At 31.6% G+C, this 225,457-nt stretch overlaps 20 protein-coding genes, 1 non-coding gene and 1 pseudogene across 24 annotated transcripts; 11 read left to right on the top strand and 11 right to left on the bottom strand.

Moving 5' to 3' along the window:
- The first annotated feature begins 21,278 nt into the window (after nt 1-21,278).
- On the top strand, nt 21,279-26,437 carry LOC100796995 (hexokinase-1). The gene is made up of 9 exons (XM_003516687.4): nt 21,279-21,742; nt 22,601-22,751; nt 22,829-23,011; nt 23,364-23,438; nt 23,636-23,791; nt 23,898-23,996; nt 24,071-24,201; nt 25,416-25,497; nt 25,748-26,437. Exons 1-9 carry the CDS (start codon nt 21,471-21,473, stop codon nt 26,087-26,089), a joined length of 1,491 nt encoding a protein of 496 aa, XP_003516735.1. The 5' UTR covers nt 21,279-21,470; the 3' UTR covers nt 26,090-26,437.
- Nucleotides 26,438-27,542: 1,105 nt separating this feature from the next.
- On the top strand, nt 27,543-32,163 carry LOC100783774 (hexokinase-1). The gene is made up of 9 exons (XM_003516735.5): nt 27,543-28,177; nt 28,497-28,647; nt 28,728-28,910; nt 29,244-29,318; nt 29,510-29,665; nt 29,786-29,884; nt 29,959-30,089; nt 31,133-31,214; nt 31,467-32,163. The coding sequence occupies exons 1-9, from the start codon at nt 27,912-27,914 to the stop codon at nt 31,812-31,814; spliced, it is 1,491 nt and encodes a 496-aa protein (XP_003516783.1). The 5' UTR covers nt 27,543-27,911; the 3' UTR covers nt 31,815-32,163.
- A 1,121-nt stretch (nt 32,164-33,284) lies between these two features.
- LOC100785907 (receptor-like protein kinase 5) lies at nt 33,285-37,070 on the bottom strand. Its single transcript, XM_003516738.5, has 2 exons — nt 34,087-37,070; nt 33,285-33,985 (listed from the first exon to the last, which is right to left on the bottom strand). The coding sequence occupies exons 1-2, from the start codon at nt 36,713-36,715 to the stop codon at nt 33,573-33,575; spliced, it is 3,042 nt and encodes a 1,013-aa protein (XP_003516786.2). The 5' UTR covers nt 36,716-37,070; the 3' UTR covers nt 33,285-33,572.
- Nucleotides 37,071-38,174: 1,104 nt separating this feature from the next.
- LOC100798963 (receptor-like protein kinase HSL1) lies at nt 38,175-42,036 on the bottom strand. Its single transcript, XM_003517591.5, has 2 exons — nt 39,252-42,036; nt 38,175-38,939 (listed from the first exon to the last, which is right to left on the bottom strand). The coding sequence occupies exons 1-2, from the start codon at nt 41,872-41,874 to the stop codon at nt 38,530-38,532; spliced, it is 3,033 nt and encodes a 1,010-aa protein (XP_003517639.1). The 5' UTR covers nt 41,875-42,036; the 3' UTR covers nt 38,175-38,529.
- An 8,575-nt stretch (nt 42,037-50,611) lies between these two features.
- LOC100786954 (mitochondrial import inner membrane translocase subunit TIM17-2) lies at nt 50,612-52,836 on the bottom strand. Its single transcript, XM_003516740.5, has one exon. It carries the CDS (start codon nt 52,625-52,627, stop codon nt 52,025-52,027), a length of 603 nt encoding a protein of 200 aa, XP_003516788.1. The 5' UTR covers nt 52,628-52,836; the 3' UTR covers nt 50,612-52,024.
- Nucleotides 52,837-54,583: 1,747 nt separating this feature from the next.
- Nucleotides 54,584-63,130, top strand: LOC100799480 (DNA (cytosine-5)-methyltransferase CMT3). Its single transcript, XM_006572873.4, has 21 exons — nt 54,584-54,978; nt 56,033-56,067; nt 56,197-56,299; nt 56,716-56,823; nt 56,928-57,047; nt 57,157-57,256; nt 57,340-57,554; nt 57,645-57,710; nt 58,256-58,528; nt 58,664-58,722; nt 59,260-59,326; nt 59,468-59,797; nt 59,874-59,942; nt 60,118-60,204; nt 60,302-60,389; nt 60,779-60,894; nt 60,989-61,093; nt 61,859-61,902; nt 62,081-62,150; nt 62,626-62,729; nt 62,821-63,130. Exons 1-21 carry the CDS (start codon nt 54,688-54,690, stop codon nt 62,996-62,998), a joined length of 2,628 nt encoding a protein of 875 aa, XP_006572936.1. The 5' UTR covers nt 54,584-54,687; the 3' UTR covers nt 62,999-63,130.
- Nucleotides 63,131-65,469: 2,339 nt separating this feature from the next.
- Nucleotides 65,470-71,256, top strand: LOC100800015 (uncharacterized). The gene is made up of 14 exons (XM_003517593.5): nt 65,470-65,781; nt 66,972-67,027; nt 67,114-67,288; nt 67,422-67,523; nt 67,663-67,734; nt 68,036-68,152; nt 68,276-68,353; nt 68,686-68,748; nt 68,823-68,919; nt 69,098-69,176; nt 69,249-69,460; nt 69,925-70,070; nt 70,330-70,452; nt 70,817-71,256. Exons 1-14 carry the CDS (start codon nt 65,695-65,697, stop codon nt 70,973-70,975), a joined length of 1,566 nt encoding a protein of 521 aa, XP_003517641.1. The 5' UTR covers nt 65,470-65,694; the 3' UTR covers nt 70,976-71,256.
- A 202-nt stretch (nt 71,257-71,458) lies between these two features.
- Nucleotides 71,459-75,019, bottom strand: LOC100790330 (cytochrome B5-like protein). Its single transcript, XM_003516745.5, has 6 exons — nt 74,885-75,019; nt 74,642-74,758; nt 74,487-74,527; nt 73,414-73,491; nt 73,007-73,098; nt 71,459-71,716 (listed from the first exon to the last, which is right to left on the bottom strand). Exons 2-6 carry the CDS (start codon nt 74,721-74,723, stop codon nt 71,650-71,652), a joined length of 360 nt encoding a protein of 119 aa, XP_003516793.1. The 5' UTR covers nt 74,724-74,758; nt 74,885-75,019; the 3' UTR covers nt 71,459-71,649.
- A 3,013-nt stretch (nt 75,020-78,032) lies between these two features.
- On the top strand, nt 78,033-82,379 carry LOC100800545 (senescence/dehydration-associated protein At4g35985, chloroplastic). The gene is made up of 5 exons (XM_003517594.5): nt 78,033-79,095; nt 80,346-80,473; nt 80,673-80,839; nt 81,216-81,300; nt 82,026-82,379. The coding sequence occupies exons 1-5, from the start codon at nt 78,514-78,516 to the stop codon at nt 82,195-82,197; spliced, it is 1,134 nt and encodes a 377-aa protein (XP_003517642.1). The 5' UTR covers nt 78,033-78,513; the 3' UTR covers nt 82,198-82,379.
- Nucleotides 82,380-93,318: 10,939 nt separating this feature from the next.
- On the top strand, nt 93,319-103,769 carry LOC100801088 (putative ABC transporter B family member 8). Its single transcript, XM_003517595.4, has 9 exons — nt 93,319-93,754; nt 94,048-94,102; nt 94,550-94,728; nt 95,246-95,703; nt 97,899-98,439; nt 99,338-99,517; nt 99,748-101,031; nt 101,802-102,217; nt 103,138-103,769. Exons 1-9 carry the CDS (start codon nt 93,500-93,502, stop codon nt 103,493-103,495), a joined length of 3,726 nt encoding a protein of 1,241 aa, XP_003517643.1. The 5' UTR covers nt 93,319-93,499; the 3' UTR covers nt 103,496-103,769.
- Nucleotides 103,770-104,851: 1,082 nt separating this feature from the next.
- LOC102670292 (uncharacterized) lies at nt 104,852-106,280 on the bottom strand. Its single transcript, XR_005892605.1, has 3 exons — nt 106,110-106,280; nt 105,927-105,999; nt 104,852-105,089 (listed from the first exon to the last, which is right to left on the bottom strand). It is a non-coding gene; the product is annotated as an uncharacterized protein (transcript).
- Nucleotides 106,281-109,307: 3,027 nt separating this feature from the next.
- LOC100794532 (probable iron/ascorbate oxidoreductase DDB_G0283291-like) lies at nt 109,308-114,411 on the top strand. 3 transcript variants are annotated; one of them, NM_001370914.1, is made up of 11 exons: nt 109,308-109,470; nt 109,576-109,771; nt 110,076-110,177; nt 110,315-110,366; nt 110,927-111,048; nt 111,275-111,375; nt 111,549-111,607; nt 112,108-112,164; nt 112,777-112,822; nt 113,351-113,430; nt 113,883-114,358. In NM_001370914.1, exons 1-11 carry the CDS (start codon nt 109,378-109,380, stop codon nt 113,971-113,973), a joined length of 999 nt encoding a protein of 332 aa, NP_001357843.1. In that variant the 5' UTR covers nt 109,308-109,377; the 3' UTR covers nt 113,974-114,358. The 3 variants fall into 3 exon arrangements, with proteins under 3 accessions (NP_001357843.1, NP_001276244.2, XP_006572939.1); NM_001289315.2 differs by having other exon boundaries at nt 110,079-110,177; XM_006572876.4 differs by lacking the exon at nt 109,308-109,470 and having other exon boundaries at nt 110,079-110,177; nt 110,315-110,376; nt 113,883-114,411.
- Nucleotides 114,412-118,564: 4,153 nt separating this feature from the next.
- LOC100796117 (NADP-dependent malic enzyme) lies at nt 118,565-123,418 on the bottom strand. The gene is made up of 19 exons (XM_003516756.5): nt 123,030-123,418; nt 122,509-122,629; nt 122,311-122,385; nt 121,833-121,984; nt 121,638-121,743; nt 121,442-121,507; nt 121,193-121,288; nt 121,025-121,096; nt 120,859-120,942; nt 120,683-120,781; nt 120,404-120,451; nt 120,243-120,296; nt 120,021-120,119; nt 119,851-119,940; nt 119,685-119,762; nt 119,496-119,570; nt 119,308-119,398; nt 118,962-119,090; nt 118,565-118,880 (listed from the first exon to the last, which is right to left on the bottom strand). Exons 1-19 carry the CDS (start codon nt 123,179-123,181, stop codon nt 118,792-118,794), a joined length of 1,776 nt encoding a protein of 591 aa, XP_003516804.1. The 5' UTR covers nt 123,182-123,418; the 3' UTR covers nt 118,565-118,791.
- A 5,621-nt stretch (nt 123,419-129,039) lies between these two features.
- On the bottom strand, nt 129,040-131,374 carry LOC732608 (GAMYB-binding protein). The gene has a single exon (NM_001250783.3). It carries the CDS (start codon nt 131,263-131,265, stop codon nt 129,427-129,429), a length of 1,839 nt encoding a protein of 612 aa, NP_001237712.2. The 5' UTR covers nt 131,266-131,374; the 3' UTR covers nt 129,040-129,426.
- A 1,788-nt stretch (nt 131,375-133,162) lies between these two features.
- On the bottom strand, nt 133,163-145,596 carry RDR3 (RNA-dependent RNA polymerase). The gene is made up of 18 exons (XM_006572877.4): nt 145,077-145,596; nt 144,319-144,451; nt 143,926-144,000; nt 143,511-143,700; nt 143,219-143,420; nt 143,010-143,097; nt 142,778-142,918; nt 141,687-141,764; nt 141,495-141,566; nt 140,838-140,941; nt 139,541-139,689; nt 139,196-139,418; nt 137,370-137,595; nt 135,780-135,925; nt 135,262-135,427; nt 134,455-134,590; nt 133,581-133,747; nt 133,163-133,490 (listed from the first exon to the last, which is right to left on the bottom strand). Exons 1-18 carry the CDS (start codon nt 145,502-145,504, stop codon nt 133,248-133,250), a joined length of 2,967 nt encoding a protein of 988 aa, XP_006572940.1. The 5' UTR covers nt 145,505-145,596; the 3' UTR covers nt 133,163-133,247.
- Nucleotides 145,597-153,348: 7,752 nt separating this feature from the next.
- Nucleotides 153,349-155,823, top strand: LOC100500532 (bS6_MRPS6 domain-containing protein). The gene is made up of 3 exons (NM_001248767.3): nt 153,349-153,451; nt 154,129-154,362; nt 155,280-155,823. The coding sequence occupies exons 2-3, from the start codon at nt 154,180-154,182 to the stop codon at nt 155,529-155,531; spliced, it is 435 nt and encodes a 144-aa protein (NP_001235696.2). The 5' UTR covers nt 153,349-153,451; nt 154,129-154,179; the 3' UTR covers nt 155,532-155,823.
- A 743-nt stretch (nt 155,824-156,566) lies between these two features.
- LOC100802162 (golgin candidate 1) lies at nt 156,567-165,057 on the bottom strand. The gene is made up of 21 exons (XM_003517597.5): nt 164,832-165,057; nt 164,280-164,360; nt 163,833-163,882; nt 163,141-163,752; nt 162,986-163,048; nt 162,827-162,904; nt 162,515-162,718; nt 161,755-161,811; nt 161,595-161,669; nt 161,444-161,515; nt 160,262-160,324; nt 160,054-160,152; nt 159,447-159,524; nt 159,271-159,339; nt 158,238-158,285; nt 158,068-158,163; nt 157,911-157,987; nt 157,545-157,590; nt 157,362-157,460; nt 157,223-157,267; nt 156,567-157,089 (listed from the first exon to the last, which is right to left on the bottom strand). The coding sequence occupies exons 1-21, from the start codon at nt 164,857-164,859 to the stop codon at nt 157,018-157,020; spliced, it is 2,112 nt and encodes a 703-aa protein (XP_003517645.1). The 5' UTR covers nt 164,860-165,057; the 3' UTR covers nt 156,567-157,017.
- An 8,909-nt stretch (nt 165,058-173,966) lies between these two features.
- LOC100802495 (uncharacterized) lies at nt 173,967-175,085 on the bottom strand. The gene has a single exon (XM_003516766.5). The coding sequence runs from the start codon at nt 174,807-174,809 to the stop codon at nt 174,207-174,209; it is 603 nt and encodes a 200-aa protein (XP_003516814.1). The 5' UTR covers nt 174,810-175,085; the 3' UTR covers nt 173,967-174,206.
- Nucleotides 175,086-188,702: 13,617 nt separating this feature from the next.
- Nucleotides 188,703-191,441, top strand: LOC100802693 (zinc finger MYM-type protein 1-like; annotated as a pseudogene).
- Nucleotides 191,442-192,834: 1,393 nt separating this feature from the next.
- On the top strand, nt 192,835-194,340 carry LOC100805334 (lachrymatory-factor synthase). Its single transcript, XM_003516772.5, has one exon. It carries the CDS (start codon nt 193,111-193,113, stop codon nt 193,630-193,632), a length of 522 nt encoding a protein of 173 aa, XP_003516820.1. The 5' UTR covers nt 192,835-193,110; the 3' UTR covers nt 193,633-194,340.
- Nucleotides 194,341-199,725: 5,385 nt separating this feature from the next.
- LOC100805873 (dolichyl-diphosphooligosaccharide--protein glycosyltransferase subunit STT3A) lies at nt 199,726-208,374 on the top strand. Its single transcript, XM_003516773.5, has 23 exons — nt 199,726-199,955; nt 200,699-200,761; nt 200,958-201,013; nt 201,127-201,198; nt 201,356-201,461; nt 201,547-201,597; nt 201,908-202,003; nt 202,233-202,292; nt 202,383-202,496; nt 202,649-202,735; nt 204,226-204,329; nt 204,422-204,517; nt 204,769-204,889; nt 204,983-205,063; nt 205,145-205,276; nt 205,378-205,605; nt 205,936-206,079; nt 206,890-207,076; nt 207,149-207,246; nt 207,393-207,472; nt 207,568-207,655; nt 207,972-208,061; nt 208,161-208,374. The coding sequence occupies exons 1-23, from the start codon at nt 199,830-199,832 to the stop codon at nt 208,215-208,217; spliced, it is 2,337 nt and encodes a 778-aa protein (XP_003516821.1). The 5' UTR covers nt 199,726-199,829; the 3' UTR covers nt 208,218-208,374.
- Nucleotides 208,375-211,375: 3,001 nt separating this feature from the next.
- LOC100803214 (protein unc-13 homolog) lies at nt 211,376-217,381 on the bottom strand. Of its 2 annotated transcripts, none has more exons than XM_003517598.5 (5): nt 216,653-217,381; nt 214,093-214,953; nt 213,222-213,677; nt 212,835-213,024; nt 211,376-212,744 (listed from the first exon to the last, which is right to left on the bottom strand). In XM_003517598.5, the coding sequence occupies exons 1-5, from the start codon at nt 217,067-217,069 to the stop codon at nt 211,816-211,818; spliced, it is 2,853 nt and encodes a 950-aa protein (XP_003517646.1). In that variant the 5' UTR covers nt 217,070-217,381; the 3' UTR covers nt 211,376-211,815. The 2 variants fall into 2 exon arrangements, with proteins under 2 accessions (XP_003517646.1, XP_014620619.1); XM_014765133.2 differs by having other exon boundaries at nt 214,093-214,972; nt 216,653-216,786.
- Between the last annotated feature and the right edge of the window lie 8,076 nt (nt 217,382-225,457).

Genomic DNA, 225,457 nt, shown 5'->3' on the forward strand with positions numbered 1-225,457 from the left:
AGACCATGGAACGCGCGTAGAAAATTAGACCAGTGAGTGCTGTCGGGAATGCCACCTCCCACAGGGATTTCGCTTCTCCTATCACATCCCACATTATTGTCCTAGTCGAACCTCGTCTTGTTAATAACCCACCTAATTCTGTCTGCTTTTCCGTATCATGCATCTGCTCTGATTTTGATTCGCACATGTTCTTGTTATATCAGTACGTCTTCGTTGATTAGGAAATCAAGTTAATCTAGGAGGTAAACACCCAGAAATTTTTATCACGCAAAGTAACCTTACACCATAGCTTAAATCCAAAACCAAGGTGGGAACTCAAAGTAGGGTGTGATGGATTTACTATATGTGTGTTTATGAGAATGATACACAAACACACACTAGCTAGTGTGTTGTGATGAATGAAATTAAGAGGAGGGGGTGGGGACTCTGTTTTTGTTTGATGGGTGGAAAGCGAACAAGGGAGGAAATAGGTGGAGGGAAGGAGCGGAGTGATAAATTAAGAAACTAGGTAATTATTACTGCGTGGGAGTGAAGAAGATGTGAGAAGGATGGGCGAGTATAAATAGAATAGAGGAGGATTTGAATTCGATCGTGTTTTTCCTGTTTAAAATATGTGTGTCACTACTATTCTAAAATTCTAATAAATCACTTTCTGCTTCCCTTGCCTCCTCAACTATGAAATCAAATGAAAAGGTTGACATATAAAGTCTTTTTTTTTTTTTTCATATGCTTATGCAATATGCATTACTCTTCCTCCTTGTTTCTTCTCTCATTTTTTAAAACTTCAACCCATGCGTGCACGGTAAAAATGGAAAATATTCAATACATACACACACACATATATATTCCTTTTCATTGTTTGACAAAAAATAAGTAGTCCCTCATTTTATTTCATAATTTTAAGAAAATATCTTTAATTTATAAAATTTTATTTTATTAGTCCCTTTTAAAATATACTATATGTTAAACCAAGTTTATTCTTCTCAGTTTATTGTCAGTTTAGTAACAGTGTCGTGCTACAAGAGATGTTACAACATCTGTTGCATCAACCGAAACTAATATCATTAATGTAAAAAAAATTAACAGAAAAATTAATTTAGTCTAATAAACAAATTTTAATGTCTCAAAGTGGAACTTTTCAATCTTAATTAAGGATCAAATTAAAACCAAAAAGAATGAGACTAGAAGTGTATCCATTGTTTTTTTTATTATTATATTTATTATTTTCTTTTAATTTTATTTTCTACCTCTCTTTGTGTGTAGCATGGCATAGTGTACGTTTATGATGATCCAAACTCAACTGCTGTTTTAAAGGGTAATTGTTTTCTCACATCCGAAAGGTGATGATCCAAACTCAACTGCTGTTTTAAAGGGTAATTGTTTTCTCACATCCGAAAGGTGTGAAATGCCTAAAATGAAAACAAAAAGTAAATAAACGAAATGTTATAATCATTGTGATAAGGAAAAAAAAAGTGAAAGATAAAAAAGAAATGTAAGTGTAGTACTGAAATCTGAAAATGAAAATGTTAAATAGTAGTATATAATAGTAAAAATGTGTGACAATGTCAGTGTAGTACTGAAAGGAACAATTCCCAATAACGGAAATGTTCTGTGCCTGTGATATTTGCTCAGCTGCAGCTGCACTGCTAGCATCGCTGTTCTTTTCAGCCATGTCAAGCCTTATTATGTTATGACTCCGCTCATGAGGCACACTGTATAACCATTTTTGTCTTTTTTGGCAAAATGACCGCACAACCCTTCAATTTCTCATTATTTCCTCTTTCTTTTTTCATGAAATTTACTTACTTTTTAACCCATACTTAGATCCATAGTAGTAATTAATTATAGATAAGTGGTTGATAGGAGTGGTATTGAGTTTAGTTTCTTTATGTAAGTTTTCAAATTCGAATATTATGAATGGAAACTAATTGGAAGAATTTTTTTTTTATTAAAAATGGTTAATTAAATTTTTTAATAAATATTAATAATTATTAAATTGAATGAATATTTCATACTAATAACATAATTATCAAACGAAAATATCAATTAACAGAAAAAGGAAATATATGAAAGTTCTTTATTTTGGTTTTCTTCAAGAAAAAATAATTCAAGAATATATTTTATTTGTGGTTCTAATCCTCTAGTTCAACAGGAATATTTTTTTTGACTAATATAAAATTTGGTCAAATAACTTGTTTGGTTGAACATAGAAATAATATATTATTATATTCTTATAAATAATAATTAAGATCAGAAATAAAGTATAATATCAAACAATTTAATTTATGCAATCTATAATTTTTATACGTTACTTTTCCTTTCATCTAAATCTCTCCAATTTTGAAGAAGAGACCAAAATAAGAGGAAAAAATATTCAACCCTTGCAATTTTTTTTCTCCCCTTCTCTTCAAATTTCTTAACTAATGCAATTTTCTTTTTAAAAAAATATCTTTTCTCTTCTCCTTCATTTTCTTTCAATTAAATACATAACTATCAGTTTCAATTCTTTGGTGCTGAAATAATGGAGTTACTTCTTGCATTCATTATTTCCCTCCTGGGTAAATGCGATTTCAAAATAACAAAGACATATAAGGATTTGCTTTTAGGTTTTAATAAGGTGCAGACGCGCGTGCAGTTACTTCCATGAAAAAAAATCTATAAAAGTATTGAGTATTAAAGTACCTCGGTGATAGCTATTGATACCAAAGTCAAGTACGAGCTTTTGACTTCAACGCACTAATTATATTCATAATGAACCCATCAAAAAGCAAAGAATGTTTTGATTCCACTAATTAGGATGTAAATAAATCCATTAACCCAGAATTTCTTACGTATTGCACTAAGGTTATAGTTAATTAAACGCAAAAATAAAGGAAAACCTGCCACAAATTAGAATATAATCTTGCGGGTCAAACACTAATTAATGTTGTCTAGTGTTTTCTTTTAAAATGGCATGTGATCTTGCGCGTTTATTAACTTAGTTGTAGAAGTAAAACACATAAAAGACAATATTTTATTTCGAGGGGACAGCACGGCACATAAACACAATATACGTATTCCTAAAATTTTGTCAGCATTTTTATGCTTTTATTGCTTCCTTTATCATACATCAAAATCAAATTAGGTTCCACTTTGGCCAAAAATTTGGAGTTGATCATAGAATGAAAGTAATGCAAGCAAGGTTGGAATATACATGCCTAAACTTTTTCTCTCGAATTTATTAGTTGTTTCAAATATTATTTAGTGATGACCCAATAGGTGAACATGGATTAGGCACTAATTAGTGGGCTCATATCTTTGTTGATTTGATTTTATGAAGAATCTTTCTGCTTTATACTACAAATAATAAACAAATAACGAGATAGCGAGGCACGTGAGGGTCACAACTGGAATGTGAGACAGTATATTCTATTTCTCGCAGTAGCTGCAGTAGTTGTTGGGTTCCGGCCCAGACTTTGTCTGCTTAATTGGGCTTAGATATCTGACTCTGAGGTAAATGTGGTAATTTCTTTTATTTATTTTTTTTAGTCAAAGAAAACATTAAAGATAAATTAGACAAAATGAAAAAGACAATGAGTGAATTTTGCAATTACTCTCACAAAAATTAAAATCAAAGATAGTTATCATGAGTTCTAAATTAATTTTTATGCTATAAATTTGAATCTCTATTATTAAAAATATAATAATTTTTATATTCATTTTTCTTTTATGCAGTTACATATTTTGATTATTTTGTGATATGACTATTATATTATGTCAAAGTAAACAAGACTTTTAATTAATTATTCAATCAAACGATATTTTGTATTCTTAATTATTACCTCCATTTGGAATTGATTAACCTTTAAGGTTTTTCACTTATATTAAAAAACAATTATTCAAAGACTAAAGTATTTGCTAGGGATAATTTTATTAAAATATTCTTACTCTCTTTCTTAATTTATAGAAGTACATTATTAAGAATCCTAAAATGACAATACTTATTAGGGGGAAAATTAATATAAAAGTTTGAATATTTCATTAAAAATTGTAAATGTCAATCAATATAATTTTTAATTCTAAAACATTAATCAATTTAAAATGCAATGAGTACTTTTGGTATAAAAAATTAATCAATTTTAAGTATAAGACTATAATTGGATATTTGTTAATTATCATTAAAATAAAAATTATTAATATGAATTATACTTTTAAGTAAGTTAATAGACTAAGTTAAATTTTAAAAAAGGTCACATATGAGGTCTGAAACAAATTAAGGCTATGACAAGTAAGAGACTAAATTTACATCTTAAAACTTTTAAATAGGCTAGGACTATTTAAAGAAAATCTTGCTCAATCTAACTAATTTTCATTCTTATCTTTGACATTGCTTAAACATTTGAGATGAAATTGAGACACGAACTAATTGCATGGTGTCTAGACTACCTGTGATTAAAATTAAAATAATAGGCTTAGTACATAAAAATTGGTTTAAAAAATGGTTTCAAATTGATTTGATTTTAAAAATCAATTTAAAACTAATTCAGTTCAAAATCGGTTCATAATTTATCTGGTTAGAAAATAAATGACTTTGTCTTTGTTTATCTGTATATATATCGAAGAGAAGAACTAAAGAGTTATAACACTCATGCATGCATCCTTGCATCCTGCTTAACCAATTGTGCAAGGACACCTACGTAACAAATCACTTTGTCTAATTTAAAACAATTAAAATTAAAAGAAATGATCCATTAAATTACTTAAAAAATATATTAAAAAAATAGAACCATGTATAGCTAAGAATTAAGAATTTGATCTTTTTCCTGACCACAAACAGTCTGGTTTCGTATCTTGATCCCTTGTTTCCTTTTTCAATTGAAAACAAGGATAAAACAAGAAAAACATAACCTTACATGGGGACACACCTCGTATCCAAAACAGAAACCACCTTGCTCTGGTTTCAATACAAAATTCACTATCTTAGCTCTAGCTAAGAGAACCTAGGTGCATGTCTTGATCAATAGACACTACCACACCTTCCTGATCAAAAAATTTCTTTAAATTGGCATTGTTGTCTGTCTCTTAATTACAAGATTTGCTTTTTTATTAAACACATGACAAGATTGGGTTACTTCATACTGGATTTATTGTCACTTTTCATGCATCATACTCAATCAAAATCTTTGTCCCCAACAAAATACGTACTGAAATGTTTAATTAGCACCCGTTCATTACATAATTAACCCGACCTTTATGCCAATTTCTTTCACAAAATTCAAGTATAAATATATTGTGTTTATTGGATATTAATTACATATTTTAATTGATGCGTTCCAACTTATAAAAAACAATAGAGTATATATTGATTTGTTGGGTTCAAAATTCTTAATCACAGTTAAGGTTTAAATTTTGTAGATGAAGAAAAATAAAAATGAGATGAGAGGCCTATTAAAAATAGCCAATTAGTAAATCTTAGTCATTGGTATAGTCGATAAATATTTTTATATTTATGGCAATATAAAAATATATGATCAAGATATAAAAGCATCAAAATGTAAAGGTGAAAGTAAGAATAATTTAAGTTTTTAATATAGAGAAAAATGTATTTTTAATTCTTGAAGTTTAAGTCAAATTTGATTTTGATCCCTATAAATTCAAATTGTTTACTTTAGTCCTTTAGCTTCTAAAAATATGTGAATTTGGTCTTTTTTTTCAATTTTGTGATGGTATTACTAAATGAGTTTAAATGTAAGAGTGAACTAAATTCATATATTATATTTTTAAAAGTTAGAGAATTAAATTTACCAATTTGAAAATATAGGGACCAAAATTAAGTTTGAATAAAAATTCAGTGACCATTTCCCCTTTTAAATATACCATGGCACGATTTTAGTTTCTGCAGATAAGCAAGACTCACTAACACAAAGTGAATTGGTTTTCCTGCTTGTTAAATAAGTGTTTGTTCAATAGAGTATCAAATTTTTACATGATATGTGAAGGACTTTGTTGTCGTTCCATTTATTGAATATTGATATTTGTATCACGACTAGTGTTTTTTGGTTGATTGTCCTTTGAATTTTTTAATTCGTAAGAATTAAGGTTAGGGACTAAAAATTTATAACAATTCATACATATTATTTAGCCAAATTAAATTATATTCCTTGTAATTAAATCTATGGATATATTAGAAAAAAATTAACTTACAAGTTAATTGAAAACTAAAAAGTTAACTAGATAGTTAAATTTTTTTTGATAAATTAAAGATGTTAAGTAATTTATTAGACCATATGCAAATTTGATAAGGTAAACTCAATTTCCTAATGAACTCAAGTCTTGTTTTTACAAAACTTTGTTTCCAGGCAAAATTTTAATATATAAACATATTTTCCAAGACAACCAAACACGTCACCTAATTGAATTTACACTCCAAACTAATGCGTGTTTGGTTGAATAAAATGAAATAACAATAAATTGAGATGGAAATTTTGAATTAAAGTCAAAGTATAAAATCTATCTCATTTTATTTTTCATTTCACTTCTGTTTAGTTCTCTTTCATTTCTCTCAATGGGAGGATAAGTTTGGAGCACCCTAAGTGAAAACCAAAGGTATATAGCTCTAGTACATGCAAAGCCAACGACGACGGGGATGATTGGGTTGCTAGAATTGGGGTGGACCCCAGCAGCTAGACAGGAAAGAGAAAACGTCAGCAAAAGCAACACCAACCTAAATTTGGGGAACTTCCATCTCATATGTCCAAACGCGCTTTGAAATTTTTAATTTTTTTTAACGTCCCAAACACTCCATTGCCTTTTGGTTTCGCTAATTAAAATCACCCAAACAAACCAACCATATCCATCTAGTTTCACGTCACACCCATGAACAAACAAAGCCTCCCCAAACCACAACCACATATCTTGTTTCCCATTTCCCGTTTCACCTCACCCCTAGTAACAGTGCTAATGAATCATTCAAGTTCACCGAATGTGGCGTTATTGTCACCAGGTCATAACAATAAAATTATTATACATTGAAGTAGATAGGTACCTAGCTAGCCATATCAATATCATGCATGATGACATGAACATTGAGGATACTATTCAGTAATTGGATCATGATGTTGGCTAGATTTTGGAAGTTCTTTTTTTTTTTTTTTTTAATCAGGATATCTCTGAATCAATAACTAATTTCATAAAATATTGAAACTTCATTTAAAGAACTAAACTCTTTTAATAGATGTTTCCTATTATATATTGAGCTATATAAGTATGCACCAATATCATGCATGATTACATGAACATAGATGAACATAGAGGATAATAATGTGATAGGATATTGGCTCGCTGGAGTTTAAAAGTTTTTAATAGATGATACGAAGTTGTTTGTTTTTGGAAGCTAGTCGCTTGAACGCATTAGAATATGTATTTATTTTTTAATATAATCTATTTTATATTCAAGAGACAATCAACATTTAAATTTGAATCATTTGAAATTGTATCAATTCAGTGAACATATATTTTCATATGCACAAATAGATCCAGAAATAAGATTAATTATGTATTAAGCATGTCATATGATATACGTGTTGGAAGGTTAAAACGGTGGTGTGGTGTCCATATTGTCCAAGTTGGCTTTACAGTACACATGGGTGCGTGCGCAATTAACGGACCGGACCCTGGCACAGGACGCTCCCGTTTTCACAAACAGATGGTTGGAAGGAAACATGAAACATCCTCTCATCAATTGGCCACATTAGTACTATTTAGTATTTTACTTAACTTGTTTCTCTTTCTATCTGTCCTTGTCGTGTTGAGTTGGTGTGGTTTACTGTTATTGTCGCTTACACGCCTCACCGAATGTCCATGTTCCTTCTGCTATGCTATATTGCTATGTTATGTGTGCATTTGTTTTGTATCATATCATACGTGTGTGCCTCACTGAGAGAGGGAGAGGACACACGGAATGATCATAAGGGTAATGCATGGTTGGTATAGTCTAGAGACTAGAGATTAGAGAGTGTGTGAAGAAGATAGAAAGTAGTATGATTATTACTTCTACTTTTTTTGTCGTAGGAAGGGAATGCGACACATCAACGATGATATATATGGACACCCTTTGATTACATATACCCTTTTTTTTTTTTTTTTACAATATATCATTTATTACATTTAAGCTTTTATTTGATGTATGTATATACCTTTTAGTATTAGGGTTTCAAATAAAATGAAGTGTACATCCATCATTATTTGTTAAAATATGTAGACTACTCATTTAATAAGTATATTTCAATTATCAACACACATTAAATTTATGAAAAAAAATATAAATTTGATTTCTGCATAATAATATTTTTTAAAAATTAAATATAATTAAACTTTGAATAAAATAATTACAATTGTTGTTAATAAAAACAATATGTAGAATATTCCACACCACCCTTCATCTGACAGCACCCAGAGACTCACACTTGGGAGGCACCACTTCTTCTTTTTGTTTTCTACCATAAGGGGAAGCTCACCCCTGTGCACATAATGCAGTGTTGTTGTGTTGTGCCTCATTACTTCATTGTCCCACTGCCCCAAAATCTCTTCTCCACACTTCGGACCCAGCGCCTACAAAACGCCACGTTAACTATTTAACCACTTGTGCCTCCCAAAATTCCCCAATTCAAACATTTCTGCCTCTTGGGTTATCCTCTTAAAATCCTTCCTTTCTTTCTTTCTTTGCATGCTTAGCTAAGTTTGGTTAGATATTTATGCCAACAATTTAGTTGCCTATAGTATATGTGGAATCATGGGGGGAAAATGCATGCCACTTAAACAAAGTTACCAATTCAGAGTTAGATATGTCTTCAATCATCATGCCACTTAAACAAAGTTACCGATTCAGAGTTAGATATGTCTTCAATCATGGGGGAAAATGCATGCCACTTAAACAAAGTTGCCAATTCAGAGTTAGATATGTCTTGAGCTGCAAAATACAGTTCCTATCTGATTAAGCTAAGGACGGTACCAAAATAAAAGAATACAAGAAGTGATAAAGTTATTTTTTTTATTTTTTATTAACAAATGTTAATTATTAAAATATTAATTTTTATTAACAGATAAATTAAACTTGCGATTTTTCCTTTCTTTCATTCATCCTTAACCATCTAATTCAGCTTATATATATCTCTCTAAACTACTCTATCCTAATATTCAGAGCCAATTACATTAAGATAATTGTATAGGTAATGTGAATATGTAGATGTGGCAATATAATTTAAGTAGGAGCACAGCAGGGGCTAAATAGGTAGAACCTCAAGGGTTTGGGTTTGGGGAACAGGCTCATTGTTATTGGGTGGCGGGTGGGGTGGGTCCCTGCTTCAGAAGTCATATACAGTGGGGCATCTTTTTCTTGGGTAATGAGCAAGCTATGGTGCGGCGATCCATAGCCACTTGATCATGGAGGCACATGAATAACAACTTCTGCCTTTGAACTTGTAGTAGTATTTGTTTATTATTTATGTTGATGCTGATGCTGATGCATGCATGCTGTTGGAAAGCATACATATATAGACTACCCAAGAAAATGTGTGCAACTTACATATTACACTTCACTTGTCAATTAATTTTAAAGATAAAAAAAAATCTAACATTGTAACATCTAATTAAGTGTATTGCTTATTTTAACAGGCCTAGCGTGTTCAAGCAAACATCTATGAAGGCATCCCTGTGTCAATTCTTAGGATTAATATTAAACAACTTGTCTTAATGCCAATTGAATTTGAGATAGAATTCAACACCTGGCTTTTCTGACTTGTCATTTCTGCATAATATATAATCAAATTGTTCTTATAGTATCTTACTTGCTAATGTTTATTATTGTATATTATGTATTATATATTCTGGCCTCTAGTAATACATACACGCACATTAAAGGTAAATAATGACAACTGTTCGTTTACACAGAAATGGGAGGGAAGGATACCTTATATGAACTAAGGCTATTCATGAAGAAAAACCGATCATTTCAATTCAAATCAAATAAGACCCAATAGAACCTCATCATATGTGCAACATATATATGAAAAGAAGCCTTATATGAGCTAAGGTTATTTTTGAAGAAAAACACATCATTTCAATTCAAATCAAATATAACCCAATAGAAACTCACTATCTTTTCCTTAGTACATGGTATACATTTCCATTACAAATGTAAAAGCAACAAGGAAATGATGAAACAGGTGACTTAATTAATAGGAATCAAAATACAGAAAGGAAATTTTGTAATTAATATCCCCATATCATGGTAAGATTATGAATTTTGCAGCAACGTATTTTAAACGTTTTGGTTAAATAAACATTTTCCCTGTCGGAAGATGGGCAAATATTTCAGATTCTATTCCATCATTGATTTAAATGTGAGATCAACTCGCTTTAAAATGGTCAGAAATGTTGCATTTTATAGTTTATCTTCTTGCAACACTTGCTTTTGTTATGCTCCTGTTAGCAAATACGTTTTGTATTTATATATATATATATATATATATATATATATATATATATATATATATATATATATATATATATATATATATATATACACACACACACATGGGGGCAAGTTATAAATAAAATAGTAGTGCCACTACAAAGTACTGTATTTTCTTTTCTCAACGGTTGTGTATGGGGTCCAAGAAGCATTATTTTTGGAAGTAGATAACATTGATAATTCTTCACATACCTTTGAATTGACTTAACTTTTTTTTAGTTGGGTTGGCCATAAAGAGACTATAAATTTGACATGTTGTTACTTAACATGGCCTTGGAAACTTTTCTTGCCTATTTGCCATTTCTGGTGGGGCTGTGGAATTCAATGGTTTAGATTTCACATATTTTCAAACGAAACAGAACTTCAATACCTATGATGGTACACTTGGCATCACCCCCAGACATAGTAAATAGCTAAAAGTAGAACTTCGATCACCACCAGATCTCCTTTTTTTCTCTTCTATCAGATCACTTTTAGGACTCAGCTCACATTGCCGAAAAGCTGTGCACAAAGAAAAAGGTTACCTAAAGGTATATGAACATAACACAATGTACACCAACAACCTAATTGCCTAGGGAGAATAAGGGGGAAAAATTAAGTTAAAATATGAGAATCATAAAAGTGGAGAATAAGATTGATTAAGTGGTTGGAGAAAGGTGAAAGGAGGAGTGAGAGATTGCAGGATTAAATTCTCCTACTAATATTTATAATAAAATTAAAAAACTAACATTTGTTAATAAGAAAAAAAAAGGTTCCCTTGAACAGCTACACAAAGATCTGTAGTTTACAATCATCATCTTTTTCTGAGGAACATAAAAAGTAGAGGGGGGGAGTTGAATAAGTCAAAAGTGACAAGTCTTAAGGAATATTGGCACATAGACAGTTGGGAAAGAGTGATTGAAAATCATATATATATATATATATATATATATATATATATATATATATATATATATATATATATATATATATACAATCTAGTCTGTTTCTCAGCTTACAACCAATGGGCAAATATGTTTCAAGTTCATCTCATAAATCATGAGTCAAAATTTCAAATGAAATTTAGAAAAAAGAAAGCTATCTAGAAAAGAGAAAGGGACACGTGATTTATGAGAGGATGTCTCAGGAGGGTCATTACAAAGCCAGCTACTTGCCTAACAAACACAGCTCATCCCCAGACCCCAGTACGTTAGAGGATCTCATAATTCTCAAGGACGTGTACATGTCAAAGATATACCTAAAGAAAAAAGGTACAGTACTACTGCTTCCTTATAGCTCAGCTTGCAATAAATATAAATGAATTATGCATGTACTTTTCTTTTAATAGGTAAGAATCGAATACATGCTAAAGAATTTATAATATTTATTCATCTTATTCAATCAATTGAATTAAATCTGCTTATATTATGAATATACTTTTAATTTAACATTATTTGGATCTTTTTCTTTCTTTTAAGGCTGATATTCCTTTTCTTTCTTACGGTTCCCTTCCTTACTTGGAAGCTATACATGCTAGTATGGATGTGCTGTATATATTGTATCTTGCCAAAACTATCAAAGAAAAGAAGAAAACAAAAACACTTCCAAGTTAGAGAGACCCACACGCATGTCATATCCCACGTGGGGCGCATTGCTGCACATGGCCATGAGACATTCTTGTCTAAATCACAAGGTTGATGAACTTTCTCTAGTTTTCTCAGCTTATTAAGTCAGTCAGAGAAGCTCATCACCCCCCTCACTCTGAGTGAGCCGTTTCACTCATCAAGCTTCAAGCTGCTTGGCTTGTCACCCTATATATGTACACTGACGTGCTTTTCTGTGGTACCACAAACCAACTAGACTTGTCATCTCTCAACATCACCTTTTTTTTTTTTTTTTTCTCTTCAGCCAATAAGAATTTCCCAGTTTGACCACTCAATTTCCCGTAACAGTCAACTATGACTTGATTAATGAGAGGTAATAAAAATAGTTTTTTTTTTTATAGGGGAAACAAAGGTATATTTTCTTGCCAAAGTCAAGAACTAATTCCTTTAAGGATTTAACCTCTTCAAACAAATATTTATTCATATACGTTGATCCGAGGATCAAACTTCTGACTAAATTATTTATGGAGGTATCAAGATTCTTTTAATGGTTTGACCACTTCAAACAAATATTTGTTCATATACGTGAACCACTGAGGATTGAACTTTTGACTGCATATTTAAAGAAAAGACAGAAAAGACATTAGCTCAGCTTCTTACCCGACTATATAGTGTATATACCCTACCCCCAAAGAAAAGACAGAAAATGTAACAGTGCATTCCCTGTGGCAATTGCTGATTGCTACCATGTGGGGTAGCTTCTGCTTAAATGGGATTTTAGTGTAGTGTTAGATCCAAATATCCTGCTTCTTTTGCAGAGGTAAACATAAAGCGCGGATTCCATAAACGTAGTAGATAGAGATTGCTCTCTACCCCACGTACTAATTAGTGGTCCTGAAGGCTGAAAATGAATGCTTTTCTGGGATAAAGTAGTCCATGATATGAAGCATGAAATAAATTCCTAACCCTTCAAAGCTCACAAGACCCCTCTTTCTAGATTAAATTTCTAGACGTCTAACATTCTTTGTATTGGTCGAATAATAAAAGGCATGAAGTCAGCATCAACCATTATAACAATGGAGCATTACAAAAGATGATCATGTGTTGACAAACTAGATATACTCATGTAGAAATCAAGCAACATTTTCACTAGGCAGGCAGAAATTCAACCAAAATACAACGTGGAATGATTATATTTGGATATGGTTGGATTTTGGGGCTCATTTTTTTTTCATTTGTTCAAGACACATGGCCTGCAATATATAAAGGTTTATTATTAACTCATATGGAATGAAATCATTACAGGATCATTCTGGTTGAATTCCATGAGACCAACAAAAAGGTCAGAATCAGCTCCACCAAAATAAGGAATAAGGAGCACATACATTAGTCAACAAGGGCCTTCATTTTGTGAGTGATTCTCGCGTGTTTGTGATCTTGCTTGTGATTCAAAACCTCCTTAGGGACAAAGAAAAAGTTATCTTGTTGAGCAGAATTCCTTTGATGCCGGAACTGATGAGTGTGTAATGTTTATTTTAACACCCTATTCCATTGCACAACATTAACAAGCTAAGAAAATTAAAACTATTTGCTACAACCACAAGAGTTTTTAAGTGAAAATAATATGTATATTTAACATGTGGGATTATCTAGACATAGAAAGATGTCAAATTAGTAACATCATAGCAAGCTGTCAAAGAATAATTTAGGTAAAAGCTTTTGCTTGCTTAAGAATCTAATTTCACGAAAACTACTTGGAGATATCTTTTATCTAATTATTAGAGTTGAAAGTAACTATAGCTTGATAGAGAAGTGTCTGTTGCAGCACAGTGAGTTGAGGGGCTAGATGATTTTGGTCCTGCTCTTGCACACACACACACTAATTGCTTCAAGATGGATAGTGTGTGGCTTATGCCTCATTTACCTGTTGCTCTCACCAAGTTGTTTTTATTATCTCCAGTCCCCAACTATCATTAAGGAAAAGTGTGGCCCGCACACTGCAACGAACAATGCTACTACCATCTTGTTTAACATAAGCATCATCGTCATCGTCATCATCTTCTCTCTTAATTTTCTTTCCATAGAATCCAAGTTACTCATTGATTAGTATTTGGTTTCTGTCTAATCAGTTTCATTGTAGGAAGAAAAGGTGATATCAACGGTGGGGTGAGAGAGAATGATTGCCGTATCCTCAAAATGATATTTAAATAAAAATATCTTCAACATGGCTTGGCTTACTAATAGTTTTTTTCTTATTAGCAGTGAATTTTAGGTGAAGAACCCTAGAACAGGCCCTTTATTAATTAATACTACTAACTTTTTTTTTTCCTCCCATTAAATTACGCATCAAGCAGAATTAATTTCACATTCTCCTAGACTATAAATGGTGATGATACCGCTGAATAGAAAGGGAAAGAAAAATAATATCAGCTATGAGAATCATAGGATCGCATACACCATAAATAATAGACGGGATTGAGGCCAAAGTGTTAATTAATAATGTATAAAAAAAATACATGGGCTGAATCTTGATATCTAACTTTCACTAAAGAAAGTGAATAAAAGAATGTAATTACTGTACGTGTAATTATTGATATCTAAGTGTTAACTAATTGGTGTTAACTAGTTGGTGACGCATCATTCTCCTTTTCTCCTTTTCTTTTTATTTTACAAGGTGATTGTTGGGTGGAAATGGACCATAGTGATGCGTAGATTATTTTGGTTTTGGTAGTTAAATATGAATTAATCTCTTTGATAGCATCCGGCCACTTTTTTTTTATTAATGTATCATAATTTTTATGGGAGAGAATCATGCTCAAATTAAATAAGATTATTATTAATTATAAAGTTTTCTCTTTAAATATTTAACGCCTGTGTATCTAGTAGTACTCAAATTATTTGAATATGCTTCACAATCAACTAAAGTGCATTTGTCTATTATTATTATTATTATTATATTTTGGTAAAACCAGCCAAATGGAACTTCAAGCTTAGTAGTTAGGCCCAACAAATTTTCATTCATTGTATCTTTTTTTTTCTTCTAAAAATCCACTGCAAATTTCTCATTTTTTGGGTCCAATGCTTAAGTATTCCAACCATGCGGGTTTATGAAGCATATATTCTATGGATTCATGTGGGCTTCAAGCGTTTTACTAAGTAAACCCCATGCACCATAAATAGACCACATGTTTCTAAAAAGAAATAAAGAAAAATTCTCTAATATCAGCACCTATTTTAAGCTTCTACAAGACTACGTTTGAAAATCTTTCTTTTTGCTGTCATTCTTACATTTTCCTAACACGAAATTCACAACATATATGCTTAGAGTTGGTGACGTTTACCCAAAGTTTTTATCTTCGGCATGTTAATTTCCTAAGGCCTTGTAGATAATCTATTTTGTTGATAGGTATTTATTTCAAGAAAAGAAAAAGACGGTACCTTTTACTTCAATAACAGAACATTAGAGCACCCCATTTTATTTTGGTGTACCCTATAATTAAAAACCCAGACCTTAAATGGACTTAAATACCCTTATTCCCTATACTTTACCCCTTCCTATCTCTTAGCTAACCCTAACACCCCATTCCATTCTTTTCCTATACTCTAACATTTTTTAAGGTAATTGTCGCACCCTTGTATCCTCACTGCTCATAGTTAATATCACACAAAAGGATAAAGGAGACTGGGTTGACTGTTGTTGCCTAAAATCCTTTGAGTATTTTATGAGTTTAGTAACCACTTTGCCCCGCACACAATATTAGAATATATACGACGAACATAATATTTATAGTATATCTTAATTTAAAAATTAATAATTTAACAATATATTAATTTGATCATCAAAACATATGAAGCCTAAACACGTACTCTTAAGAGTGCATTATGGCATTTTTTTAGATAAAACTGGCACGATAACGTATTTATAAGTTATAATGTTTGTTCTTATTTCAATCATATATATTAATTTAATCAAAACATAAGAAGTCTAGTTTATTTTCTCTTATTTCTGTTTTTTATTTCAACATATAATCATTATAATGTTGTAAGCGATTTTACATTCATGTGATCAATATGAAGCAAAGAAAAAACAAACACAATCAAACATTGCTTTTGCATTTTTTTATCTATTGATGTTTTAATATATATATATATATATATATATATATATATATATATATATATATATATATATATATATATATATATATATATATAACACATATTTTTGCACGGGAACCTTAATAGTAGTAGTTAATATGACACAAAAGAATAATTCTATGAAAAAAATCATATTTATAGTATATCTTAATTTAAAATTAATAATTTTATAATACATTAACTCAATCAAAATATATGAAGCATAAACAAGTACTCTTAAGAGTGGATGATAGCCTTTGTTAGATAAAATTGGCACGATAACATATTCATAAATTAAAAAAATAATCAAAAAATATAAAATAATAAACAAAATAATAATAGTAACAATGAACTAAATAAAGCAAAATATGAAATATGATAAACAAAATAATAATAAAATTAATCAGCTTTAGAGTAGAATTATATTAATTTGTGAAATGATTTTATGGATTTTTTTTTTAAAAAGCAGAGTATGAAATTTTAAAATTTTAAAAAGAGCTAAGGTTATATAGTGTAATCAGTTATTTATTGGTTCCACTATTAACCTAGTGATTTAGGACTTGACCGATTTAACATTGCTTCTTGCACCTTCAAAATTACTTTCTGTACCTTTTTTATTTTTTGAAAATTTTACATTTTGGATTAGTGACATTTTTTACATTTCAAAAACACTAGTCCAAAATGCAATTTTACATTCCATTGTTGCGACAAGTAATTTTCATATGATTCGGTTGCACTTCAAATCACAACCTGACTGGACCCAATCAATTGATAATAAAAGCCCAACTGTAACTTACAAGCCCAACCATATCGTAAAGATAAAGCATGTGGTGGCCCTTGTACAATAATAGCATATGAACCCACATTTTATGATTCCTAGAACCTGTACAATAGAAGGATAAAAATATATATAATTATGTATCACGTGTTATAGTCAGATTTTGTATAAGTAATTTTGAATATGTTTTATTGTATCTATTTCACCTAAAATTACAATTACAATATCATACTAAATGCAAATATAAGAAAATGAAATCTTTATTCGTTAAACAGGACTGATTGGCTGCCATTATGCATTCTGCATTCAATTGATATTGGTCAAGTTAGGACAACAGTTGAAAATTCGGAATTTAAATACATAAAAGATGTTTTAGTATGACTTCCCATTTCAAAGAAATTAACTTTGACAAATAATTTGGTAGGAGAAAACAATTTAGTAAATCGAAAAAGAAAGATACTCATTCCTTGCTAAAATAATTTTCATTTTAGGTTGTTTTACACAAAAATAATAATATAATAAATTATAGATAATAATGGTTTTATAAAATTAATATGAAATTATCATTAATTTATTTATAAAGTTTATTATTCACTATTAATATTATAAGAGATATAGATGAAAAAATAATTAATATTATATTAAAAAATTAAAATAATAATTATTTTAAGATAATTTTTTTCTTAATAAGAATAAAAAGTAAAAATTATAGAAAATTTTATGGCAAACTAGAAACAGGATACAGTCCAGTATTTCAATTTTCATGATGGAGTGGTGCCTACATCCACTTGGCCACTAGTTTCACTGTCAAGTGTCAACTGTATTATCTGACTATTTTTTTACTTATTATATTATGCATGTTTTTTTCTATAAAATTTTAAAATGGAGCAACCGACGATGAAATTCAATTAAATTACATTAGTTTGATTTTGTAATTTAAACAATGCTTTGTTATTTTGATTGATTAGAATCCCGTTCACCAAGGATCGAATACACTTGTTCATTAAAATATATAAATTACTCACAAAACGAGACCCACTTGTTTTAGTTTATTTTTTAAAATTTTCGCATGAGCTTCACGAAAATAATTTTTTGACTTTAAGCATTGTTCTATTTGTAATTAAGAAAATAATATAATTAAAAAAAGGGGGGGGAAAGTAGTACATGTTTGAACACAATTTTTCTTCTCTACTTTTTCAAACAAGTTTCTTTTTGAAAGGATTTTTCAAACAAGTAAAGCATCACAATTGTGTTTCTTTCTTCTTCTTTTCAAGTCATTCACTCAACACATACAAATTCAGATGAAATTCTTTTACAATGACCTTGTCTTTAAAATAAGTAAATACAGTTGTTTATTTCGTATTTAATTATATGCATTCCTAATTCGTATGATATTTGTTGCTCCCTCCATTTTTATAAATAAGATTCAATTGTCTAATTTATAAGATTAAAAAAATTGGAATTCTAAGTGCCCATTTTGTAATGAACTGGAAGAATCAACAAAACATATTATGTTCAGCTGTAAAAAAATCAAGTCGCATTTGGAATTATTTCATGCAGGTTAGACATTGATTTTGTGTCACCAAACACTGCATGTGTTCATTTTGAACAACATGTAATACCAAGTGGGAAACCAAATTTGTCTGATAGATGGAAGACCCTATGGTGTGCTATCACATGGAATTTATGGAATAATAGAAACAGCTGCATTTTTCAGGACAAACAATTTCACTATGAGGATGTTATTCGAAGCATTCTCTTTAATTGTTGGTCTTGGTTATCAGCTTTTGATGCATCGTTTTCTGTTTCATATATTCAGTGGATGACAAACAATTCAGCATCCTTAATGGGATAGATGAGAACTTTAATGCAGCTGGTCACTTATGATGGTGGAAAGCAGAAATCAATGATCATGCAAAAATTCAAGGACAAGGTCGAGCACGAGAAACTTTCATTTGGGTGGCATAATTATTGTGTAACAGGGATATTTAATTTGCTGGGTAGGAACCTGCGGTTATCAATTAAAATATGTTTCACTATCAAGTAATACATAACCGTGTGAAAGGGTATGTTACAGTACTTGTTATTAATTCATTCATGATGTACTAAGACTTTGTAACTAAGGGTATGGCTTATACTCTTACATCAATTAAAATGTTTTTTCCTACTAAAAAAATATTAATTTAATTAATAACAATAAATTTTCCTTAAATTTTCTATTTTTTTAAAATTATTTTTGTCATTAATATACCATTTTTTAATTATTAGTTAATATATTTTATTTCTTTATTTTAAAAAAATATTTCTAATATAAAAATAATTAATACAATAAAAATTATAAAAAAAATATGCATTATTTTAAACTTTGAATCTTATAGGAACCGAAGAAATATAAGATAATTTTATAAGAAATTTTATTCGAATGCGGTATAAAATTCCACTTTCAAAACTCCATAATTAATTTAATTTAGGTTTATGAAATTTAAAATTTAACATATCATTATTTACTTAAAAATTTAAAGTAAACAATGACTGAAGTTGGGCGCACACTGAAATAGAAGGGTCAACATCCACTTTTTCCTTTTCATCCAAGTTGGAGCCTAGAAATGAGCAAAATCCTTTCTAAACGAAAATCCATTAATTGGTGGTCAAATATTTGCAAAATCTAAGCATATTCGTGGTCAACCGTCTGTGAAGACAGGTGGTAGTAATAGAACAAGTTGTGTTTCATAACATGAATAATTATGTTACCTAACTGTGTTCATCTTTTCAAATGAATCATAACATTTATCTTCTTTTATGTGGATATTCAAACTTTACTATAGTATGAGAGATTAATAATTTCTTTTGCTGAACCCAACTCCAATTGATGATCATAAGATTGTTGTATCTTACATGTTCCTCAGAACACAAATAAACTTGGATCATCGAAGTACCATAAAAAAAGAGTCCTTGCAACTACGATACACTATTGCCGTCACAATTATGTCATGGTACGTGTCTTCATTACTTCCATTTTCTTTTGGAAAGAGTGCTACAATACGTTATCAAAATCAAAATTATATACAACCGACAAAAAGAATGTTGTGGAATCCAAAGTAAAAAAATAGAATAAAAAGAAAAACACAACACACACACACACTCACGATATGAAACAAGGTTGTTAAAAGAGTTGATAAGGCAATTCCAAATTGAGGATGGCCCATTTTGCATGTGATAATTTAAGCCAGGACAATACCAAATACAGAAGCTCCATGCACCACATGTTTTGGCCTACATACGGCAACTAACACCGAACAGATACTGTACTCATTATATCAATAAAAATTAAATTTAATTAACTACTATTCAGTGAGAAAGTATATCAAGTGGAAAAAAAATAATGTATTTATCGTTAATTTGAAATTGAGCTTAGTTTATCAATAATTTTAATTTAAATTGAAAGTTAATGTATTTATCATCCATTTCAATGCACGTTCTTTGAAGCAAGTTCTTGTAAATTATATATCTTTATCCACATCTTATATGGTCATATGCATATCCAAACATATTGTAAGAACAAGAAATTAATAGGCATTGATGGTGTAAGTTATATTGTAATCTAATAAAAATTAATTTTGAAATCATTTTTAAGATAATTATTATAAAAATTTATACTTAATAATTTGTAATTAAATAACAACATAAACATTAATCTATATATACCATTTATTCTAGAAAAATTAAATTGTTTACCCCCCAATTATTTGATAGTAGTTGATACTTTTTGACATCAATTCACCTTAGCCTTTTTAATCTGGAAACTTCAATCAAATTTAAGAATAATTCAACAGTAATGATAAAGACGTGTAGTTTATCTTCTACTGTCCATATTTTATTGAATAATAACATGTACAAAATTGTCACTAAAGATATATATAAGAAAAAAACGTTATACTGATACATTCATTTGTTAAAAAGTCTTACATGGGCTATGTTTATGGATTGTTATAATAATTACTTTTAAAATCACATTAATAATAAATTATAATTAAATAATAATATAAAAATATTTTACAGTATTAGTATATAATTATTAAACTTAAAAATAATTTACCTCTTATGTTAAATAAATAAAGAATTTAATGCATATTTATTAAACATAAAGTTTTTTCAAATAAATATTACTATTGGAGATAATTATTAGAACTTCGAGGTTACGGTGTTTTTCATTTTTCCACGCAATTATTCTTTATTATTTATTTATTTATCTATAGAGTAATAATTTTATTGTGTAGGCACTCCTTATTTTCTGGGTCCATTCATTGTAATAAGCCGCATGTTCTGACATCGACCATGGCGTACGAGTAAGAAAAAGATAGAATCTCGGTAGTTTCGAAAAAGCAAAAAAAATAAAAAAAGGTTGTCTCTTGTCTCCTCGATAGATAAAGATTATATTAGATTCGATTTCACCCGCGTATCAATGGGGAAGGTGGCGGTCGGAGCTGCGGTCGTTTGCGCGGCGGCGGCGTGTGCTGCGGTGGCGCTGGTGGTGCGCCACCGCATGAGGAGCTCCGGAAAGTGGGGTCGCGTGGTGGCTATTGTGAAAGAGTTTGAGGAGCAGTGTAGGACCCCAATTGGGAAGCTGAGACAGGTTGCTGACGCCATGGACGTTGAGATGCACGCGGGTCTTGCTTCTGAAGGTGGCAGCAAGCTCAAGATGTTGATCACTTATGTTGATAATCTCCCTTCTGGGTTCGTAAATCCATCACCTTTTTCTTAGAATCTGCCTTTTCTGCTTTAGTTTCACTCTTCCATAACCGGTTTTCATGTTTTTTATGTTATACATGATGATGTCTTGGTGAGTTTCTGTTTGGTTTTTCATTTTAAGGCCTTGTGAAGTAAGAAAGCAAGACCTTGTTTGGATAAGCACTTGTGGGAGATTAAGAAGGCGATAAAATGAATTAAATTTCTTTCACGGGTTAAAGTTATCTTATTGGGAAAGCTAAATTAGAGAGCTTTTTGTGGCCCTGTTCGGATAAATTTCTCCATAAACACTTATGGGAGAAGTTTATTTCATTTTTTCTTCGTATTTTCTTCTCTTGTAAGTGCTTATAGAGAACTTTATATAAACAGGAACTATAAATTAGCTTGTATATAAGATAATTTTAACTTATGGAAGAGGCTCAATTCACTTTATCTTTTTTTTTTCTTCTCCTATAAATGCTTATTCGGAAGTTTATCCAAACATAGCATAAATGAATGATGATTTAGCTGTTGGTCGTTATTTCTTACAGGGTGGCTATGTGTGACTCTTAAAATTTCTGTGCTTTCCAACAATTCTTTGTTGATCAGTTGTGGTGATAAAAGGATACAGTTGTTAATGTCCCACTAGATGATAACAGTTTAGTCGTACATAAGGCTTTGGATTTTTTTGTGGTGTGTTCTGGGTAATCTAAAAGCAAGATGGTGAAGGATGGAGTTTGATTGACTGAGTTTTTCTATGTTTTTTAATTGATGAAAAACAAGTGGATAAATATTGTCATGAGTTTGTAATTCTTGAATGCTTTTTCCTTTTTTGGCTCATTCTTTACTTTGTTCCGTTGTTTATAGGGATGAGAAAGGACTCTTTTATGCATTAGACCTTGGTGGCACAAACTTCCGAACCCTTCGCGTGCATTTAGGTGGGAAGGAGAAAGGTGTTGTCAAAATAGAGTCTGATGAAGTTTCCATTCCTCCTCATTTGATGACTGGTTCTTCACAAGTAAGTCTGTTTTGAGAAAATCTATCAGAGTAATGAGCCTAACTTGTCTATTAAATATATTAATTATGGGATTGCAGGAATTATTTGATTTTATAGCATCTAAACTAGCAAAATTCGTTAGTTCTGAGCCTGAAGAGTTACACCCTCCCCCTGGCAGACAAAGGGAATTGGGTTTTACCTTCTCATTTCCAGTGAGGCAAACATCAATTGCATCTGGGAATATAATAAAGTGGACTAAAGGTTTCAATATTGAGGATGCGGTAATTCTTGTTACCTTGATTTGTTATATTCAATTATATCTGCATTTCCTTGCCATTTTGTCCTTCTGTCATCTCATTTGTTTTGATCATGATTATCATGCATAATCCAGGTACATGCATGAGTATTCTGTCTCTTTCAGCACATACACTACTGTTTTTGCATTATACTTTTTGAGTCCATATATTACTATGCTAACCTTTTATAGTTCACAAGACACAAATGTATATCATATGAACTCTTTTCAAATAGAGAATCCCCCTTCTACTAGTTTTCTCTTTGTTTTTTCTCTCTTAAATTGAGCAGGGTATTCTGACAGTTTCTCTTATTGGGTTCTGTTTGAGTTGTTTGTAGGTTGGAGAAGATGTGGTGGGTGAACTGACCAAGTCCTTAGAAAAAATTGGTCTGGATATGCATGTTGCAGCTCTAGTCAGTTCCACTTTCCTTTCTTTATAAATTGTTTTCTTTTCCCCCTAAAGTCTGGCTTTGAGAATAATTTTCAGTTTGTATATGGCAGAAAATTTCAATTAATGAGTTTTGTAGTTTCAATTTTTTTTTCTTTTAACTTTCTTGGTTAGTTAAGGCCTTAAACTGGAGACAAAACCTAACTTGGTGATGTGATGTAGGTTAATGACACAGTTGGAACAGTGGCTAGAGCAAGATTCAGCAATCAGGATGTCATTGCTGGAGTGATTCTTGGTACTGGGACAAATGCAGCTTATGTAGAGTGTGCACATGCAATTCCAAAATGGCATGGTCTTCTACCAAAATCAGGAGAGATGGTAAACAGATTATATGACACTTATTTTCTTGTGTGATAGAACTGTGTTTATAATGATTCCATGAGGCAGCTAATGGGATGGTAATGATTATTTATTGATTCTATAGGTTATTAACATGGAGTGGGGTAATTTCCGTTCCTCGCATCTTCCTCTAACAGAATATGATCATGCTCTAGATGCAGAGAGCTTAAACCCTGGAGAACAGGTAATGATTATCTATCTATCATTGGTTTAAATGACTAATGTGCACTTATAATACTCTTCAATTCTTGTTTGCAGATTTTTGAGAAGATAATTTCTGGTATGTATTTGGGTGAAATTGTAAGGAGAGTTTTGTTGAAGTTGGCTGAAGAAGTTGACTTCTTTGGAGATACTGTTCCTCCAAAATTGAGAATTCCTTTCGTACTTAGGTATGACAATTTATGCAACCAAACATTTACTCATTGTCTCTGATTGTACTTGTTAATTTGCCATCTGGCCTTATTTTAGAAATTTCTTGTACTTTTTTACCTTGACAGCATGGCATCAATGATTCAGAAACTTTTGTCTGCATATTTATTGGTTGATTTATTAATTTGAGCAAGCTAAAATGTATGTTCTGTTCAGTCTTCTTCACACGTGCCATCTTATTATCATCTATTAATTTAAAAGACTGCGGAGTTCACTTTTGTACACTTCTATCTCAGATTTCGCCATTGACATTTGCTCATCATTCTTTTGTTTCATTTTGAAATTATTATTAGCCCAAGATTGCTGCAGTACCAAATTGGGTTAATATTGCCTATTTTGAGAACATGTTTAGTAGCTGGTAGGAAAAAGTGCATACTAGAGAAAGATTGAAAATGGAGATGGATGGATTTTATGGTTTTTAAATCTGAGTAAAAAATGAACAAAATGACAGGATTGAACAAAGTTTTTATCCCTCTAATTTATTTTTGGTGAAGGCTAAAGGAATACCATGCTATATACCGATCATATATTCTTGATGACTGTAATCTTTGAATAAATACTGGTGAATCATGAGAATGTATTTCCATGTTTGAATTGTTCTTTTACATTTTTGTTCAAAACTCCAATGAATTTTTTGGTGAAGAGTGAAATGCAAATGGTAGCCTCTCCTATTCTTTTCTTCATTTTTTTTTCTTACCAGGCATAACAGTTCTACTTCTGATAGCTCATTTTCTTTGCCTCCTAATTAGTCTTTTTGGAATTTGGATGGTTAAGCAATGCCAAAAAATTGATGGATTTAGCTCCTGTAAAATAAGGAGGTGCACTTTAGAGGGTAAAGTGCAATAATAACCATTAATTAAGAAATCAAGGGTGAAAATTTGAAATCAAATACATATATGATAATCTAAAACTAATTACAATTTCAACCCTTGATTTAGGGTACTAAGAGCCCTGAGCACACTGTACAAAATTTTAATATCAAGTTTCTAATATGCTTATCAAACTTGTAAGGGAGGGGGGTCATATTTATACTGTATCACCTGTTTTCCCCTAATTTGAGTTGTATGCATCTTCATGTGTATGCCACTATTTTCATTCATTTTTTACTATTTTTTTTATTTGTATGTATTGGAGGTTTCTGAGTTTTTCATGTCTTTTTTTATGTGATGTATAGGACACCTGACATGTCTGCAATACATCAAGATACATCTTCAGATCTGAAGGTGGTTGGAAACAAATTGAAGGATATATTAGAGGTATGGATGCTTTCTGACCATGTTGAATATAAATATGCTTGTTTGTTCGCACATTTAGATCATGTTAATTGTTTTTCTTGAATTAGATATAGAAATCAGGAAATTTTGGTAAATTTATTGTTTGTGGTCTTTCATTATTAACAAATTCATCCACATCTTGTTAAGGACACTTAACAAATATAGGTTGGTTGCTATTTCTACTCCCCTAAAGAAAGTGATTCGGTTTTCTCACTGTTCTCCTTTCTGTCAGATCAATAACACATCCCTGAAAATGAGGAAGATTGTTGTGGAACTCTGTGATATTGTTGCTAATCGGGGAGCCCGCCTTTCTGCTGCTGGTATTTTTGGCATCCTCAAGAAAATAGGAAGAGACACAGTAAAGGACGGGAAGAAATCAGTAGTAGCACTGGATGGAGGATTGTTTGAACACTATACTAAATTCAGAAGTTCCTTGGAGAGTACACTAAAGGAGTTGTTGGGAGATGAGGCAGCTGAGACAATTGGCATTGAGCAGTCTAATGATGGCTCTGGAATTGGAGCAGCCCTCCTGGCAGCTTCTCACTCCCAGTATTTGGAAGTGCAGGAGTCCTGAAGATGTGGTTTAATGTCAAGGTAAATCAGTGTAACACTAGTTTCATTTTTTTGTATACCTACTAGATCAACAGATTGAAGCAGAAAAGTCTTCGTTACTAGTCCTAGAGAGCTTTTAACCAGGAAGGTGGACCAAGTCCACAGTGGAGTTATTTGTAGGGCTGTGTTCTTCTTGCTGCAAATGCAACATTGCTGCTTCTCGGCTAATTACTGGTGCATTGTTTTGGTTACAGTGTTTGTCTCTCCCACATCAAAGAATAATAGGAGAGATGTAAACTTTTGAGTTGTCTCGTTTTCCCAATGTAACATGTTTTCAATGAGAATAAGTCAGGATTAATTTATTGACAAAGGTGAATGATTTCAATTCAAGGCTTTTGCGAGTTATCAATGAAGAGTTGAGTTTATTTATTATTTTATTTTTTTGGTTATAATATCTGAACTGGGAAAAGCTAGCTGATTATCTGAATAGTGGTGACCACTTCCAAAATTCCTTGTCTGTTTTTGTTTTAACAAAAATAACTCAAAGGACGATCATAGTTAGCATATTTTTTTAATGTGTATGAACCCTAATGTGGTAACTGTCTTTTGCATCCATTTGGTGGAGGGAAATGAAAGACAACATTACAAGCATATTTTACAACAATAATGTTGATGATAATACTTACCCAACTTATTAGGCTAAGACTAATAGCATGTTGGGTTTCCGGTCCAACTTGTTGTGCAAGACTAAATTCAATGGTCCACCACAAACTGAACGCAAAAAAAAGGGTGGGAATGCTTTTGCAAATTTCATTTTGCAACCATGCGTTTGCAACAGATATCCAAACATGTACTAAGCATTTGCAGGAGAGAAACAACAGAGATTTGTGGCAAGCATGTCTGTTGTCTTACAGAACTGCTTGGCAGACCATGTGACTCATTATTCAACTGATGCATCCACAAGTTTATACTTCATTCCTTGCCAAATATCCTATGATTTTTTGCAATATGGTACTGAGACAGTAAAGAGACAAAAGTGAATTTAATTTGTACTGGTCATGTAACAATGTATTGCCATGTTAATAAATTCTACTACATTTACTATCCTATTTTCATTTGTCAACGGCCGTTTCAGTTTCAACTTGAGGATTATTCTTATTCTGGCACATTTACTTCCATGTTTAGTGTCTTATCCTCAATGCCCTTGCTTTTTGAAAGACAACTGAAAAATGAAATTCTTAATCATAACTACGTTGGCCACCAACTATCTTAACCAATGGACATTGGAGGAAGTAAGCTGCTCTTCACAACCACCTCTGTTCCCAAAATTAGTTTCTATACTGTAAAAATACATTCCGAAAACTATGACAAAAAAACGAAGCTTTAAATTCAAGTGGGCACTTTTTGTTTGAAACACAATTATAGGATACAATGAATGAATCTCAAGAACAATGAATAACCCTTCTATAGCTTCAATAAACTTTGCCTGTTCCTTCTATTAAAATTTGTCACATTTCACTGTGCTTGTTTCTGAGTCAGGTAGAACATGGCACTGAATCCATCAATGCACCCTGAAAACTAAGGTAGTAGAATATAAAAAGCTAACTTCTCTTCAGCATTACCAAGGACAACGTTTTTTTACTATATTCACCGATGCATGCCCTTGGCAATCTGAAGCTTAAACAAACAAAACTTTTTATGGCCCACTCAAAATTTAAAAATTTCATCTTTCTTTCTTTGGTAATCAAAGGAGGGAAGTTGGTATACTCTTCTCTTCTTCACATTTCCAGCACAGTTGACCGCTGCCAAAAAGAGGTTGTCTTGACTCCGATTTAATATTAACAATGGGGAAGGTGGCGGTGGTTTGCACGGCTGCGGCGTGTGCTGCGGTGGCGGTGGCGCTGGTGGTGCGCCACCGCATGAGGAGCTCCGGAAAGTGGGGTCGCGCGGTGGCTATTGTGAAAGAGTTTGAGGAGCAGTGTGGGACCCCAATTGGGAAGCTGAGACAGGTTGCTGATGCCATGAACGTTGAGATGCATGAAGGTCTTGCTTCTGAAGGTGGCAGCAAGCTCAAGATGTTGATCACTTATGTTGATAATCTCCCTTCTGGGTTTGTTCAATCAATCACCCTTTTCTTAGAATTTGCTTTTTCTGTTTTAATTTCACCCTGCATAACTGGTTTTCATGTTTTTGTTATACTACATGATTGCTTAGTGAATTTCTGTTTGGTTTTTCATATTATCTCTGTGAAGTAAGGCCTTGTTTGAATAAACTTCTCTTTAAGCACTTCTAGGAAAAGAATGACTAAGTTTTTCCATGTTTTTTTAATTGGAAAAAGAAGTAGATAAACATTTTTGTCGTACGAATTTTAGTTCTTGAAGGTTTCTTCCTTTTCTGGCTCATTCTTTACTTTGTTCCTTTGTTTATAGGGATGAGAAAGGAGTATTTTATGCGTTAGACCTTGGTGGCACAAACTTTCGAACCCTTCGCGTGCATTTAGGTGGGAAGGAGAAAGGTGTTGTCAATCTAGAGTCTGAAAAAGTTTCCATTCCTCCTCATTTGATGACTGGTTCTTCACATGTAAGTCAGTTTTGAGAAAATCTATCAGAGTTATGAGCCTGCCTGATCGCTCTCTTAAATATATTATTATGAGATTGCAGGAATTATTTGATTTTGTGGCAGCTAAACTTGCAAAGTTCGTTAGTTCTGAGCCTGAAGAATTTCACCTTCCCCCTGGCAGACAAAGGGAACTGGGTTTTACCTTCTCCTTTCCAGTGAGGCAAACATCAATTGCATCTGGGAATCTAATAAAGTGGACTAAGAGTTTCAATATTGAGGATATGGTAATTCTTATTACCTTGATTTTGCTATATTCAAGTCTATTTTCCTTGCCATTCTTTCTTATTGTCATCTCATTTGTTTTGATCGTGATTATGGTGCATAATCCAGATACATGCATGAGTATTCTGTCCCTGTCAGCATATACAAGTAACACTACTGCTTTTGCATTATATTTTTCTGACTCAGGAATTTACTATGCTAACCTTTTGTAGTTCACAAATGTATCATATGAACTCTTTTCAAATGTAGAATCCCCCGTCTACCAATTTTCTCTTTCTCAGGTAAACTTTTATTGACAGTTACTCTTTTACTGATTCTGTTTGGGTGGTTTGTAGGTTGGAGAAGATGTGGTGGGTGAACTAACCAAGTCCTTCGATAAAATTGGTCTGGATATGCGTGTTGCAGCTCTAGTCAGTGCTACTTCTCTTCCTGTTTGTCTTGTTTTCTTTTTCCCCTTTAGTCTGGCTTTGAGAATAATTTTCAGTTTCTATATGGCGGAAAATTTAGATCAATGAGTTTTGTAGTTTCAATTTTTTTTCTTTTAAATTTCCTGGTTACTTAATGTCTTGAACCAGAGACAAAACTTGGTGATGTGATTTAGGTTAATGACACAGTCGGAACAGTAGCTAGAGCAAGATTCAGCAATCAGGATGTTGTTGCTGGAGTGATTGTTGGTACTGGAACAAATGCAGCTTATGTAGAGAGTGCACATGCAATTCCAAAATGGCATGGTCTTCGACCAAAATCAAGAGAGACGGTAAGCAGGTTATATGACACTTTTTTTATTGTGTGATAGAACTGTGTTTACCATGATTCCATGAAGAAGGTAATGATTAGCTGTGTGCCAAAGCTTGCTGATTATTTATTGATTCTATAGGTTATAAACATGGAGTGGGGTGATTTCCATTCCTCCCATCTTCCTCTAACAGAATATGATCAAGCCTTAGATGCAGAGAGCTTAAACCCTGGAGAACAGGTAATGGCTATCTATCAATTATTGGCTTAAATGACTAATGTGCATTTATAATACTCTTCAACTCTTGTTTGCAGATTTTTGAGAAGATAATTTCTGGTATGTATTTGGGTGACATTGTAAGGAGAGTTTTGTTGAAGATGGCTGAAGAAGCTGACTTCTTTGGAGATACTGTTCCTCCAAAATTGAGAATTCCTTTCATACTTAGGTATGATAATTTATCCAACCAAACATTCCCTAATTTTCTTGAATTATACTTATTAATTTGCTATTTGGCCTTATTTTATAAATTTATTGTATTTCTACCTTGACAGCAAGGCAATAATGATTCAGAAATTTTGTCTCCATATTAATTGGTTGAATTATTAATTTGAGCAAGCTAAAGTGCATGCTCTGTTCAGACTTCTTCTCATGTGCCATCTTAGTATCATCTATTTAATTTAAAAGACTGCTGAATCCACCTTTTTCCACTTCTATCTCATTTCTTACCATTGACATGAGCTCATAGTTTCTTTTCTTTCATTTTGAAACCTGTAATCAGCACAAGAATGCTGCAGTACCAAATTGGGATATTATTGCCTCTTTTGGGACATACTTGTTAGCTAGCTAGTAGGAAAAGTGGAAACTAGAGAAAGAGTGACAATGGAGATTTGTGGATTTTATGGTTTATAAATGCAGAGTAAAATGTGCAAAATGACAGGATTGAGCGGTTTCCATTCCTCTCATTTATTAGGTGAAGGATAAAGGAATACCATGCTATATACTGATCATATATTCTTCATGGCTATAATCTTTGAATAAATATGTGTGAATAATAATAATAATGTATTTCTATGTATGAATTATTTACTTTACATTGTTATTCAAAAGTCCAATGAATTTTTTTATGAAGAGTGGAATGCAAATAGTGGCCTCTCCTTTTCTTTTCTTCATTTTTTATCTTCCAAGCAAGCATAAAAACCATTTTCATTGCCTCCTAATTAGTCTTATTTTGGATGGTTGAGTGATGCCAAAAATTGATAGTGTACATAGGATGAGATTTGGGAATTATAACAACTCGGAAAATTTCTTATATGCTAATCAAACTGTGGGGGGTATATTTACACCATATCACCTGTGTTCCCCCCATTTGAGTTGTACACATCTTCATTTGCGTGGCACTATTCTCATTCTTATTTTTTGACCATTTATTTTATTTGTATTGGAGCTTTCTGAGTTTTTTTGTGTCGTTTTTTTTATGGGATGTAACAGGACATATCACATAGTTGTAATGCATCATGATACATCTTCGGATCTGAAGGTGGTTGGAAACAAATTGAAGGATATATTAGAGGTATGCAAGCTTTTCTGACCATATTGAATAAAAATATGCACGCTTATTCACACATTTATATCACGTTAATTGTTTTTCATTAATTGAATATAAACAGTAGGAAATTTTGGTGAATAAGTTGTTTGTGGTCTTTCATTATATAAACAAATTCATCCACATTTTGTTAAGGACACCTAACAAATATAGCTGGTTTGTATTTCTACTCCCCTAAAGGAAGTGATTAGGTTTCTTACTGTTTTCCTTTCTTTTCAGATCAATAGCACATCCCTGAAAATGCGGAAGATTGTTGTGCAACTCTGTGATATTGTTGCTACTCGAGGAGCCCGCCTTTCGGCTGCTGGTATTTTTGGCATCCTCAAGAAAATAGGAAGAGACACAATAAAGGCCGGGGAGAAACAGAAATCAGTTGTAGCACTGGATGGAGGATTGTTTGAAGGATACAAAAAATTCAGAAGTTCCTTGGAGAGCACACTAAAGGAGTTGTTAGGAGACGAGGCAGCTGAGATGATTGGCATTGAGCAGTCTAATGATGGCTCGGGAATTGGAGCAGCCCTTCTGGCAGCTTCTCACTCCCAGTATTTGGGAGTGCCAGAGTCCTGAAGATGTGGTTTAATGGCAAGTAAAATCAGTGTAACTCTAGTTTCATTTTTTTATACCTAAATAGATCAACAGATTGAAGCAATAAAGCCTTAGTTACTAGTCCTAAAGAGCTTTCAACATAAAGGTGGACCAAGTTCACTGTGTGGGTGGAGGGAGGTATTTGTAGGGCTTTGTGTTCTTGCTGCAAATGCAACCTTGCTGCTTCTTGGCAAATTACTGGAGCATTATTTTGGTTACAGTGTTTGTCTCTCCCTCGTTAAGGAATAATAGGAGAGATGTAAACTTTTGAGTTGTCACGTAATGTAACATGTTTTCAACAAGAATAAACCAGGATTAATTTATTGACAAACAAAAGTGAATGATTTCAATTCAAAGCTTTACTTGTTATATTTTGGTTATGTGCAGCGGTAAAGTTGTGCCTTGGTGACTTGTTGGTTATGGGTTCGAATCCGGAAACAGTCTCTTTGCATATGCAAGGGTAAGGCTGCGTACAATATCCCTACCCCATACCTTCGCATAGCGAAGAGCCTCTGGGTAATGGGGTACGAAGTTTTTTTATATCTGAACTCAGCAAAGCTGATTATTTGAAGAGTGGTCACCACTTCCCGAACACCCTTGTATTTCTTTTTATTTTTACAAAAACAACTCAAAAAATGGACGATAATAGTCAGCATATTTTACCCAGTAGATTGAATGGGTACCAACCCGAATGAGTCTTCTGCCTCTATTTGGTGTACGAAAATCAAAGACAATATTAAAAGCATATTTTCCAGCAAAAATGATGGTGATGATGATGATTACCTAAATTTTTAGGCTAAGACTAATAGCATATGCTAATGAGAAACAACATAGATTTGTGGATCCTTCCCAAGAGGGGGAACTGTGGTAAGCATGTCTTTTTTGTCTAATAGAATGGCATGGCAAACCATGTGACTCATTATCCAACTGATGCAACCACAAGTTTATACTTTATTCCCTGCCAAGTTTTGTCTGTAAGCGTTATTGCATATAACTTGAATATCCTATGATTTTTTCTAAAATGGTGCTGGAATAGTAAGAACAACAGTGAATTCACTTTTTATGTATTGTCGGTGTAAAAATGAATTTACAGTCATCTAATAATGTATTGCCTTGTTAATAAGTTTGAGAACTAAATTTTACTACATTTATGTTTTATTTTCATTTGTCAATGGCCGTTTCTGTTTTAACTTAAGTATTATTCTTATTCTGGTACATTTACTTCCATGTACCTCAATGACCTTGCTTTATGAAAGGTCTACTGAAAAATGGACTGCTTAACCTTAAGTCCATAACTACGTTGGTCATGATATGGGGAAAACTAATTAATCGAGTAGCAAGAAGTGTGTTTTTGTTTCTTCTTACTTAGACCCAATTGTCTTCACCGATGGATATTAGCAGAGTTTGTTCCTAATTTTACTTATTAACTTAGTTTATATTTGGGTGCCTATGGAAAGAAAACACAAAAACCATTTTATACTATCATAAAAACAAAACCAAGATAAAGAGGCAATTCTCCTCAATACAACTGAGCCTAGATGCCATTTGCACTTAGCAAAGCACTTCTAAACTGTGAGTCGATTTATGTTCTACTCTATCTAATTATACAGTAGCTAAACTGTGAGTTTTATTGTCTACTATTCTGACTTCAAGACTAGCCCTTTTGTTAAAAGTTTTTCACCTTTCTGTATTATTACCAGATAGGATACTCAAACTGTGATGCAAACTACCTAGCTATCATCAATCATCATCAGTATAATATTCCACCTGGTTTTCCCATTTTGAATTCTTAAGAAGTGGAATAGAATCATAGAAACCAGCATTCTTCTCTCCATTGGTAAGTAGATTGCTGCAGGTGAGCAATATTTTAAGAACTTCCTTCATGGAAGGTCTACTGGCTGGCAGGGTAGCAGTGCACATAACCCCAAGTCTGAAGATGTTGCAGATTTCTTCCATGTAACAAGCTTCCTTAATTTCTTCATCCAAAATGTCTTCTACATCAGTCCCTATCTGAATGTGGCGCCACGCCCATTCCGCGAGACATGAATATTCATCTCCACGATTGGCTTCTTTTCCAGTTGTCAGTTCCAATAGGACAACTCCAAAGCTATAGACATCTATCTTCTCATTGACTCTAGTCGTTTGAGCATATTCTGCAATTCATGCATGAAATAAACATTTAGACTAAACTTGTGACAAAGAAAAATGAAATAGAAAATTTAATTGAAGCAATACATTTGTTACTTGTTTTCACCTGGAGCAATATAGCCGAATGTGCCTGCCACCGCTGACATGGTAGCAAGTTCTTCTGGCTTCATCAACATCTTGGCCAGACCAAAATCAGCAACTTTTGCATTGAATTGAGAATCCAACAGAATGTTACTTGTTTTCACATCGCGATGAACAACCGGCGGTAAGCAGTCATGATGCATGTAGCACAAACCTTGTGCTGCTCCAATGGCTATATGCAATCTCTTTGGCCAATCAAGGACTGAACCTGACACAGCTGCTGGCTTACTTTTCTTTTGTAGCCACCTATCAAGGCTATGGTTTTCCAGATACTCATAGACAAGGAGCAGAGAATCCTCTTTGGAGATGCAGCATAGCAACTTTACAATGTTGTTATGACGAATATTGCTCAGTATTTCAACCTCTGCAAGAAATGAACTTACAAGCTTCTCCTCTAACATTCTGCTACTCCATATCTTTTTCACTGCAACATAATTTAAATCATCAACAGCGACACGATATACTGCACCATACCCACCACTGCCAATAATATTGTGTTCTGACATTGAAGACACAATATTTTTTTTTGTGAAACTCAGCCTCTGAAAGGAAGTGAGCTTCCATGACCTTTTCAATTCTTGCTTTCTTTTTCTGTAAACTCTGATCATCAAGAATGATGACAACAAAGCCAGTAAGGAGGCTGCTACCACCAGGCTTATGATTATAGCATGAGATGCAGATCTTCTTTCAATTCTTGCCCTTTGAGGCCTAGAATTACACAAGGTAAGGTTTAGTACTTTACTATCAGCACAGAGACCGGAATTGTTTAAAAAGCTTGTGGCATAAGCAAGGTTTTCTAGTTCACTTGGAATCCTCCCTGTCAAAAGATTGGACGACAGATTGAGATTTGTGAGTCTCTTAAGGGCTAGTTGAAGTGGAATTTGACCAGAGATTTTGTTTTCTGACAAATCCAAAATATTAAGGCCAGGTAACTGAGCAATTGCGTCTGGGATTACTCCAGAGAGTTGATTGTGGCACAAATCTAGAGTTATTAGGGACTTCCATGATATTATATCTGATGGAAGTGGCCCTGTGAGCTGGTTATGATCAAGCAGAAGAGTTGTTAGACGGGGAAGAGATGTTAGCTCCAGTGGAATACTACCATTGAAGAGGTTGTTACTGGCATTGAAGATCACAACATTCTTCAAGGAAGACACTCCGAGCGGAATTCTACCAGAAAACTGATTGTAACTTATGGACAGGACTGAAAGATTACAATGAAATCTTTCAGGAAGTTGACCAGTGAACTTGTTTTCATTTATCATAATTTTTGTCAAGTTCATAGATGTCCATAGACCACTGGGAATGTTGCCAGAAAGATTATTGTTTTCAACCCTCAGAATTTGCAGGCTACTGCAACTTCCTAAAGATTCTGGCAACTCCCCACTCAGGTTATTGTCATAAGCAGTTAAACCAACTAAACTTCCATGGTAGCACAAGTTCTCTGGCAACCTTCCTGTGAAACTATTAGATGCAACCTGAAATGTTTCAAGCTTTGAGAACAGACCGAAGTCTAAAGGAAGAGTACCTGATAAATTGTTGATAAAAACAACAAAATCGGTCAGAGCCCGCAGACGAGCAATGCTTTCTGGTACCTTCCCAGATAACTGATTGCTATACAAATTCAAGTATTTTAAGTTATTGAGCCTTCCCAAATCATCTGGTATTTTCCCACTAAGTTTATTCTCTGAAAGATCAAGGTCTGTCAAGTGGAATGCTTCAACCACTCCAGGTATCTCCCCAGAAAGGCTGTTCCGGTAAAGATACAGTATGCTCAGATTTTTCAGCATGAACAAATCATTGGGAATTTGTCCACTTAAATCATTTTTTGACAAATCCAATTCCTCCAATGCCACCATGTGTCCAATGGCTTCAGGGATTTCCCCTACCAAGCTGGATTCATACATATGAAAGACCTTCAATTTGTTCAACTGGGTCAAGCTTGATGGCAACTTTGTGGGAGGGAGCATGTGGTTTGAGAACACATACAAGGACTCAAGGTTGGACAAGTTGCCAATTTCGGCAGGGAAAGTACCATTGAGAAGACACTGATAAAGTTGAAGACTTCTTAGCTCCTTTAACCTCCCAATGCTGGCTGGAATGTCACCAGAGAAGTTGTTGCCACCAAGGCTAAGAAAACTCAGGCTAGCCAAGTGGTCAATATCATCAGGAATCTTACCGACAAAGTAGTTTTGTGAGAGGTCAAGGTACTCAAGCTTGGAGCAGTTGTAGAGATATTTTGGGAATTCACCAGGAATGAAATTCCACTGAAAATCAACATGTGTGAGGTTTGTGAGGTCACATAGGAAAGGTGGCAGTGTTTGAGTGATGTTGGTGTTGATCATAGTCAGTGAAGTGACTGAGCCATTGGTGCAGCTGATCTCTGGCCAAGTGCAATGTGAAGAGTTTGATGGGGTCCAGTGATTGAGGAACGGTGGATTTTGCAGGTGTTGCTTTATCCTCAATAGGACTGCATGTTCTTGATCATACAGCAAAGAGTACTGAGACTGAGAGTTTGCATAGGTGAGAAAGAGGAAGAAGGAGAGAAGAGAGAGGATTGGCATTTTGTCACATGATGAGGTAGTTTTTTTCATCTTGGTGGTGTATGAGTTGTTTCTAGTTCACTCATGGTGTTATGCAATAATGAAGAGATAATGTCTGAGAAATCTATTGCTTCTCTTATTGGCAACAAACACACTGAATATGACTGAAAAGTTGAACCATCATTGACTTAATCTTGCTTTCAAACTTGGCATGCCAACTTACCTATCCTGTCTAATGCCAATTTTTATATGGACCTGCTGAGACCACGGATTGTCCTCTAGTATTAGGATATATTGCAGGAAAAGTATCAATATGTGCCAAATAAATTAGTAAAGGTAATATTTAAGAGTAATGATAAGGTCGCATATTAGAATTATGGGTTTTTTTTATCAAATGATGTGGCATGATAAATAAATTTAGTCTTTTAAATATGCGATAAGAATTTTTTTTTTTAAATTACAGGTATCCTTCACAAAAGATAATTATATTTAAGTCATATAAGATTATTATTGTTAAGTTAGAATTTCAGATAAATTGATCTATATTTTTTTTTGTGATAAGAGATTTGATTCCGTAGTTTATGTAAATAAAAAAATTTCGTTGATGGTGTATTGAGGGTTAATCTTTGGTTTTGAGTTGAGAAATATTCTGAATTTACTAAAAAATATTAGTATAATTATGGGGCAACTAAAACATATTAAAGTATTTATTATGTGATAAAAAATTATATCCCTAGCCTTCACGTTATGGTTTCCAACCTGGAGATGTTTTCTTTACTCTGAATCTACGAGTTTGAAGGCTTTTTATTTGGAAAATCGCTACGCTTCTTGATTCTACCCTTTTTTTTTTCTATAATTAAAGGAATCTAGAGTAATCAAGGGGCAATTAATTCAATCGTTTAGAATAGTTTCCATTCAGAATCACCAACAAAACTTTGACCTCGATTCACGTGTGAATGTGAACGCTGACCAAGAAACAGCAAAGTTTTGCGACCACATATGCCCACGATGAATTGTCGCACTATATTGATAGTATTTTAGAACTTTATGACATCAACTTGCTATTTTTTTTATATTTTTTACCTTTTCATTAGTACTACAAATACGTGAGCACAGTATGCAAAACCTTCAAAAGGAAGCATCCAGCTTTTGACTATTTCCATTATGCTTTAATTTAGCATGTTATTTTTAAAATTTTATTGTCGATTGATTTAATATTATAAATTCAATATTTTTATTTTAATTACCATGGTTTTAAAATAGAATTTAGTTAGAATGCACAAATAGATATGACATCGATCCACAGATTTCATGTATAGTAATTTTATTTAGGAAGATTTTTAATTTATTGAGAGTGTAAAAATCTTTAAAATTTGGAAAATGCATGAAAATTAAATTCTTTAAAATATTCTATAAATGAAATTTGGGAGAATTATATATTTGAGTATCAAGTACTAATATTGAAATGATCTGATTTTGTTGACAAACTCTCAACAAAAAACTTCAAATATGACGCAAAATTTCCATTGGGAGATTGTGATCCCAAAAAGAAAGTATTAAGGACTATGCAGCTAAGAGTAGTTACAATTTACAAAGTACTTGAGAAATTCTGTTATGGATTTTGATTAATTGGAATCCTGATACCTAATCACCAAGCCTGAGGATTAATCTCACATACCAAAAAGAAGTACTTATATCTTGTGTCACTTTTCATGCATTCTATAGTACTGATATTCTAAATCTATAATCCTGTGGCTATATGTTTCACTGACTTCAATTCCAGAATTGGCAATAATCTCCATGGAAGCTAAGTTGGTTAGTCACACTAATCAGCAATATCCAACCTCAACACAATACCAATCTAGCTAGCTATCATTATCAATATCCAACTTATGCTCTCTTTTTGAATTTTTGAGAAGGGGAACATCATCATAGTGGCCAATAATGCTCTCTCCTTTGGAAAATGAATCTTCACAAGAAAGCAATATTTGTAGAACCTCTTTCATGGAAGGTCTACTAGAAGGAAGTGTTGCAGAGCACATGATCCCTAGTTTGAAAACCTTACACATTCCATCCAAGTAACTGGTTTCCATGACATCCTTGTCTAGCAGCTCTTCTATGTTGCTTCCTAACTGCTGGTGGCGCCACGCCCACTCTGCAAGAGATGAGTGCTCATCACCATAATTAGCTTCCTTACCAGTTGTCAGTTCTAATAGGATAACTCCAAAGCTGAACACATCAATCTTTTCGCTGACTCGAGTTGTTTTAGCATATTCTGCAATTCAAGGAAGTCAAAAGCCATTCATATTAGACTTACGAGGTATACCAAGGAAAAATGAGACATATAATTCAACTAAGAAATATATTCGTGGACAAAACTTAGATACAATACTAATTAAAGGTATGATTGTTGTTGGTTTCCAATCAAAATTAGCATTTTATCATCTCGGTAACTAAAATTAGCAATGATTACCGATAAAAACATTAATTTTGATTAGAGAATGGATTAAATAGTTCTTAAAAGTACTGTGTAAGTTTTGTCCTATATATATTTTGAAGGAAACAAAAATTTTGGAAAGTCATTCACCTGGAGCTATATAGCCAAATGAGCCGATCACAGATGACATGGTGGCAAGTTCCCCTGGCTTCATTAACATCCTAGCCAGACCAAAATCAGCAACTTTTGCATTGAATTGAGAATCCAAAAGAATGTTACTTGTTTTCACATCTCGATGAACAATAGGTGGTGAGCAATCATGATGCATGTAGCTCAAACCTTGTGCAGCTCCAATGGCTATATGCAATCTCTTTGGCCAATCAAGGACAACATGATGGACTGAACCTGACACAGCTGATGACTTATTCTTCCGGTGCAGCCACCTGTCAAGGCTACGGTTTTCCACATACTCATAGACAAGGAGCATAGAGTCCTCATTAGAGATACAGCACATCAATTTCACAATGTTTCTGTGGCGAATGTTGCTCAATATCTTAACTTCAGTGTGAAATGAGCTCTCAAGATTTTTATCTAACTTCTTGTTTTCCCAAATCTTCTTCACAGCAATATAGCCTAAACCATCAACTGCAACACGGTATACTGCACCATATCCGCCACTGCCAATAATATTATTTTCTGTCAGTGATGACACTATGTTTGATTCAGTGAAACTCAGCCTTTGGAAGGAAATGAGCTTCCATGATCTATCCAATACTTGCTTTCTTTTTCTGTAAAATCTGATGATCAAGAGTGATGTCAACAAAGCCAGCAAGCAGGCCACTGCCACAAGGCTTATAATCAAAGCAGGAGACCAAGATGAGTCCTTGCTTTGGCTTTGAGGGCTAGAATTGCACAATCTGAGGCTCAGTGCCGGGGTATCAGCACAGAGGCCAGAATTGTCCAAAAAGCTGGTGTCATAAGCAGGATTGTCAAATTCACTTGGAACCCTCCCTGTCAAATAATTGGAGGATAGATTGAGATTGGTGAGTCTGGGAAGTATAGAAGGAACATCACCAGACAATTGATTTTCTGACAGGTCAAGTATCGTAAGGACAGGTAACAGACCAATTGAATCTGGGATATGTCCAGAGAGTTGGTTTTGGCTCAAATTTAGAGTTACAAGGGACTGCCATGATATTATATCTGACGGAAGTGACCCTGTGAGCTGGTTCTGATCAAGCAATAAAATATTTAGCTTGGGAAGAGCTGTTAACTCTTTTGGAATACTCCCATTAAGGTAGTTCTCACTGGCTTTAAACACTACCACATTAGTCCATGAAGATACCCCAGTTGGAATTCTACCAGAAAATTGATTGTAATCTATCTCCAAGCGCGAAATACTTGAGGACAATCTCTCAGGAAGCTCACCGGTGAACTTATTATGACTCACCATGAAATTTGACAAGTTTAAAGTCCAAAGACCACTAGGAATGCTACCAGAAAACTCATTGCTATAGATTTTCAGTTCCATGAGGCTACTACAATTCCCAAGTGATTGTGGCAATTCCCCACTCAGATAATTTTCATACACAGATATATTAAGCAAGTGACCGTTATAGCATAAGTTCTCTGGTAGCTTTCCACTAAAACTATTATTTGCAACCAAAAATGTTTCAAGCTTTGAGTAGCGACCAAAATCAGGAGGAAGAATACCTGATAAATTGTTGAAAAACACTTTAAAATCTACCAGAGATGGAAGAAGTCCTATGCTTGCTGGTATCTCCCCTTCCAAGTTATTAATAGACAAAGCCAAACCAGTTAACTTTTGGAGCTTTCCAAAACCATCTGGTATTTTTCCTGAGATGAAATTCCGAGTGAGATCAATGATGGTCAAATTCAATGCTTCAACCACATCAGGTATTTCCCCTGAAAGATTGTTTCTAGAAAGAAACATTATGCTCAGATTCTCCAGCATGAACAAACCGCCAGGAATCGGTCCACTCAAATTGTTTTGCGATAGATCCAATCTCTCCAAAGCCACCATGTTTACAATGGTTTCAGGGATCTCCCCAACCAAGTTGGACTGAAACATAAAAAAAAACTTCAACTTGTTCAGCCGGGTCCAGTCATCGTGCAACCTCGAAGGAGGGAGCATGTTGTTAGAGGACAAGTCCAAGGTGTCAAGATTGGACAAGTTGCCAATCTCAGCAGGGAATGTTCCATTCAAAAGACTGTTTTGAAATTGAAGATTTCTGAGTTCCTTTAGCCTTCCAATGCTTGCAGGAATGTCACCAGAGAAATTGGTGTAACCAAGGCTGAGATACTGTAAATTAGAGAGTCTGTCAATGTCATGAGGGATGCTACCAACAAAGTTGTTCTGGGACAGGTCTAGGTACTCCAACTTGGAGCAATTGTAGAGAGTTGTTGGGAACTCCCCGGGAATGTAATTGTTGTAGAAATCAACAACTGTGAGGTTTTTGAGGTCACATATGAAAGAGGGTATGGTTTGAGTGATGCTGCTGTTGGACAAAGTCAATCCAGTGACTGAGCCATCGGAGGTGCATTTTATCTCTGGCCATGAGCAGTGAGAGGAGCTTGATGGAGTCCAGTGACTAAGGAATTCAGGGTTTTCAAGGTATTCCTTTATCTTCAGTAAAGTTGCACGTTCTTGATCATGCAACTGAGACTGAGAGTTTGCATGGTTAAAGAGGACGAATAAGATCACAAGAGAGTGAAATAGAAATTTAAGACATGATGAGGTGAATAGTTCCATCTGGGTGATTCAGTTTTTTTCCCTGGTTTGAAGTGTGTATGTGCTTGTGTGTAAGTTGAAAAGAAAAGAAGCTTATTTGTTAGAGAGGATGAAGATGATTTCATGTATTGCGGTTTGAAACTTTGAAGTTCAAAGTTTGGTTTTCCCGGCCTGAAAAGTTGAGAACTGTTGACTTCCTCGGAAAGGTTAATATTCTGTTCAATTTTGGCGGGTCAGTCAAAGCTAATATATTGATAGATGATAAAATATGTTTATGATTTGTAATAAATAATTGAATATTATACTTATTTTTAATTAAAATTTAATAAATAAAAAATTTATTTTTGGTCTTCGTATTATTTGTCCATTTAAGATAAATAAGTAAAATTTATAATTTTTTATGATAAATTTTTTATTTGTTATTATTTTTTCAAAAGGTCTAATAAAAAATAAATAAATAATTATTAAGAGATAAATATAAAATTTGTTAACTCGTTATAGATTAAAAAAAGTATGAATAACAAATAAATAAAAAAATTTATTTTATAAAAAGAAAAAAATATTAAAAAAATTCAAATATTTATTAAGAATCCTTGCATATATCTTAGCTTTGGTAGAAAAATAAAAGCGGAACAGAACTGCAAAAAGTATAAATACTACAAAGAAAAGAACTCAAAACTTCTATATTGGAACACTTCGGTCAATTGACGCAACAATAGAGGTTAAAGGATAGCAGTTGCTGACCACCTTGTATTGTAAGATGTTTCATCGTCAATTTTTACATGATGTCTATTTTTTTATATAGAAATAAAATAGCTGGGGCTATATTAAAATTTATGTGCATTTATTAAAATATAGACAGATAAGTTTTGGCATAATAATAATATAGTAATTATATAAAAATTCCATTCTAGAATTCCGCATTATCGATCACATTCATTCACACACACCTGCTAGCTGTAATCTGTTGCTTCTGCGTGATATTATATACTCTTGGTCTTGGGATAACTTCTCCCTGTAGGATTCTTCTGTAATGGGCTTCTCCACCTTTATGCCATCTTTTCTATTAAAAGAAAGAAAGGTCTTACTCCAAATAAATTTCACTTCTTTTTTTCTATTGAATTTGGCTCTCGATCTTCTGTTATTCACTAATATGATAAATATATAATTATGTTAAAAAAAAGATATATCACTTATTAAAGAAATATCCATCACAAATTCTCATGTCTGCATAATGAAAGAATATATTAGAGAAGATGTTGGCAAAGGAATTTCTCTGTTTGAAGAAAGATTCATCGTAGTTGGTTGCATAATGTTTTAACTGTACTTGGTAAAAATTATAATTTTATTTTTTTAAATATAATAATCATGATATATTATCAAAAATATCAAAAAGTATTTGATTGCAGAACCATTAGAATTGAAGTAAATGTACGAAGATTTAAATTCAATCTTTCTTATCATCTTATAACTGGTATTTAAGTTTCTGTTCGATCATTTTTTATAACATTTTTCGGTATAACTAAGAAAAATACAAAGAAGAGTGAAATAAAAAAGCAATAAAACAGAAAGAGATAAAATAAATAAATTATAAAAGTATATCATTAGAATAAAATAATTCATTTCATAACTCCACTTAAACAATTATCTTTATTCGGCACCCACGGTTAAATTACCAAAGCTTTGACTTTTCCACCTATTTTCTAAACAATGAATAAGAATTAATATTGGATATAATAAATGGGTTGCTTGGAAAATACTACTTTAGTCAAACACAAGAATTTTGAACTTAATTTTTTTTCCCATTCGCGTAGCATAGGCATGCGTGGATATAAATTTCTCTTATTGTTTATGAAAAAAAATTATTCTTGTACCAAAAGAGCAGGGGAAATTATTCCGTAATCTAGAATGAAGGTGAAGCAGCCACCAAAGCATTAATTGCCTCTCTTTATTTTTCGTAGTTCGTAAGAGACCTCCACCATTAACGTAAATGGAAGACTTTGAAGAACTGGAAAATGAAAATTAAGGATTCTACAAATATGCCTTCGTTACAACCCCACAAACACTTGGACGAAATTACACTGTCTTTGTTTTCTAGTTTGTATACTTTTCTTTTCCTACTACTTTTGTTTTCTACTTTAGTTTAGGACAAAAATTCAATACTAGATCATGAGAAACCGGATAAAGAAGAAGAAGAAAAAAGTTCAATCCATGGACCCAACTATCAAGTCTCAATCTGGATGCTACCTCGAGCTCTCAGAGAGTGATTGTTACCTTCTTGGTGAGGGAACCATAGAAAGGAGGGAAAATGACACAATCCACTTAATCTTTCAAGGTATTTCTTTAAATAGAATACTAAATATTAAAATAAATGTGTGTGCCAATCAATTTAATCATTAAAATTATCGAATGTCAATTATTTTGATTTTTACTTTCATAATTTTAGATGCAAAATAATCATATTTTTTTCTATAAGACCTAATTAAGGTGGAGTGTTACGTTGACTTGACTAATGCACAAATCAAAGGCTAGTGCATCTCTTGTTTTCACCAATTCGAATGATCACTGAGGCTTCAATTGGGTTGTTAGTGTTTGCCTTATATTTCCACAATACCCCACAACCCAGTCTCACACTCTCATACTTTTGACAAAATCCACTCTCCTATTGATTGAGCAACATCAAAACCACACACACTAAATCCATTCTCCACTTAATTAGCCCGACAGATAGAACGTGATTTCTACCTTCCAGCACTGAAAATCTTACAGTGACTATCAGATGAAATACATTTTCCTTCTACTACCATTTATTCAATACTTAATTTCCAATTGCAAGTGTGGTATGAATAAGAGTTTAATAGTCCTGCGTTATTGATGTATAATTTTTTTTACTATTAATCAATCAAAAATCATCATCAGTTTGATTTTGTAAGTATTTGTTAAAAAATTAATAAATTTATGATACATTACTAATCATGTAAAAAATTATTATACTATCAGTTATACCTTAAATATTATATTTGCTATTCTTTAATCAAAATTAAAGTTTAATCTCAATAATCTATATAAATTTTCTCCTATTATTTATTCTGTATAATACTATAATATATCCAAGTTTTCTCCTATTATTTATTCCACTTTGGATTGTTAGCCCCGACAACCAGAGGGTGGATTTTACCTTCCTGCACTGAAATTTTACAGTGGCCGTCTAATGAAATGCATTTTCACTCCTCTCACATTCAATGCTTTCTAATTGCAACTCTGATATGAATAAGAGTCGTCGTTATAGAAGTTTCTGTACTAGCAATAAATCCAAAATTTATTGTTTGGAAGGTAATTATTATTATAAAAATCAATAAATTTAACATCTATAATTATAATTAAATAACCGTCTAAACATCATCACTTATTATTTATTATAGATTAAATATGTTTTCATATAAACAATATATCTATTTTTTTAATTTACTATCTAAAAAATATTTTTATTTTTATTTTACTACCTAACATTTTTCAAACGGTTGATTTTGATATTTCTTGTTATTCTCAATCTGTTGATTTTAAGAGAGTGTCGCATCTTTATTTAACAAACTTAAATTGATGTAAGTATGAAAAGTAAAAGTTTAAAAATGTAAGATAATAAAATAAAAAAATATTTTTTATAGTAAATTAAAAAAGAATATATTAAAAATATATTTAAATTTTTATTATATAAATAGGAATACAAAAGACTAGTGGCTTGCAACCTTAATAAATCCCGCTCACCCTAGGGACTAGGTATCTGTAATTAATGATTAGCAAGTTATTTTCCAAGTTAATTGTCAACTGTTCTTCCATTGAGGTTCAAAGGAGTTTGACCTCATCCAATGTGAACAACTTATGGTGTGTTTGGATTTTCAGTGAACTTTCATTTGTTTACATTCCAAGTCCACTGAAGGGACGACAAACTTGTGGTAGGAAGAATTGAGTTGAACGTTTCTATGAGAGTTTTTAACTAAAATCCAAACACAATCTTAATTTCTGACACGAATGAAGTGGTATTTATGAAATATATCTTCTGACCACTGGTGACGACGAGAAGGGCATAAAGATACATTTTGAAGTTAATTTACTGAATATCATGCATCATTATTTATGCTTCTATAGCACTGTCCCATTAAAGAATTAACCTTAAAAAGAGGAACCTTTGGACCACGATTTGTGTTCAATTGTCCAACATCACAATTGCAAATCTCCGCGTTGAAGGCGGCTATTCATGTTACGGGAGGAGCCTAAGATGGAATGAATAAATAAATATGCAACTTCAGGACTCAAGATTTTCGACCATTTTATGTCCGTGCCACCTTTTCTAAAATTATGTTCCTATATACTTTTCATTTTAATAACATGGATATCCTTCATTTTATTTTTTTATTTTCGTTTTTTATTTATGTTGTTATTTAAAATATATTTTTAATTAGGCGAATTATTTTTTCTCTTATTTTTTGTACTAGTTTGTTTTTGTCTTATACGATTTATTTTTTTAATTGTAAAATTTGACTTAGTTAAGTAATTTTAAAATTTTAATTTAAATGTTGTTTGTGGGGTGATTTTTGCGTTTTTTTTAAATATTTATGATATTTTGTGGTTCAAAAATTAGTTAACTTCAATAGTTTTCCTGTAAATGAAATTAATGGTATAAATTTTACATTTTGACTCGATTTAGACCATTTAAAAAGATATTATTAGGCAAAATAGTTAAATACTATCAATAAAAAATGCAAGTAAAACTTTATCTTTTAAAATATTAACAAATAATAAAATCAATGCACCCTGAAAACTAAGGTAGTAGAATATACAAAGCTAACTTCTCTTCAGCATTACCAAGGATAACGTTTTTTTACTATATTCACCAATGCATGCTCTTGGCAATCCGAAGCTTAAACAAACAAAACATTTTGATGGCCCACACAAATTTTAAAAATTTTCATCTTTCTTTCTTTGGTTGTGTTGTGTTTTGATTTTAAACACACTACTTGTATTTATACACAACAAAAGATAAGCATGCTAACTCATGCTTTGACGTAGCACGCTTATACATATTCTATCAAACACACTTTGCATATGCATAACAAAACACATGTTTAATAATGTTATGAGAAAAGGAACATTTAATCATTGTTTATCTTGGCACACTTCCAAGCCCGTAAAATATATGACACACATGCATACTCTATGTGGGAGTAATTAGCTTCTTGGATTCCTAATGGTGGAACATTCACATTTTATTTTTCCTCACTATGAAATAGTATCATTCAATAATGTCATGTTGAAGTGTAATGTCTTTGATGCACCATGCTTGCAGTGTTAGAATCGAGTGATTCATCACGGGGAAACAGTAACATTTAGTTATAGCATGTTGAACAATCACATTCAATAATATTATAATGCTTGATTGGGGCTTGTAGAGTTGTTTTGTGGTAGACAAAGTATACATATGATAATATCATCATGTAAATGTTTTGGACAGGGTACTGCCCCGCACCCTACAAGGGGCGGCCTCCCTTTTACCCCTGCCCGTTGAGCAAGAAACATGACCCCCATGTACTCTGCGTAGAGTGTTAATTCAAACATATTTTAGTTGGTGTAATCATAACCTTTGTGTTTTTTTTTTTGTTTACTAGATGAAAGGTTTTGTGAAGACGATGAGCACATACATAGGATGTTTTCTATATTCGCAGGAAATCCTAACCTCGTGTGTGTTGAGTTGTGTGCCCAAATCAAACCACAGTTCCAATGTAGTCTTTGTGATGTTGTGGAAAAATTGTTTCACAAAACAATGAAACTTGAATTATGTTATGTGGAGATTACAATCTAACTTTATTCAAATGTTCATTTTCATGTTATTTTGATTTCAAGGTTAAGTGTTTGTAATTTCAATGTTTATTTACTATAATAATAATGTATGTATTTTGCTTGTAGGAAATATATTAATGTATGTATTTCTCATTTTATTTTTTATTAATAAACATAAATAAACCAATTGCAGGACACATCATGAATCAATCAATCCATCAACAGTTCACAAATAAACATGTTTTACATTCTTTCACCACATTCATGCATTAGGAATCCTGCAGAGCTTAGCGATCAAGATAGCCCCCAAAAAATAATGACCCAAAACTCATAAATAAATATGAGGTTATTGTTCACCCGTCAGAAATCCTACAGAACTTCATCTTTTGTGTCAGGAGAATGAGCAACTGAGATAGCAAGTGGAAAAAAATGCTTGACAACATATTTCATTTAAATTATGTTATCTCTTCCATTCAAAGTTTGACTCATTTATTTGTATAAATATGGATAATGTATGGGTGTTAACTTCAATATCGCATCATCTTCAAACCATTTATTTTTATCACAAAGTCTTTTTCATAATGGAAGTTTCTTATTTTTGTTGTTAATTTCTTACTTTGTGTGTCGCATGGAGTTTATTTTTTATTGAATTGAATTGTATATTTTACAGATGGTTGTGTTTTGTTTCTTTCCTCTTCACTCAAAATGTTATTTGAATATTACACTACACAATGTTGTCAATGTAATGTTTTTGTATTTTAGGTTACCAATAATTTTGGTATGCACAAATTTGTATTGTATGTTCATGTATTGTTAATATGTGACACAAGTGTTTTTGAAGGAGAATTGACCTCGTGTTAAAACGTATATATTTTGTGCATGTCACATGTCATCAAGTGTGACAAATAATGCTCCGAACAATATGTTTGAGCAATAGTTTTCTCATTTATGTTTGTTTTAGGAATTTCATATGTAATCTTCTTTTTATTGTAGAACAATAAAATTGTTCATTGGTAAATCTAAAATGAGTTTACTAAATGCAAAATTTAATTTTCACAATTTCTAGAATGCAAAAAGATATTTTTTCAAATTTTCAGCCACAATTTTAGAGCTTTTTTTTACCGATTCAAGTCGTAAAAGTTGTATCGTTGCATTCATCAACATGAAAACAATACAAATGATGCATTGTTTATACAAAATAACCTCATATTCATAAGGAAAAAAAATAAAATAAAGAGCATGGGGAAACTATTAAAATGCAAAACATGTTTTTTTTGTGTTTTAAGAACACCTTTTTCAAGTCTTTTTAAACCGAATGAAGATTTGAAACTTACACCGTTAAATTCATTTACATGAAGACTATGAAACTTAAATAATTTTTGAAAATAAAACATCAAAAATATTTAAAAATAACAAAATAAATAAGACCAAATTTTACAATTAAAAACCTAAAATGAATGTTTTAAAAATGTATAAAGACCAAAAAAAAAATGGTACAAAAAAAAATAAGAAAAAATGATTTGTCTAATTAAAAATACTTTTAATAATTTTTTAAATAAATAAATAACCATTCAAAATTCGATTTTGGAAAAACCGATTTCTCAACGTCAATAATTTTTTTTTGCTCAAACAAGAAGTGAATTCGGTTGAAGGGGAACCGAATTCACACTGGAAAAAAAAAGGGAATATCCATGTTATTAATTTGAAATTAGAGATATATAGGAACATAATTTTAGGAAAGATAGCACAAAGATAAAAAAAAGTCGAAGATTTTGATAACATGCAGATGCATCTATAGCATGATGCCCTCGCACTTTAAAAGTTAAGGTTCTAGGTTATGCGCTTCCAAAAGAATGACATTACACAATAAATTTTTGTAGTAGTAACATCTCAAAAATTTCATGTGCAATGTTTATACTGTAGTGATCAACCCTACATGCATAGTATCAATAACTCTAGCAAATAAAAAGAAAATAGAACAGTGGATTATGTTAATATCCTGTCCTTGCCCAATGGATCACAAATTAGGACTACTTCGATTTTTTATTTTTTTTTGTGTGTGAGAGAGAGAGAGAAAGAGCACACTTCGATAGTTTGATTTGATTAAGGAAATCTCAAGCTATTCGGATTGGAAAGCAGGAAGAACAGCGACACTTGTTACTTCCAATTTTTCATTTTAACGAACATTTCTCATCAGCTTTTAGCAAAATCAGATTTCGAATTTGGATTCAGGTACGAAATTAAAAATGAAAGACTATTTTTTTTAGTCCGTTTCACTTATCAAGGGCTAATTTAGATTAGTAATTATTTCGCCAAACACTAAATTCATATATGATTTACATTTTTAAAGAAAAATAATTGAAAGACCAAAAGGTTCTACAATTGTAATGCTGAAATACTGTTCTGTGACTTTTATCAAAACCAAATTGAATTGCGCAATTTTTTCAGTGACCAAAGGACCAAATTGAGTGTTGATCTAGAAAGCAATTAAACCAACCGAGGAACATAACACTATCCAGCCAGTCTATAATAATATTGAAATGCAAGAATAAAGAATACAGAATTCTGTTGAGACCAAAAATGTAGAAACATGCAGTATGGACACAATGCATAACATAAAACTTTAATTGCTTACTGAATCCTTCATGTTGTCAATTGAAATACATGAATCAGGCTAAAATAAAGTTTCCATTTCCAAAACCATGAGTGAGAAAGACTAAACCTAAACAAAACCTATATAGTACAAGTACAAGGATACTCAGTTCCTACACTTTTTTGCTTTAAAATCTAAATAAAAAAAAACATCTAATCAGCTGCCAGTTAATTCCAAAATCATAATTTACACCTATTTTCCCAATAAATTAATGATCCAATGATCAGGGAAGTGAAATCAAACCCAATGCCGTCATCATGTAAACAGAGAAGACATAAACAGATATGCATAAACTGAATATACATAGCACGTCTACATCATAGAATTTAACGTGATTCACCTCCCCCAGCCTAAACATCAACCTAGTCAGGTCCCTAATGAACTTTGAAAGAAAAAAGAAAGTGCTCACTGCTACCAATATACTAATACCGAACCATCCAACCAAATTATCTTTCGTCTATACTTTTTAGGCTTCACACTTGAGGAGGTGTGAACTGTATGGCCAAATTCTATCAACAGACCAATCAAATATTAACCCATAAATGGCTCACCATGTCCAATCAGGCTCATGGCTGATCTATTGGCAGAGCTGACTCAATGTCAAGGCCAATGAACTGTTGTGCACTGATAGCAGGAAGACACTAGAGCTGTGAAGAATTGGCAGGCCAACTAGTCTTGGCGGCCCAACGTAACAGTCTCTTGATCCTTCTCATGGATCTAGCTAAAGTGTCATTGGCCAGAACAGTTAAAGAATGGCACACTTGTTAAATAGGTGTGACTAGTCTTAGTCACTTCACCTCAAGTCATGGCATTGTAGAGCTCACATGACTCTTGAGTTCACACTGAACTTTTAAGATTCTCTGGTGAGTTTATCCTTGAGCATGAACAAATACCAATATATGCAGAACAAATAACAATACCACGGTGCTGTAAAAACAAATCCAAGTATCCAACAATAATAACTCTTTCAAATCATAACAAAAACTATTAAAAAAAAACAGAAACATATGATGCACACAATAATAAAAGAAACTACATAGAATTTTACATACTTAAATGTTAAAGATTCACATTTCATCTCATTCTGAGTATTGTGTAACCTGTGTTAAGATAGATAGAGGATAATGTCTTACTCCAAAAAAACAAAAGTCATAAAACAGCACCCTCAAACTGTGTAGTACTCCTATTTCCAGCGAAAGGAGACGACATTTAAACATTCAAAATAAGCCACAATCCATCCTTACACTAATAACTCCATCTGATAAGATATCAAAATTTTAATTCAAAAGAAAACAATACATAAATTATAAATGTGATGAAAGCCTACCACTACACTTACATTACACATTATTGTAAAAAACAAAAAAGAAAAGGAAAACAGGTAAACAAAATCATTGTATTGTATGATAGACAATCATCAAGTGAGATTCAACGACAAATTCAATATTAACTTCTCAACTCCGCCACAAAAAATAACTACCCCTAAAACCAAAAACCCGAATTACTTGAGAAAATTATTTAGATAGCCTCAGACCACCACATGTTTTATGATATCAATCAATCTCTAAATGACAACTAGTCAAGTTTTTCCAATTTACTATAACAATCAATTTCATGACATGTGGAGATCAATTAGGACTACGTTGGTCTGGTCTGAACTGAACCATGGGATAACTTCTCCACTTACTTATACTCAAAATTGGGCACAGGGGGCGCATCAAAACTCTCCAGAATCTTCGTCTCGCTTCCGGAGCCGGCGGTGGTGGCAGTCTCCTCTTTGTTCCCTCCACCGAACCACCCTCCGAGCCACGACTGCTCGGTCGACGACTGCGGCGGCAGCTCGTCCATGATCATAGGCATGGGCTGCTGCGCGCTGAGGAACTTGTTGAGCATGATCCCGGCGCCCTCGATGAGAGCGAGGAGGACGCCGCCGAAGGCCGCGGAGCGGGCGGAGGCGCCGAGGCCCTGGCGCATGGAGAGGAAGCCGCCGGTGGCGGCGCCGGCGACGATGGAGTTCCAGGGGTCCTCCTTCTGGCGCGCGTAGACCATGGTGCAGTCGAAGGCGGAGAAGAGGCCGCCCCAGACGGCGAAGCTGCCGCCGACGCGGGGGGCGTTGAGGCGCACGGCCTGGGTGGCGCCGACGAAGCGATCGCCCTTGGGGGAATTGTAGAGACCCTTGAGAAAATGGAAGGCGGAGCCACCCACCGCTCCCATGCCGAAGGCGCCGCCTATGTCGTCGAGGATGCGATCGGGGCAGGGTTCGCGCGATGTCTCGGGTGTTCCCATGGTGTGTTAGGGTTTCTTTCAATCTAGGGTTTGGTGAGGGAGAGAATGAAAGAGATGTGTGTTTTGTTTTTGGGGATTTTTCTCTCAATCTAGGGTTGGGTTTGGGTCTTTGAACGCGGCTTTGTGGAGAAAGGAGCTACAAGTATACGCACACCCACACATGCAATTTGTTTATTACTTGTTCCTTACTCTATTCAATTTCTCTCCTCTTGTGACTTTCTTTAAGGCGTTACTAATAAGTCTTAAAAACATTGATTAAAAAATTAAAATATCAAAAAATTATAAATAAAATAATTTTTTATCTTTTAATAAAAATATTTTAAATTTAATTTTTTTAACTAATATTCTTTGGACACTAGTTAGTATTTGTTTTTATTTTTATAATACGCAAGATATATTATAAATAAAATATTGTGTAGATAATTAAAACTAAATATTTAAAATGCATGTCTCAATTTTCTAAAAATTAGGGATCGAGATATGTTTATTGTAATAAGATTTTATTTAAATTATGAATAAAATAAATACTAACAACACACTCTTTTAACACACTCTATATTATTAATTAAAATTAATTATATATCACAAACTTTTAGTCTCAAGTGTGATTCTATGAGTGTCTAATGTGATTTTGTAGTTTTTTTTACTAAATTTATATAATAGTACAAATGTGTGTTACAAATAGTGTGTTCCTACTTTGAATGATATAAAGTTTATATTTTTTTTCAAATAGTAAGAAACTGAATATAAATTGTTATCGCAAACAATAAAAAAATGTAAGCTTAATAATCTGAATTTTAAATTAGGTCTTAAAGATAAATTTTCATGTGTCATTCAATTTTAAAACTATGTCTTAAAGAAGAATTTTCACGTGTCATACAAAAATGAGCTTTTTTTTTAACAAATTGACCCATTAAAACAATTTTGGTACTACCAGACTTATTATCCCTAGTGGTCTCTGATCTTAAGCGTGTGACTCACATTGCCTCACATCGTCTATAATTTTAAGGTCTTATTTTGTGTCATACAAAAATTCTCTAAGGTCTTATTTTATGTAAATCTTTCCTCACACTTATTCTTTAAAGATCCCATCATTATAAGTTGGAATATTATTAACATGATTTATTTCTCAATAATTATTCAATTTCCATATAGATCTTTGTTTACATGATTATGTGACTTTCATGCAAGGAATTAGGTTTGATTGTTGAATCACATTGCCTCAGTAAAATATTAATAATAAATATATTTGTACAAAAATTAATAGTAAATTATGGTGAAAGTATAAAACATTTGTTAGTGTTTCTTTTTCCATTGATGGGCTTAAAATAAGTGTTTAGATTGCATTTTGCTTGACCTTGCAAATACTTACCTAAATACCTTAATTTTTTTTTAAAAAACTCAATTTTTCCTTCACAAAAAACATTTTTAAAATTATATTTAACTTATGCATTATTAGTAACACAAACAAGGTTAGAAACAATTTGAGGACCACACATGTGTTTGGAACTTCATTATGTCACAAGAGACTTGTGTTAAATAAATATCCTTGTTCACAACAAAACTACTCAAAGTAGTTTCCAATTTTCACATTTGTTACAAGCATTCTTCTTGTTAAATGCATAACCAAACGCCTCATATACACTTTTTACACATCCAAAAACTAAATAATTTTTTTTATTATTTAATGGATTAAATTATCACATTAAGGAACCACCCTAATTTATATTTCCCCGAAAAAAGAAATCCCAATGCATTGCGTTTAGCCCAACTTGGGAAACAGTAAACACAAAAAGAAGCCCAATTGTAAAGAAAAATATCCCAAACCCAAAAGTTCCCATTTTACCCCTCAGACCGAAGAGACGACTTCAGAAAGGCAATGCATTGTTGTTTCCATCTCATTCATTTTCGCCTTCCCGCCCACTCCCTCCCTCTTCAAAAAATTTCAGCGCCTACTATAAATACTCTCGCGCTTCCCCATTTTCAAAACACTCACTCTTTCTTTCTCTCTCTAATTTATTTTCGCACTCGCCGCACCACTCTCCTCCTCCGCCTCCGCCATGCCTAGCAAGCGCAAGACCAGATCCTCCGCCTCTCCCGCTGCCGCGCCGCCGAGCAAGCGCGCCTCCAGATCCTCCGCCTCTCGCGTCGCCGATTCCGCACCGGTCAAATCTGAAGCCGAGGAAGTTGTGGCAGCTTCCTCTGTCGTCAAAGAAGAGGCGCAAGCAAGCTTCACGGACGTTACTGACGGCAACGTTAGCGATGGCGAGGGGACTAACGCCAGATTCGTCGGAGAGCCTGTTCCCGACGAGGAAGCCCGGCGCCGCTGGCCGAAACGGTACCAGGAAAAGGTGGTTTTTTCTTTTCTGCCACAGTAAAAACATTTGAATTTTTGGAAATGAAGCGATGTGCTTATTATTATTAGCACAACGCTTGGTTATGTTTTGATACTAAGTACACTAAATTTCGATTAAAATGACGATTGTGAATTTGGTTTTTCGATCTCGAAGACACACGAAAATAGTTTGGAATGTTTCATATAACTCTTGCAAGATGCAAAATCAATATTACTATTGACTGAATGACTGCCTCATGAAAATGATTTTGTTTTAATTGTGTTTTGGGCCAACTTGGTCCTGTTTTTGAATATAATCAGCTTTAATTTAGTCTGCTGATTTCCTGGTTTATTTAGGATTAAAAATGGATTAAGGTTTAGAAAATTAGCTTGGTCAAAATTGAGCACGTAGTTAGACACAATCAAAATTTGGCACCTAGCTTATGTCATTGTGGTTGGCATCAGCCCCATTTAGATTAGCTTTTTAGCTTGTGAGAATTTTTAAGATTTCAATTGAAAGTAATCTTTTTTTTTTTTTTTTAAATTTTATTGAAATTCCCTTATGAATTTATAGTTATGAATAAAAAATTTATATTCATGAGTTTATGGAAAAATTAAGGTGTATTCGTTGTTTTCAATATCAAAAGTTTGATTTATTTTATGTTTTTAATTTTTCAACTGAAATTATTGTTTTTTAATTTTTTAATTAATATTTCCTTATGATTTTATAGTTACAAATAAAAATTATAATTACACATTTATTTATAATTAAATTAAGATTAATACATTGGTTAACTTAATTGGTTGAGTAAAATGTGTACTTTATTATTAGTATTTGATTTCTACTTATAAAACAAATTTCAAAATTTTAATTTATTATATAATACTCTTAAAATAACACAGAAAATGTGCTTAAGTAAATTGAGCGTAATTTTACGTTAATAGCTGGTTTTGTGATTTTTTACTTTTTAGTTGCAACTCTGTATCGACAAACTTCAGTGTTTTAAAGTTGATTTTCAGTTACAACCCCAAAATTTTTAATTTTAGTTATTATTTTTTGTTGCTTTTAGGAAAAGAAGCAATCCGCTGGGCCAAAATCAAACAGGTATGTTGTATGTTAGGACCTGAAAACCTTTTAACATTGTTAATTGTCATTTCACATCCCTTTCGTTGGAGCTCCTCACAGTTGGTCACAATTTAGTGATGATTTTTTTGACTCTGTTCGTATGCACAGAAACGATGAAGACGAGGAGATTCAACAAGCTCGACGTCACTACACTCAGGCAGAAGTAGATGGGTGCATGCTTTACAAACTTTACGATGATGCCCATGTTAAAGTGAGTCAGAATTTAATTCCATCTATCATAAACAGTTGTAACATTTATGCTTCAAACTTGACTGGTTCAGGTTGAATTGATTTGCCATTGCCTCATTGTTTATATATGTTGGAAAACAATTGCGCTGAAAACTAGAAATCACTGTGGTCTTGGAAGCTATAAGTGATCAGTTATAGATTGATATGCAATTATTTAAATTGTATGTCTGGTGGTAAGGTGTGTTCTCCAAGTTGTATGATCATACTCGAAACATTGAAACAAAATATTAGACTTGTAAAAAATTTCTATATTTTAATAATTGAATGGGTATATATGTACTTGTTGAGCCATCACATATTAACCTTTTGTATCATTGATTATTGATTATATTCTTTGAGTAATTTTGAGGTTGTTGTGTGTACATTTTTGATATTTAGGCAGAAGAAGGAGAAGACAATTACATTTGTAAAATTGTTGAGATATTTGAGGCCATTGATGGGGCACTGTATTTTACGGCACAATGGTATTATAGGGCTAAAGACACTGTAAGTTATATTTTGTTCTTTGTTTTTAAATCTTATGAGATGTTTGTTTTCAATTATTATTTGATCGTAATTCATTTATTTTGAATTCCTCTTCTACTTTACAGGTCATTAAAAAACTTGCATATCTCATTGAACCAAAGCGAGTTTTCTTTTCTGAAGTCCAGGATGACAACCCTTTGGATTGTCTAGTTGAAAAGCTGAACATCGCCAGAATAACATTAAATGTAAATGCGCTGGTTGCAATTATATTTTATGTCATTTTCTTTATTTTTCGAGTGCAATTATTAATAATATTAATTTTGAGATTTTTGTAAAAATTTTATTTATTTTCAGGTAGATTTAGAAGCAAAGAAGGAAACCATTCCACCTTGTGATTATTACTGTGATACACAATATCTTTTGCCATACTCCACATTTGTTAACTTACCATCAGGTTTCCTTTTATCTATGTACTTTTTGTATCCTGTTGTCATTTTTTAAATTGCTTCTCAGTTTTGGTATATAATTTTCACTCAGAAAATGGGGAATCTGGTAGTGAAACTTCTTCTACAATATCTTCTGAAACTAATGGAATCGGAAAATATGAGGTGAACTCTCAACCTAAGGAAGCTTTTCTTCCCGAAGAAAGTAAAGATCCGGAGATGAAGTTACTAGATTTATATTGTGGTTGTGGTGCAATGTCAACTGGTTTGTGCCTTGGTGGAAATTTATCTGGTGTGAACCTTGTTACTGTGAGTTCTTTGCTTGTTCTGATTAAAAGCAATTCTTTGAATAAATCTTGTTTTGTCTGTGTTTATTTTGATGCCGTTCTTTTTCAATAGAGATGGGCAGTGGACTTGAATCAACATGCTTGTGAATGTCTTAAATTAAACCATCCTGAAACTGAGGTAATTCCATGTTTCTTTGCTTTTATGTAAATTTGTTCACTTCGGTTTAGCTTGCATCCTTGAAATACTTAATATTTTTCAAGGTAGATTTCTATTAGTATGGGTGACAAGAACTTGTGTCCCTGGTTAATTGCCTTGCATGTTAAAAAGTATGATTTTGACTGAAAAATTTAGGTGCAAGGGTTAGCACTATTGTAGTAAGGTAACTCTATCTTTATGGAAGTAAGTCGATACTCCTAATTGACTTGACAAGAGCAAATGGGTGTGAAACCTGTACTGACTAAGTGCTCTGCTTGGATGAATTCAATCCCAGCACCAGAGGAGTAACCTTTGTGTTGAGAGTACTGGGTCTTAATGAATCTTATTTTGGCAAAACGTTCTAAATGCTTCTTAATTTAATGTTGCTTGCATTAATAACTCTGAACATTAAGTAGGATGCTAAACTCCACATGAGTAGGTTTGCATTTCTTTTCAAATTTTATATTTTAATGGGTTCTGCCTTGTTTTGGAGTACTGATACCGGTATTGTTTACTCTTCTAATCAGGTTAGAAATGAATCGGCAGAAAATTTTCTTTCATTATTGAAGGAGTGGCAGGAATTATGTAGTTACTTCTCTCTAGTTGAAAAAAAGGTGTCACATGAGAAATATGTGAATCTTTTTAGTGAAGATGACGATGACACTAGCAGTAATGAAGAGGTTAATAGTGAAGATGACAATGAACTGAATGAAGATGATGAAATATTTGAAGTTTCTGAAATCCTTGCTGTCTGCTACGGTGACCCAAATAAGAAAAAAGAACAAGGGTTATACTTCAAGGTAGTCATTGTTGAGCGACAAGCTTTTTTTCCCCTCTGGTTGTAATTGTAACTCCTTAGTTTACTACGTTATCTATTTTTGCCTTTTTGCCTTAGCTAAGATTATTTTCATTGCTTTTACTTGTTTGTCTTTAAGGTTCATTGGAAGGGTTATGAATCTGCCCTGGATTCTTGGGAACCAATTGAAGGTCTAAGGTAAGCCAAAATATTTCAGACTTGTTGCTAATCCTTGGAAGTAGGCATTATAGTTCTATTTCAGAACTAGGTGTTGTGTTATTTTAAAGACAGTACATAGGTATGTTATTTTTTTTTTTTTTTTTTGACACCAGGTATGTTTTGTTGATGTATAATAATATCCATATGAAGTAATGAGTTCACTTAAAAAATATAAGGAGTTGCAGCCATGGATAAAGTATATGCGGTTGTCCAATAAACGCTTATTGTTTAAATTTGCTCTATTAATTTTTTCATCAGGGGTTGTAATTTGCTGCTTTTCCCTTTAAAGAAACTTCCTTGCTCAAAGGATCAAACTTCTAAGGATTTTTGAAATGGGATGCAGATTTTGTTTTCATTTATATTTCAATGGATGAATTCTTTTTATTCTATAATAATTGGATATTTTAAAGTTCAATTTTGATTCTCATGTTTTTTTGTTTTGGATAATTCATAGTAGTTTTATTATATTCAGACATGAGGCAAATTTTGCTGATTTAAATATTAACACTGCAACAGTAATTGCAAGGAAAAGATTAAAGAATTTGTCAGTCGAGGCTTCAAGTCACAGATATTGCCTTTGCCTGTAAGTTCCAACTTCCATCTGTTTTTTGGTACACTTTCTTTAAGAATTGTATTTAAATGGAGGTACGCATTTTGATATAATAAAATATGGGTAATTGTGTTAAGTATGCAACTTATGATGTTTGTTGCTGTTGTTGCTTAGGGAGATGTTGATGTAATTTGTGGTGGACCTCCTTGCCAAGGTATTAGTGGTTTCAACCGGTTTCGGAACAAAGAGAGTCCTTTGGATGATGAGAAGAACAAACAACTAGTTGTTTTTATGGATATTGTTCAATACCTTAAGCCCAAATTTACATTGATGGAAAATGTGGTTGATCTTGTAAAATTTGCGGAAGGCTTTCTTGGGAGATATGCCTTGGGTCGCCTTCTTCAAATGAATTATCAAGCGCGTTTAGGAATTATGGCTGCAGGTGCTTATGGGCTTCCTCAGTTTCGTTTGCGCGTCTTTTTATGGGGGGCTGCACCTTCTCAGGTGATTAATATTTATCTTTATTTTTGGGGTATAGGGATATAGTATGTGTTTAATTGTATTTCTTTATGCGATGCAGAAGTTGCCACAATTTCCGCTTCCAACTCATGATGTTATTGTAAGGGGTGTTATTCCCTTGGAGTTTGAGGTATGTGTAAATTGATAAAATTCGCTATATCCATATTTTGAATTTGAATAATTTTGGTGCATAGTGGGAGTAAGCATATGATTTTACCTTTGTATAAGTGGTGTATTATTTAAGAGGTTATAATAGAGTGTATCCTGCTTATTCACTAAAAAAACTTGTTCTATGTTGCTTGGAGATAAACACTGTAGCATACAATGAAGGACAAAAGGTTCAACTGCAGAAGAAGCTTTTATTGGAGGATGCTATTTCTGACCTTCCTCGGGTACTCTTACGTTATTGTTGCATCTCCCAAACCCTGTCTATTTTTGTTGTGTTAACTTGTTTATTAATGAGCTTTACTTTGTCAATGTGTTTTATAGGTTCAGAACAATGAGCGTCGTGATGAGATAAAATATGACAAAGCTGCTCAAACGGAGTTCCAACGATTCATTAGATTAAGCAAACATGGTAATACATCATTAAATGTTTATGCTTGTGATTTATAGTAATTCATGCATAACAGTATCGACACTTCTGTCAAAGTCTGCTTGGACACATTTGTTAGTAATGACTTTGATTGCTCGTTCATGGTCTTGCTTCTTACATCAAACTCTACTCATTTAGGTCTTTCATTTTTTGGACTAGTAACTGAAATTAAATTAACAAATATTACTATTTTGGAAATTTACATGTTTTTAAAAGAATGAGATACTAATTATGAAGTGGAGAGCATATAAAAGTTAACGGACTTACCGATTTAGACACGCCTGATAATATAATATATATCTTGTCTCGACTTTTGATGTGGATTTATGTGGCAAACTTTCCGATTGATTATTCATTTAATGAATGCGCAGAAATGTTGGAGCTTCAATCTAGAACAAAATCGTCGAAGTCTTTGCTATATGATCATCGTCCACTAGAATTGAATGCGGATGATTACCAACGTGTGTGTCGGATCCCTAAAAAGAAGGTTTTTGTTTACCACAATTTAACATTTATTTGCCATTATATAGTACTACTATTTGTAAGTTTAATTTTCTAATAATGAATTTTTATTGTTATAGGGTGGATGCTTCAGAGATTTACCAGGTGTTCGTGTGGGAGCTGATAACAAGGTTGAATGGGATCCTGATGTCGAACGTGTATATTTGGATTCAGGAAAACCATTGGTAACCGATAAATTTATGGCAGTAAAACTTTTTTATTACTATTTACTGTTGTATTGATGTTTAATTGTTCAGCATGCTTACTTGCCTCAATAAATAATGTTCCTGTTGGTGAGTTTATTATGTTTGGTTTTGTTTTGGGCAAAACTGCACTCTTAAGTTAATAGCAGGAGGTATAGAAAGACATTATTGAATAACATCTTTTGATGAGAGATATGAACAAGAAGCTTTAGGTGTTTTCCTATGAAACCAGTAAACAAACATCTAATCCATGGATATTTGAATCTGAGTACTTAATGATTGCATGTCTTTTGATGACTGCATGTATAGATGTCATGATGGGTTGTCATTTCTCATGTATTTGTACTTAAATATGAATGCAAACGTGCAAAACATTACGATTATGCAGCAAATACTAAAATTGTTCTGTTCTCCCATCTTTTTTCTCTGTTCTTTATGTTTATGGTGTTTGTGTTTTATGGTTTCATACTTATTGCTGTCTTAATTTAAACGGTAACACATTTTATTTACTTGAGCATCCTGTTTTTATAATTTTATTTTGTTTTAAGTATCTTTTTTCGTGAAATGCACTAATTCAAAAAATGCATATTATTTAACATTTAACTTATGACTTTAATTATCATGTTTTATCAATGTAATGACTTTACTATAAAAAAAATATTTTTCAGTATGTTTTTTAAAATAATTATTATAAAAATTAAATTATTTTATACTTGTCTTTATAATATGATTTCATTGACGTCACAGGTTCCAGATTATGCCATGACTTTTGTGAATGGAACTTCATCAAAGTAAGTTTTCTTAAATATTTTGGATTTTAAGTCCAGTTTGTGTTGACTCAGATTTTATTTATGCGAGAAATTTGATTTATTTTAAATTTTTGGTGCAATTCTTTTTCTTTTCTTATAATTGTTTGTTGAAAAATTTATTTAAATTAACTCCTAATTCTTAGTATTGTAATTCTTTTAGACCTTTTGCTCGGTTATGGTGGGATGAAACTGTTCCAACTGTTGTGACAAGAGCAGAACCTCACAACCAGGTATTATATTTATTTTTTAAAAATTAAAGTAAAATTCAACTGTGGGATGTGACATCTTTATCAACAGTCAATTATATAAATTTAATGTAAAAAATTATAATTTCTTAACAATTTCTTCTAGGACCCATTTGAACAAAACAACTTAATTGGAAAAAGAACTTACATTGGTGGTTAAAGTTACTTTGATTGGATATGTATGTTAAAATGTGTTTATACATGTTCATGTGTTTGGATACACTTTTTAACATGCATATCCAAACCAATCAATTATTTTTGTTGTTGAAGGATGGAAAAATCAATCAATTTATGATTTGTTAAAGTTAAAGTGATTTAAGAATTACTTTTTAAATGATGATTTTTAGGCTTGCTCAAATTCAAAAGTGAATCTTAGAACATACGAAAGTTTAATTTGTTTTATCATGTATTTGCACTTTTGAATGGTCATTTTACGTAGCCTGCTAAATATTGTTTTTAGGCAATTTTACACCCTGAACAAGACAGAGTGTTGACGATTCGTGAAAATGCAAGACTCCAAGGTTTTCCAGATTTCTACAAGTTGTGTGGGCCGGTCAAAGAAAGGTAACTTTTGTTTATGTCTTTGGCTCTTTGCACTTTAGCTGCTTGTGTTTTTGGGATGTCTCCTTGATTTGAATTTGATATTTGTTTTCAGGTACATTCAAGTTGGGAATGCAGTGGCAGTTCCAGTAGCTAGAGCTTTAGGATACACACTAGGCCTTGCATTTGAAGGGTCTACTTCTACAAGTGATGATCCATTGTATAAATTACCTGATAAATTTCCCATGATTAGGGATCGGGTTTCTTCTGTATCTTCCGAAGATGATGTGTAATTCAACAACTTTTAATAAGTTGCGATTTTGCATCTGTGCAACTATAATTTATGTATGATCGGAAACATTGTTGTATTATCCAGTCTATTGTTTGAGAAATTGTTCAATTTATATATTGAAGCAGCATTTTTAGAAGGCGCTTAATTTACTGATGATATATATAATTGTAGCTAGAGTTTTACTGGTCTTAATGATGGTTCGTACAATATTTTATGCATCTGCATGCCTTGTAGACATGATAAGTAAAATTATTTGTAGTGACCTTACAATTTATACAATTAGGTTTACTTCTATGAAGGAAGATGGTCCATATTTTTGTTGCTGCTAAGATGTATTTAAGATTTTAAGTGGTCAGAATGCACCTTGGCTTTCCTCCAAAAATAAAGTTTAGTTAACATGTACATGTGTATTGTTTAGAAATTATTATTTTTCTCTGGAATTTAAAAGCTAATTTAATTCTTTTTCATTTTTTAAAAATATTTCTTTTTATGTCTTTTCTCTCCTAATTAGGCTTAAACAAAATTTATCTCTTTTATCGTCTTCTCTCCTAACTTAGTCTTGGTTTTTAAAAATAAAATTTATCTTTTGATTTTCCTATTTTGAAAGAGACATTCGTTTGATATGCATACATTTAAGGGACAAAATAATATTACTAAATTACTTTTTCTTACATTTAATTTTAAAAAATTTAAGGAACAACACAAAAAAAGTGTGACAGTACCGAATAAAAGCTTAAAATCTTTTGTTCCAAATATAAAAGACAAAAATCCTCACTATTTTCCTCTCTCTACTCGTTTATTTAACTTTGAAAACCGGTCTTATCACAATTTTTTTTTCTGAAGATTTTGATACGGTTACAAACATAACAAATGTAGAGCTTTTATTATATAAAAAACTTTTGTTTTACCGTTGTTAAATCATAAATGGATACAATATAAAAATATTATAATATAATATTTATGATATATATATATATATATATTATGTATTATTCAACAACAATAATAAAAAGGATATAGTAGTGAATTTGATATTCTCTTGTGTGATTCATTATAAAAAAAACAATGCACAAAATAATAGATAACAAACAAATCCTTCATCATTTAATTTTTAAAAATTTATAATTTTGGTCCCATCTTTAAATATTTTACTTTTATTTCATTTTTTTCTTACCATGAAATCATTTTTTGACCGTGCTTTAGGCATATTATTTTTTTTAATGCATAAAGATTTTTATTCCTTCAAGTACAATTTATGGATTTAGAGTTTAATTATAATTTGATTTATATTTATAATCTTCATACAGTGCGTTAAGTACTGTTGTCGAATTATATTATAAGACCTGCATTATATTTCCACGTCATGAAAAACAATGTTTAACATGGTCAATCTCTTACCATCAATCCTTATTCATTCTCCCGGAGCACGCCAAGCAACAAATCTGCCAAGCTTCATAGGCTCGTTGGAGTTCATAAATGATGGAAAAAAAATCTAAATTTCATATCGATTAAAAATAAAATTTAAAATATATAAATAAGAGATAAACTTTGCCCCTTAAACTAACTTTTGACCATAAATTAAATTGAAACTTTAAGAATAACTTATAAGATTTACCTTATTAACTAGTTCCATCAAATATAAACAAAATCTAATAGGTTGATCATTATAAGTATTTAGATAGATTTTATAAAAATTACTTGATATTTTAATTATTTTTCATAGAATAACATGATATTTTATGTAGTAAAAAAATTAAACTTAGGAAAATGAGATTTCCACTTTTCTCAATGAAAAGTTTTTGCAGAAAATTAATTTAAAAAGTTCTCGATAAACAAAGAATGCTATTTTTTAAAGATAAATATCAAACCTGGAAAACTAAGTGGCGCTTGGTTTGATTATGTTTTCATTTTTTTAAGAAAACAGAAGTAAAAATACATTTTGTTTAAAATTTAGAAAATATTTTTTTAAAAAAGTTCAAAATTGAAAATAATAAATCAATACTTTTAGTCTTTTGTAAGAAAGTGAAAATATAATAACACTTTAAAATATTTTCTTTTTGATACATATTTTGAAAATTTAAAAATAAAAATTATTTTCAAAAAATGAAAATAAAAGACGAAAAAAAATATAAAAACACAAATTAAGCGTTACCTAGAATTCTCTAACTTAAGATTTTCAGAAAATTAAAAATTTCTACCCTATCAACCCCCTTTTAGTTTGTACGTACTTTGGCCAATAAAAGAAAAGAATTTGAAAAAGCTAGCTATAATTCAAAAGCTACAGATAAAGAAAAGATTCAGAAGCATCTTATATATAATGGATGAAAAAATCTGCATGCATGAAGCCGTTGTTTTGGTGTGTCCCTCGTACTTATTAATAACCACCAATCCAACGGTTACTCCCCCTCTTGTCTATTTTAAGCTTGTGTTTTAATGCAATCTCATGATCAAAGACAGATATAGTATAAAGAAGAGAGAGAGAGAGGGAAAAAAACGAAAGAGTGGTGATGGTGTTGTATTAAAAAAGAAAGAGTGGTGGCGTTGTGTGTGTTTAATTTTGTGGTGTGATGCAAATTATACGTAGAGATAGAAACATGCTTATAGATAAATCCATGTGTTTGTGTTGCAAGAATCGGAGAGTTTAAAAATTAAGGAACAAAGAAAAACTTGAGACAACAGAGAAAAAGGGTCACAACAATGGCTTCCTTAGACTCTCTCGATTTCTCCCTCTTCCGTCTCAGCACTGACTTCTGCTCTCCTTTTGCCATTTTCGTTCAGGCGCAGGTTTCCTTTTGCCTCCTATCATATGATCAGTTGTGTGTGTTTATTTATTTATTTTTGCCTTGGAAATAGTAGAGAAATTCATTCTAGGAAGACTATGTATGGAACAACTGATACAGGATTATTTAAAACTCAGGTGGATAACTAATCATAGGGTGTGTTTGTATCGACGTTCATTTTCGTTCATAATAGCAAGAATTCTACATGAACTATAATAGTAGATGATACTTTGGACTTTGAGATCCAATGTGGACTTGTTGCTCTTCATTATCTATTTGCCAATTGGTGTAAAAATGGTTGAATATGGTTACAATAGGAAAATTATTATGTTTTGACAATTACATGTTATTTTGTCAAAACATGAGTGTGTTGTAATTAAAGAAACATTATAGAGATTGACATGAATTTCGATTGGGAGAAGTGTCCACATTTAGTATTCGACAATGCTCCAAACAAAATTGCCTCTCAATGAGGTTACCTTTGGGAAACCAAAAGAAATTATAGATTGACAGGGAAGAACACGTGGGAAACCAACAGAAAATTATATTGACTGTTCAACTTCTTGTTTGAAAAATGAGGGGTTGACGTACATTTTAATGTTCTAGCTTATGGAAATATGTTTAATAAAATGGCTTGGTTGTTCTTGCTGAGGTATGAAGTTAGAGAATAAAGACAGCTTCCATGAGATTATGTCATTTTATTGTTTTTGGTTATCAAACATATTGGTAAGGTGGTTTAACTTTATAAGCATCAAGCTAGCAACCAAACAAAATGGCAATGCAGTACTTCTTAGTTTGCATTGTTGTCCCAGTCGACACTGATTACAGGTGTATAATACAAGCATCTGAGTTTCTCAAACATTACAAAATAAGAGTACGCAGTTTAGTATTCAGTTATAGCATGAAATGTGGAAAGGACCATCAAAAACCGAATTTTCAATAGAAATTTATAGATCGAAGTCTTTTTTATGGTTATCTCAAAGTTATCTTTTATCTTCCTTTTCTCCTTTTCATTGGACCATCTTCCATTGATGCCTTGCCTTGCCTTTTGTTTGTATCATCGCAATATAATTATTGACATACTTTTCCTTCAAAAATACTGTTTTATAGTTTGTATTCCTCCTTTTGTTTAAGAGAAAATCTATCATGCTACTACTGCGTCATACAAACCTGATTTGAGGTTTCGATATGCAGGGATGTATAATAAACCTAATCCTTGCTTTTGGGTGGGCTTGTGCTGCATTTGTCAGGTACTCATAGATGTCAAACAGAGTTAGGAAACTCATTTATCATTTTGTTGACAAGAAATTTAGAGCACTTTGTTTTTGCCTTACAGGAACCGAGAAATAAATAGAATAAAGAAGAGTATGCGGAATGGCAATAACTTTGCATTCCTTTGTCATGATATTAGTGAACTTGAGCACTCCAATCAGGCTGATCTTCCAAGTGTAACAGTAATTATGCCCCTAAAAGGATTTGGAGAACACAATCTCCATAACTGGAAGACTCAGGTATATGACACATACCACTGCAACTTCTTGACATAATGAAGTACTTTTTTCTTAATGATCATTTCCAGGTTTGAGCTTCTCCTTTTGAAAGGAAATATTTGGTTATCATGATCCTGTTGTTTTACAAATGCAGTTAACATCGCTTTATGGTGGCCCTCAAGAATATCTTTTAGTAGTTGAAAGTACAGAGGATCCTGCATACCATGCTGTAGCAAAACTAATAACAGAATTAGAGGTACATGTGAAATTCATATTAAGATTTGATTCTATTGTTTTGGTGCCTTTGCAATACTCTATTGCAGAACAGTTTTCGGTCTTTTCTGACAAATTGATATTTTCTGCATCTTACTTAGATGTCTGTTTAATGCATGCAGGATTCTGTTAAAGCTAGGATTATAATAGCTGGTTTATCAACAACTTGTAGTCAAAAAATTCACAATCAATTGGTATGATTTTATTCTTATACTTTGCCCTAGTATTTTCAAATGCAAAGTAGGGCCATACTATATTTGAAACATATTTTCATTATGACACTTGCTGATTCATCTTAGCTGTTTAATTGACTAGTTGCTGAAAAGCATATAAACTATATAACCCTTGCTAGGCAAATACATCTATGAAGGACCAACATTTACTTATTGATATAGGATGTCTGGGCAATTTCATTCCTGTTGATTTGTTAGGTTGTCCTTGCTTGATGCATTTTACCAACTACACTAGTATTACGTAGTATTGGCACCTGGGCAGGTTGGAGTGGAGGCAATGCATAAAGATAGCAAGTATGTATTATTTTTAGATGATGATGTTAGGCTACATCCTGGATCAATTGGAGCACTCGTTCGTGAAATGGAAAAGAATCCTAAGGTATAGCTTAAAAGAATTTGTTCCTTGTGGTTGTTTTCTTTAGGTGTTTAATTGAAATATTTATAGTTCCACTTGCCTAAAACCATTTGGTTACACTCTTTCAACTGTTATGATGCTTAACAGATATTTATTCAAACCGGATACCCTCTTGATTTGCCATCTGGAAGTCTAGGGAGTTACTGCATCTATGAATACCATATGGTACACAAAAACCTTTGGATTTATACGTCTAATATCTGCAGCAAATGTCTGGGTTCCCATAACGTTGTGTTTTCTTCTATTTTCCACCTGTCTCATACTTGTTAGTCACTGGATCACCATAAATGAAGCTTAGCTAATTGAATTTTGACTTTGGTCTTGATATTTGTTAGATATCTCATCTCTTTGCTTGGAGTTAGCTGCATGATTGCAAATTTCTAATGTGTTATAGTGTTAGCGATGGATCTGATGACTTCTATTAAGGGTTTTTGATAATATATCAATATTCTGATTGTACTTAATTCACTTATTCCTATTTTTATTTTGTTCTACAGCCTTGTTCAATGGGCTTTGCCACTGGTGGACAAACATTCTTTTTGTGGGGAGGGTGCATGATGGCAAGTAGCTTCTACCTTTATTTTTCATTAGTGCATAGAAATAGTTATAGTCTAACTGTTTAGTTTTTCTCCAGATGCATTCTGAAGACTTCAGGCAAGATAATTGTGGTGTAGTCTCGGGACTTCGAGATGGTGGATATTCTGATGATATGACTCTTGCAGCCATAGCTGGTATATCTGATACTCATCAATCTTTTAAATTCACACTTTGAAAATCAATGATGCAACAGCTTTGCCAGCATTCAACTAGCATAGACTTAGTCTTTTTGCAATATATATTCAATGTTTTTTCTTGGTCGTTCATTCCTCTTTATTATGTTTTCTATTGCCATGATACTGTCACATTCAGGGGCTCACAAAAAGCTCATTAGTTCTCCTGCGGTTGCCGTCTTTCCTCATCCCCTTGCAAGTGATCTTAATTTTGGAAGGTTTGTGATTATTGCTCACCCGAAATTAAAGTTTCACCATATATTTTCCATTAATTATTCAAACACGTGCAGGTACTGGAATTATTTGAGGAAACAAACATTTGTTTTGGAGTCATATGTAACCAAAGTTAATCAAGTAATGAACCGTGCATTATTTGCTGTTCACTGTTATTTTTCATGGGGATTTGTTGCACCATACTGCATGGCAGTGATTCATGTTGCCGCAGCACTAAGATTTCGCGCTAGGGAGTACTCACTTGAAGAAATGGATTACTCTTCTGGAGGTGAGAACACTACTTTCCCTTTGTAGGTAGGTTGTTAGTGTTGATTCATGCATAAAAAAATTGGCAGGATGCTAACACAGAATGAGGGATACTGTTCAATATTTGAAGTGTTAGGAAACTCTTGTGATGGGTCTCTTATGCTTTGTTGCAGAATAGCATGCACTTGCATAGAATTTATAACCACAATTATATAGGTGCTTCATTTAAGTTTATTACTAATGCTGTCATTTTCTTTCCTACTCTCCCCTGTGGGGTACTAAATTAAGAGAAAGAAAGAAATCAGGTATGGGCTATGTTAGTTTACTATCTGGTGTTGCATTTCCCCTACTAAAATTTATGTATGCATTCATGTCATGATTCATGAAGAATAGTCAAGGTTTGTGAAAAGGAAAATAAAAATGGAAGAAACTCATTTTTTGGATGAGCTATCTTACTAAGCTTTAATAAGATTTGCCTTTTCTCAGGTTTAACAATGGTGTGGATCCTAGCCACATGCACTCTTATTTCACTTTTCTCAATGTGGAACTTGACAAGGATAGAAGTTCTACTTTGCAACATATTGTCCCCAGAGGCACCTCGACTTTCTCTGGCTTCTTATAATTGGTTTAAAGTAAGTATTTCTCCAAGTACTTAAACCAAAAAAGTGTTTCACCAACCCTCCTTTATACGTGGATGGTTGAGTGATGCTATCCTAGATGTCTTAAACACATTTCAACATGGCATTGCAATGAAATAAAGTGATGCAAGAATTTGTGGGAAACGAATTATAATTTGTGAATCTTTGAGTTAATATGATGTCACAGGAAGCGAAATACTAGTTGATAAGGTAAGATTTGATTTATTTTTAAGTTTTATTTTCTTTTGAACAGGTATTCGTTGCAATGCTGGTGGGCAACTTTTTATACCCTATATCTGCAATTCGTTCTCATTTTACTCAGTCTATCAATTGGTCTGGCATTATATACCATTTGAAAGATGGAAAAATCAACAAGGTAAGTCAAGGTTTTATGTCAACCTTAGCTTGACTTTACAAGTTGACTCTAGAAGTCGAAATTACTACTCCAATCTTTCATTCCAACTGCTACCGTATATGCTGTCGAAATGTACATATAGTAACAAGAAAAGTATTAGCAACATATTGAAAATTATAAAATTATGAGTAAAACTTATTAAATCAGAGGTGAGATCTATAATTTTTCACGATTTCTAATAAATTTCAACTAATAATGAAGAATGTTAAAAAAGTGTATTATCAGCATTTCGTTAGTAGCAATTGAAAATGAAAGGTTGAAACCATGCATTCCTTTTTCTTAACCATTTTGTTTTTTTTTTTTTGGTTCATTGCATATTATTCAGATACATAGAATACCAAGAAGGCAGGATGTGGCTCCAGTTTTCACTGACTTGGGAGGAAAACATTTGTATGGAAAGAAAGGGATGCCTACCAAGGGCTCATTCCTTAGTTCTTTGTCCAAACGTTTGTTCCAATGGCGTCAACCTAAGAAATCTGAGTAACCAGGAAATAGCTTCATTCAGCATACATAGTTTCTGTCCATTTTGTCTTATGTCTCTGCCCCCAAATTTTGAGGCACAATGGTTCCTTTGGAAGCAAGGCTGTTGGTAGATTAATTGGTCTTATTGATTGTTTAGTGATTCATTATTGATTGTTCCATATACATGTACTTTTTAATTACCCATTCAATCCCATATGATTTATGGCTCCTTGGAGCTGATTTTGTAATTGTAACAATTCACTTTTGTAATTTATGTACAACAACCAAGAATTGCTAAACGCATATACAGTTTGGCGATTCACATTCAATTTTTTAATTCCATTTCTCCATCACACACAATATAATATTGTAGCTTTTCCCTAAACAACACCCCCTTTTAAAATTAGGGCAGATTATATTAATAAATTAAGGATAAAGCAAATCAACCAAAAGGGAATTGCTAGAGACAAAAAGCTAGGATAATAATGGTGGTTGGAAGATGAAATGAAGACTGGAACCTCATTTGTTTTACTATTTCTGCACACATCCACAAGAGAGCACAAATGATTTCATGCACAAATATATATCAAAACCATGCACAAGAAGTGAAAATTGGGGAGATAACCAGCAGCAGAATGTTGAAATTCTCAAATCATACATCTCTTGAACAATACATTCCTGGAGTAACTGACTAAGCTATTGCTCCAAATCTCCAATGTAGAAGTCTTCAATCATGTCAAAGACTCGAGTTGCATGCTGTGGTCTGCAAAGCAAATGTAAAAAGTGACAGATGAGGTAGAGGAGAAGAAGATAAAGAAGAAAAATTTATGGATTTTACCACTTAAAACAAGTACAGAAAACCAAATACAAATAGAGAAATGATCAATCAGGGGATAGAGCTTTGTTAAAAAAAGGAGTTTCTCAATCCTCACTATTTCCAAGTTGGCTAGTTCTAAAACTGACATATGACTAAATTATGTACCATATTGCATCTATGTCATAGGAAAAACAAACTAAATTTTGATAGGGAATACAACTGATAGCAGCAAACTGACCACAACATGTCAGAAGCCTTTTATGAGCTAGGTTGATAGAGCATGTGAAAGATAAAATCATGTGAAATACTTGTTTTGGATAAGGAGGACCTGTTACTGTTGAATTTGATACATAATCTGAAGGAGGAACTGTAACACTCAAATGATGCTTAGTTCATGGTTGTAGTCATATCCATATAGCATGGCATTATTAATTTATTATCCAGTGAAAACCAATATCTAATGTATGGCCAGATACCTTCATCAGAGTCTATGAAGGTAATGTGATGAACTAGGAAGGAAAAGCTATATTGTATTCAATATTGAATACACATTAAAACAAATCAGCTACAATCAGCTACAATCACTGGTCCAGCAATCTTAGATCAGGATTTGTGTATTAGTTGTTGACAGTACAGGGCATAGTTGCAAAATACAGGTCACTTGTAATCTAGGCTTTGGTTTCTATCAGGACTACATTAGTCCGATAATGGAACCATTGGCCTGTGGTCTTATAATGCAATACTTGTAAATCTAGTACCTCTGGTACTCAATTAATATATTATCTATTTTTGCTGAGCAAAAAAAAAAACATTAAAACAAATCAGCTTTAACCTAACTAGCAGCTTAAGCTTTAAAATAGTTGGGTCATGACATACATAATATAGACCTAACGTTTATACAAAAGCATTTGTGGCAATGGCGGAAACCTTGTGCTTCTCCTGTTTCTTTCTAGTTCCCCCCAAACCTTAGAGGGAGTAATATCAGCGGTTCGTGAGAAAAATACTCATGGAACTTCTACTCAAACCTTTGTTGGCCAAGTCTAAGTAGGTAATCTATGAGAACAGTGGGAACATGATTAATCCAGGTACATATCAAGAAGGAAGTCAGAAATATTTTATTGGCAAATTTGAGAAATTTTTTTATTAAGAAAAAAATATATAATACAGGTAAATTCAGACAAACATCTTCAGTAGAGATAAGCAATCAGCAATGGGCAAATAGGAATGAATGCATACCCAAAAAACCCTTCAGTTGAATCATCTCCTGCATGTACAAGAATGGAATCACCACCTGGATGTTCTTCCACATATGAGGTAACATCATATACCTACAGTGGATGAAACCGCAAGAAATGTAAACTGTGTATCACTTACAGTGGTAAAAATGTCAAATCATACCATGAGCAACTGATGTAGTCAAGCCACTAGCATCAGGCTAATGATGAACTGATAGCTTGCATACTTTGCATGAGGTTATAGGTTCAAATTTAATTGCCACTATTGTACCAAAAACAAATAATGTAGCATAGATAGGATTGAATGGTGATCAGAAGATTTGATATAGAAATATTATTTGGTTTTAAACCAAAGGAGTAGCACATTTGTAAGGTGCTTAATATGCAACACAAATAAAAAGCTCATACCTTGTTCTTGATGATTATCCAACAGTCTGTTCTCTTGTTATGCAACGAAACTTCTGTTTTACTGTAGGATTTTGATGCCTACAAGCAAAATATAGTAGATAATGAATGATAACAGTTAGATAAAATTTATCACTAAAGAACACACAATTTTATGTTTGAATCAACCCTCCCAATTTTGTCCACTGGCTATTATTAGCTCCCACTATAGATAGATTTACTTCCAGTCCAATCAAATTAGTTCACCATGACCAACATTTGACCTGTAGTTCAAGGTAAGTTTATTTCCATCTTACTAACCTAGCTCCTATAATATGATAAAATCATAAAAATGGTACTCGTCTTTTTAAATGCTAAATTAGTCCTATCTTTCATTAGTCAAAGTGCAAGCTGGATAGATGGTGATTCCACTCAATAAGCAAGGTTCTGAAGAATAGCCTCCCCAAAGTTAATTCCCCTTTTGTGGGCCTCCCTGAATTTCAAAATTTCAACCCTGAAGCAAAAAATGGTAAAACTCTGATCTTTACTCAGAATCAGACAATGATAAAAGGCCTCCTATTTCCTATATGTCACGCCTTTGCTTTTAGATTGTGCTCAACTCAAATAAGAAATAAGTCTTCCACAAAAAAGATAAAGCCACATCATTTAGGAGGAACTCAAGCAACATTCTCATTGACAAACTCTTTTCAACACTCTTATTATTGGGTGAAATCCCGTGTAGGACCCACCTTCTATAAGTTGAAAAGAGAATTTTAACTTTTAACAAATATTTTGCAAGCATTCTTGATCATTAACACAAGTTTTCATTCTTTTGGGGTATGAGCATTGAGCAAAACACTCAAATGACACCAAATCCTAAGAAACCCACCTCACCAATTGCTTAAACAACTGAAACAAGACATTACATATATTCTCAGTTTCACCAAGATCCACATTGTATTCAAACAAAGTCAGAAATAGATTTCACTGGTAATGATTCTATTTTATAACCTATAGTAAAAGCAGCAGAATTCACAGCTAAAAAAAAAGGGAAGAACAAATGCTAGAAAAAGCACTAAGCTACAATAACTGGATACCTTATCAACGTTTAAACTGGCTTGAGCTTTTGCCTTATGCCCTGAGAATGATGCAAAGAACTAACGTAAATACACACAGTATATTATGCATACCCAAATTTAAAAAAAAAAAACAAAAAAACAAAAAACATAGATCACATCAAAATGAACATAACCAGATTTGCGGTGTCGTGGGTTGAATAGAAGAACAGCGAGGAAGAGACCCAAAAGCAATGTAAGCCCAACTAGCAATACCATTATGCAAATTCGGAAACTTTGGCGCTTAATCCAATCTGAAACGGCGAATACAAGAAAAGGGTATGCGTTAATGCAAACATATTGAGCACTGTTCCTGCTCATAAAAAGTTACAAGCACTTTTGGAGAGAGAGAACAGAATCATGATACAATCTAAACTTACCAATGAGAGGTGGGAAGCATCCAACACGAACAACGTAGGCAAATGCTTATTTATGTCGCCACTCACCAAAGATGAATGAGCTGCGCGTGAAGACAATAAAGGAACACTTTCGCACACAGAAAGAGAGAGAGAGAGAGAGAGAGAAATAGCAATGTTGGGCCAGAAACACAGGCCAGAAGAGGATTTGGGCTAATTCGGCCTGAATGCGATGGCTGGATTGGGCTGGGATTGTTTTCTTTCTGGGCTTATTCTTCTTACACCCAACAAATTTCTTTTATACCTAATATATTTTTCTCTGTCCATTTCTTTTCTCTTTTCTTCATATAGCCTACAGATTAATAATCTGTAAGACACTTTTCATTTGGAATTTTTGGCACATTCGTTGGTCTCCTCCTTCTCCTCCGCGAAGCTGATGTTGGTATTATTCATGGTGTGTGTTTGCTGCCCGTGGCTCCTCCCTAGTTTTTTCTCCAACAGTTCCTTGTCGTCCTCCATGGGTTTCCTCTCCTCTGTCGCCATGAGTCGCGTTGCATCGTCACTGATAAGTTTTTTTTGCCTTCATTTACTCTATACGGATTGTCAAACCATATGATTTATAAGGATTGTTAATCCGTATGGTTCATACGGATTTCTAATCCATATATTCAATAGAGAAAAAAAAACATAGAGAAAGCAGAACTCACGATAGTGATTTTGGAATGACGGCAGATACCAACTACGACCACACACTACTTGATGAAGACGAACTGCGAATTGAAGAAAAGAAGATGAGAGAATTTGAGAGGAGAATGAAAACAGCCTGAATGGTGAAGGGACGGATTCTCAATCCATAGTTCAAATCTAAGTTAAATAAATCAGGGGTAAAATTGGTTTTTCATTCAAAATATTAGGTCTAGAATAAGTATTAACGGTGCAGGAAGAAAATCCCTTCTTTCTGTGGCCCAAAGTTTGCTCCTCAGCGGCCCATTTTAACAATATTTCTTATAATCCTTTGTTTCACGGATTATTTTTCATATTTTCAAAGTCATGAGATTGAAAAAATTTATTCTCACGTTTATTATGAAATACTAAATTAATTATTTTTGCATATACAACCCATTTATTTTAGTAAAATTTATTATTCTCATGTAATATTTTCAGAAAAAATATTCTCAAAATTAAATAAATAATCCATAAAACAAACATTACCTAAACACTTCTAGATATATACAATAATACAGTATTCCTTTCCCTTCCTTTAACTTACCCAAAAGAAGAAGAAAAACATTACTCCTTTCCTTTTCTTTTTAATTCTTATATGGAAAAAACTATTCATCTTTTTATTTTAAAAATTATATTTTTTAATTAAGTCATTATCTTGAAAAAAAGATAATATTAATCACTAATTTTCTAATTAAAAAAACTAGAAAAGAAATAATTATGAGAAGATTATATGAAATAAATTAATGGTATTTTAATAAATTTAAAAATAATTGTGACACATTAATTAAATTTCTTAAATTATGCATGAAAAACGTTAATTAACAGATAAAAACAGAGGAAATATCTTTTTAGTTACATGGTAGACGTCAAATAAGTATATTAAGGTTTTATTTTGATTTAAGGTATCCTTTAGCAAAAAAACTAGAGACTAATCTTCTGAGATATTAGAATTTAGTTAAAGAACTTATTTCTTCTAACGGAACAATATTCCATATACAAGATCTTGGGGATCGAATTCCTGCTCCCATGTTTAAGGTGCATGACTATGTCAACCATATCATAACATCCCAAGTTTTCTTAGTTATACAATTACATTGTAAAACAGTGAATTCTGATTTTTCAAATTTTAAATGTTTTTGAATTAGTTTAGTTAAAATTTTCTATTGCATTATTCTCAGTTTTTCCATAAAAAAATAATCTTTAAACTAAAAACAACTAAATAAAAATCCACTGTACTCATTTATTTTTTTGTTCTTCTCCAATTCACTTAGGTTTTGGAATTTTAAAATAATATATTCAATGCAAAAGTCTAACTCGTTAGATTAAAAAAGAAAGTACATAATTATCTTTTACATCTTCCGGATTTGGGTAACAAACAATTTCTTGGAGACCAAAAGCCTTATCTAATAAATACCAAAATGAATTGATGCCTAGTTTTAGAATAAAAGAAACATCCACCCTATCTAATACAATTTCAACCTTAGTTTTTTTTTTTAAATAGAATTTTTCATAAAGAATAATGGTTAATATATTTTCCTACATTTAAAGTAAAGTATTCTTCAGAAATGCACCCAAAAGAAAGGTATTCTTCAGGAAAACAAAATCATATGCATTATGCAACAATGAAGGAAGGTAGAAAGAATAAAAAAGACCAAGCGTAACAGGAACTAGGACGAAACATGCCGAGGGAGGTGTCACTTCTGATCTTATAAAAAGCATGCATTTCATGCACACCTTTAATAAGGAAAAAGGCCATGACATAATTCCAGGCTCAAAACTAAGCTTTTTCTAATCATATTTTGGGTCACTTTGTTTAATTTTTTAAAAATAATAATTTAAAATAAGTATTTTTTAAAGAAGCAAATAAGATTTGCTTATTAAAATAAATAATTTTTTTAAAGTAAAAATATCTTAGACAAACACATTAATAAAATAGAAAATTATTTATTTTATTAAAATAAATACTTATTTTAACAAATAAATTTAAGCAAATTATCCTTTTATATGCTATGTATTTAATAATTTTGTTAATGATTAATCTATAAAAAAAAATCTAGTTGACAAAGTCTCTTTTCTCAATTACAATTTTATTTGATCAAAAGGCTATAATCCAAGATTTTACTTTTTTAAAAATTTAAATCTAATTCCACTCATTCCAAGATAGTGTTAAAGAGACCTAACTTCCTACTAAAACAACAGAAGAATAAAAGAATATCAGAAGATAGATAAGGGAAAGAATAATGCATGTTATAGTAAGGTATTTTGTGTCACAGCAAGTTGTGATGCTATTGCAGATTGTCCAACAAGCTATCCCCTTTTTTTGTCTTCTTACATATTCCATTTCCACCCGAAGTCACATTCCCTATCATAACACCATATTCCACATTACTCACCAATAACAATGAACAGAATAAAGCTATGAACACAAGGGTCTCACTAACATGTATCTTCAAGATAATGAATAAATAATGACGTTTCCCATTATTTCATACACTGTCAAAAAAGATTTTATACTTCAATAAATTAAAACTCATCTTAATATAATTTTTACAGTAGATATTATAATACTATCATGACATGAGATTGTTCTAATTTAATTAATAATATTTAAATCTTAAACATTAAATTTTATTGTTCATAATAATATTTTTGTGTCAATGCAAACTTGTCTTATATGAAAAATACACGTGATAAACATAAAAAATAGTTATAAAATTCATCAATATTATCATGTTACAACGTGAATCCATTCTAATCAAATTCTAATATTTATCTTAAATTACTTTTCATTTTTTAGTTCAATAGCAAAGTGTAGTTGTAGACATTTATAAACCATAAAACCAAATCCATATCCTGAATAATTTATCTCCATTAACATCCCAAGCAGTCCCAAGAAAGAACAGGGCAAAAACAGAACAGAAACAGAGATGGGTTGCAATAGCTCCAAGGCTGAACCACCGTTGGAAAACTCCAATCATCATCATCATCATCATCATCATGCAGAGTTCCAAAAACCCAAAACTCTCAAACAAGAAGTAGTGCTGCAGATTCCAGGATGCAAAGTTCATCTGATGGACGAAGGCGAAGCCATAGAACTGGCACAAGGTCACTTCACAATCATGAAGATCATGGACAAGAACGTGCCACTAGCAACCACCATAAAAGTTGGAAACAGTGTTCAGTGGCCTCTAACGAAAGATGAGCCAGTGGTGAAGGTGGATGCTCTTCACTACCTGTTCTCTCTGCCTGTAAAAGATGGTGGTGAGCCTCTAAGCTATGGTGTCACCTTTCCAGAACAGTGCTATGGGAACATGGGGATGTTAGATTCTTTTCTGAAGGATCAATCTTGCTTTTCTGGTTTGGAAAGGAATAAGAAGAGTGATCTTAATTGGGAGAAGTTTGCTCCAAGGGTTGAAGATTACAATCATTTTCTGGCTAGGGCAATTGCAGGAGGGACTGGCCAGATTGTTAAGGGTATCTTCATGTGCAGCAATGCTTACACCAACCAGGTTTAGTTTCTCTGTTAAATAACAACACTTTACTGTTGTTTTTTTTGGATAAATATGTTTTGACACTAAAAAATTATTATACACCTAGTGATGAGAAGGAGAGAAAAGTAAGAAAAATATAGATATGATAAGTGATATGATGTGATAAAAAGAATGAGTGAAAAGTGAAAGATGTTGATGAGATGTTTAAAATTATGAAGTGTCTAAATATTATGGATTTTGAATGAGATAAATTTTGTAAAGTTAATTTTGAAATTAAGTGATTTATTTGAATATGTTTACCGTAAAAACTAAATTTGATGTAAAACTTACTGTAATTTTTTTTAACTAAATGCTACGTTTTTTTTTTATCACTTTTAGTCAAATTGAGATTCAAAGGCAAAAGTCAACTTTACCTAATAATAACCGAACATATGTTTTCTTACTAAAATCACGTTTAACAGGCCGCAAAATCAATTATGATGCATGAAACCAAAAACACTCACAAGGACCAATTTTGATATCTCAATTTAAAATTTAGAATTAATTCATCTTGGGATGAAACATGTGAACATTTCATCTTAGTTGATGTTTTAATGCTACTTAAAATAATATAACGTGAATCCAAGTTTTAATGTTTACTTCTTGTTAGAGCGATCCTTGGTGTTGTATTATGATAGTCTCTCCCCAAACCCCACTAGATGGGAACTAATGCACTAGGTTGCCCTTTTGACAATTTACTTCCAAGTTCCTATTATATGACATCTTGTAATTTCTTGATGCTAGGAAAATTGCGTGAGATTGAAACATGGATAATGTTGAGTCAAGGTCAAATTCCAAAGTATGATACATTGGAAATATGAGATTCTCATGTAGATTTATATGGGCTTGGGCGCTCGCTTCTTGATAGCTAGGTCTGGGATTATGGAAAAGAAAAATAGTATAAGATTTTCACTCAACAATCATAGGTTACACTTTACCAACCTGTATAATTCAATTGATTGAATAAAATATATGAATTATTATAAATCTCATAAAAATCTTTGATTCCTATCCCATGAATAAAAAAATAAATAAACTAGGAAACATTGATTAACACATAAGAATCAATTCAACCCCACAAAATCAAGGTGATGGCATGAAAAAGTAAAAGGAACTACTTGCTACTTTACTTTCATCATGAAAAATTAATTAACTATTTTACTATGAAACTAATTCAAACACACTATAAATCATTATGCTTTTCATCATAAACTTGTTCTGAAAATCAGGTCCAAAAAGGAGGGGAAACGATCCTAAATACTGCTGCAGAAAAGAACAATGGTAGCGTGGTCACAGAAAGTATGAACCACAGGAGTGATGCCACAAAGAATAATGCAACGAACGAAAACCTCAAACGGTATTTAACAATTCACTCTGTACATAACCACACATACCATAATACATACTGAACATGTGATGTGATGGAGTATACTCTACAGATCATGAATTAATGTTAAGGATAATAGTGTTATCCATGAATTTTTCATCTCCATAATTTTAAGAGGATATATACAACTATAAACTGATTGAGATTATTTTTCATGTTTGAAATCTAGAGTGAGAAAGCTGACAAATATGACAGAAAAGTTAACCAAATCTTTGCTTGATGGTGTTGGAATAATGAGTGGATCAATGATGGCTCCTGTGCTGAAATCCCAACCAGGACAGGCATTCCTAAAGATGCTCCCTGGAGAGGTGCTGTTGGCTTCCCTTGATGCAGTCAGTAAGTAACAACCCAAGTCTAAAATACTACTTATAAGGCTAGCATGGTCTTCATTATGAAATTATCATACATTAAAAAACACAAGTTTAATTTGTAACTGTTAGTTTTAAAAAAATTATATTATTAATTAATCAGAAATCATGGTAAGTATGACTCATAAGATAATTATTCAACATACCATATATATATATATATATTAATTTATGATTGGATGACAATATAAAATAAAACTAAAACTGTGAATGCATATATTATTTAATCTTAAAGAACCAATATACCAATCTTATTCTTATACTGGTTACTTGCATAAGCACTGCCACCTAATCTCTTTCTTTTAAACAAGCAGCATCAACTTGATCTCTATTTAATGCTGCAGATAGAGTTTTTGAAGCAGCTGAAGCTGCTGAAAAACAAACCTTTTCAGCCACCTCCCAAGCTGCAACCAGAATGGTTTCTAACAGGTAAACAATATTATTATTATACTGCTTTGAACAATAATAAACCAGAATTCAAAAAAAAAAAAAATAGTAAACCAGAAATTTATAGTGGTCATTGACAATTTATGACTTAAACTGAACTCTACTTAGCCTGGACAAGAGTTTTTACGTTTATGATTAGCTCAACTACACTTTTAGTTTCTTAATTTTAATTGTAGCATCATTATCAGGTAGTTTAAGTTCTCTTGTAAAATTAACTTAGCCATGCCATTTTTTGGTTGATGCAACATATTAACACTCCGCCACATCAATTTAAGGTTTTAAATTGTAGTCATAGTTAAAGTTTTGTCATGATAGTTGGTATTGCAAAAAAATACAAATAAATCTGGTTGCAATTGCAGTCACAGAAATCTTGAAAGCCATAACATTATAATCATAATTGCAATTATGGACCGTTTTTAAAACCTTGCATCAATCTATATCAGCGAAGTCAATAAGAATGACTACAAAAATCATAAAATTTTGTACTACATGAACAAGATATATCAATAAAAAAGTGCTAGCAAGACACTTTTTAACACTTTTTTTCACATACTCTCTCTGATTATGTGAAATTTATGTAAACGAGTCATTCTCAAATTATGAGACATGAATTTCTACCAATAGAAAAGTGTGGGTTAGAAGTTATGTTGTTAGTAGTCCTCTTGTCAATATATAAATGTAATATTACATGGATCCTTTGGCAACAGGTTTGGGGAAGAAGCAGGGGAGGCTACTGAGCATGTGTTTGCAACTGCAGGACATTCTGTTAACACTGCTTGGAATGTCTCTAAGATACGGAAGGCCATCAATCCAGCCTCTTCAGCAAATGCTGCAGGAGCACTGAGAAATTCTGCCAAGAATAGAAATGTTATATATTAAATTCCAATCATGTTGCTTTATGTTTGACAATGGTGAAGGCATAAAATTTTGCCTATATATATTGCTAAACCTTTTTGGCTGTTATATGTAAGTATTAATGTAGGTATTGTTCATACCTTAGAAGAAACAAACTATATAAAGTGTACACATGAAAAAGCTAAGATAGCATTATTATGCTTTCACCCTCTTCTCTCTCTTTCTTGTGTCCCGAGAGTCACTTTCACATTATTTTGTTAGCTTAAATATGTTTTAAATTTCTCAAATTTAAAGTTTTATTTTTTATTCCTTCAAGTTTGTGAAATACTTTTTTTAGACCTTTTGTGATAAAAAAAAATGCGAAAGATTATATGTTCAAAACTTGATGACTGTTATCAATTTAATATGATTTTGTGTTGATGTTATGGGTTTATAGCCTGAAAGGACTTCTTTTCCTCCAATAGGCCCAATGATTATCACTATAAGGAAATAATGCGGACCAAGTTTCATAATGATGATTACAAATATAGATAAAGTGAGGCAAATTTTTCGGTGAACTCCTAAATAGGCGGTTCACCCATGCACGGTTATTTTATGAAATTGAAAATTTTATTTTTATCCTCTTTTATAACCATCAAATCTTACTTTAAATCATAGTTGTGAAATCTGATTCTATCATTGATCCAATTGAGATAATGAATTAGTGGGTTAGTGGTTTAACCGGTGAATCAGTAGTTGGTTTGATTTGATTCGGTATATATCAAAAATTCAAAATTATATATGTATTTATTATATATAAATATATAACTAACATTATTTGTGTAAGAAAAGTCTATCCATACTCAAAAATCCAAAATAACAATTGATAATAATGAGATATCAAAATGACGTAGGGATGATCCATTTTTTATTGTAAAATCAATCAGACCAGACTGGTCCAACCGGAATCCGATGACCTAACTAGTCGGGTTTGACCGGATCGATTGCATGATTGATTTAATACTGGAACTGACCCAATTGACTGGTCCAACCAAAGGGGAAAGAAGGAATGAGAGGGGGAAGAAGGATTTGTGAATTTCTTTTCCACAGTAAAAGGATCTGTTAATTGAAGATTCGTTTTTCGTTGTTAGAGATCATTGAATCAAAGATCATTTCAGTTTTAAGTTTGTCGATCTTGATCTAATTTGTGATTCTTAACTTGGTTGCATTCATTAGTAGGACATTTGAAAGTTTGGTTGATGCTTGTGACGTTGGATTGCATATGTGGTAGTATGTTTTTGAGTAACAAGGAATAAATGGTTGTGTTGATTTTGTGTGTTGGAACATATTGATTTGTTTATAGAAGAGTGAATTGAATTGGATTTTAATGTAGCAAATTCATGTGTTGTGAATCTATTGTTAAATTATAGAGTGTAAATTGAAAACAAGAGTTAATTAGAGAAGAATTTTTACAAGTTGGAGTTTCACAGTATGGGGTGCATTGTGCATATGAACAGATATATCAGATTTTGTGAAGAAAATAATTAATCAAACATTAATAAATTAAGTTCAATGTAACATTGTTGGATAAACAATTAAATGTCAATTTGAAACACCTCCCATCGATGATGGAAAAATCATTATATTCGCTGGTTTGAACGAATACAATATTATTCGCTGTCCAAAGTATGCTTAATTGGAGCCGACGAGTACCTTCTTTTACTATTAAACCATGTAACTTGTTGAACTTGTACTAAATAGGAGAATAATTGACTTTTTCTACATTATCATTAAATATTATTTAACTATTTATCTTATTTTAATATTATTTTCATGTTCAATTCCCTACAAAATTTCAATTCCATCGTTGGATCCCTTACCAGAAGGTCCACCGCAGAACACTACGATAAAGTGGTTCTAGTTGCCTATCTATCACTTTTTATCATCCAATTACGTGGGGTCTTAACTTGCCTATCTTTATACTTTTGCTTCGCCTTTGGTGGACTTTTTATAATCACCAGAAAAAATAAAATTATCTATGATTTGTACGAAAAAAATAACAAAAAGTCATTGAGTGGAAAAACAAATTAACAGCAATTAAACTGACATGAGATAGTGTACTGTATAAATTTATTACATCAATCTATTGTTGATTAGAAGTGTCATGCTAATTCTCCGATGATGATGGAGGTGAATATCATAAGAAGAGAGGTGATGGTAACACATTTTTTATAATAGCATTTTTATATTACACACTTTTTTTTATTCTATTTGTTATTAGTTAAGTTTTATTGAGAATTATAAAATCCAAGAGAGATCTATTCCATAAAAATGAGACTTACAAAATATTTAATTTTTAATGAAATTCAATCAATAATAAAAGATATATTCAAAATAATATGTTGTTAACACACATATATAAAGCTCATTGTTAATAGTTATATCACTAATCATCTACTTTATCCTTATTTTTTAGGTAAGAATAATAATATAAAAATATTTCATTATTTTAAATAATTTTTTAATATTTCTTATTTCTTTTATCTGGTTCTTTTTATTACATGATAAATTTTATCATATTTATATATTTTTTTCTTTTTATGTCTAAGTGTTAAATAATATAATGAATCAATTTGATACGTCACTAAATGGGACACACAGTGACAGCCACTGCCTGTGATTTTGAAAAAAGAAAAAAAAATCAGAGCCACTTTAGGTATTCTTAACCCCGTTATTATAGAAATTATGACTAATTATAAGTACGAAATTAAGTTTGTTATACCAACTGAAGATATGAATATAATTGGGACTGGAGCTTTTTGAGACCAAAGGCCTTGACATCCTTTGTGAAATAGGGTCTTCATAGTACAAGATAGGATAATGGGTGCTTACTTTAACACATGAAGGTGAGACTAATTATAACACAAAATCACACACAAGAACTGGTCTCCAATGATTGGTGGGGGATTGGGTATACCAACCAAAGCCATGATAAGCCATGATATAATTTTGAATTCTTGCATTTTTAGTGTTATAAGATTATTATATTTTACTGTAAAAAAATATTGCATTTTTTTATTAAATATTATTTAATTTTTATTATCATATATTAATATCAATACTGGTTCGATTACATTTCAACCACAATTGGACTATTGAATCATTTTTTTAGATCATTTGCACTATTAGAATCTTAAACTAGTACTATTAATTTGACCTGTTCAATGATGGATTAAATTTTAAAAACATTACTTTCAATACACTTGTTATGCAGGCCGAAATTTTGTAAGGGGAAAACAACTCATCTGATTGTTATTATATATCCTTAAATGGAAAGTTCATTGTAAATTAAAGAAATCTAGCCAACCATAGAAAGTAGTATGGACAAATTGAATTAGCCCTGACGATCGTGTGACCCCTCTTGCTTCCATTCTGTTTACCTGCTCCACTGAGCACTCCCTTCAATTACAAAATTAGTCCACATTGATGCTCTATAATCTTTGTTTGCCTCGTGACAAAATATACTACACTATTAAAAATGAAGTAGAACTCTAAATCTTCTCTCTAACGCATTGAACATGTCTCCATATAATGGGGATGCATGTTTTGTCCGTGTGTGTAAAACCATATATATACGGCTAGGGGTGAACAAAAAATCATCTAATTAAACATTGCTTTTGAATTGTTATTATCATGACACCTTAAATAGTTGGGAACATAAAATGTAATCAAAACCAGAGCATAGGAATTGTAGTGGGTATGATCTACAAACTAATCAAAATTCCACTCTGACATTTTAAACTATAAATAAGTCCACATCATATGCACCATATATAATGGGTTGTGGTGGTACGGTGGCACTACTCTTATGTTGCCTGATTTTAAAATAAAACAGTAAGTACCATTTTTTCAAGGAAACTTATTAATTGACAAATACTAGTAACAAAAAACGTTTTCTTTTGTTGGAGAGAGAGTGTTAAGAATCACAAAATCCATCATCCATATACTATTGTATAGTCAAATTAAAGGCACCCAAAAGAAGGCATGCAGAATATGATTTTAACCATATTTTAGTAATTTGATCACGTGGCGTTTAAAATATCGAGTCATTATCATTGGGCTCGTAGCTATAATGAGTATTTAATTACCAATAGACCTACTCAGAATCTTAGTACTTGGAATATGGAAAAGTCTCCCTATCCTATTTGGAGTCACAACATATTGGATTATCTTTCTCTTGCATGACACTTGCTTGGAAACCAAGATTAAATTTGGCCACATTTGTTCATTATTTAAATCTCTCTCCCTCTCTGAACAAAGTGTGGTAAAATGAGAAGACACTTCTTATCTAAAAGATTATTAATTAATTACATATATTTGCATAAGTTACAATCATTTTATCCAGTCTCAGCTACTCAATATTGATCCTTGAGTGTTAGAATCGAAGATCGTATGAAAAATAATTTTCTATCAAGCAAGATTTTAATAACATCAAAGGAATCCAACCCGCGTTCATAAGAAGAATGAGAGTTAACTACTTAACTCCAAATGCTTAATCACTTCTTCCAACTCACACATTATCCCATTATTTAAATCTCTAACAGGCGTGCATTCAGCCTAGTTAGGCATGTAACCATTCTCAACAAACAACACGTTTCACGTGGACTTTTAAACCTAAAAAATAACACTAAACCAAAATAAATTTACCTGTGTCATGTGGTGGACCAATCTATATAGCTACGTGACCAAGTAAAAGTTCACTTTTACTTGAAAATTCTAGACTTTGTAGGGATTTTTTTCTCTCCAAATAGTACTCTACAAATTAAGCAAAAAGTTTGCATAACCTTTGATAAGCTATTGCGCACCTAACCTAGCCTAACAAAACAAAGTCTTTACATATCTGGCTACATTTAAGGCGAAAATACCGGATCATTGATAGTTGATAGAGTTTGGTTGGGTGGAAAGAGGAGGAAAGAATAAAGAAGAAGATATATTTAAATTCAAGTAGAATAATAGAGGTTTGAGATTTAAAATTAATTTTTTAATTTTTTTTTTCTTTCCACACTATTTTTTATCTATCAAACTCATCCTATAGGAGGAGGAGGAGAACTAATGAGTTAAGAGTATGTTTCGCCTGCGGAAAGAAATACAGAAAAGCGAAATAGGATAAAAGAAAATAGTTGAAAATAAAATAAGGTTAGAATTGTTTTATTTGAAAGAAATGGAAGTGATAACTCTATAAAAAGATTTAGAACAGGCACATTATAAATATAGATTTATAGTATTTATATTAAAATTTCATTTTCCTTACATGAAATTTTTGCAAACAAAATTAAATCTAACTATTTACTGTTATTATTTAATAGTTTTTTGGTACAAATGTTCAGCATCTTAACAATTTTTAATTTGTCAGGTCATCTCGTCATCGCAGACTATCACTGCATTGTTTATTTGTAGAGTAATATGTTTCTGAAATTCGGTTACCCTTCGCTTTGCTGTAATCAGTATAGTTTTTTTATTTTTTTATTTTTAAAACCAGAAGTATATAAGACTTCATTTTATGTCCAAACCAAAAATCAAATTCCAGAAATCTTAATTAAGGAATCCAAGTGACAAACAATTTGTGCTAACAATTTTTAACTGTAAGTAGCTATAGATGATAACAATAATGATAGGAATCATGCATTCACAAATTTTTTGTCAATTAAACATGATAACAATCATTTCATATACTTAAAAATAATAATTTTTGAAGTTTTCAATAATATCTTCATACTTACATTTGATAAAAAAAAAGTAAATTTTTATATTTTAAAGATAATATAAATGCATTTACTTTTTTATTTAATATATATTTATAAAGTAGATATGGAGACATTAATAAAAATATTATAATATAACATATAATCTTCTGGTATAAATGTTTATAAATAAAAAATAAAGTAAAAATAAAATGATATTTTTACAATTATTATTTATACTTAAAAAATAAAAATATTTTTTCAACTTTCCCCGTTTACTTTATTTTCATTCCCTGTTCAATCCTGCTTAATGCGGAGCTGATGTAACAAGTCATTAATCCTCAAGCCAAATTAATAAACGCTTAAATATCACCTCTGCTTCCACTTTCTTCTTCTTCCTCCATCTTAATTTATAAAGCTTTAGTTAGTTTTTAATTTGTAATAATTTGTGAGACGCTGATCGATCAAGTAAACATGCTGAAACCATGCTTCACCCAAAAAGTACATGCAATGGAAAGGAAATGCCACTTAGAAAATTCAGCCCATATATATAGAATGAAAAGAAAAGATCTAGATTTAAAATATAATTGTGATTAGTCATAATGACGAGGATGAATCAAAAAGGGTGTATGGCTAACCTTATCACATAAAGGTTGCTTCGTGAGGGATTATCCTTAAATAATTTAGTTTCCTCATCATACCTACTGAACGTATCTCCAAAGACACAAAATATTCATTTTTTTTTCTCAAGGGGAGATTCATAGTAAATTTTTCATAGGAGAAAAAGAGGAGTTAAAATTAGAAGGAAAAAAAAAAACGCATTGTGAGATATCAATTATGTTTCCTCAATGCACACAAATCATGTCTTTCAAGTAAACTACTTAAATTGATTCCAAGGGAGAAAGTAGTAATTCTCTATTGGTACGTTCTCTATTGCAGTTTGGAAGTCCCTAAGTCTCAAATACTAGGTAAAGTCTCTCACAAAAAGAAGAAATGATGTTGACTCATTTGAGATTATATGATGTTTTAGAGGAGAAAAATATATTCCAAAATATATGCCGTTTAATAAATCAATATTGTATTAAATATTTTTTAAGATTATTTTTAATTAATATTTAATAGGAATAATATATAAAAAGAATAAATGAACTATTAATTAAAAAAATAAATAATATATTTGTGGAGCCGTGGACTTATGTCAAAAGTGAGGATGAATTTTTCTTACCTCTACGTGCATAGGCCTGCAAAATTTGGTTGGAAGAGTAGAAATTGTTGCATGGCATTTAATGCATCCTTGCCTATAAATAGTAAGCAATTTTGCCCATTTGATGTATCCCATCTCAGTAGTATCTCAGTGTGAGAGAGTTCTTTAAGTGAGGGTTCTATTAGAAGAGAAAATGTGTAATTGTTCTTTCTTTTTTTATGTGTAATTGCACTTAATGAAATTATTTATCTGATGTTATTCGTGGTTTTTCCTTTATCTATTAAAGATTTTTCACATTAAAATATTATGTCAATTCTTATTTTTTTATCTTTTATTTAAGTTGCGAAATATTATTTTATTATTCTAGTATCTAATAATATTAAAAAATTACCTAATATTTTTTTAAAATTTAACAAATTAATTATATTTCTTAATACTTATTCCACAACCCTAAACATCATATAATCTAAAAGAAAAAGAGTATTAACAACAGTTTGAAGTGCATGCATTGAGCTCAGAACCTAATTAAGTTGCACGTGCATGTACCGGAATTTAGGAAATAAATATGAACAGGATAGCCTTGAAATTAATGTCAATTAGTATTTTTTCCTCAAGTAAAACTAATTTCTGGGCATATCCAAATGATGACGCAGGCATTCTTCAAATTTAAGTATGTAGCGGTATTTATTTCGAGAATTTCCATGTTAGTATATCAAATTATATTTATTCATTTTTATATTTTTCTATATAGGCAAAAGAAATTTATTTTAATGAAAGAGACCAAAAGATAACAGAAGGTGTGCCAAGAAGACCAAAATAAAAATGAGTACAAGCAGACATATTATTATTACACATACAGCACCTGAAGGGAGTAATAAAACAGCAAATTAGATCACCCCCACTAAAATATAATCCCAAAACAAGCAACCCCTCCTAAAATAATACTATGTTTTTTTTTTACATATATAACACGTGGTAGTTGATTCCATTAGAGAAGGATTGTTGAGTACTTCTACAAGGTGGTGCAGTAACAGAATTTGAAAAATGTCATTACAGTATTAAGGGAGTGAGAGGAGAGTACGAAAGAATTATCTTCATATGTTTTACTTTAATGTACCTTGATTTCATATATTGTAATATAATCTTATTTTTCTATGTTTAGTGTTTTTAATATGATGGAAATTAATTAATTTATCTTATATTGCATTTGGAAAAGCAGATCTAAGGATAAATAATTAAGAAATTTAAATATAAGGAAAACTGTACTACAACTTATTTCTTATAAAAGAACTGAAAAAAGTATATAATACTGGTTATCATAGAAAAATTAATACTACAATGAATATCTTTACAGTACTCTACGGTTGAGTTTCTGATGACGCAAGGATTATCATAATATAAATTAATAAATTATACTTTCTTTATCTCAAAATAATAATCATCTTAAGTTATATATATATATATAATAATAATAATAAATAGATAAAAGAAAGCAATAATATATAAAATTAACGTTACTTTATAATTAATTCATTTCTAAATTTTATAATATATATATATATATATATATATATATATATATATATATATATGATGAATTTTTGTTACATTGAGACAATTTTTGTTATACGAAAATTATAATGAGAGGAAAAAGAGTACAAATTAGAAAAAAAGAAAAGATTGAGATGAGATTGTTGTCAAAAAGAAAACTGATATTAATATATATGCTCAGAAAAAAAAAGGAATAAAGTGGTTTAGTTCTTTGATCAACACCAAGAGAATGATTTAGTACTACGCATTGAATTAAAGAAGAAAAGAAGACTTCAGGAGAGTTATATTCATAAAGCAACGGAAGAGACATGAGTTATAAAAGTATGGGAAAGAGTCAAAATAATAAATATTTTATGAAAGAATTTCGATATAGAATTTATCAAAGGAAAAACATATCTAGGCTCTAGCTGAAAATGGGGAATATTGAAGTGTTAAAAGCGAGCATATATATTATAAACATATATATTCAAGATATCTAATGTTGAACATGTGCCATCTTTAGATGAGAGATATATATGCTAAAATACGTATCTCATGGTGATTACATCACATCTCCAAAAATAATATATTACTTTCAAATCATTGTTAGAATTCTAATTATAGACAGACAAGTCCAGATAATGCAGGGCTAAGGTTTTCTAGCATAATTTAAAATGGTTGCTAAGGATAAAAGCAAAAGTAGATATTATTATACTTCAAAACTTAAATAAGGATCTACCAACACATTTTCTATTTTCTTTTGATGTGTATTAGAGTGAGAAAAAAGAGGTCCAAAACATACAGCTACAAATATGTTGCAATTATTATGGAATTTGGTCTGTTGAAGGCAAGTTAGGTATGGCATCTCACTTATGGAGGAAAAGTGGAATATGCTGTGTGAAGATATCTTCCGAGAAACACAAATGCAATTGCGAGATTCTATTCTTAAATATCATAAATTAACAATGTTGGTGGCCATATTTTATTTCATCTTTCCTGGGGGCTACTTTTTTAGTTTTCGTAATCTAGTGTGAGATGTATACCCTCTGACAAAGTTGTCTTATATGAGCACCTTTCTTCATTGTAGCACATGTAGTTATTTGTTGATTCTATTTTTTTCTCTCTTTAATTTGTTAAAAATAAAACGAGACATAAATAATGACACAACACAAAAATTCCCATGAGAGTTTTGTTTGCATTTCATTGAATTCTCATGAGTTTTGTACTGTTTGTCTTCGATCGATATGGCTTTTATTTAATAAAAATTGAATTATTGGTACAAATATTATGAATCTATACTGGTAGTAGATATACAGAAACTACATATTATATATATATATATATATATATATAATCGTTAAATAATAATTATATTAACGAAAATTAATTACTTTAAGATTCTTTTTCTCAATACTGTTTTTTTCCTCGGGTCAATTTTAAAAAAGCATATTTAGAGGAATTTTTATTTTTCAATACATTAGCTCTTGTTCCCAAATAAATTAAATATGTTTAATATGCAAAATTCTAAGAAATATATAGAGATTTACATTATTGTATTTCAATAAAGTAACAAGGATATTTTGCAAGAAGATATAAGTTTATAGTTTTCATTGTACTCTATCATGTAATGTACAACTTGTGTGTTAAGGATAAATTATATTTTGAAGAATGCAAATGCTGAAAGTGTATTAATGAAAACCACTGTCAAGAATATGTATAGGTAAAGGAGCACGAGTCATGGCGAGCTTGCTAATAGGACAGGACAAATTACAATATGTTCTGGGGAATCGGTCGAGCTAGGCTCAAATTGATGACTTCAGTTTTTATAGAATATTAAATCTCATGATCAAATCCAATATCATATGTGAATGGTATAATTTATTGAATAAAATGTGTTAATTATTATAAATTATTTGATATTATTTTTAATTTTCATGAATAATTTTTTTTTTCATTTTAACATGTTTAAGGAAATTGAGTCTCTTAGACCAAATTTTACTCCAACCAACACTTGCAATTAATAATTTACTCTAATTTAATACATAAAAGAAAATTGTTAAATTAGTTAATTTGATAGTTATTTCAGTATTATGCAAGCTAAGCCTTGATCGAACTATACTCAAAATAATTAAAAAGACTAAATCTAATTCAAATTCAAAATTTAAAAGTTCCAATCCTATATTTTATTAGATGAGTTCAATTTATTTTAACAATTAATTTTAAAGCGCACTATTAATTTATAAATTTAAATTCACATTCCATTTCCAACTAAAAAATATTTTTAATAGGTTATTATATACCAATTATTTTTACTAGAGTATGAAAAATAAAACTATTTTTACTGAACATGACCATATTATATATATTCACATTAAATATAGAGATCATTAAAGACAAAGTCATAATGGCAAATTGGACCTGTGTCATATCATCTTTCCCCAAAACTCGACAAAATTTGGACTATCTAATTAAGACCTCATTGGATTTTAAAGATTAATTAAAGAATTGAAAAAACAAACATACAAACAAATGAAACGAGAAGCACAAAATCATCTTTAACAACCCCACAAATCACAATCACACACAAAAAGCCTATGATCATGATATATATATATATATATATATATATATATATATATATATATATATATATATATATATATATATATATATATATATATTCATTGTGTGTGCTTCCAAAGGAATTAATATGCCTCCCTCATCACTCTTTTCGAGTCTTGACAGAGATGCATAGTGTTCACCCTTCACTCTTCACACTTATATAAGCACACTTTTGAAATCAAATCTCTCCCTCTTCTTTGTTTGCTTATATTTGATAACCTAAGAAGGTCCTGAAGGTATCTATAGCAAAATGGGTTCTCCAAAAATGGATGAGGCTGAGACACGTAAGTTAGAGATGGAAAGAAAAGAGAGAGCTTCCATAGCAACTATTTTGAGATATGCTGATTGGATTGATGTTGTGCTCATGTTAATGGGTGCTGTGGGAGCAATAGGAGATGGCATGTCCACAAATGTTTTGTTGCTCTTTGCTAGCCGTATCATGAACAGCTTAGGTTACAGTAATAACCTACAAAGTACCAAGACTTACATGGCTGAGGTTGAAAAGGTAAGTTAACGTTGACTCATTAAATTCTTATATTGGTCCACTTTTTAGGCTCTAATAACATCTAATGATTTTTATATAAGTAATTCATCTTATCTTACTTCAATTTCAAGTAATTCATTCAATTTTTTTATATAAGTAACTTTCTCTGATTTTAAACGATTCAAAATCATATATAACATATAAAAATAATTTTTTTTATAAGCAACCTATTAATCAACTCTCATGTAAATACATGCTCTAACAAACTACCAATAATAATTTATCTCGTTTTTCATTTTATTTATTATTTACAGTGCAGCTTATATTTTGTCTACTTGGGATTAGCAGCAATGGTGGTGGCCTTCATGGGTAATCCAAATTCAAACCCTCTTTTGCTTTACTTTTTGAGGAAAAAGGTGTGAAACGTTTTAATAACAAACAAACCAACATTTGGCTATGGCATCTATCTAACTGTAGTAGGCATTACTCAGCCGTGCACCTAGCTAGGTTGGAGGCACCCTCAATTTTTACATGTTTATAAATTTGGCAGAAAAGTTTGGTAATTATTGTATTATGAATGAAACCCTAAAAAGTAGAGTTTCATACACAGAAATTTGGAATTACATTAACCCACAAAATATATTAGTCATCTACATCATATCAATCAAATAACTTGTCAGTTTTGGCTTAAAATTTTCTCAAAGATTTGATCTTGAAAAAGAAGCCAAACCATATATAGATAAATAGGAACTTCTAAAAAATCAACACGTACTTCGGATACTAGCTTATTGATCAATAATTGATGCTTAATTGCAGAAGGGTATTGCTGGAGCAAGACAAGTGAGAGGCAGGTACTGAAAATTCGTTACAAGTACTTGGAAGCTGTCCTAAGACAAGAAGTAGGGTTTTTCGATTCACAAGAAGCAACCACTTCTGAAATCATTAATAGCATATCAACGGACACTTCTCTCATCCAAGAAGTTCTAAGTGAAAAGGTTAGTTTCTTTACTTCACTTTTCTTTTAAACTTCTCTTTCATTTTTATTTTATGCACTCCATGTCACATTAATCCTCGAAAGACCCTGTTAATTTATGTATATATTAATTTTCGTGTATTGTAAATATTTATTTTTTTCTTCTATAAATATTTATGCAAAAATTTATCCAACCAAAGTCTTATATATTAGTCATTAATTATCTTCTCATATTCTTTATTCCTTCTATCCTATTATAATTGTCTTGTAAAAAAATTATCCTAAAATAATTATCATTTTAATTTTTTAATACAAAATTAATCATTTTTTATTTATATTTTTATAATATTAATGATGAACAATAAAATATGTAAATAAATTAATGATAATATAAGATTAATTTTGTAAAATTAATATTCAATCGCTTTTATTTATTTATTATCTTTTCTTGATCGATTAATTTTTTACTTTCAATGTAACACGACTATATTATTTTGGGGGAGGGAGTAATTTCTACTTTGGTTTTGGCTTCTCTTCAGGTGCCCCTATTTTTAATGCACTCATCATCATTCATCTCTGGGGTTGCGTTTGCCACGTACTTCTCTTGGAGGTTGGCATTAGTAGCATTTCCAACGCTGCTTTTGCTCATAATCCCTGGAATGATATATGGGAAATACCTTATCTATTTGTCAAAGTCCACAGTGAAAGAATATGGCAAAGCAAACAGCATAGTAGAACAGGCACTTAGCTCCATCAAAACCGTTTATTCATTCACTGCGGAGAAGAGAATAATAGGGAGATATTCAGACATATTGTGTAGAACTTCAAGGCTTGGAATCAAGCAAGGCATAGCAAAGGGCATTGCAGTGGGAAGCACAGGTCTATCTTTTGCAATATGGGCTTTTCTTGCTTGGTATGGAAGCCGTTTGGTTATGTACAAAGGTGAAAGCGGTGGAAGGATCTATGCATCAGGCATTTCCTTCATAATGTGTGGACTGTAAGCAACTTTTTCCTTTCTCTCATTCAACTTTAATTTCCAATCCTAATTAACTTTAGAAAAATGTTTCTTAGATGACGCTTGAGTTATATACACCTTTAAGAGAAAAAAAAAAACAAGTAATTGATTTGATTGATATAATGTGATAAGAAAAGAAAGATAGAGAAAAAAATAATTATTAATTAAATGTTTAAGGCTTTTCGTTATCGAAATATATACACTTCTAACTTTATTAATCCATTAAATTAAAGTGTCTCACTTCATAAAAACTAAGGTGAATGTCTATCATATATTTTATTGATGAAATTAAAGTGAATTATTGTGTTTTATAAAACTAACAAATTATAAATTAAAGTATAATATTAAAATGATACATACTTATAAATTTATAATTTCAGATACTAAATAATTCAAGTTTTTTTTTGTTAAGAAATAAAATTTATTACTTAAATAAAAGAGCTTAAGTGCTTAACCTTAGCATAAGACATGCCAAAGATCAGCATACAGAAGATTTAATACAAGAATCCACCAAGATCAGCATAAGAGATTTGACACATGAATATCCACAACCAGTAACAAAATTCAAGGTTTATTCATCTCCAATCATATCTTTGAATCAGGTATGAAATTTAATTTAGTACAATTTGTGGTTGATGCAATGTATAACATAGTAGCAGATCAATGGATCTTGATAACCAATTAAAAAAATTTGGGACACCAGAAAGCTATAAGTAATCTAAAGTTAAGACTACATTCTAAATCATACATCTAGTAGACAACTTGTCATAGCCGGCCATTGCCATCGTTCTCTTTAGGGGAAGGGAATTAAAAATAATTAGTTTAATTCCATATAACTAACTTTTATGATAATCGCTTCAGAAAAGTCTTGGTGTCTTTATCTTTCACTAATGCGCCAAATATTTTAATTAATTTGAGGACATAGTATCAGTAAAGAAGGCAGTGGGCTTCTTCCCATGAATGGAATTCAAATGCTCTTTCTTTCAAAAAAAAAGAAGAAAAAGTGACCTCTTAAAGCTTTAGATGAAAAGCAAGACTAGTACCTAGAAAAGGAAATTAAGTCCTCCAGTTTTAGATGCTGTATTAACTATTGAAGTAGTTTATCTTCCCACGTTGTGAACTCTCTTCTCTACTCACCAAACTGTTTACATAACTCGATTTCAAAGATATTACTAAAAGTTAGTTGATGTTGCATTAATTGTGCGATGAACTTCATCTGTTACTATATTTATTTTGGCTTGAACCTGATTATCATGTTGGACACCACAGTAAAAAAATGTTGTAAACTTGTAGAAGGAAAAAAAATATTTAATTAATCTCGATATTTCTTCAATTAATCTCTGTCCTAGCTATTTCAAATAGCTTTCAATGACAAGGTTGTTATAGAAGCGTGACATATATGGATAGCTAAATATTTGATATTATTAAAGCTGTAACAACTTTGTAACAAACAATGAAAATAAATCAGACAGGATAATAGTAGGAAGTATTTAATGAATAATTAAAGAATTTGTGATATTAATTAGTTGGTAAGAAGGAAGACTTCTGCAAGATTAAGAGAAAAAACTTCCGTATATGGCCATAAGCTTTTAAACTCTAAATAAATGAATTCAAGGAGCATATATGCAACTTTTAGTTTATTTTTATTAGCGATTCTAATTTTTAGTAAAGTTCTATTAAATCATGTTTCTTATAGCTAGTTTGGACCGCTTTTGGTTTATTATAATAACATTCTTACATTTTCGTCAAGATCATCAATTTGAATTTTATTACACATTATGTTTTTTACTATTTATATTCCATATTAAAGTCCTTCAACAGATCGATCTCTTGTAAAGAGAAATAAACAAAATTTGGTAGTAAGGGTGCTTGAGTTTCTTGCAATCAAGAGTAGTCTTTTTTACAATATTGGTTTGACCAATATTATCAAAAAATCAGTCAAAATTATATGATTAGAGTACTGGAAATAGCTTACTGATATTTTCATTTTTCACTGTTGAATTTAGGAAAAATTAGAAGCGGGTAAATTTCAATTTATTGGTTTTACCTTAACAATTTTCAATTATATGCACCAAGAAAATCTTAATTTCGTAGTTCTTCATAAATATATTTTTCAATGTGGTCTTTTTTTTTTCTTCCTTTGCTAATTATTGGAATGCATGTAAATATATATGTAGATCTCTTGGAGTGGTACTTCCTGATTTGAAGTACTTCACTGAAGCATCTGTTGCTGCTTCACGAATATTTGACATGATTGACAGAACACCATTAATTGATGGTGAAGACACAAAAGGGCTTGTGTTAGAGAGCATTAGTGGCAGGCTAGACTTTGAGCATGTCAAATTCACATACCCTTCTCGTCCAGATATGGTTGTGCTCAATGATTTCAATCTCCAAGTGGAAGCAGGGAAAACGGTTGCTTTAGTTGGTGCAAGTGGAAGTGGTAAGTCCACAGCAATAGCATTAGTGCAAAGATTTTATGATGCTGATGAAGGTGTTGTGAGGGTTGATGGTGTAGACATAAAAAGTCTACAGTTGAAATGGATAAGAGGGAAAATGGGACTTGTGAGTCAAGAACATGCAATGTTTGGGACATCCATAAAGGAGAATATTATGTTTGGGAAATCAGATGCTACCATGGATGAAATAGTTGCTGCTGCCTCAGCAGCCAATGCTCACAACTTCATAAGGCAGCTTCCTGAAGGTTATGAAACCAAGGTAAATTAGTTTATTTTATAATTTTGTTTGGATAAACTTCTCAATGAAGAAAATAGACAAATAAAATACGTTAAGCTTCTCTATAGGTTTATAAGTTGATTTTAACTCACGGAAGAAACTCATTTTATTTTATCTTCTTACTTTCTTCTCTTATAAATGCTGACGAAGAAATTTATCCAAACTTAATCATAGTCTCAATTCTCTACCAAGGAATGTATGGTTATCATATTTATTTTTGTTTGTAAACTTTAAAATGATAGTCTTTGCAGCCGATTAGCTTAATTCCACACACTCAAATATCAAATAATTTTAATCCAGATAAATTTTTCAATAAATGCTTCTAAGAAAAGAAAATAAAAAGAAAAGTGAATTAAAGTTTTTTCCTATGTTAAAATTAACTTATACATCCCCTTCTTTTGGAAAAGTTAAATGAGAATGTTTCTATAAGAGTTGAATAACATAAAATGATTTTAACTTGTAGAGGAAGTTTAATTCATTGTATTTTTTTATTTTCTTCTTCTTTAAGTATTTATAAAAAAAGTTTACCCAAACATGATTATCTCATTATTTGCTCTTAAGTGTATTTGGATGAGATTAAATGTTGTAATTAGAAGCTTTTATGAAGGATAAAAGCTCCAACCTTAAGCTATAACTTTAGCACCACCTTAGATGCTTAAGCTACATAAGATTTTAAATATCGGTCACGTTGTGGTTTCGTCACGTTTGCTGATATTGTGGCAAATTGCAAACAAATGTTGTTGATACAGTCCCAATTGTAGTTGCAGACAGTTAAAAAATCTTGATTTTGCGGTCCAAATCACGATCGCGGACCGATATTTAAAACCTTACACATAAAAGATATAATATGCAGCTACTAATCTGATCTTTTGTAAACTAGATTGGAGAAAGGGGGGCACTTCTTTCAGGAGGACAAAAGCAACGAATAGCCATTGCAAGAGCCATCATAAAGAATCCTGTAATTCTCCTACTTGATGAAGCAACTAGTGCTCTTGACTCTGAATCAGAATTACTGGTTCAGAATGCCCTCGATCAGGCCTCCATGGGGAGAACTACATTGGTAAGTGCATTCATCCATTTGATAGACACTAATAAATTAACAAAATTATGCTATTCTATACATTAAAATAAACTACTTAGTTCACTCATCAATTTTATTCAGAGACATAACACATGCTTCCAATGTTGATATAGTATTAGACCATTAGTATAATTATCACAATGAATGAGTGAATCTTGAACCAAGTTTATTTGCACCTCCCTTCTATAACACCTACTGAACTTGATCAGGTTGTTGCACACAAGCTATCAACTATCCGAAATGCAGACCTCATAGCAGTTGTTAATAGTGGACACATCATTGAAACAGGCACACACCATGAACTCATCAACAGACCAAATGGCCACTATGCAAAACTGGCAAAGTTACAGACACAATTGAGCATGGATGACCAAGATCAAAATCAAGAACTTGGTGCTCTTTCTGCAGCAAGAAGCAGTGCAGGTAGACCAAGCACAGCCAGGTCAAGCCCTGCCATATTTCCAAAGTCACCATTGCCTGATGATCAAGCCACTCCATCTCAAGTTTCTCACCCTCCACCTTCTTTCACTAGGCTTCTTTCTCTGAATGCTCCTGAATGGAAACAAGGTCTAATTGGAACCCTCTCAGCCATAGCCTTTGGCTCGGTTCAACCCTTATATGCTTTAACCATTGGGGGTATGATTTCTGCTTTTTTTGCTGAAAGCCATCAAGAAATGAGGCACAGAATCAGGACTTATTCTTTTATTTTCTGTTCACTTTCCCTTGCTTCAATCATCCTCAATCTGTTGCAACACTACAATTTTGCTTATATGGGAGCCAAGTTAACCAAAAGGATAAGACTGTGCATGCTGGAGAATATCTTAACCTTTGAAACTGCTTGGTTTGATGAGGAACAAAACTCCAGTGGAGCATTATGCTCAAGGTTAAGCAACGAGGCTTCCATGGTTAAGTCCCTTGTAGCAGACAGGCTCTCTTTATTAGTTCAAACCACTTCTGCTGTCATCATTGCAATGATCATAGGCCTTGCTGTGGCTTGGAAGCTAGCTCTTGTTATGATAGCAGTGCAACCACTCACAATCCTTTGCTTTTATACAAGAAAAGTGTTGCTCTCTACACTCTCAACAAAATTTGTTAAGGCACAGAATCAAAGTACACAAATTGCAGTGGAGGCAGTTTATAATCACAGAATTGTGACATCATTTGGGAGCATTACAAAAGTGCTACGGCTATTTGATGAGGCGCAAGAGGCGCCGAGGAAGGAGGCGAGGAAGAAGTCATGGCTAGCTGGCATAGGAATGGGTTCTGCTCAGTGTCTTACGTTCATGTCATGGGCTTTGGATTTCTGGTATGGTGGTACTTTGGTGGAAAACAGAGAAATATCAGCTGGGGATGTGTTCAAAACATTTTTTGTGTTGGTGAGCACTGGCAAGGTCATAGCTGATGCTGGAAGCATGACTTCTGACCTTGCCAAAAGTTCAACAGCAGTAGCATCTGTGTTTGAAATTCTGGACCGGAAATCGCTAATTCCCAAGGTATGTATGTAGCTCTACATGTTGTGCATGTAGCATAAAATTTAGTAAGCTTCAAATTCTCTACCATTTTGTTTTCTTATGTCTCAGGATCGGTCCAACAATAAATGAGACCTAAATAAATTTTAAAAGAATTTTTTTACTTTAAATAAGTTGGACTTTTTTGCTAATAGATGTGATTTTTTTTATTAATGTATGAGGTCTTTTTATTTTAAAAATATTCTAATAAAAAAATTTTTGGTGTACCTAAAATGTAAATTTTAGTTATTTTAGTCTTGAGTTGATCTTGTCATGTCCCCCATTAAACCTATGTATTAAGTCCACATAGAACGTTATGAACATTTATGAATGCAAAAGTTTTGTGAGTAGTACTATTTGATGCATAAGCAAAGGAGAAATCCGTTATAGTTTTAGTTAAATTTAATTAGATCGTATTGATAGTGTTAATGCTTAGATTTTTTACTTCTACATAGATTGACATTTAACTATGGATTGTTATATATGATAAGAATGCCAATTTTTATAATAATTACTTTAATTGTCATGTTTAGATGATTTCTAATTGATTGATAGCATATGAATTTTTACACTGATAATGTATCGAAACTAAACTCATTTCTAATAAAGATTTACTCACAAAAATAATGCTATATTTTTATATTTTGAGTAATCTTATCCGCACATTTGAAGTCATAAATACAACTCTGCTTGCATATCATTGATATATATATGATACAACTTTAACCAATGAATCAACATGTTTCTTTGGTTAGGCTGGAGATAACACTAACGGCATCAAGTTGGAAAAGATGAGTGGAAAAATAGAGTTGAAGAATGTTGATTTTGCTTATCCAAGCAGGGCAGGGACCCCAATTTTGCGCAAGTTTTGCTTGGAGGTGAAGCCAGGAAAAAGTGTTGGGCTGGTTGGAAGAAGTGGCTGTGGAAAATCAACAGTGATTGCCTTAATTCAAAGATTCTATGATGTTGAGAGAGGTTCAGTTAAAGTGGACAATGTAGACATAAGGGAATTAGACATTCACTGGTACAGGCAGCACATGGCACTTGTTAGCCAAGAACCTGTGATATATTCTGGCAGCATACGTGACAACATTTTGTTTGGGAAGCAAGATGCTACAGAGAACGAAGTAATTGAGGCTGCAAGAGCTGCCAATGCTCATGAGTTCATATCGTAAGTTTTCTGTTTACATATTTACTAGGTTTTAGATATTGGTCGTGGTCACGTTGCGATTTCGTCGCATTTGTTGATATTGTGGACAAATGCAGTCGATACGGTTCCAATTGCGGTCACAAACCGATATTTAAAACCTGATATATACTATATGCTCACTTGTTTTTAACCATCAACTCACATTAATTTGTGGAAAAAAAATGAATAAGCTTATATTCAACTTGGTAACTAGGCATTTTCTCATGCATGACATCTCTATTAAGATGATTTACTGGATTTTGAAATCAAGAACCAATATCTATTCATGACTCCATGCTAGATGTGTTAAAACAGAATTGTTGTTGTATTGTGAAATAGGGTTGTAGGTTAAAATTTCCCCTTGAACACTTTTAACCAATAAAGTTCAGCATGGTTTGTAGACAATTGGATCCTCTAAGCATGTTGTCAGAGTTCAATTTTTACATGTATATAAAAGACTTTGTTGGGAGAGATAATACTCACTTCGATCTCTACATCTAAAAGAATTAGTTTTATTGTCGGTTGGGGGATATCCTTACTCCTCAGTGTAAACCAAAAAAACACAGAAATTTTGGTTGTTAGAATACAAGTTCAATCTCTAATAAGAGGGTGTTTGAAGAACCTTATACGGGTTTATAAAGATGACTCTGAATATTGTTATAAGCTCTTTCTGAGTCATTTTTAACTAGTTTTTGGGACAAGTTCATGAATCAACTCTCATATAATAAGAATTTATTTATTAAGTGTTTAATTAAGCTATTTACTCAAATGCTCCACATGTGTAATATGATTTAAACAAGGCTGCCTGACATTATAATTAATGTGGAATTACAAATTGAGTGTGTAGAGTTGGAAGACTTCTAAGAGTTTAAAGAAGTGCATTTTGATTTCTGGTTATGTAGATCACTGAAAGATGGATATGAAACTGAATGTGGAGAAAGGGGAGTGCAGCTATCAGGAGGACAAAAGCAGAGAATTGCAATTGCAAGGGCCATAATTCGCAACCCAAAGATACTACTTCTTGATGAGGCAACAAGTGCCCTGGATGTGCAATCAGAACAAGTTGTGCAAGAAGCACTTGATAGGACTATGGTAGGAAGAACCACCATTGTTGTGGCACATAGGCTTAACACCATCAAAGAGCTTGATTCAATTGCTTATGTGTCTGAGGGCAAGGTTCTGGAGCAAGGAACCTATGCTCAACTTAGGCACAAGAGAGGTGCCTTCTTCAACCTTGCCAGCCATCAAATCCAAACTTAGGTAATGTAAATTATTATTATCATGTACAAATTTGTGAGTTTGGTTGATGATTGCTTAAGCCCATCTAAAATGAAATGGGTTTGAGGCCAACTTTTTTGGTCCAACTATATTCAGCTATATATACATAAAAACTCACAGCATTAAAGATTGTATATCCGGGCTAGTATAAGTGTTATATAAGGGTCCGGACCCAAATCCAATATGAAATGTGCTATGCATGTAATCCCAATGCCAAATATAATAAAATTGAAAATGTATGTTTTTTTTGTTTTTATAACATTTTTTGTCCTCACATAAGTAAAATGTATTTTTTTTAGTCTGAAACAAGATTTGAATATCCAAATTTACATGTATAATTTTTTTTACATCGGTTATATGTATAACTGATATAAAAAAATGTTATCTTTACATCAATCATATGCATAATTAATATAGGAAATATTACATTTATATTAGTTATAAACATCACCAATGTAAAAAATCATAATTGTAAGTTTGGATATAAAAGTAAAAATGAGAAATAATTTTTTCATAAACATGTTACTTGTCAAAGTAGCTTATAAGCATTAACGGGGTTTAGCTTAGTTGGTTGATCAGGGTGCATAAGTTATTGTAAACCCGACACATGATCTTCGATTCCTACTGATAAAAAAAATAGCTTATAAATTAATCAAAGGAATTTATAAGTTTCCCATGTATATATATATATATATATATATATATATATATATATATATATATATATATGACATATCATATAAGAGAAAATATTTTATATGAGAATAAGAAGATTAATCAAGACTGTATAACCATACATAGAGGGTTAAGATTTGATATAAAAAAATCACATGACTTTTTAATGGTCACATAATATTAAATCTTGATTGTTTATATTTAATTATACAATTCAGATTCAATTTTTTCCCTCTCATATATATAAGATATATTTCTCTAATATGACATATTTTCTTTTTCTCTATATCTCTCTGTATATATTTCCCAACAATTTAACTCATAAAGCTTCACGTTTTATGATTAGCTAAAAGTCTTATTAATTAAAATCATGAAATTTTTATAGGTCATGCCAATCACCTGTTTAGGCTTACAAAATTTGTTCCAAGAAATTATCTGAGTCGCCCCAAACAAAATTCATAACCCAAAAAACAAAGTCTTTCAGCATCATATATATATATATATATATATATATATATTGATATAAACTAGATTTGAATTCATTGAATTTATCTACTTTTACATATACTGGGATTTAACGTTACGTATGCAACGAATTGAAAGGAGCAAACATGCAACCCTATATGATATGAACACACAAGCAATAACGGATGCGGGATTTTGTTTAGAGTTACAGAAAACAAAGACAACAACTGTTAATTAAAAATCACAAACAAAAGTTTCAGATATATCTAAATATAAATTTAAATGGGTGGTTAAACTAATTAAGAAGACCACATCAAATGTTGGTGATCATTTGCACTTCAATTGCATGCAGCACCAACCATCCTCATGCACATGCTATAAACCTTCATTTGGGAGCTTGGGACTCTGTAAATGATTCAGCTTGGGACTCCAGCAACTGTAACAAATTATATAAAGAGAAAAATTTAATTAGGTGATCTCAAAGATATTTTGTTTTTATGCATTATATAGTATTAATTAAAGGTCTTCAGCTCTGGAAGAAAAAATAATTATGTAATAGAATTTTTTTTTTCTGTAGCTTATTCTTTTTATAATGAGAACCAACTAATTTTAACTTTCAAGAAAAAACACTAAAACAGTGAACACCATAAGGTATGCTTATGGTCCAAATACAACGGTTTGTTCTAGATAATTATCGTCAATTAATTAACTATACACCTCATTTAATAGGAAGGCGAACTTTTAAGTTTTAATAGTAAAATTAACCTAACATACATTTAATGGAGAAAAATATCTTTCTTAAAAACAACACCTATTTCATTAAAAAAAAAACTAAAAAAAAATTCCTAAATTTGTTCTTATAAGTTCAGTGTTGTTTATTGTTGTCATACGTTTTAGGCTTTTAGCTATAGTGAACCTTTTGTTATTGTTGACCAAGTATTCACATGATTGTGAGACTAAATCTTAGGGTTTTTTTAAAACAACCATTATTAGGCACATGTATATAGATTGAAAGATAATTTAAGTTTAAAGATTTAAATTGGACGAAAAGTTATCTGTGACACGTTTTATTTATTTATCTTTTTAAATGACAAAAGAATAAGAATTTAAAAGTTATATATAGAAAAGAATTTAAAAGTAAACTTCTAATTCTACAATTCAATTGACACATTTAATGGTAGAAATATAGAGATATCTCTTTCTTAAAAGCATTAAAACATTATCCTTTGAAAAATGCTCCATTGGTTAAGGTTATTTAATGTGCGTTAATTACCTGAAAGTAAGGCTCAACTTTCGCCCTAAGATTTACACTCTCCATCTTCACCTGTTCAAAAGCAGCCATGATCCTGCAAAATTCATGACATATATTCAGCATGCATATTGCAATTTCATGATTTGGCTAAGAAGGAAACAAAAGTTTATATAATTATGTATTTATGTAAAGTGTAACAATCACCTTTCCAAGTTGCCTTCTTCGAAAAGTTGTATCATCTTATTGACTCCGTTCAAAATCTTGAGAGCACCAATGCTGAAAACATAAGAAAATATTTATGACGGTTAATTTGAAGTGGAGAAAACATATTTTGGAGTTCATCGATCAATTGGGGATGGAGAAGAAAAGTAGGTACCTTAACACACTTCCCTTGAGTCGTTGAAGTAACCTATTCATGTCTTCCCTTGGCTGACCATCAATTTCTTCTCGACTGTGTAAATGCAGAATCCATCAATTATTTTGAGTGTATATATATATACAAATGTATATGCATATATATGTGCGAGTGTGTTATAGAAATTTCAATAGAAACGCCAAGATAACCATTTTGCATTAATTAATGTACGGTTCATGCACTTTTTTACTCACAGAATTTGCTCAATCTCAGAAAACTGTCTAGTCATATCCGTGAAGAACAAACAAAAAACATCCCTAACAAAGTTCATATTGTCTCTGTCTTGTAGCAGCTCCAGCTCTTGAAACTGGGTTGGAATCAGAAATCCCTGAAACATTTGCCACATATATAAATTTGCATCAATTAATTGAGCAGTAAAATTGATAACTACTAGTATATATCTTGTGTGTTATTTGTGACTTGATAGAAAGAACTTAAAGAAAACAATCAACCTCAAATGAGAACCAGTGCTACACACCCAAATAGTATAAACAAATATCATATATTAAAAAAAAAATCATCGGTGCACCATAAATGAATCAAAAGTATCACATGTCATATTATGTTTGAGAAAATAAAAATACCTCATCGAAGAAAGATTGTTTCATCGTTATAATTTTGCTGTGCATCTCATCGGAACTCTCCATTATTGTCTCAATTGCAGAAAACACAGTTTCAAGGATTTCAATATCACAGATGGTTGAGCCACATAGTAAAATTTATAGCTAGAGAAACGAATTTAGCTAGGGGCATGTCATGTAAGGGTGTGCATTAATTGTTACCTAGAAAAAAAATGTCAAATCTAAGCAAGATAAATAGTATATGTGCTTTAGTAGTAATTGATCGGGTGCATATCTATAATTATTACGATTCTCTTGATGGAAATATAAAGAATTAATTGAGGTAAAATAAAAATTTAAAGGTTTGAGCATTTATGAATCTGCCTACAAAGTTGAATATGCTAAATCAGAAAATATGTTTGCCATTAAGAGACTATATCGTGGCACGCTACTATGACGTGAAAAATAACTGCTAGCATATGTACAAATTAAATTTCACTTCATCTAAATTAAATGAATGGAGATTTTCCCAATTTTATTTTAGTACAACCGCCCTGTAAGCAGGGTTACAAACAATGTGAAATTCAAGTAAATCAAATCTAAAATTCATAAAATGTAACTTAAAATTTTGTATCTCGTGGTGAGTTAAGTATATCTATAGTTACAGTAGCTAATGCAATACAGATATATTAGAATCTAATATGTTTATAATATTAATTAGAGATTAAATAATTATCTAATAATCAAATGAGTTTTTAAATATTTTAATTAATGCTCATTTTTTTATCAACATTAAGTATAATTAATAAGATATTTGTAAAAAAATTAAATACTTATATTTTAGTTTACATTTTTATTTAATAAAACATTTTCTTAATTTTTAAAATTTGTATATTTTTATATTTCCTCCTGTCTATAAAAATCCATGTAATAAATAAGTTTTTTTATACATACATATAGGCAAAAGAGATATATTATTAAGAGGAGTACAAGAGGCAAAAAGCGCAGCCTATGCCAACTATTATTTAGGCAAAGCAATCAACATACAAGACCCCGTATAATGCATAAGTTACTTATTATTAGTAATTTATTCTCAATCCTAAATGAATGATAATGCATAAGCTAATTAGTATAATGGGAGGGAAGAAAAACAAATAATAAAAAAATCCAATTTACTTTATGTCAATAGTTGTCCCTAAATTATTGAATATTTTATAAATCAAATCAGATATATCTTTTCTCAAACTCATGCATGATGTATTTTGCATTGTCACATTTAATATGATTAAGAAAAAAAAATATTCATGAACCCTACCCGCATGAAAGATTTTTGGCCTATTTTCCTTTACAACATTCTCTACAAAATTATTTCTAAAGCCTTAGCCAACCGTTTGAAAAGTATCCTTCCTAAGTGTATTTCCCAAGAGCAATAAGTTTTCGTGGAAGATCACTCTATCCTTGACATGTGCTTTTGGCCTCATAAAGTATCCACCACATGAGATATAAGCAGAAAAGAAAAAAAAAGGGGAAGTGACTCTAAAAATTGATATTAGTAAAGCTTTTGATAGAGTGGACTGGTCTTATCTGTTTTAAAATTTATATTTTTAGTAATTATGCATTGATAATAAGTCTTCTTAACTTAATACTAACATTTTAGCTATCATAATATTATAATCACATTGAAATCATAATACTATAATTCGTACATGAAAATAACAATGGAAAACAGAAACAAATTTTATGATGCTTACGCTTTTCGTAGAATAAATCCAAATTTTCACGCGTGAACTTGCAAGTTATTGACAAAAGCGGTGGTTTACAGTTTACACAAACTATTGATTCAACCTCAATGATTGGCTAAGTATTAGGCGGAAGCAAATCATATTCGACTAAACGATTTACCATAATCTCAATCTAGCAAATGCAAAAATATCAAATCTAAAAGAACTTGTCACCAAACTTTACCTACCTCAATTTTCTTTTTAAATCCAATTATGGATAAAATACCAATGGCCCAATTTAAGAAGGAAAAACAAACAAATTTATATTTTTTTTCATGAATTGAATATTAGACGAGACATTAATTTGAACTGTAATATATGATTAGTGTGGGGACTAAAAAAAATTTACACACAATAAAAATTAAATACGAATTTTTTTATTAAATAAATGATTTTTATTCATGTAAACATAGGATTTTACACTTCACTAACATTAAGGCAAGTCTATATTAATTTGCAACCAAGAGATTTTCATTCCTAAATAAGTGAAATAAAAAATATAAAAAGAAAACTTAAAAGAAAAAAATATATATAACTGGCTGCTACGGATAGGATGAATGGTGGCAACGATTGTGGACCCACGATGTTGCGTTGAATATGGCTTACATAAGCAAAAAACCAACCACCTTTTTCTTTTTTATTGTTTGTCATTGGAAAGTGCAAATTAAAGTGGTTCACGAACCTTAGCAGAGGCTCTCCTTGGGTGCTCTTCAAACATGGGAAAACAGAGCACACCCCAATTCTCTGCCCTCAACTGCATCGATCTCTCCAACCCCGACATCAACCAATCCGTCAACTTACTCAAAGAGGTTTTTGCTTCCTCTTTTACATGATTTGTCACAATTCACTTTGTTTTTAGACCATGATCTTTTTTTATGTCATCTTAATGTTGTTGTTTTTTTGCTTTGTTTTAGGCATGTTTGGATTCCGGTTTTTTCTACGTTGTCAATCATGGAATAAGCCAGGAATTCATGGACGAGGTTTTTGCGCAGAGCAAGAAGTTCTTCTCTCTTCCTCACAACGAGAAGATGAAGACTCTCAGGAATGAACAACACAGGGGATACACCCCTGTTCTTGATGAGTTGCTTGATCCTGAAAACCAAGTACATGGTATGCACCATACGTACTACATACCCTTATCCGTTTGTTGCATGTTTACATAGATTCCACCATGTTTTCTTATTCTTCTTTGTTTTGTGATTCTGAACCATTAAAAAACTTAAATACAGTTCCAAATGTGCTTTTGGTGTTATTAGCTTATCAGAATTGAAGTTTCACTTTGTAATATTTAATGTAAACCTTCATTAAACCTTTATTAGATATAAGACTCTAATTCTAATTAGAAAGTAACACCAAAAATACCAAAGAATTAACATATTCTGAGGCTTGCTAACCTTTTCTCTGATGGGTTAAGTAGGAGATTACAAAGAGGGGTATTATATTGGAGTTGAAAAAGGTGAAGATGATCCACAATCGAAGAAACCTTTTTATGGACCGAATAACTGGCCCGCACCAGGTAAACGAGTCAAATTTTTGGTCTTTGAGACTTTAGGACAAAAATGTCTACTTTGTACCAGATGAGTCTTCCAGGTTTTTAGATTTTCTTTTCTTTTCTTCTCTTAAACTTTTTCCTGAACTTTTTTTACCATGTAGATGTTCTGCCCGGGTGGAGGGAGACCATGGAAAAGTTCCATCAAGAGACATTGTATGTATCGGTGAGACTTTAGGACAAAAATATCTAACTTTGATCATTTGTGCTGCATGTGGTACTAGCTAATTGTTAGTTTGTCTCTTACCTACTGTACTTTTATATAAACCATAGTTTTTAATATGGACAAGGTTTTAAATTGCAATTGGGATCGTGGCTTTGTGACTTTCCTTGATATGACGGGAAAATTGGAGACAAATGTAGCTGATGCAGCCATAATTGCAGTCGCAAACACACTAACAACCTGGATGTTGCAACCGCGAATCGTTTTTTAAAATCTTAATATAGAGCATATGTATGGTTTTCATTTCAACAAAAAAAATTCCATAGTGTTTCATCTACTTACCTTGTTCTTCCTAGCCATGGTGCGAGGGGATTGAGGTCTTGTTTTGCTTCTTTTCTTATCAATGTTACTGCTCCCTTCCTATGTAGAAAATATTAGATCCTGTTTCACTGCCTTGGTTGTTCATTTGGACTTAAATTCTGTATTGTGAAGGAAAGGGGATTCACATTTTTTGTTTTTCATTTGTTTCTGTCTGTTTTGTTGGGGAATCCAGAGAAGTGGGGAAAGCAGTTGCAAAGATGATAGCCCTTGCACTTGATCTGGATGCTAATTATTTTGATCGGCCAGAAATTCTTGGAGAGCCAATTGCAATTCTGCGTTTGCTGCACTATGAAGGTATTGGATTGTAGCCTTTATACCTGGTATAGATACAGAATCTTCTCAATAACCTTGATATTGTGTACTGAATTCAGCATGGCACATGTCGGGTTCTCTTTAAAGGAAGTCTTGTAGTAATAATAATGCAAAAAGTGACAAATCACATACACAGCTGGTAACTGTATCTGGTACAGTTACAAAGAAAAATAGCTTATACAATTGTATTCATTTTTGTTTCATGAAGGTCAAGTTTCAGATCCCTCGAAAGGATTATATGGAGCTGGAGCTCATACCGACTTTGGTTTAATTACACTGTTAGCAACAGATGATGTCCCAGGTCTTCAAGTAAGAAAGCTACCTATATATATATATATAATATATATATATATATATATATATATATATATATATATATATATATATATATATATATATATATATTTTTTTTTTTTTTTTTTTTTCAATATTACAAATACTTTTGTGCAACTAATTAAGAACATTAATGTCTTCTATTGCAGATATGCAAAGATAGGGATGCTAAACCTCAGAAATGGGAGGATGTAGCACCATTGAAGGGGTTAGTCCCTATGTCACTGTAGCTTTTATTTCTATTTGCATGCAATGCAGTAGTGAGAAACTGAGAATTCTTTCTTCTTCATCCCTAGTTCCCTACCTTTTAATTCATGGGCTAATTTCTAAAAAAATTCAGACATGCCCTTCTTCCTTCAAATTCAAGATTTTTTTTTCTGGATTTGTTTATCCTAATTTCATAGAGTCTTTCCAATTGTCATTCATACAAATCTATACAATGGGATCATGTAAGAAGGTCATATTTTTCATTTGATAGCATCATCTGGAATGCCACAAAACAATTCATTCATTGTAAAATTAACTTATCTACCACATCTAATGTATTTCTAAAATTTTAATTCTTTTTGAGCTGCATTATATCAAGTATTTGGAATAGCATCACATGAAGGTAAGGAAGTATCTATGCTACTAGATCTTAACTTCGTTACCTTTGTCATGCCCTTCTCCTGAATTATTACATTATTTGACTGATTGTTTATGTTGCAGAGCATTCATAGTGAATCTTGGTGACATGCTGGAGCGCTGGAGCAACTGTGTTTTTAAGTAAGAAATCTTTCCCACTTATCAATATTTCTGGTTTTAAATGAAGGCGGGCACACTTCTGACCTTGGAGGAATTTAAATTGATTTGTATGATGGGCAAGCTACCACTACTACTCATTAGGGAAATATGAAAAGTAATAAATTAGCTAGATTATTAGTGGTATGATATAATGTAGTTGACATATAAATCTGTAACATTACATTTCCTCATCATTGTCAAAAACCACACATATTGCCATGATATTTTCCTTGATGCTAGATTTAGCTTTTAATTAGTAAATGGAAATTGCATGTGCATATGGTTGATCACTTGTATTTTTATAAGAACTAAAAGATTTAATAAAAATTGTAAGCTTCAATAGAAGCAGAGAACTGCATGTTTACATATGTGATTATTATTTTTATGTGCTCTCGTGAAACTTCAAATGTTATGTGGTATTTCTACCATTTGTTTCCAGAAAGAAAATGCTAAGACTTACAGTATATGTGATGAATAAAAGCTAAGTTAAGTAAAATATGTGATTTAGCCTTTGGGGTATCTTTACTGTGCATTCTTTTTTCATTAAATTTTATTTGTCATATAATCAACAATTTACTTTGCATTTATCTTCAGGTCCACACTGCACAGAGTTCTAGGAAACGGTCAAGGAAGATATTCTGTAAGCCCCAGCTCTTTTTTCTGGTTCAACTTTTTTCTCATTACCTTCTGATTTTTAATTTTATAGCAAAAACGGTATTACATTGTTAAACAGTACATAAGATATTTTGCCTCCCTAAAATACCCTGTTGTTTGTTCGTGTTTAGACTTTTTAAGTTGAAGTTGTATGCACATAATACATATATCTGGTCAAATATAAATAATATTTCAAGCTTAAGCTTATAGTCTTGTAGTTCTCTATTATAATCTGCTAACACTGGAATTCACAATGCTAAGGACAATTATTGGTTACAGCCACCAGGATTGACTTATGTCACGGTTGGTGATTTTGTCAGCACAGTTGATCTTCCCTTTTGTTTATTCATTGATAGCGATCAATGGGAATCTTCACTATGTTATTATTTTCCAAAATTAAATCTCTACAATATTTGGTCCATCCTTGATTATGCATCTTTGTATGTCAGTTTTAACTTGCAAAGCTTAGCAAAATCATGCAACTTGCTCATCCCTGTGCTGTTTCCTTTTACAGATTGCATACTTCTTGGAGCCTAGTCTTGATTGTCTAGTGGAGTGCTTGCCTACCTGCAAATCAGATAGTAATCCACCCAAGTGAGTTAAGCATGTCATCTAAATTTGACAGCATATTGTGTGTTACAAAGTTAATATCACATTCAAATTTCATCCTTCCATTCTGTGTTATAAAGTTAATAAGGATCCATAAAGATAAATTCTTCTACAAGCACTTATAGGAGAAGAAAATAAGAAAACAAAATGAATTGTGCTTCTTCCGTGAGCTAAAATCAACTTATGCACATCGGCTTTTAGAAACGTTAGATGAGATAACTTAAGTTGATTTTTTATGGAGAAATTTATTCAAACAAGGCTTAAAACATACAATTTATAATGTGAAGGAATGTGAATTAAATTGCCGTAGTTGTTCATCATACAGACAAATTAATAGGAGGCAGCTACAGTATTAAAATTCTGTAAATAGAAACTTAAAAATGAAATTGGGCTTTTTGTAGTGGTTCTTAACATCCTTGCATTTTCTCTTGTTCCAGATATCCTCCCATCTTATGCCATGACTACATGACTCAGCGCTACAAGGACACTCATGCTGATTTGAATATTTATAAGAAACAGCAAGCTTGAGTAGTCAACCTTTGGAACTGAACAGCCTGGAGATTTTTCACAAGGACACTCACCTAAGCTGATTTGGATATTTACAATAAGCAACAAGCTTAAGAAGTTAGTCTTTTGGAGCTGAGAAGCTGGGGAATTTTGGACTGCATTATGTGTTAGGGTTAACAGCATCATACTACTACATTAGCAATGTTATGTAGAATTTGTTTGAATGTCAAATTAGTTTTTGTTTTGGGGAAGGGGGATTTAGCTGTATGGTTTGGTACTTTAATGTTAAACCTAAAAGAAAAAAACATGTATGAAATTAACAGATGTATGTTTTTATTCAACCCTAAAGTTGGGAAATGGGAATGATAGGAAGATGAAAAATGAACATTAGTATTTTGCTTTCATCTCTTGTTTCTAGCCAATATGACTTACGAGAATAAAAGTTTTATGTTTTATGTACCTTTATAAGGACGTTTGTATTTCTCCAAACGTTTCATAGTATTCTTTTTAGAGCTCTGATTAACATCTTACTGGGTTTGTCCATCAAATGTCCACCCAAACATATGGTTGATTATGTTTTATAAATAATTAAAAGAAAATAAATATAATTGTATACAAGTATAGATATAGATGCGGCTAATGTTAATCTATTTATAATATATAAATTCTGAGCTGGACAAATCATATGCTGTGACAACATTTTATTATTTTTGCCACATCAATATATGCACTTATGTGTCAATTTCTCTACATTTCTAGCTTCTTCTACTACATCTTTCCTCTAGGCTCTACTTAACCCTCCTTTCATTTGCAATTTTGACCTAAATTAACCTGCCCAATTGGTTATCCATCTGCTGTCAAATTCTCATCCAACACTAGAACATTCTTTTTCACAAATGATAGGTGGTACTCCATGCTAGTCTTCCTCTATTTTCTTATTTTGAATTATTTTTTCTCTATCTCTTTATATTACATCACTTCTTATTTATTTATTTTTCTTTTATTTTCTTCTTGCATCATTCATATATTTTTTTCTTTTTAAAGGTTAAGATATGTATTTTTATTATTTGAAAATTAATTTTCAATTAATTAAGGTAGCTAAATAGAACTTAATTATTTTATTATTTTATATAAAGCATATAATATATATGTGTGTATAATATATACGTGTGCGTGTGTGCTTGTGTGTGTGCGCGTGCGCGTAATATATATATATATATATATATATATATATATATATATATATATATATATATATATATATTATATGCTTTACTTTACTCTTCTATTTTTTCATATAGAATCAAAGTAAACCAAAAGAACAAAAGAATAGAAAGAATGATTTAACTTCTGTTATAAAAAAGAAGGAATAATTTTTAAAAAATATGAAAGATTTTGTTCCAATTAATATTAATATAATACAAAAATAGTACATTGATTTCAAAGTATATTGTGTTTTGAATTGCAATGCAATATTTTGGTTTTTTAAGTATTTTATACAATAATTTCAATTCAAGTTTCACTCTAGCATTCACATAAATGTTAAAAAAAATGAGGTATAAAATATACACGTACGGTCATAGTTAAACATAGAAGAAAACATAAAAAATAATGGAGAAAAAAGTTACTCAATTAAAACGAGTTCATCCATTTAAGTAAGGATGTATTTATTTTTAATTAATTTCATAGGCTAAGTTTTTCTTATACTTTATTAAATAACACATAATAGATATATTTTACAAACAAATTCACTTTAGATAAGAAGTAATAATGGTTCAATGAGATATTATTCTCACATTTTGTAAAATTGATATTAATGTAGCAAATTATATGTAGTAAATTGGTAAAAATTATTTTGACTATTGAATACTATCTGATCATCATATGAACGAAGTAAATACTAATTTTAGATGAGTCTCTAAAATGTAGATATCAAAATAAATAATATTTTTCACTTGAGAATATAATTTTGTCCTACATTTTAAACTTAATTAATGCTAACTTATGTGTTTCAAACTTATAATAAAAGAAGGTGGAGAACCAAATATACCTCAACTTGAGAACCTAAAACAACACGCTTGTCAGCACAAGCACATTACAAATGACATTCCAACCGCACATTAATTTTAAGCTAATTAAGATGTTTGTCTAAATTAATTTTAATTATAAATTTTATATTCAAACGTATTACAGGGAAAAGAAATTAATTTTAGAAGTTAATGCATGTTTAGTTTTGTAACATCTCAATTTTTCGTAAATAAATTTAAAAAGCTTTTTAGTAAAATAAATAAATAAATAAATAAATATAGAGTAAATAATAGGCTGAGTACCCTAGGTATAAATAGTTATGTTAAGTCAGCTGCCTCCTTTTGGCCTCATTTTTGTTTTTCCCCTTCTCCTCTCAAAACCCTTTCTTTTTCCCGCAGCCACCAAACCAGTCTCAGAAAAACGACGATTTCGAACCCGTTCACCGTTGGATCGTCGTGAAATTTGAGTATCATGTTCGCAACACAATTCCGAGCATTCTCACTGTTGGGAATTTCGATATCATGTATGAACTGAGAGAAACACCCTTCGCATTGTAGCTTTTTTCTTTCCCGCAGAAACCCAGAGCTGTCTTGGTAAAACTACGATCTCGGTTTCGTTAACCGTTGGATTATTGTGAAATTTGGATGTGTTGTTCGAAATTCAATTCCGCACGCTTCCACCGTTGGGATTTACGAGATAATATTCGTGGAGGGAGAAAAAGGAATCGCATGAAGACAGTATAAGTGGAGGTTTCAATCTCTTCTCCGTCTCTCTGACGTTTGGGAATTCTATCGGAACAGTCGGAGGAATAACTGAAAGAATTTCAGGGAACCGCTAGAGATGTTGCTATCCCTGGCTGAAGACACGTGAGTCCGCTCAGAGGTAAGGGATGAGTTATTCACAATTGGGGATTAGTGAGAACATGTGTAGGGATCCTTAGAGGATTAAATTGGGGTTTTATTTTGAGATGTTTATTAAATTGCAATTTTTCCTTTATGATTATAAATAAAATATTGATGTCCTAATGAAAATTGCTTGATAAATTGTGCTCTTGATATTTGTATATTTCGACCTATGATTTTGATATAATTGTGTAATATTAGTTAAGGGGTTTTAGTCCTAATGTTGTGATAGTGTTTTATATAAATGGTTATATTGAGGATATGAAATGATGATTCAAATTGTGAGTATGTGATGAATTGTAGAAGAATATGTTGCTTTGAGATTATAATATTGTTATTGAGATTGAGTATAAGTGTAAAGTTGAACATGTGTTAATTTGTGAGATACGTGTAAACATGTGATGGTGAATTATCACACTATGAGAAGTGAAATTGTGAATGAGTTCTAGTTGTGGATAAGTGTGTAGTTAACACTTGATGTGAAATTACTTGTGTTGTAAGCTATGAATTGTACAATAACCCGACCAGTGTTATCTTGAGAAAAGCGTTGATGCGCAGTGTTAAAGAGAAAATGTAGGTTTCCTATTTAGGAGCCAGTGTTAAATCATAGTGCGATTGTGTTGAACGTGTTTAAAACACGAGTGTAAGGTCGTGGGTATTGTATAATTCATGAGCAGTGTCTGCATGCAAAAAAATTATTTTAGGGGTTGGACCTGAATCAGGAGGGAGAGGCCCTGACGGACTCTTCGGAGTGTAGGCCTTGGGGGTCACCGGGTTTGAGTGCTCCTTTAAGCCTATGCTGATCTCATATGGTTGAAGCATTCTCGCAAAACATCGTGACCCTGACTGGTCTCCCTATGATCTTACTTAGTGAGAGTGACCGGACAAACCCATTGTGTGGTGTGTCTTGTTATGTACTCCTAAGCGCCCCAGGGTGGTTTTTCACTGACATGGTACCACATTGCATATAGGATTGAGTCTTAGCATAACTATTGCATATGCTTGCTAATTGATGTGTTATTATATCTTGATCGAAGTGTGGGATTCTTGTGTAATGTGATTGATAATTGAAAAGTGAATTTTGAATGATGAAGTGGTGAAGTTGCGTGAGCTATGTTTAAGCAAGTGGTATCTCATTTATATAATATGTATATTTAATTGTCTTGTTTCTCTATTAGCTAGGAATGTGATAACTCACTCCCTGTGTGTTGTTGTGTTTGGATCCTGTGATGATCTTGAACTTGTGTTCGGGGGAGCAGATGAATAGGTGGATGACTATGAAGAACCTCATGCTAGAGGACACGGGAACACCACGCTCTGATAGGATGTGACATTAGGATATAGGTTCTATATTAATTGTATGAGACTTATATGATTTTCTTTGAGTCGAGATGACTTTATTATTTATTTGGACAAGTTTGAATATGATGTAGAAGAAAGTGAATGTGAGCCTTTTATCCATTTGAAAAGCTTGTATTTAAAAATGTTTTAAAAATACTTTTAATTAATATTTGAATTTTTATTCCTTTATTAATATATATGTGAGGGGTAGAGGGTGTCACAAGTTTCATGTCTAACTTTTCGTACCCACGTATAATAAGTGCATGCTTCACCCAAACACGCTAATGAAGCCTGTCTCACTTCCTATGACAAGGTTTATTGAGCCAGTCATCGGCATGACATGAGATGAAACTAAGATTTCATAATACAAAGCATTATATGTTTTATTACAGCCAAAGCTAACAGTGATTTGCCCCATAACAAAAAGCATACTTCACCTGCAGTTTTGGTGATTTCATAATAAATAGCATAAAACCACTCACTTATGCATAAGTTACATAAAACAACTCACACATGCCACCAAGACATGTGTTTATTACAGCCAAAGTCAAGTGACTTGCCCCATAATTCACCTATAGTTTCTGTAGACAGGAGAATACATGCAGCTCTCAGCATACTTGACAAGATTCTGAGGACGAGGGAGACGAGTAGCCAAGCCTAAAAAAAGTTAAAACAATAGTCAGTTTCTAAACATGCCATGATGAGAGACAGATAGGTGTCGTGACAATGAGTACAAACCTAGCTCATATGCCTTGCCAGCTACACTTGCTGCTATGTTAGCTGAAATTTCTCTGATGTTAGAGAATGGTGGATAAATCAAGCCCTTTTCGTAGTTCTCGTTGGACACTAGTTTAGCCAAGGCTTCCGCTGTAAATTACACAAGAATAATGCTGAAAATTCCTTTGTGAAAAGCATGATTCAGATCACAAGTAAAAATACTTGCGTAAACAAATCAAAGAAAATGTGCAGTGGAACCACTATATCCAACAATGGAAGAAGTTTAGAAGTGAAACAAAGAGGATACAAAGAAGTGAAAGAACAAAACATCATGTTTGTTGAATGTATTAATTTGTTATCCACTTACAAGCTGCTAGAAGCATATCATCATGCACTCTGATTGCTCCTGAGATTACCAACCCCAGACCAAAGCCCGGGAAAATGTAAGCATTGTTGGCCTGAATGGACAAGGCATTGGAGCAAGACTTAGATATAATGTTGTTGTGTATAACTAAATAGGAGAGGTGTTCATGAAGGTGGAGAAGATTGCAAAACCTGGCCAGAATAGTACACTTTGCCCTTGTATTCTACAGGATCAAATGGACTTCCACTAGCAAAAATTGCACGACCCTATGTTTTGAAGACGAGAGAAGATAAGTTGTGGGAATAATAATGCATCATTTGCATCAAATCAATGAAATCTCAACCAGTTCGAGAGACAGATGTTGTTGTCTCTTATTTTACCTCACTCCATTGATAAGCCTCTTCAGCTGTACACTCAGACTGTGAAGTTGGATTGGAGAGAGCCAGGACAAGAGGTTTCTGCAAGCCAAGCATGATGGTTCCTATCAAGATTTTCTATCTAAAGAATCACACAGATACTCATGTGCAAGAAGAGATAAGAGTTTACTTCATTTATAGAAGTCACAGCCTCAATTACTTCCTTTGTAAATGTTTTTCCCACTCCTGATGACCCAATCAAAACTGTAGGCTTGATTACCTGAAGATGTAACCTAATTAAGGATAGAGACACAAGAAAACACAACCTACAGCAAGTCATAAACAAGCATAGTTTGACACCTTAACAGCTTCTAAGAGACTGCCTACAGGCTCATGCTCATGAGCCCAAGGCTGCTTGAAGTGTTGAAGTGAAGCCTTTCTTGAACCAACAATCAAACCCTGCAAGAGAAAAAAAATAAATACTAAAGAGAAGCTTAAACTATTAAAATAAAAAATAACACAAATTAAACTAAAATGTAATATGTACTAATTTTCGTGAAACCCATCATGATTTTCCACTACCTTTGAGTCTACAAGCCATATCTTCTTGCGAGTCTCCTCTATAGGTGTCTTTGTCTGCGCGAGAAATAAATATAAGAAAATTAACAATTTCAATTTATAAACTGACTCAAGAAATCAGCATGATCACTTTATAAAGTATAAACAATAAATAACTTATTCACCTGCTTTGACATCTCAAGAGCTATTAGTTCTGCTATTCCAGTTCCTGCCTAAAAAACATGAAGAAAATAAATCAGACAATCTTGCCAATTACAGACAACAAGTGATGTGTGAGACTGTGCATTCATAAGGCACAAAACAAGAAGTATAAAAATAAGAAAGTGGGTGTTTAAAAGTATACAAAACTATGCACTACTTATTCTATTCCACTGGTTGTTTGCCTTTGCCTCAGCAGCATGAAAATATGCATAGATATTAAGCAAGAAAAAAGGGAAAAATACCTCTCCAGCACCAAGAAACAAGAATGTGTGGTCAGCCAGAGTACCTCCAATGAGCTTCAAGGCTGCCACAACCCCAGCAAGAACAACAGATGCAGTCCCCTGAGACAATAAGGCATTAACAATTAGAACACAACAATCTTCAAGATGTATGTGTCAGCCTTTATGCAACTTAGTACCTGAATATCATCGTTGAAAACAAGATGAGTTGTGCCATATTTTGCAAGCAACTCAAAAGCATTGTGGTTTGCAAAATCTTCAAACTGCAGAAAATCAATTTAAACAGTCAGATACAAAGATTGGATGAGCTCAGAAATCTTAAGAATCAATCAAAAAATTTGCGACCTGAACAAGAACTTTTTCTCCGTAGTTTTGCTTGACAGCAGTCATGAACTCGTGCAAAAGTTCAGAATATTCCTAAGAAGAAAGCAGAAACCAAATTGCATCAAGATTAATCCAACTTAAAAGGATGCAGATAAAATCCATATGTGTTATTATGTTAGTCATACCAACCTGCCCAGTTGCCCTCTTTTGTCTAAGCCCAATGTAAAACTCATCATTTAGTAATTTCTCATTGTTTGTCCCCACATCAATCGTAATAGGCAAACACTAGCCACAGAAAAAGAAAGAAAACATCACTACACGACTCACAAGAGCGAACTCAATTATAATATTACTCAATAATCTCAATGTTCCAAAAAGAGAAAGGAGACATATAATGATATAATAATAAGAATATAAGAAAATATCTAAAGTGCTTACTGCTGATGGTCTAACTCCTCCTAGTGCTGTGTACAAGGCCAATTTACCAACAGGAATTCCCATCCCCTAAAGCACATTCAACATCATTATGTGAAGAGTAAATCATCCACTTTCAACAGATATCTTGATAACTTGCATGATAGTTTTTCATATCAATGAATTTGATTCTTATGGGGAAAATATTCAAGTGAAATACCTGACATCCAAGATCCCCAAGTCCCAAAATTCGTTCACCATCTGTTACAACAATAACTTGAATACTTTTCTCAGGCCAGTTTTTCAATACTTCAAGAATCTTCCCCCTAAAAAAGGCCAACAGCTTAATGACCCTGCATTAAAATGTAGTCCAAAATTGCATACATACAAACCACATGAATAAAGAAATTTATACTTCTCTTTCAAACTTATGAAAAGACCCTGAGGACGCTTGAAGATGCTCCCATATTTCTGGCAAGCCTCACCAACAACAGGAGTATACACAATTGGGAGTAGTTCCTCAACATTATCAATTAGAAGTTTGTAAAACAGCCTTTCATTTGTCTCCTGCGTACCAGCACAACATGTTTCACTTTTCAATTTTCAGAACTAGAGGAACAATATTTTCCATGTTCCCTTGATAAAATTCAATGGCATCGGAGTCTTTAGGTTCTATTTTTTAGTTCAAGGAACCATAATAAAAGGAGAAAAGAAGAGATAATGGGTGAAAGAAAGAGAATTAGTATAAAATATTTGCAATTAATTATATGCCACTTCCATCCATCACAGACTAAAGAAGACAACCTTAGTAACATCATGAAAAAGACAAACTTAATCAAAAATAATCTCATGCTGTGTAATAAAACTATATATGATGAGTTGAAAAAGCTTGCCTGAAGTTCCATCATAGCCTGATACTTTTGCAAGGGAACCTGATACTGTCGGATATTGTTTATCAACTGCTTCCCCTGTAAACAGTAGTAGAAAGAAGTGATCAAAACTAAAGGGAAGGGCCAAAAAGGAAAAAGTAAAAAAAAAAATGAAAGAAAATAGCCAAATAAAAGATAATAGGTAAAAATCATAGATCAAACCTGAAGTTGCTGGGAGGTAATTGTTGGAGGTAGTAGTCCACGCAAATAGTGTGCATCCCTCTCTTTCTCAGTGAAAGCAAGCCCTTTGTTGTATTGCGGATCTCTAAGCAAACAATACCCACTGCAGCACAAACTCTTATAGAAACTCAGACACAGTTTCAGCTAACTAAAAAATGATCAAATATTAACTAATCATTACCATTCCTATATGATATATTATCCTGAGTAAATGTCTCCATAAAAACTTCAAAAGAAGAAATTCAAACGACTTAATTCTTCTTTCGTAAGCTAAAATCAACTTATACATTTAACTTTTGTAGAAGCTCGCTCATGTAACTTCCTATGTTATACATGGAAGTTTTGAGTAGAGACGGTCAGAAATTTTATTAAAGTCAACAAGTTCAACTTCTGCTAATTAACCACTTCTTTAAACAATCTCATAGTCTAGTCTAATCTCGTGTATAACTGATTGAAGTTGTGAGAAGCTCAGAAAAACTGATAAAGAATGCAAATTATGAAACCTGGCAACTGAGAAATTCCATGGGGTGACAAGTTGGTCTTCAGTAGCATGATCTTCACCGTAGACATCTTCGACGCCGCCGCTGACGGTGGATCTTGGACTCAGATCAAGCACTGATTCACCATCTCTCAGGGCCTTAAGTGTGCTCTCCATTCAACTCACCACTGTAACACTGTAACGTAACTAAGTGATACGATTGGAGAGTTGTGAAGTGCTAAAAAACAAAAATGCCAATGATCCACAACACCACCACCACCACTCTTATTTATTGACGTGATGACTTGCAATACAATAAAATAAAGAGACTCAAGGGAAGAAAAATAATCTAATGGTTTCGTCGTTTTCTATTTGAAAAGTGAAACCATGTGATGAAATGAGTGTGCACTGTGCACCACTTCTACTAAAGTAATAATACTTTCAATGCTTATGAGTTGCTAGATAGATATACAAGTGTATAATAAGAGGACGTTATTAACGTTAAAGGAGTGGTTAATTCCAAAAAACAAAGATAATATGATATAAATCGAAAACATGTAGCAGAGGAAGTGTGCTTTAGACTGGCCACGTTCTGTGTTGGGGAAAATGGTCGTGAGTATAACAGCATATGAAAAATACGAATTGTTTTTGTGGAAAAAAACACGTTCTATGTTAGTATTTTACACGAATTGTTTCATATGATAAACAGTTAAATATCATGGACTTTTTTTAAAAAAACAAAGTAAACTGAATTTTATCATTAAACCAAGAAGCCACAACCAGACCACAAATAAACACCATGAAGTTAACCAGGCTTGTCACCTAATTGTTAGAAGAGAAATTATGTACGCACTAACAAACGACAAAGAGAGTTAGAAATGGAGACTTTGTAGTGTAATTATTTTTGTCATCACACCTGACTAATACTACTTCTGTAAGAAATGAGTGATAATGATTACTTTATTATTTGTTTCTTATCATAAGAATTGGATGTAATGCTAATTATGAAGTATTCGTAACATTTTGGCAAAAGTTAATTCGCATTAAAATATATTCCTAGTGTCCAAGTGATGATAACTTTGATACAAAAATTCAAGAATTAAAAGCTATAACTAACAATTTGTCAACAAAATGTGTTAAAGTGTCTCTGAATTACAATTGAAAAATTGAAATTAATTTTGTAAACTTAACTCTAGTTAAAAGAGTTAAAAGTAGGTCTAGTGTACTTGATTTACATTTGATTTTTTTATTTTCAATGGAAAAGTAATAAGAAGATAATTTCGAGGTAAACTCTAGTTTGATTGAAGTCACGCCCAATTCAACTGAACAAATAATTTGTTAAGTAAGCAAGTATAAATTTTCATGCAAGATAAATCTCAATTTAAATATTCAAACGTCAAACTAAACACATTTTAAGTGATTTGATATAATTCATCTTAATGGATTGATAAATGTGAATGTCAAAATTAAGCATGAAAAAAGTATTAAAATGCAAATATGAAGGTGAAATTCTAAATTAAATAGAAATGAGCAAGTTGTAATATAGAAAACAAAAATTCACAAAATTGAATAATTTATAGTTTTGAGTTAGAGGGAGTTGTAATAAAAAGAAAACCTCAATTGTCACATTAAAATCAAGAATAGGTAAAAAGTTTGTTGTAAGAGTGTAGAAAAACTCAATGCTTTAATCTATATAAACAAATGAATTTAAGTTTCTCCTTTTAAGTCTTCTTGCTATTAGTGTTACACTTAATTTATTGGTTATCCTATTATTTGAAGAAGTTTTGGCAAATAAAATTAGGATATTTATTTGAGTAAAAAAAATAGGACTCATTTGGTGATTATGTATAAGATAACATGCGTATAAGATAAAAATAGGGTATAATAAGAATATAAGTTAATCTTATTTGATATTTAGTACGCACTAAATAACGGATATGCTCAAATTTAAAAAATATTATTTCATTAAATTACCTATAATTTTCTAAAAATAAAATTTTAATTTTTTATTACAAATTTAATTTTTTTAATAAACTATGAAATTTTTTTAGAAAATAATTTTAACTAAACTATACAAAAAATATATTTTATTTATGTAGTTACTTTTTTATAATTATAAACAAATTATATAATGTTTTTAAAATAGTCAAATGTTTAACTTTGAAAAATATTTGAATAATAATCATTTAATTTAAATTTATGGGTCAAAATTATTATTATGATTATTATATATATAAGATAGTATGATAATTAAAAAATATAATATATATTCTATAAATTAATATATTATTGACTAATATATATATATATATATATAAATTAATTTATTATCATATATAGACTGAGAGAAATTTTTACCCTACCTACCAATTATAACTTAACTTTCCTTGAAAATAAGACATGCACTAGAATAAAATAGGATAGGACAAGCCATAACATAACACTATCATATCTCATTGATGTAATAAATAACGAATTATAATACAATAGGATAACTATCCTGACCACCAAATACTCGTAAGATATTTATTGAATAAAGTATTATTTTGATATAAAAAAATTTAATTTGATTGATTAAATAAAATGCATGAATTATTATAAACTTTTTAATATTATCTTTCATTTTTACGAAATAAAAAACAATTGTTGTAATTGATAAAATTGTAATGTATTTATAATAATTTATGATTAGAGGTATTAAATTGCCTTAGTTAGACAAGAAAACGGATGCCAAGGCGGCATTTTAGTCAGAACACGCGCTTTCCAAGTGTTATTAAATGGTGATGTCTTTTTCAACCAAAGCATAGAAACAAAACAAAAATGAAATGTACACTAAAAAAATACAAAAAAAGATGCAATCATGTCTGCTGAATAAATGTGAATATTTTTCTTGTAAGAAAGAATATCCACCAAAGAAAACTAAAAATATCAGGACTTTTATTACAACTAATATCATTTACTTTTATTAATCCAAACGTAATTTTCATTTAGTGCCTTACTTTTTTAATTTAAAGAGACTGACTCTGAAACTAAATTATTTTAGGCTAACTGAAAAATATTAGATGAATATATCAATTAAAAAAGTGGCATATGTTTATATCGTAATAAAGAGAAAAATATATAGACTACATGACTTGATGATTTTTTCTTAACGTAAATATAACTAGTTGAGAATAAGAAATTAATTTCTCAATATGCGACAATCTACCTATATAATTGACAGCTTGACATCTATTTTTTTTTTGATACACATGAGAATAAAAAAGGACTTAATTGTTAATATATATATATATATATATATATATATATATATATATATGAATAAGCTCGTAGATCAAATTAATGTGATTTTCTGTCAATATTATAATTTGCCCTTTTTTGGTACAAAGGATTTTTTTTCATGATCATCATCTGGCTCATGAGTCACCTTATCTTATCATCACCGTCACAATAGATAGAAAGATAGACAATAATTATGCAGGTTGTCCCATGCATTGACTTTAAAGTAATGTCACGCCCTTTCTTTTATTTGATTTTTCTTTCGACAACACCAATAATTCGATGCAAAACTCATTGGATCAATTCACTTTTAATAAAAGCAATACTTAATTAGAATATTTATAAAATATAAAAAGTAAGACAAAAAAAAATAGTAATAAAGTCCCTAACTAAACTAGCGACGAAGGACTAAAATTAGACTAGTGATTAGTGAAGAGTTTGAAAATGAATTTTACTTAACGCTAAAATGAACCCGTTTATTCAAACTAAAAAAAATTTTAAAAAAAAACTTTTTTAAGAAAGTACTTGTTTAAGAGATAGATAGATTTTTTTTAAAAGTGAAAATTTATTTTTTTAACTAAAATAGTTTAAACAAATAATTTTTTAACAAATAAATTTAAACAATCGATAATATGTTTAAAAAAGTTGCGGGAACTGTGAAGAAAAGAAAGTCAAATAGCATGTTAATCTTACTCGTGAGAACCGTGACCTTTTACCATTATTAATTTTGCTCCACGTAACATTATGAATTTATGCTTTGAGTATTCGAGAGGCATAACCCAGGTCTATCTCAACCCTGATCACTGAAGGTTATAATGTTAATCAAGAAATACAACGATTAATAGAATGGAGAAACTAGTATTTATTCATGCCATTACGTTACATACCTTCCTCAAACGAAAAAACAACACTAATGAAAAAAATCACACACAACACATAGCTTGCAACTTATCATAAGAATGTTATTTACAGTGCAATGCTATTTTAACAATACATTCTCATAAAACATTTTTTTTTTCTTATTTCTTTTCGACACATCACCCATCTTATTTTACACTAGTCTTTTATTTTTATTCATTTCTTTGTTATGTGAAATGTGTTGTGAGAATGTTGTTAAAATATCACTACTCTTAACCCCCAAAGAGAATTCTTACTACTGGCAGGTACATCAATACCAAAAGAAACTCCACCCGAGCAACAAAATCATCATTCACAAACCTACAATTCTTTAGATTCAACTATTTCAATGCCCTCCAGTTTTCTATCTCAAACACTTTAATCCCTGTACAAGCCACAGGTTCAAATGCCTCTTATAACATCTCTTTAAAGCCTCAACAATACATTCTCCAGAAACACCCTCACAACCGATTAAGTCAAGAAGCTGTAAACTGGCGCAAATGGAAACACTACATTGCTCATACCATTCATCATATATTCTCATAACTATCTATAGTTTTCAAAGACCCTCACTTCTCACATATAGTTATCAAACAACATCAATTGGGAAAGATGGAATTTAACAAAGTAAAATGAACTACACTACTTTCCATTTCTTGACTATCCACAACATTAAAAGTGTAAGGTTAGACCTCTACTCCTTTATATGCAAGAAAAACAATTATAGTATAGTTTAAAAGAAATATTTTCATCAGTTTAAAAGTGTATCTTAATGACTGGTATGAACTCGCATAACTCAGAACTATTGCTGCTTGATAAGTATCCAAGATAATTATCATCAACTCATTTAGTTAGTTTGAATCTATGCAGAAATTAGAAAAAAAAGCACCAAATAGTTGAGTTTTATTTCATGTAGGCTGCCACATCAGGCTGATATATTCAGTTCAATAAAAATGCACACGAGAAAAGAATGAAACAACCACCAAACAGTAATATGAATAACCTCCAGTCTTCAGAATGAAAATGAAAAACAGTGTATTAATCTCACCATAGGGTGAAATGAGATATCCAAGTATCAATACCATAAAAGAAATTAATAGGAAATACTCAAGGAACCCACTGTTTCCTTGCCGAAGCCTAAAGCCGAATTTCTTAATGACTAATTAACAACCTCCCCTTGACTCCTCAATCTCTCTAAAACAGAAACGTCTCTCCCCCACCATCATGGGTTCCCCAAACCTTGCCCACTCATCATAACAGAATCCTCTCTTGCTTCCTTGCCCAAGCCTAATGCCAAATTTCCTAACCACTAATTGAACGTACTTTTAATAACACAATCCTCTCTAATCTCTACCCCTGGATTCTTTGCCACGTGTCGCACCTTTTCCCCTCCTAGAATACACTTTTAACCCCCTTAGTTTCATAGTTCACCTGCTGAACCGGTAATAGTTCTTTGTCCAAGAAATTATTGGACTCAAGGGTCTCATCAAACTGCTACAGCAGATCAAACCGCTGGTGTATTGTTTAACCATATTTTGGTTATCTATAATATAAACAGAAATAACAAGTGGAAATAATGACTGCCAGAGAAAACAAATGCAGTTGTCTACAACAGCAATTTCAGCTCTAAACCAAGTACCGAATATCACTAAACCATGAAAGAAATATTGTGTTCTAACTATCAATGTAATGAGTGCCGCATGCAAATCCCAAAATGCATTAATGTGCTATGACAGCCTTAACAGATGCTGGATCACAACAAGATGTACATATTTTCAAAGCATGGTTATCATGAGTTGCTAAATAGTAAATACTGTCTCTAATCAATTAATCAAAGCATGGAAACCACACATTGAAAGTTTCAAATCTTTGTATATCAACATGTGAGATGGAAAGAAAAAGCTTCCACAAGTCCAAAGCTTCCAAAACCAGAGCAAATACGCCCCCAATAGACAAGGATCTACTTTAAACAATACATTTCATTCAATATATAATTTACTGGAAAGAGATTGTTGTAACATCCATAAGCAGTTTTAACAGAATTGAAATAGTGTACAAAAACAGTTTATTTCACCACCTAAGCAGGGCGGCAGGGCAGGGGGTTGGAGAAAAACCAAAATGCTAACACAAGCACATTGTTCTAACCACCCATTTTCAGACATAGCAACCTAAGCCATTACGGTGGATATTCAACAGTCAACACTACGCACTAGAAATAGGTCAGGCAACATTAAATATTGTGCTACCTAATGCCCTCTTTCAAATCCAATGCGAGTCCTACCTGAACCTCCCTCGTTACCATCCCGCATAGATGATCCAGCACTTGCCCTCATAGTCCCTCCACCACCCACTTTCTCCATGGCCTTCTTACCCTTCTTCACCTCAGTCAAGAACTGATCCAAACCAAACGGATCAGCCTCTTCATTCTCAAACTCGACCGGCCTATCCCTCGGACCAGCCCTCTCAGAAGCCCCAGCAAACCCTTTATCGGGCTTAAACCTATCAGTCTTCATAATCTTCTCCAACTGCTCATCAGCACCTCCATAAGTCTCATCATCAAGATTCTTCTTTGGCCTATACAAAGTGGACAGCGTTGGCTGGGCAGTAAACAGCCCATGCTCATACACATTGTACTGATCATCGGTGGCAAACCCAGACGCAATTCCCTTATCCTGGTTAAACAGTCTCTCATCATACATAACCTCAGTCCCTGGTTTAGTAGAGGCCATACCAAGAGCAACCTTTTCACTAATATCACGATCCCTATCCCGCGTAATCTTACTCCTCTTCCCCATAGCAGCATCCTTGGCCTCCAACCTCCTCTCCCTCTCCCTCTCCTTCCTCCTCTCCTCACGAATTTTCTCGCGCTGCATCCTCTCCTCCTTCTCCTCCCTACTCTCCTTCACAAAACTCCTCTCCCTATCCCTCTCCCTCGGATTCTCCTTCTCATGCTCATAATCAACTCTCATATCGTCCTCATCCACCGCCACAGCTGGTGGCGCGGCTGGTACAACCCCAATTCTCTCCCCTCCAATTCTTTCAGACCGTGCCTTCTGCGCCAATGCCCTCAATTCCTGCTCCTTCCTCTCCTTCTCCTTCAACATCATCTCCTTCTGCACCTTGGACCTCATTGCAACAGCCTCCCTCGCCTTCTGCTCCGCCACATACAGTGCCTCCGATAATTTCGCGAAATTGTCATTAATCTGAACCTCCTGAAGGCCTCTCCCATCAGCAGCAAGCCTCTTATCAAGAGGAATAGTATAACCCTTAGGATTCTTCCAATTCGAGATGCAAGGAGGAATCTTCCAATCCTGCTGGTCCTTCACCGTCACCGGCCTCGGCGGGGAGTGCATCACCGGCACCGGCGGAGACCCCGAAGCCTTTGGAACACGCTTGTGCTTGAACTTCGGAGGCTCAAGCGGATCCACCGGCATCTCAACCATCCTAATAACCCTCTCCTTAGCACCCGAATTGAACGCATCGGATTGCTGCGAGGGTTTGTACTTTATATACTTCGCATCGGAGTTCTGCTTCGGAACATTCTTCGGTTGCGCAGCGCTTAACCTAACGTTCACGATTTTCTCCAAAGCGGCCTTGGTCTCCTGCATCGTTTCCTCGATCTGTTTCTGTGCTTCGTCGTCGGAAACGACGTCGTCGTCATCTTCGTCGTTCTTGAGAAACTTAGGGATAAGATCCTTCTGCTGCGTGTAGACAATTTTTCTTGCGTTCTCGTTTTGCCTCACGATGGCATCGTAGGCAACGTTGCCGTTAGCGTCGACGGTGACAGGGAGGATTTTGGATCCAGGTTTGGCGCCGGACTTTTCTCTTCCCATGTCGAGAGGATACTGTGCAACGTGGATCTCAGGGAAGGCGCCGCCGTCTCCGAAGTCCTCGATTTTCCGAGGAACGAAGCCGGCGCGCTTCAGGTAGGGGGGAACGGGCTTCTGCTTGGCGGCGGCGGCGGCGGCGGATTTCTCCTCCTCTTCTGAGGAGAAACGCTGCTTGAACCATGGATCGTTGGTGTGGTCGTAGTAGGCGGTGGAGGAGGATTTTGCAGGAGGAAGAAGCTCTTTCAGAGTGGCCATGATTCTGTGGCAATTCCGAAATCCAAACCCTAATTTGATTTTCAGTGGAAAAGAGAAAACTCTAGATGGTGATTTTGGGAAAATGGGGGCACTTTTATTTAAGAATTTGATTTATACAATACGCAGTGTGGTTGGGTAGTGTTGGCCCTTTTATAAGTGTTTGTTGCAATTACAAATTGTAATAGATATAATTTTTAAATAATTATTTTAAACCTTGATAAAATTATTATATAAGACAACTAATGGAGTAATAATGTAAATATTTTTATAAAATTAGGACATAAATATTTATTTATTTTATAATTAATAGAGTAGCATAAGTTTTCAAAAAAATCATTAACATCACTCACATAATATTTATTTACATCAAATAAGAATATTGAATTATATGAAATTAAATTTCATGATAAATATTTTTTAATATGGAATTATTATAATTAAAAATTATAATAAATAAATATTTTTAATATACAATTTACACTTTAGATTTACAGTTAATCATTTTTATTATAATGTAAGATTTTTTAATTAATAATAAATTTCTTTACTAAATTATTAAAATATTACATTTAGAGATATAAAAAATGATAGATTAAAGATAATAGGATTATATTTTAAAATAATAGTGATAGACATTATTATTATTTTGCTAGTTCCAAGAGTTATATGTAAAATGTCCATCTGATGAGAAGAAGAAAAATATATTAAAAATATCTATTTGTGAAAGTAAGGAGAGTGTAAGTCTCACCTTCTATATTATATACTCCCTCCTTATTGTATAAATGAACTCCCTTTCTTACAATATCTAGTTGGTCCTTTGTAAGGAGTATTAATTTATAATTTTTACGCGTTTATATATAGGGATATTATAAATCTTAAAAAATTTATTATGTATAATCATTTATAATGGGTGATAATATAATATTTTTTTATGAAGTTAGTGTATAATCTATTTATATCTTTTATAGTTTAGCATATTTAAAAGAAAATTAACACCACAGCAAAAAAATTATTATATTAATATTTTAGTTTTATATTGCATAAGATGAATATTTAACTTGTTATATAATTGAAATTGATAACAAATAAAATGTTAATATATAATTTAAATTACAATATATACTCATAAATTAATATTTAGTTATAATTTGCTCCCTTTTTGTACAATGAAACTTCTTTTTATGAATAATTCTAACTTTATCCAATGGCTAAAAAAGGGGAACAATTTTCAGTACGAAATTTTATGCTCAAAAGGCTATGGGCAACTTTCCTATTAATTTGTTTATCAATACATTTCTATTGATTCAATAATAACTTAAATAATATTGAAATGCAGTAAAAAAAAAAAAAAACAACTCATTCGTACATTTTTGTCTAAATTTCGTACCATCCAACAAATAAGTGAAATAACCCTGTGTATTGACAATAATTTCCTCTAATAATGCCATGTGCTTTCTTTTTGTCAAAAAAAAAAATCATAAAAATCATAGATAGGTCGACAAGATGAATCCACCCCCGCCTTATTTTTCCCTCTTACCACACAGTATTCTCTTATCAATGGGCAATCATAGATAGGTCAACATGAATCCCATTACATACAAGCGAAAGGAAAGAAATGATTTGAGCACACTTCTAAGATTTCATCAGAGGTTATTATACAATTTGTAGGTATGATTATATTCTTCATTAGTCACTGGTAAATGTAGAATTAAAATATATATATAAAAAAAAAAGTTATTTGACACCTCTTTCGGCTCTTTGGAGGTGTATACACCAGGTTCCCATGAGATAAGAATATGAGAAAAGAAAGAAATAAGAGATATGACAAGTGATGAAATGAAAGGAAAAAAAAAAAAGAAAAGAGTAACGAGATATAAAAGATGATGCAAGAAAAGGATAGGTGAAAATAAAGAGTAGGTATAATATTATAAAACAGTTAATAGCATTCCTTAAACAAAACAAAAAACAGTTAATAACATGTTTCATAAACGAAAAATCTCACGCACTACAGATGGATCACAATTCAGAGCCTTCTCATTTTGTTTTATGATATAAAGCCTAGTCAAAGCTGAACCTGCAATCTTCCATGCAAAGCCACATCTTTTGACTTCTTTCTTTAGCATGGCGTATTCATAACTAACGTTATACACAGCCAGAGCCTCGTTAAAAATATCACCAATACTCTTCAGACAACCCTCCATCTCAAGAGTTGGACCATAGAATTCCTACAAAAGATAATGGAAATTCTAGGGAATTAATTAATGCATGAAATGAAAGTAAAGCCTGGGAAAAAAGAAATTGAAAATGTATTGTACCTCCTTATATTTTCTATTGACTTCAGCTGCCTCTTCGTGGGATTTAGATTTGTCCTTCAAGTTCAAGGCATCAGTCATATCCTTCCTATATTCTTCGTATTTTGTTTTCCACTTTTCCAAACAGCTGGGAGGTACTTCAACATCAAAACAAGGGAGTTTCCAAATTTCTGATAGCAAGGACAAGAAAAAGGTAAAAATACATTAAGCTAATGAGTGTAAGGGATAAATCTGGCATGGCATTATAAACAGGGGCAGTACACAGGTAAATGATGAGGGGGCTAGCCCCCTCAATTTTTTTCACACAAGAAATTTATGTAGTTATTTTTTTTAAAGTTAAATTATTCAATTGGTCCCTGAACTATTCCTAAACTAAATAATTGGGTCGGTCTTCAATCATCTAAATTTTCCCCGAGTCCCTAGGGTTTTTAAAACTGCCATAAGTTATCATTTTTTGGCAATTTCAAACCTCTATAAACTAACACAGGACCCTACCTTTTTAATTTAGGCACCCAAATAAATTTTTAGTTTAGGAACTTACTTGAAAATTTCCAAATAGTTTAGGAACCAATTGAGAAATTTAACTTTTTTCAATTTCTTCACCCGAAATATAAAAATCGTTCCTCTCTAGCTCCACCATTGGTTATTAAGTATTGCACAAGTAATTAAATGAATAAGAGAAAATAAGGCATGCTCAGACAGTAAAGTTGTGTTTTGTAAAGTGTTTTTAACACAGTCATCCAATCAAAACGTCACCATGTATGCTCAGACAGTCATACTAACATGATTTCCAATTGGTTAACAGTGTAACAAATTTTACACTAATAATGCATACCCATTAAACTCAATAAATAATGACTTAATTTTTTGACCTCACCTCCTACCATGTCGTTTTCTAGCCAGATTTCAACTTCATCATAAATTAAACCTAAGATAGAGGTTGAAGTGAATGATTTATCCTTTTCCATATAGTGCGGGAACAATTCTGCAATTAAATCATTTGGAACTTGGACCTGTTAAAGAATTACCACAAGGTTCAAATTAGAAAACTGAAACTGTTTTTTGAAATCAAATATTTGAAAAGTTACAAATCTAAAACTGAATTCATCCTCCCCAACAATCACCCAAAACTAGCAAAATGCTTTTATTTTTTAATCCCAAAATTAACATTTTAAAGGTAGAAAACAAATGAGCACTAATGATGGATTTAAGAAAGTAAACCCATTCCATCTCTCAGCAATCATTAAAGGGAAACAGATTTGACTGTCATCAAATGTTTAATAATTCTTTAGAAATTACCAACCAGTAGAGATACCAACTTGCAACCAACATTTGTAATTTTGTACACCATAATGAATGCTATGGTACTCAATTATGGACTCCTAAGATTTACTTAATGTATTGTAGACAAGGTCATCAATCATCATGGTTATTGTAGTTAAATGTTTAACTTACATATAGAAGTAGACACAAGACCCTTGTGATCTCATGTATATCAACAACCCAAGCATAAAAGTAGTTAAATGTTTAGCTTACATATAGATTTCATTAATATAAATAGCGTAGGCAATACAGGAACATTAGCCCAACTTCCAACTAATAATCATAAAAGAATGTTAGTTTTCTGAGTCCCAACTAAAAAGGTAGGGGGGTTTGTAGCAACCAAGGAATAATACAAACTAACCTTTCTTCCACTTTTAGGAGCATCTAATGCCTCATAGTATATATCAATCAATTTGAGCATATTTTCTTTCACACGTTCCTTCTCATTCTCATTAGTGCAGTTATTTAGTGTCAAAAGACGATCCATGAGTGCCATCCAGCTATTTTCTGACATGCCCATTGCGTAACTGGAAAGAAAACAAGTTCTCATGTATAGATCATTGAATTAAAACTGGAGATTATCTTTATTATACATAACAGTTATTTTTCCTCTTAGTAGCAAAGATTATACAAAGTAAAAACATTGTAATGAAATGGAATTTCAGATGCCAGATGTCTATGAGACAGATTACTACTATACCGGCACAAGAAAAGCTATAGAGAAGGTGACGTGTTACATCACTTAATTGATCAAAAGACTCAACATCCACATACTAGAATGCATTTAAAGGTTTTCAGGCTAAATATGACATACAGGCCTAATTATGTCCGCATAAACCTTTTTACTCACAAAAGCAAGATATTAATACTATAGCACACCTTGGTTGAAACCGAGTTTTGAGGAATAGTCTAAAAAGTTCTTCCTCGAGTTCCTCGGGAGAAAATTCACTTGGCTTTTTAACACTAGAATCCAATGGAACCGAATTTTCGATCCAAGGGTCACCCTTTCTGAAATATTGTAATAGCTGAAACATTTCAAAACTTAAATGGTCAATACAGAAATTTCAAAGTACTATCAATTTTTAACCTGATGAAAAATTTGAACTTCAGATTTCTAAAGAGGATCATACAGACAAAACATGTATTATGTATAAGGCTACTATCAACTTTTTAACGTGATAAAGTGTGAGCTTCAGTTTTTTGAAGATAATCAGAACTGGAAAATGATACTGGATACATTAAAATCTCAGTTACTCAAAACCACGATACTGCCTCATTTCCTCTGTTGTATGACTTCCGGGGTTCCTAGGTCATCTTAATAATTATCTTATGATACCTAATTGTATTGGATAATTTGATTGGCTAGAATACTCTACTGATATGATTCATCCAACCCATCCTCTGATGGTCATGATTTTCAGCTTGTAAAAAAATACAATGATACAAGCTTGAATTGTGTTGGGTTTCTGTTATCTAATAAGTGTTTAACATATTAATACTCCACAGGCCAACTACCAGTCAATCAAGATACAGACCAATTCATCAACCAATATGAGAGGCAATGATGTGATGACATGCAACTGGTTTGATTTTAGTAACACTTAATATGTGGTACAAAATATTGCAGTAGAAAATACTCCTCAAAAAGGAAATTTCTTGAGTACCTTCTCATCTCATCCAGTTTTTAAAATAATACAACAAAATTAAGGTAAAAATACATAATTCAAAATTAAGAATTGTATTAAGAAGTAACTACTCTGTGGTTCCATCTTTAACTAAACTAAAATCTTCCCATGGCATGTTTTTGAGAGTCTTTCAGTATCAGAAGGCAATTGGTGTCTTTGCCTCACTTCAAACTTCGCATGGTCACTTGTTCTGAAATATTTCATTAGATAAAACTACACACACACACACATATATATATTACCTAAATTGAAATCTATTCTTGAGATGGTGAAATTTCCAGATTTAAAAAACAAAAAACAGAATTTATCTCCATATCCTATTATGCATTTAGAAATAATAGTTGGGAAAGCAAGACTCTTCACTAAGAAGAAAACATAATTTGTACATAAATGGAAATGCGGAAAATATAAACAATAATATCAAAATTGTTGCTTACAATGGCACAATGAACAAGAGTGATAATAAAAGTATTGTTATCAAGACTGTAAAATGTTATCAGAAGAAACTTACATGAGTAACAGCAGAAAATAATTTGTTAAGCAATATTAACTAAATTAAAAATTGAAGTAACAAACAAAAATCCCTGGATGTTCAAATTTTATCAAAAGCATTGCAAGAAATTTCGTTTGAATTTACTAAGGGGGAAAAGGAAAATATAAAAGGTGACAATTACCATTTAGTAAAAACAGAACCACTGAAGGGAGTAAAATTCCTTCCATACAATCAGATATAGTAAGAAAATGACGAAGGCTTCTAAACTGAAATTGAAATTGAAATTGGAACCTGAGGATGGTTAGAAACCCAGTATGTGTCACCATCAAAATCACCTCCAGCAATCTCATCTGCCACAGAGCGAGTTCCAACACGTGGGAAAAAAATTCCATACTTGCTATGTCCAACATATGACTCTAACTCCTTCACATATGTGGCATCCATTTTGTGAATGTCTCCGAAATGTAAACCAGGATTTCTATAAACCAGAACATCCCCAACAATTTGGCTATTCTCACTACAAAAGAGGAATGAAACAGTCAGCACATACAAGATTATCTTAAACTTCAAACATTACTCCTAAATAAAAATCCACTAGTGCACACAGTTGAATATGATCATCAATATTGCACACTAGTAAAATGAGTGATTTCATTCAGCTACCCCCTTTCATAAGCTAAAGTTAGACTTCTATGTTTGGTATTAACATTACAATGGCGCAACAAAAGCTAGATATGACAGATACACAAGTTCAACTTTCTACTAGCAAAAAATATATGATGTATAACATATATGCATATATAGGTTACTTTTGACCAGCTTTTTATGACATAAATTACTTTAAAGTTCAAAATAAGAACTTTAAAAATTAAAAAAAAAAAATTGTTTGGCAAATTTAGCTCAAGAGCTCCTCTAAAACTGAAAGCTTTATTTCACTATCTCACATCAATTAGTTCAAGATGTGATGGAGAGGGAGGCACTACATTATGCATCTTTAAAAAAAAAAAAAAAGACAAAAACCAATCCAGTTAGTTTTTTTTCTAAAAACTATTTTCCCCTCCTTTCCTTTTATAAAAATTAAGTTCTTTCATTTTTAAGAGCTTTCCTCTAAATGTGTTCGGCTAAGCTTCTCCTATTAAGAAGAGCAAATAAAGAGTTGGTTCAAACACTACCATAGTAAGAACTAGACCGATTTTCATACAACAACATTGGTCATATTAAGAGACATACTAAAATCAAATTGTAACTGCCAAGACTGACAGAAATTTATACTTCTGTGTTCTGTTGAATGAATCTATTAATCATGATACAAGTAAGATGGTTAAATAGGAAAAGCCATCAGGAATTATCTGTAACCATTAAGTACCTACCAAGCTCAAAGGAAAGTTTTATCATAAAGTACCAATTGATAAATGACCAATTATACTCTGTAATAGTGAATGTTGGGTTTTGAAATGATTCTAGAATAAAAAAAAAAATAGGAGTAGCAGAAATGACAATGTTGTACTCACACAAAGACAGCCAGGATATAGAATAATTGAATACAAGGAGATATTGATATGACAATTATTGAACAGAAAATTGGCTAATGTAGTTTGGAAATTTGCAAAGAAGGCTATTGAAGACACCAATGAAGAAAGTAAATTGCATGATTTTTAGCCATGTGAAAAAGGGTAGAGAGACCAAGGAGATTGATGGAAATTAATGAAAGAGATTTCATGGTGAATATCCATGAGAATTTAGTTTTTAATCTAGCCAAATGACATCATATGATCCATATAGCCCAACCTCACCTAGTGAGAATGTGAGATAAGGCTATTGTTGTTGTTGTTGAATCTATTAGACAAGATGTGTAAAAGTAGATAAATGAGCCAGCAAACATCAAAAACTTATCACCATAAAATTTAATTAAGAAATCAATAAATCATTTCATTCAGAGGATCAAACAACAAACAATGCACCCCATTTATGAATGGAGATGAAAGAAAATATATAGTTTCTATAACTCAAGTAGAAAATACATATCAGGAAGAAGATAAAAACACATTTCACATTTAAGATTGATTTTGGTTTGATAAAACATTAATATATTAGGAGAATAAGAGACTTATGCTTACTGAATAATACAAACTTGATTCTTTTTTAAGTGTCCAGTGGGATCTACAGTCCCCATTAAATAGAAACAATCAGGCATATAAAGCTTCCCTCCTCTAAGTTTCTTTTTTTCCTCCCTCGCAAATCTAGAGAGATGATGCTTCAAAAATGGCTCATCCAAAGGAATGCCACATAAAATCATTTCTGCTGCATTGTATTCATCCTTCTCGCCACAGTTGATGGATGCTGTGAGTTAATCAAACAAAGGCAAAAACAAGTAGATTTCGGGAAGCAGAACAAATAGACCTGTGTCCAAATAAAGAACAGGTTTTGATGAAAAATTACCAAAAGAAGCATTGATCAACTACCTCTGAGTGCAGAACGCTTGTTGGAGTAGACATGGTTTGCATCTTCCATGTTACTCCGAAGTAAATCCATGAAGAATTCATTTGGAACTCCTCCAAAGCTCAGAAGTGCAATCAGATGTTTAGATAAATATCCTCTCTTTGGCTTGTTGCTGAAACATGCAGGCTTCAGATCAGCTAGCAGCTTTCAAACAATGCAAAAAAATATTTTCCTACTCACGAATACAAAAGGTTAGATCCAGCTTCGAAACGAAGCTTCAAGCATTAGTTTAGTTGGTTAGGCATAATAGAATCAGAATATCATTATTAGATATATGCATTAGAAGAAGAATAAATTTTACTCCAGATGATAAAAACATTAATATAAGTGCCTTCCAAGCCATTTTATTCATAAAAGATTCCTGCTTTGACAGGGTCCACCTACACGGCTACACCATGTCAATTGTGCACCAGACCAATCAAGCACTTGGACCTTGTATGGTGAAACCCAAATATGAAGATGTCAAAACAACTGTATGTACAGATTGGTCTATGATAGAATATACTGTATTAGTAGTTAGAATGTACTGTTCTAGCAGTTAGTTTAGTCAGGCTCAGCTGTGCTGAGCTAGCATAGCTGAGCTAGCAAGTCTGTTGTAATAGTCAGCTAGGTTTTTTGATAAGTTAGTTAAACTTCTAACTAAGCATAATATAAATAGATAAACTCTGTATCTGTAATCACTTTTGATTCATGATAAAATTCCTATTACTGTTTTTCTCTCTATCTCTAAATTCCACAGTCTAGTGAAAAGCTATGTAATGTATCTTGAATTGATAAAGCATATCATTCTTGACACACACACGCTGATATCACAATAAGCCAGAGTAACATATTATTAGCAACAACAACAACAACAACAACAACAACAACGCCTTATCCCACTAGGTGGGGTCGGCTACATGGATCAACTTCCGCCATAATGTTCTATCAAGTACCATACTTCTATCCAAATCATTAAGTTCGAGATCTTTTTTGATAACCTCTCTTATAGTCTTTTTGGGTCTTCCTCTGCCTCGAATTGTTTGTCTTCTCCCCATCTGGTCTACTCTCCTCACTACAGAGTCTACCGGTCTTCTCTCTACATGCCCAAACCACCTAAGTCTATTTTCCACCATCTTCTCTACAATAGGCGCTACTCCAACCCTCTCTCTAATAGCTTCGTTTCTAATTTTATCCTGTCGAGTCTTACCACACATCCACCGCAACATATTATTAGCAACAAGAGAAAAAAAAATATTCAGACTTGTAAAAATGAAATACCTTGTGGTTACTACCTCCAATGAATTTATGCTTTGCATATGCACACTTGGGTCTTTCTCAACTTTAATCATTGAAGGTCGAACCTGTATTGTCCTAGGAGGAAGCTGTAAGTTTCAAAAATAAAGTATCAAAATCACAAGCACTATAATCAAATAAGAAAATAAATAACACAAACACAACTTTAAAGCAAGCTGAAAATAAGTATTAACAAAACAGTGAATATTCATAATTATTAACTCTTGAAATGGATAAATGTTGTGGGTGTATGTAGCTTGTGATACACAACTCTAAAACATGCACTATGGTGTTGAATCATACTCTTTAACAAAATCTCCCACAAAATGCCCTCCATGTCCACCAAAATTATATTGTTAAAAAATTTTCATAAATATATTCCCTAATTATCCATTTTGTCATACAAAACTCCAACTTCCAGTTAATCATTGAGGGCAAAATATTGAAATACCAGAAAGTACAAAATTCAGATTCAGATGATATACATATAATTATTTTTATTTTTAACATATCAACCAGGAAAGCTTCAAAAGCACTCAATACAATCATAGAAATAAATTAGGTGCTCCATAATGTACATTATGAAAACATACCGAAGACAATATTAATTGTTTTGCCCAAAAGAGCCTGTCAAACATATACCTTTCTGTTAACCAAAAGAGTACCCTTAATTGCATGACCCATGTGAAAGAGACGGCACTGAATCAGCAAAGGCTGGACAATCAGAGGAAAAAGGAAAGTTATATTGAAATAATATCTATCTATATTACAAAGCAGTAGCACACATGTACATATAAAATATGTGAAATGGAAAAAGAATAACAAACAATCTACCGGTTCATGTGTGCTCAGCTGCTCTGCTTCTCCCATTGCATTACTCATATCCTCAAGTTCAACAAGATTGTTAATTTCCTAAATTTAAAGGAAAGGAAGTCACGAAGCATAGAATAATCAAAGAAAGAAGGGACTAGATCATAAAACTTGTTGAAATATATCAGAGCACACAAGAGTTGAATTTTAAGTTTTCTGAGAGAAACGTAACAGCAACAAAGGCATAAGCAGAATAATAGAAAGTCCAGGCAATCCAGAAAAAGAAGATATGTCTAAAGAAAGACAGCATGTATAAAAATAAATAGTTCCTTCAAAAACATATTAATTGGAAATAATTATCCAAAAGGTTATTTAATAGAAACATTTCCTTACACTATTTCTCCTCATCAATTTATTCCATTTTTGCTGTTATAGAATAGTTGATTATGTGAATCACATGCAAATACAAAGGAACATGAAAGAGCATTCAACCACAACTTTTCTCTTCCATACCTCAACAAGTGAAGGTCGCCCCCCCCCCCCCTACCCCACTTATGTACATTGTTTTTAGCCATATCATCATTCAATTTGAGATTCCCTACACATACTCCTCACATCAAGGACTAGACATGTTGAGCATGAAGTTTGCAGGAATAGACATTTGCGGGTAGTCCAATCAAAGCCTAATAATGAGTCTAACTCAACCCCAAAAACTAGCTCATGAAATGAAGGTTGTCCCCTACTTATATACATTATTTTGGCTATATCACTAATTAACTTGCGATCTCCAACAATTTAACGACAACTTTCCATCAATAATCTATGTTTCGCAACCAAATCATTAGGAAAAAGAAGGCAAGAAAAATTGAAAGCATATAAATTGTAAAAGGTAAAAGTGAAGCCATATCCCTCAAAAACATTAGTATTCAAGCATGAATCAAGAAAACTAGATAAATAATCAACCGGCAATGATGATGATAAAAATAACAATGGTGGATTCATAATACATTTATTAAGTAAATTCTTAACATGAGTTATGACCGCTGATAGATAAATGAACAAAGTTAATTGAAAAGAAAAGTCTAGTGGAATAACAAATTGGAAAGGAAAGATACCTGAATACAGTTGTTCTCCAAGTTGCTTCCTTTGTAAACATTGTTGGGGCAGAGCAACGCCAAATCTCTAGAGATGAAGCCAGTTCCATCCGTGAGAATACGTGGTTTCTCATTATCAACCATAATATTGCCATTTGCATCCTAAACTCGCAATAAAAAAAATAATAATAAAAATTCTGCAAGCATGGCCATAAAATATAAAAACCATAAGGCAACTTAAAATTGACAATACCTTGCAATATTCATCTGGTATTTTTTGGACACTCACAGTTGTCAAGTCAATGTTGAGTTTCAAGGTCTTTGACAGAATGAGAGAGAACCTGAATGCCTATGAGGTTAGTACATTGCATGAAATCTATTTTGAGTGGGACTGCAGGAGGATGCAGAAAAAATAGATGAAACTCTAAATGATAGTATTTAGTATTTGCACAAGTATCATACCTAGCCATATACTTGTTCAAATTGGGCAACAACATGTGAGCATGCATGAATAAAGTTCTTGCTTCAGACACTGTCTTGTTAGACAAAATGTAATCAGCACCCTCATCTGCAGAACAACCTGATTGCATCCTAACAAAATAACACTTCACAGTGGAACTTGTTGGGTCCTTCTGCTTCTCTTCGTTTCCACCATCTTTAAAAACTGTTCAGTTGGCAGAAAATATATCAGTCACTAGAGGTTTCTTAACTGTAAAAAGACAGGACAAGAAAAACTAACAAGAAGCAGGATTACCAAAAAAGCGATACAAACGCAGACCAACACGAATCCCTTCTTTTCCAAACTTTCCATAGAGGGCATTTGCTTCTTCAGCATGGGTCCTAAAATTCTTTCCACTCCCATCCTCAGCAAATTTAACTAGCAAAACATTGTCATCACCGAGAGTTTTCTGCAAATGTGTTCGCGTGCTTTGTAATATAGGGCCCTGAATTATAATTTAAACAAAGAGGCAATAAAACAAACCACATTTGACATAAAAATAGACAGTCGAAGCAGCAAAAAGTGGAATAATGACCATATAACAATCTGAATACAGTTTATTGATTCAGTATCACAGTATTGAAGCCATTGGATAGTGAGATAGTGACAATCACAACAACAACTTCTTTTAGCACTACACAAATTGAAGGGAGGAGAGAGACATACAAACCTTGAACCTTAAGTTCCCATCTGGAAAAACAAAACATTGATATACATGTGTGCGGCCAGAATTCCAGTCACGATGCTGAAGAAACCAAAGTTAATGTAAGTAAGCAATAATAAGCCATAGAAGATAGCCAACGCTGCATGATTGATATTCAGCAGTGTGCTGAAAGTTAGTACCCACGCCTTGATCAGATTTTCTCTTTTATCTTTCCATAACCAGATTCTAACTTTCATAGGTTCTAATTAAAATTAAAACCAACATTTTTATTTGTGGTGGAGTTTTTAGTTGCAAAATGAAATGAGGCAACTAATAGGGAATGTTCAAGCATTGTAAAAACCTCAAAAAATGAACTATACTATAAAAATAATGAATCCGTCATTGGAACACAATGTTTACCAATTGGCGATCACTTTGATCGTAGATGCATTTTTCCCCAAAATCTTCCCATATTGTTTTCTCGAACTTTGCCATCGGCAAGTCTTTGAGGCTTCTAATTTTAGCATCAGTAATACAATTCTCAAGACTCTCTCTGTAATCAAAGCAAAGAAAAACTCAAAAACTTAGTCCATGTTTGGTTAAAAATTGGGAGAGCTCATAAATACATACTTTTACTATAAGCAACAAATTTTTTCTCTTTATTCTTTTAATGCATTTGGAACTTGCTATCATCGTGCATTGGAATTCAAAACTACTTTCCAAACTTTCATCCAAACATAGCCTTAGACATTGCGTAAAAACTACTTGTCGTATATGAAAAAAGGTATGATCTGTTTATAATCACAAGGTTAGTCGGCGCTTTTCATGTTTTTTTTTTGTTTTTTATCAGTGGCAATTGAAGACACTATGAGGAACATACAAAAAAATAACTGAACAAAAGGAGAAAAATCTTTTCCCTAGAGAAAAAAAAAATATATATATATATATATACTTCAACTTACACACCTCAGTTTTTAAGAACATTCATTTAAATTAAAAGCGCATTAAGAAAATGATGTTTAACTTAGAAGAGAAAGTCCATTCAAAAAAGAAGAGTGTAAGGAAGGAAGCAGTTAAGTTTAAGTGGAATAGCATTCATTCATTCAGTACAAAATTTTGGATTCAAAATGCTTCCAATTTTGGATTCAGAGTCAATTCCCAAGCACTGAATTAATTACCGTCCGATGTAACTGAGAATGAGAAAGGCTTTTCGGAACTCCAATTCTCCGAGCGCGTGCAATAGCGAGGAGGGCGTGGGTCGGGGAGGGCGCGTGGGAGAGGTTTGTTGTCGCGTGGAGGGCTCAGGTTGAGAGTGAGAATTGTTATTATTGTTGTTATTGTTGTTGTTGTTGTTATTATTATTATTGTTTTGGTGGTTGATGTCGTCGAGCATGTGGTTGACGAAGCCTGCGAAAGATAATCGGATACGGGTGGCGGCGATTTTGTTGAGAATGCGAAGGGATTGTTCCTCGCCCTGTAGTTTGAGACGGTGGCGGGTGCTGTAATCGAGCGGAGGCCGGTTCTGGTCGCGGCAGATGCTCTCGATCAGAGCCTCCACCGAGGGCGGAAGAATAAGCAGGTCACGGTGGTTGTGATTTTCTGCCATGAATACTTAGCAGGGAAGGAAGTGAGTGAGTGAGTCAACTTATAAATAAGTAAAGAAATCATTTCTAATCAATAGTTAAAAATATTATGAATCAAAAAAATTCATATAAGAAATCATTTTCACTACTCGTTTGAACCAAAAGACCATTGTATTGTCCTGTCCTGTCTTTCAGTTTAAAATAATCAACCACTTAAGACACAAAACGACACCTAACCATCGACTTTCGTTTAAAAGCAGCATGTTCGGCACCCAAGAAGTTTTTTCATTTCGAGAAACCCCATTATGTTTGATTTTTTTTTTTTACAATGAATAAAAATTATTTGATTAGATAAAAAAATTAGAAATTAAAAAATTATACCTATTTTTATTAATTATTTGTTATATTATATAATTTAATAAAAAATAATATGATTTTTTATTGTAGTAAAACAATTAAATGCAAGAAGATAAGATTTTCAGCTTCTTCTATGGAAAATTTTTATAGGAAATTGATTAAAAATTATTTTGGAGAAGCATTCTTTTACAAGAATTTAAAAAAAATACATATCAAACATGCTAACTAAACTTTCTAATGTATGATTTTTGAGAAATTAAAATAAAAATGATTTTGTTAAAATTACTAAGGGCTTCTTCGATAGAATGAAAAGAAAAGAAAGTAGAATATAAAAAATATGAATCTTATAAATTTTACTGTTAATTTTTCTTATTTTTTTCACTCTCTTTCAACTCAAACGAACAGACCTTAATTTTACATTTTTTTAATATTTACATAAACTTTTCTTTAAAAAAATATAATGTAGTTTTTTCAAACAAAAAAGTTCGTATCTTCATATGAAAGAGTGTGGGTGTAATATATTTTAAAAGCTAAATATCAATTTTAGTAAGCTTAAATAACTAAAATATAATTATTTAAATACTTAAATGAATTCAATTGAAACTATTTTAAATCCTTAAAGGATCAAACAATACCATTCCAAATGACATCATTTCAATGATCATGCCAAATCATTGTTTCATTCAACATTAACCATTAATGGATATCTCATACTTTTCTATTAAGATAATTAAAATTCATGTTAAAAAATGTTTCATAGGAACCCATAGCTATTCCTTTCTTCCACCGAAAAAGATTTATTCCAAGTCACAAGATAAATACGGAAAGTTTAACTCATTATAATTTACTATGTTAAAAAAACACAAACTTTATCTATAAAGCATTATTCTAACGCATCCTATATCCATTCGCATGCAATTTTGGAATCTCTCAAGGCAATTATTTAACGCATCCTATATTTTGTTTGGTGCATCTCATACTTAAAAATTGTTACCCTAATAAATAGACATAAATACCCTTCACCTCTTCTTACAATCCGAACACTACCGTTGGAGAGACCAACACTAATAACCAGAGATACTCACAACACAAAAGCTAGCATTATTGCAAAATTATAAACAAGAAATTCACGTAATTCCAAATATATTATTCTCACAAAATCATTAAATTATGAAACAAACAAAAAAATTGAAAAAAAAAAACCAAAAAACCAAACAATCCAGACCTGATTATTCATGTATTACGGGTTGACTAATCTATAATATATTTTTTTATTATACATTATTCAATCCATATGAAACAATTTTTAATATTAATATATTATGAATTATTTATTCAATAATATATTTTTTTTATTTTACGAAATTCGTAATATAAAAAAATACATTACGAATGAGCAATTCATAAAACATTTGTGTTAGGGATTGCATAATCCCTAATATATCATAGAGGTGTTGGATATGGGGTGGAGTGATCCTGGGTGGGCGATCTTGGCTTGCAGTGGTTCCAAGGTGAGTGGTGGTGGCGGCGGCCGCCGGCACAACTCATGGAAGTGGTGGAAGAGATGATGAAGAAGGATAAAAGGAAAATATTAAAAATTTATGAGGTGCACAAAGAAAAAAAGAAGGTTCATTAAAGAATTGTGATCTCTCAGATGACAAGACCAGACCTCAGGCACCGCACGTCACTACAACAGTATTCGTTTGGTTTCCATCAATCTTTTAATTTTAATTAAACCAAAAAACCAATTTTCTGTCATTCAGTTTAAAATGAACCACCTAGGACCCAACATACAGTTTTGTTCAAACTTCAAACTGTTTTTCTTAAAAGGAAAAGAAAAATATTTTGTTGATAATCAGAGGAAACTTCAAACTGTTTAAAATGAACCACGTAGGACCAGTCTTTGTGAAGGTGGCCAAGAATATCAAGCACTAAAGCAGCATGTTTTGTCTTTTAATGAATTTAATTATAATAATACACGAACATATTTTTGCCTTTCTAACACAATCAAACATGGATTGATACTAATCATCGATGATCGTGTATAATAAGATTATTTTCATCTTTATATTTTGAAAATATCAAAATTTGGTTTAATTATATTATAATTATTTATACTATGAACAATTTTTCCTACTTAAAACGAGGATAATTATGTCATTTTATTGTCATTATTAGTTGTACAATTATTGCTTTTATGAAAAACATTCAAGATTAAAAAAAAATACACTAAATATAAAGTTTTTTTTTTTGCTGATACTAAACATAAAGTTCAATAACATAATAATAAAAAAAAATCTTGATACTTTCATCATGAATAAGTGAATAACTTTTTTCATTTAGATTGACAAATAAATCAACTATGATTAACTAAGCAACATTCATATGGCCATGAAATTACTGTCTTAATAAGCAAAATGTGTTTCTTTCTTATTCTCATTAATTTTAAGTTATTCTTAATAAAATTCAATAAGATGTTTTGGTGTATGATAAGTACATGATCTATAACTTTTGACCCCACAATGATATGTTTTCTTCATGTTTATTAGTTAACATTTTTCCTCTTCGGTTATCAAATACAATTTTCAAGATCGAACAAAAATTTTATTTAGTAAAAAAATTAAAAGTTAACAGCAAATATATATCTATCAAATATATGCATAATTTACATAACACTCGTTTAAAATACAAAATACAAAATACAAAAATTAAAATATTGATAATCGATATAAACATTACGAACAAAAACAAATGGTTACATAAATGTTGCGAATGAGAAAATAAGAGCTCCTAGTCAAATTATTCTGGTTAAACTTACCTAATTTAAATACATTATGGAAGAGTAAATACTCATTTTCGTTAGAGTTTATTAGACACTTATAATTAAGTCTTTGAAATATTAAAAATTAAAATTTCATTTAATCATGTACAAAAAGCACTATGTCGTTAAATCTTCTCCATTAAGTTAAACAATTGTGTCTATGTGGTACCTCTAATGATGACATAATTGTTTATGATTGTCACATTTCAAAAGTTGATTTTCAATTTGATCTTTGAACTTAACAATTTATTATCATTTTTGTCTCTCAACATAATCAATTACTGAAATTTTGATCTCTAAACTTTATGTGCATTGTCATTTTAGTCCCTAAAAGCACTTTCAAATTTTCAACTAAGTCTCATATTGCATGAACTATTAGCATTGTATATTACCATATTCTCTAACTTTTATTCTCCAAATAAGACCTTTTACCAAAATCAAGTTATTATCTTATTTATCTTATATGTTATTAATATGTGTAGAGCGTTAGATTGATTAATTAATTAATCTATTTATGGAATAATGTTTGGTCATGGGTGCATTGATTGTGGACGTGATTTTTTTGTTTGTTTAATCGATGGTTGAATCATGTTTGGTTGAATGGGTATGTGTGGTTGGTTGGTTGCTACGGTGAAGGTATCATTGCTGGAGTTGTCACAGAGGGTGGTTCGTGTGTTTGTTCAGGAAAGGAGGACTTTTACATCAGTTATATGAATAAAAAATATAAAGAAGTTGAAAAAAAATGACATTTTTCCCCATCGGCATACCTGTTGGTTTGGATGTTACTTGAACCTAGTTTAGAACCAAAAAATAACATAGTTAAATTTGAGAGGACAGAAAACAAACCAACAAATGTGTAATGACGGATTCTAAATATTTTAATATTTATATGGATAAAAAAATATATTATAGTATTTATATGTAGTGTAAGACTTAATTAAAAATTTAAAAGTTACTTAGGGATCAAATTGATAGTACGTAATTAAGTTCATGAACTAAAATGACAACAAGTTGTTAAATTCAAAAACCAAATTGAAATGTTAACTTATTCACATGTGACAACCACATGAATGACACATGGTAACCATCAATTGTTATATTATTATCTGAAGTGCCACGTAGGCTTGATCGTTCGAGTTAATAGAAAAAAACTAATGATAGAATTAGTTTACCACACTTTTTACACAAGTAGGGATAAAAATTTAATTTTTTATCTTTCGAAACCTAATTGTTAGCGTCTAATAAATTCAAAAACAAAAGTAAGTATTTTACTTGTTATAGAAACTTAAGTGATGACGAAAAATAATATAATAAAATTTGGTAAAACTATGTTATTAATTAAGTGAAAACTTTTAAGCTCATTGAATTTTATAAGCCTAGCATCTCTCAGTTCTCCCTTGTCTCTCTCACTAGCTTATCGTTGAAACTTGAAATCCTCTTATGGAGTGTTGACAAGAAAAATAAGGGGTATAATAGTGACTATTAACTTGCGGTTGTTGCTTGGGGCACCCAACATTTTTGTTGGGGCACCAGCAACATGGGTGAAATGACTAAAATGTCATTCACCTTTTCACATAAAAAATGCACAGTGACTCGTCCGTACGAGTCACTGTTCATTCTCCACTTCCCGCACGTTGTTTCTTCTTCCGAACTGCTTCTTCTCCCTCTTTTTCGCGCGTGATGGTTGGTTGTTCGTGGTTACTGGTTGCGGCTTTTCTTCTTGTTGTGATGGTTTCGTCTTGTTGATCGCCTTCGAGGTTAGTGAATCTGCTTCCTCGTGTGGTGTTTCTTCTTCCTTATTGTGGAGGTTTTGACTTGTTTTTTGTCGTTAGCTATTGTGTATTGTTTTGTATTTTGGTTTGCATTGGTTCTCCCATGGCTGCTTCTATGTTTTCTTTCTCCCCTGCCCCCGCCATTACTTGTGCCTGCTTCTGCTGCTCCATGTTTTTTTTAAAACCCATATGGATTGCCAATCCGTATGGGTTTAAAAAAAATAGACACAATGTCAATAAAAAAATTTGTTGTTTATTTGTTTGTATGGGTTTTAAAAAAAATTAATTTTCTGTTATTTAGTAAATTTTTTGTATGGTTTAGAAAAAAGGATGTAATGTCAATAAATTATTTGTTTGTATGATTTAGTAATTTTTTTTGAAATGTTAATTTATTATTTGTGTGTAGCATTTATAGTAGTGAACGTAGTTATTTAACATTTGTAATAGTGAACATAGTTTAAGAAAGATGTTAGTTAGTGTTTGAGAAAGATGAAAACATATTTTAAATGATTTGGAAATTGTTAGAGGATGATTGAAAAAAAATATTTAAAAATGTTAGTTAGTGAAAATAAAGATTGAAAACCCATTTTTAAAAATTGTAAAATTGGTAGTTATTTTTAGAGAATGATTGAAAACAATAATTAAAATATTTAAAAATGTTAGTCATTGAAAATAAAGATTGAAAACCTATTTTAAAAAAAATTAGATATTTTTTTATAAATGCTTAGTGAAAATAAATATTGAAAACCTATTTTTTTTAAAAAAAAATTGAAATTGTTATTTGTAGAGAATGATTGAAAACAAAAAATCCAAATAGTGTTATGTTTGTTAAAAAAATTTGTAGTTATTCTTTAAATTATTTTATTTTTAGTGAATTGGTAGAGAATGATTTTTGTCAAATATATTTCAGAACGTCAGGCTCTGCTCCACCGTCATCACGGTTAAGCATCCTCAACGAGGAATTGGATATGGTTATTGCGACTCTACCTAGTAATAATGTTTACCTTTCATATTGATATGTTTATTTACACATGTGACACGTTTGTAGTTAGTTAGCTTTTGCAATTGCTAAGAATGGTTTCTTTCGAATATATGTCGAGTTAATAGATTAATAATTCTGCCAATTGCTAAGAATGAATTGTCGTTTATCATGACTGCTAATTGAATGTCAACTTTGTTATATCATGCTTGAATGTTAATTATGTTAGAATTAACAAATGAAGAACATGAATAATGTTGCGAAATGGCCAAGAGGTCGCGGTTCCACCAAATACTATTTTAAACACCGTTAACGCCAAGGACCAGGTCATCTTCATTTTGATTTAATTAACATATCATTATTTTGTTATTTTGTGTAACTAACCAACCTTATTTTGTTATATCAAATGTAGATTTACGGTGAAGTTAGTATGTCATTTGCTGTGAGGTGGAAAGACGTACTTGACCGCTTATGGCATTTCATTGACAAGGATCAAAATTTCCATACCGTTATCTACAACCAAAATTTGGACAAACCAGTCATTGTAGCAGGGTGAACAACACTAAGAGATTTTTATCACCTGACCGGAGATCATCAAGTATCGTTAACTCATTATGGTAAGAGTGTATTCTTTCTCACCATATTCAAGAGCAGTAGTCTACCAAAATCATTCCCAAGATGACACTCATTATATCATCAAGTGCCAAATTCTGTCACTTTCAAGGTGCATCTCACTTCGCAGAAAGTTACCTACAGTAGCCTGGTAAGCAACTTTCCAATTTAGTTCTCAGCAATTCTTTATCTTTCAAGTTTTAAATTTTATAAATTGTTGACATAACATTATTCTTAATATCAGGACGTTCTAAGCACCATGCATTATTTTCTTAAAGACAAATGTTGAACTCATTTGCATTTGGAGGACGTTGCGGAATGTCGGCTTGTGTTCAATCACTGGAGAAAGACACTTAAAATTGGAGTTGGATGGAATTTTTTTTGTGAAATTGTGTCCTTGACCGTTGGCATGTAAATTGTCTTTGAATTCATTGATCCGACTGTTAACCATGTGTTATTTTGGCCATGCTTATGAACATTATTATGACTTGGAACATTGAACATTTTAATTATTAGGAACATTATTATGACTTATGAACATTATCCCTTTGTTAGTTATATAATAGTTGTTTTATCATGATCATACATTTTTTGCAATCATGTTCTTATATATAATAGTTGTTTTATCATGTCTAATATTATCCCTTTGTTTTTGAATTAATTTGTTCATGTTTTTGAATTAAATTATTTTTAATTAATCACTAAATTAAAATGTAAGCAATCTAATTTTAATTTTTTTATATATATTATAATTTTTTTAACAATCTAATTACTAAATATATTTGTTTATACCACTATAAAATAATATCACAAAATCAATATTTTTGTTTATACCACAATATCACAAAATTAATATTGTTATCATTGCTAAATTTTTGTTATTTATGATTTTTTATTACAAAAAAAATATTTTTAAAATGTTCACAATTTTTAAAGTTTTTTACGTACCTATGAATCAGCAATCCGTATGGTCATACGGACTATAGATACATACCATTTTTTTTTGCTTATCTCTCTTTTTTCTACGATGAAAATCGACCAAAATTCACCGTATATTCCTCATAAACGCACGTACACCTCCTTGAGACCAACTATGTTTCCAAACCGTCCTTAAGGGAAGCAACTTACACTTAGTGACAAAAATTTTACAAAAAATAGTATTACAGAAATGAAAAATTCAACCTACTATTTATCGCTGAAAATACCATAAAGGTATTTTCAACATTTTACAAAATTACTGGGTGCCCAAGCAATTCCCTTAACTTGTTTGCTTGGGCTTCGGCCCATGTAGTTTATCAAAACCAAAAATAAATAAATTGGAAAAACGAGGTCGTTTGGTTTGGAGGTTTAGCACTCACTATTTCTCTAGTTTCTCTGCATCGCCTTCGTCGATCGAAGTGGAGCTTCCATTTCATAGCCGGCGGTGAAGGTACGATTTCCGTATCCATTGTTTCCTTTTGGTTAGTTCCACTGTGATTGAAAATGGGAATAAGGTAGCGGCGATGGCTTGAGTGGTTGTGACATTTTCACAAACACCAAAAGGGCAATATGAGTTCTGATGATAGTGTGGATATCTTTGTACCAACCAGTTGGTTTTTTTTATTCAGTTATTTTTAGTTACTATGAGTTGGTGCAGTTATCATCATCTCCAATAATTGCGTTATCATGATCGCAAGTTTTAATACTCTTCTGAGTAGCATGAAGAGCAATTCAGATGTGTTTGTTGTTTTGTGTAGTATCTGTGCTAGTTTACTTTTTATATATAGTTTTGGTTGGGGGTAGGGGTGTAAATGAGTCAAGCTATTCGTTAGCTACTCGAGCTCGACTTGTTAAATGAAACGATCAAGCTCGCTTGTATGACCTAGCGGACCTACAGTAGCTTGGTTGGGGGATGCTATTGATGTCTATGTTTCTTATGTTTTTGTAACTTCTCAATTAATCTTTGTTACATCTTGCACCGAAGGTTAGTAATCAATAAATAAAATTCATTTGTCTACAAAAAAAAAAAAAACAATTATAGTGACATTTGTTCTCATTATATTTGATTATATAATTGAAAGATGGTATTAGCAATTCATTTGTTGCTATATGATGCATTTCATGCAGATAGATAGTTAGCAGACTTGGCTGACCCTGAGCAGGAGGAATAAGAATAAGATGCCTCCTTATGATTGTATGTTTCTGTTTAAGCCCCATATAAGGAAGGAAGCTGTCATGGATTTAGTTGTGAGGGTGGGAAAGCATGTGTGCAGAAGAAATGGGGTTGTCACTGATATCAAGAGTCTCGGAAAAGTTCAGTTGGGCTATGGTGTGAAAAAGCTAGATGGCAGATATTATCAGGTGAGTTGATTATCTGTAATGTTGTAACGAGAGTTTATGCATTATAGGTTTTTTATATGCTGTTTTATAATGCTTTCTTTGATGTAAGCATTGCATGTTTGTGTGCTGGTGTGTTTTTGAGCCTAGAAATCACTTCAAGAATGCAACCAATCATCCTTCATTGACTTCTACTATTTAGATGGTGGAACTCATTTAATTCATATTTAATTTTACTGCTTCTTCAGATTAATGAATTCATTTGCCAATAATGTAGTTGTTTTTTCTTGTAAGATTAATTCAGACCTGGTATTTATTTGTGTTACATGTTTAGAAAATTTTGCCACTTTGCATTTAACCTCATTGTAGAAACTGAGCTACTAGTGCACCAGTAATATGTGATCAAACCACCATCTTTTAGGTGAATACTTTTTTTTTTCTGTTTAAATTAAAATCTCGTTGCTTGTACTGTTTTTTGTTATCAGGGTTGAATTATTCATGGACAGAGCTAAGCATATAAAATTGCCAAATTAATGTAATGTAGGTTGAATTAAAAAAAGGCTTTGGTGGTACAATTTCACATAAGCATATGTCAAAGGATTTGGTGATATGATGTTTCACATAACTCTAGGTTTGAGGTGGTGTATGGTAGAAGTTGATTTATTAGACATGTAAATGTATGACTATCACAGTACTATTTAACCCAATGTGGCTCAAAAAATTGAATTGGAACATACTTGAAAATTTATGCGGAAAAATGTTTATTGATTATTGAATGTGCGGTATTCTGCTTGCAGCTAGTGAAGTTTCAGCAAACTTTGCTTAGTTTGAGAGCCTGATTTGCGAAATAGGAGGATTTAAAAATTATTTTTTTGAGTTTGAATCGAAATTATGCAATTGTAATATAATGTGTTTCCATTTTCCATTTTTAATTGCTGTAGGGCCTACTGATGCAAATGAGCATGATGGCTACACCTGAAATCAACAAAGAGTTGCATTACCTAAACAAGGAAGACCGGTTACTGCGTTGGCTTTTGGTTAAGCAGCGTAATACAAAATTTGGGCTTGACTCCTATGGTGATGAAGGTAGATATGAGCTAAGCAAATTGTCCCAGATCGGTAAACATGGTGATGAGGATGAGGATGAAGATGATGAGGAATATGAAGTGAATGAAGAAGAAACAGTGAACTAAAAGATAGCTGAGTATCTTGTTAGTTTCCATTGTGAGAGTACAAAACCATTTTGCATAGTATTGTTGGTGTCAAACATTTGCTTACTTACGGTACTAGGTATCAATCAAACATGACCAGTGGGCTCGAACATGTTATTTCATAAACTCCGAGCTGTCTCTTGCTATTCGAAAAAAACATCTTTGTAGCTTTGGTGAAATAATTGTAACTCGTGGTTGTGTTAGCCAGGATCTACGAACAGTTTGGTTCATTCAATATACTTCTAATTGGTGCGTATGTTAATATCTTGAGAGCAAACAATTTTTCTCAATGGATAAGAGCAACTTCAAAATTCATCAATACTTTGGAATGTAATATTTCATGCAAAAGAATAATAATAAAAAAAAAACTTAAGCAAATGTACCACCAAGGATTTTATTGCCTCGTATATAAGTTGGTATAAACGCTGGTTATCTGCTATAACACCACTTTGGCCAATAAAGAACTTTGCTGATTATGGTGGGAAAGATAATGACATGGATTATGCATGAAAAAAAAGAAGAAAATCACTCCATTTATTAAAGTCAGAAATTTGTATTAATTATGGCTGGGGAGGGGGACATGATTTTTGCGTATAATATTACATAAAATAGTTATCCTTTTTGTTTATGAAAATGGTCTGCTTTAAGATTAATTTTAAGATTCTTTTATTTGTTATATTAACAAAATTATCAGGCTTTTAGCGAAAATGAAAAACAAAGAATGATTTATTTTTACAGAAGTGAGATGAAAGAATTATTTTATTGTATTCCATCGTAATATATTCACTTAATGGAAAAAAATTATATATTTCATTCTATTCTATTTCTATCAATATAAACATAAGCTTAGGAATTACACATAAGAACGGATTAGAAATGTATACGTATCTAAACCAAAGGTTTATTATATTTGCCATTACGACAATCCCATTTATGTCTTGTAATTTATATCTAATAATAAAGAGAAAAATAGTAATTATCGTACGGTTACTAAGTAATCTAGTAACTAACTTTTCATCATTCAAGCTCAGAATATTCATTAGTTTTGGCAATTGCCCTTGGAACGAAGAAAAATGATATCACAAAATATATTTGTATCTACATCGTTCCACTCAAAATACATTTTCGGAGAAGAAAAAACGAATAAACATATAATCAACCAATTCAATTTTCAGGACAGCCTACACAAGAAAGAGAAGCTGTGCCACCCATTCAATAATCATACGGCTAAAGCAAATTCCAATTTTCCCAACTCCATCTTGCAACAGTTTCTCAAAAGATCAACTTGAGACATAAGATGCCTGTACCTAAGTTCCTCTTTTGGTTTGCAATGCACGAGTAATTTGCTGAAAACCATTATCAAGCCACCCTAAGCAGCGGCATTGGAAATGTACACTTGAAAATATATGTAGTCAGGAAGATATTATTAACACCTGACACATGCCCTAGATGGAATATTTTTGAAGAGTCACGGTAAATTCTGGTTAGAAAGTCCCATAGATTCTGCAACTTCTCTAGCGGCCAATGTGTCAGCTTGTACCTACATAGAAGATAAAAAAATATTCAGAATCCAAAAGATTTTACTGTGATAAGCTATACTCAAAGGGATAGGTTTAACATGGCTGCATGTATCAGTAATTGTCATATATTCTATATTGCAATTGGATCTTTACCTGAAGGCGATGCAAGAGATACATCAAGAAGAGATGTACAAACACCTGTTTGCAATTTCTCAAGGTAAGTAAAATTTCAAATCCTTCAATGGTATTTCATCCCAACTAAATTGACATTTTAAACATCTAATGATCTCACCAAGTAGAAAAATAAAATAACTCGAGCTGTTGGATACTGCCAGAGAAATCTTGTGGCCCTGACAGCCCCAGAATCTAATAGTTTCACTGCCTTTTGCAACTGCATGAGACATGCCACATACAAAGTTAAAAATAATGCTACAATGGAGAATGAAAATGACATGAAACATGATGGTTGTTATACCTGAATACTTGCACCGACCAAATGACGGTGATGCAAAGGAAGCGGCCTGCAATTTTCACTTTATAAGATTCCAAACTTCACAAAGGAAATGAAAACTTTACCATTTATGAAGTAATGAATAGATTAGAATGCTGATAAAGAAAATAATAGATTAGAATAAGAAGAAAATGCAAGAGATAATTTAATGTGGGGAGGGTAAACAAATAGAGTTGCACGAAGGATGAGAGCATTTTATTGCGTTTGCAGGAACTTCCATTGCTGGTAGCAGGGCATATGACTATTGAAGGATAAAGTTTATGAACATTTTAATCAAATGCATTACAGATAAACAAGATAAATACTTTAAGACAGTAAGAGGAAACATACTCAAGGGATTTTATTTCAGTCTCATCTTCCCAAGATGATGATGCTCGACGAGAAACTCTACTTCTTTCTGCCTCTGCCTGTTCAATATAACAATGATTTGAAAATCAAGGTGAAGTCAAACTACTAATCAAGCAGCCACAGGAACTTGGTCACATACCTTTGCTTCCTGAAGACGCTTAATTTCCTTTTCCAATTGAAACTCTGCAGCAGCTTTTTCACTGACCATGGTTTCTAATTGAGTTTGTTTGTAGTACTGAAATGAAGATAAAATATAAATTTATTGAATATCACAGGTTAGTTGCATGAAATTTAATCATGAAAAATTACCAAAAGGTCAGTCAGTTCCCGATAGCGTTTCTCTAACTCCATATGCTCCTGTTACAACATTAAGATGATGCTTAGAACAAGCAGTATTCCAAAATTATCATAGCACCAAAACATTGTTAAGAGTACTAACCAAACATAAACTCGCTAAGAGTACTATATTAACTTCAACTTTCTTATATGTCAACCCACGCAAGAATAGCATGATAGGCTGGAGAGTGTAGTGTGTGTGAAAAAGAGTGTCAAGGAAAGTATTGCTACCATTACTCAAGGTAATATCTGATTGATATTAAATATATGGCATGTAACTGGGAAGATGCATGGATGCTTATACTTATCTAACAAATAAATCATGACACCCATTTCAAACGCGATGCAATTCTTTTTCTCGGTAAAATAGTCTAGGGTCTAGACCACCCAGTAATCAACCATAAATATAATTTGGATGGTGATTATGACTAAGTAATTTATCATTTATGCTTAGACAAATAGGATAACACTCCATAATAACAAAAAAATTATGCACCATTATATCTGGAATTGAGTCCATTCAAATTCACAGGTATACTTCCATCCAAAGTTAATATATTTTTTTTGATCAGCAGAGATAAATTATATTAATATAAAAGATAAGTACAAGAGGTACTAATGTAATTACAATGTTTCAAAAGTGCCAAGAGGTGATGTTCAAGATAGATTTCCATGCATGGTAAATATTACAAAGAAAATTACTAAAAGGATTTAATAGTAAAAAATATTCAGTTTAGAAACAATTATCAATTAACCAGTTAGATTAGATGGTTAATAAGTAGTAATTAACTGATCATTCCTCAACTGGAAATGGTTTTACCTTATATTCCCCCCCCCCCCCCCCATAAAAAAATAGAAACAAGACCATTTATATGACAATCTACAGAAAATGATGCAGTACAATCATGAGGGCATAACTTGAAAATTTCACTAGTAAGGCAGTGGTATGAGTATGACCATTAAGTCTTAAGCTCTTCCTACTTAAGAAACAAGGAGGTTTTATTACCTGACGTGAGTAATGCTCAGCATCCCTCTTCATGGCAGCCATTTCAACTCTCATTTTTTGCATTTCAGCCTGAAACAGTGAAACCAAACATATCAATAATGGAATGTGCAACTTGACCTGCAAGAGAGGTGATTATCTCAAATAAACTTCACAAGAAAAAAAAAAATGAATCTTGCCTCCAAGGATGATAGCTTGTTTTCAGCTTCCCTCTGACCTTGACGTGCACGCTCCAATTCTTCCTGCCATGCCTGCATCTAAATATATGAAACTGCCATGGTTATAATTCCATAAGGATGAAAAATTATCACTAATATTATCATAATTGTCATCTAGAAATGGTTGTGGCAACTGTTGACATGGGCCCAGCTGTGCCCACGTTCAACTATGAGCATGGGAAATTTTTCCACAGACCCCACTCCTTCCCCTCTTGAATTTTCTTTTGCTAAAAAAATGACACTTAGGTCTAATTTGTATTTTAATAGAATTAGCAGGACAAACATAAAATTAGCAAGAGTTTCAGTTGTCTAAAAGAAGCAAATAGGGGGAAAGGTCTAAATATTGAACAGGACAAACATAAACATAAAATAACAAATGTGTTCTATTTATATTTATACAGCAAATCAAATGTGCTTTGAAATGGTTTACGCAATCAACCAAAAAGGACACTGATTCTTTAAATATGCTATACACTTATTGATAAACTTTGTAGAAGATGTGAAATATAAGGAAACCCACTAAAGTTGCAAATCAACCTACTCTCTTATCAATAATCTGAGTCTATACCTGAATTACTTGATTTGCCTCTTCTGGTGCCTTTTTTTGTTCCCGGCGCACACGGGCTTCCATATCTTGTAGTTCTTGATTTAAAGATGCGCATTCAACCTGATAACAGATGTTACCAAAAACTATTTAGTGGATCTTTCTTTCAGAATAGTAATCACTAATCAGCCTTCACATTCAAAATGGAAAAAGTTAACTGTTATCCATGTACCTCGAGAAGTGCCACTTTCTGCTCAAGTTCTGTGGCTTTTGCTGTCCTCTCGTCCGCTACTCTCTGAAAAGAGGAGCAACTAACAAATCAATCTATATATTTAACCTAATGTCAATAACAATTCACCAAGCAAAATAGCTGGACAGAGTGGACCAAAGCAACCTTATTAACACATGGTTTATCATTGTGGACTTGTTACAATTGTTCATTTTTGTTTTTGGTAAAGTAAATCTCTATTAAAAATTTAAATAGCAAGACCGAAAGACATCATTGATGACAATATGATGCCAAACTTTACCAAAATCTTAAGGGAATGTAGTCAGACTTGCGTAGCAGCATTGAACAAGCTGGGATGACCCGCTTCAAATTTAAATGTGACCAAAATCTTTCAACATTTCTGCTGATGAAAATTATTTTATAATCATCACAAGATTCACTATACAAGACTCTTTCATATTCCCAGACACCCCCAGTAATTGAAGATTCACACATACTTTTACGCATACCAGGACAATTATTAGGATATAGAATTATATATATGAACTTTGTGTCGTTCTTCTAATAGCTGTGTTAATGTAGTAAACTTTTCAGACTTAAATGGAGATTGGGCAACTTTGCTGCATTTTTTTACTTTCTAGTACCTCCTTTTTTCTGCTAAAGAGGATGCCTTAAACTTCTATACTTCCCCTCTTCCTTCTAAAAATATTTCTCTGTCCCTACAAGGATGCCAAAAGCAATATGACTGGCCCATAGCAGCCCAAAAATGCTCCAGCCAACCTGATCTCTAAGTAAATAGGCTAGCACAAAAAGATGTGTGGAAATATGGCAAAAATGCAATCCCAAAAGTAACTAACAGCGATAGCTGCCTGAAAATATCGCAAGGCTTGGATACTAGTATTCTAAATACATGTTATTTTAAAAAATATTCTCCACAATAAATTTCCACCTGTGCTTAGAATCCGATTACATGTTTTCTGTACAAGCTCTAGATTACAAAGTTCATATACAGAATTTTTAGCCGCATAGACAACTTGACAAGCAGCTAGTATGCCTACAATAATGTTGTCAATTCAATCATGATACAAATTTAACGACATATGGCAAAAACCAAACGAAAAAACAGTGCTTTAATATGTTTTACACTCCATTTAAAAGTTAAACCACACTAAGTGCTTACATTACCTGTATCCTTGCAAGTGCAGTGGATGACTCAACTGCTCTGTGCTCCAATTCCACTTCTCTTTCCATAGCAGCCTGTTCTACCGATCACAGAATCACTAAAATATAATGCAAAACACAGAAACTTGAGAAATAAATAATTCAAGTTAGAGACCATTTTGGTAGCATTATGTGCAGCACGCTCCTCTTCTGCTCTTCGCTCAGCAGATGCTAGCTCCTCTCTTAGAGCCTGCAAGAACAACAATTTTAATATGCAAACAACTTCATCATTGTATAATTATAGTAATCTTACATGCATAACAGAATCTACTTACCTGCATCATCCTTGTTTCACTTAGTTCTCGATTTCTCATCATTGATTCCATGCTTGCCTGGTAAGATATGAATAGTGTTACCCGAGCCATAATTATAAATAACACTCCAGCATTAGAATATATTTAAGGTACAAACTATAGTTAAACGATTAATCCAACACTAATGAAGGAAACTGAAGTAGGTAGATCACTATGTTGCCCAGTCCAACAAGTCTACAATAGCCAAATATTTTACTGATTCATAGAGTAAATAGATTCCCTGATTCTGCTAAGCAAGTAAATTTTAACAGACATCACATACAGACTAACACAAACCGCAAATCAATGACAATCTTATAGCTATAACACGGGCAGCAAGAAAAGCATGGTATGTACTGAAAGAAAGTAGTGGTAGATTTCTTTGTGATAGTGGCAAAAATTGGATAGTTGAACATGCATTTCTAGCAACCCTTGTCATTCATAGACCAAAAATTCTTGGTAGAACAATAAAAGTATACAAATTAGATCTTAAGATTCATAGACCAACTTGGAGAAGGGATTATTTAAACTTCAATCAATATGTCACAATTAGCCAAGACTGTGTATAAAAATGTATGATGCCAACACTGAAGCAAATCCAACAAGTTCATTATTCATTAAACAAAAAGCTTCCACAAAATCAAAGCAATTTGAACAGAATATAGTTTAGGTGGAAACAGCAGGTGCAAGGGAGGAAATAAAATATTGTAAGACACGCATCAATAAATTAACTAAGAGGAACCTGCAGGGAAGCTAGATTTCCTTCTGACAATGCAGCCTGCCTCTTAACAGCATCCATCGAACTTAAAAGTGCCTCAATTTCAGCATTTTTTGCAGCCAAAGCCTCAACCATATTTGATTCAACTCTGGTCACTTCCCTTTTACTTTCAGACAAATCCTTCTGTAGCTGTTTTATGCTAGCTTCATATGATTTACTCAGCTCTCTCTGTAGATTTAGAATTGATTTAAGTGATACGATAGTCAATATGTTTTCATTTCAAGCATATAATGAGACCTTTTATTCCTTTAACAGGAAATAGTGATGGTGCTTAACCTCTGAAGTGAGAAGTTCCTCCAACTGTGCATTTTCAGATTTGTATTCTTGAAGACGGGATGACAATCCAGCACAGACCTGAGCATCATTAGGAAATATTAATCAGGCATCTATAATAAGCAATTAGGAAGATTTTATTGGTTTAAGAAACACCCTTACCCGAGCTAACCTTGCCTCTTTAGACTGACCAGTAGATTTTGTTGTTTTAAGTAATCCTTGAGCCTATGTACCAACTAAAAAAATTAGTCAGAAGATTTTTTTACTAAAGATGTGTATAAGTAAGAACATCTAAACTTCTCCATTTTAAGTATTACCTCATCAAGTTGATCCTGTACTTTTTTGGGGGAGATATCAGTTTTGTGATCCTCTTGGCTTTTTTCATCCACAACAGATTCAAGTTTTACATCAGAATCTTTGAGTATAGTATCATTATTAGGAGCTGTGTCAGAAGCCACAGATTCAGATTTCTCTATATCCACATTTTTACTGGCATCTAAATCTCTAGATTTGATAATTTGCCCAGTACTAGTGGGTTCATCACTGGGGCCCTCAATTTCTTTGGGAGCTGGAGGAGGATCCATCTCACAAACATCTGAAGCACTCTCTTGGACAGTATCACCATTAGCAGCAATAGTGGCAACTCCAATATCAGCATCATTTACTAATGTTTCCACATCATCTGGGTCATGTTTACCAACATCATCGCCTAGCATTTTTGATAATGAAGAGCCTAACAAGGGTGATGTTGCATCGCTAGGTCGTGGCTCCTTTGGTTGGTTTGTAGATGTTGAAGCGCTCCCATCAATTATTTCAGGATCAACTTTGTCTATTGAAGTTGCTATGTCCGCAGGTGCTGATGGAGATCCACTTTTCTCCTGAGTAGTATCACTAATTGTAGTTGATGAGTCGGATAGTCCCTTTTGAGCCTGCAAAATCTCAAAAAGACAAATGTGAATATTACATGAATATTATTTGTTGATGTTGGATAGTAATGCAATGGCAATACCTTTGGTTTTGATTTTGTCTTCTTGCCCTGAGATCCTTGCCCATTTGATGCTATTTATTAAAAAGGTAACAATAAAACAATTGTAAGCATTTCTGATATTGGAGAATATGTATCCAAAAGACATAATGCCAGGTTCATTTGTTTTGGGCAATTAAAAATATTGGGAAATTATTCCTTAATTTTCAAAAGTTCTCCAAGAAAGCTAACAAAAATAGGCAATGAAAAATAAGCAATTATTTCTTCAAAACAAGCTGAACCAGACAGACACTTAATGTTTTAAACCAAAATGGTTTGTTTATACCAAGCAAAAGATTATCAGAAAGAGAATAAGAAACGGAACTTCAGGTTTAAATTGGCACCACAGCTTTTCAGCAATAACCCAAGTCTAATTTTCAGCATGTATTGACGGCTAACTAGGTGGCAAACCAAAAGAACTAAAATATAAACCTGGAGACTTAAGATCACCCTGCTCCTCTGATAAGTCACTGGCAACAGCCTTCGCTCGTCGATCTACAACTTCAAATAAACCTGATCAACCAAAGACAAAAAAAAAAAAAAAGGCTATACACGTCAGAGTTAAGCTCAAAATGCATCTCAAGTGATATAACTCCCTCTCACCAGTCACCGCCATCACCCACGTCACCTAAGCAATAATAATGAAGGCAATAATACTCCTAATACACAATGCAGTCCTTCATTGAATTACAAGTATTAGTTAGTGTATTACATTGATGAAACCATTAACACTTAACACTCACCAGTTCATTCCCTAATACATCATAAGCATCACAGTCCCTCACCAAAAACAATAGTATTAAGTAATTTGGCAAAACCATTTGAAGAACATAATTTTACGCAAGAGCACATCAACACGTCAGCATTAACCATCCATCAAAGATTCGATGATCAACCAAACATTGCGATTATTAAAAATAACAACATCAAAAACGAAATTGGAGGATTATAAGATACGAATCTAGGAGGAGCGAGATCCGTCACCTTCAGCGGCTTTGAGCCACGAATCCATTGTCCGAAACGATCAACGACTCGAGATTCGAATCGCAAAGAGTTCAGAGATCCAGCACTTGTTGAGCTTCTTTCATCGTCCAATGAACGACGTCGCTTTGTTTCTGCACTGCACTTGCCTGAAACGAATCGCGCGAGAAATATAAAACCGCTTCTTTCTCTCTAATTCTAATAAACTGCACCCCTCTTAAGTGAGGATGTGTCATATACTATTTTTTTTTCTTCATCTTTTATCCTCATTAATTTGAAATTTAATGGAAAGATAAATAAAATCTAATAATTGTTTCCATATGAATGATTCATTTTAGTATATTAACCGCTTGGGTCGTTAATGTATTCTATTGATTAAAAAAACTAACAAAATATTTTTTTTTGAAAATGAAAATTGTTTTTTTCTTCATATTTTTAATAGATAATTAAAAAATCTAATTAGTTTTATTTTTAATATTAGTGTATTTTTAATAACTAATTAAAATATTTTTCTAATTAAAAAACTAATAAACACATTAATTAAAAAAAACTAATAAATACTGTTTTTCATTTTTTTTAATCCGAGTAAGCTTTGTCCGAAAAAATACTTTACCATGTCTTTGTCTAGTGTCGTTAACAACAGTCATTGCTTTCTGCGCCCCATATGAAAATTAAAAGGTCAAAAATACCCTTATCCTGACTTTGAATTGAACCCTAACCAGCCTCCACCCGACTTTTAAAGCTTTTTTTTTTAATGTATATTCGATTTAAAAAATGTGCAATATGTGGATTTTCTAATAGGTCATCCATCCTAATATTGTTTCTGCTTAAACACATTTAACTGCAAAGTTTTAATGAGATTTAATACATTAAAGCTTTTGCAACATTTATATAGTACCAACAAAAGATAAGAACATCCAAAATAAAAATCCCCAAACAAATCAATCCACGTATCCGAATTCAAACCCAAATCATTTTTTTATGACACTCAAAATAAGCTCTTGTGGCCATCATTAATGTTGTGTTTGGTTAAGGGGAGAAAGAGGAAAATAAAGGAAAAATAATGTGGAGTTTTATGTGACATTTTATATTCTATTTTAATTCAAAATTTTAAATATTTATTTTCTATTTTCATTCTCTACACTAAACTCGGCATAACAACATACATATACTCACGATTTGCAGTACACTCCAAAACATTAAACTACTAAAAAAACATCAATAAAATTTCAATATTAAAAAAAGGCTTTTGGAAAACCGTGAATGTAAAAAAAAAAAAGTACTAGAATTATGACATCCGCAATATTAAAGAAGACTTTCAGAATAATAAATTCAGAATGTTGATAAAAGTCTTCCGGAATACACTAAAGACTTCTGGGATTACTAATCTGGAATTTACAAAATAGGGTGTTATTTTTTTAATTTAGGAATCCATAACATGAAAAAGATTATTACGGATTATGTTTTCCAGATTGCAATTTGTGTACTTCAAAAAATCTAATCCAGAATATTTGTGGGGTGTAAGAAGTAATGGCCTTAAAAGAAGGAGGACAATTTGGAGATTTTAAAAATTTAAAAATTAAAATGGGGTGCAGGGAGAAATTTGTGAAGTATAAAAAGTAATGGCCTTAAAAAATTAATGCCAGCAACAACAGTGTGACACACATCCTTTTCAGTGGGGTGTGCAAAGAAATCTAGTTGGGCCAAACCAATCCACAACCGGAGTGCCCCAAATCGGTATAAGCCTAAAAACTAATTTTCAATTTTGCTCCTAAATGTTACATCTCCTATTCTCCTCTTCCATTTATTGAAAAAAATTGAGTTACTAATATCTCACCCAACCCATTTTTTCTACAGTTAAATTCTATTTCTCAGTTTGTTTAAACTTAAAAAAAATTATATAAATATTTTTTTAAAAAATAGATATGATTTTTTTAAAATAAAAAAAACTGTTTATTTTAAGTAAACTTAATTTAGACAAAAACATAAAAAATAATCATAAATTTATCATTATAAAATATTTATTTTAAAAATAAACTTAAACAAATTAGTTCTTTATCTGATCACCAAATAAAACACTGCTTTTCTGGAACAACATGATCCTACCAGGATATTCAATGAAGGATTCCATTCTAGGAAAATGATTTCGCTAAAAAAATTATTCTTTCATTTGAATTAAACACTTCCATGGTACTAATTCTTTTTAAGAGATGGGGTACGGAATAATATTTCTTTTACTAAAATTTAAATAAATCTGATTATACTATCATACTTTAATAATTAATCCTGGCTTTATAAAAACTTACAAATAACTGCCAACCGAAATTAAAAGACGCGCATACAAGCATATGTCTACACAAGGTCTTCTTGTGTCCTTTTTTTTTTATTACTATTTAAAAAAGACATTTCTTATTTGAACTTGTAGGTTATTTATATATAGTTAGGTATAATTAGTTTTAAAATATATAATTGTTGTTGAAATTTTTGTTTTTATAGTAATGTTGTTGTTGGAGGTTTAAATAAAATATTATAATAATTGAAAGTGAAAATATAAAAAATAATATGATACCAAATTAAATTATTTTCTTTCCAATAGTTATAAATGTTAAATCCTTTAATGCAAAAATAATAATCCTACTTTTGTAAAGACAAAAGAGACATGAGGAATCCCAGCCTTATCTATTAAATTAAATGTAAATTAATTGCAGCCACTCATAATTACTTTTTGGTCAATACATTGCACACATGGCAACGTCACAACCTTAGTGTTGGACGCAAACCCAAATATATCTCTCAAATTATTTCAACCGAAAGGAAAAGAAAACCTCAAATTATGGATCATTTATACGAGGAATATGGATATTTGGAGTACATTTAAGCTGATTTTTATTAAAGATCAACGAACTATACTTTCTCCTATTTAAAACATAACTTTTGGAGTTTTTATATGTAGTACTAGCGTTAAGAGAGAATTAAAGTTTTATTTTTAAACGTAATCATATATTAATCAAATTATTATTCTATTTATTTTGTTTTATGATATACTAAAAATTAAATAAATAAAAATTTGAAATTCTTTTAAAATAAAATAAATAAGATTTTCTCTCTAAAATGATAATTATTTTAAAAGTAGAAAGTAATTAATAAGTAAAGCCTATGAGTGTACCAAAAGAGTTAAAGCCTATTAAAAATTTAAGACGATAAGTATGCTTGGACAAAAGGATTAGTTAGACCACCCAATTCCACATCACAATGTTCATTTAAAATAATAAAGACAAAAGTTTCGATTTGATATTGCTTTTTATTTGATAAGAGATTCTATTTGGTATTTTCTGCCTGAACGAAGGTCTTTTCTCTTTCTTGGATCGGAAAATGGAGAAACCAAACTAGCTTCTTCAAATTTAAACTGTTTCACGATTTGATATAAGCTTATAAGGCTATAACGAGTAATGGCTTGTTAAATATAAACATCTCTTAAGTAGGAAGAATAAATATGTAATTACATTTTTAGTTCTCTTAAATTTATATTTCAATAAATTTGATTTTACTGTTATCTTTTACTTAAAAATCTTGAGATGTTATTTCTTATCTAAATATTTTAGTATCTATGCTTGATTAAGAATATGAAATAATTTTAAAAATTTTTAAAAATGGAAAAACGATAATTTTGAAAAAATATATACATAATGTGAAAATAGGATTTTAAGATATATAAGAAAAAAAGATTTTACAAGAAAAAGAATGAGAGCCTTTTTTGGTTGAAATTTAATGTTTAAGCTGATAACTTTGGAACAAAAAAAAAAATAGTGTTTGCTTGGCTACACACATAATCAAATTTAAATATATAATATACAAACCAAAACTTTGAAGGTTAAAGTACCATTTACGGCTTTACCCCATTATTAATTAATTGAAGCAATATTTCCCTGTCTTGCCTATATATGTGATGAACCAAAATCTGCATGGCTTTTTCATCTTTTAGAAAATGGCTCGACTATTGTGATTGCCACTACTTTTTTATATATAGAAGTAATGGACAAATCAATGTACTACTTGTGATTTATCCCACTAAATAACTCTCCCTTATCACTGCAACTCTAGTAAAGTTTGCTGTTATAACGATTAAGTAAGTGCTACTTCTTCTATTTTAAAATTTTTTTGTAATTGAATTATTGAAGTTGATTAATTATGGCAACTTGAAACCCCACACACAAAATAAAATACAAATTGTGGCGATTTTACTAACTCCACGAGTCAATTAGAAAGAATTGTTTAAAAAAATGAGGATCTAATTATTCAAAAGTAATTAATTAAAATTTATTCTATTTAACTACTTTAAAACAATGAATTGCCAAGCTCCTTAAAAGTTTGTTAACAAATTCAAAATACATTAACTTTTAATAAGTTGTCAAGATACTCCTCGTACAATATAAAACTTTAAAAATACTTTCACTATACATGCATGGATGTCCAATAATGAAATTGATTGTGACAGCGAGTTTCTAATCAAATAGTTAAATGTCCAGTGATTTATATATATGCCATGTGTCAAATGCTGGCTCAAAATTTGAAGATATTAAAAATTAACTCCAAGAAAAGGTTAAAATATCATTCACAGCTAAAGGCAAAACTTACAGTTCAGCCAATAAATAATTAATACGATGTGGAGAGAAAAAGAGAGTTAGCCTTAGTGCTTGAAAGGGACTCTGCAATCCAATTATAGAGCACTACTATATCACGATTCCTCACCAACTTTTTATTAAAATGATTAATTTTCCCCACTAGTGCTTTTCTTTTCTTTTCTTTTAGTTAAAATGCTGCCTTTAATTTTCTTCATGGCCACTTTAATAAAACTACCAACAAAGTGTAATAAGTTTTTGTTCATATTTGAATTAAATGTGTTAAGGTCAGGTATATATAATGCATGTCTACGCAAAGAGAACCCTACATAATTTACATAATGATTAATTAATTTAAATTCTCTATATAATATTTAGAAGAGTAATTATATTGTATCATTTGAAATTTCTCACACCTAATATTCAGCTATCACATGTGATTTTTTTTTTATCTGTAAAAATTTTACAATAATTTCATATATCATATTTAATCAAATTGAGTTATACCTCATTGACACCCATTACATGTGATTAATCACATATAAGAAATACTAGTATAACTTAAGAGATAAATATATACATATATATGCTTGATTTTATCTCACAAATGATTAAGAGTGAATAAATATGTATATATAATTATCGGTTTGTACTTGTAGCATTGATGATTAAATACGAACGAAATTAAAAGTAGTTAATAAGGTGAATTATTTCTGCAAAAAAAAAAGTCATGAAATTATTGAAATATTTAATAACAATTATTTTTGTCTCATAAGTGATTAAGAGTAGATATATGTAGTTGTATATCATTATCAATCTATAATTCTGAGTTGTGATACTAATAATTAAATATACTTCTTTCGTTTCAAAACAAACGTCATATTTGGAGGAAAAAACATCGCAAATTAAGTGTTATATTATTTTTTAATGTAATATTAATTACTTTTTTTATTAATAATATTAATAAGCATCTCTTTAATTTTCAATATAATAGTTTTTTTTGTTACATTTTCAATGCAATATTAATAATAAGATTAATTATATAAAATTATTTTTTATCTATTTAAATTATTAGTTTTTTTAATGTATGTAAAATAACCTAGAATTAAAGACACTTATTTTGGAAGGAAAGAAATATCTCACAAGTAGTTAACAATGATTAAATATTTGATTGAATGTTGGGTGAATAATTCCAGCAAGACAATGATAAATTTTTCTATTTAAATTAATTATGGTTTAGTGATGTACGAATTGACCATTAATAAATTAAATTTCCTGTCTTTGTATTATCAATGAGATCATTTTTTGTTATTTTACTTCTTACTTGCAGTGTTTTCATCGTAGAAGTTTTGTCGAGCTGTCTTATTTTTGTTAACCGATCATATAGCAAATGATTAATTAACTAATGATGCCAATGCTTATTTATCATCTAAAAAATCATGCACATAAATTTTTCTTAATTATTTTTTGTATAATTAATTGCTTTTATATTTAAAATAAATATTAATTGAAATTTGTTGAAGCATAAAAAGAAGAGCTCTAAAAATAGAAAACTCTTCTATTTCTTAAAATTTAAGGGTTAATTACTTTAATCTTTATTTTTTTAAAACAATATTTGTCTTTTACTTTATAAAATGTCACTTAATTTAATTTTTTTAGTACAAAACAATAATAGAAAATCAAGTAGAAATGGATTAAAATAAATAAAAACTTTAAAGTTTAGTATTGAAATGATTTGACGCTTACAATCTCAATAATTAAAATAGGAATTCATTCAATCTAAAAATGAAAAAAGAAGATAATATTAACTGTGTTAGTAGCGTTGTGTTTTTTCCACATATTTGTTAAAAATTAGTGTGTGTGTTTTTTTTTAAACACAGTAATATATAATATATACTTTTCAACTGCAATATCACAGGCATTGATTATTGATGCATATCACTTAATGTCTTAATTCACACAAGGAGTACGAATAATTAATTCTTCTACGACTAAATTTATTGTTCAACAAATCAAACTTCATGTATTATCGATCTCTAAGATGTCTTTGTTCTTTAGTTTTATTTTCAATTCCGATCGAGTAGAACATATAACCGTCTTTGTTAAATTAATGGTTTACGCGCGACAAGGTGATATTTCACCAGCTTTATTAATGATGATAGTTTTCTTTTTTTACATAATTAACGATGATATAGTTAAATAAAAGAAAATAAGTATATCACCCAAAAAAAAAGAAAAAAAAAGGGCAAAGCTTCAGTTTTCTCCACACTTTAACTTATTTTATAAAGTAAATTTTGTATGGATTAAATATGTTTAGAGTCTCACAGTGTTCGCTCTTAATTCTTAAAAAAAATAATCTTATATATATGAAAATATGCCACACGTTATCCCTATTTTAGAACTCTGAGCGTTAAAAAAAAGAAGATAATTTTCTACGAAGACAAGAATCGCATATAACATATTTTCATAAACGAGAAATAAAAAAGAGATGATTTATTTATTTGACTGCAATGATGATTTGTTTTAAAAAAACTAAAGAAGTAAAGATAAATAATAAGATATTTATAAAAACTAAAAACACATTTAACCCATTTTATATTTTATAGCATTACTATCTATCATTTTCAAAATTTACAATTACCTTCACTCTGTTGACGTAAGCAAAGTGACGTGAAACTTGCTGTAAATTTTAAATTAACATTTCAAAATGTAAATATCTTTATTTAATTAAATTAGAAAATTAATGTTAAATTAATTTAGTGCTTATTTGGAAACTATATATTTTTGTTATCATTAATTGGGTCTCTTTGGCTTGGTTTCACTTCATGCCTTTGTGAGGTGAAGTAGTTTTTGAAACTCCTAATTTTATTTATAAATATTGATCCTTCAAAAAGTTTTCATGGACTCACTCTCTTCCTCAACTTTTTCTTCTTCCTTTTCCTCTGAGTTTACAATAAAAAGAAACCTTGGTAGTTCCAACCATTGTTGAGAGGAGCTTGTTATATATGAGAGGCTTGCCTATAATGCGAATAAGTCATTTAGAACAGTATCATCACACATCTCAAACTAATTTCATTTATGGTTATTTGATTCGTGAATACAAGAAATGAATTGTACATGTAATTTAATTAATAGCTCGTGATCATTCAAGTATGTGGGTTCGCAGTTTATTCAGGATCATCATCATGGACAACAACACCAGCAATATCTTCTCTATAACAATTAACATCGATTAGTTACATTACCGAAAGCAAATATATATAATTAGGTTAAATAAAATAGAGTAATTAATTAATAAACATAACTGATTTGTATTTATTGGTTAGGAATAGACGGATGCTGATTCTAATTCTAACAAATTAAATGTGCGCGCAGCAAATAGTAAACAAATTAACTACAATGTTTAATTTTCGTGTTTGTCTCCCCATTAAATTAGCAAAAAGTTTATTTATGAGAAATATCAGATATACTACTACGTTAGTGAATTCAAATAAAGAGACTTAATTAATTAAATGCACCTACACTACTTACGTATACTTTGTTTTAAGTTTTTAACTGTACACTTCAATTTAATTACGAGTTATTATAAGCTTGTATATATAAATATTGAAGCAGAAACAGTGGAACCAGCAGAACCACCCTCATAATGCAGAGAGACCAATTCAGAGACAAGAAAATAAGACTGATCAAAAGGGCTAACAAAGAGCCAATTTGCAATCTACCAACCCTAAAAAGCTGTACCTCTTTAATTTCTGTACTTAACGACCCCATGGCCAGGGATATAACGTTTTCTTGCTTTATTCTTCATTTTATCGGAGAAAAAGCAGAGGTAGTAAATGCAAAGTTTTTATTGAGAGCCATAAAAATTTCCTAACAAGCACATAGACAACTCCCTTTTGTTTCCTGTGACCTTTCTTCCCCTCTTTTTGTTACTTACTACCATCATCAATAATGATAGCATAACAAATCTAAACATCTCACATCATAATAATGGATGAAATTTACTCTCACTTATTATCAAATGGGAAAGCCAATATACAGAAAAAACAAACAAACTAGGTGACGAAAATACAAAGCTATGTACAAGCTGCATCTCTCCATCTTAAACTATGATATAATTAAGAAGAAATAAATATTAATCGGTGTCCTAAAGACATTAATTAAATAAATTAAAGTAAAAATATTTTTATTGAAAAGCTAAAATTATGTTATTCATAATCTTTTGTTCGCCCTCTTATCATTTATAAAATAAATATTTAATTTTCTCTTTTAATTCCTTAATTAGGGCACACTGGTTAACAAGATCTTAGAAAATTAAACAATATACATCAAACTCTTGTTAATTCACACCTCAACCATAGATCGATGCGCAAACTCCGTGCAAATAATTAACTCTCACAATGTGACTTTTTTTTTTTTACTTGACAAAAGATTGTGAAAAACATGAAGAAGGTGCTGTCACAAAAATAAAAAGAGGGTTGCAATGAGTTTAAGTGACAAATCAAATAACTCGTGTAAGTAGTAAGAAAACATGCGTATAAGGTAATGATAAAAGAGAAATTATTACATGATCCAATACCACATCACAATCTATGATCCTAATAGTTTTCAACTGATATATATATATATATATAATCAAGTATTAGTAAATTTTTCTAGTGAATTCAAAAACTGACTATATATATAGCAGGTAAAAACACGTGATAGTTCGAAACCATACAAGAATAGTTTATGGATAACAAAAGGTGACAATATTTTCTCATCTGTCCCATAAGTTATAACGGTAGGGTGACTCAATAGCAGCCATCTTCTGCTGCAAGTCGAGGTCCTTATAGAACCTCTTGATAAACTCCTCAGCCGCAACGTCAACCTGGTTGTCCCCACCTTCCTCGTCCTTCAAAGGGAAGGGTGAGTCCGTGATTCTCAGTTTTCTCCCAATTGGACTCTTTCCGAACCCGGGTAACGGAGAAGCAGTAGCGACCTTGTTGTTGTTGTTGTTGTTGAGTATTTCGAGCACTTTCTGAACGGTGGAAACGTCGTCGTCGTAGTGGCGGTGGCGGCGGCGGTGGTGCTTATTGGTGCTGCGTTTGATGACGTGGAAGAGCGCGGGGCTGTTGCTGCAGCTGAACTCGTAGTCGCGCGGGTAATAAACGGCGTCGTCGTCGTTTTGGGAGCGGTGGAGGTGGAGCGTGAGGATGGTGTTGGCTATGGCCTTTGTGGCGGCGAGCTTGCCGCGTTTGAGCAACAAGTTGAGGTTGAAGTCAGCGGCGAGTTTGCTCTTTCTCAACATCAGGAACACTATGCGTCCTATGTTCCATAGCTTCCTTGCCACTATTTGCTTTGGGCTTGCTTCCATTTCCATTGTTTGAGGGAGTGTATTTACTAATTGGAGTGGTAGTGTTAGCAATGATGATTGGTGAGTGACTGGGACTTTGTTGTTGTTATCTATGGGAGAGAGAGAGAGAGAGTGGGGGTGTGGAGGTATATAAAGGGGTACAAGCAGATAAGTATCTCTATGTATTAAGAAAGTGGTTATTATAATACTAGATAGTGTTTGGGATATTATAATATAAACTTAAAAAAGTACCACTTTCCTTAAGAGCGCGTGCTTGCTTGGACTATTATGTATTGTTTTGTTGATTGAGAGGGAAAAGAGTTGCATTACACATTTAGTTAAAATGATGTTATAATTAAGGACCAAGAGAGGAGTAGATGAAAAATATTCATCAATTTGATTAATAATTATTTTTTTTTATCATAAATTCCCATCTATAAGATTGAAATATAAGATCCTAATTATAAGGTGTTTGTTTTTGTGTTGCAGAAGTTGTTAAGAATAGTTCCACATCGAGTAATTCATGAACATGATAAGTGTTTATATAGCTAGATAGATCATCCCCTTATGAATTGATTTTTAAGGTGACCTTTCACATATTAAACTAATAATTTTTCTAAACACAAATTAAACAAAGATGTATGTATGTATCAACTCAAAGGAGGTTGGAATTCACGAGCCCTAAGAGGGTTGGGCAAGCAAATGAATGATAGGGTTGTTTTGTATGCTTTTGCTTTACATGGAAGTTGGATTGGAATTTACTAGAAGGTCTCCATGATGGGAACTAATAATAGAAGACTTGTTAGTTCCCAACGGTTAGCATTTGCCGTAGAGACTAAGTTTGTCATAATAACACAACACAACCACATAATCTTTGCCGTCTAATATTGTGATTTCTGTAACATGGTATGCGTGTGTTGACCATAGTCAATTTTCAGACACGTACTATTGAAATAAATTATTCCTCTATTAAAATAAAGAGTTTTTGAAGATGTTAGTTGACCCCTGAAAGAAAAAGAAAGAAGTGTAAATATGATAGGTGACATAATTTGATAGAAAAAAAAATAAAGAGAACATTAGGTTATCAATTGAGTTTTGGAATTTATGATTCTCAAATTATATGTGATTTTTATTTGAGTTCGTAACACTCTTTGTTTCCGTAAAACAGAGATAAGATTGTTTTGTCACTAAAAAATATAAATAGATATTATTGAAATGTTTTAAAACAAATATTAACCCCTTTAATAATCAATAATCAACAAACAAATAAAAATTTCCCCCTCTTAATAGGCGCGGAGGTGTACGTATATTGTCCACACTTGCTATTCTTGTCGAGCCTACTCAATCGTCGAAAGTTCGAACTGTACAAGCAAAACAGTACACCTTTAAACAAGGTTCTGAATTTCTGATAGATGAATTGGGTTAGGTTGTATTAAATTTTATCAAATGAGAAATTTTGATAAGTTGTTTGCATTGATTACTTTTTTTCTCTCTGTTTTGCTATTTCAGACCTAAGAAGACAGGATTAAATTTGATTTTGTAACCCTTCAATAAGTATTTTCGGGTGCTGAACGTGTTTTTGGAAAATATATTTAATTTCATGGCATATTTTATTATTCACCAAAATATGTTTTCATATTAAAAATTTTGTCTAAAAACACAATTTTGTAAAAATAAGACTTGGACTATTTTTACAAACTCAATTTATAAACTTAAATTTAATAAAAACTTAAGTTTTAAAACTTTAATCTAGACATGGTGTTCTTGGTTAAGTAAGTTTTTCTATATATATATCCATCATTTGCAATTTGTTAACCTTTAATTTGGGCTCCTTTATTTGCTTAGGTAATTGTTTAATATTAATTATGCCTATATTTCACAAAACATTTTAATTAGATTTTAGTTTTTTTGTCAAAAAACTTATTTATTTATTCGATAAATAATATTTTTTAGCAACTTTATTAGTAATTTTTAATATATTTTGAAATCCTACCAGAAGTAGAATTTTTCAAGACACTAGTTTCTGATTTTTAACTTTTTATATTTTTTTATTTTATTATCAATATATTTATTCAATTTTTAATTATTTTTTTAAATAAATCATAATTTTATTATTTTTCTGTCATTTTATATTTTTTAATTACTTCAACAAATAATTATATTAAACACTTATAATTTAATAAACTAATTGACTTATAACTTTTAGTTATCGACTAGTTTTTTTACTTTTAACTAATTTTTTAATTTTTAATTAACTTTTCAGTTAATTTTATCAAATATAACCTAGTTACCCACCACAGTTCATTTTAATGGAATGACATTACCCCTAAATGCAATGAGCTTATGATAACATCTTTGCGTTCTTCATTTTGTTGCTATAGGTTTCAATCAAAATTAGACTATGACCGAAACAATGCCATTTGAGATTAGAAAAAAATTTGATATGCCACACATCTCTCCAACTTTGTTTAGGGATTGCTTAAATTAGATGCTCTTCAATAGTGTCTACTCTAGGAACTTCATTCTGCTTGATCAGGTGAACCTATAGCCAACGAAACAACAATCTTGCAAATCACAAGCATTAATGGTTGAATTTTATATATATATATATATATATATATATATATATATATATATATATATATATATATATATATATATTGGCATGAAGTCGATCAATAGTAAAAGTAATTTCACATTAAAATATATAAGTGAGGGACAACCCTCACCCATTGAACTAACTTTTAGGACCGAGTTAGACCCCAATTTTCTACTTGGTATTAGAGCCAGTTTTGATCTTGGGACCATGCTTTCGTTAGTTCTAGCTTTGTGGTGACAAACACCAACCATTTGTTGTTTACGCCCTGAGTCCAGGAAGTGCTTGGCGTGAGGGAAATAATTAAAGTCTCACATCGACTAAAAGTAATCCCACATTAAAATATATAAGTGAGGGACAACCTTTACCTTTTGAATTAACTTTTAGAGTTGAGTTAGGTCCCAATTTTCTACTAAGAGAATTGGAATGAGTGATTGTGTGAGTGTCAATGATAACATGGGTGTTTTATGTGGAACAGCACATGATGATTGGAAGAGATGATGGTGGTTGTTACGGTGGAGTATATATATGGAAGAAGATGGGTTTGCAAGTGGAGAGTGAGGACAAGGAGTGGTGGATTCCATGAATTTTAATTTTCTTTATTTTATATTTGCTGATAGGACCAATCATTAATGAAGGACACATATATTAGTTAGCTTGAAAATGTTTTTAATGTTATTTTGATTAAAAATTCATTGAAATTATTAATTTGATATCACTTCACATTTTTTTTATCAATATCAAATTATACATCCTTACTTAACCAACTAAACTACATTACACATTTATTAACATAATTACTATGACAATGTCTTACAATTTTAAGGAAACAAAAAGATATTTTACTCTTATCTCAAAAACAAAATATTTCAGTCTTAATTAAATACTGGATAAAAAATATTGTAATTATTCAAGAATGACCGTTGCTTCTTTCAAATTTTCTATGGTACAGATCAGGATGGTAGTACTACTACTAATAAGACTCCAAATAAAACTTTCTGCCTTCCTTGCTCAACCACAACCATAGAGCCATTCTCTCTTTTCTCTTTTCCAAATTGAAAGTGTTGTTTTATCATATATGGTACATAGAATGGCCACTCTGGTCCTCAATTCGTTAAACTCCACACATTTAAGAGGAGAAAGTACGCCCTACTAAGACAACACATGCATCTCGCTTTCCATGCCCAACAATACGACCACAATTACAGTATGCGATTTAAAGTTATGATAAAAAAAATTGTTAACATAAAGTTTTATTTTTTAAATCAATGTCTAATGTATACTAATTAGCATTTGTCTCGCTGCTCAACTTCTCTATATTGCTATTACCTAAAGCTCAGTTGGTGGGTCAAAATAATACATTATGGACGAGAATTAACGAGGTGATGAAAGAAGAAAGAATGAAAAGAAAATGGTTTTTCCTTAATGGAAAGTTGAAAAACTTTAGAGAAAGAGACACATTCATATTTTAACCCTGGCATATCATCACAAGGTAGACAATTAGTAATAGACCATTGCTTAATTCTCTCATCAAAATGATTAATTAAACTTGCCAATTGTCAAGCATACATGACTAGTTAAAAATATTCAGATATTTTCTCCTAAATTATTGGTTGTCTCCTAAATCTTGTCATTGAAGGAAGTCTTTTAATTGTAATGCATCTACTTTTCAGGACTTTTTCTAAATAGAATGCTTTACACTTAAGTTTTTATGGTGGCCTCAGTTTATAATTTATCGGCCTTCTGTAATTGTTTGCCATTTGGCTGGCTCATGCATCTGCCACGAAAAAATTGGTGCTTATCTGAAAAAAAAAGAAAAGATTGGAACATTTTTATCTGATAATATAATATAAATTATAAAAGAGTATGCGTGGTCCAGAGATAAAACCTAAGTTTCCCAGTGACGCTAACACAGGAACACTTGAAGACCCAAACAAGAACAGTCAGAGTTATGAGGATCTAGATTTGGTGTTGCGTTCCCATATCTGGTGCTGCATTCCTAGATCTTGTGTTGCGAAAACCCAAATGGGGGGTTTTGTTAATGGTTTCGAGGGTTGGTTTTAGGTTACAATTTCGAGTTTTGAGATTTGCTTTTGTTGACTTTGTTTGATGAATGATTCTGTGGATGTGGATAGTGACGGATTTTAATTACAATATGTTATATTAATTAATTTAAAATTTAAAAGTTATCAGAATATTAACATTTTAAATAAAAAATAAAATAAAATAAAAACAAAATTTTTAAAACTTAATATAATAAAACAGAATAATCATAAAACAATGAAAAAAAAGTGAGCCTACATCGATAATTTAAACCATTCATTTATAGTTAATAAATCTAATTCATCTCTACGATAAAATTTTTTTCTAATTCATTTATTTTAAAAAATAAAAAAATGAATTGGATTGTTGTAAATAATAATTGTTAATAATTTCTGTTTTTATTAGATTATTTCATTATTAAAAATCCATTAAGTTGTTCTTTTTAGTTTGTTATATATATATATATATATATATATATATATATATATATATATATTCTAATAAAAGCTTATTTCTTCTTGTTTATGCTTTCCCATTAGAGTAATTATATAGATCCTATTACGAAGCAAGCTTAGAAGAGAGTTGAGTTAATTTATTTATTTATTTAATTTAGGGTATGTTTGATTTGCTAAAAAATAACAGAATGGACAACACAAAAATAATTGTCTAACGCTTGATTTAAAGAATGAATGAGGGATAATACGAAATAAAAAAATGATAGATTAGACCGTATCTAAAAATCTATAATTCACTAAATCCGTATAACTTTTTGTCCAATATCTAATAAAAGTAAAAATATAATGTTATCTCTATTTTTTAACTTTTCATTATCACACATTTTTTCTTTTTCTATATGGGTTTCCTTCTCTAAACCTCTCTCTCCAAGCATCGTACCTTGGTGGTCGCCGGCGAGGACCATATGGATTGTTGTTGTTTTCTTTTTACTTATTATTTATTTCTTTTCATTATTAATTTATTCAAATGTTCTCATTATTATCTTCCTCCTTCTTGTTATATTTTTTTTCTTTTGGCCAATTTCGACGAGGCTGCATCACGTCGTCGTGTCGCCACCGCCATCATTGTGACCTCGTGATAGCCTTGCATCGCCAAACCCTTTGCCTGGTGGCGTCATGGACCACGCATCTTCTGTGGAAGTGTTTCTCCTTTATTGTGTTGCTAAGGTGCTGCTAATGCACCTAGTATTTTATAATAAAATTTACATTATTTTATCACGTACATAGACACATCAAATAAAATACAATACAAAATTACTTGTATTGTACATTGACTACCACCAAAACAATTTATAGTATAAAAAGTTATCATACGATTCAGTTATTTGTCCAGTAATATTTTATTTATCCTGTATTTTTAGCAGATTAAACACACCCTTAATGAGTGGAAATGATTATATCAAGTTTTGTTATCATTTATCAATAAGGATGAAGAATCCTAATAATATTCTCCTCTTTTTTTATAACAAAAATCTATTAAAAAAAACTATAGCTAAGTGAGTAAAAATAATAATTACATTAAGTTATTTATAGGAATGATAAATACTAACAATATCTTTTTTATACTCTTTTATTAATATTCTTCATTATTGGATAAATTATATTAAAAATTTATCAATTTCAGTAAATTTTATTTCTAAATAAGAAGATAAAATAATAAGTAATAATCAATTATCTAGATGTGACTAACTTTTAACTAGTTATATTGGCTTTAAACTAAATCAAACAAAACCATAAATTATTTTTATATTTTAATCTGCATTGCGGGCACCCCTAGTAACAATGTGTGATAAGATGATATTGTAAATTTTACATGACAATATATAATGAAATGATAAGGTAAATTTTACCGTGCAGTGTAATTGTGCATTTCAATTTAATCAAATTCTTAAATAAATATTTGTTCAGCGTTTTTTCTTTCTTTCTTGCAGCCATGTTTTCAAATAGTAGGTAAGGCCGACCCCCTTATACTGGGCTCTATAAGCCCAACAGATAAACGTTTTCTAGGATTTTCTTGCTGCACTCAACATTTTTTTCAATACACCATTAATAAGAATTAGAAGGAAAAACCAAAAATACTCTTACATATAACTCTTACAAATTGATAATCCTTATGAGATTTATGGATTATATGGATCCGTAAGAGGCTTATGGATTACGGATTATCAAATCGTAAGTCCCATGACACATATTATATTAAAAATATATTTTACAAAATAATTTAAAATTAATGACATATGCAGGTCTCAAATCTATAGTTTTTGTGTTATTAACAAGACATTCTAACCAACTGAGCTAATAGATTAATTATGTTAAAAAATTTGATATATATATCACTAAAATTTCTAATGTATACTTAATACACATATAAGTTTACATAATAAATTTTGTAACAATTAATTTTAATCTAATAATATTTTTTTATATATACAAATTTTAAATATAAATTTTACATATAGATTTAATAAAAATGTATATATGTAAAAAAATACATTATTAGATCAAAATTAATTGTTACAAAATTTATTATGTAAACTTATATGTGTATTAAATATATATTAAAAATTTTAGTGTTATATATATCAACCTTAATTATTTTTTAATATAATTGATCTATTAGCTCAGTTGATTAGAATGTCATTTTGTAATATTGTTCTTTTGAATATAACTATTAATATATATTTTAAGATATATTTCAATATTAATTAAAATTTACTAGAAATTACAAAAAATATATAAATAGTAAGACTCATAAATTTTTAGTTGTAAAAAAATTTCAATTAATAATAAATTTTTTATTAAAAGAGTGTACAACATGCATGATTTATTTTTATATTGAAGTAAACATATATAGAATTTGGAAGAAGAGACCTATAAACCAAGAGATGCCATAGGCACTAAGGATATTTTGAGATAATGTGGCACTTTTTTAGAAGAAAATATTTTACCTGAATAAATTGTAAAGTTAAAATTATTTAGAATGGATGGAACAAATAATAAAAGTTGAATAGATTATCGTATAAGAATGCAAAAAATAGTGCAGCTAGAAATAAACGTGCAGAGTGTGAAATAAATATTTGTATTAGATTAAAAACATATTTAGTACAACTTTTTTAAAAGAAATAATATTTTTCTTTAATCAATTTTTTTTACAGAAATTAAAAAAAAACAATTACTTTTCTTAAAACTATGTACCAAATCATTATTTAATAACTTGTACAAATCAACCGTAGAAAAGATACGTGAAAAATGTATTGGCGTTTGTATTAAACTATTATTCGAATGAATTAAAAAATACTTAGACTAGATTAAGAACGTTAAAAAAAAGAGACTTTAAAAAAAGAATCTTAATAAAGCTCTGCCTTAATTTTATAAACTTTTTATATTATACTAATTAATATTATTATTACTTTAATATGTGTATTGTACAAAATAAATTTTTATTTAAATATAATTAAAATTAATTATAATAATATTTTTAAATATATAAATTATATTATAATTATAAATTTATAATTATATATAATGGCGCGCGATAAACTCTGTTGATTTCTACTTTTCTTTTGATGTCTTTATCTCTAAACTGCACATAATAATTGATCTCACTCTCCCAATGTCATTTTTATTCAAAGATTAAATTGTTATTAGCATTTTCTAATCCTCAATATAAGTGAAAAATATATAAAAGAAAAGGATTAAAAGTGAATTATATTTTATAAAATTAAGAACGAAAATAAAAAAATTGTTGATTAAAAATTAAGACGACTTACACTTATAATATCTCTTGATTATCATTTTGAACTATGCCATTTATATCCTCGACTGATCCCTCATTATAATCTGTCTCTCCGAATATATTTTTCTCCCATTAGTTCAGATGACTTGGACCATAGCCCTCTCAAGCTTCGTAAAACTAAAAACTAGGTTTGGTTAAAGCACTTTAATTCAAATTTATGCACACACTTGTTAAATTATTTAGGGTTTCATCTTCGTGAACTTGCTTTAAGGCAATTTTCTCCTTAAGAGGGCCATTGATCATGATCATACCCACTCCACCTTTTTTTTATTAGTAAAGAAAATTCAATACTTTTTGGTGGTACATCCATTGCATGCTTAAAAATTAAGATATTTGTAAAATCCCATTGTTCCCACATTTTACTTAATGATCACATTTCGAACGTTGTAATAATTAAATAAGTAGTTTATTTTTTTTTTAATCTGAACTTCTGGGCTCACAATTCAAATAATTAGTGAAACGTATGTCGGATAGTGCTAGCTGGGACCATCACATTCTTTTAATCTATCTGCAAATGAAAAGGCTGAGGTGGAAATAACCTATATATGTTTGAATATCCTTTCATTTTCCTCCCAACTTACATTCAGAGCAAAAATAACAAAAGTTACTTCTCCAAATGTAGGTTGAAAGTTTCTCCACCACATTTTCAAACATGCACGTAGCCATTTGAGATCCTCTAACATACTTTTTGGAGATCAGTTGTTTATCACTATTATTTTGATTGTTCATCATAATCTTTTCACATAACTATGTTAGACATTAAATTGAGTTTCAATTTAAAGCAACATATATATAGGTTATTTTTTAAAGTCAACCTTTTTACATTGACAGCATTTATTCAAAACAATATCAAATAAAATTAGTACTTTTGATTAGTATTATTTTTAAGAAAAACCATTTTACTAACATATTTTAAAACAAAAAAAAATCTAGACATAAATTATATTATAATTAATAAACCTTTTTTTATTTATCAAATTTATAATATACTTTCTATTCAAATTTATGTTTGAAAACTTTAATTGAAACATGAATTATATAACATACTAGCTATTTGCTTACTGGACACTGGTCTCACAGCGAGTACTAGACAAATTATTTCACAAGAAAACAACAAAAGATGGGACTCTTACAGCTTGCTCTAACTTTATCAGCAGTAGTAACTACACCTCCCAACTCCTCCTGGTTAATTACAACAGTATCAACCTTTGTTGGGACTTGGAGATAATATCTTTTTTATTTCATAACAAAGTATGTATATATGATTTTATATAATTTTCTAATTGAATAAACAATTATCTTGCTTTATGAATGCCTGCCATGTAAAATATTTACCATAGGAGGGGTGGGCTCCAGATATCAAGCAAGCTAATTGATTAATTACCTAATTAACTAAAAGCCAAAAAATTATTGCAGTTGGGGCCCTAGGATCACAAGGTTCTATGTATATCCATATATCTTGCATCTGAATATTCATGTGTGTGAAAAACTGTAAATCACTGGTTAAATCATTATAAGTGGAAAACAATCTATGACTTTGTCTGTGTGTGTACTTGTAGGAACAACCGAACAAGCACACTTTTTAATCAGTTACATATGTAGTTAGAAAGGGGGTAAAAAGTTATCTTTCTACCTCTCAGTCAAATCTGGTGACTATAGATGGAGGTTAATCAACATATCAATTAATCATTTGTATTTTCTCTATTCTCCCTACGTCAGTGTATATAGTACCTTTAAGTGGCCCAAGAATCCATTAATTTTCTTATTTTCACATAGAAAACAGAACGTACCCCCACACAAGAGTGTGGGACAGTGAATGCTTAACAACCCCCTTTATATTTTTATCTTTCTACAGGTGTTAAATATAACATTGGAATTGCGATTGATAATTTTTCTTACAGTTTGTTCACATGCACCCAAGTTTCTGTCAGTTTTGATGATCTACCACTAATATATATGTGTGGCTGACGTACAGCCAGCCACCCCCTTTGGCCTCCTCGTACTATATATCCTATTTCTAGGTTGTATTTTCCTTTTGATACATGCGCGTGATCCTTGCTGTCTGGTTTGTCTAATAAAAATGGAGAGTGGGTATCTCCAAAGCACCATGCTATTTCAACATCAAGTTCCAACTAATGTGATAAAATGTCAAAATAACGTTTATATTATGAAAAAAATAATACAACTAATGGGATGAAATGTCAAAATATCTTGATGTTGCAATCACAATTGTAGACCGTAATTTACAACCAGACATCCTAACAAAAACTTGAGTTTATTGTCTTCATTCTTTTGTTTTCTTTGTTGGACTTTTATTCTCTCACTCTCAAACCGCACTCCCTGACTAAGGTGACTATCAGACTATGAAACTTACTGATAACCTTAAACCAATAATAGATCAATGAGACTCATGACATCGACCACTAACTCACATCGACCAATAATAGTTCACACACTATACCGGCCACTAACTCACATTTTTTCTTCAATTTCCATCACATAATACCCCTTTTAATTTCAATATAAGTAAATGTCTAAACATCACATCGCTAATGGTCAAGACCATTAAACCGAATTTGGAGTTATCAAAGATAAGATAGAGAGTGAGACGACCATCGAGGTTAAGAATGAGCATACAACATGTACAATTTGCCTATTTATAATTATGCTCACGATTTTGTTGCTACAAAGTAAAAATGCAGCCATGCGACAATAATTGTGGCAACAAACACTCTGAAAATCTTGATGTTAGAACAAAAATTACATGAGAGTTTCTATGGTCTCCTCAATAATTTGAAATTTTTGATAATTTTCTTTAACAGATCAAATTACATGTTATTTTGTCATTAACTTTTTTTTTTGTTTTTCCAAATCAGTCCTTGATTATTATTTTTAAAATTTTAAAATTGTAACTTTTTAAAATTAAAAAATATGATTAAAGATAACTTTATAAGTCTGAATCCTAAAATAATTAGTTATTTTATACGCTTTTTATAAAAAATCTTTTCGAGTTTAGGGTTTACAAATTTCTTAAAATTGTTTATTAAGCATAGGTTTTATAAAAATCAATGAAAGCAATTAAAAAGATTTTAAGTTTGAGACTTCTAAAGTTATCTTTAATCATATTTTCTAATTTAAAAATTACAATTTTAAAATTTTAAAAATAATAATCAAGGATTAATTTGAAAAAAAAAATAATTATGAAAAGATAACATGTAAATTTGATTGACTAAAAAATTAACAATATAAAACCCTCCAAATTATTGATACATCATAGAAACTCTGAAATTATATATGGTTACCGAGTTTTTTTTTTAAAACCTCCTTAATCGCATCAGTTTTTACATCCTATTTATTTACCCGAACAATGTCAGGTCACTGCAACAACAGGAAATTAAAGAGAAAAAAAAGGTGATGTTAGCAAAATTATTATGATTCTATTTTATAAATTAGGTAAAATTAATGTTGTTCAATTTACAGTTACCTCACACACTATGTTACTAGGGTGACTGATTGTCTCATTTCTTTGGCAGTCACTAATGGTTATGCTACCATGTTCACAAGTCAAAGTATTTATAATAGTGTAGAGACAATGTAACTTTGTTATTTACCAACAGTTCAAATCCAATATATTATCCATTGAAATCTTTAACAGTAGGGAAAAAATATGAGATTTAATTATATAGGAGTTTTCCCATATCTTTTAAGGTGTGCGAACAATACTTGATTGCTCTATATATTCAGGCTACCGTTCTCTATAATATTCTGTCCAAATAAAAAAATTGAAACAAAGAGGAAATAAATAAGAGGGGAAAGAAATAAAAAAAAGATGGGTTGTTGGATTCTTGGATAGAATGATATAAGGAAAGAAATAATGGAGGAGTTTCTCTCTTTTTGTTTGGATAGAATTGTATAAAAAAATAGTTTTTTACCAATTATTTTTAAAAGATAAGTTGAACCCAAAAAAAACGATTAATATATTTACTCAATTATCTTTTCTTAATACAACTTTTTTTAAAAAAATCTGTTATGAAAAGTTTTATTTATTTATTCATAAAAAATAAAAAGTCCTTGTCCCTACTCTCACATCACTTTTTTCTATAAGCAAAATATTTCATTGAATTACATATGTCCTACTTTCACATTACTTGGGAAATAGGGGTTTTCCTTCTTTTTTTTTTAATCTCGCGTCAAAATCTCTCTCCTTATTTTTTTTCTTTTCAAACCATCACTGAAATGTTAATATTTTCAAACTAATTTTTCTTTTCAATTTTCTTTCTCCCTATTTACATTCAAATAAATATATATGAGGTGTTTTTCCATGACCTTATTGAACCTTTTTGAAGAGTCTTATGTATCAGCTAAGCTAATGGATAAGTAAGTTTTCTTGTTAATTACTTAATTGGTTCCCACTGCATTAAGGCATAAAGTGGAGTGTATATATATATATATATATATATATATATATATATATATATATATAAAATATTTTATTATACCTCATTAGAGCTTTGCTTATGGATGTAATCAATCCTTTTCCTTCCAGTCAAAAAAAGAAAATTATTTTCCATCATCTACTTTAGAATTATAAATTAGAATATTCAGCATATATATAATTCAATTTCATTTAACTTAAGCAGTTAAGAACAGATTAGTGTTCAAATAATAATTTGTGCTTCCAATAATTTATTTGGCTTTTTCAATAAGTGGACAAAGGTGCTAAGTAATAATTCCCTGCAATGTCGCATATATGGTAATATTGTTTCATCATTAATAATGTTTTCTTTTATTTATAATATTTAAGTGGGATAACAAAAAGTTGTCTCTTTTGATTTTAGAAAGCATTTTTGAGATGCGTGTATGTAAAGAAAGATAAAATATAAGTGAGACTGTGAGAGGAAAGAATTTGGAATACCTGACCAACAATTCAGTATGCATCAGTGGCGGTTCTACCATGCGGCCAGCAGGGGCATATGCCCGGGCTCACCTAGGCATTTTTTTTGGTTACAAGCCCAAGATTTTTTTATTAGTCTTAAAAAATAAATAAAATTTTAAAAAAAAGAAAGAGGAAAAAGGAAAAAGGAAACGGAAAGTTTCCGTCTCTCCGAATCCAGCGGTGGGCAGTTCCTCCAACTCCCTCCGTCGCCGCCGCCTCCCTCCTCCTCTCCTCTGTGTCTTCTCTTCCCTCCATCGCCGACTCCTTCTATTTCCTCCTCTCCGTGCCGTCGTCGCCGTCTTCTCTTCCATAATCCCATAGCAGCCGCAGGTAAGGTAAGTTAGGAAAAATAAAAGTGATTAAGATGGAAAGTGTTTTTGTTTGTTGTGATACTTCCGTGTTCTTTAATTTTTCTTCCATTTTTCAAGTGTGAACAGTGAACTCATAGAGTCATAGTGGACACTTTTTCTTTTTCTTCCCCACTAAGAGCACGTTTATTGAAGAAGAAAAAGTCATATTTTATTCCCTTTTTTTTTTTGCTTTTCTAATATGGAAAAAAGCTTAGAGGAAAAGACTTTTGATTGCTTAAGTTAATAATTTCTTTTTGGTCTTTTGTGTTGCACTACATACATGGTTGCAAAAGAGTTTTCTAATATATCAATTGCAAACACTAAAATTTTCTTTGCTACAATTTTGTAACTATTTTATCTTTATTTCAGATATGAGGAGATTTTTGGTTGATAGAGAAAATATTGAGAATGTGAATGTTGTGCAACCGGAAGCTGAATTAGAACCACCACTTAATAATGTGGTTAATGAGTTTAATCCAAATGAGATTGTGCGTGATCCAGGTCGTAGGAAACAAATTAATGAGTATGCTCCGGATATTCAAGACCAAGTGAGGAGGGCATATATATTGAAGGGTCCAATGCAACCAGATTTGTCAAACTTTCCTCGTACTCAATTTGGAAGTGTTAAAAGAACATTTAGTAAATCATGGTATAAGAATTATACATGGTTAGAATACAGTGAGATAAAGGATGCAGCTTATTGTTTTTATTGTTTTCTATTTAAGCAACCCGAGAGGGCCGAGCACTTTGGTTTTGAAGTCTTCACTAAAAGCGGATATAGAGATTGGAAGCATGCATCTCAAGGCTTGAAAGGTCATGTTGGTAGTCATAATAGTTTGCACAACTCATGTGTCAAGCACTACAATGATTATAATAATCAAAGACAAAGTGTGACAAGTAAGTTTGCTAAAGCAACCAAGGAATCAGAAGAATTGTATAAGATTCGTTTGACTTGTTCTTTAGATTGTTCAAGATATCTCATAGCACAAGGCATGGCTTTCCGTGGCCATGATGAATCCTCTACTTCGCTAAATAAGGGCAATTTTAGAGAGATGGTAGATTGGGTAAAATCTCAGAATGAACAAGTGAGGGATGCTTTTGACCGTGGTGGAAAAAATTGCAAAATGACTTGCGGTGACATTCAAAAGGAGCTTGCAACGTGTTGTGCACATGAAGTTACCAAGGTGATTATGGAAGAGCTTGGTGATAGACAATTCTCCGTGCTTATTGACGAGTCACGTGATATATCCGTCAAAGAGCAAATGGCGGTGATGTTGAGGTTAGTAGTTGTATTTTCCAATTTCCAATTTTCATTAACTATTACTCTCTATGCCGCCAAGTAAACTGGTTGAATTTGTTTTAGGTTTTTGAATGACAAAGGGAATGTTGTGGAACGATTTATTGCTCTACATCATGTCACAGATACTTCATCTAAGTCATTAAAGGATGCTCTTTATGGTATTCTTGATAAGTACACATTATCTATTTCAAGGATACGAGGGCAAGGATATGATGGAGCTTCAAATATGAGAGGTGAATTTAATGGTTTGCAAAGAAAAATTCTAGATGAAAATCCTTATGCTTTCTATGTCCATTGTTATGCTCACCGTTTGCAATTGGTTGTTGTGTCTGTTACTAGTAGTTGCTCATCTATTCATGATTTCTTTGAGTACATCACCTTGATTGTGAATACAACAAGTGCATCTTATAAGAGGAGGGATGCTTTGACAGAGGCACAACACAAAGATATTTTAAATAAACTTGAGAGTGGTGAGATATCTAGAAGAAGGGGCTTACACCAATCATCTAGTCTCACTAGACCCGGGGATACTAGATGGGGTTCACATCATACTACATTGCTTCGTTTGGATCAAATGTGGTCCTCCGTGTTAAAGGTGCTTAGTATGGTTGATGAAGATGGACGTGGACCATCTCAAGCAGCAGGTTTGATAGAAAAAATGGAGAGCTTTAAATTTGCTTTTATTTTGAGGTTAATGTTAAAGTTGTTTGGTATCACAAACGAGCTTTCAAATGTATTGCAAAGAAAAGATCTTAATATTGTGAATGCCATGGAATTAGTTGATGTTGTCAAAGCTCGGTTGGGCACAATGAGAGAGTGGCTGGAATAATTTTTTTGCCGATGTCCAAGGATTTTGTGTAGCTAAAAGTATTACGGTACCAAATATGGATGACGAAATACCGGTTCGGGGTCGTTCAAGAGCAGAAGGGAGGACTATCACTAATCTTCATCATTACCGTGCAAAGATTTTTTATGTTGCTATTGATAAAATATGTGTGGAGATGGATCACCGCTTTAGTGAAGGAAGTAACATTATACTTGATTGCTTCTCATGTCTTGACCCCAAGAACTCTTTCTCCAAGTTTGATGTTGATAAGCTTGCTCGTCTTGCTGATATTTATCATGCAGACTTTTCTGATGATGACCGAGGAACAATTAGGGATCAACTTGAAACTTATGTGCTTCAAGTGAGAAGAAATGCTTCTTTTTCCACTTGTGAAGATGTTCAAAGTTTGGCTATGAAGATGGTTCAAACTGAGAAACATTTGGTATTTCCATTGGTTTATAAACTTATTGAGCTAGCTTTGATATTGCCGGTGTCGACAGCATCCGTTGAAAGAGCTTTTTCAGCAATGAAGATTATCAAGTCTAAATTGCGCAATAAGATCAACGATGTGTGGTTCAATGACTTGATGGTATGTTACACCGAGCGGGAGATATTCAAGTCGCTTGATGATATTGATATTATTCGAACATTTACCGCAAAGAAGTCTCGGAAAGGACACTTGCCTCGTAATTTTATTTAACCCGCTATTGTAAGATTATGTTTATCTCTTTTATTTTAAACTATATTTTTGTTGACAAAATGACGAGTCTCTTTTATTTTGATTGATTACTATTTACATATTATATACAATGTGAATTTGCTATCTTTAAATTTTTGCCCAGGCTTTATAATTTTTCTGGCTCCGCCACTGGTATGCATGGTTTAAAATATAAGTCGATTTTTGGAAAGAAATGAGGTGAGAAGAAACAGAAAAAAATTAACATGGAAATATGAAAATTTCATTGTTTGTTTGTTTGAGAAGAAATATAGAAGAAAAAGAGTATCTTAAAAAAAGAACAGTCCTCCAATAATTGAATTTAATTTCACTCAAATAAAATAAAATATACTTCCAATTCAAATAAAGTTAAATAGAAGAACAATTAATATATTCAAATAAATTAATAATAATTTTCTAAAGCGCCGAAAAACCCACTCAAACTTGTCCACTGAAATGTGCTCCCAATCATTTCACTTATGTGCAATATGAAGGTACTAGATAGCCACCAGATTCTATGCATGATAAAAAACAAAAAAAAATAGCCACTAGATTCAGCTAAAAAATATTGCCACTTGTCATATATATTATTCCCGGCAATATCACGTGGAATTAATGTTACATTATGAAAAATGATTTTTTTTAACTTTAATGTTATTTTTTATTTATTATATTTTGATGTTATTTTATTTTGATACATTAAATTTTAAATATTTATTTTAATTTTTTATGTTTTTGACATATAATTTTGATTATTTCTTTAATTTTTCATTTATAACGTTAGTATTCTATTAATAATTAAATTTTAAAATAATTAATTTAACATAAAGATGATTTTCAATTTTTTACTATATTTGTTTTATTTTTAAAAAAAAAAAATCATCTCCAACCTCTTCCAGATGTGATTTCATCCTCTTCCAAGATTTTCATCTCCTATAACCTTTTGAAACTAACAATATTATTGTTGAATATTTTTTGAGACTGTTGCATATAAAAAGATGGATTTCTTGTGTGCGTTACTGTTGCTGCGTATCTTGTGTGCAGGATTGATGGATTTTTATGGTCATTATTTTAAATTAATTATTTTAAAATTTAAATATTAATAGAATACTAAAATTATAAATGGAAAATTAAGAAAATAACTAAAATAATATATTTTAAAAGTATAAAAATAAAAAATTTAAAAATTAATGACGAAAACAGAATAACATTAAAATATTAACGGATTCAATGTAACATTAAACCTATTTTTTAGTCTATAACAATTTGACTTAATGCTACTTTATTGCTTTTTTTTATTCGTAAAAATTGATCATAATATAAAATAATTTACAATAATTTTTATATTTTATTCAACCAACTCAATTAAGTTTTCTTGATTATTTTTTTTATAGATTTAATTATTCATTTAGTCTTTATATTTACATAATTTTTATCGTTTTATTTCTATAACAAAAAATCACTTGTTCTTAAATTCTCAACCATACACTTTTTAATCTATTAATGATTACAATCTTATAAGGATTAAAATGTATATATAAAGAATAAAATGTAAAAAATATGCAGTATAGGGACCAATGAACAATTAAAACTTTTTTTTTTGTATGTTTTGATTGTTAATCAATATGTAACTACATCAGTCTATATATATAGGACCGGCTATATTATATAAGGCTACTTTCATATCTAAGATATACATTTCATATACCTTGTGTTTGTATAGCATATATTCCTAGTTGATATTATCTATAGATGGAGCCAATTGAACAAGGAAGCCAACCTGAAAAGGAAAAATGGAAGGGCAAGGCCACAACAGAAGTAAAAGGAGCCAAAGCAGAACAAGTTTGGCCTCTTTTGGAGGATTTCTTTGGCCTTGACAAGTGGTTCCCCACCCTCTCTACATGCATTCCAGTTGAAGGTATCTCTGGCCAACCTGGGTGTGTTCGCTTCTGCGCTGGTTTCAAGACCCCTGTGGATGATGGCAAACAAACTGTGAATTGGACTAAGCAGAAACTGCTATCCATTGACCCAACTCAACGGGTTTTTAGCTATTCGATCGTGGATGGGAATGTAGGATTTCACTCCTACGTTTCAACTTTGAAGGTGCTGCCAATGGCTGAGGGGTGTGAGATTGAGTGGCTATATGAAGTTGAACCTGTTGAAGGGTGGAAACTGGAGCATCTTGATTCCTTCATAGACACGGGCTTGCAGGTCATGGCTCAGAGGATGCAAGCAGCTTTGAAGACAATGGAGGAAGCAGTATTCATGGCTTAAAAGTAAGGACAAAACTTATATACTGTTGCTTTGGTGTTGTTTGTATTGTTGCAGGATGATCACATTCTTTAACACACCCTTCTTTAACATATTTTAAAAATTATAAAAATAGAAGAGACGGTCATTAAATGAATTGTGAAATTCAACAAATTTTATAATTTTCTATAAATTTCAGTCAATAATAAGATATATGTTAAAAGAGGGTGTTAAAGAATTTATTAACCTTCATCTTATTCTTTAATTATAGTTGAAGTTTTATTTTGATAATCCATGTAATCTCTGTTGCAAACCTTTATTACACCGATTATCAAAATGAAATTTTAATTTTGATTGGAGAAGAAGACAACCAACCCTTACAAAAGTATATCTAAGTTTTGTCCTGAAGCAATTAAAGGAGTGTTAGTGCAATAAATTCTAATAATAAGAAATAACCTAAAATAATTATATTTTTAATAAATTTTAATTATTAATAAAGAATGTGTGAAAAAATATGTTAGTAATATTTGTCAAGGGATTATCATTTACCAATATATGGCAATGGAGCCTTTTCAGTTTATCAAGTACTTTTATTGCTGAGAAAAAAAAGTACTTTAATTGATGTGTTTGCGATTTCAGTGTATCATTAGTATGTACTTACTAGTAGAAAAACTGAAGATATGCTGTTGCATTGTGTTGTAGCAATTAAATAAAAATTTCAGTTCAAAGTTACTTTGAGTTACGAATATATATGAACACTTGTTTACTCTCCATTAATACTTCGTTTTTTTTATATTTTTTTTATCAAATTATATCTATTTCAGAAAATGGTTCATAGACACCTCATAATATCTAACGCTTAGAGAAAAAAAGAAACAAAATATTGGTATGATAAATTTTATAAAGACAAAAAAAAAAGAAATAGAGTGGAAAAAAAGTATTGACCAAAAGTTTAAAATAAAAAATTATTCATATATCATTATTTATTTATTTATGTCACAGATATTTATGGAGACCATAAATTATTTGTATTCTATATGACATTGACATATACTACAACAAGATCCTTAGAGTAATTTTAGTGACAAATTTTAAATAAGAATCTTGAGCTCAAGATCTGATTTTCACTAGATCTCCCACTAACAACAACAAAATGTGAGAGAGATCAACAAAAGAGATGGAATGATGAAGAAGAAGAAACCATAGCAACAACAAACCATAAAAACAAAAAACAAAAACAAAAAAGATATACATACAGGCATAGGGGGAGGAGGTCATGGCAGAGGGGTAGGGGGAGGGAGGCCACGTTTGCCATGGAGGGGAAGGGGGAAGGAAGCCATGACCGCAACTGAGGGAAAGGAAGAAGGGGGCCGCGGCGGAGGAAGAAGAAGAAAAAGAAAGAAAAAGAAATGTATGAGGGGAGGGAGAGGGAGGAAGGAGAGAAAAAGGAAGTATAAGTTGAGAGGAAAAAAAGTGTACATGGGGAGGGAAAAAAAATTAAAGTGAGGTTTATATGAAATTTATAAAATATTGTATAAGATCATAAAATAAAATTTATCACTAAAAAAAAATAGGACAGATCTTATAAGATTTTTAATTTTAAATAACACTATAAGATTCACAAAAAGTAATCTTAGATTCCAATTTGAAATTTTTAGAGTTTTTACTCCTTTATACCATAGTGTTATAGTCCAGGCAAAAAGACACTAAAAGCTTGTGGCCTTATAGAACATATATAGAATAAACATTTTTTGTTCACAAATATAGTACTAAAAAAACAAAAGGGACCATTACAAAGGTAGTACGAAAAAACTTCTAAATTTTTCTTATTTTGTGGTCTGCATAATATTTGTATATGTAGGTTTTTAATTTTCCTGAATATCACGTGAATCTAACCAGCAATACCTAGGGCAAAAAAAAAAAGTTGGACTGTGATTATATTCATAGACAGCACCAACTCAATCTGTGAAACACATACAGTGAAGTGGCAATCGTCCTTTCTTGATCATCTGGCGCACATGGCCACATATATATAACCAAAGTTGTTTTCTCAGAAGTTGATGGCATGGTTTTGTGGGACCTATAACCACCACTCTTTTCCTTTTTGATGACCACTCTTGTTGCTACTACTTAATTTTCAACCTATACCCACCACTCTTGTTGATAGCTAGCTACTACTTAATTTTCAAGCTTTTGGATCCTCCCCCAGCTTGCAGACTTGTTTTTGGCTTATCTTAAGCATAAATATAAACCGTTAGTTTAGAATAAAAACTAAAAAATCAAAGCCAAAGTAAATGATGACTCTTAGATGAATATGATAGATGGAGATCAAAGCCAAAGTTAACACAAGTAACTAGAGTGCAATATTGCATATAACACTAGAAATTCCAACAAAATTACAGACTGTATCATATGCTTATTGGATTTTTCTTTTAAAGATCAAAATAAATAAAATATTAGGAGAAAGTAGAGAAGTTTAAAAGGGGATAAGAAGTTCCAACTATATATAGCATCCGCAAAAGAACAAACGAAACAAAAGAACAATAAGGCAATGCATGAAAACAAGCTACTGTTACTCTCAACCTCCCAATATCAAAAAGAAAGAAGAAAAATCATCTTCTCCACCAACATTGAAAGCCTAGGAAAAAACTCTAATCTATCTCACAAAGATGAAGGGGCGTAGAAGCTTCTGAGTAAAGACACTAACATTGACCGACATCCATAATCCATAAAGGCCATAACAAAACCCAACAAAATGAGCATATAGCCACACAAATTTCCTATCTCTTCTCATAAAAAGAAATCAGTTTGAGAGCTTGAGACAAATCCATTGCTCCTTACGAGCTTAGCATAAATAAATCTTACTATGTGTCTATATCTATCAAACTAACATACAAATACATAGGTAACACACTAAGACTATGCTTGCAGAAGCAGACACAACAATCAAAACTTCACACCCTTCCCAATTTCAGTTAAAATCGTTTAATCAAGGTTGGCCAAATGTTACAGCTGAAACAAAAAATATATAAAAATATACCAGAACATTGTCATAACATAACGACTAATTCAACTAAGACAAAATCCCCGAGAATAAAGGGTTCTTGTGAATGAAACTATTAATACATAAAAAAAGGAAAAATAAAAGTAATCCCAACCAAACCATGAGAATAAGCCATGTAATTAAATCAAGGGCAATATGGAAATGGGAATTGAAAATTGATGTTGGGCTTCTTAGAAAGTGTTACGGCACAGAGGGAGAGGCACACAACATAATCAATTGAAAATAAACCCAAATTAAGAGAAAGTGATGAATTGGAACAAGCAAGTAAATAAATAATAAAAAAAAAATGGAGGCTTTTGAATTCTAAGCATAAATGAATACATACACACACAAGTCGTAGATTAAGAATTTGTGAAGCACGATGAAGGATGAAGACAAGTCACCCCACTGGCAGGAAGTGGAGAAATAAGAAGAATTTCATTCCATTTCACCTTTTTTGGTGTTTACCATATTGCCTGGGCAAAAGATGCATTGGGCCAATTAATAGAACTTTCAACCTTGGCCCAAGTTGAAATGAGTCCAATCAAGGATGGTGTGGTGAGGGTTAGGGCTAGGGTTTGGGGCTTGACGGAGGGACGCGTGGTAGATGTTGGGGATTGTGATCACAAGCGGTTTGTCGTTGTAGGATTTGGTCTCGATGGTGTAGAGGGCAAGGAAGATGGCTTCAAACCTTGCAAGGGACGGTGGCTTCGAGGAGTGGAGGCAGGAGAGATGGATGGGACGAAGGAGAGGACTACCAGGCGGAGGTGGGGGCCAGAGGAGAGGAAGGTGGTTAGGGTTTTCAAACATAGCTGTAATCAAATGAGAGTGAGAGTGAAAGGGATAGAGTAAGAAGCGACAAAGTAAATGGCACTTACTTCTAAGACAATTTTCTTAAAACTGTCTTGGATTGACAACAATTTTAAGACGGTTTTTACGAAACCGTCATGAAATGATAGTTTCCAAGATAGTTTTTGTAAAATTGTCTTTGTTGAAAAATCTCGTATTTACAAAATTGCCATTGATTAATATACTAAGACAATTTTTGGAAAACCATCGTCGTTTTGTCGTCGTAGAAAATACTTTTTAGTAGTGCGACCTTAGAATACATGGAATAAACATGTTAGATCTCCATGATTTCATACATAAAATTGATAATACTGTGCATTGAAACACAATCCTAATTGATCATTATCACAAATGTAATATTTTGCAATTTTTTTCGGCATAACACAAAAATGTTGCTAAAGCTTTTGACAATATTTAAAATTATCATTAAATATGGATAAATGTTATTAATATGTTTTTTTGACATTTTACCAAATGTTGTGTACAATTCATATATGTTTGTTGCTATAACCTTTAGCAACATGAACTATATACAACATTTGATAAAATGTAAAAAACATATTAGTAACATCTATTAATATTCTGTGACATTTTTAATTGTTGTTAAAAGTTTTTAATAAAAATTTTATTAAATATTAGACAAAAAGATGTTACAAAAAATCTATTCATATTAGTAACATGTTGCTAAAAATGTTATTAAAAACTTTTGACAACATTTAAAATATCAAAAAAATGTTGCAGAATATGTGACCCATTTGAAGTACGTCTGTTTGCAGATGCTTGGAAAGTTGGCCAATAATGTTTCATATTACTTTATTCAGAATTATGAAATCATAATTTTGGAATCCTGAATCCGAAAACTTACCCTCTTTTACTAACCCTATTAATAAGAGTTAACGTTGTTGAAGCGATGATGAAGGTGGAGGAGACTATGGTGACGATACAAGGAAAGAGAAGTGTGATGCCCTAGTTGGTATAAAATGAGGCCTAGGTTGCAATGGCTTAAGTGTTTGAAGGTGTGATATTGAGTGCAAGATAAAAAGAGAAAAGCAAATGCAAAAAGGGAGAAAGGCAAGTTGGGGATATTTAAGTTTTTGGGGTGCAGAAAGCAAATAGCATCTATGTATTGGATTAGTGAAGGTTTGACCCATGGGCTTTGCTTCCCTAGGTCCAACAACCCAAAATTCAAATAGTACATGATTAATAATTTTCGGTTACATTTAATGGTCATGCAACACTATCATTCCATCAAAATGAGATGTTAATTTAATTTTTATAAACATAGAAAAAGATACATAACACATTAAAATAAAACAAAATGTAGTATTAAGAAAACTTCTTGTTGTTAAGAATCAACCGTTAAGAGTAAATAAATTTAAATATATAGAAAGTAACAATAAAATTAATAAATTATTAAAAATATATTTACTAGTATATAGAAGGTAACAATTAAATTTAAAGAATATTATTTTGTTTGTTGAGCGTGATTCTTAGGTTACATAAAATGGTCATTCTTTTCTTACATAAAATATGTTTACAAATTGTATAACAATTATTTATTTTTTTAGACAAAATTTGGAAAAAATTATTTTTATATGTTAAAAATATAAATAAATTCTTTAAAATATTTTAAAAGACTTTATTATTAATTTAATTCTTAAAAAATTATAAATATGTCTTATGCAACACTGCAACAGAGTTGTCTTGAATTGATTGAAAAAAAAGGAATTATGAAAATCAATTAATTATTTCAGTTATAACATTTAAGAAAAAAAATGCATAGCTCGTACAGTTTCAAATAGTTGTTTTTTTTTTAAATTTTTTAAATGTAAAAAGTAATAATTATTCTATATTACTAAATCAAATTAGCACAGTGCCGCATTATTTTTGTATAACCTCACGAGAAAAATTTGAAATATGGTAGGTTCACATAACTAAAAATTATTCCTCAAAAAAAAGAAAAGAATAGCATAGCTAAAAATTCTTATTGTTATTGCACTAAAAATGAAAAAAATCCAGCATGTCCGAAGACCTGAGAAGAGAGTCTGCGTCCAATCACACGACCCAGAGTGACAAAAATATGTAGCAAGCCCAACAGAACTTCGCCACGTCAAAACTCAAAGGATATTTGAGTCATTAACCACAAAACCAGACCCAATATCGTCTTTTCAGTCTCCGCAAGCTAACACAGCCTAGCTCCCCCCTCGGCTCCAGCAACGACTTCTACAGATTACAGATATAAACCCCAGTGAGTCACACACTGCGACTCAGAAGAAACGCACTCTCTCTCTCTTCCTCTCTCTCTCTTCGGAGCTCAATTTGGCCGTCAATGGCGGCCTCCAATGCTCACAACGGCACCACCACCAACTCCATCAGGCACGCCTTCGGCAACGTCCTCGCGTTCTTCATCCTTCTCCTCATCGGCGTTCTGGCCTTCTCGATCCGTCTCTTCTCCGTAAGCATTTCTCCTCATTCCGCAGATCTGGTTACCTGAACCTCGTTCCGGTTCCGAGTTTTCGTTTTCTTAACACGATTGCATGCTTCTAAATTCAGCCGCTCGGATTATTGCTCAATCTTAACCGTTTCGTTACGTTCGTCGTGTATGTTTCATTCATCAAGCATAGCTTGCAATATCAGTGACTTAGCCGGAACTGTCTAGATTTTTCTTTTTTTTTTTTCCTGCGACTTGGCCGAGCTGTGTTCGTTCATTCGCAGATAAGTCAACGATTTGAAAAAAAAAAAAAAACGTTTGCACCAGTGGTGTAAGAGTAATGCTTAGACTGAAATGATGAAGTGCAATGTGACATAAGATGTTCGTAATTTGTGATGTCATTTCACATGTGCATGCACTTGAAATGGATTTGAATTATATTAGATTAGAGGATAAATTGAAGTCTTCCTATTGGTTGACATTCTAATGTGTATAATTGCATTTGGTTAGGTTTTTTTGTTATTTGGTTATGGTTTCAAAAGCATGAAAGTGTCGGGCAAACTCGCATTTTGTTGAAATAGTTGTGTAAAAGTGGTGATATGGTGTGGCCATTTCTATGAACTGAATACTTCTAAGTTCTGACTCAAAAATTCTGTTTGTATTAGTCTTCTTCTGTTTTTTCTGGCATTGTACTAGGTCATCCATTTCCACTTGTTGGCCAGAGATGCTCTTGCTCTTCTTCACATTTTTTAATGCATTGTATACAGGTTATAAAGTATGAGAGTGTTATCCACGAGTTTGATCCTTATTTCAACTATAGAGTCACCCAGGTGAGCACTATTTGGAATGGAACCATTTTGCACCTATTGGTCTTACTATTGGGATGGTGGAGGAGTCTCTTATGCTGGTTAATGGCAATAGAAAAATGGATTCTTTTTTCATGGCTGTAACATTTGTTCAATTTTACTCTGTTAATCTCAATGCCATAAAAATTCACAAATGATGACACAACTTTGTTGGTTTCAGTTTTTGACAAAGAATGGGATATACGATTTCTGGAACTGGTTTGATGATCGAACTTGGTAAGTTGATGGTGTTTATATTGAAATAGTTTTTCCTCTTTACTTGCGTAGTTTAAACAGGTTGTTGTTAAATGTTTCTGGATATAATGTCCGTGTTACCTTTCCATTTCAAGGTATCCCCTCGGTCGTGTAATTGGTGGGACTGTCTATCCTGGTTTGACGTTGACAGCAGGCACCTTATGGTGGTAGGCATTTGAAACACAGTAATGTTGGTTGTCATATGCTGTGATTTTTCTCTTCATTTTATACTAATATTAAATATCCATGCAAGCATTTGTTTTGAAGTTTATCAGTTTATCTAAGGTGGTTGATATTTTTGGACCATTCCCTTCTTGGTTTCAGGGTACTGAATTCCCTAAACATACCTCTCTCAGTTGAAACTGTTTGTGTGTTTACTGCACCTATATTCTCAGCCTTTGCTTCATGGGCAACTTATCTTCTGACAAAGGTTTGTAAATGCCAGAATTGCAGCCTGTATATTTTTGCTGTTGTTTATGTGCTTGCTAATTTGCTGCAGCCGCTTCCTTTTGTAGGAGGTTAAGGGTGCGGGGGCTGGCTTGACAGCAGCAGTTCTTCTGGCTATGGTGAGTTTCTCAACAAATTGTCTTCCAATTTTCCTAACAATTATTATCATTTCATTTATGGAGTTAATGATAAAAATTATCCGCTCAGCCATTCAACATTCTATATTTGAATTTGAATGATCAACAAATCAATGTTTAGTAAAAGTAAGATGCTGGTTGAATAATAACCATGCGTTTTGATATGAATATTTGTAAATCAATGATGACTGTTGGTAATAGTTACTCTCTTCTAATATTATTTGGTTGCTGGTCCTTGACGTCCCTCTTATATGTAATTCATCCTGAATCCTTAATAATCTTGTGTCTTCAGGTCCCTTCATATATATCTCGATCAGTGGCTGGCAGCTACGACAATGAAGCTGTTGCTATATTTGCTTTGATATTCACTTTCTATCTCTATATTAAGGTGATCTGCAAAAGCAAGCAACTTTTCCTTATATTGAACGGCCATGTATAACGACATTGGTTTCTCTAAATTTCCACAGGATTATTAGAACTCACTATCATCATTGTCTAACAATGTGTGATTTGAATATTCTGTATGAACTGTAGTTCAGTAGCATCTGTAGATAGAAATCACTAAGCTTGGCATTATTTTCTTTTTAAGTTTCTAACTTGCTTTACATGTCATGTAGACACTCAATACAGGGTCCCTCTTTTATGCCACTTTGAATTCCATAGCATACTTTTACATGGTAAGCTTTTATAATACTATTTATCTTGGTTATCTTTGCCTCTGTCCCCTCTTATTTATGTTTATGTTATCTTCGCTTCTTATCTTTCAGGTTTGCTCATGGGGAGGGTACACTTTTATCATTAATCTTATTCCGATGCATGTACTCTTGTGCATAGTAACCGGTCGCTATTCTTCTCGACTGTACATTGCATATGCACCTCTTGTAAGTATCTGTTTCAGTCATACAGTTATGTTAGAGTTTAAATAAAAACATTTGCCTTTTTCAATTGGAAAGTTGAAATGCACATAGTACATAACTTGGGCTTGATACTGTAAGCTGTAATTTGAAATGTGCACTTGATTTTCTGAATGCAGGTTGTATTGGGAACATTGTTGGCTGCCTTGGTGCCTGTGGTTGGGTTTAATGCTGTAATGACATCAGAGCATTTTGCATCATTTCTGGTGAGTTTCCCCCTTGTTTTTGAATTAAGTTGATTTTTCCTTAAAGATAAGTGACCAAGAGCACATTTTAGCCTAATATTATTATTGCACACCTTTTCTTGTGAAAGCTTTATTTTCAGTGGAATTGTTATAAGAAAATAACAATGATAATGATAAAATAGTTAACTGAATATTCTTTGTTTTTCTTTTGTTTCTATGGAGGGAGAAATTATGTCCTGATATGTCAATATAGAGTTTAAATAGTTCTTTAGCAAGTCAGTATTCTGAAAATCTGCTTATGAACTTAGAAGTTGATATCTTTTGTTGAGATAACCGAAAATTTTGCATAAGATTAATGTACATTATAAATCACTTTGTTAAGTAAATAAAACTATACTTCTATATCATGGTTAACTTATGACTCCTTTTAATACAACAAAAGCTCATTCCCTAGGTGAGCTGACCTATATGGATCAAACAATGCTACTATGCTTTGTTAACCAAAATTTCAGAAAGGCCATATGATTAACTTCACTTGTGACTGAGCTATCATCTTTTCATCAATGGGTGCTACTATATGGATCAAAATATGCCTTGTTTACATTGCTTTTCAGTACTTTTATTTTTTGTGGAAAAGAAAAAAACTTATGAAAATAAAAAACTCAAACTACAATTGAACCTTGAACTCCTTACTACATCAGGACAGAAGCTGAATTAGTTGAACCTTCAAAGTGTATTGGCAAGGGTAGAAAATTAAGGAAAAAGTATAATAGGGGTCACATGTTCCACAATGATGATGACCCATCCAGTTGAGACACAGGAAATTGTAGACATTAGATGAGACATGACTAAGTTGTGAATGGATACAATGCCTTTTCATTAAAGTATAGTTAAGTTAATTTCATTTCCATTCAAGTAAATCTTTGAAGCTGTTTAATTTAACAATAATTTATAATGCCATTTATATATGGGGAATATTATAATATAATTATTTTTACTATCTTGTTAACATTGTAATTCATAACTTCTGCAAATATCGTGAAGCTTTTAAATTTAATCGTCTAATCTAATTATATTATTATATAAATGCTACTACCTCCTTTCCAGATCTTTTGATGTTTAAGGTTATTATTGCGCACAGATTAAGAAATATTTGGACTAAAATGTCCTTATTTAATACCTTGATCTTTGATACTTGCTCCACCAGTAGTGGGTATTAAATGAGGGTATATTTGAGAAAAATGCATTAATTAGACTTGAAATTCTAAAACATAAAATGTTTTGGAAAAAATAGAAAGCTAAAACATCAAAAGATATGGGAAGGAGGTATTTATTTTCGAAATGTTTGGACTTCATCATTATTTAGCACTGATTATATACTCATTCATTTTTAATCAATTCAACTCATTTGAGCATATGCAATCATTTTTCTTTTTGTATTTTTCCTCTTTCCTTCTCTTTATATCCCCCTTATTAGCTTCACTGAAACCTACCTAATTTTTCTTGTGCAGGTTTTCATTATCATCCATGTAGTGGCTCTTGTGCACTATATCAAAGGAATTCTTTCACCAAAAATGTTCAAAGTAGCTGTGGCACTAGTTGTTTCTGTTGGCCTGTGGGTGTCTCTTTGATTAGCTTATTTGACTATTCAAAACATTGCAAGTAGATATTAAACTAGTACCTGTGCTTTTCTTGTTTATTTTGCAGTGCAGTGTGTTGTGCAATGGTGGCAGTACTTGTAGCATTGGTAGCTTCAAGCCCAACAAAAGGATGGAGTGGAAGAAGTTTAAGTCTGCTTGATCCGTAAGTGTTGTGTTTTCAATATTTATCATTCAAATTCTTAAAAAAGATGTTAAAATAAATTTTTCACCTAAAATGATATTCTGTGATTAAGGTGATTGTTGGTCATTCAATTTTATAATAACTAGGGTATTTTACCTAATATAGCCCAAAGAAGTGTCTTTGAAGTTTACCTTTCTTTTTGTTAGTGAAATTATTTTCTTTTTATGATTTGGGTCCAATCCTAAGTACTTAATTTGTTTGTTGTGTAACAGTACTTATGCAAGCAAGTATATACCAATCATTGCTAGTGTTAGTGAGCATCAGCCACCTACTTGGCCTTCATACTTTATGGATATCAATGTCTTGGCATTCCTCGTTCCAGCTGGCATTATTGTGAGTTATTTTTTATTATAAAGAATAAGATTAGCTGTTTTTTCTTGTCATATTCTATATAAACTAAATTGTGGCGGTGCTTACCTACTGTAGGCATGCTTTTCTCCCCTATCTGATGCAAGCTCCTTTGTGGTACTTTATATTGTTACGTCGGTATACTTTTCTGGAGTCATGGTAAGAATAATAATGGAGGAGGTTTTTCTTACTATTGCATTTTTATTATTTTATTGAGGACATAATCCTGCTGAATATCAGGTTCGCTTGATGCTTGTACTTGCTCCAGCAGCATGTATCTTGTCTGGGATTGCTCTTTCTCAGGCTTTTGATGTTTTCACAAGATCTATTAAGTTGCAGTTGCCCAGCCTATTGGGTCATTCTCACGTTGATGTAAGCATTATTTTTTAATCATCACCGGTTTTGGCATTAGATCATGTTCTTCTGGTCACTTTATGAGTTTCTTTGTTCAAATTGTACTTTTGACTATCAAGGCAGGGGAAGCCAGTTCTGAAAGTGTTGTGACAAATGATTCGATGAAGTCTGATAAAAGTGAGGACACATCAAAGGAACGAACCTCAAAGAAGAGCAAGAAGAAGGAAAAGGAACCTGTGGAAAAGCCTCCGAGCAAGTCACAAATTAAGAAAAGGCTTTTGGTTTTACCTCTGGAAACATCCATCATTGCTATTGTCTTGCTTGTGTTGCTAGGTGCCTTCTATGTGGTAATTTCCTAACCACAATTTCAGTTAAGATTATTTATTTGATACAAGTTGTTTGGTTTTTTTCCACTAGGAGTTTACAATTTTATTTCTCCCTTTGTATTTAAATAAGATATATAATATATTTTATTAGTATTATTTTACAATTTACTTTTTTAAATAAACCCCTAGTCTCTTTATAGTTAAAAATTGTAGGATTCTGCTGATTAATACTGAATTAGAAGTATGATGTCTTCCTATATTGATTTTTTTTTTCTTTCTGAACAATAATGCCCTTTCATGCTACTGTGTATGTTATAAATAAGTTCCTCACTATCTTGATCTCTCATGTAGGTTCATAGTGTATGGGCAGCAGCAGAAGCTTATTCAGCCCCTTCTATTGTTCTAACATCACATTCACATGATGGACTTCATGTTTTTGACGATTTTAGAGAGGCTTATGCTTGGCTGAGTCATAATACAGAAATAGATGATAAAGTAAGTTCTATGGGATTTCATTATTTCTCTGCTGAAATGCATCTGTGGTGTCTTGGGCACAACTTTTTTACCGATGTTGCCAACTTTGATTATCTTCGCCTTTTTCTCTCACAAGTTCAGAATTTAGGCTAATTACTGATATTCTTTCTGAAAAATATTGTTGGAACTTGGAATTAATGGTGATAGTTAGCTTGCATTATTTCCTGTGTTTTATACTAATTCCTGAAATTTACATCATGTTTCGAAATTAAATCCATTGAGGCTGCTGGTAATGAAAATTGACTATTTTCAGTAGTTTGATATTATGGGTGAAATTCAATTGAGACTTGAGGTGATTTAACTAATGTTATAAATTAACTTGGGGCATAGTCTGTTCCTTGTAAGAATTATTTGGTCCCCTGAACATGTTTGGTTCCTTTGCCATTTTTTTCAATCAGTAGAAATTTGGTGAGAAGTTACTTAAAATCATTCGTTAATGCTTCATATTGTCAAAAGGGATTATGTGAAAATTGTAATTTATGAACTCAACTCCAGGGAAGAAAGTTCTGAAGTAGGCATATTAAGTATTATCCCCTTAGTATGTAATATATATTCAAATTTTGGTTAATGCATAAACTGAATATTGATTTGATTAACCACTTTAGTGGGTAATGTTTCTAAATTATTAATTATAAATTTTATGGATTTAATTTAAGTTCCTAAATTATTTTCTCCTTAAGATTATTTTTCTTACCCCAAATGAAGAACAAATAAATGCTGGTTAAAACACATTATAAATGTTGAGATATTGACACATAAAATTTCTTGTAGGTGGCTTCTTGGTGGGACTATGGCTACCAGACAACTGCCATGGCTAACCGAACTGTCATTGTTGATAATAATACCTGGAATAACACACATATTGCTACTGTTGGTACTGCCATGTCTTCCCCAGAGAAGGCAGCTTGGGAAATTTTCCACTCATTGGATGTCAAATATGTTCTTGTTGTCTTTGGAGGTTAGCTTCTTTCTCCTTATCGGGATTATCTTAAGTCACCCTGTTCTGATTTGATACTATAATTATTAACAGGACTGGTTGGCTATCCCAGTGATGATATCAATAAGTTCTTGTGGATGGTTCGTATTGGAGGGGGTGTATTCCCTCACATAAAGGAACCAGATTATTTAGTAAGTTAAACGAGTAATATGGGCTGTTCAATGTTATATCATGACTGATATTTTATTTTGGAGAACAGATGATACTCTAGCTTCCTTCAGTAATAATCAGCTTTTGAGGAGTGTTAACACCTTTTTTTCTCTTCAAATTTTAAAAGAGGGACGGTCAATATCGGATTGATTCCATGGCCACACCAACAATGCTAAACTGCCTCATGTATAAACTTTCATATTACAGGTCAGGTTTTCTGTAAAATTTATTGTTAATACTCGAAAAATTCCAGTTTTCCACTGTTATGCTAGCTAACTCCCCTTACCCTGTTATTGCTCCAGATTTGTGGAGACTGATGGTAAAGCTTTCGATAGAGTGAGGCGGACTGAAATTGGGAAGAAATATTTCAAACTTACGCATTTTGAGGAGGTCAGATTGTTTAACTTGGTCATGTATTAAATAATTCTATTAGGAACTGTCTTGCAGTGTAGTTTCTCTGTTATGATCCTGAAATTAATTTTGGTGGATGCATTAATGAATTGCATTAATTTTGGTGGATGCTCTACAATAAGTAATATGGATAACCAGTATGAATGTATGATAACAGTTTCCTTAAATAATTTATTTATTTTTTATTTAGAATGAACTACATCTTTTAATTGTTACCATGTGTATGTGTTTTGATAGTGTTATTCTGCTTTGTTCCTTACTAATCTACCATGTGTTTCCTTACTAATGCATTCAGGTGTTCACAACTCACCATTGGATGGTTCGGATTTACAAGTTGAAACCACCAAAGAACCGGATTCGAGGAAAGATTAAAAAATCAAAATCTGTACGTATATGATTGTTTTATATGACTTAGATATTCCTTCTTAGTATTGGATATCGTTTAACCTAGCCATAACTGATCACTTGTTTCCATGTTTTGCAGAAAGCAAGCTCAAAAACTACCTCGAAAAGAAAAGGATTAAAACGGAACCCCTTTTAGTTTAGATTTTCGTTTCTTTTAGTAGGTGACTTTATTTCTTAGCTGCGTTTCATGTATACATGTATACGACTAATGCAATTGCCATGATAGGGATTTTGCCGGCATTATTAGTTACTTTCTTGAGTAATGAATGATGAAACAAAAAATTTTGAAACTATATATTTTGACTGAATGTTTAAGATCTCATTTTTATGATTGAAATGCGTTTCAGCAAAATGATTTGATAATTTTCTGTTCATGTACCCTCGGTATAAGGATTAAAAATATTTTTTTTAAGATAAAGGTAATTGCTATTTGCTACTGCTCGTTAATGATTAAAAAGATAACTACTCAAATATTTGCCCGTTTAGAATGGTTCAAATTTAATAGCATCAAAAGATTGTTTGTCTTGTTTTAGCGGTCTAGTTTAAATTTAGTGTTTTGATTAAGCCCTGGTAAAATTTGAATGAAATTGATTTTGTAAAATTAATTTTGGTTAATTTTTTTTTTGAGGTATTGTGATTTATGTTTGAATGTTTTAATTTAAATGCATGTTAGTAGTAAAATTTAGTATAGATTCTTTCCTTAGCATTTGTTCGAAGATTACTTTATCAAAACTGTCTTGAAAAGAAAATGGCTAAAAATGATTTCCTTTTGGTTCAGTTTTCATTTCTTTTAGTATGTGACTTTAATTCTTAGTGTGTGATTCATGTATACATGTACACAACTAATGCTATTGGCATAAAATAGATTTTGTTGGCATTATTTGTTACTCTTGAGCAGAATGATCAAACGAAAATTTTGGAAGTATATACTTTTAACTGAATGGTTAAGATCTTATCTTTAGTATTGAAATGCAATAAAGACGATATGGTGGACTTGGTCATGGAGGAGAGATGTGAAGTAGAGTGGATGGACTTTCTTAATTATGGAGTAGGAAAATGTGGGCACGTACGACGAGACAAGAATGACAGATGAACATGGATGGATGATACATTGGGGGTTTATACTGTTGGTGACTATGTTCACATGGAAATTGATAAAGAACATAATCCCTAGGAAAGATAATTTATGACATAGGAGATATTATTATCCATAGACAAGGCTTGGTGTGTAGGATGTCAAAAGGAAATGGAGTCAACAAATAATCTGTTTCATGAATGCTCATTGTTTTTTGTATGTCTAAGGTGGTTGGGATGTTACACATCATTGCGTAATTAGGTGGAAGCACAATTTCAACATTTCATGGGATTGTTAAGAGGTCCAGGCATTGATGGAGAAGGGTTGCAGGTAACATGGTTCATGGTGGTATGAGTATTGGAGGTTCAGAATGGTATGATGTTTAACAACAAGGATATGCAGGTTATGGATATTATAGAATCAGTGAAAAACAAGTCTGGGAAGTGACTTAGGGTGAGGAAGAGGGGTTTTGTATACTCTTTAGGAAGAGGGGTTTCCATATCCTCATTAATATCAAAATTTATTTTTAAAAAAAGGATTAATATGCCCACCAGCAAAATGATTTATTGATAATATTCTCATGGGTTGTTTATGGGTACACCTTGTACTCTGATGATCCTCATTAATAACAAAATGATTTATCTAAAGGATTAAAAATAAGCACAATGATTTAAAAAAAAAATATAAATGTAACTGTTACTGCCTTTAAGTTTTTTTAAAAAATATATATATATAAGGAAAAACTCCCATGCACAAAGTTTTAGAACAATGCACAAAGGAAACTACAAAGAGATAAACCTAGGAGTAGAAACTCCTAATAAATCAGCATGGAGCAAGCTGCTCACACAAGGTGGACAATGCTAAGAAATCATAGGATCCCCACCCAAACTACAAGCCATATTAGCAAAAACATCAGTGCAAGAATTGACCTCCCTATACACATAAGGATAATATAGATTTGCCAACCAGAATGAATCAACTTTTTAATCTCAGCAATGAGTATCAAGCCCGAAGCACCACATTTTTTGCTGTCAATACTAATGGTAATTTGCTTACCTAAAAAAAATATTAATGATAATTTATAGCTGGATTTTTGGGTAATTGAAAAAATACCTAGCATTCTTCTTTTGTCACTTTTTCGGCATTCGTAATTGGATTGTTCACGTTAATAGAATAAATTGTTTCTTTATTAGTATAAAATAAATTATTTAGTCTTTAAATAAAGGTTGAAATATAATTTTGATCCTCCTTCTAATTTTTAGATTTTGTAATTTTAATCCTTCCGTCTTAAAATTGAGATATTTACTTCCTTTATTCATGATGTTGATATTTAAGTCTAAATAAAATTACTCTCCAATCCTTTTCAATTAATCTTCTTGGCAGCATCCTTCATCATCCAATTTTCTCAGCATTGTTCCCACCTCTGTTTCTTGAACATCTCCTTTGTTCCCATCCTCCTTTCCCTTCCATCTATCTCTAAATCCCCACAACCCAAACAGTGAAAACCGTTTGCAACACAAAAGAAAACCCAAGAAAATATAGAATGTAATGCGTCGCGATGAGAGATGACAGAATATAATGCAAACTCGCCATTAGGGTGAGGAAAGTGGAACCTCGGCAAGGTTTCGAAACCTCCATTATTGCAAAGACATGAAACGTGAGAAGAAGCTGGAGAGAGGTTATGGTGAAGTTTCGAAACCTTAGGCTTGAACATTTTCATTTCTCCTTCTTTGACTAAAAAATGAACCTGCTAATTTTGTTGAGGTTCAACCTGTCAAAAAATAAAATCATTAATTTATTAATCGTAATTTCTCGCCAAGAACCAGCGATATTGGGTTGACAATGTTTGACTTGCGATGTTGAAATTGAGGTTCTGGAATGTTTATAATTGTTGAAATTTAGATTATGGAATGTTTCACAATTTCTCTATGTTTATATGGAGGAAGGTAATTGGGTGTGGAGTAATCACCCTCACTGGAGATGGCGTCCATGATGCCAATGACTTCGCCGGAGGCAAGCTTGGTGGTGACTATGGAGTTGGGTTTGAGAAGGCGGGCATAAAGAACATTTAAAGGAATTTTTTTTTAAAACAGAGGGATTAAATATTTCAATTTAAAATTGGGGATCAAAATTACATATTGTGAAAATAAGGGAACTAAAAGTGCATTTTAGGCTAAAATAAATGGCTTATTCAAGCAATGCCTCTAAGATTAACAAAGTTGCACAAATAAATAATTTCATTTCATTTACAAGATCAAGATCAAGCTGAAGTAGTTTGTGGGGGGAAATTACAATGCAGCACAAATAAATAGACCATTAATTTTGAAATTATAAAAACAAATAATAACTAATTGTAAATACTTCTCTGTATTACCATGGTGTCAGTGATTGTGTTTTGGCACGAGCTGAAAACAAGCCAACAAATTAGCAAAGGCAAAAGAATCACTCCTGTACAATTTATACTTTTGAGCATTATTGATGATAAAGCATCATATTTCCTAGAGTTGATCAGTAAGTGTATAATGCATACCGTACCACCTTTACCTGAATCACATCCTCAAAAACTAGGCCAGGGTTTCACAACACATAACGAACAAACTTCAAATTTATATTGGGTGGAAAGGCGTGGCATATCAGAGTAGTGGTTACTTGTCAATTGTTAGAGCTTCTTAGGTAAGTTGTAATTCTTCTTAAGGAACTTTGCAGCTGCCTCATCATTCCTATTACACAAGACTCGCAAAAGTGTGTTCGGTTCTGTTGGACTCCATTGATCTGCTGTTGGAGGCAATGGAAGCCGGGATTTGGCTGTAGAACCGTACATTTCCATAGTAAGTTGACTGAACTGCTGAATTATGTGCTCAGTATCAGCACGAAACAAGGGAAGTACACCTTTGACAGTGGTAGAATGCTTTTCTATCAATTCAGCTGGCAATCCATCTCCATTGGACCAGAACAAGCCAGTCAGAAACTTGAAATCTTCCTCTATAATAACAGAATCTTGCAGAGAGAAAGCACGTGATGGACCTCCGGCTAACAAAACCAACAGAAACCCATCAAAAGAAGCCTGCATTACTTTAACAATTACACGTGTTCTAACTTTATCATGCACTGTAGATGATACAATCTCCAAGTATTGCTCAAGCTCCTGAAGAAAAGGCTCAATCCTAGCAGATGCAACTTCTCCAACATAAAGGCCATCCCAAATAACATGCCAGAGTTCATGGAAAACGATTTTGTATGCTATGCACTCGCAGAGTTGATGGATGCCTTCCACAGCAGCAGATGCGGAAAGCTTGAACTTCAAGCTCACCCCATTTGCTATATCCGCATTAGTGGATCTAGAACTGCTGAGATTGGCAACTATCCTCTTTTCCAAAACCCCTAATTCCATGCGAATGCGCTGCATAGTATTGATGCGAACACACATCTGGGTTATATCAATTGAGTTGTCTCCAATAGTGGTTCCGACATGGGCTTTCCTCCTCTGAGTCACTTGTGACTTTTCTTTTTTCTTAAATACACCAGTTTTTGATGTTGTTGAACACCTAGTCAATGCAGGCAAAGTTGGGATGAAGCTACTACGGCTACCTACAGATAAAAAAAAGGGAAATCCTGGTCACACAATGATTGAATAACTAACTAACTTGGTAAACCAAATGCTATGTAATAAATATGTACCACAGCCAGATGTGGCTTTCAAAATGTACTGTTGCAGAGATTTGTCGAGACCAGACATCAATTCAGGAAGCAAATCTGCATGCATGGGTATAGGTAACAGAAAGAAAGCCTCCAGAGTGTCATCTATGATTCGTAGAACTTCAACAGCAGAAGGAGCAAAACCCTCTTTATTTTCCCCAGGATTCCATACCTATAGAATGCAATGGTGAAGTTAAAAATTAAATTAACACTTTTAAAGTTGCCAACTACCAACAAAGTAATGGTAGTATCTTACAAATATTTTAAAAGATCTTAAAAAATAAAGAGAAAGAGATATTTGTTTGATAGAAAGAAAAAAAAAATACTATGTTAACTTGATTAAATTAAGGACTACAAGTTCTGGCATACCTCTTGTCGCACATTTCTGTCAACCCATTCCCCCAATCTATCTACTCTAATATTTATCCATGACTTAACCAGGGTAGCAATAACAGCTTCAGCCTCGTAAGGTTGCATCTCCCTTATAATGGATTTTCCACCATCTTCACTGTCAACAGAATCTTCCACTGCTATCTGCACCAGATCTTTCTCCAATTTGTCAGCAGCTATCAGCACTTCTATAGCATCAGGTGTCAACTCATTAATACCCTTAACATACTTCTTCAACTCATTTCCATAACACACATGGAGGGTAGCAACAGCAACACCAGTAGCAAGAGGATGCCATCTCTTAAGTTTGGGACTAAATATTGCTTTCTCATTAATAGCCAGTTCAATAATATCTCGTGCAAGGACAGAAAGAATGGGAAAGGCTTTATTCTGTTTTCTAGATGGATGCTTGCTGAGATCCAGTTTCTCCAATTTCTGTGGTAAAGGAGATTAAAAAGAATTAGGTCATACTGATGCAACCACATTAGAAAATTAGCTTTGTAAAGTAAAGTATATAAAAATGAAAATCCAAATGGAGAACGTTGACACATTAAACATAGCAGGAGCAGAAAGAAGTTTTAGCTTATAAATTATCCTCACACATTACAGAAGTCCTAAGCTCTTGCAATGCATAAAAAAGAACTAATACCAACTTTCTAAACACAAAGGAAAAGTTGAGCAAAAGTATTTTTAGAAGTCAATACTGTCAGAGCAAAGCAGCTGATTTCATCCAGCTTCAGTCAGTGATATCAAAAGTATACCATATACAAACATGTCACAATTTGTCATATATCTGCACCATCTAAAAGAGAGTATTCATATTAAAGGGAGCTTGAATGAAGGAACTTGCCTGAATGAAAACAGCACGCAAAGATGATCTAATATAATTATCAACTCTAGTGTAGTCCACATCATCTTTTTTCTTCCGATTGTAGTCATGAGAGATATCTTCTAATATCTTTGCTGATAATACTGCAAGAGAAACAACACTTTCCATTGATTCAATATTACCATTATGGAAAGTATGATGGTATGCTAGGAGACCTTTCTCTGCCCAACTTAATATCAAACTCAACGTGTTCCTCAAAATTTTTGAGTAAATAGGATCTTTTGAGCCTCCAGTATCTTTCCCAACTTCTGCCAATAGATTACTGGATGCAAACAGAAGGTCATTCTCCACTTGGCCAGTGACAACATACCGATGAAATAAGATCCATGCGAAACAAATATTATGCAGCATCTCATTGATTCCAAGCATAACCCAGGTCTTCTTAATGAGTTCTAAGACCTCATCAACCTCTTCTATCACAGAAGATTCTGCATGAAGATCAAAACAAGCTTCTAAAAGAGTTTGGTAGATCCAGAGGTTCAGTGGAAAACCATCAGCCCAATGGCATGTCTCAGAAATAGACCCATCAGATGATCTGCAAGCAAGAGACATAACAACAGTTCGAAAGGTTTGCATTGATTCACCGTTCTTTCCAATATCCATGGGTTTCTCAAATGCTCTGTGGATTATGTGCTGGAGGCTCTGTGCAGAAGGGTCCGACTTATCTAAGGGAAGGTGAGGATGCAAGAGGAGTCCTGCTTCAAGAACCTTCAAATTTCTCCTCAACCAAGCCTCATACTCTTGTTGAGTGGGAAAATCTAAACTCCTGAACAGTTGTATCAGCTCTAGTGGAAGAACCACTGACTCCATGCGTTTTCCAAGCTATTTCATGAACAGAGACCTAGTCAGTTATGATTGTGATTAAACAGATGTAAGAAGGAATCATAATGCAGATGTTCAAACTTCACATTTTGGTCCACATGTTTCAATCCAACTAATAGAGAAAGGAATGAAGTGAAATTAACCCTTTTGTAAGGGTAGGAAATATATCCCACTTAATGGTCACCAAACAAAAAATAAAAAAAGTGAAATACAGTTACAATAATAATACTATATGCAATCAATGATAGTTCATGTTTATTAGCTTCCTGTCATTATCTTCATATAGTTCTAAATTACAGTTGCAGTTGTGTTATGGTTTGATTACTGTAACTGTGGGTGTTGCAGCAACTGTCATGTGGACAGTAGCCACATTTTTTTTCACTTTTGCAATTATAAATTCTTTTTATAAAGAAAAGCAATAGCCCAGTGGTCAGCAATTTGAAATCATGATTAATCACATTAATTATCTGACATATTAATAAAGTACACATAGGGCTGAAAATCAGGTAAGCAGTAAGCTAAATCACATTATGGCTGACTTGGGCCTGTTCATTAACTTTGGAGTAAAATTGGGCCAGCCCAATAATTTTTTATTAAATAATTTCAATTTTATAGCAGAGTAATTACATTAATGTCTCTAGAGATTGCATGAAATGACACTTCACCTGGATTTACATATAAAATTATACTCCATCTTGTTAACCTTCAGTAATCAAATCCATTAAAATTGGATGGAATGTTTTTCATAACTCAACAACTAACTGTTGTTTATGATAGCTTTACAACATGAGCTAAGCCTGATGGAAAAAAATAGATTATTCATTGCCAATCATTCCTCACGACTAGTGTCTGAGATACAATTAAATACTAATCTCTTTGTGATCATGACAGATACAGACTTCCCACGGCTACAATCCTTGGCATTGAGAGCAAGCATGATTAGAATTTAGAAATAAGACCTTGCAGCTAGATCAGTGCAATCAATGACTTTGAATCAAATCAGCGCTTTTTGAAAAGCTGCTATATGGAATGGTATCCACTACTTACAAATAAAGACTTAGCTATGTCACCAGACATTATTAGACACCGAAGATAGGATGCATCAAGCATTTTTTCTACCCATCATGAGCAACAACTAGTGATGAACACTACATTTTTGTCATCAGGTTTAACACAAGTCACAAAGCTATCGAAAGCAAACGACTTATATCATTGCTTGAAACTAAAGTAAAACATTCCATCCAATTTTAACACATTCTGTTAGTCAAAATAAGTCAAACAAAGTGTCATTCACTCATTTGGAAAATCTGAATCGGGTAAAAAATAAAGATGCACAAAACTTCAACCGCAAGGCAAGTACTTAAGCAAAAATCAATTGACGAGCCCAAATTGAACACCCCAACCTTAAAATTTGAAAAAGCACACTCCAAACCATTTCTCACTGCTACTATATTTTTTTCTTCTTTCCAAATTTCCAACTTTTAATAACTCCTTAAATTTTAGAGTAATCAGTGTATACACTTACACGGTCCTCCAATCACAACAGACTAAATGCAAATTCAATAAGTTAGTTATATTTCTCGATAAGTCATATCTGAATTCTGATTGGATGACCGTGTAAAAAAAATTTAAGCTATTGGTGCGTATAAATTAAACTCTTAAATTTCGTAATTAGCCAAAGTCCAACGAAACTTCAAACCTGGCCTGCAGCAATTCTGAGCAGTGCTCTTCTAATTCTGGTATCACTCTGCTCCGAAATCCTCATCTGCACTCTCACCAACTCCCCCGTCGTCGCGGCGCGCTTGCTGCTTCCCCTCGACGACGACGTTTTGAGCCCCAGCGCCCTCTTCACCTTGCTCGCCGCCGTCGAAGTCAGCGACCGGTGCAACGACGGCGCCGGCGCCGCCCTATCCCGATCCCCCCTCTCCGACTGCGATATGAAAGTCAGCGGCTTCGGCCCCGAACTCCGGCACGCCCCCACGAGGATCTCGTAGGCCGTCTCCCGGAGCTCCGATTCGGAGAAACTCGAACCCGCGTCGCCGAACGGAGCTCCGGGAAGATCCTCAACCGAGTGAACCGGCATGCCGGCGCTTTGATTGTGCCTCTTTGCGGACATTGCTCGCTGACCCAGATAAGAAAATTGATGTGGGGTTGGGCAAGTTTGAAACTTTTTTGAAGCGCGTGAAGTGGGGATTTTGGTGTCAGAGAAAGTGTTTAGTTTGTGTCTGTCTGTTAGTTATTCTTGCTTGACTTTGAAGATAGCAGGGTGGGCCACACCAGACCAGAGTGAGAGAGGAGAGAGAGAGAGAGCGTCGTCGTAGAAGTTGAAGGAGGAGAGAGAGAGCGTCGTGGTGGCGGTGGTTGTAATGTAGAGTGTGGAGTGTGGACATCACAAGGGAATAAAGGGGAAAACTAAATTGCGACTTTTCGGTTGAGACATATGCTTATCTATTTTTTTTAATGATTTAACTTGCTGGATATGATAAGATCACCCTGTTTCTATTATTGATTTCTTTTTTATGTTAAAAGGTGGAAAATATCTATCATAAAAATCATGATTGATCTCTAATGTGAATTGTGATTAATACTCCCTCCAAAATAATAATTGTCATAGTTATTTTACATTAAGAATAAATAAATGAAAGAAAGTATTAATTATATTAAGTTAATCTTAAATTATTATTAATTTATTTAAAACTTAAAATGATAATTATTTTAAAATAATTTTTTTATATTATGGAATGGAAGAAATAATAATTTTTAATTTGATGTCTCTTTTCGGTCTTAAATTTTCTTAGGGATAGATTCAGAATTCAATTAATAGAGGTTGGAATTTTTTTCTTTTTTTATAATTATTTTAATTTAATATATAATTTCTAATAAACAATTAATTAATACATAAATAATAAGTTCAGAAAAATATTACTTATTTTATGCATATATTTTAGAGAAAATATATTAATATGTACTATCATCACAAACATTCCAGAAACCTCACCAATATTATAATGAAGTATTAGCAAAAAGAGTTCACAACATTAGCCTAGAGTAGGCACAAAAATCGATTGGAGTAAAAGATGCATGGTTTACTTATTTGTACAATGATACAAACTTTAAACATGCATTTTCTAAACATGAAAAATTTAAATAGTAAACAATCACCACAACAACTATAAAGATGGAAGCAAAATACAAGAAATGAAAGACAAACAATGATCATGAAATAAAGATAAAATAAATAAATTATCTAAACATGAGCAAGTTGTAAAGAAACCACAAATAATATTACTCATCACATGTCAAATAATACAAGTACAATAAGATCAACATCTATTCTTGACCAGCTAACTAACTGTTAGTGACATTACCCCAAGTTAGTACAATACTTATTATCACACACTATCTTATAATATTACATATTTACAGTCATTTACTTTACTGATACTAAATGTATATCTTTTTCAATCAGAAAACAATACAAATACTATGGAAGTAGAAATGTTACATGGTCAATCTATGGACATGATTAATAGTGAAGGCATAATGATTGTCTGCATAATGATTGTCTTTAATACTGTTTTATGTTAATTTTATTATTACCTTATCATCACAACTATGAAAACATAATTAACCATTGATTATCCTATTTTTTTAGTAGTTTTAATTTTAATCGTGTTTTGACTCATTTTAGACCGTTTATCTAAATAATGCATTTTGACTTCTCTTTGAATTTCAAATAGTAAAAATTAACTAATAAATACTTCTCTATGTCAATGTAGACATGAGAAAAATATTTTATATATAAGTTTTTTGTAAAATAGAAAATCCATATTATTTTTGTTCTAAATTAAATATAATGTTACTTTTTTAAAATGATGCAAAGTTACAATATAGATTCCAACAAACACATAATTGTGCTCAAAATTTTCAAAAGTGTAAGAATAGTCAAATTTAAATTGTCTAGCTAATCCGAGTACATGTACATGTTGCTATGATTGTTTTACAATGAATCACTAGATGTGTGTCAATAAATATATAAATACATTTTATATATACACTTGTCATGAATTTAAATTTTTTAAAATTATAATATATAATATTTAGTAAATATGTAGAATAAGTTATTGTTGATTTAAATTTTTTTATTAGACAATTAATCAATTAAAATTATACATGTGTATGTTTCTTAATAATAAAATATATTTGTATGAATTGATTTAAATTTTACTTGCAAATTAAAAAAAAACATAGTGACTTTTTATTAGTTATTTTACAAAAATTTACTTTTAACAAAATTTATTATATTTTAAAATATATCTTTAATCGAATATTTTTTACTTTTTTACTTTCATAAAAAAAAAATATCATATCAATTTATACGATTCTTATGTATTATAATTGATTTAATTGTTTTTATTGAAAATAAAAACAAAATAAAACAAATATAAAATATGCATGAATTAAATTATTTAGTGAGAATAAATATAGAGACAAAACGTGACATATCTCATAGAATAAAATATAAAATATTATATCTATCTATCTATATATATATATATATATATATATATATATATATATATATATATATATATATATATATATATATATATATATTTATATTTATATATATATATATATATATATATATATATATATATATATATATATATATTATATTAGTTATTTCTTATAAATTTAAAACATATAGATATGATAATGATCTTGAATACATGGTGATCAAGTATTATCTACATTGGGTTTCTCCTCTTCAGAAGAATGGTTGCCGTAAAAAAAAATATTTATTATTTTAGCCAACATAAAATATTTTATGCCAATATGGTTTCATCATATAAGTTTTTAAGCATAATTTATATATTTTGCAAAATTACCATCTCAATGCAAATAATATTTACTATTTTAATTTCAAAACTCAGAGAAAAAAAATATAAATGCATGTTAAAAAAACTCAATAAATCTTGGCTAAAATATTTTTCTTAATTAAATTAAACTATACAATTTTAATGTAAATAAATTCAATTTTTGTAATGCAAATAATATCGCTGCAAACAATCTTTCTTAAGTTTCTTGCAATGAATCACAAGATGTGTGTTGCTATGATAGAAAGGTGTCATTTACACATGTTAATGCTCCTCATATTTTTTAGACACTTCATAGGAAGGAACACATTTTAGGTAACACATTAGAAGTTACAACCAAAAAGAGAAAGAAAATAGATTTCTAGGTGCAGAAGAAAGAAAACTTCTTTTATAGTTCGAAAAGGGTCAGATAATTAATTTCCGTAAAGTGTAATGAAGTTGTTAAAATAATTAACAGTAAACAATCGTTAGTTAATATGTTTAAATTAAAGAGGCAATAAAATCAATTAATATAATATCTAAAAAGTCAATTAAATAAACTATAATACAATTTAAATTCGATAATAAAAAAAGATCAAAATATGACATTAAACCCATTAACACGAAAAATATTCCAAGTTTAAAACGGTAACTAGAAAATCTCGTAAGTCCAAATAAGCTCAAAATATGATTCTGAAAATATTATGATAAAACTGTAATAAAAAAATTCAAATTAATTGAGTAAAAAGGGGAGAATATGATAATTTGCACTGCATCATAAAATAGTATAACAAATATTTATAGTTTGGTAATATTTATACTAACGCTTTATTTTTATTAGAAGGAAACTTTTGTTTGTTAATGGAGTAACTAAAGCCCAAAAGAAGATGGTCCAGTTGGTAAAGAATGAGTTGATATCTCATTAAAACATGATTGCAGTTGATGTTACAACCCCAAGCCTTACTTTGAACCAGAAAGAAAAAAGAGAAAACAAACGCGTGACGATTCATGCATGCATGATCACTGTATAAATAACAAAATTGTAATAAAAAATTTAAATATTAGAATTATCTTAACCTTAAAATCAAACTGCTAACATCCAAATATAAATAATAAGAATAATATCCTAATTTGTATCTAAAATATATCATAGGAATTAAAAACATAAACAAGATTAATTTCAGCAGAGACATATTCTTATTTTCTTTTCTGCACAGCTACTTCTTTTCTTTACTATCTTCATTGTTATTTTCAGAAGAGCTGGATTCAGCTAGCAGGGCATCCCATTTTTTCATGGTTGCCTTCAGGGCACGAGTCTTCTCTTTGATCAGATCATTATATCTCTTTTCGGCCTGTGGGCAAGAATTAGCACAAGTGAGTCAAGAATTGAACAGTAAAAGAAACTGTTAGAAAATCACAACACCTTAGAGAAAAGGACCCTTTAATTTACCTCACTGTTTGTTCTCTTTTTACCATCCTTATTATCCATCTGAAACTGCTTCTGCTGTTGAAAATTTTGGTTATGAAAATTCGTTAGGAAAAGGACAAACTAAATAAGTGCACGTAGTGATTTTTACACGTACAATTTTTTTTAATGAAGTACAGAAAATGACAAAACTAAAAATGCTAATTATGAAGGCATAAATTTAGACGAAAATTTCTCACGGAAACTATAGTCATGCATGCAAGCATATATATATATATATATATATATTCTATGTTGTTTCTGGAGGGTAAAGAATATTACGAACCAACAAACTGAAGAGCAACTCAACGTGATACGCAGAAGAATAGAAAAACACAAAAAGAGAAGAGAGAAGAGATTTCTTGTTGTGAAAAATAGAAGGAAGAACACCTCTTTTATAATTGAAAAGGGTCAGGTTATATCGATAAGGTGTAATAAATAAAATATGTTTTAAAAAGGCAATAAATTTAATTAAAATATAATTTAATACTGGTAATAAAATATGATTTAAAAGGGAAATAAATAAATTAAAATAAACTTTAATATAATTTAACACGGGTAACAAGGCTGCTGATTAAAATATAACATTAAGGCCATATTTGACACGGAAATAATTAATCCAAGTTAAAAATAATAATTAGAAAATAATCTCATAATTTTTTTTTTTACGGCAACCATTCTTCTGAAGAGGAGAAACCCAATGTAGATAATACTTGATCACCATGTATTCAAGATCATTATCATATCTATATGTTTTAAATTTATAAGAAATAACTAATATAATATATATATATATATATATATATAAATATATATAGATATAATATTTTATATTTTATTCTATGAGATATGTCACGTTTTGTCTCTATATTTATTCTCACTAAATAATTTAATTCATGCATATTTTATATTTGTTTTATTTTGTTTTTATTTTCAATAAAAACAATTAAATCAATTATAATATATAAGAATCATATAAATTGATATGATATATTTTTTGTTGATGAAAGTAAAAAAGTAAAAAATATTCGATTAAAGATATATTTTAAAATATAATAAATTTTGTTAAAAGCAAATTTTTGTAAAACAACTAATAAAAAGTCACTATGTTTTTTTAATTTGCAAAGTAAAATTTAAATCAATTCATACAAATATATTTTATTATTAAGAAACATACACATGTATAATTTTAATTGATTAATTGTTCAATAAAAAAATTTAAATCAACAATAACTTATTCTATATATTTACTAAATATTATATATTATAATTTTAAAAAATTTAAATTCATCACAAGTGTATATATAAAATATATTTATATATTTATTGACATAGCTATTAATATATGTTTATTAAAATTTAAGTAATAAATATTGGATAAGTGGTCTCAATAACTTAAGGGGAAGTGAATTAAGTTTTTAAATTTTTCCATTAACAAACTTTGATCCCTCTTTAAATGATAGACTTTAGAATCCAGGAGAAAAAAAATCAATCAATTGAAGAATGTTCTTTTAATTAAATGTGCAAGACAAAGTAAATTGCAATAAAATAACTCAGATAAGGGAAAAAGAGAAATGCAAACTCGATTTATACTGGTTTGGTCACTTCTCGTGTCTATGTCTAGTCCTCAAGCAATAACTTTGTAAAAAATCTTTTTTACAACTTTTAAAAACCCAAGGAATTTCTTTTCCTTGCGTTCATAAAACTCATAATTCAAGAAACAACCAATATGTGATTACAACTAACTTTCTGATATGAACAGAAAGATTGTTCTCCTTTTTAGAAATTTCTCTTTTTTAGAAATGATAATATAATTTGAAATTCCTAGATGAACTCTCCATAGAGTTGTAAGTGTTTGACAAAAAATTGTTGAGAAAACATTTGATAACGAAATTCTCTTAAAATATCTCTCTTGCTTTATATATATATATATATATTGTTTGATTTGGAATTGAAAAAACATGTTTATGAGTTATAATACAAAATCATACATTTTAATGCATAAAATGAGAAGAAAAGTAAATCATTTTAATTTTAATTCTAACATTCACTGATTAAGTTAGCTGCCTGAATACTATAATAATTCTTACTAATAGTAACTATTAAGTCTAAAGAATTTTTTTTGAATAATCTATCATCATAATAAACTAGACTCTAGATCTGGGAGGTTTATTTATATTTTATATTTATCTATTTATATCATAAATATAATATTTAATATTATTGAAAATATTATATATGTATATATTATATTTAATAAATATAACAATTAGTATCATAAAAAATTTACTTCAAATATTTTTTGTTAAAAAATTTAAACGATAAGAAAATAGTTAATATTTTCATGCACATAGATAATAAATTTTTATTTAATAACATTTTTTAACATATAGATTTATATGATGAAAACTAATACATTTAATAAACATATATTTCCTTCCCTATCAAAATAAGTGTTGTGTTAAATTATTTGACACAAATAAAAAACTAATAAATATATGAAAGAGAATGATAATTTTAAAAAATTAATCTTAATATTAATATTACATTAAAAAAACTAATATTATAGTGAAAAAACAGTTTATATTACATTATAAAACTAATACAACATTAATTTTGGAACAGTTTTTTTTCAAAACGCAGCACTTATAATTATTTTGGGACAAAGTTAGTATTATATTTATTAAATATAATATATGTGAAAAATGTATTTTTATATACTCATTATGTCTCAAAATAAGTGTGGTTTTAAGTTATTTTATATAGATCAACAAAAATTAATAAATAAATTAAAAAACGATAGTTTTATAAAACTAAATTATTATTAGTATTACATTAAAAAAACTAAAATGAAACTTATTATAAATATTAATTTAAAAATTAATTAATATTACATTAAAAATTAAAATCACACTTATGACTTATTTTTCTTTTCAAATGTGACAGATGGTTTGAACAGGATACACACACACTACATATTCAGCAAAAAAAAAAAAGCCAAACTTCTACATTAATTAATACTACATTAATAGAATTAAATACTACATTAATTACTTTATATTTATTATATTTAATAGATATATATTGTATTTAATAATAAAATAATTAATATTATATAAAAATACCCTTTCTTTGTATTTACGTAAATACTAAATTAATTAATAACATTAAGTATTGCACTAAAACTTCTTTATATATACCACATTTATAAGTGTTACATTAATACTTTGTATTTATTATATTTAATTGATACTATTGTATATTTAATAAATACAATAGTTAGTAATATATATTATATAAAAACATTTTTTATATGTATATAAATACTACATTAATAACATTAAAAATGCTATGTTAAAACTTCTTTTTTATCATAATCTATTTCTATATATAAAATATAGATACATGTCTTTAAGGGTTCGTTAATTAGGATTGAAAAATAAGATAAATGAAAATAGGAAAGATGAATGTAAATATGTGTGAAATAAAATTAAAAAAATGTGTTTGGTTTTAAAAAAATAGAATGAAAATAAATAAACATATTGGTGAATTGGAATATGTGATAAATAGTGTGAAAAATGAAAATGGGAAAGATGAATGTAAATATGTGTGAAATAAAATAAAAACAAATGTGTTTGGTTTTAAAAAAATAGAATGAAAATAAATAAACATATTGGTGAATTGGAATATAATCTGTGATAAATAGTGAGAAAGTAACCTACACTTTTATTTTTCTCTCCTTACCAAACACACTCACCTTTTTTTTTTCCCACCTATTTGTTTCCTCAACACCCTAGTTCTTCTCTAGAAAAGACTTTTAAATTTCAAAATGTCTTGGTGAGATTCCCATGGTGCTATTATTTATCGGTACTAGATAATTTGATCCAAATTTTCTTTTGTGGATGGGGAGGAGCTTACCTGGCTCTCGTTTTGATGTCGACGAATGTACAGGTCCATCTATATATCTAACTATATGTGAATGACTATCTATAGATATCTATATATATTATAAGGAAAACATATTTTTAAACTATATATATTTTGGTATACTTGTACATTCCCGCTTTATGTGTGTCCAATATCCGCGTCCATACATAAGCCAATCTTTCTACTCATGTGTGATTGAAGACATACTCAACGACATAAAACACATGCGCGTGCCGTCAAAAACTTTGTACTA

Source organism: Glycine max, chromosome 1 (genome assembly GCF_000004515.6).
Source record: "Glycine max cultivar Williams 82 chromosome 1, Glycine_max_v4.0, whole genome shotgun sequence".
Lineage (NCBI taxonomy): Eukaryota > Viridiplantae > Streptophyta > Magnoliopsida > Fabales > Fabaceae > Glycine > Glycine max.

Bases quoted from the DNA above. Each gene is read 5' to 3' on its own strand.
- LOC100805334 (XM_003516772.5), top strand. From the start codon at position 193,111: ATGGAGCCAATTGAACAAGGAAGCCAACCTGAAAAGGAAAAATGGAAG.
- LOC100799480 (XM_006572873.4), top strand. From the start codon at position 54,688: ATGCCTAGCAAGCGCAAGACCAGATCCTCCGCCTCTCCCGCTGCCGCG. The intron at 57,257-57,339 runs GTTTCCTTTTAT...ATTTTCACTCAG, and splicing joins ATTTGTTAACTTACCATCAG to AAAATGGGGAATCTGGTAGT. The intron at 61,094-61,858 runs GTAACCGATAAA...TTGACGTCACAG, and splicing joins TGGATTCAGGAAAACCATTG to GTTCCAGATTATGCCATGAC.
- LOC100786954 (XM_003516740.5), bottom strand. From the start codon at position 52,627: ATGGGAACACCCGAGACATCGCGCGAACCCTGCCCCGATCGCATCCTC.
- LOC100801088 (XM_003517595.4), top strand. From the start codon at position 93,500: ATGGGTTCTCCAAAAATGGATGAGGCTGAGACACGTAAGTTAGAGATG. The intron at 101,032-101,801 runs GTATGTATGTAG...TTCTTTGGTTAG, and splicing joins GGAAATCGCTAATTCCCAAG to GCTGGAGATAACACTAACGG. The intron at 102,218-103,137 runs GTAAGTTTTCTG...CTGGTTATGTAG, and splicing joins AATGCTCATGAGTTCATATC to ATCACTGAAAGATGGATATG.
- LOC100802162 (XM_003517597.5), bottom strand. From the start codon at position 164,859: ATGGATTCGTGGCTCAAAGCCGCTGAAG. The intron at 161,812-162,514 runs GTTCCTCTTAGT...ATATCTTACCAG, and splicing joins GAAATCTAGCTTCCCTGCAG to GCAAGCATGGAATCAATGAT. The intron at 160,153-160,261 runs GTACATGGATAA...ATCTGTTATCAG, and splicing joins AGAAAGTGGCACTTCTCGAG to GTTGAATGCGCATCTTTAAA.
- LOC100800545 (XM_003517594.5), top strand. From the start codon at position 78,514: ATGGGTTGCAATAGCTCCAAGGCTGAACCACCGTTGGAAAACTCCAAT. The intron at 79,096-80,345 runs GTTTAGTTTCTC...TCTGAAAATCAG, and splicing joins GCAATGCTTACACCAACCAG to GTCCAAAAAGGAGGGGAAAC. The intron at 80,474-80,672 runs GTATTTAACAAT...TTTGAAATCTAG, and splicing joins ACGAACGAAAACCTCAAACG to AGTGAGAAAGCTGACAAATA.
- RDR3 (XM_006572877.4), bottom strand. From the start codon at position 145,504: ATGGCAGAAAATCACAACCACCGTGACCTGCTTATTCTTCCGCCCTCG. The intron at 143,098-143,218 runs GTATGATACTTG...ATAGGCATTCAG, and splicing joins TTGAACAAGTATATGGCTAG to GTTCTCTCTCATTCTGTCAA. The intron at 137,596-139,195 runs GTAAGCATAAGT...CCTCTTTTGTAG, and splicing joins AATCAAGTTTGTATTATTCA to TGAGAATAGCCAAATTGTTG.
- LOC100805873 (XM_003516773.5), top strand. From the start codon at position 199,830: ATGGCGGCCTCCAATGCTCACAACGGCACCACCACCAACTCCATCAGG. The intron at 201,598-201,907 runs GTGAGTTTCTCA...TTGTGTCTTCAG, and splicing joins CAGCAGTTCTTCTGGCTATG to GTCCCTTCATATATATCTCG. The intron at 206,080-206,889 runs GTAAGTTCTATG...AATTTCTTGTAG, and splicing joins ATACAGAAATAGATGATAAA to GTGGCTTCTTGGTGGGACTA.
- LOC100803214 (XM_003517598.5), bottom strand. From the start codon at position 217,069: ATGTCCGCAAAGAGGCACAATCAAAGCGCCGGCATGCCGGTTCACTCG. The intron at 213,678-214,092 runs GCAAGTTCCTTC...CCTTTACCACAG, and splicing joins TGCGTGCTGTTTTCATTCAG to AAATTGGAGAAACTGGATCT. The intron at 212,745-212,834 runs GTACATATTTAT...TTTTATCTGTAG, and splicing joins GAAAGCCACATCTGGCTGTG to GTAGCCGTAGTAGCTTCATC.
- LOC100785907 (XM_003516738.5), bottom strand. From the start codon at position 36,715: ATGAAAAAAACTACCTCATCATGTGACAAAATGCCAATCCTCTCTCTT. The intron at 33,986-34,086 runs GTGAAAACAAGT...CATGAATTGCAG, and splicing joins ATTCGGCTATATTGCTCCAG to AATATGCTCAAACGACTAGA.
- LOC100790330 (XM_003516745.5), bottom strand. From the start codon at position 74,723: ATGGTATTGCTAGTTGGGCTTACATTGCTTTTGGGTCTCTTCCTCGCT. The intron at 74,528-74,641 runs GTTATGTTCATT...CATCATTCTCAG, and splicing joins CCCACGACACCGCAAATCTG to GGCATAAGGCAAAAGCTCAA. The intron at 71,717-73,006 runs GTATGCATTCAT...TTTGCTTTGCAG, and splicing joins TCAACTGAAGGGTTTTTTGG to ACCACAGCATGCAACTCGAG.
- LOC100796117 (XM_003516756.5), bottom strand. From the start codon at position 123,181: ATGGAGAGCACACTTAAGGCCCTGAGAGATGGTGAATCAGTGCTTGAT. The intron at 121,985-122,310 runs GCAAGCTTTTTC...GCTGGTACGCAG, and splicing joins AGGCTATGATGGAACTTCAG to GAGACAAATGAAAGGCTGTT. The intron at 119,091-119,307 runs GTAAGTGGATAA...TGTAATTTACAG, and splicing joins TGATATGCTTCTAGCAGCTT to CGGAAGCCTTGGCTAAACTA.
- LOC100500532 (NM_001248767.3), top strand. From the start codon at position 154,180: ATGCCTCCTTATGATTGTATGTTTCTGTTTAAGCCCCATATAAGGAAG. The intron at 154,363-155,279 runs GTGAGTTGATTA...TAATTGCTGTAG, and splicing joins TAGATGGCAGATATTATCAG to GGCCTACTGATGCAAATGAG.
- LOC100800015 (XM_003517593.5), top strand. From the start codon at position 65,695: ATGGCTTCCTTAGACTCTCTCGATTTCTCCCTCTTCCGTCTCAGCACT. The intron at 67,028-67,113 runs GTACTCATAGAT...TTTGCCTTACAG, and splicing joins GCTTGTGCTGCATTTGTCAG to GAACCGAGAAATAAATAGAA. The intron at 68,354-68,685 runs GTACACAAAAAC...TTTGTTCTACAG, and splicing joins GCATCTATGAATACCATATG to CCTTGTTCAATGGGCTTTGC.
- LOC100802495 (XM_003516766.5), bottom strand. From the start codon at position 174,809: ATGGAAATGGAAGCAAGCCCAAAGCAAATAGTGGCAAGGAAGCTATGG.
- LOC100783774 (XM_003516735.5), top strand. From the start codon at position 27,912: ATGGGGAAGGTGGCGGTGGTTTGCACGGCTGCGGCGTGTGCTGCGGTG. The intron at 29,666-29,785 runs GTAAGCAGGTTA...TTGATTCTATAG, and splicing joins GACCAAAATCAAGAGAGACG to GTTATAAACATGGAGTGGGG. The intron at 30,090-31,132 runs GTATGATAATTT...GGGATGTAACAG, and splicing joins AGAATTCCTTTCATACTTAG to GACATATCACATAGTTGTAA.
- LOC100794532 (NM_001370914.1), top strand. From the start codon at position 109,378: ATGGGAAAACAGAGCACACCCCAATTCTCTGCCCTCAACTGCATCGAT. The intron at 110,178-110,314 runs GTAAACGAGTCA...TTTACCATGTAG, and splicing joins GAATAACTGGCCCGCACCAG to ATGTTCTGCCCGGGTGGAGG. The intron at 112,165-112,776 runs GTAAGAAATCTT...ATTTATCTTCAG, and splicing joins TGGAGCAACTGTGTTTTTAA to GTCCACACTGCACAGAGTTC.
- LOC732608 (NM_001250783.3), bottom strand. From the start codon at position 131,265: ATGGCCACTCTGAAAGAGCTTCTTCCTCCTGCAAAATCCTCCTCCACC.
- LOC100798963 (XM_003517591.5), bottom strand. From the start codon at position 41,874: ATGGAACTATTCACCTCATCATGTCTTAAATTTCTATTTCACTCTCTT. The intron at 38,940-39,251 runs GTGAATGACTTT...CTTGAATTGCAG, and splicing joins ATTTGGCTATATAGCTCCAG to AATATGCTAAAACAACTCGA.
- LOC100796995 (XM_003516687.4), top strand. From the start codon at position 21,471: ATGGGGAAGGTGGCGGTCGGAGCTGCGGTCGTTTGCGCGGCGGCGGCG. The intron at 21,743-22,600 runs GTTCGTAAATCC...CGTTGTTTATAG, and splicing joins GTTGATAATCTCCCTTCTGG to GGATGAGAAAGGACTCTTTT. The intron at 24,202-25,415 runs GTATGACAATTT...TGTGATGTATAG, and splicing joins AGAATTCCTTTCGTACTTAG to GACACCTGACATGTCTGCAA.